The sequence below is a fragment of the Sciurus carolinensis genome, chromosome 3, assembly GCF_902686445.1.
Source record: "Sciurus carolinensis chromosome 3, mSciCar1.2, whole genome shotgun sequence".
Taxonomy (NCBI): Eukaryota; Metazoa; Chordata; class Mammalia; order Rodentia; family Sciuridae; genus Sciurus; species Sciurus carolinensis.
The window spans coordinates 180487724-180767468 of NC_062215.1; the positions used below are offsets into that span (position 1 = coordinate 180487724).

At 51.6% G+C, this 279745-nt stretch overlaps 8 protein-coding genes and 1 non-coding gene across 33 annotated transcripts; 6 read left to right on the plus strand and 3 right to left on the minus strand.

Moving 5' to 3' along the window:
- The first annotated feature begins 6633 nt into the window (after positions 1 to 6633).
- On the plus strand, positions 6634 to 65763 carry Ube2f (ubiquitin conjugating enzyme E2 F (putative)). 11 transcript variants are annotated; one of them, XM_047544971.1, is made up of 11 exons: positions 6634 to 6790; positions 11188 to 11321; positions 23190 to 23219; positions 24378 to 24500; positions 27422 to 27487; positions 47367 to 47434; positions 54830 to 54900; positions 59434 to 59491; positions 60956 to 60988; positions 63428 to 63556; positions 65129 to 65763. In XM_047544971.1, exons 2-11 carry the CDS (start codon positions 11204 to 11206, stop codon positions 65177 to 65179), a joined length of 747 nt encoding a protein of 248 aa, XP_047400927.1. In that variant the 5' UTR covers positions 6634 to 6790; positions 11188 to 11203; the 3' UTR covers positions 65180 to 65763. The 11 variants fall into 11 exon arrangements, with proteins under 11 accessions (XP_047400927.1, XP_047400929.1, XP_047400928.1 ...); XM_047544973.1 differs by lacking the exon at positions 6634 to 6790 and adding an exon at positions 7085 to 7300; XM_047544972.1 differs by lacking the exon at positions 6634 to 6790 and adding an exon at positions 7088 to 7310.
- Positions 33278 to 33340, plus strand: Trnae-cuc (transfer RNA glutamic acid (anticodon CUC)). Its single transcript has one exon. It is a non-coding gene; the product is annotated as a tRNA-Glu (tRNA).
- Positions 65764 to 75855: 10092 nt separating the features above from the next.
- Positions 75856 to 105000, plus strand: Scly (selenocysteine lyase). Of its 6 annotated transcripts, none has more exons than XM_047544966.1 (13): positions 75987 to 76012; positions 78207 to 78319; positions 81850 to 81947; positions 82240 to 82340; positions 88178 to 88358; positions 93053 to 93180; positions 93471 to 93635; positions 94491 to 94597; positions 98858 to 98894; positions 100895 to 100978; positions 101387 to 101486; positions 102652 to 102727; positions 103949 to 104998. In XM_047544966.1, the coding sequence occupies exons 3-13, from the start codon at positions 81899 to 81901 to the stop codon at positions 104100 to 104102; spliced, it is 1182 nt and encodes a 393-aa protein (XP_047400922.1). In that variant the 5' UTR covers positions 75987 to 76012; positions 78207 to 78319; positions 81850 to 81898; the 3' UTR covers positions 104103 to 104998. The 6 variants fall into 6 exon arrangements, with proteins under 6 accessions (XP_047400921.1, XP_047400920.1, XP_047400918.1 ...); XM_047544968.1 differs by lacking the exon at positions 75987 to 76012 and adding an exon at positions 76135 to 76149; XM_047544965.1 differs by lacking the exon at positions 81850 to 81947 and having other exon boundaries at positions 75856 to 76012; positions 101387 to 101515; positions 103949 to 105000.
- Positions 105001 to 105195: 195 nt separating this feature from the next.
- Positions 105196 to 134990, plus strand: Espnl (espin like). Its single transcript, XM_047544961.1, has 9 exons — positions 105196 to 106271; positions 107485 to 107675; positions 109945 to 110131; positions 112280 to 112462; positions 121114 to 121245; positions 126493 to 126607; positions 127100 to 127212; positions 127930 to 128124; positions 129559 to 134990. The coding sequence occupies exons 1-9, from the start codon at positions 105978 to 105980 to the stop codon at positions 131161 to 131163; spliced, it is 3015 nt and encodes a 1004-aa protein (XP_047400917.1). The 5' UTR covers positions 105196 to 105977; the 3' UTR covers positions 131164 to 134990.
- A 1930-nt stretch (positions 134991 to 136920) lies between these two features.
- Positions 136921 to 150129, plus strand: Klhl30 (kelch like family member 30). 4 transcript variants are annotated; one of them, XM_047546936.1, is made up of 9 exons: positions 136927 to 137019; positions 138844 to 139685; positions 140687 to 140822; positions 142430 to 142516; positions 143040 to 143195; positions 144223 to 144411; positions 145211 to 145356; positions 146643 to 146894; positions 149319 to 150129. In XM_047546936.1, the coding sequence occupies exons 2-8, from the start codon at positions 138912 to 138914 to the stop codon at positions 146892 to 146894; spliced, it is 1740 nt and encodes a 579-aa protein (XP_047402892.1). In that variant the 5' UTR covers positions 136927 to 137019; positions 138844 to 138911; the 3' UTR covers positions 149319 to 150129. The 4 variants fall into 4 exon arrangements, with proteins under 4 accessions (XP_047402891.1, XP_047402892.1, XP_047402889.1 ...); XM_047546935.1 differs by lacking the exon at positions 149319 to 150129 and having other exon boundaries at positions 136921 to 137019; positions 138875 to 139685; positions 146643 to 147725; XM_047546933.1 differs by lacking the exon at positions 149319 to 150129 and having other exon boundaries at positions 146643 to 147725.
- Positions 150130 to 153100: 2971 nt separating this feature from the next.
- On the plus strand, positions 153101 to 161507 carry Erfe (erythroferrone). Of its 3 annotated transcripts, none has more exons than XM_047543671.1 (9): positions 153101 to 153256; positions 155354 to 155476; positions 156383 to 156467; positions 157045 to 157295; positions 157368 to 157476; positions 157559 to 157649; positions 158014 to 158102; positions 158426 to 158504; positions 159236 to 161507. In XM_047543671.1, the coding sequence occupies exons 1-8, from the start codon at positions 153101 to 153103 to the stop codon at positions 158482 to 158484; spliced, it is 963 nt and encodes a 320-aa protein (XP_047399627.1). In that variant the 3' UTR covers positions 158485 to 158504; positions 159236 to 161507. The 3 variants fall into 3 exon arrangements, with proteins under 3 accessions (XP_047399627.1, XP_047399625.1, XP_047399626.1); XM_047543669.1 differs by having other exon boundaries at positions 158019 to 158102; XM_047543670.1 differs by lacking the exon at positions 158014 to 158102.
- Positions 161508 to 162142: 635 nt separating this feature from the next.
- Positions 162143 to 185764, minus strand: Ilkap (ILK associated serine/threonine phosphatase). Of its 2 annotated transcripts, XM_047543667.1 has the most exons (13): positions 185611 to 185662; positions 178703 to 178768; positions 178554 to 178600; positions 178176 to 178232; positions 175932 to 176051; positions 174725 to 174851; positions 172788 to 172894; positions 172388 to 172481; positions 171657 to 171744; positions 169678 to 169799; positions 164124 to 164243; positions 162632 to 162713; positions 162143 to 162390 (listed from the first exon to the last, which is right to left on the minus strand). In XM_047543667.1, exons 3-13 carry the CDS (start codon positions 178561 to 178563, stop codon positions 162250 to 162252), a joined length of 1068 nt encoding a protein of 355 aa, XP_047399623.1. In that variant the 5' UTR covers positions 178564 to 178600; positions 178703 to 178768; positions 185611 to 185662; the 3' UTR covers positions 162143 to 162249. The 2 variants fall into 2 exon arrangements, with proteins under 2 accessions (XP_047399623.1, XP_047399622.1); XM_047543666.1 differs by lacking the exon at positions 178554 to 178600 and having other exon boundaries at positions 185611 to 185764.
- Positions 185765 to 210771: 25007 nt separating this feature from the next.
- On the minus strand, positions 210772 to 212764 carry Hes6 (hes family bHLH transcription factor 6). Its single transcript, XM_047545891.1, has 4 exons — positions 212585 to 212764; positions 212421 to 212507; positions 212245 to 212326; positions 210772 to 211992 (listed from the first exon to the last, which is right to left on the minus strand). Exons 1-4 carry the CDS (start codon positions 212663 to 212665, stop codon positions 211568 to 211570), a joined length of 675 nt encoding a protein of 224 aa, XP_047401847.1. The 5' UTR covers positions 212666 to 212764; the 3' UTR covers positions 210772 to 211567.
- Positions 212765 to 217217: 4453 nt separating this feature from the next.
- On the minus strand, positions 217218 to 257435 carry Per2 (period circadian regulator 2). Of its 4 annotated transcripts, none has more exons than XM_047544053.1 (24): positions 257278 to 257435; positions 247996 to 248226; positions 247365 to 247427; positions 246311 to 246462; positions 243122 to 243243; positions 242103 to 242304; positions 237785 to 237836; positions 236815 to 236957; positions 235013 to 235091; positions 231870 to 231976; positions 231081 to 231234; positions 230706 to 230814; positions 230167 to 230292; positions 229629 to 229713; positions 228673 to 228811; positions 228479 to 228585; positions 227678 to 227891; positions 227533 to 227594; positions 226409 to 226648; positions 223876 to 224651; positions 222693 to 222864; positions 221851 to 222043; positions 220901 to 221051; positions 217218 to 219365 (listed from the first exon to the last, which is right to left on the minus strand). In XM_047544053.1, exons 1-24 carry the CDS (start codon positions 257301 to 257303, stop codon positions 219216 to 219218), a joined length of 3855 nt encoding a protein of 1284 aa, XP_047400009.1. In that variant the 5' UTR covers positions 257304 to 257435; the 3' UTR covers positions 217218 to 219215. The 4 variants fall into 4 exon arrangements, with proteins under 4 accessions (XP_047400009.1, XP_047400008.1, XP_047400010.1 ...); XM_047544052.1 differs by having other exon boundaries at positions 246311 to 246465; XM_047544054.1 differs by lacking the exon at positions 257278 to 257435 and adding an exon at positions 257044 to 257234 and having other exon boundaries at positions 246311 to 246465.
- Between the last annotated feature and the right edge of the window lie 22310 nt (positions 257436 to 279745).

Sequence of the window (279745 nt, forward strand, 5' to 3'; positions counted from 1 at the left end):
AATAAATTAAAAAAACAAAAACAAAAACAAAAAAACAAACTAAATAGTTTTCTCTCAGCAAGGGAAACTATCAGCAATGCGAAGAGAGAGCCTACAAAGTGGGAGAATATTTTTGCCATTCATACTTCAGATAGAGCACTAATTTCCAGAATATATAAAGAACTCAAAAACTCTACACCAAGAATACAAATAACCCAATCAACAAATGGGCTGATATGAACAGACGCTTCACAGAAGAAGATCTACAAGCAATCAAAAAACATATGAAAAAATGTTCACCATCTTTAGTAATAAGAAAAATGCAAATCAAAACTACACTAAGATTCCATCTCACCCCAATTAGAATGGCAATTATCAAGAATATAAGCAACAATAGGTGTTGGAGAGGATGTGGGGGAAAAGGTACACTCATACATTGCTGGTGGGACTGCAAATTAGTGCAGTCACTCTGGAAAGCAGTGTGGAGATTCCTTAGAAAACTTGGAATGGACCCACCATTTGACCCAGCTATCCCACTCCTTGGCCTATACCCAAAGGACTTAAAATCAGCATACTACAGAGATACAGCCACATCAATGTTCATAGCTGCTCAATTCACAATAGCCAGACTGTGGAACCAACCTGGATGTCCTTCAATTGATGAATGGATAAAGAAACTGTGGTGTATATACACAATGGAATATTACTCAGCTATAAAGAATAATAAAATTATGGTATTTGCAGGCAAATGGATGAAATTGGAGAATATCATGCTAAGTGAGATAAGCCAATCTCAAAAATCCAAAAGACAAATGATCTCGCTGATAAGCGGATGATGACACATAATGGGGGGTGGGAGGGGGGTAAGAATGGAGGAAGGAGGGAAAAGAGGGGTGGGAGGGGTGGGGGGGAGGAAAAAAGAACAGAATTAATCAAACCTCATTACCCTATGTAAATGTATGATTACGCAAATGGTATACTGTTACTCTATGTACAAACAGAAACAATATGTATCCCATTTGTTTACAATAAAAATAAATTAAAAAAAAACTTACTAGGAAATCGGGGGGGGGGGGAGGTACTCAGTTTAAAGCAAGATCATTAGAGTTGTCCCTAAGCTAAACTGACTAGCATCCTTACATAAAGGGGACAGCTGGAGGCACATGCAGGGAAAATGTGGACATCTGCAAACCAAGGAGAGAGGCCTACACCCACCCATCCCTTGGCCCCCCAGAAGCCTGCTGGCGCCCTGATCTCGGCCTCTGGCTTCTGGCTGGGAGACATGCACTCAAATGCATTTCTTTGGTTTAAGTCACTCAGTGTGTGCTGTGTAGTCCCAGCAACCGTAGCACACTAAGGCAACGTGCTTTTACACATTTTTGGACTGCTCATGAACTCATCCCTATCTAAACAAGCTGTGTTTACATAAACGCAGTCTTCATGACATTCCACCTTGTCTGTTCATTTCACCAAACCTAATGAACACTTTCCTGTGCAGGGGCACATGCTTACCTCACTCTCTGGGGCAGCTGCATTGTCCCAAAAGAGCATATTTAGGTTGCCTCCAGGTTGTCACTACTGACAACAATCCAGTGATGGGGAGTGACATTTTAACCTGTTCCCCCCTGAGGCTGGGGATGTAGCTCAGAGGCTAGTATGGGCAAGGCCTTTTGCTCCATCCCCAAACAAAACAAAACAAGACAAACAAACAAATCACAAACACTTTAACCAGTGTTCCCACTGGGCATCCTCCCTAGGCTGCTGGCTCAGGTCCTTCCAAGGTACTGGCCATTCCTGGGTCTCAGGTCTCATCTTACTGCTCCCTGGTCATTGACTGGTTTCTTCATGTGGTTCAGATTCCCAGAGTCTTTCAATGCTGCCCTGACCCAGTGAGGCCTGAACAGATAGCAGATGCACACCTGGAGAGACCTCGAGGTTTGTGACTCTGTGTCCAGATCATGCCTGTTTGCCTTTAAGGTTATTGAACAGTTTACATTTCTATCTTTTTCTCCTAGGTGAAAGGGTTTCTTAACACCTCCCAATAGGTTGTTGTTGAATTGAGGGATGAAACATACCTATCAATTCTTAAAACTCAAATCACTTCATTCAGCTCTCATCCCTTTTTCAGTTTTCATTGTTTCTTGGGATACTCTTCTAGGTAGCTAATCACACCCTCTCTTCATGTAATGATCCTGCTGCCTCGCCTTTCTAATCACCATCTTCTACTTGAACTTCCTGAGTGCCAGGTGCCAATGGTGGCAGGAGACAATATCTTTGAATCCTTCTTCCTCCTGCTGCTGCTCACCGCTCACGTCTGTGTGGCTTCTCCATCTTCTCTTCTTTTTACTCACCCCGTGCTCTGGAGGGCCGTCCACTGGTCTCTGAAATGCAGATGGTGTATGTGCCTGCCAGTTGCTGTGTGCCAGACTGTATTTCCTTTAGGAAATGTCTGTTCATGACTTCTTTGAATGGACCTTAAGTAGTATAAGTCCAGCCCACATAGAAACAGTTCCATTGCTACATGGATTTAATCCCAAACTGGGCATTTATTTCAAAAGGATTTCATCTGTGTTCTTGGGATTTAGAAAGGCTTTTTTTTAAATAGTTTTTTTTTCTAGTTGTCCATGGACCTTTATTCACTTATTTATATGTGGTGCTGAGAATCGAACCCAGTGCCTCACACATGCTAGGCAAGTGCTCTATCACTGAGCCACAACCCCAGCCCCTAGAAAGGCTTTTTGAAGCATGATCCAGGCTGTTTTTTAAACTCTGTTTAGAGAATCCTGTGCTTCCCCATAAGTTACTCCTCTGACCAAGGGCAGCATAGAAAACTTCCTGAACCCAAGGTCTGTGCTTCAAGTTAAGGATCAGTGATGCCCATAAGGAACCTTTGTATTTTCTGAAGATAACATACACAAAAGTAAAAGTTTGAAGAAAAAAAAGGAGAAAAAGTCACTGCCAATCCAACTGCCCTGACACAGACATGAGACTCACTTCTGTCCACTCACGTCTAGGCTCTGCCCTGACTTGGCTCCTTCTGTGGCAGTCACCCCATGTGCAGTTTGAATGCTGCTTGTTGGATGTAATGAGTATTCAGGGCTCCATGTAACCTGTGATGATCACGCTGGATGGCTGCACTTTCCTGTACTGAGCCAGAGGCGACGTAGCTGATCATCCCTTGCACCAAGCATGAGGCATTTCCAGGTTTTTACTCTTGTACAAAATACAATGTGCCAGGACTTTTTCTGCTTTGGATTACTTCCTCAGGACAAGGGCGGTGTTACTGGGTCAAAGGATCAGAAGATTTTTTTTTTAACTTTAACTGACCTCCTAATGGGCTGTGCTGGGTCACCTGCTGCCAACACAACAAGCAGAAGCCCAGGTCCGTTCTGAATGGTGGCTCCTCCTCTTTTTAGAGGATCTGCAGCACTGCCATCACCCGAGCCCTGCTGGACACTAGCTGTGAAGGTTCAAGAAGTAGTCACGGAGTGTTGGTTCTTCACCCCAGTCTCTAGCAAGAACTGGGGCTATGGTGGAGGGGCTCTATCTGGAGGTGAAACTGCCTTAAGGGACCCTGGAGGGACCTCAGGGCTGTAGCCAGAGACATCATCCTGGACCATTACAGATGCCATAACACAGGATGGTGGCTCTGGATCCTGCTCCTGCCTTGTTCACTCAAGTGTTTCCATCAATTCTGACAGACACACATTTTCAGTCATTGTTCCTCTAAGAGAAAAAGTGTTTTGTGGCTTTGCACACCCAGCACCCGCTGAAGCGGACAACTTCAGATACCTGGAACAATGGAAACTTCAGGAACTATCACAATCTAAAACAAAGTAGTACTTCTCTGCAGGAGTGACTTCAGCATCCCAAATCCTTGTGAAATGTGCCACAGTGCCTGGGCCGTGACCTGGCGTCTCCCTACAGCCAACCTCACAGATCCAGGTGCCCCTGCAGCCACTGGCCGCTACAGTGCCCTGGCCGTGGGCGAAGGTGTGTTCGCGTCTCACAGCTGCTGCAACACTCAGTTGCTTTAGAAGCAGCTGCAGCTGTATGAAGAGGCAGGCCTGATTGAACACAGGGACTGTTTCTGTCCCTTTTGTGTTACTATAACAGAATACCAGACTGGGAAATTTATAAGCAGAAATTCAGGGCTGGGGATGTCGCCCAGTGGTAGAGTGCTTCCTGGCACATACCAGCAAGGGCCCTCAGTTTATTTCCCAGCACTTAAGGAAAAAAAGCAGCAGCAGCAGCAGCAGCAGCAGCAGCAGCAGCAGCAAGCCTGAGCTGCCCCACTCCAGGACTGTAAGAAACAAGACACTTATTATACAAGTTTCTCCAAATAAAGTTCTCAACAGTTCTGGAGGCTGATAAGCTCAAGGTCAAGGTGCCAGCACTTGATGAGAGCCTTTTTGGTGTCCCCACAGGGCCGAAGAGCAGAAGAGAGCCACTCCTGCAAGCTTCCATGGCAGCACTAATTCATCCAGCAAACGCCTCCCACTGGGCCTCACCTCCCAACACTGTTGCACTAGGGGTTGTTTCTAACGAGTTTGGGAGGGGACCCTTCCCCAGGCCATAGCAGAGACACCTCCCCTTCTGTGCCCCAGCTGGAAGCTCCTGGTTGGACTTGGGAGCTGCTGCACAAGGTCTAAGGGGTGGGGAGGACATTTGGTGGACGTCTCCACCTCCCCTCCTCTGGCAGTATCACTCCTTGGGAGGCTCACAGTTGAGTCCCCGTGCCACATACAGCAGACAGATGACTCAAGCCCAGCAGCCCCTCCCAGAGAATGTGACAGGGAGAGGGAAGGGCCAGCCCTGCTGTGCCCTGCAGTGTAAAGATGTGTCTGAGGCTAGGCCCAGCTCCACCAAGGCATCTAGGAGGGCAAGGCCAGCCCACAGAGGCCAAGGCTGAGGAGAGGCCTACAGGCAATAGTGCCTGGCCAGTCCCCAGAGCTGACCTCCTTAGGCTCTGTGGACACACCCAGTCTTCAAGATCTTTTGTGTCCAACCGAAGGCAGGTTGAAGACTAACTCTTCACTGAGGGCAATTCTGCCCCTTTCCTTCCTGCTGGCATCAGCACTGCCTCTGGGTCAGCGTGCTGGTGGGCGCAAGGCCCGAGCTCACAGCCAGCTCTGCCGTGTTGGGCAGACCATTCAACTTCTGTTCTTCAGTCACCTTGTTTCTAAAGTGGGGATAAGAAAACATCTGCTTCATGGAGTTGTTGTGAGGAATGAAGAAGCTAAGAACCCAGTGGGTGCTGACCAAGCCTTAGGTTAGGGCCTGGTGTGCCTCACAAAATGACTGGAAATGGCGTCAATCATCCACAGTGGTGAGATTCAGGCTCCTGTGGGCAGTGAGCAGTGCAGCTGGTTCTCCAGCAGCTCTCAGGGTGAGCAAGTGCCCTAGCCACTCCAGCTGCACGTTCCCCTGCAGCCTTGCTTTCAGTCCTTATCTTCTCTTGCCAGAACTCTGCACATGTTCTTGCGATATCTACCCAGCATATGTGTTCTGAGCACCAGTATGTGCTCAGGGTGTGCTCTAGGCAATGACAACACATGTTGAGCACCAAGAAGCCAGCAGTGCAGAGCTCCAGCGAGACACCCAGGGCCTGGGTACCCTCCTGAGACCTGGGCCTGGAAGGCCTCTCTGAGAAAGTGAAGCCTAAGCTTAGGAAAACTTGGGAGTTGGCTGGGCAAAGAAGGGAGAAACATTCCCAACAGAAGAATGTTAGTTATCAGGGTTCTTTTGGCTCCCCTCCCACCAGCTCACAGGTCCAAAAGCCTCTTTTAGAAAGAAAATCTAGGGTCTGGGATGTAGCTCAGTGGTAGAGCATGTGCTTTGTGAGTGGAAGCCCGAGTTTGAACAAAACGAAACAAAACAAGCCTAATCTTCACGCCACCGTCTAAAATCGTTCGATGGGGCTCTTGAAAACAAGTCTCACTATTTGGATCTTTCTTCCTGTCTCTGGTTAATCTCATCTTTCTGATGGCCCGCTCACTTCTCCAGAAGCTTGCCTAACCCCACCCAGAGTGGCCCACCGTCAATCACACAGGTACACTGAAGGGCCAGATAAGAATTTGCACTCCATAAGCTAGAATAGGGACAACTTGAGATTTTTAAAGCATGTATATCAAACGGATCGGAAAGGGCTAAAACGGGCAGGAATGGGCCACTCACTTCCCCGCTGGCCAACGGGTGGTTATTTGCACGTCTGATCGCCCCATCCCATAGTCCCTGCACTGCAGGCCGCTGGGGCGGGCCTCATCCTTTGCATTCGTCACTAGGCTGGACACAGTGGGCACTCCACTCACGGAAGCCGTCAGTTCCGGCTTGGTGCTTGGTCAGTTTCAAGCCTCCAAGCCCCGCACATCACCGAATGAATGGAAATAAGGAATCCGTATCCTGTCTCTCGCTGGAGCGCTAGAGCTCCGGAACCACCTCGGAGGCCCCGCCCTGGACTCCACTGACCAATCAGCGAGGACCGCGAATCCGTGCCCGCCCCCTCACCGCGCCCCTGGACCAATGAGCGAGGTGGGAGAGGCAGCCTAGCCCAGACCCGCCTCGGCCGGCGCACGCCGCTGTTCGCAAGTCAGGTTGCAAATAAAGTTCTTCGCGGCTTTGAATTTTTTTTTTTTAAAGGGCCCGCTGCGGTCGCGGCCGCCGGGGGCGAGAACGACCGAGTCCCCGCCCCGCCACTTCCGGTCCCGCCGCCGGGAGCCGGTGCGGCTGTGAGGGGCCGCGTCTCGCCGCCGCCGCCCGGCCGGGCATGGTGTTGGGCGCCGGGCCGCCTCGCCTGTCTCGGGGTGCCCAGGTGAGGGGCGGCGGGCGGGGACGGCTGGGGCTCCGCGGCGCCGGGCCGGGCCCTCGGGCTCCTCACGCCGGGCCGGCCCAGGCCGGCGGCCTGCGAGCGGGGGCCGACCGGACGCCCGCGCCCAGCACCTGGGGGCCGCGCGGGGCAGCAAGGTGACCGCCGGCGGAGCGGGCCGGGGGCTGCGGGGCGCCGGGCCGCGCCCAGGTGGCCGCCCCGCTGGCCCGCGGCGGCGGCGTGCGGCCGGGCCCGGGCTTCCCGCCGCGGCGGAGCGCCAGTGCGGCGCCCGGACGCCCGACCGCCCTGCCGGGCGTGGCCTGGGGCGTGGCCTTCCCGCCGGGCTCGGTTTCCCCGCTGGCGCGGCAGCGGCTGGGCCGCCGGGGGTCGGGTTGCGTCGAGCCGCGGGAGCGCGTCTCGGGGAGACCCTGGACTCCGTGGGAACCGCGCGCCTTCCTTCCCTGCGGACCCGGCGCTCAGATGCGGCCGAAGCTTCCAGAAGCGAGCGGGGTGTCGGTGCGGGACGGTGAGGCGGCTGGCCTGCCGGCAGGCGACGGCGCGACCGCCGCCCGGGCCGCGGGGCCGCGGGGCCGGCGGGCTCCCGGGACGTCCCGCCGTTCGGGCAGCGGGAGACGCAGGTGTACTTGCTGGAACCGGGCGGCTGGCCGCAGGGCGCGGCCCGAGGCCTGGGCGACCCGCGTCCTGAGCCGGGCCCTGCTGGGCAGCTTGGAGGTCCCTAGTGACCTGCGGCCGCACTCCTCGTGCTTGGACTGGGGCTTCTCCGAGGTGGGGAAAATCGTCTATGAAGAGTGACCCTCAGGTGGAGCCGTCAGGCCCTGGTGGCCTGCACAGGTGACAGGGCCTGGTTTCCTCACGGCGCACTGGGTGCTGAGTAAGCAGCATCTGGTGATTAGACCAGTAAATAACACCGCCTTCTCCGGACACTCTGGAAACAGGTCCCACCCAGAGGAGGAAATTAACTGGGCCAATTACAACTTGCAGAACTTGGTGGCTGAGCATGCCATTCAGAATAGCCGAACTGTTCCCGAAATGCCCTGTTAGTCAGCGTCCTTTTCCAGAAAGGGGAAGTTTAATTTTAAACCAGATTGTGGAGAAGTTAGGCATGAGGAGGTTCTGAAGCAACTGCAGATTTTCAGCTAACTTCTTGACAGTAATTGTTTTGTTTGAATCTCTGTATAGATTTAATTTTATAGCTTGGAAACATTTCCAAACTAGGCCTTTGGTTTATCTTTGAAGTGGCACGTGATAATGGCACAGATGGTAGAGAAATAGATGGTCACTATAGTTTTATATTTCTTAGGACATTAGGAAAGTAAGTTTTATGACTTTATGGAAGACAAAACACCAGTGTTGTTTTCTTGTAAAACTTGCACTCAATTCCCAGTGTATTTTGTTGTTGTTATTGTAGATAGACACAATACCCTTATTTGTTTTTAGGCGGTGCTGAGAATTGAACCCAGTGCTTCACACGGGCTAGGAGAGCGCTCCCAATGAAGATAGTAAGCCATGATTCTGTCAGTGGAAATGAGTGTGGGGCATATGCCCCCAGAGAAGACTTCATTGTGGGACAAGCAGGTGGAAAAGCATTCAGCACTGCCTCAGGCTAGATGGTGCAGAAGGGTCTTGGGGGTGCACCCTTCTCCACCAAACAATGACTCTTGCCAGGCCTCTCTGAGCTCTGCTTAGTGCAGTCCTCAGGGAGCCAGGGATGGAGGCCTTATGTCCTGCTTCTTGCTTTTACATGCAGCCCTTTAATATGACCTTACTAGAAGACTGACTGCTGACTTCTTCACACACTGTTCTTTTATTTTTAACTTTTTACCATGTTTGCATTACTGAAGTGAGCCAGAGGTTGAAAAGCTGGTGGTCCCTGTGTGGGGCACCTGATGCCTCTGACTGACCGCCATGTGATGGCACAAATCTTGGCCCATTATCAGGGCACATGGCTCAGGAGGCCAGCACTGACTGCTCTGTGGCCCAGATCTGCTTGAGTGATTCCTGACAAGATAACCTGAGGCAGGGGAGTTGACTCTCGATGGACTTGCTGTCTCAGAAGCTTGTAGGATGAAACCCCCACAGGTGTTTCTGACTTGCCCTTGTGCGGTGACTTTACCATCTGAAGGATACATAGTTCCCATGTCCAGGGTAAACCTTGACCTGCAGGCTCAACTGTGGGCTGAGCCTCTGGAGGTCCGCTGAGGAAAGCATGGCAGAGTGGAACTGATGTGTTGTTTTTCCCACATTCTTGTCAGCTTTCTTGGGGTGTGTAATTGAAGTACACCAGACTGCCCGTATTTAAAGTGTCTAATAGATGGATACCATGACCACACTTGAGATTCAGCCTTCAGAGGGAAACCAGTGTCTGTGGTGACTGCTTCTAGCAGCTAAGTGGCTTTGTACCACTCACCCTCTGGGGCTGTTGCCCCAGGGTCCACATGGTGAAATGGCTTGGAGTAGGGGATGGAAATCCTTTCCAGATTTGCAGTTCTATGAGCTGTGTGCTAGCACTGTCTTTTGAAGCCTTTAGGCCAGTGCTGCTTAGGGGACTAGGGAGTGTGTTTGAGTCCATAGTGTGTTGAGGGCCAGGTATAGTCCAGACGATCGTACTCATGCTGTTTTCATGATACTGAAGATGGAAAAAGAAACGTAACATTCCTTGGGGATACAAAAGACAGTGTGAGAAGCTGTGCAAGAAGCTGGTTTAAAATACCCATGAAGAGAGGGCATTCTTACATTCTGTTTTTCAGGGTTTTAACCTCAAACTTAAAGTCTCTGTTGAGAGGTCAAGCTGTTCACCTGGAAATTTTAAGTCATTTTATGCTAAAATGATCAGAGTGGTCTTCAAAGGAAATTATACTAAAACAAGAAAGACAGCTGGGTGCAGTGCTGCACATCTATAATCCCAGCAATTGGGGAGGCTAAGGCAGGAGGATGGCAATATCATCGAGACCAACCTCAGTGACGTGACTTAAGGCCCTCAGCAATTTAGTGAGACCCTGTGTCAAAATAAAAAAGGGCTGGGGATGTAGCTCAGTGGTAAAGTGCCCCTGGGTTTAATCCCCAGTTCTTGCCCCTGCCAAACAAACAAACAATGATGACAGAAACAGCCAAGAAAGGAAATTACAGAAATAGTGAGTGGCCAGTTTTTGTCCTCAGTGAAGTAAAGTGCCACAGTCCCTCTCTGATGGTAGTAAAGTAGGGAGGAGTGTCAGATTAATGTAAGTTTATGTTAGGAACAGAGCAGGTTCTAGAGAATCATTCTACCGGTGACTGCCCAGTGTAAATGATGATTCGTCCGTGTAGGTTCATTGTTCTCACAGAGAGCCTGTGGGGGCGGGGTGTGGGAATTTATCTAATGCCCAGCACTGCTGTGCACCTTAAACTGCTCTGAACCTTAAACTGAAAAAATGAAGTCTTAAATCAGTTGCATTTCTCTTGCTCTGAAACATACATGGGCTAGAAGTAGCCAGTGAAGAGAATCTAGTTTGGGGGCATTAATATAATTTAGTGTTCGTGTTGATGTTGCCACAGATGTAAATAAAATACAGCATGAATCAATGCAAAGATCCTTTGAAAGCTGCTTTCATACCTTTGTTAAAGGAAGAAGGAAAGAAACACCTCAATGCCCTCTCTATTCCTGAAGGGTAGGACCCTGAGCCACACCCAGGGACCCCACCAACTGGAAGAATAGACTTTCCAGTGGACAGTGGACCCATTTGGAGCCCAGTGTCAGTCATATATATACTGGTAGAGAAGCTATGGATGCCCTCTAAGACTGTATGCTTGTTGAAACCCCAGAGCCTGGCATCTGGGGGGTGGGCAGTGAGTATTAAATACCTTACTCTCCCTTTTTATTTTATTTTTTAAAAAAATATATTGTAGATGGGGCTGGGGATATAGCTCAGTTGGTAGAGTGTTTGTCTCGCAAGCACAAGGCCCTGGGTTCAAATCCCCAGCACCGCAAAAAAATATATATCTATATATATCTATATATATCTATATATATATCTATATATATCTATATATATATCTATATATCTATATATATATCTATATCTATATATATTGCATGGACACAATACCTTTATTTTATTTTTATTTGGTGCTGAAGATCAAACCCTGGGCCTCACACATGCTAGTCAAGTGCTCTACCACACCCACAACCCCAGCCCCTTAGTCTCTCTTTTTAAATATTTTGATTCAGACTTGAAAAATTAAGATGGCATGGAACTTTCCCCAGGTTCATTATGAAGGAATCCAGTCTTCTGTGTGAAATTTTTCTGTAACTAAACTTTAGAGGGGGAAACAACACCTGTGTGTCTTCAGGGTCCGCTCACTGTCTAGAGGCATGGTCTTGACTCTGCTGTCTCCTGGTCTTTCAGGGTAAAGGTGGCCGTAATGCTAACGCTGGCAAGCAAGCTGAAGCGGGATGATGGTCTCAAAGGGTCCCGGACGTCAGCCACCACATCTGACTCCACTCGGAGGGTCTCTGTGAGAGACAAGTTGCTTGTTAAAGGTAAGCAGCATCCTGGGAGCTGATTCTACATGCTGTCACCAAATGAAGCTTGCCGAAGACAATATAAAGCAGCCTGTTGCTGAATGGAAATACTTGTTGAAGAAGATTTTAGGGAAGGTCTTGTACCTTGCAGACAAGAGGGATTGCTCATGGTGAGGAGAGGTTCTTAGAGACTGGCGTCTTATGCACTGGCAGTGTTCTTCGTCAGGCTTGCCATGGTGCTAGGAGAAAGAATAAGGTTCTGGGAATCAGCAGGCCCAAGACCATTTTGTGTGCTGCCATTGTCTTCCCCTCTTCTGTGTGTGGTACATGACTTCACTTCCAGTCTGTAAAGTGAAGGGAGGTGATTTGGTAATCTCTCAGGATCCTTTCCTCTTTCATTCAGGGTGTAGCCTAAAGCAAGTCCTATGCAAAGTGGGTTCTTTTCACAGAATTAGTACATGGTGTCCTAGAACCATAGACACTTCTGCTAGCCATGTCAGTGAAGGCGACTTGATCTCTGGATGTGTGACGTTTGAGAATATCCGTGTATATTCTCAATGAGGGTATGTCCTCGTTTTTGTGTTTGTGTGTAAGTTTTGCATTCATTCATTAAACAAACATTTTGCAATATTTAGGTACAAAGTCTCTTATCACAGTTATGGGGCCTGCAAAAGATGAAGAAGCAGCAGTTGCTGCCTTTTAGGAACTTGTAATTTGTAGCACTTTTTATTTTATGGTAAATTACATTTCCTGCATATATGGTAATTAGACAGCAAAAGAAGGGTTGAGTAGTGTTGGAACTGGCTGTTTGCATGTCAAATGGACATTGGTATGTCCTGCAGGCATCTGGCAGCAGGAGAGCCGATGTACATGAACTCATCATACTCAGCCTTGCCAGATGCAGGTCACTTCCGAGCTGGGGAAGGACTAGGACAGGAATGCAGCAGGTTTATGGAGACTTTAACAAGGACCTCTTCCTCGTAGCTTCCCCTGCCCTTGAATGTGTGTGTGTGTTTGGTATGCATGCCGTGTGCTGGGGATTGAACCCAGGGCCTTGGGCATGCTTAGGCAAGTGCTCTGCCGCTGAGCTATATATGGGTCTGCTGCCCCTGAATCTTGACTTAGCTTTGGGTTATCCAGGCTGATGGGTGATGGGTTAAAAGTGGAGTAACAATTTCTTTTTACATCTTGCTCTTACCTCCTAAGTCCAGGAGAACCTCTGATTGTATTCAGAGCCTATTATTCTGGAGGGCAAGGGTCAGAGGCTGGGGCATAGGCTGGAGCACTGCCTCTGGGTGAGCCTGACGAGATTTGGAGTCCTCTTCTCAGATTCTGACCTCAAGGGTTCCACTGACTGAGGAAGCCAAGAGGCAAGCAAGCCAAAAATGTGGGGGGTGTTGTTGCAGTACTTGGACTGGGGAGTGTTGTAGAGCAGTGAGGAAGGCCTGGGCTTCAGCTAAAGAGGAGCAGTAAAATAGACTGTCCCATTTTTGAACTGTCATCACGATGGGTAATGCAACTTTGGTACACAGGGCCAGACCCTGTGTTGGGCACCATCCTGGTGTATTTGTGCTGCACTAATAACAAAATACAGACTGATTAATTTATAAACAATAGAAATGTATTCTTGTCTGTCTGGAGGCTGAGAAGTCCAAGATCAAGGTACTGTCAGGACTGGTGTCTGGTGAGGACTTCTCTCTGCTTCCAAGTTGGTGCCTGACTGCCGTATCCTCCGGAGGGAAAAATGTTGTATTTGTACATAGCAGAAGGAAAGGAAGGGACAAAAGAGCCTAAGCCAATTTCTAATGCATAATCCATTTCTGTGCACAGAGCTCTCATGATGTATTACTTCCCCAAAGGTCCCACCTCTTCATATCGACACAGTGGGATTAAGCTTCAGCATGAATTTTGGACACCTTCAGACTCTGTCAGACACTTTAGTTTAAACCATAGTAAGCATGTTAGGAATGATTCTGGTTTGATTTTTACAAAACCTTTCCAGGTTGGTGCTTCATTTTGCAGCTGAAGAACTGAGAAAGTGAAGAAACCTGCCCCCATTGCAACTTTGTTACAGCAGGATGGACAGACCCACTTCCTGGGGTGGGGCAGGCTCTGAGGGAGCAGACTCGGCAAGCAGAGCCCAATGAGCAGAAGTGCAAGTCCACAGAAAAGAGAGTGCTAGGAGGCTCAGAGTCCCTATGCTTGTTCTGCCAGGACTGACCTGGGAGTTTTCAAATGGATTCAGGGCCTTCCAGAGCTTAGTGGGAGCCCACTGAGTTTCACAGAGTAGGACAAGGCCCCAGCTCCAGAGCAGATGCCTTTGGCTGGTTCATAGGGCCTATATGAATCTGAGGTTTTTCAGCCTATGAGACCCATTCAAGGAGAGGTCCAGGTGGTGCGGGTGAGTCCATGCTCTTGGGCTGGTGATCACAAGGGGTGATCATGGTGAGAATCCTTTCTAGGCTAAAGCCCCTTTTGGAATTTTTAGAAAAATAGACTGTTTGAGTTCAGCAAGATTGCTACAGTCAGAATTGTCCCAAACTGTGACTTGGGCTCCTGTGAGGATGTAATTCACAAGAATTGATAGGTTATAGGCTAATGTGTCATTGTGTATTTGGGACTTAATGCCATAGACTGGGTTCCCAGAAGGGGAGTCTGGGAGTGTGTCATGCAAGGTAGTTATTAAACAGTATCCTTTGAATAATACCCATGGAGGGAGGGAAGTGAGGGAAGCAGAAGGGGCAGAGGGAGGATTGCTTTGTGAGAAAGCCCCAGGACAGCCTCTTTTCCAGAGTGAGCTTGGCCCTTAGAACTGTTACAGGCTGGTGAGCTGAACAGTCCTCCTTCCACAGTCATCAGATGAGGGCTGGCCTGGAAGGGATGTAGCTTGGGGTGAGGGTGGGGGGTTCTGTGCAACCATAAAACCCTGGAAATAGCTGAAGGTCATCTACCCTCAGGCCCCTCTGAGAGAGCATCTAGACAATGCATCATAGTGACCCTTCTGTGTTGTGGCCCTGGTTGCAGAGCTGAGCGGACAGGAGGAAACAAGTTTGTCCCTGGTGATGAGAGACATTAGTGGTTGCACAACCAAAATCGCATTTTATTGGAATAGTGGCAGAAGGTTGGAGTCAGCCCTCTCTGCTCCATTCCGGGTTCCCAGAAACAGCCTTCCCCATACTGCCTTGGCCACACTGGTTTTCATCAGTGTCCCTGCTGGTTCTGAGGATGCCCTCCAGGCTGAAGCAGCGAGACTGTCGTAACAGTGGTTCCTGGAGTTGTTGAATGCCTCGCGTTTCTGAGTGCTGTCTGGCTTGGCTCGTGGTAGCTGAGTCACTGAGGAGGGACTATATTCTCTGTTGGTTTGCCTTTGTCAGGGCCTGATGGGGGTGTCCTCACAGGTGGGGTCAGCTTTGCTGGGCTAGGTTTAGGCCCTGGTCCATCAGGTACTCCCAACTCCACAAAACACCCCTCAGGGCAAAACCAACTGCTTCCTTATCTGACGTTAGCACTGTCGTCATCGAGCAGCTGCGTGCCTTTCACTTGCTTGCCCACCAAACATATTAGTGCCACACACTGTTACTGACCCCAAAAGACCTAAGGGGTCTTCAGGCAGGCTGGCAGGAGCCCTTGCCTATTAAACTTGGAGCTTAAACATGCCTCTTAAACATGGAGACCTGGAATTGAGCTCTTCAGGGTGGGTCTAGACTCAGGGGACTCTTAACATCCTATGTTCCCAGCAACCATGGGGTTCCTACAGTTCTCTTGTGTCCTTTTATGTCTGCTGGTGGGGTCTATGGAGGATGGTGCTTTGAGCCCACCATCTGTACTTCGCAGACAGAGGAAGGAAGGACTTCTGTGTCACTGTGCACCATCAGTGTACAGGTGGGGCCCTGGTCTGCACCAAGTCTGCATGTGCCCATATTCCATTGTAGTTTCTGGAAGAGGAAGAAAGAGCATTTATTGTTTCCCAGATGTGCTGTCCCTGCCCAGACCTCTGGCAGGTGGGTAGGGTTTAGCCTGCTGCATTGTCGGGTCATCACAGCATTTGGCAGTGTGGGAAGCTGAGGGGTGACATGCTATCTTGCACATTTTTAAAACAAAAGCAGTTACCCAGCAAGGAGGTATCCCGCCAATGGTTGGTCATGAGGCTAATCTGTGTACTCCATTGAGGCATTAAATACTAGTGAGGCTACCTGGGAGATTTGGAAGCCTCTTCAGGTGTCCTCAGTAGTCTGGCACGGCAGGGAGGACCTGTGGAAGCTGTGGACAAGGGCCCAGGACAATGTGCTCATGTTCGAACTAGGTGACATCTGGCCTCGGACCCCATTTTCAGTGACACCAGGCTCTGCTGCAGGGGACTGCGTCTGCTTTTCAGGGTTACGGCCTTGCTTTCCTAGTGTGGCACTAGAAAGCCCTTGGTGGTAGGGGTTGGGGGTGACTCAGTAGTAGCAGTACTCTCTGCAGAGGCTGTGGCCTGGGTATGGTTCAGGTGCCCCCCAGATAACGGCACTGCAGGTGGGTGCAGGGAGTGCAGAAGAGACAGGATTTGAGGATTTCATTGCATAAAGACAGGAACCTAAGGGATCAAGTTTTAGTCCAAGAACTGTATGAGGCAGTGCTGCCAGTGGAAGTGGTCAGGTGTCCTGAAAGGAGCTGTTGTTGCCACCTGAAGTGAAGGACTTGGCTGTTCTGCCTGGTGGTGTCTGATGGGGCTTGGGGTTACCTCTGGCTGTCTGTACCTGCCGTTGCCTTTTGTCTTAGAGAAGCTGCTGTAACAAACTGCCATGGTCTGGGTGGCATAAGCCACAGGCATTTGTATCTCATATTTCTGGAGGCTGGATATCCAAGATAAGTTCCTAGGGCAAGCTGACTGGTTCAGTTCCTGGTGGGGACTCTCTCCTGGCTTATGGACAGCCACCTCCTCCTGGTGTCCTCACCTGGCAGAGAGACCAGGAACTCTGATCTTCCTTCCTTTGTGAAGGCACTTATCCCATCCTTGGGCTCCCCTTTTGTGACTTTATCTAAACCTACTTGCCTCTCAAAAGCTCACCTCCAAAGACTATCACATTGAGGGTTAGGGCTTCAGCATAGGAAAGAGGGGGCACAAGTTCAGTTCACAGCACTTTTTGAATGCCTCCTCAGTCCCCAACCCTGTGAAGACAAAGGCTCCTGGCGTCTCAGGACACTCACAGCAGGGACCCTGCCTCTCTGTAGGCAGGTGTGTTTTCATGTCCTGCATCTCCTTAGCATTTATGTGCCCAGCCCTGTGCCACATACTGCTTTCCTGGGCTGGTTCAGGCTGTGCCGCCCAGCTTGTGAAGAGTAAGCAGATCCAGGTGGCAGTGGTGAGGAAGCAGCTAGAGCCCTGTGTTATGAGTGACCCAGGGCAGGAGGAGGTGAGAATGTGCAGTGTGGGGCTGTTGTGGTACCTGGGTAGATTTTGCAGTCTGCTATTTGAGTGTAGTCATGCTTCAGGTGGGCTCTGTGGCTTGATCCTTAGAAAGAAAAAGAGTAATTTCTCCAAAGGAAGTTGTGAGTCGTAGAATTGTGCAAGGTGCTAGGTGCCTCCCAGAAATGCTGGACACTGAGAGGCATTAGCATCTTGGAACAGGTGGGACATTAGCAGTTTAAAAACATTTTTTGTTGTTACCTTACAGGTGGGGTATGTTCTTTGCTTGCTGAGGTCATGCCACTGCTCTGCCAAGAAGCCTCCAGGCTGGCAAAGTGATTGATTGGCTTGCTTCTTTGACCAACATCCTGTGTGTTGATCTAAGATGATAACTATAGATGTCAGTGAAGTATCCATTGCCATCAAACTTGTTGTCATTTGTGACAACTCTGAGAGGAGCATTGTGCAAGTGTGCCTAGCTTATTTTATGTTCTGCACTGGGCCAGACCAAAATGCTGAATGTCTTCATTGAAGCCTGTATCACCAGCATTCTGTTCCTTGCCTGTGCTGGCTCCTGAACCAAAAGTCTACGGGGGCCCTGGCTGTGGTAGGGTTCATGAGTAGACTGAGTCGGGGCACAGCCCTCGTCCACGTTCCTTGAGTGAGTTACACTGGAAATGCAGTTCACCTTGGAGTTTAAATTCTTGACTATTGCATGAAATTATCTTGCATTCCATAGAGCAGAACTTTTTATAGAGTTCTTTTATGTGTGTAATGCTACCTGTACATATTTTTACATGGCAAAATGGTCAGTAGCATTTCCTATACCTGGTGCTGTAGTCTGAATGTTTGTCCTCCCCAAGTTCATTTTGAAATCTAATCATCAGTATGATTAGGAGGTACGACCCTTGGGAGGCGATTAGTTCATGAAGGGGGAGTTCTCATGAATGAGATGAATGCCCTTTAAGAGACCCAAGAGAGCTGCCTTCATCTTCTACCACATGAGGATACTACATGAAGGCACTGTCTGCGGCCAGGAAGTGGCCTCTTGTCAGATAACACATCTGCTGGTGCCTCAAGCATGGACTTCCCAGTCTCCAGAACTGAGAAGATAAACATCTGCTATTTATAAGCCACCTGTGTAAGATCTTTTGTTGTAACAGGGCACATGGTCTAAGATACCTGGGGAAAATGAAAAGAATTCAGAGACCAAGGCCCCACCTGGAACTTTTGATACAACTGGTCTGTGTTAGGGCTGGAGTTTCAGGAGCTTTAGAAGCCCCACATCTATTGGATTGTGATGATAAATGCACAAATTCAAAATTTACTAAAAATCAACAGAACCATTTAAAGTGGCTCTTTTTTATAGTGCGTTAATTATTCCTCATTAAAGCCATTGAGAAAAATGAAATCAACAGATCATTCCCCAAGTAAAGGCTGGGAATCCCTGTTTCAGGTGGGGTGCCCTCTGTTGGGGGTGTCTGTGCTCTCATCCCTGGAGGGAAGGGTTCTGGCCACGGTCCTGCTCGTCTGTTGAGATGGCTACTCTGTCCTTCCCGCTTCTCCTGCTACACCTGTCATAGTCTTTATGTAGCATTGGTCAGTGTCCTCCTTGCCTGTGCACCTCTTCCCCATCCCCTGACACTGGACTGTGCACTCTTGTACTTTTGTCATGTTGTTCCCCCCACTAAAAATTCACACCTTCTGGGTATGTGTTTAAATTTCAAAAGGCAAAACTAAATGATAGGAGTCAACATAACTGTAGACAGAATGTCCCTCTGCTTAGGTGGCTTGGGCCAGAGAAAGCCAGATAGATTCCTATGGCCACTCAGAGAAAGGGTTCTTGAGAACATTTTCATGTTAACTTTTTTTAATTTTTAATATTTTTTTAGTTGTTGATGGACCTTTATTTTATTCATTTATTTATATATGGTGCTGAGACTTGAACCCAGGGCCTCCTACATGCAAGGCAAGCACTCTACCACTGAGCCACAGTCTCAACCCTCATGTTAATTCTTAACAAAAATATAAATAATGCTATAGTTTTTGCTAGTATTTGCTTTGAAAATATAGTTTAATTGTATGGATAAATGTAATTAAAAATGATTAACATGAATAACCCATTTGCTGTCTTCCTCAGCCCTCTGCCTGCCTTACTCCCCCCCAGGAAGGGCAAGAATAGCCGGTCAGAAAGTCAGCTCAAGGTCAAGGTCAGTGAGGTCATTGTAAACATCTCAGCAGTGAATCTTTCATAGCTTACCAGCATGCTGTTTTAAGTAAATACTTTGAATGTTCCATAACTGCCAAGAGGATGGACCTGGACAGAATTTGTTGCTTTCCTAGCCCCAGCTAGAGGTTGGTCATTTGGTAGGTTTCTTTGCCCCATGCGCTGCCTTGCTGAAGAGCTTTGCTCTTTTTCTCAGCACAAGAATGTCTCCCTGGCAGAACACCAGCTGTGACAACCCTGGGGAAGTGTGGGACTCTCCTTCACTCCAGCTCTTCCTCTGCCTGCTCTATTTTGCTAGGTGCCTCTCCCAGGTTCCTGGGCCCTGGAGTAGGTGTTCAAACCTGCCTTCATCTAGAGGCTCCCTTGTTTGCTGCCACAGGCCCAGGGCCTCTAACAGTTGGAGCCGAGGCCTTTTGCTCTCCGCTCTGGCCTCAGCAACCCTTTCCCACTTGCCTTCTTGGAGGACTTGCCCTGCTGCTGCTTCACATTTTGATCACACACTTGCTTCTTCCTGTCTCATCCTCCGTTTCCATCTCTCTCGTATTCCTGCTCTTTGAGATGTCACCAATGGGCTTTCCTTGGGCCACATTCCCCTTGGACCACGAAGTATCTTTCACTGAATCACTGCATTCCTGATTCTCTTGCCTTTTGACTTGTTTCTCACCTCTGACTTCCTCTACTCTTTGTCTGCTTTCTACTGAAGTCTTCCTACCCCTCTTTGTTGACCTTACCCATTCTCTTGATGACAGGTGCTTCCCTGGTGTGTCAAGCCTTGGTACCATCTCTACCCCTCACCCCACCTCCTATTGCCAGACCTGCAGTTTGGTGTGCTGTCTGACCCCTGGCCTCCTGTCTTGATTGGGTGTCTGCTACCTAGTACACAAGACACCTGGCCTCTGCTTTGCCCTTGTACAGTTGTCCTCTGGAGGCAAAGCTGTGAAACTCTGGTTTCTAAGCTGCCTCTATGATTTTGGCCCTCTTTTTCTTCCTTGTTTCCCATTGCTCTGCTGCTCCGTGTGGACCTTGCTCTGGCTGCCCATCTATCTGCTTTCGCACGTTGCTGATTTATCTGCTGGGAATATCCATTTTTCATGCCTCTGCAGGACTAAAGTCTATATTATTTGAATCCCAGCTTAAAACCCTCCATCAGCACCCTACTCCCCACACTGGAAGGACTCTCCTGGCCAAGGAATCAGAGCATTTTACTTTTTGCTTGAGGCACGGATCACTTTGCTGACCCATTCATTGCAGGACATGCCCCTCCCCCACCAGACTGGTTTTTTTGATTTGTAATTCATTCAGTTATTAAGTTATATAGCATGATTCCTTGATACACACACACACACACACACACACACACACACACACGCTTGCACATACCCATAATCAAGCAAATTAACATATCCTTCTTTTCACATGGTCACATTAGCTCTCACATGTTTCATTCTAACTGCAACTTTGTACCAGTTGACTAATGTCTCCCCATTACCCACTGACCTCCCTTGTCCTCCATTCCTGGTCACCACAGTCCTACTCTGTTTCTGTATACTCTTCAGCTGTTTGAGATCCCACCTGTTAGTGTTATCTTGCAGTGTATTTCTATGTCAGACTTATTTTGCTTGGCATAATGTCCTTAAGTTCATCCATATTATCTCCAATGACTGATGTTCCTGTGTGTGTATAAATGTAGGATACATATATGCATATGTATCATGATTTCTTTATTCATCTCATCCATCAATCCAGGCGGTTTCTGTGTCTTGGCTGTTGCGAATAGTGCTGCAGTGAGTGTGGGGGGGCAGACCTCTGGGAGGCACACCTTCATTTCCTTTGGATAGGCACTGAGAAGAGGATTGCTGGGTCTTGTGATAGTGCTGTCAGTTTGGGGGGAATCTCCATGCTGTATTTCACAGTGACTGTGCTAACTTACAGTCCGGCCAGCAGCCTGCAAGGATTTCATTTTCTTTACACCCTCGCTGGCACTCGGTATATCTTGTCTTCTTGGTAATAGCCATTCTACATAGGGTTGCGGTGGTTTTTCATTGTGGTTTTGATTTGCATTTCCCTGATGTTTAGTGATACTGAGCACTTTTGTCATGTACTTGTTTGCTTTTTTTTATGTCTTCTTTGCCAAAATGTCTTCTCAGGTTCCCGCCCCCCCCCCCCACTTTTTTTTTTAAGCACAGAGGATTGAACCCATCAGCCCTATTTGTGGTTTTTGTTTTGAGACAGGCTAGCCTTGAATTGTAATCTTCCTACCTCAGCCTTCAGAGTAACTGGGATTGCAGGGCTGTACCACAACACCCAACTCCTTTGCCCATCTTTTACTTGTTTTTTTTTTTTCACTGTTATGTTGTATGGGTTCCTTATATATTTTCAATACTAATTCCTAATTTCTTATCAGATACATGATTTGCAAATGTTTTCCCCTAGTCTGTAGGCTGCCTTTTTTGCCATGTAGAAACTTCACCTTTAATGTAATCCTGCCTGCTTTTCTTTCTTTTTTTGTTTTTGTTTTTGTTTTTGATGCTTGAACTTTCAGTGTGACCTACAAAAAATCATTGCTAAGGACAAATCAAGGAACTTATTCCCTTATATTTTTTTCCCTTGGAATTTCATAGTTTTAGGCCTTCTGTTGAAGACTTCATTCTACTTTGAGTTGGGTTTTGTGCAAGTGTAATAAAGCTCCCCTTTCATTCTTCTGCCTGTGGATATCTGGTCTTCCTAGTACCATTTGTTGGCTCTCATTTCCCCATGGTGTCTTGATGTCCTTGCAAATTAATTGTATGCTTGGGTTTATGTTTCAAGCTCTTTATTCTTTTTTTTTTTTTTTGCGGTGCTGGGGATTGAACCCAGCACTTATACTTAACAAGTGAAGTACTCTACCAACTGAGCTATCTCCCCAGCCCTATTCTTTTCTATTGGTGTATATGTCTGTTTTTATACAGTATCATACTGTTTTGATTACTGTAGTTTTTAAATTTGAAATTAGATGAAACGAGGCCTTCAACTTGTGTTCTTTCTCAAGATTGCTTTGGCTGTTTGGATCTTTTTATGGTTCCAGACAAATGTTTGAATTGTTTTCCATTTATGTGAAGAATGCCATTTAATTTTTTTTTACCTTTCTTTCTTTATTATTATGTGCTACTGAGGATTGAACCCAGTGCTTCATGTGTACTAGGCAAGTGTTCTACCACTGAGCCACAACCCCAGCCCTGTCTTTGAAATTATGATAGGAATTGCATCAGATCTGTAGATTGCTTTGATTAGTATGGACTTTTTAACACCATGAATCTTTCTAATTCATGAAGAAGGCTGTCTTTCAATTTATTTGTAGCTTCTTCAATTTTTCTTGTCCATGTCCACGTTTTATAGTTTTCATTATATAGATTTTTCACCTCCTTATTTCTAAATATCTTACTATTTTTGATGTTATCCTAAATGGAATTGTTTTTAATTTCTTTTTCAAATAGTTTGCTGTTGGTGCATAGAAACAACTGGTTTTTGTGTATTGATTTTGTATCCTGCAACTTTACTGAATTCATTTATTATTTCTAGCTGGTTTTTTGTGGAGTCTTTAGGGCCTTCTGTGCTATAAAGTATCATGTATGTGAACTGGGATAATTTTACTTCTTTTCTAAATTGGATGCTTCTTTCTTTTTCTTGTGTAATTGCTCTTGCTAGTAATTCCAAGTACTGTGTTGAATAGAAGTGTTGCAAGCATGTACCAGTTCTGTCCTCTGAGCTCTTCAATAGCAGGATTGTAGGGGCTTTGCAATTTTGTTCTACAGAAGGGTACTCAGCTTACACACCTAGTGAGAGAATGACAGAAGAGGAACTGGGCTGTCAAAGGCTTTAGGAGAGGACTAAGGCCAGGAAATGTAGCAACAAGGAGGCATGTCTGAAGAAAAAAAAAAAAAAACCATAAACACATGGTACATACCCATCAGATTTTGAGAGGAGTGCTTCTACTACTCGGTGGAACAGTTTTCAAAAACACTGAAGTCACTGTTTACTGATAGGTAATTTCTCTTTATTTAAGATGATTTTCATTTATGTTAAAGTGAATTTTCAAAGGATCTTTGTCCAAACTTGTTGGCATTCTAAAAGTCACCTTGTATATCTGAAAACTAGATGACTTGAAGTAGAACTTTAGACCAGGTTTCAGTTTATCCAGTATTTTTTTCTTTTGCATTCTGAAAGAAATTGCTAATTTAGAATTGGTGCTTTATGAAGACTAACATTAACCATAATCTCTTTGTTTCTACAGAGGTTGCGGAACTTGAAGCTAATTTACCTTGTAAGTATAGCATCGCCAGTCAGAATTAAGTATTCTAAAATAATTGCATGAAGAAAGGTTGTTTTATGTTTTAATGATCTTGCATAGCAAAAAGACTGTTTTTCCACATATGTCGGGAATGAGTTTTAGTTTTGTGCAAGAATTTCTAGAGGATCTACTAAGAATGAGGGCCTACAGTTTTTCTGAACGTCTCATGTGGATTGCTTTCTTAGTTAGCAGACATGAGTTTGGTTAGGTTTTGGATTTCTTCCATGTGCATTTTGTACCATGTCCACTTTGTGAAAATGTAATCAGTAACAGTTCTATTTTTGTTAATGACAATACCACCATTTGGGTCCAGAAGGTACTTGTCTGCGACCTGTCTTTGAGTTTGAGGTAGGACTCCTGCTCTGCCTTGCAGTCCACAGGTGTCTTTACCTGGCTCAGTCTTTCCCACCCAGACACACAGGCCCGCCTGGGCAGTCCTCACTTGGAGTGCCCGCTTGCCATGTGCTGCATGTGTGTAATATGTGTCATATTTTCCTTTTTTTTTCCTATCTGAGAGTCCCTCCCAAACCATTATTTATTTACTTATTTATGGTACCAGAAGTTGAACCCAGGGATGCGTAACCACAGAGCCACATATCCTCAGCCCTTTTTATCTTTTGTTTTGAGACAGGGTCTCTAAGTCCTCAGGGCCTTGCTAAGTTGCTGAGGTTCTCCTCAAACTTGAGATCCTCCTGACTTAGCCTCCTGAGCCACTAGGCCCGGCCTTCTGAGCCCTTAACATTTGATAAGAGCACCAAACTTTGAAAACTTGGGCCATCTTACTGTATTTTGAATCATAACTTTTAATCACGCTTGTTTTAAAAACAATTTAAGGCTAAGGATGTCTATTGATATGGGTGAAATATTTTGTAAGTTGGTCTCCTGTTTTGGGTGAGTACTGCAGGGGACGTGGGGTATTGATGTGAAGGCCCAGATGACATGGCTAGGAAAGAGCTTATTTTCCATGCCACCTCAAGTTGGAGGACTGCAGTCTTTGAGTGATTAGCTTATGAGGGTAAGTACGTAAACTTGGTATTTAAAAGTTATTTTTAATATATAGTATTTATATGTGAGGAGAGTGGTTGTGATATAAAATGTTTTTTTACTTTATGTCTCCATCAAAATGTTCAGTCCCTGGATTGCTTGGCCTCAAAGTGTTCAACTCAGAACTGAAGGTTAACCTTCTACCTACCGAAGTATTTATGGATGAATTGATGTGCTTTAAAATGCTCCAGGAGAACAAGCAGATAACTGGTGGGTGTAGGACAGATGAAGCACAATTGGCAGAAAAATTTGAATCTGGGTGACGGGTCCATTTCATTCTCCTCTGCTTTCTCTCGTGGTAGGCCACTTTCCTACTAAACATGGAGCCACATGAGCCTTCCACTTGCCACTTCAGTCATTCTTGCCACTATCCCTGACTTAAACATATACACATGCGTCTTTTCATTAAAGACTACCAGAAAAGTTTCCCTTACAAGTGGTTTATTTCGTTCTTTTTTTTTTTTTTGTACTGGGGATTGAACCCAGGGACACTTAACCACTGAGCCACATCCCCAGCCCTTTTAAATTTGAGACAGGGTCTTGTTAAATTGCTTAGGGCCTCAGCCTCCTCAGTTGCTGGGGTTACAGGTGTACGCCACTGCACTCCGCAGTTCGTTTTATTCTTGAACATGAATCTTACAGAGTTTTCTGGTTTGTAACTCAGCGTGCAGTTTCAAAACAATAATACTTCACATCCCCTTTTAAAATTAGGGTTTTAACTAAATAACTTTGAAAAAAGCATTTCTGTGACTGAGATGTCCAGTAAAAGACAGCATGCTACCTGCCTCTTCCTCTTGCTCTTCCTCTCTACCCTCTCTTCTATCAGAGGCAAGACACCTAAATTAGTTTATAAGATAAATGGTGTTGTCCAAAGACTGCAGATTGTTATTCCTTTTTTTTTTGACTTTTTTCATGGTACTGGAGATTGAACATGCGAGGTAAGCACTCTACCACTAAGCCACATCTCCAGCCCTTTTTTTTTAAAATTTTTTATTTTTTTATTTTGAGACAGGGTCTTGCTGTGTTGCTGAGGCTGGTCTCAAACTTGGGGTCCTCCTGTCTCAGCCTCTCAGGTAACTGGGATTACAGGCCTGTGCCAACACAGCCTGCTGCAGCTCATTGATTCTAAAGGGAACCAAGAAGCCACTAAATAATAAATCTTCATTATGTTTAATAATCTTTTCAAAATATTTACAAAGGCACACAAAATAACTTGCCATGTAAGTGTTGTTTCATAATTATTCAGAGCTAGTTTGCACCTCTGTACATGCAAATTTATAGAGATTTCTCTTTGTAAAAAGTAGAAAATGTCATGTAGATGAAAACATTATTTGAATTTTTGATAGCCCGTGTTTGCATATAGAGGAAAAGTTCCTGCATTGAACTAAAACAAAACCTGGCTTTTAACCTTTTGGTTTTTAGAATTCATCCTTTCTTGAGCTTTAAAATTTGCCCCCGCCCCACATAGTTTCATTATCTTTAATCCACTTGAATTTCTTTATTTCTGGTGGCCTGTCTTCTTTAGAGGTCTGGTTTTTACATCTGTACCTTTGTTAGTGTGAACGAGGGGAATTCTAGCTGTTTAAATACAGGTGGGTGATACCAGTCTTGGCTTATCATGGAACTGTTTCCCACACCTTCCTCATCTGTTTTTCTTACGTATGTCTCACAAAGAAAGATGACCTTTATACTTGCAAGATTAAGAGAAAGGAAGCCATTTTTCAGTATTGTGTACACAGTTCTAAGGTGTTATTTGGGGGAGAGTTGTGAACTCGTTGGCCGCGAGTTACTTTTCTTCTAACTTAAGGAATACTGCAGTGTCTCCTCTGGGACTGCTCCCTGCTGCTCAAGGCAGAGCTGTCTTTCACCCTGAAGAGGAAAGTTCGCCAGCAGTCCTGAGTAGTTTGTGTGTCATCTCTAAGTGTCCTAGCTTTCACTAAATACCAAAAGGAAATGAGGCCTGTAGCAGGGAAGAGAGTCATGAAGTAGTTACTCATTTGGGAGCTGATCTTGCTTCTGTTGATAACCTGTGGTCTTGGGCTAGTCATGGAACTTCTCTGTCCTAATTGAGGATGTTGGACTAGAATGGTCTCTGCTGCCATTTCTGACTTCATATTTGAATTATCGTTGTTGTTGAAAATTGATATCAGTGCAAAACTAAGTATTATCATTGTGACTTGCAAGAAATAGTAGGTGAACTAAAGAATTTAACATTCCCAGAGTTTATAGATAAGTGTAGAAAATTTCTTTTCTTTCCCAGTTCCTTGGGTATTTATTCCATGAGTGGTTACCACCTTTCCCTAGTGTTGGTGTGAGTGAAGGAGGCAGGTGTGGGCTATGGCCAACTCCCCTTACCTGCACCAACTGAGCTGGCAGTGGCTCTTTTCCCAGGGGAAATTCCTTGTCCTGATCCAGGACCCTCCTGACTTGGGACCAGTGGGTACAGAAAGTTGACATCCAGCTCAGCAGAGCACCATTTCACCAACAAAACAAGCTGAGTCACCAGCTAGTTTGTGAAGATGTTCTTTTTAAAATGTCTTGGTAACTTGGCTCCAGATGGAGCCAGTTCTTAGGAAACACACTTATTTTCAACTTATCTTCACCACAGTGACCTGTGTGTCAACGTGAATTGGTGCTAAGGGAGCAGATTAGAAATTTGACTCGATTATTTTCCTGGAATTTCCATGTTTAGCTGGACTTCACTTCCCGGGGATGTTTTCTTCCTCTTCCTCCCCTCCTCTTCCTTCTTTCCCCCTGGGCCTTGAGCATGCCAGCAAGCATTCTACCCCTAAGCCACACCCGAGCCCTGTTTGTTCTTTGCAAAGTAAAACAGTGTCATTCTTGAAAGCAGTGGTCAGATTTCTGTTTAGTGATCATTTAAAGGTTGAAGGAGAATATCTCCATTTGGAATTAACTAGTAAAATACTCTAAGGGGAAAAATGAATGACAAAACCCACTAGTTTGCAGTTCGAGCCTGTTGGCATAATTGTGGAACACACAGCAAGGGAGGGTCTTGCATCTTGGTCCTTAAGCAGCACTGTGGACATGGAGTTGCTGTGTGTTCGATGGTCGCCTTCGGCATGCTACTGCTGCTTGGGACAGACTTTCCTGATGTGCTGTTTCTTTTGCAGGTACTTGTAAAGTGCATTTTCCTGATCCAAACAAGCTTCATTGCTTTCAGCTAACTGTAATCCCAGGTAATAAATATTCTTACATACTTCAGTATTAAAATGATTTTCAAACATCAAATTTTTAAAGGTTTAAAGGTTACAATCTTTGGCTTTGTCCTTTAGCTTTTTAAAAGTGAAGACATTAGCCTCTATTCCATATGAAGATAAGACACATGCTTTGTAGTCCAAGCATAGCAAGTGAATTTGAGGCGTTCAGTTTACACCCCATTAACCATGTATCAGCTTGACAACTAAAGTGAATGGTGACTGAAGCTGTTGTGAGTAGGTGTGGGCTGTGAGGGGATGAGGGGGTTCAGTTGTGTGCCCCATGTTGGAGCAGCACAGCCTTCATCAGAGACTGTGTGTGCGGCACACAGCCCCAGTCCTGGTGCAGGGAAGCACCACTTACCAGCTCTCCTCGTTAGGACTGGTAAGTGTCTGATCTCTAGCTGCCCCTGCACCAGGCGGCAGGAGGGAGGACTAGGGACTCTTCCAGTTAGTGATACAGAGCCCACTGTGCTTGTGCTGGAGCAGGTGGTCTGTGCTGCTGTGGGGTAGGTAGGAGGGAGGAGAAGGGGAATTCACCACAGGAGTCCTAGAATTCTGAAGTCTAATTTCATAGAATTACTCTAAAAAGAGTAACATGTAGATGTTTCGAAAGAGGTACCAGAGTAGGAAATGCACCAGCTGTGTCCCCTTTCACATTTGCTGCCTGAAAGCTGAAGTATCAAGAAGTATCCAAAGGAGGACAGATGTTCCTCAAAATTTTCAGTCATTGTAAAGATGGAAGCATTGGATAAAATTACCCCAAGGATCCTGATAAAGAGGGGAAGGGATGATTTGTCTTCTTGAAATGCAACTGACAGAGCATGGCAGTTGGAAGAGGCGGAAGTGGTCTGACCTTTTGGAGTGGTGTTGGTTGAGGTTAGCTACCCAGAGCTATTTTGGAGGCAGTCAGTCCACAGATGTTTCTGGCATCATTTGGCAAACATAAAGTTCAGACTGTTATTTAGAGCTGAGGTGGGTAGAAAATGCAAAAAACAAACATGTAAGAAGGGAGTTTTGTCGTGGAAACATAGTATGGCATTTTATTTGGGGGATGGAAAGGGAGTGAGGAACTGGGGACCATGAGTCACAACTAAAAAAGTAGAAGAGAACAGAGAATTTTAGTGGGTGATAGTGAGCCTGGCCCTGTCTCTGTGTAGGTAGGTGTATTACTTTCTGTGGAAGATGGTTTATAATAACAAGAGAAATCTCAATTTCACGATGTCCTTAATAGTGTTTAAATTGCATTTTCTCTGTGTAGAGACTGTGCAGACAGAGGGCTCTGGGACCCCACTGCTTGTGCATGAGAAGAGTCCCAGGTCCATCCTTAGACATGGCCTCTGCCCAAGGAGTTGGCGAAGACTGCAGGTCCCTTGCTGCCTTCCTCCGGCATCTTATGCTCGGCCCCGTTCAGTTCGGTGCTGAGCACACGGGTGCTTTCTCCGTGACTCAGGGTCTCCGTACTGTGTCTTAATCATGTGAAGTATTTTTCAGAAGTCCTTACAGTCCAGATTGGTTCCCTTTCACTAAGAAACTAGACTTGTGTGTTTATGGTGAAAAGCTCTTCCCTTGGCCTTTCTAGGGTGTTCCCAATGTTTGTCAGGGATTCTTTTGCTTTGTGGTCCTTTGTGGTTGATTTTTCCACACTTGTTACTGTCACGTGATAGGGTTTCTGTCAAGTTTAACCTCCAGGTGAATGTTCCTCTCCTGTTTTTTAACTGAAAGTTTTTACTGAATCGTATGAATGTTGTGATTATTGAAATTATGCATATGGCAGCATCTTTGTTGTTCATATTCTTGAAAATAGAAAATAATTGTTATAGTTTTGGTATTCAGTATCCCATCAGATAAAAAATAACTTTTGTATTAGTGCCTGTAAATACTTATTACCTCAGCATTTATACTTGCAGTAAGTGCACACGGGAGACATTGTCATTGCATTGAACTGTCCAGGCACTGTGTAGTGCCTGATCTCGTAGGACCAGCGAATGGGAGAACTGTGGGGGCTCCTGCCTGTGGTTGTTAGAGGTCTGTCAACTCTAAAAACTTGTCTAGTATCATGTTTTTTTTTTTTAAAAAAAAGCCTTGGAACTATGGTCCTCTTATAAAAACAAACAAACAAGCAAAAAAACTTACAGATATGCCTAAGCAGTGAAGCTTTAACTTCAAGTCTAAGTATAAAGCACATGGTTGTAAAACTGGCTCATTTGCATCTGTAAACCTGCAACTGGATCTGAAAAACAAGAATGCAGGCGAGATGGGTGTTAGGTCCCTGCTGATTTGCATCTGTGTGTCCAGCTCAAAGCTCCTCATTATCTGGCTGCTGCCCTCTTGGTAACATTTTCATGTTTTTGTTTTGGGAATGATTCCTCATGCTTGGGAATAAATATACTCTTCAGGTAAAAAACTAGGAATAGGATTTGGTGAAAGGGACTGTCTTGCGGGGTGGGGGGGTCTCCATCAGCTTACAAAACAAAAGTAAGTACTGGAAAGTGAAGCAGGACAAAACAAATGCTGGAGGACGGACCCAGGCTTCCCACTGAGCCTTCTGTAAAGTTAGTGGGACAGCTCAAAAAACTGGGTCAGCTCAGTGGCCCAGCTGAAGGGACCACAGACTTAAAAATAACAGTGATTTAAAAAAAAAAAAAATTTACTTTTAAAATCAGCTTTACTGTGGTATAAAATTGCAAACAGTAAAACGTGCTAATTTCAACCATCCAGCTTAAGGAATTTTCAAAATGTATGTACCAGTGCCACCACAACCCCAGTAAAGATGAAAAACATTCCTGGACTCCCAGTTTCCTTGTGCCTCTCTAACCAGTCACTCCCCTCACAACACCCAACATTCCTTTCTGATTTTTGTCACCGTAGTTCGTTTGAATGCTGTGAGCATTCTCATGCAAGATTTTTTTGTTGTTTGTCCTTTCTCTTCAGTTCCACCGATCTGAGTCAGGAGAACCAAAAGGTTGAGGCCAAGATGTGAGGGAATCATAGTCTGTTCAACGAATGGTGCTGGGAAAACTGGAAATCCATATGAACAAAATAAAATTAAACCTCTGTCTCTCACCTTACACAAAAATCAAATCAAAGTGGATCAAAGATTTAGGCACTAGAACAGAGACCCTGTGCCTGATAGAAGAAAAAGTAAGCCCAAATCTTTATCATGTTGACTTAGGACCTGACTTCCTTAACAAAATCAATATGGAAATCAGTAAATGCACTTCATCACATCAGTAGACTTACAAACAAGAATCATATGATCAGCACAATAGATGCAAAAAAAGCATCTGACCAAATACAGCACCCCTTCATGTTCAAAACACTAGAAAAACTAGGCATAGTAGGAACATACCTTAACATCATAAAAGCCATATATGCTAAACCCAAGGCCAACATAATTCTAAATGAAGAAAAATTGAAAGCATTCCCTCTAAAAACTGGAAAAAGACAAGAATGTCCTCTTTCACCACTTTTATTCAACATTTTTCTTGAAACTCTAGCCAGAGCAATTAGAAGAAAGAAATTAAGGCATACAAATAGGTAAAGAACTCAAACTATCACCATTTACAGATGACATATTTTATATTTAGGAGATCCAAAAAATTCATTTACTAGAACTAGTAAATGAATTCAGCAAACTAGCAGGATATAAAATCAATACCCATAAATCAATGCATTCCTGTACATCAGTAATGAATCCATTGAAAGAGAAATTAAGAAAACTACCCCATTCACAGTAGCCTCAAAAAAAAAAAAAAATCTCGGGAACCAGTCTAACAAAAGAGCTGAAAGACCTCTGCAGTGAAAACTACAGAACACCAAAGAAAGAAATTGACGAAGACCTTAGAAGATGGAAAGACCTCCCATGCTCCTGGATAGGCAGAATTAATATTGTCAAAATGGCCATCCTACCAAAAGCACTATACAAATTTAATGCAGTGAATTCCTATTAAAATCCCAATGACTTTCTTCATAGAATAGGAAAGAGCAATCATAAAATTCATTTGGAGGACTGGGGCTGTGGCTCAGTGGTAGAGCACTTGCCTAGCATGTGTGAGGCACTGGGTTTGAGTCTCAGCACCACATATAAATAAATGAATAAAATAAAGGTCAACATTTAAAAATTTTTTTGAAAATTCATTTGGTAAAGTAATAGAACCATAATAGCCAAAGCAGAAGGCATCACAATACCAGACCTCAAACTATACTACAGAGCTATAGTAATAAAAACAGCGTGGTATTGGCACCAAAACTGACAAGTAGACCAGTGGTACAGAATAGAACCCACATAAATACAGTTACCTCATGCTAGACAAAGGCGCCAAAAACAATCACTGGAAAAAGATGGCCTATTCAACAAATGGTGCTGGGAAAAAAGAAAAGCCACATGTAACAAAATGAAATTAAATCTCTGTCTCTCACCCTGCATGGAACTCAACTCACTATGGATGGAAAGCCTAGGCACTGGATCAGAGATCCTGCGACCACTAGAAGAAAAGTTAGGCCCAGGGCTGGGGTTGTAGCTCAGTGGTAGAGCATTTGCTTCGCATGCATGAGGCTCTGGGTTTGATCCTCAGCAGCACATAAGTAAATAAAGGTATTGTGTCCATCTACAACTAAAAAAAAAAAAAATTAAAACATAAAAAAAGTGGGCCCAAATCTTCACCAAGTCAGTCTAGGATCTGACTCCCTTAACAAGACCCCTGCGTTGCAAGAAGTTAAATCAAGAATTAATAAATAGGATGGACTCAAACTAAAAAACTTCTTCTCAGCAAAAGAAACAATAGCATGAAGAGAGAGCCTACAGAATGGGAGAAAATCTTTACCACACACACTCCAGCTAAAACATTAATCTCCAGAATATATAAAGAACTCAAAAAACTTAACACCAAAAAAACAAATAACTAATCAATAAATGGGCTAAGGAACTGAACAGACACTTCACAGAAGAAGAAATACAAATGATCAAAAAACATATCAAAAAATGTTCATCATCTCTTGCAATTAGAGAAATGCAGATCAAAACTACTCTGAAGATCTTATCTCATCCTAGTCAGAAGGGCAATTATGAAGTATACACGCAATTAATGTTGGCAAGAATGTGGGGGAAAAGGCACACTCATACATTACTTACAGGACGGTAGATTGGTACAACCACTTTGGAAAGCAGTATGGAGATTTCTAGGAAAACTTGGAATGGACCCACCATTTGACCCAGCTATCCTACTCCTCGGTTTATAACCATAGAACTTAGTTAGCATACTACAGTATGCAGCCACACCAATGTTTATAGCAGCTCAGTTCACAATAGCTAAACTATGGAACCAACCTAGATGCCCTTCAACAGGTGAATGGATAAAGAAAATATGGTACATATACACAATGGAATATTACTCAGTGTTAAAGAAGAATGAAATTATGGCATTTGCAGGTTATTGGATGGAGTTGGAGAATATTATGCTAAGTGAAGTAAGCCAGTCCCAAAAAACTAAAGGCGAATGTTTTCTCTGATAAGCGGATGCTGATCCATAATGGGGGGGGTGGGTAGGGAGGAATGAAGGAACTTTGGATTATGCAGGGGGAAATGAGGGGAGAGGTGGGGCGGTGGGGATGAGAAGGACAGTAGAATGAGACAGACGTTATTACCCTATATACATGTATGAAAAAAATTTTTTTTTAAAAAAGGTCAAGGCCAGGCTCTGCAGCTCATTGAGACTCTCAGCTATTTGGCAAGACCCTGTCTCAAAATAAAAAGAACCATGGGCTGGGGATGTAGCTCAGTTGGTAGAGTGTGTGCCTCTCATGCACAAGGCCGTGGGTTCAATCCCCAGCACAAATGAATGAATGAAAGAGAGAGAAAGGGGGCGGGGAGAGAGAAAGAAACCAGAGATATATCTCAGTGGTAAAGCACCCCTGGGTTCAAATTCCCAGAACCAAAAACATAAAAGTAAAAAAATAGAACAAGAAACATTGCCCAATGTGGATGAGTGCAGCAACAGAGCTAAAGCTCAAAGCATGACGCCAAGTGAAAGAGTCTCATCTCAGCAGTGCTTTTCAAAATACCGGAGTTTAGGATCTAGAAGAAGAAGTAATTAAATCCAAAGTATAAAGAAGGAAATACTACATAACAAACAAGTGAAATGGGCCAACAAGAACCACAAATACTGGCTCTGCAGAAGTCACCTGGGTAAACCGTAGTCCACGTGATCATGATAAATGAAAAACCTCAAACTACAGTGTCAGGAATGAAAAGGGGACATTGTTGTAGGTCAGTGTTTTGTAGTTTTCAGTGTCTTGCAAATTTTTGTTGAACTTAAGTATTCTGTGTTTTTTGAAGCTATTATAAATAGTTTTTTTAATTTATTTTTTATCTTTTCTATATAGAGTTGATTTTTTAAATATATTGATCATGTATCTTGTGATCTTGCTAAGTTTACTTGTTAATTCTAGTAGCTTTTTCATATATTCTTTGTGTCCATGATTATATCTATAAATTAAAACGCTTTTACTTCTTTGTCAGTATGTATGCCTTTTAATTCTTTTTCTTGGTACCCTTGTGGTGATCTCCAGCACAGTGCTGAGTAGAAGTAGTGAGAGCGTACATCTGTCTTCCTCACGACCCTGGGGGCACAGTGTTCATTCACGAGTCATTAAATACGAAGTGGCTTAGGTTTTTTATATATGCACTCTCTCAGGTTGAAGGGTTTCCTTTCTGGTTTTTTGAAAATGTTTTTTCTAAATCATAAATGCGCATTTACTTTTTTCAGCATCAGTTGAGATGGTCATGTGGTTTTCTTTGATTTACCTGACTGTGGCCCATCATATGTAGTGATTTTTTTAATGGTAAACTGGTCTCATATTCCTGCAGTGGACCATACTTGGTCATGATGTTTTATCCTCTTTTTTTTTAAATCAGTTTGCTAGTATTTCGTAACTCAATTTTGTGTCAACAGTGGTGAATAATATTGTTTTGTATGCTTTTTTGTCATTTCCTTGTCTAATTTTGGCAGTAGGGCAGTGCCAGGCTGAAGTAAGTGCTCCTGTTCTGACTGGAAGGCAGTGGCCACGCCTGTAATCCCAGCACCTCGGGAGGCTGAGTTAGGAGGATTGTGAGTTCAAGGTCAGCCTCAACAACTTAGTGAGGCCCTAAGCAGCTCAGTGAGACCCTGTCTCTAAATAATTTTTTTTTTAAAGGGCTGGAGATGTGGCTCAGTGGTTAAGTGCCTTTGGGTTCAATCTCTGGTACAAAAAAAAAAAAAGTGTCCCTGCTCTGTTCTGAAGAGTTTGTGTAGGCTTATGTTATTGCTTCCATAAACATTCTATAGGACAACTTTATTAACTCAGGGGTGCTCTACTACTGAGTCACATCCCACCCCTTTTTATTTTTTATTTTGAGACAGGGTCTCACTAAGTTGCCCAGGCTGGCCTCAAAATTGATGATCCTCCTGCTTTAGCCTGAGCTTCCTGGGATCACAGGCTCGCACCACTATGCCCAGCTTCATCAGCAGTCTTGACCTGGTGTTTTCTTTCCAGGAATATTTTTGTTTATGAATATAAAAGATGATAGGGATATCCAACTGTTATGTTACTTAAGTCGACTTTGGTAATTTTCTTCTTTCAAAGAATTTGTCTATTGCACTTAAACTGTATAATCTATGGATGCAAAGTTTAGAATGTCCTTTTATCCCTCTGCCAGTGTCTAAAGATCCTGTAGTGATTATGCAGAAGTTCACATGCAGTTCATCCTTAATGTGTCAGAGTTTCCAACATACGAAATTTATATATATTCATTCTTGGTTCCTTTTTTTTTTTTCTTCTTTGTTAAGTTATTGAGGGCCTCAATGAATTGCTGAGGTTGGACTTGAACTTGTGAGTTTCTTGCCTCGGTCTCTCAAGTTGCTGAGATTACAGGCATGCATCGCCATGTCTGGTGTTCATCCTTGGTTCTTTTTAGAAGAATTCTTAGCATTTTAGAATGGAGATAACCATTGAGGGGGATAAATTTGAAGAATAACAGACTCCCCCTGCCTTGGAGTTTTTTTCCTTTCAAATAACCCTTAAAAAATTAAAAAAGATGGAATTCTCCTTTTCTTATGTATTGTAGAAATACTGTTTGAACTCTTACAGCAGTAGCTGTCAGTCACGATGTCATCTGACTTTCCTTAGGCAGGCACTCACTCCTCTTTTCCTTGCTCTTTGTAAGAACTCCATACTCCATGGATGTGAGGCTTCTTTGCTTATGGTGGTGCTGAGCAGAGACCCCTAATTTCCCATGCAGACACATCACACCTCTTACCAGCTGAGTTCTGCCCTTCCTGGTCCCTAGCTCCCTAGCAGCTCATGGGGGCACTCAGGCTTCCTGAAGTGAATACAAAGCAAATTGTTTTAAAAGCCTCTCGGTTAAGATACATCCTGGTATTCACCAGTAACAATGTGTATGATGGCTATAAAAACCTCCAAATGACATGACATTTAAATGCTACTTTTTTTTAGCATTTAAATTTATCACGTCATGTTTAGCAGCTATAATTTACAGATGATAAGTTCTCTGTTCTTAAGTATGGTCTGCATTTTGACAAACGTACAGTTGCAGAACTACCAATCAGTGTGTCAGTCACCTTTTGCAAAAAGTTCCACCCCTAGCCCTGGCATTTGCTGATCTGATTTCTTTTCTTACAATCTTGCCTTTTCCAGGAAGTTTTCTTCCGCTCAGTACATTGCTTCAGAGGTTTGCTGGGCTGTGGTGTGGAAGGTTTTGGTGGTGTGGGTGAATGGCAGTTGAGTATCCATCATGATAGGCACTTGGCCATTCCCAGCTTTTGAGAGTTAGGAATAAAGCTGCTGTAAACGTTTGTTCTTGGGTCTTCCTGTGGACCTGTTTTCATTTTTTTATCAAAATGAATGAGAATGGGAGCAATGACTTATGGAAAAATGTCGAACTTAGAAGAAACTGCAAAACCTTTTTTGTAAAGTAGCTATTACCCATTTGCACCAATAATGCTTAAGAATTCCAATTGCTCCATATTTTCACCAGCATTTAGTTAAAAAACTTCAGTCATTATGGGTACATGGTTGTGTTTGATTATGTTAATCTGCCTTACTTTAATGGTCATCTCTTTTTTTAGAGAAGTCACTGTTTAAAACTTTTTTGCCCCCTTGGGTTTTTTTTTGGGGGGGGTGGTACTACGGTACTGGGAATTGAACCCATGAAGTCTCTACCATTGAGCTACATCCCTAACCCTTGGGTTTTTTTTGGTTTTTTTTTTTTTGTTTTTTTAATTAAAAAAAATATTTTTAGCTATAAATGGACACAGTACCTTTATTTTATTTATTTACTTTTATCTGGTGCTGAGGATTGAACCCAGTGCCTCACACGTGCTAGGAAAGTGCTCTACTACTGAGCACCAACCCAGCCCTTGTTGTTGTTGTTGTTTTTTTTTTTTTTTTTTTTTTTTTTTTTTAAGGCAGGTTCTCACTAAGTTGCCCAGGCTGACCTTAATCTTGTGATACTCCTGCCTCAGCCTCCTGAGTTGCTGGGATGGCAGGCATGCATCAGCATGACCAACTAGCACTTTTTTTTTTTTTTAATTTAATTTTTTCTTTTTAAACAATTTCAAGAATTCTTCATTCTAAATATAAGTCTTCTCAGATATGTGTCTTACAGATATTTTCCTAGTCAGTGGCTTGTCTTTTATTTTTATTTTTTATACTGTCTTTTAAAAAACAAATTTTTAAAATTAATTCTGGTAGTATCCAATTGTGCATATTTTCTTGGTAATTGTGTGGCAGGTAGAATAGTGGCCCCTGAAGATGTCCATATCCTAATCCATGGAACTTGTGGATACGTTCTGTTACTTGGCAAAGGAAAGTTAAAGCTATAGAGAAGATCGCTAATCATGTGATCTTAAATAGGGGCTTGTCCTCGAGTGCCTTTGTGGGCACAGCATATCAAGGGTCTTTGAGAAGCAGAGGGAAGGAAGGGCAGAGTTGGAGTCAGAAAAGGAAGAGTGACAGCAGAAGCAATTCAGGGCCATTCACCGTGAGGGAGACTCAGTGTGACACTGCAGCCTTAGAAGACAGTGGGAAGGACTTTTGGCACCCCTGGCAGCTGGGAAATGCAAGGAAACAGATTCTTCCCTGGAGCCACCAGAAAGGATTGTCACTTTGCCAACACTCTGATTTTTGTCCAACAAACCCATTTCAGACTACTGACATACGGAAAATGATCAATTTGTATTGTTTAACTACTGAGTTTGTGGCAATTTATTACAGCAGCAATATGAAGCTCATAAGAATAGTTTATGCTTTTTATGTCCTAAGAAATCTTTGTCTAAAAATATAAAGATTTTCTCTATTTTAATTTAAATAGAAGTTTTGTAGCTATAAATTTTAGTTTGATCTATAGTTCCTTTTGAACTAGTTTTTGCACATGGTACCAGATAAGAGTCTGCCTTCTGGCTCTTTTGGCATAAGTTTGTCCAGCTACTCTAGCACTCTTGTGGAAGAGGTTCACTGTTTCCCACTGAATACCTTGGCCCCTTTTTTGGCATCATTTGACCCCTGATTTCTGGACTCTCTTCTGTCCCATTGTGCCACATCTGTGCTTTTATAAATACTGCTGTTTTGAAGGCTGTGGCTTTATAGTAAGACTTAAGATCCCATCATGTGACTTCTGACTTCTACCACTTTGTTCACTTTTTAAACATTATTTTTGCTATTTTTGGTCCTTTTCTATATATATATTAGAGTCAGTTTGTCAAATTCTTCCCCAAACCCCCCCTACTTAGATTTTAACTGGGACTGTGTTAAATTTTTTACAGGTCAATTTGGGGAGAATTGTTATCTTGATTATTGCATCTTCTGGTCTTTGAACATGAACATATCTCTATTTTCAATTTTTGCATTGATAGTACATAGAAATACACTTTATTTTTGTGTGGTAACCTTATATCCCACAATCTTGGTAAGCCTACTTTTAGTTGTAGTAGCTGCTCTGCAGACTCTGTAGACTTTTCAGTGTAAACATCACGCACCTGTGAATGAGGACGGTTTCATCCCTCCCTTTCAGGCTTTTGTTTTCGGCAGTGCTGCGCCTGCCCAGGCTTCACCGTGCTAGGTGCTAGGCGAGGGCTCCAGCCCTGCTTCGGTGTTCATCCTTCTGTCCTTTCTTGCCTTACTTTACTTTCTAAGGCTTCCAGCGCAGTGGTGGATAGAAGTGGGGAGAGGGATGTCCTTGCCTTGTTTCTAGTCTTGGGGGATCCTGTCAGTTTTTCATTGTGCAGTATATGGTTAGACATAGGGTTTTTTAGATGCTCTTCAAGTTAAAGAATTCTTTTCCTATTTTGCTGAGACTCTTGATGATGAATGGCTGCTGGATTTGCCAAATGCTTCTTCTGCATCAATTGAAATGGCCATATGGTCTTTGTTAATGAGTCTGTTTCTATAGCAAATTACATACATTTTTTTTTAAATGTGGAACCACTCCTGCATTTGTGAAATGCTAAAACATAAATTATGTATCATGTTGCTTATGTTATCCATTATGATATATCACTCAATTTGACATGCTAATATTTTACTTAGAACTTTTTCATCTGTGAGGGATATTTGTAGTGTTCTTGTATTTGTCTAGTTTTGGAGTCATGGTAACGTTGGCCTTAGGATAAATGGGCACATGTTCCCTTCCCTTCTGTTTCTGGAAAAGTCTGTGTAGATTTGGTGTAAACTCTTTATTAAATGGTAGAATTCACCAGTGAAGGCACACCAAGGTCTGGAGTTTTGTTTGTAGTAATTTTAAGTATAAAAACAGTTGTTTTTTCTTCTTTTTCCTCTTCCTCTTTCCCCCTCCCCCTTCCCCTCCTCCTCCCCCTCAGTTCTTCAGCTGCATTTGAACTTGGGACCTTCCTCTCTCAGTCTTAGAGCCACTGGTATTACAGGCATGCACCACCACTCCTGCCTTAAATACAGTTTCTTTAATAACTACGAGGTGGTTTAGGTTCTTTATTTGAGTGAACTTCAGTAATTTTTGCCTTTTAAGGTATTTGTTCATGTCATCCATATTTTCCAACATATTGTATGAGGTTGTTAATATCTTCTTTTAGGTTCTGTAGTCTGCACTGATATCCTTTAACCCCTGCTATTAGAATTTGTGTCTTTTTTCCTTGATCAGATTAATGAGAGAATGATCCATTTTATTGATCTCTTTTTAAAAAGCAGCTTTTGATTTCATATATTTTCCTGTATTATTCTGTTTTCAGCTCATATCTTTGTTATTTACTTTATTCCTCATGTTTTCAGTTTGATTTTACTTTTTCTAATTCTTAGGGCAGAAGCTTAGATAGTGCTGTTTCCTTTTCCCCATCCCAACCTTTTTTATAGTTCTCATTCACTTTACTTTCCCACATGTTGTAACCTAGCATGTGTTACCTTTGCTTTAAGCAGTCTGTTTTCTTTACATATGCATGTAAATTTGTATGCATGTTTCTACGCATTTATGTTTACACACACACTCTTGAGCAATTAGACCCTCATTGCTTTTTGTAGGTCTGGGTTTTCATTGGTTGTTTTCCTTCTACCTGAAGAGCCTCCTTGAAGGTTCCTGTAATGCTCATTGTGTTAGGCAACTTTCCAGTCATTGTAAACAAATATCTGAAGTAAATCAACTTATAAAGAACAAATGTTTATTTTGGATCATGGTTTTGGAGGTTTTGGTCCATGAGGGATTGGTCCCATTGCTTTTGGCCTGTGGCTAGGTGGCATATCATGGCAGGAACATGTGGCAACACAGAACTGCTCACCTCATGTCAGGATGCAGAGAGATAAGGAGGAGAGACTGGGGTCCCACAGTCCCCTTCAGGGGCACTTTCCAAAGATCTCTCCACAGGCCCCATGTCTTAAGGTTTCCACCACCTCCCAGGAGCATCAAGCAGAGGATCAAGCCCAACACATGGCTCTTTGTTGGGTGTTTCTGATCCAGACAGCGGCCCTCATGAGTTCTGTCAGCATTGCTGACTTTGAATCTTCCATTGACAGTTTTGGCATTTAAAGGATGCCTACTGCCTTCTGGATTGTTTTGGTGTGTTTTTTTGTTTGTTTGTTTTTGTTTTTTCTTATGAGATGTCAGTAGTAATTCTTTGTTCTACTTTATGCAATGAGTGTTTTATTCTCGGTGACTGCTTTTGATTTTTCCTTATCACTTGTTTTCAGCAGTTTGATTATAATGTGCTTTTATTTTCTATAATGTTTCACCGGTTTGCCTGTCATCCTTGTGCAGGGCCTTGCTCATCCTCTTTATCTGCCTGACTTTAGTATGTGTGCTGCCAGAGCAAGCACTTTGCAGTGATTTTCTTTATTTTTATCCCACTTTAAGTTTATTGTGCTTTTTATATCTGAGCTTTAGTGTTTATCAAATTTACAGATGGTCAACGTGTCATTATATTTGTTGTCTCTTCTGTTATTTATTACCTCATGTGTAAGTTAGGCCTCCCTCGGGTCAAAAGCTTCCAACCACTTTTCTCTCTGGGCTTTGTTTGGGATGGCTTTTGTTTCTGTTATTTCACATTATGATGTTTCCAGCTATTGATGTTCCTCTTGTCTTGTTTTTTCTAATCATCCATTTCTTTCCTCATTGTGTTCATGTATTCCTCTAAATCCTAGTACCTCTTCATAATAGATAACTGTGTCTTCAACCAAGTGTCAACCTTCCTGCCCCTGCTTGCCTCCCTAGCCCTGGCTCAGGTGTCTGACTGCCCTGACCACTCCTTATGCCCCTTGGGGTGCTGCCTCCAGCTCTGCTCATTCCTCTCGGTTCCTTGCCTCCCTCCATCCCTTCCCCAGGTCCCAGCCAGAAATCCTGATTTGCAGTGGCTCTGGCATATGTCCCGTTACTCAGGAAGCAGTGACACATGTGATATTGCTGCGCTTTTTCGCATTTGCGTTGTCCTTGGTGGTGTGTTTTGACACAGGGCTAGGCAAGCTGGAGAATAGGAGCCTAATCCATCCGTCAGTTTTGTGAAGCCATTAAAGCTGAGAATGGTTTTTACATTTTTAAACGGCTGTGGGAAAAAAAAGCAAAATAAAACATAAAACACAGAATTTGTGACAGACTTCTGGCTCAAAATGCAAATGGACTTTCTTTCTGGCCTTTCACAGAAGGTTTTTGAGCTCCAAGTCCACCATGGTAGGGACAGTATTAGTCCTGCCTCTCAAGCTCAGCGTTGCATGAGGTAGAATTTCTGGTGTGTGGAAATTCTGCCTTTTAAAAATCAAAGTATGGCATCCCTCTTTGGAATGCTTCCATGTGGGACCCAGCACCTGCCCACTGCCGGCACAGGTGTACAGAGAGCGGCTGCTCTTCTGGGGCAGGGCTGCCCACTGCCCTTTTCCTCCCCACACCCATATTTTCACTGCATTTGTTCTGCAGAATTTCATCCTACTGTGACAATGTTTGTCACTCTAGAATAGATAGGTTTAGCAGCTTAAAGCCCCTGCACTGGAAGGCTTATCAGAACAACTGTGATTCACACAGGTTTCTGGTTTTCCTCCTGCCTGCCCCTCCTCCCTCTTGTCTCCCAAGCTCTTCATCCTGTCCTGCCTCATTTTTTGAAGTTGAAGTGCTCTTACACTGAATGGCTTGCAAACTCCTCTGGGCAGTCCCACACTCCCCCCACCCCCAGCATGCAGGTTCTGTCTGCTGCCCGCCCAGCACCTCCATTGGAATGTTACTTGAAATCCAGTGCCACACTCAAGTGTGGTGGCTGCCCTGTCCTTTTGGTTACAAGGTCAGCACCATAGCATCTTCTGTGACTACTTTTCCTCCCCTGCTCCCTCCCAATCTGTCAGCAGATCCTGGTATTGCTACCATCTCAGTGCCCCTACACTGCCCCTCCGGGCAACCCTCTCATCGCTCATTGGGTGATTGCAATCTACCCTGCCCTCTGGGGCTCAGATTCCTTTTGGGGTTCCTGTCTCCTTCTGAACCAACCAGCTTCCTCACAGGGAGTCTGCCTGTCACTGCTGACCTCCCGCCTCTGCTGCTGCCTCCCCCTCCAGCCCACTGGCTTCTGTGCTGTCCTGAGAGAATGCCAGGCCTCTTGCCACTTCACCTGCTGCCCTGCCCAGTGTGCCCTCAGCCCCCACCACCCTGCCAAGGTCCGTGTGAGCTGCATCCTCTACAGCCTCCTCTTCCTTGCCCTTTTCACCTTCTGTTGTGTAATGTACTCATTTATTTTGTCTTCTTTCCACTAGAATATAAGTTCCCACATTGTCCTGTTGATGTGTCCCCAGTGCTTAGAATAACGTCTGGCACATAGTTGTCACTCATCCAAGATGTGTGGAACAGAATGATGACTTTAAGCAGTAGGTTGTAAATTTTGATGTTTTTAGACATAGATTCGCGTTTCATGTGCCGTGTGTCTCTGAGAATGTGGAGTTGTTATTAGCATTTTCTCCTTATTGGGTTGGATTTGTGAATGAATATTACTTCACTCCAGATAAGTGTTTAATACTAGTTTCTTCATTTATTTGTCTTTTTTTTTTTTTGTAAACAAATGGGATACATGTTGTTTCTCTGTTTGTACATGGCGTAAAGGCATACCATTTGTGTAATCATAAATTCACATAGGGTAATGTTGTTTGATTCATTCTGTTATTTTTTCCCTTTCCCCCATCCCTCCCACCCCTCTTTTCCCTCTATACAGTCCTTCCTTCCTCCATTCTTGCCCCCCTCCCTAACCCTAACTCTAACCCTAACACTAACCCCTCCCACCCCCCATTATGTGTCATCATCCACTTATTAGCGATATCATTCGTCCTTTGGTTTTTTGAGATTGGCTTATCTCACTTAGCATCATGTTCTCCAATTTCATCCATTTGCCTGCAAATGCCATAATTTTATCATTCTTTATGGCTGAGTAATATTCCATTGTATATATATACCACAGTTTCTTTATCCATTCATCAATTGAAGGACATCTAGGTTGGTTCCACAATCTGGCTATTGTGAACTGAGCAACTATGAACAATGATGTGGCTGTATCTCTGTAATATGCTATTTATTTGTCTTTGTAGGCATAAATACTGAGAACTGCTAGTTCACATAAATTAGGAGACAGACATGGAAGGTGGTTTGTTGTAGCTCTCTCTTGGGGACTTCACAGTTAAGTCCAAAGTTAAAACCAGTAATAATCCAAGAAGGTGTTTCCATGATTGTTCCACTGACTCTTAGACTAGGTGCCTTATTCCACATTGTTGAAAGTAGAGAATTGGAAACCACCTAACTTGGAGAAGGCTTTGCCACCCAGGGCTCCATGCCCAGCAGCTGACCATGAGTCCCTACCACTTTGCTTCCAGACCATCTCACTTTACCTGAAATACTCTGAGCTGGGAAAATTACAATACTCTTAATTTCAACATAAGTTTACCAACTTAATATTGACAGAAAAACTTACCACACTCCTTATCTTTTCATCTAAAACTTGGAGCTGCAGATTTGGCTTTATTTGTTTGTTTGTTTGTTTGTTTATTTTAATGCTTTAGATGTTGATAGACCTTTATTTTATTCATTTATCTATATGTGGTGCTGAGAGTCGAACCCAGTGCCTCACACGTTAGGCAAGCGCTCTACTACTGAGCCACAACACAAGCCCCTCAACTCAGTTTATGAGAAATATCTGCCAAATACATTAATTGTCAGACTTGACTTTCCATTGCTAAGAATACCTCTGAGAGCCATCTGTAATTCCCGTTAGGGAGCAAGGCATGGAGCTGGGTGGTGAGTGGCTGCTGCTCATTGGCTTCTCTGTTTGCCTCTTATGGGGTGGGGGTGCCTTCTTTTTCAGTGGTCTAGAGACTGGAGTTTTAATTGCCCCTGCCACCAGACTCCCCAGTGTCTGAACTCAAGACATTGCAGAGTGAATTGTTTTTGTTTATGGCCCCACACTTTGCCCTTACAGAAACGGGTGTAAGACAGGGAGAAGCAATTCCCCCACAGGGCTTCTACCATTGTGCCACCCAGCCACTGGTCCTCTGGTCCTCTTGGGAAGTGTTTATGCCTTGAGGCAGAGCTTCCTGCTGAGAGGGTGAAGGACCTTCTTTTAAAGATGGGAGACTGTGAAAGAGGTCCTGAACCTGTCGCAGAATTCAGGTTCCTCCAGGTGGAGCCTGTAAGGATGTTGTGCCCCTTGGGAAGCTTTGTTCTCTAGAATTACCCATAATCTCCTTTGAAGTGCAGGTGTGTGGTCCTTTGAAGGAAGGAGTAGGCTCCAGAGCTCAGAGGGCGAGAATTGTAAAGGTGGTGGGCAGCCAGGAATTTTCTCCTACCGTGTATCCTTACTGTACTTTAAAAGCCCCCTTTGCTGAGAAGCAGAATCTTCCAGTTCAGCAGCCATGGGTAGTAACGTGGAATCGGCCTGTCTGTACGCGGAAAGGTGCTCTGGGCCATGTTCACACTGTGGTTTTGCAGGCACTGATTGAGCCCTCTGACTGCCAGCTTGGGGATAGTGGATGGGGTACACAGGCTGTAGAGCTAGGTGCAAAAGGGAGTGGAGAGCTCTGATCTGGGGTCATTGCAGAAAAAGCTTAGGAAGCAGGCCGCTCTTGAGTCACATTGAGCCCTGTCTGCTCCCCACTGCCTTGTGAGTTGGATGGTGGGACTTCTGGACAGATCCAGTCATTACTAAGCAACCTTGGTCAGGTCCAGCAGCTGTGCAGCTTCCAAGAGGGAGGAAGCACTGATTCAGAAGCAGGTTGTTTTCCTCAGATTTGTTTTTTGAAAGAGAAAGAAATTAGAACACTCTGTTCTTGGTTTTCAATGAGTTAAGAAACAATTCTGACAATTATTAAACGTGAACTTGATTGGGACAGAAGTATGATGAAATTAGAACCTCATTAGACCAGACTTTGAAACTTGTTGGTAACAGAGTTGAAATGTATAGAATCAGCGAAACAGAAAGCCAACCAGAGAGAAGATGCAGTGTGGTAGGATGGCATGGTTGGGCAGTCTTGGGGATAGGCCCTGGTGTGTGAGATGGGCCACTGTCGGTTCTGCAGGGACAGTTCAGAGTGGGCTGTGTGCCTGCAGAGTTAATGAACCTAGTGTTAACTTCTCTGCCACCGTGGTCAAGGTCAGCAGGAGGGACCCAGACCAAAGAGCCTTTGGTGAATGAGAGTGCTCTCCAGCTGTTTTACACATAAGGTCTTCTCATATCTGGGTTAAACATTTTTCCAAACAAGTATCTTTTTCCAAAGAGTTGATACTACTGTCAGTCACAAGTCCAGATATATTTTTAAGAATCAGAAATACATAAAATAAAGTGCTGAAAAGATGGAATAGTAAATGCTATAGGGATGGTTAGGCAACCAAGTAGAAGAAAAATAACACTTTAACACTTTATTCTGTATAATGAATGAATCAGCTCATTAAATGTAACATGTGAAATCACAAAATTACCAAAATAAAATGTAGAAGGGCATTTGTATAATTTTGCTCGGAAAAGATGATTTTCAAGCATGATACTAGAGACATAAAGCATGAACAAAGACATGTTTTGTAAAATGAAAAACTAGTGTTCAGAATTAACAAGATCAAAAAAGGCAAACAGCAGACTACCAAAAATTGCTAACAAAAATTAGGCAAAGACTAATTTTCTTAAGACTCTTTTTATATTGACAATCAAAAGATGAACACCTTAGTAACATGTTAAAGAATATCAATCATTCAGTTCTTAGAAAAAGTATAAATGATCAATGATCAAAAATAAATTGCAGCCTCCCTGGTATTCAGGAGATGAATTTTAAAAAAAGGAGAAATAGCATTTCTCTTCTTCATCTTGTATCAAATTGCTTCCTATCAAATCATTAGGGCTTGATATAGCTCTGTGATAAAGCAGTTGTTTCCTGTGCAGGAAGCCCTGGGTTCCATCTCCCACGTGTGCACCCACACGGCATGGGGGTTAAGATGGAGGTCCAGTTAACCCCCATCTTAATTGCCGGGCAACATAAATGCAGATGTGGTCTCAAAACTCTTAAAGAAGTAGAATATTTTTAGTGGTGATTTGTGTGAAGCCAATAGCCTGCTATTAAATGTTCATTTTGTAATAAAAAGTTGAGGGAAGTTGTGAGATTTAAATATTACAATTTTTTTCAGGGTGATAGATGTTTTGGAGGAAGTTGAGCCTTCATTTTATAAATGTTGCTAATTGTGGCACATTTGAAAGTTTGAAAAAAGTCTGAGACTTGGGAGTCTTTCCTGGCTCATTCATGCTGGCTCATCCTCTACTGGCAACAGCAACCTGCAGGCATTTTCTGACACCTTGTCTGGGCAGTCAGGGGAGAAGGGACTGCCTGTGGCTAGACCCAGGGCCCAGACATTGTCCTGCACCTACCAGTCCCCATTTCCTGAGGGTCTGCTCTGAAGCTGCACCAAGCATTCATTGAAGCAGCAGTTCTGTCAGGTTCCCTGCTGTGTCCCCCCACAGCCTGACAGAGGGAGGGTGCTCAGCATATGTGAGTCCAGTGCCTGGAAGTCCTGCAAGTGCTGGGAAGACCAGCAGGAAGCAGAGGCGCTCACACAAGCAGGAGGCAAGGGTTGGAGAATGGACACCTCCTGACAGTGAGGAGCAGACAGGATGTGGGGCGGCGAGCATCCAGGCCCCCCAGAAGATGCTGCTCTTCACTGTGAGATTCAGGTGAACCCCCTTGCTGCCTTGTCAGGAGAGGGCCCTGCCGGGTGCCTGCCTTTGGTCATGGAACGCTGCAACCCTCATTGTAACCTGTTATTCTGTTTGCCATATCCTATTGTAGTATTTGTTTCCTCTTTTTTTTAATTTAAAGGATTTTTTTGTTTTGTTTTGTTTTTTAATAGATGAGGGTTACTACCAGGGTGGAAAATTTCAGTTTGAAACTGAAGTTCCTGATGCATACAACATGGTGGTGAGTAGCCTACCCCTGTGTCTCATCTTCCTGCAAACATGGGGTGTCTGCCGGGGGCCCCTCCTCCTGACCTGGGACCCAGCACAAGACTGCTAGTGTTTCCGTGGCGGATTCACTCACCAGCAGTACTTAGAGTTTCAGTAGAGAAGTAGATTTGTTCAACAAGTGTTCATGAACATTATGTGCCAGGCAGTCTGCCTGTGTATTTCATGTCAGTCTTGTTAAATAAGAAAAAAAGTATTTAAAACTAGTTTTATTTATGGTATAATACCAAAATTCCTGAAGTGTATAACGTGTACTTTAGAATTTGAGAGAATGATAACTTGTTGTAAACCATAAGTAGTTTTTACCCATGGATATGTATTAATCTCTCAGGGACCCTTCTAGGTAATAATTATACCCAATACTATCACATCTCTCTTTGCTTCTGAGGAACAAATAGAACTGTTAGGGAGGGTAAAGTAAAGTGTGAAAACCGATGAAGTGGTACAAGTGGTAAGTAGCAGCCAGGCTAAAGGACAGGAGCTAATTGGAGGGAATTCAGAGAAGAGGAGATTGTTTTTAGAAAGTGCTTGAGACCTGTGCGACTTGTAAAGAGGAATCCGATTTGAGTTGTCCTGATTTGGCCCGTAGCTGGGGGTGGGTGCTCAGGTGAGCTGGGAGTATGTGGAACTATGGTCACAGATGTGGAAGAAGAGCTTCTACCTGTGGAAGGCAGAGGGCCCAGTTGGCAGAAAATTGAAGTCAAGGAATAATGGAGAAAAAAACCAAGAAGGCTCTGATTTGTTGAGCCTTTTTTGATTTGGCAGCAAGAAGCTGCTGTAGATTCTAAGCGACTCCACACACCCGTGACCACGAGTCTGGCGGCAGAGAGGATGAGGCTGAGCCTTCATGACTTGTGTCCCTCGTGAATTGGAGGCTGTCCTGGAGGTCAGCATCTCAGGCTGAACCCACAGCAGTACTGGTGGCTGGCTCGCCTTGATGATTTTACTGAGGTGTACATTTGATATAGGGTCAGTGTGCAAGGGTGTAAAAAATCAGTGGTGGAACAGGGACAGGGTGAAGTCTTCTGTTGACCTGAGGATGTGGGCCTTGGGGACCCCGTGTGCCCATAATTCTGTGTGCAGTTACTGGACTTCCTTCTGTCTCCTACCACACACCAGGGCATAACTCAGCTGCAACTTTTGTTTGAAGCCAAACTTTAATCTCTAGAAATTGATTTTTGCTGCACTGCTGTGTTAAGAGTTCTTTATAAAGATGAGGGATAGTTGGCAATCTAAGGGGAAAAAAGAAATTTAATTTTTAAATAAAAATAACAGTGTATATTTCAGGTGTTTAGCCAGTCAGCTACCCACTGAGTCTTTCTACCTTTTCCAGATTATACACCGAAAACCTTATCAAGAGATAGCTTGGGAAGTTTGGCTTAAGAACAGATATTTAGAATTTGGGGACAGTTTGGTGGCTTCTGGAAACCTAGGAGTACAGAATGTAAAATTCCAGGCTGGGCATAGGCCATCTCTGTGGATCATGCCTCAACAGTAAGAATGTTGAATTAAAGGTGAGTTTATGGCCCTGTCGGCTGACTTAGGAGGAAGTTCAGCATGAGCTCATGGACTTCTCCAGCAGGCCTTGAGGAGCCAGAGGACACTTGTTTGAGGTTTGTCAGCTTTATTTAATTGTGAAGTTCTTGTTGTCTTTACAGAAAGAAAGCAAAGCATGAGAAACACCAAGGTGGGAGCAGGTGTTAACAGAGCTTCTGTGTCCAGGTGTTCCCTTTCAAGTCACCTCCGTCCAGCCTCCTGATGGTTCAGTGGCTGGTCATAATATTCATGTCTCTTTGTATGGTAGGGAGTTAGGCTTGGAAGGCTAACTTTTAAAACTTACTTAATTAAAGCTGGGCAAGATGTCATGCGCCTGTAGTCCCAGCTCCTCAGGAGGATGAGGTGGGAGGGTCAAGTCCAGGAGTTCAAGGCCAGCCTGGGCAGCATAGTGAAACCCATCTCAAAAAACCCCAAATAAAACAAAACTTACCAAGTAGCTTTGCCAGTGCAGACAGCGGAATTGCTGAGGCCAGTGCACATGCAGGGTTGCCCAGTTGCCCAGTTGTAAATAGTGCCCTTCCCTCTGTCTATACCTGGTAATGTTTGTCATTCTGTCCTACCCACATGTGAACTTTGAGAAGTGGAGAGAATTTCAGGAAAATGGAATATTCTGTGGCTGAAAGCCCTGAACCTTCGTGCTTTGTGTTCCTCATGAATTGGAAGCTGTCCTGGAGGTCGACATGGAGGTGTGCATCTCCCCCGTGGCTTGACTGTCCACAGTGCGGGCCTCTGCTCTGTGGCCCTTCCACTGTTGTCCCCATGCAGAGCACAGGCACTTCGCCCTGCAGCCGCAGCCGGTCCTCATGCAGTGTCTGGCCTTTGGCTTGTCACTATGGTTCTGCATTTCCTCATTCCCACTTCTTTTGCTCTGGAAGTGTCTAAGAGATGGCTGGCCAGGTGTCCTGCTCTCTGCCCAGAGACGCTGAGAAGAGCTGGGGTGGGCTTTGTTCCTGCCTGCTTCTTCTCTCTGCTGTCCTGCCCCTCCTGTTCCTTTTCCCTTCATCTCTGCCTCTGTTCAGGCAAATGTGGGGTCTACCACATGGATTCTACAGGAGACCACTAGGTACAGTGCTGAGCTGAATATAGAAGTGTTTATGATTGATCTTTGAGTTCTGCAGCCTCTTTCCACTAGCCTGTGAGCTGGCAGGAGCCGCAGCTGTCTTTCAGACACTGTGTCCAGTGCATAGCCCATACTAGCCTTTCTAGGCACATGATGCTCATCTTTCTGGAGCACAGCTCCCTGCTTCATAGTGTAAAACAGAAAATGAAGCCAACATGTACACGGGCCAGGTTGCAAGCCCTTAGATAGAGGTCACAAGTGTGAGCCTGGACTGATGGCTCCACTGTCAGCAGTGTCCTGTGCCACAGTTTTGTTCATGACTTGTACTTCATGAAGACTTTAAAACTCCTTACAGTTATAGTTCTTGCACTGAAGGTTGGTTACTCAGATTATAAATTTGAAGAACCTTTAATTGATAAAGTAAGTCATTATTTTAAAATAAAACTTTAAAATTGCCCATTCACTCTCCATGCACACACATGCTCTCACATCCCAGCAAGTCGAATTCAGATTTCCTGGTGAGTTGATTTTTTCTTGTTCCTTTGTTTCTGAACTTTTCCTCACAACCTAAAGCCTGCCTAATGATCGCAGTCTTAGAAACTGGCTGACTTGGTTTAGTACACTTCCTGAGCTCCTGCAGTGTCAGGCACTATGCAGACACGGCAGGCCCTTAGGAGTTCTGGTCACCCTAGAAACAGAGGTGGGACTGCTGGAAGTTGATTCCTTAGGTAGAGTGGACCCCAGAAGACCACTGACAGCCTGGGGTGTTGGTTACCAGCAAGATTTTGAGAAGCAGGGAAAAGGGAACAGCTCTGTACTTGTTTCTCTGGTTTCTTCCTGGAAGTGATTTATGTCATGTCCCCATATATGTTGTTGGCCAAATCCTGCCATGTGTGCTGAGGGAGGAAAGCCAGAGACACTGCCAAATGACCATGATGATGGCAGGTGACTCCTGAGATCCCACTTGCCTCTCTTCATATAATTTTTATTCGTAGTTTGAAATTGAGATGGCATGACTGTGTAGAAATAGAATGTTCATCACCAGTGACTCTGTCCTGGGGACAGGGTGGCAGGAAACCTCAGGGTCACTGCACAGAGCTCACTACATGGAGCCTGGCAGCTTGGGCTCAACTCAGTGTGGATGGTCACAGCCTCATCAGCAAGAGTGATTCAGATGCACTTCTTTGGTAAAAATGGCATGAGACTCCTTGATAAGTGTTTTCTCATTCCCGTTCAAAGTGTATAGTTAACCATTTATTAATTTAAGGCTTTGTTTGTGAGGGCACTATAAAAATGAGCTCACTGTGATGTGTTTGGAATATATAGTCTTCAGTAAACATTTGTTAACAGAAGGGAAGAGCACTTCATTGGACAGTGTGTACTGGGTTAAGCCAGCCTTTACTGTTGACCACTGGCTGGCTGGCTTTTTGATAGTATATAAAGCAGACTTTCTGTAATGGGCAAAGTGGTAAACTGTTCAGACATTCTGGACTACGAATGGTCTTTGGCAACCCCCCCCCCTTTTTTTTTTTTTTTGCACGATACTAGGGATTGAACCAAGGAGTACTCTACGACTGAGTTACATTCCCAACCCTTCATTTTTACTTTTTTCTCACTAAGTTACTGAGGCTGGCTTCAAACCTGTAATCCTTCTACCTCACATTCCCAACTAGCTAGGATTACGTGCATGCAACAATTTTTAAAATTGTTTCTCTTCAAATAGCCTCTGAAAGTATAAAACACTATCTCAGATCATGTGAAAATAGACCTGACCTGGCTTTGGTCCCAGGGATGTGGTTTACTGAACCTTGGTGGGTCCCAGATACACATCTGGTGTCTGTTCTCCTCTCCACTGGGTTTTAGTTCTTAGAAGAGGCAATATGGCTGCTAGCTATGCAGTTTTAAGGCTACCGATAAATATGGGTGCATTACCCCAGAGAGGCCCTGCCAGTGGCTTCTTTGCCTTCAGTATTTGAAAACCCTAAGCTCTCCCCAGATGGAGCATTTTCCTGATTTTTTCTTGTAGCTATTTTAGGAGGAAATAAATGGTATCTAACTGCCATTTGACTTTTCATTTCATTTAGGACACTAAATATCATTTTCTACTATTAGTTATATAAGTCTCTGTTATGTCCTTTGCTCCTTTTCATTTAGGGTGTGTTTTTCTTATAGATTTATAAGCACTTTTATATATAAAATATAATACTTTTTTCTTGTTTCCTTAATTCTGCTATACATTTTTTTCTTGTTTAGTGTCTGTTTCCTTTTGTTCTCTAAATTTTGATTATTAAAATTTTACTTTTGTAGTCAAATACATTTATTTATGGGCTTTTGATGTTTTAAAATGCTTAAAGTGGACCTTCTGACCCCAAGATGTCATCTCCCTTTCCTTCTAGTGCTTTTGTAGTTCTCTTTCTTTTATGTTCTGGGTTTTTTTTTTTTTGTTGTTTGTTTGCTTTGGGGGGTTTTTGGTTTTTTGTTTTCCTGGGTACTGGGGACTGAATCCAGGGGTTCTTTACCCCTGAGCCACAACTCCAACCCTTTGTTTATTTATTTGTATTTGGGGACAGGGACTCCCTGAATTGCTGAGGCTGACCTCAAACTTATGATCTTCCCATCTCAGTCTCCCAAGTTGCTAGGACTGTAGGTGTGTGTCACTGTGCCCAGTTATGTTTAGTTGTAATATGTCTGGAATAAAGCTGTAGGGGGGGGATCTGTTTTTCCAGATGGTTAGTCAGAGGTCCACTGAATAGTCCCATTTTCCTCACTGATTGGAAGTGTAGAGGTAAGCTCTTAGCTCTGTGAAAGGGGGCCAGGTACCCAAGGGGGATTCAAGAGGGAGGGAGTGAAGGACTCCCAAGACAAGTTCTTTTGGGGCACTTTGGACCTCAGAGTCCAGGTCCACACTTCTAATGCAGAACTCTATGCATTGTCTAGCACCACAGTTAAGGCGCACCATGGACAGAGGAGGCATCTGTGTCAGCATCTGACTGGGGAAGCTATGAGGGGGCGAGAAGAAGCAGGGGCAGAGGACACACTCAGGAGCTCTAGTGGCCTCAGCAGAGAAGGCGTGTGGTCTTCAGATGCTGAGCTTAGGTGACCCAGTCCTACCCCTGGACTGTGGCTCTGTTTAGCTGCATGGGGGCGAGCAGTTCTGACTCTCCCTCCTCAGCCTAAATGCCTGGTTGGAAGCGAACATCGTGCTTTATTCCAGACATGTTTCAAATGCATTCCCATCTATTTGCAGGGGAAAAAAAAAAAAAAAGGAGAGCATGTGAACTGTATTTAAAGCCAGTCAACCTAAATTCTTTCATCCTCAGAATTTTAAGTTTGCACAGTGGATTTAATCACATTAAGGGGATTCTCTTTGATTTTGTGGTTTTGAAATCAGGTAGAAAACAGTGTTTTTGTTATATAAATAAAAAGATGAAGCTGTGAATACTAGAAAAAGTACAAGAGAGTATTTGGATGGTGAAATATATTTTAAGTTTGATATAAAAAATAAAATTTTGATCCCAAAGATTAAAAGAAAAACCTTCCATGCCTCAGAAAACAGCATAAATTTAATACCAAATGACAAGCAGGGAGGATGTGACCCCATTTGACAAATGGTTGATCCTTCACGAGATGAGATTCTGAGGAGACTGTGCGAGGACACTGACTGCAGACCAGCCACGGGGACCAGAGGAAAGGTCCTCTGCCTTGCTGCATGGGAGGCATCCTGGCCTTCCTGAAAGACACAGGACTGCATGAGAACCAGGGTTTCTGACCAGTGTTGCTCTTCAGGGCTTCATTGTGAGGAATTTTTCCCTGCAGGATGTGAGCAAAGATGAGAGCATTGATGTGGAAGGGCTTGGAATGGATGTGGGAGGCAGCCTAATGTCCAGCAGCTTTGTTAGACATCAGGAATGCAGGAAAGTCACGTGAAATGGTCGCTGGAATAGGAAGAGACACAGCACACGTTCCCACTGCTCAAGAAAAATGCTGGTGCACACACACCTGTGTGTGTCTGTGGCCTAGAAAAAAGTGCATCAGCTGTGAATAGAGATTATTTCTGGGTGGAGTTATTTTGTGTGTGTGTACATTCATAAAAACTATGAAAGGAAACATAACTGTGATTATGTAGATAGTATTATATATAAATAAATGTTTTTCCTTTCATTTTCTCCCTTTAATTATGAGTATGATTTACTTTTATAATAGAGAAAAGAACTTTATTCAAACATGCCAAGTTGTGAATGATGCTGGTACACTTCATCCCCACGTGCCTCTTTGTTCTTCCCTTTTATGTAGGAAAATGTATGTAGTGACAGCATCTTCAGAAGCACCCAGCCAAGTTAACTGACTGGTCTTGTAGGAGCAGTGACATTCAGCTGTGTTCCAGTAGCTTGGTGCCAAGAAGTCTGTTGAACTGGGGCCAGGAGGGCATGGGAGCCTTCCTTGGAGTACATTGGACACTCCTGCTCCACAGCCCATGGTCCAGGACCGTGTCCCCAGATCATCAGCTGTAGGAAATGGCCCTTGTGGAGAGGTGTGGTTAGACTCATAAGAGGAGAACTCGTCCTGGTTAGGCAACTGGGGCAGCATTTGGGGTTGAACTAAGCCTGGCAAGTCAGCCTACCTGCTGAGCAAGCCTCAAAATGATGACCAGATGGGGACATGGGAAGGCTTGGGCCACAGGTGTGACCTGGAGAGGCTGTTGTGGTGACATCCTTCTCTCTCTTTATGTTGCAGCCTCCCAAAGTGAAATGCTTGACGAGGATATGGCACCCCAACATCACAGAGACAGGGGAAATATGCCTAAGGTGAGCCTCCTCTTCCTCTCATGTGCTCATGGACGCTGGGCGAGTGCTGGTCTCTTTGCACCATATCTCTCAGAGAAGACCTTGAGCTTGGCCTGGGGTTCACTAAAACCTTGCCTCCCCAGCTATGCCTGCAGACTGCATCCTTGCACTGCATTCTTGGTCAAGGCCCTGCTAGCCCTCAGTACAGGATGCACCAGGGAGGCCATCTCCCTTCTGCCTTTAATGAGGGATCACATTCCCTGCGTGTTGCTGAGTTTAGCTAAAAGGGAAAAATATGATTAATGAAGCCCAGGAAGAAAAAGTGTAGGTGACAGGTTAAGCCATCCTCAGGTGCTCGCATTGGATGTGTCCTCTACCAGGACAGACTTGATAAGCAGGATGTGGTGGGGCATGCCTGTATTCCTGCCCACTCCAGAGGCTGAGGTAGGAGGATCACAAGTTAGCAAGACCCTGACTCAAAAGAAAAAAAGGACCTCAGTGGTAGAGTGGCCCTTGGTTCAGTCCCCAGAGTGGATGTAATACATGTAGGAGCCCTTCTGGAGGGCTCTTTCAGCATGTGGCCCTGTGTGTTTCACTCTTCCAGTGGCACAATGTCAGGGTATGTCCCTCTTCAAAGGATGCTGGTCTCTAAGGGAGAGAGCTGGAGAAGATGTGTGGATTAGGTTTTTTTAATTTTTGTTTTTGAAGTAAATTCAGCATTTGGGCTTTATTTTTCTGCATATCATCTCTTTTTTTGGATGTTAATTATCAGACCAACTGAACTTGGAGACCCACCTCTGGCAGTCTCAGGACTCAGGCAGGCTAAGTACTCTGTGCTCAAACTCTGCTTTGCTGGAAAAGGAGGCAGGATGCATTTCTTGAGCATGTTTCTCGTGTAGTTCAAATGCTGTGGCCAGAGGCTGTTCTCGGGCATGGCCTCCCTGTCCTCTTCTTCCACTCCTCTTGTCTCTCAGTGAGCACTTAGCACTTTGGAAGGAAATAGACGTTGGTGGCTCTGAGCTTCTGAGAAGCCTTCCAGACCCTTTCCTATCTCAAAAGTGTAGTTCGTGCCCACTGGCCCAGTTCATTTTTATGTGTGCTCTTTCCTTTCTTGCCAGTCTTATTTTTATAGATAGTTAAACTTGCATTTTATGTCCAATCATGACTTTTAGAGGAATTTTCCCTTTGAAGTATGTTTCCTTTAAGCATCAAAACCTTAGAACCCTGAGGTCCTTCCTTAGTTGCAAGTGTGAGCCCCTCCCAGCTTCCCCTGCTCACAACCCACTGACTCCACAGGACTTGCTTCACTCTGCTTCCGTGTTTGTCCCCTGCTTCCATTTGGCCCAGGTTAGGAAATCCCTGCTCCACTTGTACTGTCTCCTGTTAAACCAGGTTATTAGCAAAGTATGACAGCAGCTAGCAGGTGGCAGCCTGAGACAGAAACCAGGAATCTTAAGGGAACCTTGTCCATTCAGACCATGTTAAAATTAAAAATACATAAGCACGAAATTGAAAGAGAAAAGATTTTTTTTGTGTGTAAATTATATTTACTACTCATGAAAAAGATGAGCACTATTCTGGAAAAATGAGCAGCATCACACATGGTGATTCACAGGAGAGGTCGATGCTCAGCCTCACTGGCAACCAGGAGGAGGCATGGGAACACCACAAGGTGCATCAGGTTGCTGTCACATGGCCAACACTGAAGCATTGCTGGGGATGGGTGGGCCTGAGCAGGCTCTAGCTGGAGGGTGCATGTTTGTACAACTCTGATGTGTCCTTCAGCCACATGGTCTCTCTGTAACTTGTATTTACCCTTGGACTTGTCAGCTGCTCTTTTACGGATTTAACCTAAGGAAACAGTATGTACAAGGGCCACCTCATTGTTATTGAAAAGCAGCATGTTTGCAGCAGTAGGGCCTGAATGTGCCTGTCCTGGATAAAGGGAGAGAAGAGCCAGCCATACGTGATGCACAGGGTGCACTGGGCAGCCTCCAGCTGCATTCTTCCCAGCAGTCTGAGCAGTGCCTGGATCCACAGGGACACATGCCAGCTATATACAGGAGCACTTCCCTCTTTGGAGGGTTGCTCTGGCCTGCCCTGCCATACTTAAGTGCCCCACTCAAGGTGCTGTCTGTCCTGCGGGGCCCTCATTCTGCTGCGGGCAGAGGGTCAGAAGCTCCTTGTCAGGGGATCGGAAGACTCGAGCTCAGGAGCTAAGTGAGTGCTCTCCAGCATTCTCTTCTGGAGGCCAGACTTTCAGCATAGTCCCGAGGTGTCCCCTGACCCTCTGCTTAGCAGCCTGATGTTTGCAAGTCTTGTACCTGAGCTCCTGTTGGACCACCCTCTGCTGAGGCTGGGCTGGAACTTCCTCAGTGACTAGAGCACCACACCCCTGAGAGCCTTACTGCTGCCCACAGGCTGACGAGACCCATGGCCACCAGACACTGGGCCCACCTCCCCAGGGGCACTTGTTCCCCAGTTACATGCTTCTGTGTATCAGGCTCTCCTGCTCTGGTGAAACTGGGAGGACGCGACAGGCTCCTGATTCACCTGAGCTCCCTCCTCTTTCTCCCTGCCTCCCCTCCCCACTGCTAATAAGGCCTAAGCAGGTGGAAAGCAGTTTTCATTTCAAGCCTTACGAGGCTTGCTGATTGGTAGATATGGTTAGGAAACCAACAAGATAGCATTAAAAGAGGATGAGCTAGATCAGAATCCCCCAACTCAGTAACAGACTCTCACTGGATCAAAAAAGCCACTAGGATTTGACGGATGGTTCCCAAAAAGCTATTCAAAAGTTGTACAAGTTTCCAATTCATCTAACATCAGATTCACTGAAATCTCTGTGGAGTAGAAAGATATAGAGTTTATGATTTGAGTGTTCTTTTTAAGACTTAAAGTAAATTTAATGGTTTAAGTTTGATTATGTTTTTCTCACTGAGATTCATAGATAATTAGAATTTTAGCTTTGATTCGAATTCTGAATACATATTTTCTCCTGATCTGAATAGACTGATGTGGATTTGGACATATTGTAATAAAAAAAAAAAGTTGTCTTGCTGGATATGGTGGCATATGCCTATCGTTCTGCTAAGGCAGGATGATCACAAGTTTGAGGCCAACCTCAACAACTTAGTGAGACCCTGTCTTAAGATGAAAAATAAAAAGGACTGGGGTGTTTCTCACTAGCAAGGTACTTCGGGGTTTAACCCCCATTACCACCCCCCCCAGATTATCTCAGGTTATAATTATGGCCTATGAAAGCCTGGTATTGATGGTTAGCCTGGGGACTTCTATGTACAGATCAAAGTCATGGCATAATATAGTAATTTAACAAATGCAAAAATAACTTTATCTCCAGCAGAAGCTTGATAATAACTCAGTTTTTCAAAGTATGGAATGATCATTTGTGTGAGAGAATACAGTGTGCATTCACAGCTGATAGAACAGTAATGCAAATGATTCTCGGGCATCAGTTTGAGAAACAGGACCCTACCCACCACATCCCTGAAACCTGGTATGCCACCTTAAGGCTTGGTCCTTTCCACCAAGGAAAGGGCTAACTCCTCTCCAGAATTTTGCATTAATCTGATGAAGTTTTCCCTTCTTGGTTTTCAAAAACAGCTGTTAACATGTCATGTGAGAATCTGGGTACAGCAGTGTGCACAATCCCAGGGATTCAGAAGGAGGATCGCAAGTTCAAAGCCAGACTAGGAAACTTAGCAAGACCTTGTGTCAAAATAAAAAATATAAAGGGCTAGGGGTATAGTTAGTGGTAAAGTATTCCTGGGTTCAATCTCTAGTACTTCAAAAATAAAATAAAATGTTTAAAAAATGTCACGTTTAAGTTGAGTGTGGTAGTACACACCTATAATTCCATCAGCATGGGAAGCTAAGGCAGGAGGATTGCAAGGGTGAGGCCAGCCTGGTCAGCTTAGCAAGATGTAACTCAGTAGTAGTGTCCCTGAGTTCCATCCCTATTATCAGCCCCAACACACATTGATGAGCTCACATTGTGGTGAGCCCCATCAGAGGTGACTCAGGATGCAGGTTCTGGGTTTGAATGACACACACTTGCCAAGCATGCCCCTTGGGCGTGTTTTCTCTGCAAACAAGGAAATGTTGGCACTTTCTTCAGGGGTTGTTGGAGGCATGAAGTGCGTTTAATGACACAGTACTATGATCATGCCTGACACAGAAATGGTAAGCTTTGGGCTTCAGTTATTGATGTTTTCATTTTTGTTGCTATCATTTTTTAATGTTAAGTTGACAAATATTTGTCATATGTTGTTTTAAGTATGCTTAAAATGTCCATGGCTAGGGTTAAAGAGCTCTGTGCCCAGTAAATAAAGATAATACGTGGCACTGTGATTGCATATGCTTGTAACAGTGGAGGTGGAGAAGGCAGCCCTCAGCAGGACTGGAGACTGCAGGCCAGGAGCCAAGGCAGATTTCACAAGCAGTAGAGCTCCCCTTTGTCATGCTGAGGACTGCCTGTGGCTCAGGTAACTGTAGCTGCCTTCTTTGTAGCTGCTGTGTGTTTCTCTGTTTCAGTTTACTGAGAGAACATTCGATTGATGGCACTGGCTGGGCTCCTACAAGAACCTTAAAGGTAAGAGGCAGCACCTTTGGGGCACAAATCTTCCCCTACAGTTCTCGCCTGGCACCCCACAAAGGTGGCCAGGCACACCTGCTTCCTCCTATCCCCACTGCCCACTGCCTGGGCTGCTTGATGAAGCATTGACTCCAGTCCATTCTGTTTGGGTCAGTCTCGCTGGCCAGTGCCAGGTGCCATTCAGGAACCAGAGATAAGAGCACACAGTGCAGGTTTCAGAGCCACACCATCCAAGCAGTGTAGGAAGCCTCGTGGCCATTGCTCATTCCACAGCAGTATGCCCACAGGAGAACTGTGGTCTGCCCTGTGTAGATCACTCCTATGGCTCAAAGGACTGTCAGATGGTGGGTTTCTATCACCAAATTGACACTTTGGAAGAACAGTGCAGGGAAGGGGTTTTGACCCCAGTCAGTGTCAGGGAATATTGCAGACTTCATGCAGTTGTGACTCAGTTCCTCCCAAGCTGTGGTCTTCTCTCCAGCCTTTCCCCATTCCCTTGACATGTTCTGCCTTCTCAGGACTTAGTGTTTGCAAGATAGTCCCTCTACCTGGAAGGTGCTCCCCTTTTCCAGCCTTCTGCCTGGCAGACTCCTGCTCTTCCCACAGGCCCCCACTCGGATTGCTGCCCCTTCCGCTATGGGGCCTCTCCCCCAGGATCTCTGCTTTGGGTGTTAGCCTGCTGGCCCCTTCTCTCTGACACCCTACCACCAATAGAATTAGAGCTTGTCCTCACACCCAACTCCAGCCCAAGACCCAGCTCACACCAGGAGGTCAGGGATTGGCTGAGTAGGTGGGTGGATGAGAGGAAGCAGAGAAGTCAAGAAAAATTACCACATAGCAGAGAGTATGTGATGATCATGATGAGATCCAGCTTAAAAAGGATGAAAGACTCTAATAAAGAGGCAAATGGAGAAAGAATTTGGGGTTGAGTTGCAGATCTTGAGTCAGTACAGATGGAACAATGCTGGTTTCCAGTTTTATTTTACTGAAAATCTTAGTCCTTGAACTGTGAGTCTCCCTTGATTCTCTAAGTTAAGTAGAGCAAAAGTATTATAACTCAGTAGGACATGGGTAATTAACTTATCCATGACCTCCAAGTGCAATTGATGCTAAAAACAACAAATATTATTTTAAGGTACTTTTTAGACATTGGAAGCCTATTTGACCATGGCCGGTGGAGTGGTTGGTTGGTGGTGGAAGCACACGTGGCCTGTGGGCTCGTGGCCTGTGGGCTGGTGCCCTGGGTCTGAGGGAGGGCAGTTGATGTTCCCTTTGACCTTACTTACATTCACTCCTGTGGCTGCTTGGTAATTTTCCACCTTATCATACTTGGAAAAATAGGTTGTTTTCATTTTGTCTTAAGAAAAACAACAGGTGCTGAGGACGGTTTTGGTCATGGGTTTAAAAACTTTCAGTGAGCACAAGCCTGAAATTTGTTTTCTGTTTTCTTTTTTATTTCAGGATGTTGTTTGGGGATTAAATTCTTTATTTACTGTAAGTATATTGATCAAACCTCCAAGTTGTCTTGCTTTTCTTGGCTGCTGGTTGGAAATATCAAATGCTAGCACAGGGGATTAAAAGCAAGTTTAAGTTTGCTGTTTTATGACCAGCGATAGAACTGTGGCATGGGAATCTCTGGGGCTTTGGAGTGACATGGGGAGACTGTCAGAGGAGCCTTCTGGGAGACGAGTGTGGTTCCATTTGCTGTGACTCCTTCAGCAGGTTCCTCTGGGCTTGTTGTGCCCAGTCCCTGCCTGTGCCTGTGGTCTAACCAGGCAGCCTACTTTGTGGCCCTCTTCTCTCCCAGGGGTCCTGGTTTGTGTGGATGATGTGGTCATCCAGGAACCCAGGATCTTATGGCCATTTTCTGTTGTCTCTGAGTCTCTCAAGTTTGCTGTTCTCGGACAGCAGTGCATCTTAGGCTGACTGGAATCTCAGGCAGGCAAGAACTGGAAGGACACAATTGAAAGCTCTTACTTGGCTTATTTGTTCCTTTGAATCTTTACTTTCTGATGCATAGAGGTGCTTTTAAGCATCAGGGGTATATCTCTGAATAAAAAAAGGATTTCTACTTTTGGAAAAGTCCCAAGACCCTCCATTAACATGCACTCACCTTGACCAGTCTGCCAGGACCCGCCTGCACTGCTCAGACATGCTGGGACCAGGTCTGCTTCTCTTCCTGTCCTCTGGGGCACAGTGTTTTTGTTTTTATCTTGAGCAAAAGAAAAAATAGCAGAGCTTCAAACTGAACTCGGGGTCCCTGCCTGCCTTTGCCTTGTCTGTGTTCCTGGGCGACACCTGCCCCTCAGGCAAAGAAGCCAGCACTGGCAGTGATTTCAGGAGCGCCTTACTCCCTGGAAAGGCAGCATCTGTGGCGTGGCCTGGATTCGGCCCTCAGGATAGTTTGGCTGTGCTCGGTTATTCTGTCACAGGCATCAGCCTCTTCATTGAGGCAAATGAAGTTTTACTTGTGGAGCTGCAAAGGCAGAGCATAATTTTAAATCTGCCCAGTAGAGGGCCTTGACTGTCATGTTGACCCTTTGCATCTTCAGTTTGAGAGCCACTGAGGGCAGGAGCTAACTGGAATCCTCTCACTGTCATTCTGCTCTACCACCAAGATGATCTCTCTGTAACACATCCTGTCTTCCCCAGGCTCCTCAACCACAAACCGGTTTTGACTGGTCACTTGCTACTGGGGAATTGGTGGAAGGAAATACACGTTGACTCCTTAGACTTTTTATTTAGAGAAATCTGGTGTTGGCTTCCCATCCCAAGTGCCCCAAAGCTTCCAGATTCTGATGACCCAGTCAGAAGTGCGAGTTGAGTCTGTATTGGTTATTCCATCTGGTATTTTCATTCTAGGTGAGGCAAATGTAAAGATAAACCTTTGTATACACTAGGTATTGCATATAATATGTACTTATATAATATGCCCATTCCTAGGACTTGGAGTCTAATTTTCCAACTCTTAGTTTTTCTTTGCTGTATTTGTAACATGTTATCTATCATTCCCATATATATTTCCAAATCAAGAGTGCAGTCCCCATATTTAACATTATTCCCAAAGAGGAATATGATGGTCCTTGCAATGACCCATACCTTACAAGTCTTGTTGGCTTGAGAATAGGGAGTTCAGAGGTGACCTCTGCTCTGAAGTCCAAGTTCTTCTGGGAGGAGAAGAGAGTGGTTAGGCCATTTCTTTTTAAGGTATCAAGAGTCTGCTCCTGCCAGATGTGGTAGTGCACACCTATAATCTCAGTGGCTCAGGAGGCTAAGGCAGGAGGATCTCGAGTTCAAAGCCAGCCTCCTCAACAGCAAGACACTAAGCAACTCAGTGAGACCCTGTCACTAAATAAAAATACAAAATAGGACTGGGAATGTGACTCAGTGGTTGAGTGCTCTGAGTTCAATCCCCACTATCCTCCCTGCCCCCCCAAAAAACAGCCTGCTCCCCTGAAGCTGGGACACCTGCCCGGTATACTGCTGTGTTCTGGCTGGGTTCCAGGATTTTGTCCCCACTTGACTGTAAGTGGGTATCCATGAAGGTGAGTCAGAAGACGGGGAAATACAGAAAGGTCGGAAGAGAAACCGTGAGTGACTGGAGGCAAAGGTATCAGTCATCAGATAAAGAGGAAAATTAATGCTTATGAAAAGAATGGGGTTTTTATTAGAAATGCTCAGAGTGAGAATGGTTATCATTCTCCATTTATCAAAAATAGCATCAGAAATTAATGAAATTAATGTGATTGTTGTTCTCTCCATTTCCACTGACGTTTAGAGTTGTGTATAAAATACCCCAAGCAGTCAGCTGTCAGCCACCATTTTGCACAAAGAACCCAGCACCCTGACACTGAATGAACTTGAGGACTCAGAGGTGCTCTCAACTCAGCTTAGCCTGCAGGTGGCTGATTAGGTTTTGTTGCTGCTTTGTAGGGTGAAGACTGTGACAGCAGACAAGCAGATTCTCCAGTGTTCACCTTGAGTTTCTCTCTTTTTAAGGACCTTTTGAATTTTGATGATCCACTGAATATTGAAGCTGCAGAACATCATTTGCGGGACAAGGTGAGAAGGGAACAGGCTTATTTTAGGTTGATGTATTTAGTAAAAAGATAATTACTACCTTTTTTTTTTTTCCTTGTCTTTTCTTTTTTGGAACTGGGGTTCAAACCCAGAGCTTCATACATGCAAGGCAGTGCTTTACCAGCGAGCCGCATCTCAGTTCTAATTACTACCATCTCTTGATTGCGCAAGTGAGAAATTGAGGGTGGTGGAATGCAAGACCAGAGTTTAAAGCAGTTTATATGTAATGTGTTATAGTAAACCTTCTTGATCCTGGGAAGGTGTTTTGCCCACAGAGAGAAGTGGTTTTTATTAGATGGGATTTCCTAGTAAAATTTACTGTTAGTAATTTGAAATAAGCAATGATTCCTTGTTTAATAGCACAGGACTGCAGGCAGCTGGAAACCTGCAGTTCACCTGCTCCTGGGCTCCTGCACGCCTGCAGGTTGCCTCCACCTCACACAGCTTTTGTCAAGCTTGTTGGTGTGTGCCTTCTAGGCTTTTCCCAGAATCATGGATCCTCTTTCTTACTCTTAATCTTCCTTCCTTTTTGTCATTAACTTTTCCATCTTGATCAGTGCATAAACTGGCACTCTTTCATTTCAGAAGCTGCCTTATGTCCTATGAAGTGACTCTACCATACTTTTTAAAACTCATTTGCTGGTTTCCCCCATGTGGATTTTTCCAACTAGGAATAGTAATTCAATAAATATCCTTTGTACATACATCCTTAAATATTGGCAGTTTTATTTCTACAAAAGGGAATCCTAGAACTGGGGTCACTGGGTCAAGAATGATATGTGTCCTTAATTTGAGTAGCTTTCACCTGGTAATTTTCTGTGGTTGTGACTGCCTGACTTGCTGGCAGTGCAAATTGGTGCCTATGTCTCTTGAAGAAGGCTGTTTTTCTTGAAACAAAATATCTACACCCACAGGAAAGGGAGAAGTATAATGGAACTGAGCTGGTAGAGTTGCCCTCCCTGAATGTGGCCCATACTTGAGCAGCAGGCAGGGCGATAGGGTCTGTTCTCACTGTGGATGAGGAAGCGTTAAACCCTGGGGGTGGGGGCATGCCGTCGGGCTAGGGTGCCTGAAATGACCTGGCACGTGGGCCTCCTATGGTGTGTAAGAGCATCCATGTGGGTCTTTCCTGTCATGCTGGCCGGGCAAGTCTTAGGTCCCACTGCTGTCACCTGAGATGCCTAGGCACCCAGGCAGCCTCTGCTTCTTGATGTGTAAGCTGGCACTCCATAGCACACTGCCTTTCCTCTGGGCCCTGCATCCCGAGGCTGGGGCTAGACTGCCTGTGAGCCATGAAAGATAAGCATGTTTTAAGTGGACTGTAGGTCCAGGAAAGTCTCTCTGGAAGGCAGATCTGGATAGAAGGGCCCTAAAAGCAACAGCTAATGCTGTGTTTGTGGTACAGGGAGTCTTGGCTTTGGGGCCAAGTGTGACCACACTTTGCAGATGAGTCACTCTCAGGATTCCCACCCCCACAGGGGCTTTCCCTCTGGGGCATCTGACTTCTCTGAAGTGTTGCTTTCCTTGTTCACGCGCTTTCTCTTCTCTCCACAGGAGGACTTTCGAAATAAAGTGGACGACTACATCAAGCGTTATGCCAGATGATAAGAGGAGAAGATTGCAGGCCCATGAACTGTGTGTCACAGTTTGTCTCTAATGTGAAGCAGCACGAGGTAGCCCTCTTCCCTGTCCTCATGCTCCCTCAGTCCCACGGGATTGTCCCAGTCCTGTGACCTTGTCCTGAAGAAGACCATCCTCCTGACCGCCCACCGTAGGCGGGGAATGCAGCATAAATACAGCAGGAAACGTGTTTGGGCCTCTAAAGAGTTGTCTGCTTCCCTTAACATGTTCACTTTTCTGAAACTGTGCTGTCTAGGCTGTCAGAGAAACTCCTGGGAAGTTGTCACGGGCTCAGCATTGAGGCTAGCACTTGCTTCCCCTTCCCCAGCAAATGAGTGTCCAGCGTAACTCGCAGGTTGGCAGTAAGAAACCACTGCACACTGTGGTTGGATGCACATTCTCTTAGCTTCTCCTGTGAATGCTGGCCCTGCCCAGTTGTGAAGCTTCCCAGAACGCAGTCATTCACTGTAGATCTTACTGAAATGCGTATTTTATTTAATGTAAGTATATTTTGGAACAGATTTGTAATTTGTACAATTTAATGCTTTAATTATTTTTTTCTATTCTCATTTAGTTTGTATTTTCATTGTACAGAGCAGACAGATGTTGGGTCAAGCAACTATTGAAGAGAAATACAAAGTAACAATGAAAGACATATCACTCATTCTGTCCAAATGAGCTGGAACCTGGCTCCTAAACACCAGCTCTTACTTTCAGGTCCAGATGTGGCAAAGACATTTTGGAGCCCTTTGAAGCCACATCTGGATGATGAAAATAAAAACAAAAAGACAGGGAGCCCTTTCTCACACGCTGCCTGGAGGAAGCATGCTGGGCTTGGACCAGCAGGGGCATGGGTGGTTCTGCAGTGGTCACTGGAGTGTGAGCCAGGCCCTTGCTGTCCCAAGACAGGGCAAATAATCGGGAATCAGCCCAAGCAGTGTCTGGACCACTGGGACTGTATGTGCCCGTCATCTGAGTTGCTTTGGTTCCTGGGCCTGTTGGGGTGAGCCTCCTAGGCCTTGGAGGACCACGGATCAGCAGCAGCATTTGCCACGCTTGGTCAGGTTAACGCACTGCAGAGGAAGAGCCCTGGAGAGGCAAGTGGCTTCACTCCAGCATTCAGACATCTGAACCAACTGAATCAAATACAAAATAATGTTTGTCTGGTTTCATTTGCTGCCTGCCTAACACTCAGGTTTAACTGCCAGCCTTCTCCTTTGGAGTTGCCCCTGTTTGCCATCTATGGGATTTACTTTACTTTTTTAAATTATAGAATCCATGATTGTTTGATTAACCTAGGGTGGAGATCCAGCAGGTCAGCATCAGGATTTTGCCCTTTAGGCTTGAGGGTGGACCCTGGCTAACAGGCCACACATCTGGGTGCAGAGCAGGAAGGGTGGGCATTGTGGTAGGGATGCTCTCATGAGAGTGCCTCTGTGGAGAATTGGTGCCAGTGTCCTGCGGAGACATGCCCAATGTAGGAAGGGACCACACTGAAGGCCTTGTTGGCCATTAGTTCTGACCTCACAGTATTTGCACAATAGGAAAATACTTCGCCTGTTGTCAGACTTTAAGTCTTTAAAACTGACATTTCAGATAGCTGAGTCATCTTGTTCTGTCCAGTGAAAATCCTCCAGAGATATTTTGCCCTCCCCAACTCCAAAAAATCACCCAGACAGCTCATGACAGTGAGCAGCTGGGGATGTGCCAGGAGCTTGACCAGTGAGGTCCCTGGGACCTGCTGGTGACTGTGACCCTGACTTTTCAGACTTTTTATGGCATCTTAAGGTTTCCTCCCCACTCTGAGGTCAGAGCCACTTTTCTGGCCCTGCTCCATGTGCTCCCAACCAACTGGCAATAGTTAATTTCTAAGCTGCCATGGATGAGGAACCCTAGATTTGACCAGAGAGGCCAACCCTAGAAAATGGATCAGAGTGGCCAGGCCCTTGGGGAGGTGAAGCTTTTGGACATCCAGATCTTTGTTTCCTGGCTCCTGTTCCTGCCTGTGTTCTGCAGGGTCCCTGTGACTCTACTACTTAAAATTTGGTGTGCAAGCTGCATGTTTTTGAAGTATTCCTAGAAGGAACCACTTGAAGGTGGGCCTGTCCCAGGAGGCTCACACCTCTCCTGGGGTCTTCCCCTAAACACACCGCACCAGCAGGAGCACTCCTCAGAAGCAGAAACTCCTTCCTCCCAAGAGGTTCAAAAATAAGTTACATGTTCCTCTGCACACGGGCCATTTAACTAATAATCAAATCAAGCAATTTTTTTTGATGTAAAAATTCCAAGACATGTTAGGCAGCCATTTACAGTCTCTAAGCACTTTCCTCCTGCACACCACCCGTCCATTCCAGGGTCATTCTCACCTTCATCCACTTAAAAATGTTCCATCTTGGAAATTTAGGTTTGTTGTAATTTCCCTATTCATAATATGTGCTAAGTAAAATGCTAAAACATAGTCTTAGTAAAATGTTTACCATTCGTTTGTCAGAGAAGGGGGGGCTCTTCAGAAAGCCCTGTGTTGGGATCCTTATGTTTGTTGAGGTTGTCTATTCATGTTGAGGTGCATAAACAACTGAATTGTCTCTTGAGAAAGCTCAGCGGTGGACTCATTGATTTTCATTTCCAAGTTGAGAGAGGCATTTCTTCCAGTAAATTCACTGGTTTTTTTTTTTAGCTTTTGTCAGGCCGGTTGGAAATGACAGTACCTGTCCCAAGACTTCTTGTTGCCAGAGAAGAGACCACCTGTGAACCAGGCCTCAGACACAACTGATGGGAGTTAGAACTTCTCAGGTGGGCACCAGTCACCAGCAGGGATGGCTTAGGGCTTCATCTAGGCTCCATCAAGCATTTTATTCCCTACTCTGGTAACCGTGGAATGCGTGGCAGGCCTCTGGTGACCACCATTGTGGTACTCTGTGTTGGATTTCCATCACCTCATTGTCCAGCCTTGCTGGAGTTCCTGCTCCTGACTGTCGTGCAGTGCATGATGTTGGGAGACCATCTGGTCTCATGCCCGTCATGGATAGTCTCAAACATCTCTCTCTTTAAAAAAAAAAAAATTGTATTCTAACTTCAGTGACCTCACCTGTGTTCTTCCCCTGGCCATGCATAGCCAGATGCAGCACTGTGGGTAAATAGTCTTATTCCCTGTTTGAAGGGTTTCAGCCACAAGTCAGACTGGAAAAATGGAACCTGTGTTCTGTCTCCATTGATCCCACAGTGCTCACTATGGGCCTTTCCAGACCAGGAAGAGTGATGTGTGACAGAAGATCTAGTCAGTACAGGAAGCCCTGGCCCAGCATCCTTGCCATCAAAACACCTTCTAAAACACCTCTGCCCATCTTCTTCCCTTTACCTCCAGAAGAAGCCCCCATGTCTGGCATACAGAGCCCATTCTAATTAGGGCCTCTGTCTACCCTGCTAGCCTCATTTGAGCCAACTCCTGCTCCAAAGCCTCTGACTTTAAAAGTAGTGCTCTCCTGCCCTGGAATGGTGTCCACTCTGCTGAGACACTCGACTTCCTTCTTGGGGCTCATCCCAGATTCAGTCCTGTGCTGCCACTGCTGTGACTTCTTCCTGCTTTTACAGCAGGTGGCCACTTCTGAGGGACCTCATGCCCCTCAGGCTTCCCAAGACACAGATGCCTGGCACTGCACTCCCTTACACGTGTATTCCCACTCCCCCACAGGGCAGTCCACACCTGGAATACAGGCCTTGTCTTGCTGTCTGCATGACTGGGTAGGCTATTAATAATACCATCGTCCTTGTTGAGTAAAGGTAGAAAAGCTGAAGGATGCAGTACATCAGAGGCAGACTGCTCAAAGGTCACCCAGAGAAGGAGTCACCCTCACCAGCCTAGGCAGTAGCTCAGGGGGCATTGCTGGCTCCCAGCTGGGCTTGCTTCCCCTCCATCAGCAGACAGATGCCATGTCTGGGCAGTGTGTTACTTGATTGAGGGCCTATGAAAAATAACTACAGAAAGAAATCTCCAGGAGACTCCGAAGGGTAAAGATGACAAAATGGAGCATGGGATCAAAAGAACTTGGGGAAGAAAACCACATTTAGGAAAAGGAAATAAGTGGCATCTTTGACTCAGTTAAAGAGTCAAGTAGACAGTAGGCAGCAAAGGTAACAATGAAATGTAGAAAAGGAGCTGGAAGAGGAAACAATAATGAAGCCCACCTCTGAACAGACAGGATTGAGAATGAGAAAACAGATCAGTGATGTGGAGGCAAATTCACGGGTTTTCCTCCGAATGCAGAAGGGCTCTGACAAGCCATCAGAAGGATTTACAGAAAGGACGGGTGATGGTGCTTGTAGTGTGAATAACAAGATTGGATTTACATCCCTGAGATGAGCAAAACCCCAGGGGTACATATGGCATGGTAGTGTTCAGATTCTGAACATCAGGCAGTGCAGGATATTGATCAATGGGCAAGCCTTGCCAAGTCCTAGCTTAGAAAAGGGAACCCAGGTGGAAAGCAGCAGCTCCCTGTTAATATGGAACTGGGGAATCCACGAGAGCTGGGGTTGCCAGGAGCAGAGAGCCATGCAGGGCAGGCTGCAAGGTCCTCTTGGCCATCAGCTGAACAATGCCATGTACGCTCACAAGAACACTGAGACTGGAAGAGAACCACTCAAAGGAGCAGAGAAAATGACACTTGGAACTCACACAGGGCCAGGAAAAGTCCACATTCCAATGAGCTAGAGTGGAAACCGTGTTATGGATAAGAGGTACTGGCTCAGTAACAAGAAAATTAACCCAACAGTCTGTGCAGTCCCATCCAAAAACTTTTAAATGCATGCTGTCCTAGAATAAAGCCCCCAAAGTATTTGTAGAAATAAAAGATCCAGACTGACACAACAAGCAGCCAAGCCTGGAAGCCTCTGATTCTGCAGGCCTGAGACCTCAGTATCCCATCAAGAGGCACCAAAATGGCCAGGTACACCTGCAAAAGCAATTCTGTGATCACGGGCCTGTGACTGACCAACCTGAGACACTGGTCCTCCTGTGGGAGCCCAACGTAGTTAAGTGCCCACTCAGGCACAGTTCAGCCTCTGATGGCCCAAGGTGCCCCTTCCCAAGTGAGAGCCACCTTTATCCAACCTGGGGACACCTTCCATTTTCACAGACCAAGGAGATGCCACAGCAGCTCTGCTGCACCTGGATGCTAGGCCTAAACACAGTTCTGCCTGATTAAAAAGGCATCCACAGTCTCCTAGCTACAGCATCTAGGACACCAAGCAAAAATCACCGTCATAATGAGAACCAGGACAACGTGAATGAGAAGAAGCAATCAGTTGACCACTAATGAGATAAACTAAATGTTGGCATTCTCTTACAAGGCTTTGAAAGCTTCTGTCATAAAACTGATTATAAATTCTCTTGAAACAATAGAAAATCTCTACAAATATATAGAATTTATAGACAACCAAAAACTGTAAGCTAAAATATGCAATGACAAGCTTTTTAAAAACTTCCTGGCCTCAATAGTACAGTGGAAATAAATGATAGAAGACAGAATCAGTAGATAATGTGGACAGATCAATAGGATTTACTTAATCTAAGCAGAAAACACAAGACTGCCTCTTCGTGCCCCTGCAACAAAGAACAACATGGGGCTTATGAGACAATAGCAAAAGACCTAATATTCATATTATCAAAGTCCCAAAATGATAGAAAAAATGGGGCTGAAAGAATAACTGAACAAAGAAGCTTCCCATATTTGGTAAAAACACCAATTCATGAAACTGAGTGAATCCTGAACAGGATGAACTCAAAAGAAATTCACACCAAGAAACATAAATCAGCCTTCTAAAAACAAAAGTCTTGAAAGCAGCCAGAGGAAACAGCACATTACCTAACTGGGAAAACCAACTTGAATGACAGCAGGTTTCTCCTCAGAAACGATTCGGAAAGATAGCTGGGCACAGTAGTACACACCTGTAATCCCAGCTACTGGAAGGCTGAGGCAGGAGAGTCAAAGGTTCCAGGCCAGCCTGGAGGCCAGTGAGACCCCACCTCAGGAAAACCAGAGCAAAACAAACTGAACTGCTGAAAGGAAAGTAATTGTTAATCATGAATTCTATATCCAGCCCAACTTCCTTTCAGGAAAGAAAGTGAAATTAAAACCTCAGATGAGGTAAAACTAAAAGAATTTGTTACTTACAGATCTATCTCTAAAGATTGACTGAGGGAGGTTCTGAAAGATGTAGACAAAATCTACAATCACAGGACCCAGTTAGATACTGCATTTCCAGACAACAAAATTTTGTTCACACAAAAACCTTTACACAGTTTTCACAGGAATCTTATTCATACTAGACATAAACTGAAATTAGCCCAGTTGTGCCTGCATTCTGTGTGGGTGAAACACTAGAAGAATGTTTACAGAAGAATGATTCTAGGTAGAGATCCTTGACGCGATAGCACTGTCCGACCTTTATTCATTTATATGCAGTGTTGAGAATCAAACCCAGTGCCTCACACATGTGAGGCAAGTGTTCTACCATTGAGCCATAACTGCAGCCTGTCTGTCACATCTTGATGGTGGTTCTGGATACACAAACCTACCTGTCCAAAAATGGCACAGAACTCAAAATCCACACCAATGAGTATAGCTTACAAAACTTGAAGGAGACCAGTTGACTGCAATCCATTTCTATCCTGGTTGCGGTATTACACATAGTTATCAAAGATGTTACCATTAGGGAAAACTGGGTAAAGGATTTTTCTATTATTTATTTATCTGAATGTAAATCTATAGTGATCTCAATAAAAATTTCAATTAAAAATATTTAGCACCTAATAAGGTAAAATGTATAATGCATAGCATTCAGTAAAATATTACAAGGCATGAAGAAAAAAATAAGGCCCATGTTAATCAGGAGAAAATCAGTCAATAAAAACACACCAAGAAATTATAAAATTACAAAAATGATAAACAAGAGTGGAGGAAAGGTTGTGCATATTTAAGTAAAAATACAGAAAATATAAAGACAAATTCAACTTCCAGAAGAAAACAGTGGATATTATGAAAGATACACTGGGTGTTTTTAACAATGGATTACATGTTGCAGAAGAAAAGACTCACAAACTTAAAGATACAGCAATAAAAACCAAAAATGAGGGTTGGGGTCGTGGCTCAGTGGTAAAGAATTTGTCTAGCTCATATGAGGCATTCAGTTGGATCCTCAGTACCACATGAAAAAATAAAGGCACTGTGTCCTTCTACAAGTAATAAAACAAAAATGAAAGAAAAAATGGAAAGCTCCCCTGACCAGAAGGAATCAGTGAGTTGAGAGATAACTTGTGATTTTGTATTCCCAAAGAAAGAAAGGAGGAAGAAATCTGGCAGGGGCGGGGCGGGGGAACTGAAAATAGTGACTTGGGAGTCTGAGGTAGGAGGATTGGGGTTGAAGCCTCAGCAACCTAGCGAGACCCTGTCAAAAAACAAAAAGGACTAGGAGTGTGGCTCAGTGGTAGAGTACCCTGGGTTCCATCCCCAGTACCAGAAAAAGAAAACTGAACACAACACCAAATCACTTCGTAATTGCTTAAAGGCAGTGACAAAACAAAAACAGGGCAAAATAAAAACAGGAATAAAGAGAAGTGTAACAGCGATTTCTCACTGCAGACAATGTGAGCATGACAGTAGTGGAGAAACATCTTCAGAGTACTGGGGAAAAAACCCTCAGGACTATATAGCCCTAGGGTTTGATATTTTCTAGGAAATATATCAAAGATGAAGGTAAAGACAAGACTCCACATATAAACAGCTGAAAGCAGTAACCCAGCAACTAGCACCAACTACAAGAAGTTCTAACTGTTCAGGCAGAGGAAATGGTACAAGGTGAAAATGTGGAGCCATATCAGGGATGCCCAACCATGGCAATGGTGACATTTGGGGCAATAATTTCATGTGGGGGGCCATCAATAACAGCCTCTGCTCACCATGACCCCTGCTCCAGGTTCAACAGCCAAAATTCTCTCCTGCACATCCAGATATCCCCTGGAGGCAGTCACCCTTGTTGAGAATCACTGCATTAGATGAATGTTTCTTTTGTACTTTCCATCTCTCTCCTTCTGAGCTACGTGCTCTGATAGCATTCCTCAGCTTAGGCACATAGATCACCAATTGACCAGTCAGGTATGCCTGTGCTATTCAACCTAACTACTACTTTTTTTTTTTTTAAATATAGACATTTTTTAGAGCAATTTTAGGTTTGTATCAAGACTGAGGAGAATTACAATACACCCCCTTCCCTATACATGAATAGCTTGCCCTGCTATCATCTACCAGGATACATCTGGTTCAGCTCATGAACCTGTGATCACCACCACTACCTTAGGTCCACAGTTTACATTTGGAGTCACTCTTGGTGCTGTGCATTCTTCATCCTCACGAACATTAAGTGTCCACCATTGTAGCATCATGCAAAATACCTTCATTGCCCTAAAAATCCTGTGTTTTACCTAGCCCTCTTTAACCCATGCTTTTAAATGTTAGTTATGAATGTTATAAAGTTCAATATCTTTGTGTGGGGGATGGTCCCAAGGATCGTTCTACCACTGGGCTTTATCCCCAGCCCCAATATCTTTTAAAATTGTTTCATAACTTCCTTTTTGCCTGTTTTCTTTTTGCATTAACGTATCCACTGTGTCTTGGTAGCTCTCTCTGGTACTGTGTTAACTTTGTCCTTGGGTGCAAGTGCTAATCCACGCATTTGTAACTTCACTTGGGTGGAGAGAGCATTCGTCCAGTGTTGGGGTCATTATTGGACACTTATCGCTGTAACTGATTCGTCGTATCAGATCAGCTCTTCCTCTGACCAGCCCACCTGGAAGTGTGGTGCCTGCCATGCCTGTTGCATGCTGTTTCTGGTAGAGTGGAGGGGCAGAATGCACTGCCAGCGTGTTACCTCAGTTGGTATGCACGTGGATATGGTTCTGTGCACCTTTTCTTCTGACTCCACCACTACACTCTGCATCTGGTAACACAAACATTTTTATTGCTGCCCAGCTGGTCCAAGGAGCCCTAGAGATCCAGTCCAGCCTGATGCATACATTTAGAGGACGAAGCTTGCCCCCCACCTGTCAACTGCCCAGCCCACCCTTGATCTTAATCTCCCCTTCATCTCCTCCAGGGCTTTGGCTCTCCCATGTCCTATTTGCAGTCTCCTCCTTTTAGCACCTCCCTTCAGCTGACAATCAGGCTCCTGTGCTTCCTGAGCCTTTTGGTTTCTTAGCCTTTTCAGAAATGACTGTATTCTCCATTCTTCCATGTCCCATCTGTTTCTCAACTCTTGGCATTCTTCCTCCCTCTCCACTACTGAGATGCCTCTTGCTAAATCCACCAGGGCCTCCTGAGGGTCACACAGTTCAGCAGACACTGGATCTGCTCAGCACACTGTGGACCATTAGGTACATTCCTGGCTTCTCTGATTCTTCCCCATCTCCGCTCCTCCTCCTTGGTCTGACTTTAGGCTCCCATGCAGTCACTTGCCTCTTAATTCTTGATACGCCCTTCGCTACCAGCTGCATTTGTCAAGAAATGAGCTGTTTGCAGACAAGAAAAAAAGAAAAGGAGTTCAGATATGGAACTAGCTATGCGGGTAAAGTTAAGTTCTAGACCCCAGCAGGAGATGAAATTGGTAGTTATGAGGTTCCACCTCCTGGTAAAGCTGGTCTGAACTCAGATTCTGCTTCCACCATCACCCATGTGGACTGGAGCACGATACTAAACTTTCCCAAACCTGTTTCCACATGTGTAAAATGGGCCACAGTACCTACCTGATGGGATACTTAGAGATTAAATTAGTGGATGCCTGAAAAACAGGGACGACAGTGCCTGGCATATGTTTAAAGTCAAAGTTAGAAACTGTTGTAATGCCAAAAAGGCTAGGGTAGGGATATTTTCATTAGAACCATCTGGATCTTTTGTCCTTTGCTACTTACCGACTTTGTGGCTCACGACCAACCCACCATCTCCCCTCCCTTGTTCCTTCATCTCTCAGATGGAGGCTCTGACATCTTCCCGGGTCACCTGAGCACCCTCCTTTCTAAGGCTGTCCCTAGTCCTTCCTATCATACGTTCTAACCCTACTTTGAATCCACCTTCTTAAATTTCTAGGCCCACTGATAACAGCCTCCAGTCCATAACCCCGCAACTCCATGCCCAACAAATGGGCCTCTAATTTCAATCAAAATCACCCAAGGAAGAGATCAAATTACGGGCGTCCGGGTCCCACAAACTGATGTCTCAGAGGGGCACTAGTGTCGGGCCCAGTGCTGCCTGGAGCACAGCCTCAGTTGCCCAACTTTGCACCGTGCGTCCTGGCACTTTCCTCCCACCCAAGTTTGCAACGCGAGTGAAGCCACACGGCCTCGCTCTCACGGAGCCTGCTCAGTGGAGAGACTCCCAGGCCCGGGCTCCTCCGCTCGGCTCCAGCCGCCTCTCTAGAGGCCCGCCTAACCGAGTGGCAGTCGCAGCCTCCGGAAGTGGGCGGTGCCGCGGCGGGAGGCGAAGGCCTCGCGAGGCCGCCGTGTTTGCCGCCGGCGTCTTGGGCGCTCAAGGGCCCGCCCACATCCGTCACCTGACCTCGCTCAGCCAATCATCCCCCTGCAGCGCGAGGATTGGCCTGTCCGGACGCGCCCCGCCTGGCGGCCCCGCCTCTCCCGGCGCCCCGAGCGCTTCTTGGCGCAGCGGAGTCGGCGTGCGGCGGGATGGAGGCAGTCCCGACGCCTAAGAAGGCTACGCGGGGAAGGGCAGTGAGTCCACCTGGCTGCCGCCGAGAGAAGAGTCCACAGGAGAGGTGCGCTGCGAAGCGGGGACCCGCCAGGCCAGGGGTCGCTCTCGGGGCCACCGCAAAGAATGGAGGCGGGCCCGCCAGCTGATGCCGTGGTCACTCTGGGGGTTGGGGTGCCCCCGCCAACTGGAGCTCACTCTCCGGTGAGGGGGTCAGGGTTCTCTTGCCGGGGTGTTTTCAGGGGAGATCTAAGTCAGGCGCTTGCCACGGGAGTCCTAGGCCAGATTCCAGGGGTCCACGAAATCAAGTCTGGCCACTTGCCCCCAAAAACAAACTGGAAAAGTAATGATGAAAAACAGGAAAGGCGCTTTCATCTGTGTAGTTGCACTGGGAAGACAAGGAGGACCCTTAGCCCAGTCTTTCAGGGTCTGGCAGTGACTTCAGGATTTTATGGAAAGGAGAATGAGGGCAAAGTTTGGGGGTTTGTGTAGCTGAAGGGATTGCACAACTGCCACAGCAGGTGATCTTGTCAAGCCCTGTCTGGTCGATCATTATCATCTCAGAGTTTAGGATTTGTTGGGTCTTTGTCTTGATAAGAAAATTGCTCTTGCCTTGGGCACAGTTTTGACTCTTGTCTCAGATGTTTATCCTTCCGACCTCTTGTTCCTGGAATCCCCGGTGATTGAAGAGAATGGCTCTAAAGAACTCAGGGAGGGGGAAAGGAAAGACAAAAATGGTGTCAAATGGAGTTAGGTCATTAACCAGGCCCTCCTTCAACAACACTTTAAGGAAGTAGCGAATAACTGGGCAGATTATCTGTAAGATATTAATCTGAGATGCAAAGTTTAAATTAGTTCAGCCAAGCAACAGATTGAAAAGCTCAGCAATTAGCAAGCTTGGAGCACTTTGGGATACTTACAGAAAAGAACAGATTTGAGTTCGTGGATGTCCCTGCAACACAGGGAGACTCCTAGGATTCTTAATCTAATACTAAACTGATCAAGGACGACTAGTCAAGCTTTCCAAAGCCCCACACCTTATTGGGTGATTTTGCACAGCTTGTAGAAAAGATGGTGCATTAAAACCAATGCACATTCAGTGAGGCACAGAAATGCTGTAATCCCAAGCACTTGAGGGGCTGAGGCAGGAGGATGGCAGGTTTGAGGCCAGCATTGGCAACTTAGTGAAATTCCGTTTCAAAATAAGCTGGGAATGTAACTCAGTGGTTGAGCACCCCTAGGTTCAATCCCCACAACTGGGGGAAAAAACAACTAATGTATATTCTGTCCATGCTCTACATCTTAGAATCCATTCTTTGTAATTGTTTTTGAGTTTTCATATGGATTGGTTAAAACATGTTGTTTACTCAAAAATCAAGAAACATAATTACTAGTGTCAGAATTATCTACTATATAGATTTCTGAAAATTTCTGGTACTGGTTAAAAGATATACAAATAAACTTAGTAAAGGATCTTTCAGAGGATTTGGATTTTCTGTGGCATTTACTTTGTCATCTTTTAAAGCAGGTCCATGCCATGTGGCAGCCATTGTCTTTGGCATTGGTGAGAGAGCAGGAAGAAACCGAAACCAACAAAACCCACAGGCACTTCTGTTACCCTGTTGAAATGGAAACTAAACAAGGAACACACATCATGTGGGGGTCACATGACAAGCACGGCTGCCAGGAAGGCGCGGGCACTACAGTTTTAAATAGCACTGTTGGACCTCGCCCAGAAGTATAGGTTGAAGATGGGGTGGGGCCAGGGTCATTGTGACTCAAAGAAAAGTGAAAGGCAAGCCCTGCCCCAGGGGAGGCGGCCAGGGAAGGGGAAGCCAAGGGAGTGGACAGTGGCAGGAAATGGGCACCCAGGTTCCCTGGAGTCCAGAGGCCATCCCATAATAGCAAAGGGGAAGATTCCTGGGGAATGTGCAGTCCCCCAGGGGAGCCTGCCGTGCTGTCCTTTGTCCCAGTCAGGTGTGTAATCCAGGCCCACAGATCTTTAATCCTACCAGCCATTAGTAGAAAACTGTGAACATCTGGATGGATGGTCTGTTGACATAAACTTGGCAACTGTGGATCATTAGAGATGGTGCCTCCATGTTCTTCTGGAGCAGTTTGGGGAAGGCTGCAGGGGTGTGCCGCGGAGCCCACTGCCCTGGGCATCATGTGCTTCTATTGAGCCAGTCCACAAGAGCAGCTGCTTCTCATGTTTCACCTCCTTTTCCTAAACTGGGGTGTCGTCCTTTTCTTTTCTTCAGGAAAGTTTACATGGACTATAACGCAACAACTCCTCTGGAGCCGGAAGTTATCCAGGCCATGACTGAGGCCATGTGGGAAGCCTGGGGGAATCCCAGCAGCCCCTACACAGCAGGTACTTCTAGAAGAGGCACGTGGGCACAGCGCAGAGATGGGGTGGGAGCAAAGGCCTCCTAAAGAACATTCACCCAAGTGTCTGCTGGTAAAAGATTTTCTGTTAGCTATAGATCTTTAGCTCCGTTTTTTTCTGAAAAGTTCAGATTTGTCAGTCAAGCCCTGTTGATGCCACAACCTTCACCTTTGATGTTCATTCTTTTACCAGCTCTCCTTTGCTTTTTCTCACATAAAAAAGAGGTCTCATTAGGAATAATTCATAATGCCAGTGTCTACTAAAATCTTTTCACATAGCTGTACGAAATTTGCAAAATGTCTTTTAAATCATCAAGAGCACACAGAATCCTGGCCTTTTTGAAAAATGAAAGTTCCTTTTGGGCTGGGGATGTAACTTAGTGGTAGAGCAAGTGCCCAAGGGCAGGGGTGGGGGCAGTTACTTTAAACTTCGTTACTTTCATTACACATTACAATTTAAGTATTCTTATTTCTTCCTGATTCTTTTTTTATTTGTAGAGCTTTTTTTTTTGGCAGGGGGATTGCCTGGGATTGTATTCAGGGGCACTGGACTACTGAGCCACATCCCCAGCTTTATTTTTTGTATTTTATTTAGAGATAGGGTCTCACAGACTTATTTAGTACAGAGGCTCTTTTTTTGCAGAGGCTGGCCTTGGACTTGTGATCCTCCTGCCTCAGCCTCCTGAGCTGCTGGGATTGCAGGGTGCAGGAGATTTTGGAAAGAAATTTGCTTCAAGTCAGTGTTACATGGCAGTGTTACATTGTATTTCCATACAGAAGGCTGAAGTCTTGCCTGTTGTAGCTAATGTTTATTGGGGTAATTAAGATAAACCATCTTAACTGGATCGGGATGAGCTAAAATAACTTCTCAGACAGGATGTGGCTTGGCCCTAAGGTTTAAAAAGGCCTGTGGGCAACTTCACAGGGTTCTGTGTGCTTCCATGTCCTTGCATATTCAGACTTTTACTGCAACTTAGTAACTAAAAGCTTTTTCAAATCAGGTATTAGTAATTTATTAACTTTTTTGTTGACTAATCTTCTGGACATTGCCTTATGTCTAACTTCTCCTTTGATAAAATTGAACTTTCTGAAGTGTTAAACTTGAGAATATGGAAAATAATTAAATGCTAATAAAAGGAGTTTGGGAAGTTCTCAGGAAGAACATGTTCTTGGCCTGAATGAGATAGGCTGGAGACTCTTAGGTCGCTTCGACAGCTTTTGTTTCTACTAATTAATAAAAAGTGGATCGTGGCCCTCTTTCTGTTGATGCTCATAGGAGAAGGAGATGGAGGAAAGAAAAAATTACTTTATCATAGAATGTTTTAATTTTTGCAATATCATGACTCAAAATCTTTGGGGGGAATTTAGGGAAAGCATTGAGCATGTGTGGTAAGATATTTAATACCCAAGATATGTATCACTTACAGTAGCAAAAGATAAAAACTGGGCTAGGGCTGTAGCTCAGTGGTGGGGCACTTCCCTAGCATGTGTGAGGCACTGGTTTCGATCCTTAGCACCACATAAAAACAAATAAAATAAAAAAGCATTCTGTTTATCTACAAGTACAAATAATTTAAAAATAAATAAATTAAAATAAAAAAAAATAAAACCTGTTTGTAACCTCTGTTCATTAGTTGCCCCAGCATGGACTTCTGGACCCTGTCGAAGTGAGGTGTGCACTGTATTCATGACCTAGAAAGATTATATTCACACCCAGTTCAAGTGAAAAAAGCGTGTTATAAACAAGATATACAGCCTGATTTTATTGTTTCCCCTGCACCACCAAAGAAAAAGCCTTGTCTGAGCAAGTGTGGAAAATGTAGTTATATCGTTTTGCTGCAAGAGATTAAGACCCCCAATAACAGCAGCATATAGCTTGCAGTTTATTTCTCACACACAGTCTGGGCCCATGTGGAGCCCCCCACTAGGGACTGGCTCCTTTCTTATTCCTTCTCCATCCCCAGTATGCACTTTAGTTACTGCTATTCTTGTTGTGCTGGGCCCTGTGTGCGCTAGTCATCAACATGCACCTTGCCTCTGTGGTCAAGATGGCTGCTCCAGCTCAAGCCATTGTGTCAACAGTTCTGTCAAAAGGAGAAAAAGAGGAGAATAAAGGTATCCCTGAGTTCTTCAAGGACACTTCTTTTTTTTTTTTTTTTTTTTTTTTGCCGTGCTGGGGATTCAAGGACACTTCTAAAAGTATCGTGTGGCCCCCCTGTGCCCAGAGACTGGTCCCTTGGCCACATGTAATTGTTATGTAAGTTGGGTATTGTGGTCCTAATTCCAGGCAGCCATGTGCCGTCCACCTGGCTGGTTGGGGCCTGGGTCATACACAGATGAGGTGCCTGTTAGACACCTGCATAGCACTTACAAGTCACTTTAAGTTCATCTACAATTGACAAGTATAGTGTAATGAAAAGCTTTGCAAAACCAAACATGGAGGGAGGCATCTCTTAGGCTCTGAGGTGTATTTTCACTTTAAATTGCCAAAACGGAATCCACTCTAACGTTCCTCTTTCCTGCCTCCCTGTTCTTGCCCTGAAATGATAACAAGCATATGCGTTCATCTGCTGTGCTCAGGCTCCTCCGTCTCAGTCACCTGTGACTGCTGCTCTGCACAGCCGGTGGACTGTGGGTGACACCTGGGAGGGTGGTCAGGCTGCTGTGCACACGTGCTAGCGAGGACCTGCCAGGCGGGCTGGCAGCGCCTTTCCTGTCCCAGGTTTACAGTGGAGGCACCTGCTTGAGCAGCCAATGGGACGGGACGCAGTGCTGCATGGCAGACCCCACCTGGAACCCAGCTGTCAGAGGTTGGGTCCTGGGCTTTCCCACAGTAGCCACTCCCTGCAGCCAGAATCCTTGGTGCTCCCTGGTGCTCGGGGCTAGTCGGGGAGCTCACGCGCTGCACTGCAGCAGCGGCTCTCCGGGAGGCAGGGCTGGCGTGCCCACTTTGAAGTCTGCCACTTGAACGCGCTCTTCAGCCAGCTCTTGGAGAGAATGGGATGCCTCTGCTGGGCAGGACTTGAGGGACACTCCAAGGGGAGCCAGAGCGTGTGCCAGACAGGAGTCCTACCCAGGTCAGAGTGAAAACACTTATTAACGCTGATACTGAACGTCAGAATCCATGCGGTGGGATTAAGGAGTGTGGGAATTGCTTCGTGGGTTTAGCTCGTCTTCTGTATTTCTACTTTTACAATGTTTTACGTTGTATAGTTTTTAATAGTGTCTGCTGAATTCGTTTTTACGATTTAGATTAGATAGTCGAAGTTTGGGGACCACAACTCTGCCGACTAAGGGTCACTGAGGTTTTCACCATCCCTGCAGAGCCTGTCTTTCTCTGCCACAGGAAGCGTGGCTCCTGTCTCTCCTTCCTGTCCAGAGAGCCTGGGCAGTCACTGGACGTGCAGCCTGTGTGAAAGCAGATGCCTTTATCACAGGAAGCTGCCCCGCATGGGAGATGTGGCGTTGTACCTGGAGTCATGAGTTCTGTTTCTGCTTATTTTTGTTGTTTTGCAGCATGATATTAAGCAAATTATTCCACCCTTTCATTCTCCTGTCTTGATGAATGGGAAGCCAGGCAGATGGCCACAGCTTCCCCTGTCCTCTAGCATCCGGTAAGAAGAAAGCCGTGTCGTAGGGAGCTGTGGGGTTCCCAGGCGTCCCGTATTTGTCTCTGGCTCGAAGTTCCTTAGACCCCAGTGGTTGCCACTGGCTTGCTAGGTTTCCTGCTGCCCCCTTGCCCAGGCACTGCTTGGCAGTAGCACCCTGTGACCACATGGAGGGATGCCTTTCCTCCTTGGATTGCCCATTCAAGTCTCTCTTTCTTTTGTGTGTGGCGGTTCTATTAAACGTGTCAATTGGACTTAAGGATACAAAGGTAATCAACTTCCTTTTTGGTTCCTCAAGGTAAAAAGGCCAAGGACATTATCAGTGCAGCTCGGGAGACCCTTGCAAACATGATAGGTGGCAAGCCTCAAGACATCATCTTCACTTCTGGGGGCACTGAGGTAAGATTTTGACGACCCACACTTAACCGTAAGTGGCAATAGAATAAAGAGGGCAGTCTGTGCTGGATTTGGTTTTTTTTGTTTTGTTTTTTTTTAGTTCGGTTTTTGTTTGTTTGGTATTTTTAAGAAAGAATCGTGCTCGGTGGTGTTGTATTACTAATTAGCGAGCATTTACCCTGTAAGTAACTTCCAGGTGGCCGTTGGATATTTGTAGTACAATATCTAAAGTGACCTGCTTTGTCTTGTTACTGCACTTAAGAGAGGCCCCCTTGGTTTTGCCCTGGAGTCACTCCTTTGAATCCCACTGAAGTTGTTTGCCTTATTGAGTTTGAGGTTTGGTGCATCCCAACAGAACTCATTTTCACATTGATAAAGACCCTCCAGGACAATGCAGTGGACATCTGCCATGGCCTCTGCTAAGTTAGTAGCACCATCCCAGTTCCCTACTGAAAGAAAGAGGCAACAGCCGTCCACATAGAAAATCCACAAGAATCTACAGTTAGATGATCAGAGTTAATAAGAAAATGTAGCCAAGCTTGCAGATACAAAAATCAGTTGACGCAGGCCTAGAATCCCAGCGGCTCCGGAGGCTGAGGCAGGAGGGTCATGAGTTCAAAGCCTCCGCAAAAGCAAGGCGCTTGTCTCTAAATAAATTAAAGAATAGGACTGGGGATGTGGGCCCAGCGCCCCCTGAGTTCAGTCCCCAGTACCAAAAAACAATAACTGAATTCAAATCAATTGGATTTTTTTATATGCCAGCAGCAAAGAGGTATTTACCAGACATGAAAAATACCAAGTGCTAGGAAATCTACTGAAAAAGAACCAGGAAGGGCTGGGGTTATGGCTCAATGGTAGAGCACTTGCCTAGCATGTGTGAGGCACTGGGTTCAATTTTCAACACCACATATAAGTAAATGAATAAAATAAAAGGTCTATCAAGGTCTAAAAAATATATTAAAAAGAAAGAACCAGGTAAGTTAGAATATTATTGACCCTTCAAAGAAGTTCTGAATAAAGCGGTAGTACATCACGTCATAGCCTGAAGACTCTTATTACAAACATTTCCATTCCTTCCAAATTGATCCTTCCAAATTGTAGCTTCAGTACAACCTCCAGTGAAATTCTGACTCCTTTTTGGTGAAATCCCACAAACTAATGTATACAAAAATATGAACGAGCCAGAGTAGTTAGGAGTTCTGGAGATTAAGAACACAGTAAGAGTTCTTGCTGTACCAGAAATTGCTTCTGTGGAAAGCTCTCGTAACTAAGGCAGGGGGTTCTTCAGGCAAGGCACAGTTGGTCTGAACAGAGTCATGCAGGTGTGGACACTTGCCTTGCAATGAGGGTGGCCATCCGTCATGCTTGCTTGGGGCAGTCGCAGGACAGCCGTTGCCGGGCACTTCCCTCTCACTCTTTTTTTTTTTTTTTTTTTTTTTTTTTTTTTTTTTTGTATTCCCACCAAGTGGAATTTATTCCAGATAAACAAGACTGGTTTAACATTCAAAAACCAATCAGTGTAATCCATTACGTCAGCAAACTAAACAAAACCCATCTGGCTATTCCAACATACAAAGAAAAAATCAACTGAGAAATTATGCCTATTTCTGATTTTTTTTTCTTTTTATTGTAAACAAATGAGATACATGTTGTTTCTCTGTTTGTACATGGAGTAACAGCATACCATTTGCATATTCATACATTTACATAGAGTAATGATGTTTGATTCATTCTGTTATTTTTTTCCTTCCCCCCCAGCCCTCCTACCTCTCTTTTTCCTCTATACAGTCCCTCCTTCCTCCATTCTTGCCCCCCTCCCACCCCCCATTACGTGTGATCATCCGCTTATCAGTGAGATCATTTGCCTTTGGATTTTTGAGATTGGTTTATCTCACTTAACATGATATTCTCTCCAATTTCATCCATTTGCCTGCAAATGCCATAATTTTATTATTCTTTATGGCTGAGTAATATTCCATTGTGTGTGTGTATGTGTATATATATATATATATATATATATATATATATATCAATCACAGTTTCTTTATCCCTTCATCAATTGAAGGGCATCTAGGTTGGTTCCATAGTCTGGCTATTGTGAATTGAGCAGCTATGAACATTGATGTGGCTGTATCTCTGTAGTATGCTGATTTTAAGTCCTTTGGGTATAGGCCGAGGAGTGGGATAGCTGGGTCAAATGGTAGGTCCATTCCAAGTTTTCTAAGGAATCTCCACACTGCTTTCCAAAGTGACTGCACTAATTTGCAGTCCCACCAGCAATGTATGAGTGTACCTTTTCCCCACATCCTCTCCAACACCTATTGTTGCTTGTATTCTTGATGATCGCCATTCTAATTGGGGTGAGATGGAATCTTAGTGTAGTTTTGATTTGCATTTCTCTTATTACTAAAGATGGTGAACATTTTTTCATATGTTTGTTGATTGCTTGTAGATCTTCTTCTGTGAAGTGTCTGTTCATATCCTTAGCCCATTTGTTGATTGGGTTATTTGTATTCTTGGTGTAGAGTTTTTTGAGTTCTTTATATATTCTGGAAATTAGTGCTCTATCTGAAGTATGAGTGGCAAAAATATTCTCCCACTCTGTAGGCTCTCTCTTCGCATTGCTGATAGTTTCCTTTGCTGAGAGAAAGCTATTTAGTTTGAATCTATCCCAGTTATTGATTCTTGCTTTTATTTTATTATTATTTTATTTTATTGGCAAACTGTATCCAAAAACATTAAGAAAATTGTGCACCATGATCAAGTGGGGTTCATCCCTGGAATGCAAGGATGGTTCAACATTCGTAAATCAATAAACGTAATCCATCATGTCAGTAGACTTAAGGATAAGAATCATATGGTTATTTCAATTGACGCAGAAAAAGCATTCGACAAAATACAACACCCCTTCATGCTCAATACACTAGAAAAAATAGGGATAGTAGGAACATACCTGAACATTGTAAAGGCTATTTATGCTAAGCCCATGGCCAATATCATTCTTAACGGAGAAAAACTGAAACCATTCCCTTTAAAAACGTGAACAAGACAGGGATGTCCTCTCACTCTTGAGTTTTACAATAGATAGTAAGATCATCAGGTTTGCCTGACAAGGAAAAGCTCAGGCAAGGAAGAGGATCTCTTCAGTAAACATTGCTGGGCAAAACAGAGGAAAGGCCACTGGACTTCTGCTTCAAAACATGTAGGAAAAATAACTCTAGGTGGAACAAGTACCCAGTTGTGAAGATTTATAAGGCTTTTAGGTGATAAGTTAGTATGTTTGTGACGAATTTCTCAAGTAAAATACAGAAAGTGTTGACCTAAAGGAAAATGTTTACCAATTCTATCACAGAAACAGCAAAATAAACTTTAGTTCATCAAAGGACACTATGCAGAAAGCTAAAAGACAGCTAGACAGCTGGGGAAAGAGCCGTGACTGAGCTGGCGAAGGACTGGCTAGCATCCACAAAAGCAGGACCTCACTCTCGGCCAGAGTCCAGCTGGAAGATGGGCAAGAAACTTCAATACATATTCCCTTGGGGACCATGGTGACGTCCACACACGGAGCAGTCCCTGGCCTTGAGGGTGACCTCAGCAAGAGTATAGGACAACAGAGCCTCTGCCCAGCCATCAGGAGTCCAGTGATGCCAAGTGTTGACAAGGGACACAGCTGCAGGAGTGTAGACCGAGGACCACTGTGAGCAATGATCTCACCTGTGAGGAACGGTGTGAGTGTCCTCCCAGCCAGAGTCCATGCAGAAGCTGCCCCGTGGAGAACAAGGCAGTGCCAGGGCATGAGACACAGAGGACACTGACTGTAGCAATGTTGTTCATGATAGCCAGAAACTCCTTCCGAATTAGAGTGTCCACCAAGTGACCCAGTCAAGCAGGGGTGGCAGCGTACAGCTATGTGTGACCGCATGGGCGAAGTCAAATGAGTGTCTTCTGTAGAGCTGGGCCTCAGGGAGTAAAGGACATCTGAGGTTGCCACCTGGTGTGGGCACTGTACTCAGCCTCTGGCCAGGAGGAGTCACCTGGGCCTCAGCTGCCCAGGGGGCACCGGGTCTCCATCTAGAGTGATGTGACCACATCACTTGTGCCCTTTTTGATGTGACCAGCTGTTTGAACAGCTCTTAGTGTTGCCACAGCCAGCTTTCTTGGGGGGTGGCAGGAGTGTGCCTGGCCAAGGTGGAGTCCCAGGCCTGGTCTCAGTCCCCTGACACGGATGGAAATGCGGCTCCGTGGAGAGCTCAAGACATCGCTGTCATTTGCATCATCCTCCGTGACCTCTGGCCCCCGTGGTCTTCAGGGACCGCCTTATGTGGGATTGCAGGGCCAGTGCAGCCACATGGAGACTTGAAGACCCTTCTTCCTGGACCCAGAGCATCTGTACAGGGGTGGCCTGGACTCTGCGGAGCCACCCGTGCCTCACCTTTGTGTAAGCCGAGGCCTCTCTTCGAGTGGAACGCTGCAGGCAGCGCAGCTCTCCCCAGGCGTCACTGTGAAGCTGCAGCGGGCACTGCCTTGAGAGTCTTCAGGGCACTGCCTGCGAAATGCGAGGGACTCTGGGAAGTGCAGCGGCTAACAGGTTTCTGATGTGGGATTTCTTTTCTGGAATTTGAATAGATTGAATCTTTAATGGATTAGAAACTTCAGTTCCATTACTATGAAGGGCAAAAGAGGCCGAGCAACCCCGTTTCAGGTGCTCTCTCAGGAAGTAAAGGATGAGGAAGAGCAGGGTGACCTGCAGGGAGGGCTTCTGGGTGTGGGCGGGGCCCCCTCTGAATACTCAGATATTTTCATTAAACTGTGCTTTTATATTTCTCACACTTTTTGGTGGGGGTGAAGAGTACCTTTTCTGCTATATTTAACAAGAATAATTTAAAAATTAAAAAAAATAAATTCCCCCCTACCATCATACAATTTTTTTTTTTTTTTTTTGCAAATGGGTATTTCCACCTTTTTCTACCAATCACAGGACTCTGTATATAATGCCATCCACCATTTTTATTACCAAGTGTATTTGAGAACTTTCAGCAATAGCACAGAGAGCTTTTCTGGTGTTTTTACATCTGCTTCCTGTTCCACCGAGTGCATGTTGTGTGGTTTATTGAACAGGTCCCCTTAGAGGTAGACATGTAAGGCTTTCCAAGGTTTTGCTGTCACAGTGCTACTTTATAATTTTTACATACATCACTTTGCTTCTGTGCAAGTGTAGGTAGCTGTAGAAGAAAGTCCAAGAAGCAGAGTCGCTGTGTTGCTGGGCTTGTTTGATAGCAAAGCCAGCAGCCCTGCATGGAACCTGTGCTGCTCAGATTTCACCAGCAAAGGCTCCTCGGGCAGCTCTTCTGACAACTTTATAAAATTACAAAATTAAAGCTGGGCATGGTGGCGCACATCTGTAATCCCAGCAGCTTGAGAGACTGAGGTGGGAAGATTGTTAAGTTCAAAGCCAACCTTAGCAACTTAGTGAGGCCCTAAAGCAACTCAGTGAGACCCTATCTCTAAATAAAATATAAAAAGGGACCAGGGATGTGGCTCAGTGGTTAAGCACCTCTGGGTTCAATCCCTGCTTCCCAAAAAAAAGAAGACAAAATTTGTAATGTCACTTAACAACAAAACAAACATATCTGACTACAAATGAATTCTCAAATTTTTCAAAGTCTAAAACCTGCAAATCTTACAAAAGCTACAGCTCAGGAGGTTGTTGTAGTTGTTCAAGGCTGTATTTTTCTTTTTAAATGTGAGACACAAAAACAATAGCAAGCGAGAGAGATTGTTACCTTCATTCTTCCCTGAGGACTGCGATGTTATGTGGTTTTTCTGCTGTATCTCTGCAGTCAAATAATTTAGTCATCCATTCCATGGTGAAGTACTTCCATGAAAACCAGACCTCACGGGGGGACGTGGTTGAGCAGCACAGCCCTGAGGAAGGGGCCAGGCCCCATTTTATCACCTGCACAGTGGAGCACGACTCCATCCGCCTGCCCCTGGAGCACCTGGTGGAAGAACAAGTGGCTGGTAGGTGAACTCAAGGCAGCGTGGGCCATCCTGCTGCGCTGGTGGGGTGGGACAGGGCCATAGGCAAGGCGCAGATGGCCTTTCTTATTTGAAGTTAAGTTAATTTTGTGTTGGGTGGGAGTCCACATTTGTTCCTTTGCATATGGATATCTAGATGTCCCAGCACATTTATTCAAAAACTCTTCTTTCCCCATGAATGGTCTTAACACCTGTATCAAAAAATCAGCTGACCATTTGTGTGAAGATTTATTTCTGTAATCTCAATTCTATTTATCTATATTTCTGTTCTTATATTGGTACCAAGCTGTTTTGATTACTGTGGCTTTGTAGTAAGTTTTTAAATCAGGTAGTACAGTTCTTCCAAATTTGTTCTTTCTCAAGATTGTTTTGGTTATTCTAGATCCCACAAATTTCCAAAGAATTTAAGGATCAATATGTTAGTTTCTAGGGAAAAAATTAAAATTAGGTAGAAGATTGATAGGAATTGCATTGAATCTATAATCTGTAGATCATTTTGGTCAGTATTGCCATCTTAACAATATTAACTCTCAGTCCATGAACATGGGATGCCTTTCCATTTACTTTAATCTTTTCCAACATTTTTGTAGTTTCCAGAATTAAATTTTGGATTTCATTACATTTATCCTGAAGTATTTTACTCTTTTTTTCTCCCAGCACTGGAGATTGAACACCTAGCCTTGTGCATGCTAGGCAAGCTGAGCTATATTTCCAGTCCCTTCTTTTATTCTTATTATTTTAAGACAGGGTCTTGCTAAGTTTCCAGGCTGACCTCAAACTTGAAATCCTCTTGCCTTAGCCCCCTGAATAGCTGGAATTTTCTTATTTCATTTTTGGATTGTTCATTGCTAGTATATATATAGATACAGTTGATATTTATTAATCTTGTGTATTACAACCTTGCCGAACTTGTTTCTAATAGCATTTTAGTATTTTCCTTAGAATTTTCTATGTATAAAATCATGTCAACTGCAAATATAGTTTTACTTCCTATTTTCCAGTTTGTATTCCTTTAGTTTTGTTTTCTTGCCTAATTGCCCAGGCTGGAGCTTCTAGTTCTACATTGAGTAGGAGTAGTGAGAGTAGGTATCCTTATCTTGCTTCTGAACTTAGAGGAACCATTCATTCTTTCATTATTAAGCATGATATTAACTGTGGGTTTTCACAAATGCCCTTCATGAGACTGAGGAAGTTCCCTTCTGCTCTTGGTTTGTTGGGTACTTTTATCATGAAGAGTGTTAGATTTTATTAAATGCTTTCCCTGCACTTATGGAGATGACCATGTGGGCTTGTCTATCACTCTATTGATAATGGTGTATCACATTGGTTAATCTTTGGGTGTTAGAACAGTCTTGGATTCCTGGGATGAATCACAATTGGTCATGTATGGAACCCTTTTCTTATTTCTAAATTTAACTTAGAAGAGCTCCAGATATTTTGTAAAGGATTTTTCTTTATCAGTATTTTTAAGTATTGGTCTGTAGTTTTCTTTCCTTGTGATGTTTTTAACTAGATCTTTTGTTTTATACAGGTTTTTTTTTTTTTTTTTGGAAAGTCAGTTAAGAGAAGAAAGGGCTGGGCATAGTGGCACACACCTGTAATCTCAGCAGCTCATGAGGCAGGAGGATCTTGGAGTTCAAAGCCAGCCTCATCTACTTAGTGAGGCCCTAAGCAACTTAATGAGACCCTGTCTCAGAGTAAAAAATAAAAAAGGGCTGGAGATGTGACTCAGTGGTTAAGTGCCCCTGGGTTCAATCCCCAGTACCCAAAAAAATGCAATTTTGCTGTCTTTTACATATATATATATATATATATATATATATATATATATATATATATTTTAATATATAGAAAAGAAATTTATTTCTCACAGTTCTGGAGTCTTTTATAATTAAATAACTACTTTGGCCGGTCCTATTGCTTTTGTTCATGGATTCCAATTGCCATCTGGTCAGCTGTGTTCAGCCTGGACGCTTCCCTTTGTTTCTTGAGAGGCAGGCTACTGGTAATGGACTCTTGTTTTTCTGAGAATGTTTTTCTTGTGCCCTCAGGTTTGGAAGAGAGTGGATGTATGCTTTTGGCTGGCTGGTTTTTTTCTCTCAGTTCTTGAGTGTCATGTTTCTGATGCGAAGTCCACAGTCGACCTTATTGAGGTTCACTTGTAGCAAGTCAGAATGGTTCTTTGTTTCTCCACATTTTTACAGTGGTATGCCTGGAATCGGTGTCTTTGGTTTATTCTCCTTGGAACTGGTTGACTTGTCACGTAGATGTTTTCTGTCATACTTGGGAAGTCTTCAACCCTCGTTTCCCCAAATAGTCTTCTGCCTCTCTCACTCTTCTACTGGCACATCCTATTTTATGTGTATGGTAGTGTGATGGTTTGGATCTAGAAATATCCCCAAAAAAACTCTTTTTTTTCTTATTGTTTTGGTACTGGGGATTGAACCCAAAGGCGCTTAACCACTGAGTCATATCCCTAGCCCTTTTTATTTTTTGAGACAGGGTCTTGCTAAGTTGCTTAGGGTCTTGCTGAGTTGCTGAGGCTCTTTGAACTTGTGATCCTCCTACCTCAGCCTCCCAAGTCACTGGGATTGTAGGGGTGTGCCACTAGGCCTGGCAAAAGCTCATTTTTTAAAATTAATTTATTTTTATTATTGTAAACAAATGGGATACATGTTGTTTCTCTATTTGTACATGGAGTCAAGGCATACCATTTGTGTAATCATAAATTTACATAGGGCAATGTTGTTTGATTCATTCTGTTATTTTTTCCCCTTCCCCCCACCCCTCCCACCCCTCTCACCCCTCTTTTCCCTCTATATAGTCTTTCCTTCCTCCATTCTTACCACCCTCCTTATCCCTAACCCTAAACCTAACCCTAACCCTAACACTAACCCCTCCCACCCCCCATTATATGTCCTCATCCGCTTATCAGCGAGATCATTCGTCCTTTAGTTTTTTGAGATTGGCTTATCTCACTTAGCATGATATTCTCCAATTTCATCCATTTACCTACAAATGCCATAATTTTAAAGTTCATGTTTTGAAAGCATGATCTCCATCCAGCGCAGGAAGGTTCAGAGGTGGGACTTTTAGACAGTGATGGGAACTGATCCTCATCGGTGGATTAATCTATTTGATGGGTTAATAATTTGAATGGACTGCTGGGTAGTAACTATAGGCAGATGGGGCATGACTGGAGAAAGCTGGTTACTGGGGGTTTGCCTTTGGGGATCCTTGGCCGCCCCCACCTCTGCTTCCTGGCCGCCATGAGCTGACAGCTGCCCTTACCACGCCCTTTCACCATGATGTTCTGCCTGACCCCTGGCCCAGAGCAGTAGTCCATCAACTCTAGACTGAGGTCTCTGAAATCGTGGGCCTAAAATAAGCTTTTCCTCCTCTAGTTGCTCTTGTCAGGTGTTTGGTCTTGGTGATGAAAAGTTGACTAACACGGCAGTCTGTGTTCCACGTTTTTCTGTGGTTGTATTCACTCTTTTCTTCCTTGTTTTCTGGTGTTTGATTGTATGGTCTCTATCAACCTGCCTTCAAGTTCCCTGGTTAATCTCTGCCATTTTCATGAAATCTGCCTGGAATCCCTCTGATGCATTCTTCATATCCGTTATTGCACTTCTCAACTCCAGAATTCCCACTGTGTTCTTTTTTCTTGGTCCTGGTCTTTTACCGACCTTCTCTGTTAAGACATCGCGTCACCTGTTCTCATTCTTCAGGGCTGTTTCTTCCCTTTCTCTTGCCTGCATTCTCACATCTGCTGTTTCTGTGGCACCTTGTGGCTTATTGGAAACCGTGTGCCATAGGTCACGTCAGGACGGCTCCAGACACTCACTCCCCTTGTCCTCCCTGCTGCTGCTTCTGATGTTGGCTCAGCCGAGCTGCCTGCCAAGTCCTCGCCCCCAGCACTCTGCAGCTCCTGGCTTCACACCTCAGGGCCCAGCCTCGGGCCGAGGCAAGACCATCCTGCGGTGGCATGGGGTGAGCACGGCTCTGCCCACCACCCTGTCCCCACTTGCTCTTGCTCTGCCCCACTGTCTTCCTGCTGGTTACGCCCAGCTGTTAGACTGCACTGGCTGTAGGCTGTTTGCTGTGTTGACAGAGTCCTGGGATGTAACTTGCCTCAGAGTCTAATCCAGTTAATTTGGGCCTCTTTGCTGTTGGTTGGTTTTGGGTACTAGGAATTGAACCCAGCACGTCATCACAGAGCCACATCCCCAACCCTATTCATTTTTTAGTTTGAGACAGGGTCTCACCAAAAGTTCTATCGCTGAGACTGATCTCAAACTTGTGATCTTCTGCCTCAGCCCCCAAAGTCGTGGGGTTACAGGTGTGCACCCCTGTACCCGGCTGCAGTTTTGTATCTTCAAAGTCTTTGAAGTTTGTGTTGTCGCTGGGCCCTTAGATGTGTGTCCTGGTCTGTCAGGGTGTCTGATTGGCCTAAGGCTTAGCTCGTAGCCACCATGGAGCCACCACCCTTCTCGTGGTTTCCGACCAGCCAAGCTTCTGTTGCTAGAGCGCCCTAGACCCAAGCTTCCCCGTGGCCAGCAGGGCTCTTATTCCTTCCTTGCAACTGTCTAGACTTGGACAGTAGGTCGCTTTTGTAACTGTGGAGATCGTGTCATCTTGGTGGTGGTTAACCTTGGTATATGTGCTCTGTACTTCAGAGGTCACCTTCGTCCCAGTGTCCAGGGTGAACGGGCAGGCAGAGATTGACGACATTCTGGCAGCTGTCCGCCCAACCACCTGCCTTGTGACCATCATGCTGGCCAACAATGAGACCGGCGTTGTCATGGTGAGCCTTTCTAAGAAAGTTCCAGGTCTGGGGCTATAGTTCATTTGGTAGAGTACTTGCCTGTGCCCTGGATTCAATCCCCAGCACTGCCAAAAAAAAAAAGAAAGAAAGAAAGAAAGTTCCAGGGGGAGGGAGGTGCCGGGAACAATGGTGCTTTCAGGTGTCTCACCTGGGCCCGATCTTTCTTTCTGTTCTTTAATTTCACAACCATTCGTCCTCCTCAACTCACTTCTTTCATTTGGTCTTCATGTCCCAAAGCCACATACTCAGCTGTCTGCTTCCCACCACAGCCTGTGCCTGAAATCAGCCAGCGCATCAGAGCCCTGAACCAGAGGCGGGCAGCTTCTGGCCTGCCTCGCGTTCTGGTGCACACGGATGCCGCACAGGCACTGGGGAAAAGACGCGTGGACGTCGAGGACCTCGGTGTGGACTTCCTGACGATTGTGGGGCACAAGGTATAGCTGTGGGGCCGCTCGCTCTCCTGGGGGAGGTTCCCTGTGGACTCATAGGCCCACCGTGCAGCAGGCCCAGGCACTGTGGGATGTTCACTCGCTGTGGTGAGCAACCCTTGTCTCTGTCCTCAGGGGTTTAGGAAGGGAGTGCCATCTGCAGCTCAGATGCCATTTGACAAGTGCCATGAAAGAATGACATGTATCCCAGCCCATGGGAGTAGGGCCAGGGCGGCGAGGCCCTGGGGAAGGGGGGGGGGCCGCTTTAGCAGGTGGTCGGTGTTCTCTGCAGGAGTAGCAGGTACAGGAACCTCACCAGCCCTCATGTAGGCCTCCTCAGCTCGGATGTGGGGCCCAAGACCCTATAGCTTTCTCTAACTTGGTTAAATCGTGGCTTCTGCACGTGTAGGTGCAGTCTCGGCATTCTTGTCTTTGAGGTGGAGTGTGGGGAGGAGCTCACAGTGAAGGCCTGGGGCATGGGCTTGTCCTTCCAGTGGCTGGTGAGAGCCGGAACCCTGTGTGTTCCGAAGCGCAGTCTCCAGCTCCTCGCAAGGAAGCGTGCACGCAGCCAACTCTGCACCTCTCAGCTGGAGACAGGATCATATGGGGAAAAGCCGAGGCAACCTCTAGTTCCAGTCGCTAGTCTCCTTTTACAGGCTCTGGTGTGATGTACAGGAAGGTCCACCCTGCCTTTCAGGCCTGGGCTCTGCCCTGTACCCAAGGGCAGGTCAGAAGTGGTGGTAGCACCGCTGAGGGGTCACCAAGAAGCACCAGGACAGTGCGTGGCAGAGTGCCACTCTCATGCCTCCGAGCCTGTCCTCAGAAGTTCACATTGAATGAAAGACTGCCTTTTCCTTCCAGTTCTACGGCCCCAGGATTGGTGCACTTTACGTACGAGGGCTCGGTAAAGTTACCCCGCTGTACCCTATGCTGTTTGGAGGTGGACAGGAGCGGAATTTCAGGCCAGGGTAAGGTAGAAAGCTGACCAAGTCTCTGAGTGTCGCCTGTCCTGTTGCCTGTAGAGAAGTGGCATTTTGATGCTTCTCTGTCTCTTGGAAGCTCTGCAGTAGCACTGTCCATGTCACTCCTGGATCAGAATGGGCAGTAGTGATTGGCTGACACTCAGGACTGCTTGGGGGTGGTTCAAGCACGTGAAGGAAGTCTCTCCTTTCTGTCCTTTTTTAATTTTTTGGTACTAGGGTTTGAACTCTGGGTGCTCTACTCCAGAGCTACATCCCTAGTTCTTTTTATTTTTTATTTTTTAAGATAGGGACTTGCTAAGTTGCTGAGACTAGTCTTGAACTTGAGCTCCTCCTGCTTCAGCTTCCCAAGCTGCTGGCATCGCAGGCACTCACCACAAGGTCCAGCTCCTTTCTCGCAGCACTCAGAGCATCCAGTTCCCCTTGTTGTCTTGACCCAGACACTGAGGAGCCCCTGCTGGGCCCTTTGGGGGTGAGATGTGCAGCTCCTCTCTTCACTGTGGGGACTAGGAGGCCACGAAGAGGTCCTGGAAGTTTCCTGGAAGATGGCTCCAGTGTCTGATCGTGTGTAGTGACGTTGTACACCAGGAATCCATGGGTGCCAGCACCACACTCCGTTAGAAGCTTCATGACAAGAGGGAGAAACAAGGATGACGTGATGGGTTCCCTGGGTTCTCTTTTGGCCTCACGTACCCCACACTTAGAGCTGAAAAGCCTAGCAGCCTGGAAACAGCAGTGATGACATACAAAACGTGCCCTGGCCAAGTCTGCTTTCTAGAAAGAAGAGAAAATTGAAACAGTGCCTGCTCCACTCCAGCCAAGCATCACAGGTAAGCCTGCTTCCCCAGCTCACGGCAGCAAAGTGCATGAGGGCCAGTCTTACAGAAGACACAGACGGCACAGACTCAGCGGGAAAGCAGGTGGGAGGAGCCCAGGGAAGTGCACACCACCACCTCCGGTTAAGCTTCCAAAGAGGAAGGACCAGCAGGTCTGAAAGCAGTCAGAATAAGGACAGCTTTCTGTTAGCAAAAGAACAGTTTGAACGGCAGTGAATTTCTCCCCAGAAGCCACGGAGGCCAGAAGGCAGTGCACAGTATTTTTCAGGTGCTCCAATCTCTCCACCCAGAGTCCCGGGCTCGGTGAAGACACCTGCAGGTGTGAAGGGGAACCGAGGCGCCCTCAGGGGAAGAAGGTCTTCAGCAGCTCTGGGTATTCCTTCTCCTCTGGACTCTTCTCAGTTGTGTTTGATGGCTTAAGTCAGATTCATAACATCTCCTGTGGTTGTAAATGTGTATGCAGAAAATGTTGAGGATAGTCCTCTGAAGACAAAGGCCAAGAGACACCAAGGAGGCGCCGTGTCCGTGCTTCATCTGAACTGGCGAGAGGGCAGCACCTGTGACCGAAGCTTTCCAAACAAAGCAGCAGTCCCCGAGGCACCGCTGGGAGGTACAGAGGTGGACACTAGAGGTCCAACCCCAGCGCATGTCAAGGTCCCAGAAAGGGAAATGGATTTTGAATGAGGCCGGAGGTGTAGAGTCCTGGGGCAGCACGAGCGAGGCTGTGTGGGACCCCCGCACCACACAGCAGAAGAGGGGGAGAGGCACAAGGGAATGAAAACGAGCTGGCAGGTCGACGACCACACTGAACGCAGACGGTGGAAGGCAGCAGAGCGGGCGACTGGCTCCAAGGAACGGTGGGGAAGGACTCATTAGGCGCAGACTGAGGACAGCAGCAGCACTTTAGAAAGTCAGGTACGTGGGTCCCGAGCCAAGGGAAAGCTCAGACAGGGAGAATGCGCAGTGCAAGGGTCCCTCCACCACGAAGCCCGCGGCTGTGAACGGGGCTGGGTGACCGCACTGTGGAACGTGCCAGACAGAAACTGACAGGACAGGGCAGAGAAGCAGACATCTGCCCTCTCCACAGTGGACGGGTCAGCTGGGAAGAAGAGCAAGGATGTAAAAGAGCTCAGCAACACCATCAGCCCTGGGGCCCAATCAGCAGGTTCAGGATGCTCCACCCAACAGCAGCATATCGCATATTCTTAAGTGCCTGGAGTGTGTCATAAGATTACACGCTGTGCCATTCAGCGGAGCTCAGTGCAAGGAACTGAAATCACACAGTGTGTTCTCTGACCACAGTAGACTCAAACTAGAAGTAAAAAACAGATAATAGGAAAATGCAGATAATTGGAAAGAAGGAACACACTTCTGAATAATCCGTTGGGGTCAAAGAGGAAATCTCAAGAAAATTAAATACATTGAACTCGATGAAAGTGAAAGTACAGTGTAAGAAGACTTGTGGGCTGGGTGGCCATGGCGCATGCTGGTAATACTAGCAACTCCGGAGGCTGAGGCAGGAGGATTGCAAGCTCAGCAATTCAGCAAGGCCGTTAGCAACTTATCAAGTTTCTGTCTTAAAAGTGAAAAGAGGGCTGGATTGCGGCTCAGTGGTAGAGCACTTGCCTGGCATGTGTGAGGCCCTGGGTTTGATCCTCAGCACCACATATAAATAAAATAAAAGATTCATTGACAACTAAAAAAAAAGTGAAAAGACCTGGGACTGTGGCGCCGTGGTCTAGTGCCCGTGGGGTCAGTCCCCAGTACTCCCAAAACCTAGCAGGTCACAGCTGGACCAGTGCTGAGAGGTCAGTGTGTAGTCGTGGAGAGCACGCCCGAGAGGGAGAGCCTCGGCGACAGACTCCCACCTTGAGTAGGCCAGGAAAGGAAGAGCAAATGGCAGAAGGAAGCAAGGAGCAGGGACCAGTGCAACTGAAGACAAGGACAGGAAAGCAGATCAGTGACAAAAAGTCAGCTCTTGAAAAATATGAAGCAAAAAAATTGACAAGCCTCTAGCAAGACTGACAAAAGAAAGAAAGAAGACACTACATTGGGAATGGAATAGGGCTGTCACCATAGGCCCAGAGACCTCAACAGGACAGTAAGCAAATGCTGAGAACAACCCTGCACAGGCAAAGTTTGACAGCATAGACGGAACAGACCACACCCTCAAAGAGACTCGCTCACGGTGAGATAGGTCATTCAGATAGTTGGAGAATGGCAAGTTTGAGGTCAGCCTGGGCAACTTAGACTGTCACTCAAAATTTAAAAAAAAAAAAAACAAAAAACTAGGGATGTAGGTCAGTGGTAGAGTGCTCACCTAGCAAGCATCAGGCCCTGGGTTCAATCACAAATACCATGCAAAAGAAAAAATAATAATTCATATATCATATTGCCATAATAGATTAATCTATGTATGTATGTAAAACTTAAGAGAAAGAAAAAGAAAATTGGGATCTTGGCTAGGCAGAAGATTCTTGGGCTTGACACCAAAAGTACCCATACGAGAAAATTCATATAAATTTTACTTTATAAAAATCTAAGTATCCTCAGGAAAAGAAAAGGACTAGGGAGAATAAGTTTCATAATTTTCTTTGTGAAGAGGACAAAGGGTCAGGCTCTTGCAGAAAATATTTTCAAATGACTGAACTGATAATGCACTAGTATCTAGAATACGTAAAGAACTCACAAGGTTCGACAGCAAAAAGCAGTGAACAAATGGACAGAAAACATAGGGGCATTTCCACAGGGAACACACGGCAAGCGCACAAGCACATGAAAAGGCCACCGGGGAGATGCCATCACCACGCACCTACCCAGACTGCAGGTGCTAAGCATCAGGGAACGTTACCTGGGAAGCCAGCAGCAGCCAGCTACAGAGGCTTAAGGACACTTTCTTCAGCCAAAGCTTAAATTAAGAAAAGTTCTCTGTCTTGTTTTTCCTGCAGGCAGGGTAGCGTTCTGAGTTCTGAGCTGGAGAGTCGCTGCTCCTTGGTCCCTGCCCTCCTGCAGGTGCACACACATGCCAGGCTCCCTACTGATGTCTGAGCTCTGGCGCAGGTCCTCAGCTGTGTTACCGAAGCAGTGCTGAGAACGAGCTTCCTTGTGTTGCACATGGGGACCAAAGAGGCGGGCACTGGGCCCTGCAGTAGCAGGGCCTCTCCTCTGGGTGGAAAAAGGACCCAGATAAGAATTGTCACTGTGAACAGCCACTGTGTATGCCCATAGTGGTCCGTGTGGGCCATGATAAGTGGAAACTTGGCATGGGTGCTGGGGCCTGTTACTGCCACTGAGCACCCACGTGGCCCATGCTTAGGAAGGTCATTTTGCTTTTGCCTGAGTATGATGAAGTTCATGGAAGGACTCCTTTCAGGACGCTGACTTACTCTGCATGATATCTTATCTCCTATAGGACGGAGAACACACCCATGATCGCAGGACTGGGCAAGGTAAGCCTGGTGGCCTTGGTCAGAGGTGTCACACTGTGCCACCACCTGGGCAGTGTTAGGAACCCAGGGCTTCAGGGAGGTTGATGTTCACCACCCAGTGAATGGACTGATAAGGAAAAACCTAGAATTTCATTCCTTAGCCTGGAGAACTATGCCTTTAGAGATCCGTAGGGTGGGCTACACCTGCTTAGGGTTTTTTTGTTTGTTCGTTTGTTTTGATTTGGTCGGTTTTGTTTTGGGGGGGGCGTTGTACAAGAGATTGAACCCAGGGGGGCTTATCCACTGAACTATATCCCCAGCCCTTTTTTTTTTAAATTTTGAGTCAGGGTCTCCCTAAATTGCTTAGGGCCTCCCTAAATTGCTAATGCAGGCCTTGACCTTGAGCTCCTCCTGTCTCAGCCTCTGAGTCACTGGGATTGCAGGCGTGTACCTCCATGCCTGGCAGTCATCTTTCTTAAAAACGGTTAGGATGTTCTGGGTGCTGGAGGTTGAATCCAGGGCCATACCCACACCGGGCCAGTGCTCCGCCCCGGAGCCCCAGCCTGACCCAGGTCCTGCTCAGGGTAGTCGCGGAGCTGTGAGCTGTGGCAGCTGTCCTCGGAGGAGGAGCCCGCACTGGAGCCTGGCGCCTGCTCATTGATTCCAGTGACCATAGCGAGGCCCGCTGGCCGTGTAGTCCCCAGTACACAGCCTGGCTTTGCTCCCGAGTGCCCAGGTCACCCTCAAGAGCTCCCCAAGCCCTGGGGTCCCACCTGCAAGGTTGGGGTTGCAGTGGTAGCTCCTGAAGCAAAGCGTCAGCTCGCGTAACCCCAGCCTGACCTCACCCCTGAGTTGCGTCTGCAATGTCCCTGGAGCTCTGTGCTCCTTCCCTGGGTCCTCGCCCTGCCCGGTCCCGCCATGCAATCTGTTCTCTGCTGGCCGGACGCCCCCTGCCCAGCACCCCTCCAACCTCCACTCGGCCCCTGCTGGAGGAGTCCTGGGAGCGGCCTCCACCCTCACCTGCTTTCCTTTCTCATGCCAGCTTCTTGCTCCTCTTCCCTGTGTCTTTCTGAAGGGACTGGTGGTCTCTGCTGCGTTGTTCCAGCCAAAGGGGTGTCCCCACCTCAGACCCTTGGCAGCATGACACTGCTGCCAGTGAGTCCCTTCCCTCTCCTGTCCTCCTCTGCCAGCGTGATCTGCTGTCGGGTCTGCTCCACACCTGCCCGGGTAGGCCTCATCCTCCCAGTGACCATAGCTCAGGGCAGATCCTCACCTTTCTCCAGGGACACGCATGTCCCCTGCTGCTTGCTGCACGTTTTCTTAGGGTCCAAAATCTGCCTGGGTCCCTCCTATCCCCTCTCACCCTGTGGTACCTCCTGCCATCCAGGTCCTTGCTTCAGAAGCCTGGGAGACCCTTGGGCCTGTCCCGTCCTCATCTCCTGCATCTAATAGAACACCCAGTGCCCCTTCTGGTCCAACTGTGGCCTCCAGCCCTAGACCACGTCACGGGAGAGACTCAGGCGTCAGTCAGGTCTCTCGCCCCTCCCATGTAATGGCATTTGCCCACGGCACTTCATGGGATTCAGCTCTTAGGGCCTGGGAAGCCTGTCCCTGTGTCCACTGCCACCTTCTCCTTTGCCACAGCAGCCCTCCTGTCCCAGGGGCACGCTGCTCTGTGGGCCAAGGCCAGCATGCCCCTGCTACCCTCGCAGCTGTCTCCCTCCGTCAGCCCAGACCTGTGTGGCCCTCCCGGTTGCCTCCACCCAGGTCTTCTGTTTCCTTCCTCTGGAATATGCATTCCTTGGGGTTGGGACCCTGCATGAGGTCGTGGTGGTGTCCCACCTGGAGCCTGCAGAGCCTGCAGGAAGTGCCTGGCAGGAAGTCTCCATGGAGCGGGAGGCGCAGCACCGCTCTCAGGCCGCCAGTGTGGCCAGCCGATCTGTGCCCTGCAGCAGGGAGCATGGCGGGCTGGGCCTTCCTTCTCTCCTTGGCTTCACAGTGTCACCTGTCTGTGTCCCCAGGCTGCTGAGCTGGTGACCGAGAACTGGGAAGCTTACGAGGCCCACATGAGAGACGTCCGCGACTACCTGGAGGAGAGGCTGCAGGTGAGTGGGGGCACCGGGCCTAGGCCTCACCTGCCTCAGGAAGGCACAGTGGGCAGGAGGGATCTGGAGCTCCATAAGGTCATGAGCCGCAGAATGTGAGCGCAAACCAGAAGTCCCCAAAGAGGGACGCTGGCTGTGTAGACCATCATTACACAGATGCACTTAGAAGCACCAGAGGTGTGTAGTGGGTCATGCGAGGTGCATGTGTTCAGGATGACCATTTCTGCCTTTGCTTCCTGTGGTCTGTCACTGTTTTTCCCTCCCCTGTCCTCTTCCACAGAGCCGTAGCCCAGCCCACCTAACTCTCATAAGTAGATGCTCATTGACAAGGTCAATATTTACATGTTCAGAATTGGTGGTGGTGGAGGAATCTTTACGCTATCAGCAAATATTTCATTTTTCTTTCAGGCTGAATTTGGTAAGAGAATTCACTTGAATAGCCGGTTTCCAGGGGTTGAGCGCCTTCCCAACACCTGTAACTTTTCCATCCAGGGACACCAGCTTCAAGGTGACTGCCCATCCCGTCAGCCCTCTGTGGTGGGTGCACCTCCTGCATGCTGGGCTGTGGGGGGGTCTGAGCCAGTGCCTCCCCTCGCCGTGTGCATGGGCACCGCAGCTCATGCTGTTAGCAGGTTGCAGGGTAACCGTCACAGGGCCAGGTACGAGAGCCAACCTGTCGCCTGGGTCAGCTGGTTGGTGGCTTCCTGAGGCTCCCACCATGGGCACCCTCCCTGCTGACCTTGCACATTTCAGGAAAACTGAATGTGGATCCTCTCAGTTCTCACATCATCCGTTAGCCATTAGGGAGCAAATAAAGTCACCCATTGCTTAGAAAGCTTGTCTGTTGTTAGCAACTTTATACAGTATTTTGAGAAGAAGAGGAAATGGAGGCAGTCATTTCTAATAGCTGGCTAAGTGAGGGCAAAGTGCCCATCTGTGGAATTTGTTCCTGCGACCTTCTCCCCCTACCAGGGAGCAGTTAGTGTCCCCTACCTCCCAGATGTGGGTACAACCTGGCCTCTTAATTCCATGAGGGCCCAGTCCAGGACCTGGCCTGCCATGTTTCATGGGGGAGGGGTGTGCTCAGAGAGCACACTTGAGTCACCTGCAGCCTCAGCTGGACTTCTTAGAAGTGGCTGACCCCCTTGGATCACACGGGGAAACCTGGCTACCCTGTGGGACTTGCAGACACCCCTGGAAAGAGGCTGCGTGACTGAGAACGTGGCATTCCCCTAGGCGAGGAAGCAGGAGGCCCGTTCACCCTCTTGACACATCCTGGGGAGAGCCGTTCCCAGCCATCTCAGGGCAGCTCTGTGCTCACCCATGGCCTGAGTCGCAGTGTTGCAAAGCAGAGGCGGGCACCTGCCACCTCATCAAGGGGCTCCTGGGTGCTCCGGCCCAGAAAGCAGGTACACATGTAATAACCCAGCGACAAGCCATGAAGCTAGGCAGCCAGTGGGAATCCTAGGTGTCATGGAGGCGATGGATTGGAATGCCATTTCCAAAGGCAGGGCCATCTTCTGCAGCTGGGGGAGAGCGGAGTGTTTTCCTTGGGTGCTGCTGAATTCTCCCACAACCCCTGGAGGTCTGGTGGGCTAGAGAGAGCAGGCCCAGGCCCGAGTCGGGAGGAGTGGCCCTAGGCCGGGGGCTCAGGGCTTGTGCTGTCTTTGCAGGCCGTGTGGTGCTTGCGCAGTGCCGGATGTTGCTGGCCAGCGTGGGTGCTTCCTGCCACTCAGACCAAGGGGACCGGTGAGTACTCTGAACCACATCCAGAGCTTAACTGGAGGTGGGGGACCACGGGCTCTGGTCACCTGAGCAGCAGACCTGCAGGGAGAAGGCCCGCCCCTGGCTTGCTACACGAAGGGGCCTGGACTCTGGTGGCCATTCAGGTCTAGAGCAAGTGGGACAGTGCTTTCTGGAGAAGCAGCCCTGCCCCACTGCAGAAGAGGTGAGGAGAACAGGATCTGGGTGCAGCAGTCCAGAGCCTGCAGAACAGGGAGGTGCAAATGAAGACAGGCGCAAGGGCTGCCCCGGTGAGGCACTGAGGCAGTATTGCTCTGAATGCTCTCCACAGCCCTGGGATGGGGAACCTGTGGGAGCCTGTTTCTCAAACGAGACACCTGAGGCCAGACGTGGGGGACAAACTCAGGAGGAACAAATAGCCAGTGGGTCCTAGAAGAACACAGGGTCACCCCTCTGCTGGTATGCCCTGGTACAGGAATTGAGGGCATCGCCCAGGAGGAAGCGGTGAGGTGGGGAAAGAGTTCACCTGACAGGGAGTCCCCACAACCCACCAGGGCTTCCAGGGTCTGGACGGGGACACTGTTGCAAGATCATGTGCAGAGGCAACTTGGGGCTAGCGCTGTCCTTGGCGGATAGAAGGCAGGGTCTGGGCCCAGCAAGCAAACCAAGACTCTTGACCCGTCACTGTCCTCTGTGTGATGCGCAGAGAGGCTGGGGTAGGGGAGGCAGCCCTTGCCTGGACCTGCACCCGTGTGAGGACCTTGTCACTAGGGCACTTTGGTTGTGGCGTGCAGCACCCACAAGGGCAGCCTCAGTGCCACTCTGGTCTCGATAGCACTGCGTGTGGGAGCACTGACAAGCTCCAGTGTGTGCAGAGCACAGCACCACTGCCCATGTGCCCCAGGATGAGGCTGTTTGCATTCTCAGTCAGTGCGGGACCTCAGACTGTTCAGGGACATGGAAGCCCTGGGCTCACCCGAGCTAGACGCAGCTGCCCAAGGAAGAGAGCCTCCGTGAGAGGCAGCAGAGCCCTGGCATGGGGCAGGAGGGGGCGCTGCTGAGGGGAGATGTGTGGGGGGACAGCCAGGCCAGGCAGCAGGCACGGGGTCAACACAGCCCTGACCTGGGGACTCAGCTGGGAGTAGAGGGGCAGTGTTTCTTCCCTGTGCCCAGAGCAGCGTGAGCAGGAGCCCTTCCTCAGTGGCGCGGGCACTGTTTCCTCCCCAGGCCGTCCCCAGTGCTGCTGAGCTGTGGCATCCCCTTCGACGTGGCCAGGAACGCGCTCCGACTCAGCGTGGGCCGCAGCACCACCAGGGCCGAGGTGGACCTCGTCGTGCAGGACCTGAAGCAGGCCGTGGCCCAGCTGGAAGGCCAGGCCTAGTGCCGTGGGCCACCCTTGCCCTCGGTGGCCAGGATGGAACCTTGGTCACTCTGCTCATAGGAAGCCCATCGCTGAGTGCTCGCACCCAACCTGTCCCTCTCGGTGCACCAGGGCCACCCTTACTTCCTTAGATCCTCGCTGTCGTGAAGTGTCCAGGCACTGGGGTGTCTGTGTGCCTTCTCCCCTGGACGTGGGGCTGCCTGATGCACAGACACCCTGCCCAGCCCAGCTCCTGCTGGGCCCCGGACATCAGTACCCACATAGGACTGTCCCACAGCGGCTGCTAGAGGCCGTGTGGAAATGGAAATTCTTCCACGCTCCTCTGGGCACTTGGGCATATCAGGAGCACCCCCTCCCAAAAGATGGATTTATCTGGAAGATAATCCCATTGCAGTAGGCTGCTGTCATAAAGGTAGGAACTGAAGTTTTGCTTTGACCATGGCACCTGCACCCGTGTGATGCGGCCTCCTCTGCAGCCTCTCCGGCCTCCCTGGCCCAACCATCTTCCTGATGACACCTGGTCCTCATGGGACCACCGTCCTGGCCGACGAGCACTGTCCACTGCCCTGCCCAGCTGTCCCATTACGCCCACTTTTCCCTTGTGCTTTCTTCTCAGGGATTCAACTCCAGCGTCGCTGCTGTGAGCAGCCAGAGTGTGTGCAATTCCCAGTCACCCAGAGGGGAGCCCAGGTCATCCCTGACCCCACCTTCATCTTCACACTTACTGTTTGCAAAAGGTTTATTTTATCCTCACAAAATGTATAGCACACACACCAAATGCCAATATTTACATAGGAATGATTTTCAGAGAGTAACATTTTTAATGTGACTTTAAGGTCCCAAGAACTACAGGATGTATTGAGGAAAGGATTATCAGAAATTAAAGGAACTAATGAAAGGTTTCCATGCCTTCCTGGACATCTGTGGCTTCCTATGTCTGCGGCCGGTCCTCTGCCTACTCTCTGCCCAGGGCCAAGGTGTGTCTATTTGAGCAAACAGCAGGGACATCATCCCAACCTATCATCATAAAGTTGTGTTTAGCCTAAGAAATGCAGCTTGGAATCCTCCCTCCAGGAGCTCTAGAGAGTAGGTCCCCAATCAGTGCCTGCTGACAGCCCTGCCAGGAAGAGAACTTGCTGTCCTCACCCCCCACAAAGACCCATGGAGTGTCCAGACCCTTGATGAGAACAGTCTGGAAAGAAGTGCTCACAATTGGGCCTGCCACCCTGAGACTGGACAGGGGCTGGGAGACCCTCCCACCCTGCAACCACCTGGACACTGAGCATCAGGGCCAAGGGCAGGATCTGCTCGGGTGATGGCATGGCACAGACACTTAGAATCCCAAGGCCACCAATTATCCCAGACACCATGGGTGAATCCCCCTTCCAGGAGAATCTGCAGGTCCCAGGTGACCTCGCAGGGCAGAGGAGCCCGTGTTGTCTGTAATTGGAAACACCTCTAGATGCTGAGACTCGTCCCAGCTGAGAAACCTGTGCAGCTTCCTCATGCCTCACTGCAGGTGAGAGGAAGGTCCTGGCAGGAGGAGGAGGTTCCGGCTGCTGGGCAGGAGAGCCTCTGGGCCTGGGCCAGACTTCCCCTTCTGCTGGACAGTGCCTGCCTGCTGGCCTGACGTGTGCAGCTCTTCTCCCATGCTGCGCCCTCCACGCTCCACAGCCCCAGGCACCTGGCCCTTGGGGACTGCAGGAGTGGCTTGGGCAGGGCTGGTCCCCAGGGCCTGCCCCAGCCCGCTGCCGCCTCCCATCTGCCCAGTGCTCTGCTTATCGGGTAACCAGAGCCAGCAGCCTCCTCCACGCCTGAAATAGGAAGCCCCGCTGGGCCTGTTCAGGAGCTGCCACCAAGAGCCAGGGCCAGAGGATGGCGGAGCAGCAGGCGATAGCGGCCGCCAAGGACGGGGATGTGGCCACCTTGGAGCGGCTGCTGGAGACTGGCGCCCTGGGCCCAGGCATCACTGATGCTCTGGGGGCTGGTCTGGTGCACCATGCCACCCGAACGGGCCATCTGGACTGCGTCAAGTTCCTGGTGCAGCAGGCCAAGCTGCCCAGTAACCAGCGGGCCCACAATGGTGCCACACCCGTGCACGATGCAGCCGCCACAGGCAGCCTGGCCGAGCTGTGCTGGCTGGTCCGAGAGGGAGGCTGCGGGCTGCAGGTGAGCGGGAAGGGGACAGCCTGGCAGCCCCATCTCCATGAACCTTGCTGGGTGGCCCGAGAGGGAGAGCCCAGAAGGCCCTGGTTCCCCACTCCGTGGCCCTGGGCCGTTTCTCAATCGGTGGATCTGTCTGCCCATCCCCCCAAAACAGCAGAAAACCCTGGAAGACAAGGCCACCTCCTAAATTGTGCCAGCGCAGAGGAAACTCTAGGGCTCTCCTTCCACGTGTGGTGCACTTGGCCTGGCAGGGGAGGGCTCTCCAGTGTGCAGGACCCCCTGTCTGATCAGGCCTGAGTGGCTGGGGCTGTTTCCCAAAGATCCAGAAATTGATCCATAAAGAGGCACAGTGGAAACTTGGGCTCTGCGCTCCTGCCCCTGGCGCCATCCCCAGGCTATGAGGGCAGTCTAGATTGGCGGTGGTGCGGAGAGGGCTCTCAAGACTCGGGGACTGTCCTGTCCAGGGCACCTCCACCAGGGCCCCACCCCTTCCCTGCATGCCCTGCCCTCCTTTGTGCAGACGAAGGGCCTTGGAGTGTGCACCAGTGCGGCCTGGGCTCCCGGGAGCAAGCCTTAGCACCCCCACCCACTGGTGGGAGATGGGTGGGGTGGGGGCTCCTGGAGCTGGGAGAGGAGGGCATGGCTCGGTTCCTCCAAGTACCTGAGTCTGCTCCAGCCTTGGCACATGTTCTCATCAGTTGATAACCCCAAGGCAGCAGGCAGGAGCTGTGTCCGTTTCCAGATTCACTTCTGCTCACGGCCCCCAGGAAGCCCAGGGTTGCTGGATGCACCACACCTGAGGTGGAAAGGCTCCTTGGCCTTGGAGACCTACACCTTGGGCAGGGAGGGAGGAGCAGAGGCCCAGAGATGGGTGTCCTGTACACTCAAGGCAGGCACCACTGGGCAGACAGGTGGCTTTCTGACCTTGAGCAGGGGGCTGGACAGGAGGAAGAGGTAAGGGCTGGAAGTGGGGCAGGATCCCAGGCTGTGGACCCTCAAGACCTGGACTTGATTCTGAACCCTGCCTCTTCTGGGAGCAGGATGCCCCTCAGTCCCAGCAGGGAGACCCACCACGGCAGGGGAACGGAGGAAGGCAGGAGAAAGCAGGTCTTGTGCCAGGGCTTGGGTAGGGCAGAGTCCTTGTTGTGCCCAGCTTTGAGCAGCTGGGTTCAGTTGGGACCTGCCACCAGCTCGCTCCCTGCCTTTGCCTCAGTAGGACCAAGATGCCTCAGGCGTCTCCCCGCTGCACCTGGCTGCCCGCTTTGGACACCCAGCGCTGGTGGAGTGGTTGTTGCAAGAGGGCCATGAGGCCACGCTGGAGACACTGGAGGGCGCACTGCCACTGCACCACGCTGCCATCAGTGGGGACCTGACCTGCCTGAAGCTCCTAGTGGCTGTCCACCGCAGGTGAGAGCCTGGAACCAGAGGCGAGCAGAAGCAGGGTGCAAGGGGAGCTCAGCCGGGCCCAGAAAGGGACTTTGTCCCACGGCACAGCGGGTTGGGGCTCTGTGGGGTCAGGGAGAACAGCCAATTTGCCTGAGCAGAACGCAAGTGCCTGCTGTGGGACAGCTGGGCCTAAGCAGCTGGGCGTCTTCGTGGGTGCATGAAGGGAGGCTAAGGGCGCTGGGGTCCCGCAGGTTGGCCTGAATTTGCCTCCACACTGTCCTTGCCTGACCCTAGGGCCCTCTCCTGCTGGTGGCCAGCACGGTCACCTCAGAGGCCTGTGCCCACCCACCAGGACTGGTGACTAGTTAATGTGAGCAAATGGTAGTAGATGATGGTGACAGGCCAGCTGAGTGAGTGGCTGCAAGTCCCTTTCCTCATCCTTGCCCTGCACAGAAGGTCACTGCTGTCATGGTAACGGGCCCAGGAGAGAGGTTACCCAGTGTGTCCTGCCCTCCCACCCAAGGAGCCTGCCTCTGTCCATGCTCCCCTGCACCTGGGGGCTTTCTGTTTGGTCATCTGGTTTCCCAGGCACCCACATTTGTTCTGGGACAAGCCATGACAGCTCAGTTAGGAATAGGGCTCCTGTTCCTGGTCCCATTGTGCACAACTTGGCAGAGTCTGGAATTTGCTTCCAGGCTCTTCCCAGAGCACCCACACTGCCCGACCTGGCTGGCCAGAGCCTCTTCCGCCCGCACAGCTTTTAAAGCCGTTTCCAAAACGGAGCCAGGTGACTTCACATTAGCACACACACATGCGTACCTGTGTGCACACACACATCACCAAATGCACGCACAACTGGGAGCACCCTGTCAGGCCCCGTTTCCCACCCGACCCTGACTACAGGGGCAGAGTTGCTGACCCAGGCAGAGTGCACACGCCAGTGGCCCCAGACCCTCTTGCTTCACCACCTGCTTGCTCCTGGGCTTGTCAGCCCAGGCTGGAGACCCTGCCCCAGGAGGGCACCAGGGCACACACAGCTCTTTGGAGCACTCTCCAAGTCACCTTCGGGCTCTGCGGTCCAGGCAAGGAGCCTCTGCGTGGGCCAAGCAGGCACACGTGGGTCCCAGACCAGGGCGGCGCCAAGGGTCCTGGGTGCACCTTGCTAGGAGCCAAGTGGTGCAGAGGTTGGTCCTGGCAGGGACCTTATTGGAAAGGAGGTCAGCTCCTGGGGCTCTTCACACACCCTTCACTCCCGGTTGAAGGTCGCGACTGGACTCTCCGCCGCTCACAGGGCGATGCCCCTCCGGAGTGGATCCCAAGTAGCTCAGACTCATCCATTTTGTGCAGGGCCTGGGACAGAGCCCAGGCTTGGGTGGCAAAAGCACAGGGAGAGCAGAGGAACCAGGAGTCCCACACCCAAGTCCCCTGCCCTCGGCCAACTACTGTGACCCTGGCACGCATAGTACTTGGGGCAGTCAGCCCTCTGAGGCTCAGCACAGCTGCCACACCTGCAGCGCTGCGATGCCGCGGCACAAACAGGGCAAAAGAGAGCCTTGGGGCAGCTGGGGGCCAACTGAGGATTCAGGATCCACCTGAGACTGTGAACCACTCGAGTCTAAGATGGCTGATTTTATAACCTGCCCCAAGGCAAGGAAAGAAGGGGAGGGGACAGGTATGCCCACCCACCTGGGGAACCCAGCCAGGGGGAAGGACCCCAAAATCCTGGGGCAGCAGCTGGAAGGAATGTGGGAACTCAGTGTGTAATGGCCAGGGTCAGGGGTCAGGGGTGAAGATCACCAGAGGTTGCAGTTGACCTTGGTAGGGGACTGGCCCTCCCTGCAGCTGGCCTCGGGGACCTTGCCTGGCCCCACAGCAATTCAAGGGCAGAGTGGGATTAGGCAAATTCTAAGACGCCGCTTGGTCCATCCTTACTGGGGACAAATGTTGGTGCCAACCCTGCGTCCCCAAGACTCCTTTCCTACTCATGGTAGCCCTTGGTTACCGTGGTAGCCCATGGAAGCTCATAGTGAAGAGCAGGCCTCAGGCCTGCCCAGCCTCAGGCCCCACTGTGCTAGCCCTGCGGGGAGCCCCAGCACAGAGAGAATGGGCTCAGCTGCTTTCCAGGAGCCAGCGCCTGTCCCCCCCATCTTGGACAGCACAACCTTGCAACCCTACAGGTGACGGGAGAGGAAGTGGACACAGGCGGTCAGGGGCCTAGGCCCTCCTCCTCTTCTCCTGGCCCTGCCCCACAACCCCCGCCACACTCCCTCTGAACCTCCCTCCCCTGCAGCAGTGTGAACCAGAGGACATGCAGCGGCGCCTCCCCACTCTACCTGGCCTGCCAGGAGGGTCACCTGCACCTGGCCCAGTTCCTGGTGAAGGACTGCGGAGCTGACGTGCACCTGCGGGCCCTCGATGGCATGAGTGCGCTACATGCTGCTGCCGCCCGCGGCCACTACTCGCTGGTTGTCTGGCTGGTAAGGGGGCACAGGGCAGAGGGGAGGACGTCCAAGGCCGTGGGCAGGGCCTGGGGGCTCCCCTGGGAACTGGGACCACAAAGGCATTTAGGGCATCACACAGGCTCCGTGGCTGACTGCAGAGGCTTCGGGACCCGGATCCAGCCTGGGGGTCTCCTGGGTGTGCCACAGACAGTGCCTGGTCTGGCCCCTTGGCCTGAGTTCAAGCCCATGGCCTCTGAGCCCTAGGCCCGTTTCCCTTCCTAGAAGGGAGCCCTGACCTGTGGCACAGAGGGATGGGCTGGGGACTTCATGCAGCCACAACAGAAAACCAGCCTGGCAAGGGGTGTCTGGGACCTCTGAGGGTCCATGGGGACCTGATGGGGTCTAAGAGTAGGGGAGGGCCTCACAGGCAAGGTGGCAGCGGGGGCAGAGCTGAGGATGAGCAGGAGGTTGGGCTGGGCAGGGCCCGAAGCAGTTTCCTGGAGAGGGCACAGCCCACCCAGCAGCAGGACAGCCTGGCCTGGGGACCTGGGGATCTGGGGATGGACTGGGAAAGGCATTTGGGGCTCCCTCCCAAGGGTGCTGGGGAAGCATGGGCCCCCGAGCTGACCTGCCGCATTCCAGGAGGCCACTCTGGCTGAGCCTGCTGCAGGACCCCCGCCCACGCCTCCCACACCTCCCACGCCTCCTCATCCCCCAGCCCTCACCTCTGCGGCTCCTCCTCTGGCTGCCCCTCATGCTTGGTACGAGGGGGCCACGAGTCCTCAGAATGGTCCTGCGACATCTGTGTCTTTGCCTTGGTGGGTGTCTCCTTCCGCCCACTGGAGGTTCACCCCAGGAGCCCTGGAGGGCAGGCCTTTGTCCACCCGCTGCATCCCCTGTGCCTGGCAAGCAGGGCTGGGAGATGGGTGCTGAGCAGTGGACAAACAGGAAGGAGGGAGGATGGCCCAGTCTTCCCGGCAGCCCGAGGCAGTCCTGGTGCCTCACTGTGGGTGTGACGCCACAGGCAGCCCGGTTCTGCTGTACAGCCCTCCACAGGACCAGCTGGTGTCACCCATTGCTCACTTCATACGATGGCCCCAAACATGCCATCCCTGGGTTGGGCTCTGGGCTTCTGCAGCAAGCCTCAGCAGGCTGTGGGGCGAGAAGCAGCCGCAGTGGTGAGTGGTGGGGTGCGGTGGGGGCACTGTAGGAACAGCCTGTCCTGGGTAAGGAGTGGCCAGGGCCCTGGGGTCTTTCCTGGCGGGAAGTGGTGGACCCGCCTCGCACACTCGCTCCCTGGGACAGCCAGCACTCAGGTCCCTTTCTCAAGGGACACTTGGAACGTGGGCCCTGCCGGGAATGCCTGGGCTGTGGGCGCTCCGTAGGAACAGGGGCTGTGCCCTCCTCTCGGCCCTTCCCTCCTGGGAAGCTGGCCACTTCCAAGGCAGGAGGAAGGTGGAAGGAGACACCACCGCCTCAAGGAGGCAGAGCTTTCCTGCAGCCCTCTCCCACCCCAACTCGTCACGCGTGTGTCGCCCTGGACGGGGCTGGGAGTGGCCATCGGCTGGGACTACACCCAGAGACCCCTGGCTGGTGCTGGGGACCAGAGTCCATTACACCCTTTCAGGGGACAGCTGAGGGTCCAGAGCAGGCCTGGCCTCAAGTCACTTGTGTGCTTGCCAGCCGGCCTGGGCCCCCACTGTGCCACCAGGCTCGGAGGCAGGGCGGTGACAGGAGGAGCCCCAGCACCTGCTTGGCCAACAGCGTCCTGAGCCCAGCTCCGGCCCAAAACTGGAGGGACATGGTGCTGCCCCTTGCCAAATGACACCCTTCCTCCCTTGCTTCCTTTACCAGCACGTTGTCCCCTAGGGGCCAGATGTGGCACTTTTTTCACTGGACATGACGGTTAGTTTAAGAACTGGGACTGAGGAATCTCCAAGTAAAACCACTCCTGTCCCCAGCCTCACCCTGGATGTCAAGCTGCCTAGGTCGTGGGGCATATGGCATAAGCCAGCTTTGTCCCAGGGCTTCCTGGGGAAATACTGCTGCCCCCTGGCCCAAGAGGCACGACTGAAGGTCAGCTCCCACTTCTGCTCTGAGCCCACATGTCCCTCCTCCCTGGCAGTGGTTGCCCCAGGCCGGCCCTGCTGACCAGCCCACCCCTCCCCCACCTCTCCTCTCCAGGTCACGTTCACAGACATTGGCTTAACCTCGCGGGATAACGAGGGGGCCACGGCGCTGCACTTTGCAGCTCGCGGAGGCCACACACCCATCCTAGACCGGCTCCTGCTGATGGGCGCCCCGATCACGAGAGACTCCTGGGGTGGGACGCCCCTCCACGACGCGGCAGAGAATGGGCAGATGGAGGTACTGTGTGTGCTAGGATGTCACCGAGCCCTCCGAGCCGCTGCAGAGGTGCCGTCCTCGGCTCTTGCCCACGGGTACACCAAGGGGCAGGGGCAGAGCACAAAGGCAAGGCCACGCACCCTGGCCTCCACACCTCGTCCAGAAGCCCCCTGCTGCCTGCCCAGGGCGGCCCTCGGTCAAACCCGGCTGAGTAGCCAGGACCCTGAAAGCAGCTGCCTCCCGTGGCTGGGTCTCAAGAAAACCACCTGGGGAGCCCAGCATGGCAGGGAGGGGTCCCAACGCCCTGGCACTGGTGCCTGCTGCACTGCCCTTGCCCCAAGGCAAGTCCACACCCAGCACAAAGCCCAGCTCCCTCCTGGCCCCGTCGTTCCTGAGAGGCACGGTCCAGCCCGGTCTGCTCACTACCATGATGTCATTCTGAAGCCGGTGGCTGGGGCTACTGAGTGGCAGAAGTGTCAGACCCCCAGTCGTCCCTCCAGTCCTTCCTTGGCTCCCAGCAGCATGCCCTCCACCCACTGGGCCTCCTCTCACAGCCAGCTGTCCCCTACCCAGGCAGGGACAGGAAGTAGGGCAGCCCCCACCTGGAGAGCAGGGGAGAAGCCTGCTCCTGCAGAATCCTCCATCCTCCACCTGGGAAGACTCTGGAGGAGGGAGAGGACCCATTCAGAGGCTGGGGGACGGGGTCTCCACTCAGGCCTGCTGGAGGGCTTTGTGTCCCCTTCAGGCAGCTGAAGCAGGAAGGGCTCAGAGTGAGCTCTGCTGTGTGGTTGCAGCCGCGACAACCCAGCTGCTCGCCAGGGAAGGTGGCCAGGACACTGGTGTCCATCTGTTTCCCAGGCAGCTGATCTTTCTGCAAATGAAATGGCCCCGGGGAGCCCAGGAGTCCAGCCAGGAGCCCTCCAGCCCCAGGCGCAGGGCATCCGGGGATCCCGCTTGCGGTTCCTTGGGATCTGCGCCAGGAGCGGGGCTGCGGGAGCACGGGTCACTCCTGCACTCCTGCAGCAGGCTCGCCGGTCCACTTGCAGCGTTTTCTTTAGGGTTTCGGCTTGGGATGCCAATTGCTCTTCTGTCCCTGTTGGATTTAGGTAACAAGGTTATGCTGTGCATTGGATTTTTTCCTTTTTCTCTAGCCTGGGAAATCTGGGTGTCTTAGACTTGTTTCTTCTTTAAATGCCTGGTCAAACTCACCGGCAAAGCTACGTGGATTTGGCATTTTCTTCGAAAGAAGATTTTAAATAATTCACTGTATTTAATAATAAAACCCTGGGATTTTCATGTGTGTGTGTGTGTGTGTGTGTGTGTGTGTGTGTGTTGCCTTCAGTGAATTATTTATTTTTTGGTTTTATTCCTAGAAAAACTTCTAGGAACGAATTTCCTCCAAGTTGTCAAAGGTGGGAGGACAGAGCGACGAGCCACGACCCGCCACCTCGTTCTCTGTGCAGGCAGGACGCCCGTGCTTTCCTCCTTTTTGTTCCCGTGCTGGTCACTCCTGTCTTTCTTTCTGTCGCAGTCAGCCTCACCCAGAGACTGGTTAGCATCTAGTTCTGCAAACAACCTCCATCGTGTCCGGCGTTGCACGCTGGCTCCTCCCCAGTGCGGGGCTGGTGGCCTGCCATTTTGTCACCGTCCTCCCTATGTGCTCTATGTGCTCGCTAAGGACCAGGGCTTCCCTCCAAGGCCTGCTTGGCTGCACCCCACGGTTTCACAGTTGCTCAGTTAAGAATATCTTCTAATTTACTCCTGCTGCATCTTGATCTGCAGCCACGAGGGCTCGCCCGCTCTCCGTTTGCTATGCACTGCCTTCCTTCCCTTCTTAGTTGTAGGTCGACGCACGCCTTCACTTATTTATCTATTTTATGTGGTGCTGAGGTGGAACCAGTGCCTCACACGCGATGGGCAGGTGCTGTGCCACGGAGCCGGCCCTGCTGCCACTCTCTGTGGGGCTGCGCTGGGGTCAGAAGGCTACTCTTCTGTGTCTGCCTGGAAAGCTGTTCTTCAAATCCGTAACATGGGCATTTGTGTCTGGTGGGTCCGCTACCGATTGAGAGCAGTGTGTTGGCATCTCTGGCCTTCGGTCTTCCGTGCTCTGAAGCCCGTCCAGCAGTCTCTCTGCCCTCTTGCTTGGCTGCCTGGGTATTACTCATTGCCTGGTGGACCTGGTTCCGTCCTTTACTCTGGGCCTTCCAAATCCTGCCTTCTCGTCCTCTACTGTCCAGTGCCATGCTGGGCCTCCGTGCCAGGCCTCCGTGCCGGGCCTCTGAGCTTCAGGCCAGACTGCCCACCAGCTGTTCACTTAGTCCACTCGCAGTCAGCAGAGTGGCTGGTGTCCAGGGTTGGTTTTGCCCCGTCTCCTTTCCTGTTGATGTTCCTCCCCCTTCCCTTCCTTCTGCACGCCTGGGAAGCCTAGGAGGGCGGCTTGTGGCTGGGCTGCAGTGGGGAGTGGGTGGCGGGAGCCCTTGGGACCACCCTGGCGGTGGAGCCTGGGCACACCTCCGGTGGCTGCGTCTGCCTCTGGCTTAGAAGCTCATCACCCATCACCCACTCCCCTCAGCCATGCTGACGCTGGTGCAGTGTGTGCCTCCAGAGTCCCCGCGCTGCAGCCCAAATCCTCACCTGAATGAGGTGGACGCTCCTGCCCCGCCAGGCCAGGCTCCTCTGCAGTCTGGCTTGTGGGAAGCGGAGGTTTTTGGGGAGGGGCGCTGAATATGTGTTGGAGGTGAAGTCCACACCATGGAACTGACCATTCAAAGGGACAGTTCCACGGCACTAGGCACATGAACGCGGGTGCAGCCAGCGCCTGCCTCTGCCTGGTCCCCAACATCTCCATCGCCCAGGAAGCAGCTTCCCCTCCAGCCCTGCGACACTCCTCTGCTTCCAGTGCCTGTGGGTTTCCTGCTGTCTCCGACATGCCTTCAGGGTTTGCCCCTGGGTAGCTGTGTCCAAATAGCTTTCTTTTAGGGCTGAACAATACCCTATTGTATGACTGGGGTACTTTTTGTTATCCATTCACCTCCCTCTCTGTCTGGCACTAAGGATTGAACCAGGGGTGCTCAACCACTGAGCCACACCCCCAGTCTTTTTTTTTTTTTTTCTTTTTTAATGTATTTTTTAAGTTGTTGATGGACCTTTATTTTATTTATTTATTTATTTATTTATTTTTATGTGGTGCTGAGAGTTGAACCCAGTGCCTCACACATGCCAGGCAAGTGCTGTACCACTGAGCCACCATCCCAGCCCCATCCCCAGCCCTTTTTACTTTTTATTTTGAGACAGGGTCTTGCTAAGTTGCTTAGGGCTTTGCTAAGTTGCTGAGGCTGGCCTTGAACATGCCGTCCTCCCAGCCAAGCCACTGGGATCTGATGGAATGTTGGGTGCTTCTACTTTTTGACTGATGGTAATAGTACTGCTACGAATATTCATGTGCAATCTATTGTTTGAAACTGAAGTCAAACAAATCACCTGTTTTCAGTTCTTTGGAGTATACACCCAGGAGGTGTGGATTGCTAGGTCCCGTGGTCATTTTTGGAATAATCTTCAAGCTGCTTTCCATACAGCCATGCCATCTTACATCCCATAGGGCCATAGAAGGGCTTCCGTTTCTCTGTGACTTGCCAGCACATTTTACCTGTTTATTACTGAGCCCCCAGTAGCTAGGAGGTTGTACCTCATTGTGGCTTTGATTTGCTAGAACACTTTCAATCAAATCATGTATTTAGACAGGACTCTGTAAAAGCTATTTGCCAGAGGCCCCACATACCCAGGAAGGAGCCTTAAAAGTAGCCAAGAACCAGCTCAAGGGCCATCTCCTTTGTGCCTGCAGTTCAGAGGTGTTCACGTGAGTAACAGAGGGGTGTGAGGTCAGCTGAGCGTGTCAGGAATGAGTCTCAGGCCTCTCCTAGACCTGCTGGATTGGTGCCCCGACACAAGGTCCCCAGGAGATCTGGAGGCAGATTGAAGGTGGCCAGCGCGTCCACCTGGGAGGCAGAGAGCGAGTCCACCAGAACCCACTGCTCCAACAGGCCTCATGGGACGCCGAGTGCCTCCTGGAGAGCTCTGCCCCCTCCAGAGGTCCCAGCTTCAGGGGTGCTAGGTGGAGCCTGAGGAGGCCTTTCCAGACTCCCCAGGGGATCCTCACACAGTTCAGGGTCATTTCTTGGGGTCAGTTTGGAGAATGTGGACAGCATTTGCTAAATAACTCTAGAATGACTTCACAGAGACATGACTGAGCAGATCTGAGCACTGGAAGGTGCAAGCTCAGCTCAGCAGCTTTTTGTAGAGAGAGTGGGAGCGCCGGGGCTGCTGGGACGGAGTAGAGTGGGGCTGGGGGAAGGAGAAGACCCAGGGGCGGAGGCCTTGGAGCCCAGAACTGGGTCGACTGTGGTGTAAAAGGCAACTGGAAGCTGCTGTGGGATCCTGATCAGATGACTTGATGCCATTCAGAGGAGGCGTCACAGAACCAGAAGCTGCTAGGGGGGGGCAGGGTCTAGGCTAAGGTTTAAATGAAGTGTAGAAGACAGGTGCCCACGGCTGCCTCAGGCTCAGAGGTGTGGCTGTAACCCCCGCAGGTCTCTACCCACCAGGCTCAGGTAAGGATGTTCATGAATCTTTTGGAGCCCACGCCCCCAGCCGTGGTGAGCTCCTAGGCCCACAGAGGTCTCAGTCCCCTGAGGGTGGGCTCCTCTTCGGGGTCCTTGCTGTCCCGCAGTTCTCGCCCTGCCTCTCCCTCCTTCAGATGTGCACGACAGGTGTCACAGCGCTTGCTTAGGACCTTACAGAGACTTGGGGACCGAAGCGTCTGGCTGGGGTCAGTGCTTCTCACAGGGCGATACCCTTTGCCTGGGTCTTGGAAATCGGGGCTCTCTCAGGTTGTGGCATTGACTGCGGTGCACTACTGGCCCCAGGTGGTGGCCAGGAATGTCAGGGGCCAGCGACCCCCAGGCCAGTCCTGCCTAGGGAAGACAGGACTGAACCCACACAGCTTCCTGATGGCTCCTTCAGCAGGGAGGGTAGAAACCCTACTTTCAAGGATCTAAGCTGAGTGGAAAACCTATTTCAAAAACATTTAATCACCTAAATTTAGCACCTAAATTCAAATACATGTCTGCCTGCGCCCGGCGTGCCTCCACAGCTGGGCACAAGGTACTGTAGGCTCGCTAAGAACGGTCCCGCACCAGTGTTGAGGGCACATAGTATTTTGTTCACTCTTCCCTCTGAAGAGACGCATCCGATGGTAGTGCTGAGCCTCCCGCCTGAGCCTCCCCTGCTGCTCCTGCCCTGGTTCTGCATGTCAAAGGGTAATTGCTAAGGCCATTGGAAATAGTGACTCCTTTCAATGACAAAACGAGCCCATGGCAAAGATTGCTGTTGAACTCATTGGAGAAGGAGGAACCTGTAATTTGAGGCAACTGTGCCTTGGGAGTGCTGAGTGGATTCACGATGGGCCACCGTCCACAGGTAATCACGGGTCACCTCATGGTTGCTGTCCACACTTTCTCTCTTGCCTTCCTGTGGGCAGGAGTCCTGTGCAGGGCTTTGGTTTTCTACAACCTACAGAGTTGGTGTCTCAAAGGCAGTGGACGGAGCTGAACAGGACGCCCAGGGTCCACTTGTCTGACCATCTCTTTCTCAGGTGCTCCTGATGCATCCGTCTTGGTTTCCAGTGCAGAACTGTAATCATTTTAAAATTGTGTGCACAGGTCGATGCAACCCCCTGTAGAATCCATGTTGGAATGGGGCACCGGGTGTGAGAAGCGGTGGGCGCACGACAGGGGCTGGGGACCTGCACCAACTCACCTCCACGGGTCTGTGACTACCCCCGTCCAGGGTGCCATGGAGAACACGGCTCCGGGGCCCCTGGGTGGTGGAGGCCGCACCACTGCCTGGCACTGTGACCTCGGGCAGCTCCCTTCCACTTCTTCCTCATCTCCTGGTCTGAAACTGGTGTGAGGACAGACTCCCAGAGTGTTGTAAGGATCAGACAGGTCACTCACATGGAGCCTGGCCTCATGGGAAGGGCTCCCAGCATGGACGACCCACTCCAGATGGGGACACACTGGTCCCCAGCAGCCCCCAATGCCACCAGAGGCCAGGAGAGAGGTCCAATGGATTTGGGGTGGCCATCCTTAATGGGTCTTATTTCTACAACTTTTAAAAACCTGTAGGCATCATCATCTTTATTCAATCAATGAATAAAAATCTTTGTCTACATTTTTCTTTTTCTTTTTCTTTTTTTTTTTTTTTTTTTTGCGGTGCTGGGGATTTGAAGCCAGGGTCGAGGCAAGCACTCTACCAACTGAGCTATATCCCCAGCCTGTCTGCATTTTTCTACAAATTCACCACTTTCGTCTTCCTTCCTACGGGCTCTGCCCATGGAAGCACTTCCCTTCAGCCTGAAGTCACCCTTCAGTGTGGCTTTGTTGCTGAACAACTGTCTATTTTCTTTTGTTTGGTTTGTCTCAGGATATCTTTATTTCCTCTCCAATATTGAAGACCACCTTTGCTGAGTACAGGGCGGTAGCTGGGTAATTTCCAATCATTTTCTCTTGGTGCCTCGAAAGTCCATTCCTTGCCTTCCGGTTCTGGCATTGCCGCCAGAGGCTGCAGCCAACCGTCACCCTTCTGAGATCATCCTTTCTCTTCTCAGGTTCGGTTTTCCTCACTTTCACTGGAAGAGGCCTGGAGATGGATTGCTATTTGTTTATCCCACTTAAGGTTTTTGGAATTCTTGAATTTGTGCTTTGGTGTTTGCCCTGTTCTATAAGGTTATCGGCCATGGTCTCTCAGACATGCCTGGGCTGCATCCTGTCTCCTTGCCTGGGATTCGTAGTTCATGCATGTTGGGCCTTATTGTATCTGTTAGCCAGCTTTCTGTTCCTGCTCCCTTGGCCACATCCGGACACAGGTTAGAGAACCTTCAGGCTAGAGAACCTCTCATCCCTGCCCCTGGCAATCCTCCAGGCTGGGGACAGACTGCCCTACTGACTAATCCTGGCCCACAGCCTGATTTTCTATGGTTCCACAAGCTAAAAATCAGTTCTCACATTTTTAAATGGTGGGGGACAAATAGAGCACTTCACGGCATGCGGTCAGCATCTCAGTGGCCGTAAATAAAGCTCCACCGGCACAGCCACACACCAGCTTGACTTTGGCCAGAGTCAGGAGGCCCGCACAGCCCTGTGGAGGACAGCTGTCACTGAGGAGTGTGCCCAGCAGTGGGATCAGAACCTGGACTCGGGCCATCCCCTGTTCTTGCTGGTGGGGAGTCTGCAGAGGCTCCCGGATCCTGCTCTTGTGGACAGGCAGGGCCACGGGGCCAAGCTCTTCCCACTGAGCCTGCCTACCTCCTCTGCTCGCACCCAGCCTTCCTCACGCTTCTGCACTCAGGTAGGAGGGGCAGGGCCAGCACAGCTTAAGGTCTTGGGGAGGAGGCTTTCTCCCTGGCACCTCGGTGGTCCTCAGTGACTGGTTGGCTGCCATTGGCAGGTGGGGCCAGGAGACTGGTGGTGTTCGGAGGCCCAGTATTCGGCCCACTTTCGCTAACCAGCAAGTGGTAGAGCCAGGAGGAGTCAGTCCCACTGACCCTCCTGCCAGGCCACCCTTTATGCCCACCGTAATGTCGGCATTTACTCCTAGCCCGGCGCGCCCACAGGCCTGCACTCCATGGGCCCACCTCTGGGAGGTGCCTCCAGTTGTGGCTCACAGGGAGGTCCTGCAGTCCCTGGAGGAGCAGTTCCTTTGGGTCTCACCTTTTCAGTCACAGAACAGATGCCAGGTTAAGGGCACACAGTGTAGGAAACCAAAACGTTCAACCAATTCACGTGGCTTTCCGCATTTCTTGCATACACAAGGAGGCTAGATACCTGCAGAATAAATATGGATATACTCAATGGCAACTATTTCTTGGAGCCCCCACTTCTGCCCCCATCTAAGTCCTTCACAAGCCCACATTTCCTCTAACCCTCTGTTCCTACAGACTCCCTTCCTCCCTCCACTTCCTCTAGTGCCCCTTGTGGGAGCCCCAGGGAGATGCAGGCCCAGGCCCCTGGGCTGGCTGGGTGAGGTGGCATGACCTTGGTTCCTCCCTGAGCCCTTCTCTGAGCCTGAGGGTCAAGGTTGGCACTGGAGGAAATGGCCAGGGTTTGGGGCTAGACGAGGGGCCTGGCAAGTGCGAGGTCACCTGGGGAAGGCGCCTTCCTCGCCTCCAGGAAGGCGCTTTCTGAGAGGAAGGTCCTGAGCCGACCTCATGGGTGCAGAGCTCCTGAGCCCCAGGGTCTTTATGTACAAATGGACACACCTCTGAAGGTGAAGGTTGGCCGTAAAAATGAAACCCCATCTGCGCCTCAGCCTGGGGCCCGGTAGCTTTGGGCTGAGTCCGGGCTGGCCGCCTGGCTTGGGTCCAGCTCCTGCCTGCTCCCAGCAGTGCCCCAGCAGAGCTGGCCTCTGCACCTCAGAGTCCTCTCGTGCCCTGGGAGGGGTGACTGCTGCCTGCCATCTAGGGCTGTCTAGGGCACGTAGCTCAGGTCGGGGCAGCTGTGTGAGACCCAGCTCTCCTGCTGCTGTGCGTGGCCCGGTCTGCCTCCGTTTACCACCTGTGCAGCACGTTGGTGAGCTGGCCCCGGAGCGGGCCGTCACGGTGCACCCCTCTCCTGCAGTGCTGCCAGACCCTGCTCTCCCACCATGTGGACCCCTCCCTGCGGGATGAAGACGGGTACACAGCCACAGACCTGGCAGAGTACCATGGACATTGGGACTGTGCCCAGTATTTGCGGGAGATGGCCCGGCCGGTAAGTCCCTGGGGATTTGTCCTGGAGGCCTGGGGGTGGGCCTGGGCCTCCTGAGGCCGTTACCTGGGATGTTCACTGCACATACCTCATGCTCCATGGCGTTGGCAGGACAAGGGCCTGGTACAGGACACGGTCAGCTGGGAGAGGGGCTGTGAAGTGACCAGGCCTCAGCTAGAAGCTGGAACTCAGTCAAGCTGTGCCTTCCCTGTGGGCTTCAGAAACTGTGCTTGTGAGGTGGGGCCCCCATGGCCTGGGCTCTGCTCAGGAGATGCTCTGTTGGACTGGGGACACCGAGGGTAGGACCAGGGCCCAAGTCCTAGCCAAGGTGACCCGAGGCTGCCCAGAAGCAGCAGGTCCCAGTGCCTGCTCCAGGCATGACTCTCCATCTCACCACCTTCCAGAATCAGTTTCCCTATTCACAAGGACAGGGATCTTGGCCGTCCTGCTGGGCTCAGTCCCCAGCATATGACAGGGCAGAGGAGCAGATGAGCTAATGAGCAGTTTCTATGGGAGCAGAGACCAGCGAGCAGTGGTGTGGGGTGGGCTGGGGACTGGGGACCGTCAGCCCAGAGCCACAGGCTCTTCCCAGAAGCCCCCTGTCCAGGCCTAGGCAGAGACCATGAGGAACGAGCCCCAACCTGCCAGCTTTCTGTCGTGGCCACCACTTCAGGAAAGTGCCCAGTGTCATCTGCCCCATTTTCAGAGAAGGGTCCTGAGATCCCCTAGCCGGGTCTCATCAAGAGGCTTCTGTGCCTCCTTGTCCCTTGTGGCACTGCCTCAGAGCATCCAGGGTCAACTGAGGCAGTGCCCCCAGGCCCCAGGCCTGCGGACGGCCGCCACCTGAAACCCGCCCTGCCTGCCGCACTCAGCAGCGGGGCACACCGCAGGGGCGTGTGCCTGGTTGGATTTGAGGTAGTAGTTCCAGAAACCAGAAGTCAGATGCTGATGAGATCATTGGGGACTGAAGGTCTCCTGGCTATTGTTTAGAGAAGGTCCGCTTTCTGGTGTGGGTTGGAGGAGTCAGGAGCTCAGCTGGGTTCTGGGGAGTGGACAGGCCCAGGGGACTCCAGCCTGGCTTCTGCACCTCCCTGGGCTCAGCCCCCACCCACCTGGGTGACATTTGAAATTAGGGGGTAGGGAGGGTGGCCACATGGCTGTGCCCCCCACCCTCCATAGCATCTGCTGTAAAGGGCAGGTTCCTGCCCCTATCCCCACCCCTGCCACTGTGTGGAGCCCATAGCCTGGGATCTCTGTCCAAAAGATCTCAGCCTTCCAGCTGCAGGCCCCTCTGCACACTGGCCAACCCTTCCCCTAGGCACGCTGCCCCACTGCTCAGGGGGAAGGGGTCCTGCTGCTGTCCTGACACCCTGGCCCCTGGCACACCGGCCCTCCCAGGTTTCCTAGGGGTGTCTTTTGATCCTGCCTGTACCATGGGATTCAAAGCAGCATCTCCCCACCCACTGGGGGCAACAGTGCCCGGAGCCCCTAAGCCCCCTGCACACCCCATCGTGGAGTTGGAGGACATGGCCACATCAGGAGCATTCACCTGCAGCCCCTTCCTGGCTTCTGCACCCCAAGACCTGTGGCCTCGAAGGCTCTTTGGCGTGCAGCCAGAGACGTCTGGAGCTCACGCTGCCTCCTGGAGCTCCATCCCTGCCTCCTCCCTCAGGGAGCGCCGGGTGACTGCAGGGGCTTCCAGGCTCTGCCGCAGGCTGGGGCTGTCCCCCAGGGCTCCAACTTCACCTTGGCAGGTGCCATCTCCACTCAGTGGGGGCCGGGCAGACCAGCAGCTGCGGGGCGGGGAGCTGTGCCTGATGCAATATTGATGGAAACGCAATATGCAGAGGTCGCCTGCCCCCGCTCCGGGCTCGCCAGGCAGAGGTGGTGAAATCCATCATTTCCCTTGAGGCAGCAGCCCTAACCTGCCTCCCAGAGGATCTCAGGCCCCAAGAGAGGCAGCGTGGGGGGAGGCTGCCTGTCAGTGCCGAGGCCTGCCCTGTGGAGACGCACCCTTCAGGCCCCTTCTCCGAGGCTGGCAGGCACGTGGCACTCGGGAATACCCTCTGCACGGTGGGGTTGATTCTCACTCACCTGGATGGGCAGAGGCCAGAGGAGCCAAGGAAGCAGGCCACTGCGTCTGTCCCCACCCTCTTGGTTGGGCAGTCTGATTGTGGGAGCCAGAGGGTCATTCCTTCCAGGCAGCTGCGGTCAGGCACGACCTGGACAGCGAGTGTGGCCCTCCACAAGCTGGAAGCAGAGCCTAGTGCCCCTGTGGGATCCAGGCCCTCCGGCTCACTCCCCTCAGGGCTAGACCTGGCTCTTCCTGGGCATGTGCCACTCCAGATTCTGAGCGTCTCTGAGCCTTGGGTTCCTCACTATGAAATGGAGCTCAAGACTTTTTGGAGGGCAGAGGCCGTGCTTGTCTCTGCTGTGTGGCCTTGGCACAAGCCAACCTGCCCAGGTTCAGAAGGCCCAGAACCCTTCATTCTACAGATGGGGAGACGGAGGCGCAGGGAGGGTAAGAGGTTCCCCTGAGCAGTGTTTTGTCCCAGGGAAAAGTGGAGCCTGGCTGCCCGGCCAGTAATGGAATCTCAGCTGTGGCAACTGGTGTCCAGCACCCATCTGCAGGTCATGATTTTCTCGGCCCGGGTGGCATTACAAGCCTGTAACCCAGCTGGCCACGCTGCCCTCCATGTATAATGCATGGCCGGCTTAGCGGTCCCAGTCCTCACAGAAACCCAGGAGAGAGATGCAGGGCCTGGGGCCAGGGCGACCCCAACCTCAGGACAAGGGTTTAATGCTGGGACTCAGGGCAGCATATGCCCAACTTTCAGGACCCTAAAGGATGATCCTGACCTTTGACCCTCCTTCCCATCATTGTGAATTTTCTCAAATTTAAAGAGGGGCAGGGGTGTGGTGACACTCAGCACCTGGGGACTCCACAGCCGACTTTATCTGAGCCACTGTTCAGAGCACCATGAAGACAGGAAGGTCAATGGATCAGGCCCCTGCCAGGTGCCCCTGAGGTCCTCATCTTCCTGGCTGACTCACAGGTGACACAAGCTCTGGGTGACTTTCCAGGGCTTCCTGGTGGTGAGGAGTGCAATAGGGCTCTGCCCAAGTACTCACAGTCCCCAGGCTGCGGGGGACACCCTGAAGCCAGAGTTCGGTCCCCTGTCCAGGCCAATGTTCATTCTCCATCCTCCCAGCAGGAAGGGCTGCTGCCAGCCCAGCTGAGCCCTTGCACTTCTGTGGGTGAGGTAAGGAAGGTGCTTTCTTGCCTCTTTCCACTGACAGCAGGGTCCCCTTGCCCCCTGCAGACCCCAGGGAAGCAGCCTCTGTGCCCACAATGGCTTAACTCAGCTGAGGATGCCTGTGCCCAGGACTCCCTGCCACCACTGCCGCCATTTGAGAGCGGTCAGTAAGCCACCTGCTCCTGTCCCTCTGGGCTGAGAGGTGCAGAGGACAGCAGCCAAGGCTTTGCATTTGTGCGGGGAGAGCAAGAGACCCCTGGTGCCGTCCGTCCCTCCCGAGCTGGCGCCTGCCTCTTCCTCTGCTGCCAGAACTTCTCCACCTGCAGAGCTCCTAGCCTGCAGGAACAAAGGCTGGCTCTTCAGTGGCACTCAGCTGTGGGACCTTGGGAAGCCCTGTGCCTCTGAGCACAGTTTCCACATTTGTGAGCCGCGAGTGGCACTGAGGTGGGGTGGGGAATCCTTTGGGTGGTCTCTCTTCTCACGGGGCTCAGGGATTTCAGTTCCTCCTCTGATTTCCCCAGAGGGTCCACCCCCAGCCCTTGCCCTGCGGAGGGTTAAGGCCCTGTGGTAAGGGATCCCACACCAGCCCCAGCTCTCCTGGCCACCGGACACCTCCGCCTTCAAATATTAATGTGACACTCCTACTCCTGGGGGCGGCAGCTTCACCAGCCCGGCTTCTCCTCCTGAGGTCCTGTCAGGCGGGGGGCTGGCAGACATTCCCCAGCCACGTGTCTGGAGGCTCCTGGGTTCCCTGCACAAGTTCTTGGAAGGAGCAAGGTGCGTGGGGCTGGGCAGACAGGGTCCCAGGCTGCGTTCCCTTCTCCAAGACCTTGAGGGCTAGAACTAGAGCCACCATGACCACGGCGAGGGAAGGCTCAGAGAGGCCAAGGCTTGCTGGGCAAGGCAGGGGACATCATGTGCAGGGGTTGTGGGTGGAAAAAAGGCAGCTTCCTGCAGAAAAGATTAAGAATTTGAGGGCAGGGAGAGCAGAGTGCTAATCCAAGCTGTGGTGTGGGTCACAGGCTTGTGACAGCCCTGGCCCAGGGCCACACGTTCTGTCTGAGCCAGGTCCTCTGTCCTGCTTGGGGCTCTCACTAGCATCAACCTGGGAGCTCCGACAACTACCTCTGGCTTCCGCTAGTCCCTGGAGGGAGGGGAAGTGGTCTGAGTCAGAGTGGGTGTGTACAAGGAGTGCCCTGCTAGCCAGAGGCAGGAGCAGGTGCACGGCATGGCAGGCAGGCATCAGGCAGAGCCCAGGTCCTCCAGCAGGGAGACAGGAGCCAGCCAGCCTTCGACTCCGTTTTAAACCAAAAGGCAGCAAGCCTGGTTTGAGGTCCTGGGAGGACACAGGGGAGGTATGGTGCCCCCCCCCCCAGGCCAGGTTTCCTACAAGGACAGCTGGACACAGGGCCAAGAACTGGAGTTGGAGTCAGGCTCCGCTGGCCACCATGCAATGCAGCCTGCACGCCAAGCACTGGCCTCATTGCCTGGAGATGGGCTGGTGGGCACAGCCCACTGCCCTCCCGCACCCTTGCCATCTCTGAGACATCTCTGTTGCTCTGAGACAGCAACAGCCCCTGTTGGGGTAGGGTCCGGGCGGGCCTCAGGTGGGTGTTCATGTGTGTGCCTAACCTAGTGCCGGAACCCCCAAGGTAAGCTGCTCTGTGGGGAGCCTGTGAGCCGGGCCGTGAGATACAAGGTCATCTGTATCACCTGGGCAGTCGAGGTGGAGGGCACAGTGAGCCACGGCCCCCACACCAGAGCTCAGGGGTATTTGGGGAGTATGGTCACCCGGCATGGAGCAGGGGGAGAGATGTGGAGGGACAGAGTTCTGGCCCTCTCTCCTGTATGCTCTCTGAGCCCTTCTCTGAGACGCAGAGGCCCCAGGAAGGCCCCAGGCTTGCCCACTGGATGCCCCAGGTCTGCTGGGCAGAGCTGGATGAGTGCAAGTCAAGGCCACCTGAGCCTCCGCCAATCAGGCCTGTCCACCCAGGTGCCAGTCCTGATGACGCCCCCACCTCCTCCATTCCCACCTCCTCCACTGTCAGCTGCGAGGCGCTCCTCGGAGGACAGAATAAGCGGGAACTCGGGGCTCCGGAGCCCCGCCTGTGAGTACACATTCGGCAGGACCGACCAGGCCTGTGTGGAGGAGCTGCCCCTTGCTCGGGACCTTGGAGGGGGTGGGGGGCTGTTGCAGCCATGTGCCCACACGTGGGAGAGAACACGTGCGTGTCTGTGTGTCTGCCTGTGTCTGTGTGTCTGTGTGCATGTCTGCCCAGGCCACGGTGCAGATGGTTGTTACCCTGGGCTGGGGCACTGGTGTGTGTTGTAGTGGGGAGGGGCACTGGGGACAGTAAGAGGGAGCTTTGGGGTCTGGCAGGGTTGCATCAGGTCATTTGGCCTCCATGCCTCACGCCCCATTGAGGAAGCCCAGCAATGACCAAGTGTGCCCAGGACCCAGGGGCATTTTTGGCAGGGCTGGTGGTCCTTAGCTCCAAGCACATTGCTCTCTGAGGGGTCCAGGGACTCTGAGCCGGGGTGCTTCTCCCTGTGCCCCTGCCCTTTCTGGAAGCCCCTCTGACTCCCTTCCTTCTCAGCAGCAGCGACTCTCAGCCCGTCCTGGCCTCACCAACCTGATCAGCCTGTCCCAAGGGAGCAGATGGCTGGCACAGCCCCCCCACAGATCACCACCAGTGCCCTGGCTGCCCCTGAGGTGCGTCCCCTGCCCCCAGCATCCTACCGTCCAAGGGTCCCAGTCAACCCACACCTAAGCCGCTGAGTCCTCCCAGAGTGGCCAGGCCCCTCCTCCAAGCACAGATGCCAGACCCACCACCGGGGGCAACTCTGGCTGGCTAAGGACACCCTGAGTTCTGAGGAGAGGGGTTTCAGGGTGGTGGTGACTTGCCATCTCATCATAAAACGTATAGGGACCCTGGTCTGTCATCCAGAGACCGGCCGCCCAGGCCTCTCACACTGACCTTTGAACTCGGGGATGCCTGTGCCCTCTTTGGAAGCAGCTACCACAGCAGGAGAGGCTGCCTGGCACCCACGCCTCCTTGGGGCCTCTGCCAGTTCCCCGTGCCTGCTGCTCTTTCCTGGCCTTGGGAGCCTGTGGCACTGGGGATGCCCCCTGGTGCTGGCCCTCTTAGAGCACTAAGCACTCAGAGCACATCTGACAAGTTAAGTCGCTGTTGCCAGTGTGCCCCACCCAGCCGACCCACCGCTTGCTCTGGCGACCTCTTCTAGCCATTGCAGAGAGGGGAGGACCCTCTGGTAGCTGTTCTTAGCCAGCAAACCCCCCGCACCACCTGGGCCCCACGGGGCTGGGTCCTTGCCCTCCGCGGTGGGGTTCCTGGGTGCAGGCGGACCTCCCCTTCCTCAGGCCTGGGTCACCTGGGGCCTGTGTGACCGGCCCCTCCTGTCTGCCCAGGGGGCGGAGTCGGCAGTGGAGGACGCCCCTGATGGCTTGGCTGCGCTGCAGCTGGACGGTGTGCCCTCGGGCGACCTGGACGGGCTGGTGCCCACGCGGGACGAACGCGGCCGGCCCATCCCCGAGTGGAAGCGGCAGGTGATGGTGCGGAAGCTGCAGGCGCGCCTGGGCGCAGACCGCGCTCGCGAGGCCCAGGTGCGGCCGGAGAGGCGGGCGGCGCGGGTGCGGGGAGACGGGCGGCGCGCCCAGGCTGGCGGCCGAGACCCCGCTGTCCCCACCGTGCGTGCGTCGGGGCCTCGGCTTCCGCTTCTGCGGGGGCGCGGAGCAGGCCCCCATAGCCCTCCTGCTCTTTGACTGAACCGATCAGGCCCCGCCCGCAAGGGCGAGCCCTGCGCGTGGTGGTGCTTAGACTCGGGGAGGAGGCGGGGCAGGTCAAGCCCCAAAGAGTCAAGCCCTGCAAGGGGAGCTCTGCCTTGGTGCTCCGAGCGCCCTTGGCGGTGATCTGGAGCAGGGGCCAGGAGGGAGGACCCCTGTGGGAATCGGGGTCAAGGGCCTTCTAGGCAGAAGGAGCCAGCGAGTGCCAAGGCCCTGGGGCAGGCAAAGCTGGTGCAAGGGAGGAGCAGGGAGAGGCCTGGGGCCCGCTAGACCACAGTGAGTGAGGGAGTGGTGGCGAAAGGCTTGAGGGGACATGGGCAGATGTTGCAGGGCCTGGAGGCGGTTTGGTGCCCCCTGAGAGTCTGAGCAGAGAGCTGTGATTTGACCTGGATTTTAACAGGCTCCCCTTGGCTGCCATGTGGACAGTTCAGGAATCTGGCTGGAGGATTCCAGTTTTGTCTGAAACACTGTGTCCAGGTCTGAGCTGCGTAGTGTTCAATAGTGGCAGCCCCCTGCGGCTAGCTAAATCAGTCAAAATTCGGTAAAAGCAAAAGCCCTGCCTCCAGCTGCAGCACCTCATTTCATTTCTGCCACAGGTGCATGCCACAGAACCCAGGACGGCACTGAGCTAACAGGCCCAGCCCATCCTATCTGTCAGGGTGCAGGGGCCACAGCCAGGAAGCCCGTCCGAGGCCTACCAGGGGGCTGGGCCCAAGGTGCTGCAGACAGCCGAGAACTCGGAAATGGAGGGTGGCGGGCTGAAGGGGTTGAGTGCCGAGTCCCGCCCGAGTAGCTGGGAGTCCCGTGCAGGCCCGTGGCTGGACGGTGCTCAGGAGAGTGGATGTTTACCTGGTAGCAGGATAAGGAAGGCGCAGCGCAGAGTGACTGGAGTCGCCTGTCTTCCTGGTCTGCCCTGCCTGCCCATCCAGGCGCAGAAGGCTCTGAGTTTGTTGGGAAGGGTCTAGGGAGCTCTGACAGGGTGGGAGAGATCAGGAAGACCCGGGAGGCGCAAGCAGAGGCACCTGCAGCTCCCTGGGGGTTCCCGAGCCCCTGCCGGCTGCACTTGCAGACTGGGCTGACTTGCACCTGACTTGCTTTCTAAGGTCAGAACAGGGCCAGGGACTGGACAGAGGTCCATCGGGGGTCCTGGAACTGGGCTGTGCCAGGGAACTTGTGACCAGCAGGAGCAAATCTTCTCCCCCAAGTAAGGCAGTGTGGGCCGTGGTCTTGCTGACTTGCCCTTCCTGTGCCCAGGAGGACGGTGGGAGCCCAGGCCCCACGGGACAGGCGGCCTGGCGGTACTCACAGGCCCATCAGGCGGTCCTGGGCCCCTTTGGGGAGCTGCTGACGGAGGATGACCTGGTGTACCTGGAGAAGCAGATCGCAGACCTGCAGCTGCGGCGCCGTTGCCAGGAGTGCGAGAGTGAGCTGGGCCAGCTGGCCGCTGAGCTGCAGGCCCTGCTGCCCGAGCCCCTGGTCAGCATTACCGTCAACAGCCACTTCCTGTCCCGGGCTCCCAGGCTGGAGGAAGACAAGGCCCCAGCCCTGGTGGCTGAACCCACAGACTTGGCGGAGACTGGGGAGGCTGTGCCTGGCGGGCAGCCCCTGCCCTTCTGGTGTAGCCACATCAGCCGCCTGGTGCGCAGCATGTCCCTGCTGCTGAAGGGGGTGAACAGGCTGGTGCAGAGCGAGGAGAAGCTGGCCACCCAGGCCCTGCAGGAGCCCCGCAGGGATGCCCCAGCCAGGCCCCCTTGCAGTGAGGCCCAGCGCGAGATCCAGGAATGGGGGGTGTCTGTGCGGGTGCTGCGTGGCAACTTCGAGTCGGCCCCTGGACAGTCCTGCGCCTCAGGCCTGGGCCCCTGTGAATTGGCGACCCAACCCGGGCAGTGCCTGAGAGGCTGCTGGCCAGCTCCCCTGCAGCCCCGAGGCAGCCCGACGGGAAGGGGACCAGGGCCAGGTGACACGGAGGAGGCCAGCGACTCAGGCATCAGCTGCGAGGAGGCCCCGTCGGAGGCGGGCGCCGTGCCCAGCCTGGACGCAGCCGGCCTGCGCAAGGAGCGCATCGTCATGCTGTTCCTCAGCCACTGGAAGAAGGCAGCCTACACCCCCGCCCTCAAGAAGGCTGCCCGCAGGACTCTGGAGGCCCACCGAGCTGGGCCACGGGGACGGGAGGTGGCCGGGGGCCCGCGGCCACCCTCCAGGCTGCCCAGCGAGGGCCCCCAGCTGGGCCACCTGTGGCAGCAGCAGAGCATCATCACCCACCTGCTGGGCAACTGGAAGGCCATCATGGCACATGTGCCAGCCCGGCGGCTGCGGCGGCTGAGCCGGCGGCTCCGCGGTCCCCTGTCCCCTGAGCAGTTCCTGCCCCACGTGGACGGGGCGCCCGTGCCCTACAGCAGCCTCTCACTGGACCTCTTCATGCTAGGCTACTTCCAGCTCCTGGAGTGCGACCTGCCCGCTGAGGAGCGCAAGATGCGCCACCTGCTGTGCTTTGAGGTCTTTGAGCACCTGGGAGCCCACGGCTGGGAGGCCGTGCGAGCCTTCCACAAGGCCGTGACCGACGAGGTGGCGGCCGGCCGACGTGCCTGGACGGACGGCTTCGAGGACATCAAAGCTCGCTTCTTTGGCTCCAGCCAGGGTGCCGCCTGGGACACAGAGCCTGGTCGAAAGTCAGGCCTGACCCCTCTTGGGCCCCTGCCATACGCCACTGTTCCAAGCAGTGGCCCAGAGTCGACGGCACAGCGCCTGGCGTCTGGCTCCCAGCGGGGCAGCTTCAACAGCGAGGACATCTGTGGCTACATTGACCGGAGCTTCGCCTTCTGGAAGGAGAAGGAGGCCGAGATGTTTAACTTTGAGTGACAGGGCTGCGGCAAGCCTTCCAGAAGCAGGTTGTGAGGGAAGTATGGCTTCCTCTTTTCCTTTCCTTTTCTGGGCCACCTGGTGGCCAGGCAGGCCCAGGCCAGGCCCACAGGTGTACACCTGCCAGCCTCCGTCCCACTGTGACCAGAGGTCTATTGAGTCGTGGCGCGCTGCTGCTCTGAGCAAGGACTGGATGTCGGAAGCCTTCTCTGCAGGAGCCCTGGGCCCCGTGGAACCTGCAGGCAGGCTGCTTGCCATCCAAGGGCCCGTGGCCTGGAAGTCCCCAGGCCCCTCTTCTGCTCCCTTCCCTGGTGCTCCAAGTGACCTGGGAGTCCTGTTCCTCGATTCCCTGCTGCTTCTGGTCCCGGCCATGTCGGAGCCTGTCCACCTTCTTTCTGAGTCCTAGGCTCAGGTCTTGCCCTGTTCCTTTGGTGACCTCCCATCTGTGGAAGGGGGAGGAGCTGGGAGCTGGAGAGAGCGGGACTTGATGGGCAAGAGGCCTTCCATCAGGCAGACCACCCTCCCGCGTCCTCCAGAAGGCGGTCCACGTGGACTCGCCTGCTGCTCATGCACAGCCACCCACTGCCATGCTGGTGACCCACCCCAGGGCGCTGCAGAGGGCCTGGCTCCAGAGGGGAGGCTCCCTGTGTGGGTCCTCTAGCTGGCCAGACCCTCCCAGGCCATGGCCCGAGGTGGCAGCAAGGGCTGGTCCTGGGCCACAGGGGGAGAAGCACAGGACGAGAAGCTCAAGGCTATTGGCTCCCAAGGGCAGCACACAGCAGGCTGGGCACAGCAGGGTATGGCCACCTCATGGGGCCTGTGAGTGTCAGAGGGCACCCCTTCTCCAGGAGGCAGAGGGACGGGGAAGAAGACGGATTCTGCCTCAGGGCCTCTGGTGCTACAGAGAGTTTCGTGAAGCAGGTGCTGGAAGGGAGCCCTGATGGCTGCCTGTGGGGTGCAGCCTGCCCTAGCTCCCAGTGACAGCCAGGAAGATGGGAGGCCACCTCGACTCTGGGGCTGTGGAGTCCGAGGAGGGCTGGGATGGAACCCAGGGGGACTCTGGGGCGGGGCGCTTTGTGAGATGGCCCAGCAGGTGGTGCAGGGAAAAGGTTTCAAGAATCTTATGCTGGCCACCACCTCCTGCAGCCAGGCTCCTGGGGACAAGGGCACAGTGGGAACAAGCCACCCTCAGGCGTCTCCTGCAGTGCCTCCACCTCACCACTGGGGCCAGGTCACCCTGGACCCTGGGAGCTCAGAGGGCGATAGTCCAGCTGTTGGGTGGATCCCCAGTGGAGAGCCTGCAGAGCGGCTGGGGTTCCTGTGGAGGGGCCTTGGGGAAGTGATTTCCTTCACTGCCAAGCCCCCCAGCTGTGCTGCTGGACCTGGACCTCTGTTGCCTAAATACAGCTCCCTGTTCCTGACCGACCTTTGCTCTGGGCTTATCCTCAACCAGCCCGGGGAGGGCCCTGTCCACAGAGGGCCTGGTCCCCGGTGGGCACCGAGGCCCGAACCTCACCACGGGGACCTGTGTGTTCACTGCACGAGGGGGGTGGGGTCATGGAGGGGTGGCCCGAGGGCCCAGGCCACGGCCTCATGCTCACCAGCCTGAGGCCAGGGGCCATGGCACCTTGGACCAAGCACCCAAGTACTCTTTCTCGGCCGATGAGGCCCTGACGTTGGACCTCGCTGTGCCCCACAGCTGTAGACGGGCTGGCCACAGGCACTGCCCCCGCTCATGCTGACGGAGGATAAGCGTAGGTGGGGCGGGAGCCTGGGGTGGCCAGTGTCAGAAGGTCGTGTGCTCTAGCATCTCCTGTGGTTCCTCCATGACCACATGCCAGGCGATGTTGGCCCAAGGGTCTAACAAAGGAGGGACCTGGGGGCTGGGTGGTGGGCAGAAGACAAGGACCCTGGCCTCCAGTCACCTCTGGGCAAGGAGTTGTGCCCCTGGCTCAGGGTGTCCTGCCTGCCCACCACGGCCTCAGAAAAGTCCCTCGTGACCTCTGGACCTCAGTTTCCCAGCTAAGGTTCAGACTGAGGCTCTCGGGGGGCACCCGACAAGTATCAGGGGACCTTGGGGCAGGCAGGCTGCCAGACAAGAGAGGTGGTGGTGGCTCAGGACCAGGCTTGTGCCCAGAAGGAAGATGACCCCCAAATGCCCTTCTGCAGACTCCCTGCTTCTGTGGGGAGCTGCCCCAGAGAGCTGGTTGCCTTGGCCTGGGGTGGGCCTGGGTCAACTGGTGCTTAGACATCTCAAGGGTTCTGATACCCTTTGGCCTGGGAGTCCCTGGCCACTCACAGCTCACCTGTGGGGAATGGGTGTCTGGGAGCCAGCGGGGGCTGACCCACAAGGTCACACTCACAGCTGGCAGTTCTGTTTGGTACCAATAAATGCCATTCTGTTGGCAAAAACTCACTGGAGACCCCAGAGGCCCACCCATGCATCCTGGAGGCTGCAGACTCAGGAGCGGCCAGGCAAGAAAAAAGGCTAGGAAGGGGCCTCTGCCAGCCAGGCCACGTGTGCCAGTGGAGACGCAGGAAGACGGGCCCGGGGCAGCGTGTGGGCAGCACCTCTCCCTCACGATGGGTCGGGTTGGGTGAGGCATGCTCGCTGCACACACCAGCGTGTGGGCTCAGGGCAGAGTGGAGCGTGCATGCAGGTGCACGGTGTGTGTGTGAGAGAGAGAGAGAGAGAGAGAGAGACTCTAAAGTTTGTTTGAGACAAAAAATGACAAAGAAAACTTGGAGGCCAGCCTTCAACAAGGCCCCCAGGGACCCTTGCCACCTGAAGGTCACAGCCTAGAGCCCCGGGCACAGCTGAAGCTGTGATGTCATTTCCAACTAGGCTACAGGACTGTGGCTCCGTCTCCAGTGTTCTGCACACTCCAGGGAACCCACAGCGGCACAGGGACCGTGCAGGACAGCCCAACAGAGGCCCCGGAGCAGCCTTCAGTCACTACAGCTTTGCCAGCCTACTTAGACACCCTGAGAGAAGCCCTGCACCAGAATCAAACCATATTTGTTTTTTGTCCTGAAACACTAGGTTTGGGGGTGATCTGTCACGCAGCTGCAGCTGACCAACACAACAGGAGTGATGACCAGGGGCTTGCATTCAGATACGAGGGTCTCATGATCACAGAGCAGTCGTCGTCCAAACCAGTGGCCTTGAGCCAAGTACACAGTCGCCATGTCAACAGATCAGAGCAGAGCAGAGCAGGCCAACTTCACCTGCTGGAGATAAAGGGGTGGCACCAAATCCCCAGGGCAAGAAGTGGCTGGAAGGAAACTCCGCGCCACCCTAAGCACAAAATAAGTCTCACTCGGAAGAAGAGACACCATGACCCAGCAGGCATGACACCCGGAGGGGAGCTGGCCAGTCTGGGCTGCGGGACCCTATCGCGGGCCAGCTGCACTGTCTGTAGGCCAGCTGGGCCAGCCTCGGGTACCGTCGCAGTCGCAGAAGGGACTGCAGGGTCCTTTGGTCTGTGCACAGGTGTTGAAGATGGTCGCAAACTTGAACTTGTGGGTTCAAGCTTACAGTCTTTTCTGGGGAGACAATCGTAGCCGAACACCCTCTTCCTTCCAGCAGTCCAAGATGGAGAACAACCTGATGTCCACGAGAAGAGGTGACCGGACTTCACTTCCGACTTCACACGGTGCGGCAGCTCCCTCTGAGGTGAACTTAGAAGGGTGTTTTCAAACACTGACCTCGTGGGAAGTGCTGGGATGTGGCTTCCAGTGACAAGGACCACACCACACCTTCACCCACCTTGAGACCAGCTGAGGCCTGGAGGGAGCCCACCAGGATGTGAAGGCCCTTGTCTTACTTGTTATCCTACTGTTTTCTACTTTATATTTTCTGCTTTCCAAAATGAATGTGTTGTTTTTATCATCATAAAAGGAAATGAGAGTCAGGTGCGGTGGCACATGCCTGTAATCCCAGTGGCTCAGGAGGCTGAGGCAAGAGGATCATGAGTTCAAAACCAGCCTCAGCAACTTAGCAAGGCCCCCAGCAACCCAGCGTCTCTCGATAAAATATAAAAAAAGGTCTGGGGATGTGACTCAGTGGTTAAGCACCCCTGGATTCAATCCCTGGTACCACAAAAAAAGGGGGGATTGAGCAGCACACTGTCATAGGCAGCGCCCTGGTTGATGAGGCTCCCTTTTGAACCCTGGCATTGAGTTTCCCTGACTGGCCTGTCACCTGGGGTGCCAGGTCGCTGATCCCCACTGTTTGCTGAGAGGCCAGCACACTTGGCACACAGCACTGTCCCCAGGCAGAGCCAGCTCCCTGTGACCACAGCCTGTCATCAGAATCCCTGTCCTCATTTCCTCTAGCCTGCTTGGAAGGACGGTGAGCAAACCCAGCACCTCCAGCACCCTCCCCACGATGGCCTGGACACATGACACTTGGGAACATCCACAAGGGTCTCACCGCACGTGAGGCTGAAGAGCAAGGTTGGGGGAAGGTCCTGGCACCATGTGGAACAGAAGCAGAGGCGGGCAGGGCCCAGGGCGGGGCTCACTGGGAGGGGCGGGTGGACGAGGGCCCCGCACAGGAGCGGGGAAAGTTCTCTACAACCTTGCAAGGAGCCCGCTGACCGATGACAGGCTCTGTGGGACCACTGTCCCCTGCCTTAACACACTCATCCTGGGAGCAGGGACTGTGGCCTCCAGCTTAAAACCACTGTCTCAGCCGCTGGGCTGGCAGGGTAGGTGCCACGTGTGTCCCGACACCCCGCTGCCTTGAGCACTTGTCCAGCTCTGCTAGGAGGCTGTTGCCCGGGCCGCCTGGCCCCTCTGGTCTATGGGACAGTCTGACTCTTGCACTGCCCACACTCCAGAGATGGTCATTCAGCACGGCCCATGAAGATGAAGGAGGTCCCTCCACTGGCCAGCCCAGGCTCAGGGCCAAGGCTTCTCTCCGGTGCGTGGAAGCCCCTTGGCTGGTAGGCTTGGCGCTGAGCACTGGCACGAGAGATGTCCAGGGACCCCCCAGCCCCCAGGCTCCACCTCCTGGGTCTCGTTCGGGTCCAGATGTGAGGGCCTCCCTGTGACCACTGTATGTTTAGATGACCTCCACCCCGTGTCCTGGCCGTCTTTGGCACTTGGAATGAAGGGAGAGACCAGGAAGCCCAAGGCCAAGGCCATGGCACAGCAGCAGGGGCCTGGCCTCCTCTGCCCCTGCCTCTGCTTGGTGGGGCCTGGGGAGCCTTCTCAAAGCCCTGTTGCCCTCTTTGCCACCAAAACCTCCCCACTGCCACCGTGGACCCCAATCTTTGGAAGACCTGACTGATTAAGCCCTGCTTGTGTGAGGAGAGATGTCACCACTTAGCAGAGGAATCCCCAGGAGGGCCCGTCACGTGAACGGGCGGCACGTCACATCACCGGTCAGGCACTCAGCGTCCAGCCAGGAGCTGAGGCTCCCCGTGTGGCCTGGTCCCCAGTACAGGCTCCCACCATCCCATCTTACAGATGAGGAAACCGGTGGAGGGGCGTCCCCATGCCTCAAGTCAGACCAAAGGCCCTGGAGAGGCAAAAGCTCCTGGTTGTCCTGGAGGCTCCTGCTGTCCGTCCTGCCCGGGTTACCCAGAGGCCTCAGGCCCTCTGATGTGACATGGGCAGTTTGGGCTTTCACAGCTGACACCTATGAAAGGCTGTCCCCTCCCCTCTTCCCTCCACCAGCCCATCTCCCCGCCCTCCCATGCAGACAGAGGCTAAAAATACCCCCTTGTCCCCACGTGGCCATCCAGCCCAGCCCAGCCCAGCCCAGGAGGCCTCCATGCCCCTCTGTGGCTAGGCAGCCCCGTCCTCAGCTCCGTGTCTTCAGCAACGCGGGTCAGGACTGGCCGAAAGGTAGGGCCAGGGCTCTGAGTGGGGCAGACGACAAAGGAGGGGCCAGGCAGTGGGCAGCAGAGGGTGGGGGGTGGTCATGCTCGGTCCTGTTGACCCAGGGATCACAGAACTGAGTGCTTGGGACAGAGGCCCCTCCACAGGCCGAGTGGTTCCTCAGGGTGGACTAGGGACCAGAAAACTGGCTTCCTCGGCGTTCTAGCCGGAGGAGTGGGTGGGCGGGGAGGCCGGACCCCTGGGACGGCACCCAGGAGAAGGGCCATTCTGGGTTACGGCCTCAGCTGCCTGCCTGCTCACCCTCCCTTCCTGGGCAGGCGCTGGATGAGGCTCTGAGGCCCCTGGGACCCCTCCCCACGATGGGATGGCAGCAGCATGTGCCAGCAAGCACCCCGAGGTGCCTGGGTACATGCCGGGATTCCCGTCTGGCTGCCACCGTGCCGCCATCATGCCACCACCGTAGCAGCTGGCCAAAGGGAAGGCAGCAATGACCGGAATGCCAAGCCTGGGGCAGTGGCCCAGGAGAGCCCCCTCACTTACACTCAGCTAATCTCTTGTGCCTGCCAGGCCAGAGCAGGATGAGGGGTTAAGCAGGTTGGAAGGCCAACCTGGCTGCTGGGCTCTGGCCTCCTCAGCTGTTCTGTCCCAGCGGGAGCCCAGGCTGGTCCCTGAGTGGGCTCCTCAGGTGCATTCTGCTCAATAGGAAGGAGACAGGCACCCGCAGGTCGGGGAGTGGACAGCCCTCCAGTCCCTGCCCCAAATCCCTTGCTCAGGCCTTGAGGTTGGACATTTCTCTATATGGGCCTTTCTCATTTTTGTTCAGCTCTGTTTTCATCTCATTCATTTTATTTCTAGAGCATTCTGTACCATTGTCTGGCCCTGTGGGCTGCACAAGTCACCCCCTGGGTGGTGGGACACCCCCTGCCATGCAGGTGTCGTCTTTGGGGTGACTGGGGACCAACCTGTTGTACAGACTCTTGCCTTGGGATGTTTCTCTGAGGGTAAACACCAGAAACCCATAAATAAGCGTGTGCAAAATTCAGCGTGCCCGGAAGTGGGACTTCTTCCTGAAGTTGTGGTGTCTTTAGTAGCCCAAGCTCAGTCATAGCCCCAAACCTTGCTCTGAGGTCCAGGACCAGCTCCCCCCGTTTCTGTGTGACCCTGGGCAAGTGAGTCAGGCCCTCTGTGCTTCAGTGTCCCCAGTTGTACCATGACAGCATTCCACCTGCAGGATGGTGGGGCCTGGGGACCCCGTGGGGCGGGTGCCTTTGGCGAGGACAGTGATTCCAGGCCCTGCCACCCTGAGCCCCTCTGCTGGCAGACAAGTGAAGGGACCAGAGAGGGCGAGGCCAGCCGGGGTCGCCCAGCCAAGGCACAGAGGCAGGGCGGTCAGAGGGTGGAAACCTGGACACGCCCCCACCAGTTGGTCAGCATATGGATCTGGGCAGAGGGCGAGGGTGAGGGTCAGCCTTTGGGGAGTTTGGGTGACACAGGATCCTGTTCTCTGGGTCCCCTGTACCCCAGAGTTATGGAGGAGGCCCAGAGCTTGGTCTCTCTCAGGGGCCTGTCCCTCCCCAGTGGCCTGGCTGCGGGTAGGACTGGCCCCTAGGTCTCACCTCCCTCCCTGTGAAATGGGAGCAGTACTTGTCCCCTCATAGGGCTGCAGTCTGGGTCAAGGGAGGTGGTGGACGGCAGCCCTCATGTCAGCAAGGCTCGGCCAGTGCTCATGGGGGCGGGCAAGGCTGACGCACAGTCAGTGAGGCTGGTGGTCCCCAGAGGGGAGAGACTGGCCCCGACTGACCCTGCTCTCTACCCTTCCTGGGAGCTCAGGTGGGCTTCAGGTGCTTCTTCACGGTGACAGGGTGGGCTGCAGAGGGTCCCTGCCTGGTTCTGGCATCATGGTGCGGAATGTGGATGACCTGGACTTCCAGCTGCCCTCACATGCCCAGGACATGCTGGATGGCTTGCAGCGGCTGCGCTCTCTGCCCAAGCTGGCCGACGTCACCCTGCTGGTGGGCGGCCAGGAGCTACCTTGCCACCGCAGCCTCCTGGCACTGAGCAGCCCCTACTTCCACGCCATGTTTGCTGGTGACTTTGCCGAGAGCTTCTCTGCACGTGTCGAGCTCCAGGACATGGAGCCGGCCGTGGTGGGACAGCTGCTGGACTTTGTGTACACGGGTCGGCTGACCATCACACAGACCAACGTGGAGGCCCTGACGCGCACGGCCTCCCGCCTCCACTTCCCTGCCGTGCAGAAGGTCTGTGGCCGCTACCTCCAACAGCAGCTGGACGCCACCAACTGCCTGGGAATCTGCGAGTTTGGGGAGCAACAGGGGTTGATGGGGGTGGCCGCCAAGGCCTGGGCCTTCCTGCGGGAGAACTTTGAGGCCGTGGCCCAGGAGGACGAGTTTCTGCAGCTGCCCCGGGAACGGCTGGCTACTTGTCTGGCCAGCGACCTGCTGCAGGTGCAGCCAGAGCAGAGCCGGCTCGAGGCCCTGCTGCGCTGGGTTCGCCACGACACCCAGGCCCGGGCCGCCCTCCTGCCCGAGCTGCTCAGCCTGGTGCGTCTGGATGCTGTGCCCAGGCCCTGCGTGCAGCAACTGCTGGCCACGGAGCCGCTGATCCAGGATTCAGAGGCCTGCCAGGAGGCACTGTCCCAGGACCACCGTGGGGTGAGTGAGGACCCACAGCTCCCCCTGTGGAGGAGCAGGGAGCGAGCCCTGGGAGGAAGAGCAAGGAGGGGGCGTCACCAAGGTGCCACCAGCTTTGCTCTGCCCCCTCCTTGGACAGGTCACCTGCGAGGGCATTACTCATCCCTCGAGTACAGATTGTGCCTGAGTGCCACACCCTATGTCGGGAGAGGGGAACCTAGAAGTGACCCTGTCCTGAAGGAGCCCATGGCTCAGCGGGACGAACCTGGACCAGACCCAAGGCCAAGTGGAAAGGCCAGACGCTTAGGCCAGAGGCTCCCTGGAGGACGTGGCACCCCAGCTGTGCCCTAGAGGAGGGGAAGGAGCTTGGCAGGAGGAGAGGGGACTGTCCAGGAAGGCGGCCCCACGGGTACACAGCAGAGGCCACAGGCAATCTGCAGGTGCCGCACAGGCCTCTGCGGATGTCCTTCCTTGGGTGCTGGCAGGAAGCAGGTCCTGATGAGGGACAGGCCCGATGTGACTGAGACAAGAAGGCCCAGGGTCAGCTGCCAGACAGCCTGCTCTGGGTCCGTCGGGCAAAGATCAGGCTCAGCCTGGTGGCTCCCAGCTGAGGGTGGAGTGTGTAGCGGGCAAAATCTCTGCCCTGCCACCGCCGGACCCTGACCAATCACAGAGGGCATGGCCTCATGCTGGAGTGGCCTGGGGGCTGCCCTGCTGGCCTTCGCAGTAATCCTGGTGGTGGGAGGCTGGACACTGGAGAAGGAATCCTGGCTGCCGTGGACAGTGGCTCCTTACTGACAACCATGTCTCTGGGCCAGGGAGCCGGGGTCTGCACTGGGCAGAGCGCTGGCCCTCACACACGGTGCATCTGCAGCCACCTCCACCCACGGCCACCACACAGCGCGCACACACACACACACACACACACACACACGTGTGCACCAGCTAAGGCTGGCCAGGCCCACGCGGCCCTGACACAGGGAAATGGTAGCCAGCGCCTCTGCCCCTGCTCCTGCCCACAGGTGATGCTGGGCCTCCCGCAGAAGCTAGAGGAGGTGCTGGTGGTGGTGGGCGGGCGGGCACTGGAGGAGGACGAGGAGGGTGGTGAGGAGCCCACTCCTCACCCTGGGAACTTCGCCTTCTACAACACCAAGGCCCGTGAGTACCTCTCCCCACACCCCTTCTGGCGGCCCCTGTGTCACCTTGCAGGTACACAGGGAACACGACACTTGCCCAAGTCCAGGTGCCGGGAGTGCCTGTCTGGTCTTGCCAGGGGCTGCAAAGGAGCCCCGGCCATAGCCAGGGCGATGGACACATTCAGTCCCCTCTCCCTCCAGCCAGAGCCCCCAACTCTGGTCTTTATCGGGTCCTGGGGTCAGGGTAAAGGTTCCACTGCCCAGGCAGTGCTGTGTGGGGTGTGGCCTGGTTCACTGCTTCCTATCAGTGTCCCTTCCTGGGCACAGGGACAGCGGGCTGGAGGCAGCCTGAGAGCACTCAGTCCACAGGTTCTGGCTCCAGCCTTGAGCAGCTTGCTCTACCTCCCTGAGGGCCCTCAGCCTCCTCTCTGTGCCTGGGCACCTGGGGCCTTCTCCCCGCCCTCAGGAGGCCAGGCCAGGACTGCCGTTTGGGTGCCTGGGAGAAGGTGGGGGCTCGGGGGCTCCTGTGTTCCACTTCCTGGGAAAGTGCTGGTGCAGGCTGGCTGGTGTCCTGGGCTGGGGCAGATGGCCAGCCACCCACATGGTGGCAGCGGCTGGTGGGCTGGAGAAAGTCCGAGGCTGGTTATCCAGGTCAGAGGCTGACGAGGGGGGATTTGGGACTGACGTCAGGAGGGAGCAGCTGTCCCTCAGACCTGGCCAGCAGGGCAGGAGGGCAGTGAGGTGGTGGTGCTGGAAGCCAAGGCCTGCTAACTGCTGGGCAGTCCCCACCCTGGGGTGACACAGGCATGAGTCAGCCAGACTCTGCTCACCATGAGGCCTGGAATTCCACATGCCCTGAAACTGTCGTAAACAGTAAGCAGAGCATTCCGGGGTGCCGCCCAGGGCCTGGTCCCGCCCACAGACGCTCCCCTTCACAGGACCTTGACCCCCCATCACAGTCTCGTGTTGATTTTCAAAGCATCTCCTCGTCTCTTGCCTCGATGTACCGCAGGCGGCTCCAGGAAGGCAGGTCTGCTGGGGACCTCGCTCTCCCAGCAGTGACACTCCAACACCCCCGCCAGCTGAGCAGTCCCCGGTAGCACTTTGTCCTCTCACGTCCATACCTCCCGAGAGGCAGGGATCACCCCTCTTACACACGTGGGGACCAGGCCAGGGCGCGTGCTCACAGCTGGTGCTCGAGAGCTGGAACTCAGACCCGTTCTGCCTCCCACAGGGCCATGGTCCAATACCCTACACACCCCTGGCTGCCACTGGGGACAAGAGGGGGCTCAGGATGGATGGGTGGGCGGCTGGATGGTGACTGGTATTCTTATAACCCACTAGTGACACCCACAGACCAGGTCACTTAACCTGTACCCCTCTGACTTAGGGGAGACTGCACCTGGGGCTGAATAGCCACTTGGGTTCAGTGGAGTGGACCTTCTGGTTAGGGTGAGAGCTGCCTCCTGCTGCATCCCTGGGTGCCACCCCATGTCCAGGCTGGGCGCCAGCCTCTGGGGTGCTGGAGGTGGTGGGGTCAGGATGAACTGGAGCTCCCAGGGCCCTGCTGGGTGTCCTCTCACCTCTGTGGCCCTGGACAGCCCCCGACCCTCTGCCTCTCTCCCCCAGGGAGGTGGTTGGCGCTTCCAGACTTCCCCGACTACCACAAGTGGGGCTTCTCCCTGACGGCACTCAACAACGACGTCTACGTCACAGGTGGGCAGCCCGCAGCTCCTGCCAGGGCACCCTGGCCAGCCAGTGCCTGGCCTGGCGGTGGCCCCCAGATTTGCTCTCCCCACTCATGGGATTCCTGCCATGCTGGGAGAGCCAGGAGTTTGATCCAGGGGTGCCCCAGGAAGCTGGGCCACTGACCATTCACTGACTGCCCAGGCCCCTACTGGGCCCCTGTCCCCCGTGTCTCCCAGAAGGGTGCTGGGGTGGGCCCCTGTCCTTTCAATCTCACGTCTCAGGAGTTGGGGTTCCTCAGGGCATTTGGTTGGTGGAGAAATCCCCTGATGGTGTTGGGAACCCTGATTTTGTTCCCTTGTTGATGAGGAAGGAGGTCCCACAACTAAAGACCACCCACAGTGCTACCCCAGCCCAGGACCTAGTGGCATGGAAACACATTCGTGATCATGGCTGGCACCGGGGCAGGGGCACTGGACATTGGTAAGCAGCCCCCAGGTGTCCAGAGACCCTGGACTAGGGGCACTCATGTAGACAGAACCTCTCCCGGCAGGTGGCTCCCGGGGCACCAAGACAGACACCTGGTCAACCACCCAGGCCTGGTGCTTCCCACTGAAGGAGGCAGCCTGGAAGCCCGTGGCCCCTATGCTGAAGGCCCGCACGAACCACGCCAGCGCCTCTCTCAACGGGGAGATCTACGCCATCGGTGGTGAGACCGCCCTGCCACGCCCTGCAGCCAGCAGGGCGCCCCACAGTCCTGCCCAGGAGCTCGCCCTCTGGGGAGGTCAGAGACACCACAATAGGGCTTCCAGCTGCTGGCTCTCAGAACTCACGGCTGGGTGACCTCAGCAGCCAGCTCCAGTGCTTCTGCTGCCCTTGTGGGCAGAGGAAGCAGGATGAGGAGTCAGGAGGTGGCCAGCAGGAACTGGGGCCTTGATTTGCCAGCAGGGGTGACCATGCCACCCTAGAACCTGGGACTCAGTTTTTAGCTCAGGGTCTGGGAAGCCTCAGAGCAATGAACCTGCTGTGGCCACTCTGTGATCGCTGTCATCGCTGTCATTTCCTCTAAGTCCCCAGCCTGACACAGGGCCAACTTGTCACCCCGGCACCCCAGGGAATGCATCGATTCCACTAGTTTTGAAAAAGGAAATGCATGTGACCCTAGGACTCCGCAGGTAACCTGACCCTGAGGCCACTCCTAATGCCCCCTGCCCCCACTGTCCCCTTTTTTCTCAATAGCTGCTATGTCCCTAGCCAGAGAGCGGGGAACATACACAGTCCCCAAGCCCAGGGCACCTTGACCCCCAGGGTCGCACAGTGGGGCACTGTGGCACCCTGGGTGCCATCCAGGCTGGGGCACCAGGAAAGCCGGGCACCACCTCTCGCTCCACATCCAGACTCCCCACCTTTGTCACACCCAGACTCCACTTGGGACTGGGGAGGCGGCTGCCCATAGCTCCAGGGTCTTTCTTCTTACAACCCACCCTCCCAGGACAGGCTGGGGACCCTCCAGGGTCCAAGTGACCATCCATTCCCCGCTGGTTGTTGGTGGCCTGGCCTTGGGCAGGCACCCTCAGCTCTGGGAGCCCCAGCTTCCGGGCCTGCGTGTGTGCAGCTGGCTGCCTCTGGAGGCCAGGCTCTCCCGGGGCACCTCTGAAAGCCCCGCCCTGAGTGTGCAGCAGCTTCCTCCTGGCTGGCCCCAGCCTGGCCCCCAGCTGAGATGCACCGCCTCACAGGCACCACCCTGGATGTGGTGGAGGTGGAGAGCTACGACCCCTACACAGACAGCTGGACGCCCGTCAGCCCGGCCCTCAAGTACGTCAGCAACTTCTCTGCGGCCGGCTGCCGGGGCCGGCTCTACCTGGTGGGCTCCAGTGCCTGCAAGTACAACGCGCTGGCCCTGCAGTGCTACAACCCTGTCACAGGTGGGCAGGCAGCTGACCCCGCGGCAGCCGGCAGCCCGGGAGGGACGGGACGCTGGGCCCCTCTGCAAGCCCCCACCCCAGTCCTGGCACAGTCGGGCGAGGGTGGGCCTGCGGGCAGGTGGGGCTGAGAGGAGGAGCAGGTGGCCAGGGGCCTCTCTTGAAGGCCACAGCCCCTTTAGAGGTGGATGGGAGGCGAGCAGGCAGCGAGGGCCGGGCCCCCCACCAGGTGCCAGGCCCCCTCGGACCTGGAGGTAAGCAGCAGGGCTCTCCTGCCCCAGCCCCTCACCTGCTCCTGAAGGCTGCCTGGTTGCTTTGTGTACCTGGACGGGGCCTGTGGGCAGTGACCCTGAATCTCCTGGACTCAGTGGGCCGAAACTCAGGCTCTGGAATCTTGGATGGGGTTTGGGTCCCAGCTGAGTACTTCTCAGCATGGTGGCCTTCCCGGCCCTGTCTGCGACCCTGTGTCTTCTGGGTGGTGGAGATAAGAGGGCCCAGTTCCCAGTGTCAGGATCCAGGTGGGGTGGGGCCTTCTGGGTAGACAGGGCAGTGTGAGGAGGAGGGACTGGGGACTCAGGGACTATAGGGCGGGTGGGGGTGACCAGGCCAAAGCCCCCTCCTGAGGATGAGAGGCCCCCACAGTTCAGTGGGACTTGGCCTCGCAGGGCACAGGGACAGGGACCACTGGCCCCCTCTGCAAGTCTCCAGTCCCGGCACAGTGAGGGTGCTCTGGTCCACGCGGTGAGCCCCGAGGCTCGGAGCAGTGGCTGGCCCCTCTGGTGAAGGTGCCCCTCGCCTGCAGACGTGTGGAGCGTGATCGCCTCTCCCTTCCTGCCCAAGTACCTGTCCTCGCCTCGCTGTGCCGCGCTGCAGGGGGCGCTGTACCTCATCGGTGACAACACCAAGAAGGTCTACGTGTATGACCCCGGGGCCAACCTGTGGCAGAAGGTGGGCGTCCCCAGTCTCCCACTGTCCCCTCCCACTGGTGGTCCCTGCAGTACTCCTGGCAGGGCAGGAGTCGGGGGTGCCCACAGAGAGGCCGCCCAGGAAGCAAGGCAGGCCTCGGTATCCCCTGGATGCAGCTGATGGGTGAGCCGGTCACCACCGGTGCTCTGTCCCCTGAATGCCATCCTCCTGCAGAGGGGTGGCCGGGCCTCCTCCTCGGGAAGCGTAGGCAGGCTCAGCAGGTGGGTGCTTCTGAGGAGCTCCTTCCCAGGTGGGGTTGGCCGAGGGGGAGCGAGCCTCCCTCTGGGGTGGAGGGGCAGGGAGGGGTCCCGAGCTGCCTGCTCTGGGCTCCCTGATCTCCCAGCACCAACCCACTCTGCCACTTTTCTTTGGCCACTGGGCCCAGCAGAGGATAGAGGTGGTCATGCAGAGGACAGCCTGGGGCACCAGAGCCCAGTTTTCTCCTCACTGGAGGCCACGATGGGTCTCAGCCCGAGCTGGACACTGGGCCTGCCACCAGCCTCCAGAGACTGAGGCAGTGACTTCCTTTCCTGCAGCCTCCCGGGAGGCTGCAGCGGCCAGCCTGGCAGTAGGGGCCTCTGCATTCCTGCTGTCCACAGCTGTCCCCGGGTGTCAGCACGCTGCTGAACTGAGGCCCCATCATCGTGGTAAAACAGGTGCAGGACAGGCCCTGCCAGGGGGCACTTCTTCCTGGGCCTCCTGGACAGGCTGCAGCCAGGCCTCTCCTGCCATGTTGTGGGTCCAGGCTGGGGTCCCACCGTTCTGGGTTGGGGACCTACTTTGTGCTCCCTGGGCCTGGTAGCCAGGCCCTTGCCCCCACCCAGGCTCTCCCAGAAGCACACCCCTCTCTCTCAGGCTCTGGAATGCCACATCCTTGCCCCTTGACCCCTCTGCAGCGCACTTCTGAGGCCATGTGCAGGGGTGTGGAGTGTGTGTGAGGGTCAAGGGTGTCCCTGGGAGGCTCCCCTCCTGGGTGTCTGTGGGCCGAGCCACACTTGCCCTCCGAGCCAGCCACGTGAAGCAAGGCTCATCCCAGACTCACCGGAGGCAGCTGGGCTCAGGCCTCAGGGTCCCCCAGCCCCTCAGACTCCAGGAAATGCCGTCCTCTTGGAAGTCGTGGCGGCTGCCGCCAAAGGGCGTCTGAGGAAGCTAGTGGGGTCCCAGGGAGCCCCAGGAGGCTGGTACCCAGTGCCCTGCCATCCTCCCCCATGGACCCTGGCGAGGGTGCTGCTGGCCACGGGCCTCTGTTGACCATGGACCACCCCCAGGTGCAGTCCCAGCACAGCCTACACGAGAACGGCGCTCTGGTGCCCCTGGGTGACGCCCTGTACGTGACAGGCGGCCGCTGGCAGGGCATGGGCGGCGACTACCACGTGGAGATGGAGGCCTACGACACCCTGCAGGACGCCTGGACCCGCCACGGGGCCCTGCCCCGCCTCTGGCTCTACCACGGCGCCTCCAGCGTCTTCCTGGACACCTCCAAATGGACGCGGCCCTTTGGCCGGGCCCTGGAGCACTAGGTGGGGAGCGGCTGCTGGGGTCCCGGGCAGCTCCTCGTTGCCCTGCCGAACGGCCCCTGGTGCTTTCGCTAGGTCCCTTGGAGATGCGGTCCCCGGTGCTCTGGGCCACCAGGGACAGCAGAAGGCACAGCTCAGAGGACACAGCCTTGTGTCCACAGTGCAGGCGGCAAAGGCTGATCTCCAGACACCTGTGCAGTGGGAGGAGGGACTCTGCGGGCCTGGGACGCTGGACCTCAGAGGAAGGTGCCAGGGGATCCAGGATGCCATTCAGAGCTCAGGGCTCTCCCAGGGTCAGCTCCTCTGGCCTCCGCCCCACCCCACCCGCCAGCGGGGGCACTAGGTTTCCAAATCTGCTTCTGGGGACAAAGGAAGCCTGCTCAACCCTTTCTCTGCCCCCCTACATCAAGAGGGCAGCATCCCAGAGGCCCTAGCAGGGAAAGAGTGAGGCGTGAGGCATGGGAGGGTCCCAAGGTAGGCAGCAGGGGACGGCGCTGGAGGACAGGATTCCCCTGCTCCTTGGGACAGCTTTCATCAAACAAAGGCTCTTGGAATGAAATTTCCCACAGGGTAGGACTTCTGTGACTCTGGGGTCTGTAGGGGTCTTGTTCCCAGTAGCCTCCCGAGAGAGGAAGCTTGGGAGCATCAATGGCCTCTTGCCAGTGAAGGGGCTACCAGGCTGGCTCAGGCCTGCCCCAGGGTCCCCAAGTATCACTGGGGCCCATGCAGAGCCGGCTCAACCTCCCGCATGCTTCCCCCCCCCCCTCCATATATATCTCATCCTGAGCCAGGCACCATGTTTGTAACCAAGGACACAATAAAGGACTCTCACGAGGTCCGAGCACACACCTCCTCTGTCATGGGCTCCATCAGAAGACAGGGCTGCAAGTCAAGGGTCGGACCCTCAGCCTGGCTCTGACCCTGCAAGGCCTTGGGTAGCTCCATCTCCCTCTGGGCCAGGGCTTCCTCTCCGGTCCAGCCCATGGTGCCTGGGCTTTTACCCCGGGCTCTGAGTCCATGTTGCTCCCAGACCTGACTTCTCACTTCTCAGTTATTAGGGAGAACTGCACTGACCCGGGCCCAGGGAGAGCAGGGCCTCCAAGGAAAAGAGTTGGGGACTGAGGGACTCAGCTGGCTGGTGGACAGGGTGCTAACAGAGCAAGGATTTCTGGAATCCTTGACATGCTGCATGGAAGTTTCCAGGAACACTTTCTAGGCATTGAGGAAGGACATCAGCCAAAGGCTGCTTAAAAACAAGGCCTTGAAGAGGGACACTGACTTATTTTGAAGGGAAGTGTAGCTGAAGGGGGTGTGCTAGGCTGATCTCTGCTCCTGCCCACCAGCGAGCATGGGAATGGGGGCACCATGCCATCCAGCACCTGACCCTCAGCCTCAGACCGCACCGGAGCTGACCCACAGAGTTGCCCCATCAGGGCACCTGCTGCATGTGTGCAGAGGGCCTTGGGGATGGGGGCAGTGCCCTGCACAGGGAAGTGGCAGAACAGGGGCTTCTCAGTGTCCTGACCCTCCTGCTAGTGGTGCTCGCCGGCCACACCAACCAGAATCCAGAGCAGAAGGAGCGAGGCCATGCGCGGTCCACCGTGACCACGCTGGTGCAGAGCGGGTGGGGAAGGTCCGGGGCGCTCGGGCACATGAGCCAAACCCTGGGCGGTCCTCGTGCAAATTACATGCTCAGGTGCTCATCCACATGGGACAGAGATGGCCACGGGCAGCCCGTGCATCCGCTTCCATTATTGAAGACCTCAGAAAAACAAAGACGCAGAAGATCTGGGCTAATGTGGGCTTCTAGAAGGGACACGGAGCACACTCCCTCCCCAGCTGTAGAGCAGGTGCCTGCCAAGGGGGTGCATGGTGTTCCCCTGCAGATGGGGCTGGGGGAGGAGGGACCCTGCCGTAGCCCTCAGGGTGCCCACGGAGCAACAGTAGCCAGGCCCACACAGCAACCCAGGTACTGCTGCCCCAGGGTGCTGCAGCCATTTCCACTGGGCTTGGGTTTCCCAGGGCCTCCCTCGAGTTATCCAACCTCTTCCATGCACCGGGCAGGCACGGGGGTGGCTGGTTAGGCTGCTGGCACCCTCAGGGAATGAATCAAATGGACGGGTTGCTGGGAGGGTCTCTGTGGTCGGTTAACCCTCCACTCCCTGGCCGTTAGGAGGAGCAGCATCCACCTGCACTCCGTCACCGACTTAGGAGAGGGGGACACACCCCGTGCAAGGGCCTGCGTTGCTCTTCTTTGGTCCCAGTTATGGTTCGGATGTGACGTGTCCCCCAAAAGCTCATGAGTGAGACAATTTGAGAGCGTTCAGAGGGGAAAGGATTGGGTTGTTTAAATTACAGTCACGGAGTTAGTCGAGTCGTTGCCCTGGGTAGAAACGGACGTGCGTTCCGCTTCGCTTGTTCTTGCAGTCTTCGGTTTCCGCCCTGTTGTGCGCCGGCAGTATGGCCCACAAGCAGATCTACTACTCAGACAAGTACTTCGACGAGCACTATGAGTACCGTTAGTGGTTCTGAAAATTACGAATTAGCCCGACGGGGATTTGGGACTGTTGACTGGGAGTGACGACGGAGGCGAGTGTGCACAGCGTGGCGATTGGATCCTTCATTTCAGGATCCAGTGGATTTTGGGCATTTTTTTCTCCTGCTAGTATACAATAAGATTGCCGAGAATACCGTTTAAGGAAGAAATTTACGTTAAGAGTGGGTGCCCTTGATGATGTTAACCAAGAGCCTAACCAGGGATATCCAATAATGGACTGAATGCATGTCATGTTACCCAGAGAACTTTCCAAACAAGTACCCAAAACTCATCTAATGTCTGAAGAGGAATGGAGGAGACTTGGTGTCCAACAAAGTCTAGGCTGGGTTCATTACATGATTCATGAGCCAGAACCCCATATTCTTCTCTTTAGACGACCTCTTCCAAAAGAGCAACAAAAATGAAGTATATCTGGGATCATCAATTAAATCTTTCGCAAATTTAATGTATATGTGTATATAAGGTAGTATTCAGTGAATACTTGAAAAATGTACAAATCATTCATCCATACCTGTGCTTGAGCTGTATTCTTCACAGCAACAGAGCTCAGTTAAATGCAACTGCAAGTAGGTTATTGTAAGGTGTTTAAGATAAAATTTCTTCTAGTCAGTTTTTCTCTTAATATAAGTGCCTGTTTGACATTACCTGTTTCTTTTGTTAAATAAAGTTTGTATGTTGCATTTAAAAGAAAAATAAAAAAATAAAAATAAATAAATTACAGTCACATTTAAGAACGTGACTCTTCCCAGCTACTTGTGAGGGTGAGCCAGGAGGATCCCAAATTTGAAGTATGCCTGGGCAACTTCTCAAGACCCTGTTTCAAATAAAAAATTAAAAGGCTGGGAATGTAGCTCAGTGGTAAAGCACCCCTAGTTTCCGTCCCCAATACCGCTTAGATAAATAAATATCAGTCCTTCTCAGAATCGCAAACAGGACCAATTCTACCCTCCTGCATGACACTGTGAGCTAAAAACTGATTCTTTAAATGAATCTACTGGAAAAATGGAGATGTGGCCCCCAGGTAGCAGGAGCCCTTCCCTGGTTGGCTGCCACAGCCCAGGCCCTTCCAGGACACACTAGGTACAACTCCCACCTTGTGCCCCTATCCCTACAGGAACAGGGGGGAACATTCGTGAATTAAATTCAGTCTCTGAGTCCATCAGAGCTGCTGGATGTAGGCTAGGGGGGCTGGACCTGGACACTGTGTTGTTTGGTGACTCCATGACCTTGGGCCAAGGTCCTGGAGTCCCAGGATCTGAGCCTGAGTTTCCTCATCCATGTGACGGGATAGGAAGCATTGGTGGCGCCACGCACAGGCCACCCGAGGAGGTAGCAGAGGCCACACAAGTTGACTGCAGGCTCCCACTGTTTTCGGGGTGAAGGGAGTGTTTATTCCCATGACCTCATCGGCAAGGAGCCTTCCTTCGGAGGAAGAGAGGGAAGTGGGAATCACTTGGCCGCATCAAGCTGCTGGGAAGCCAGGCGAGGCCATGACACTAGAGCCCAAGAATGAGGGTTAGATTTCAGCCAGGGTGCAGGCCGGGGGAGGGCCCTCCTGCTCTGCAGGCCCATCCTGTGGCCACTCATTCAGGACTTCCACTCCAGAGGCCACCCCCACCCCTGAGCCAGGGCTGTCTGGGGGGATGGGCAGGGCAGGACTCTTCCTGTGCCCCACCTTCTCCTGAGAGGACGCTGCTTTGCAAGGGGAGCCCAATCCTGGGCCAGGCTGCGCACCTGGGGCTAGTGTTCCAGCAGGCCTTACCAGCACCGTAACTGATAGGCCTTGGGCCCGTGACATCACTAGGATTTTCCCCTGTTTGGGAAAATAACTGTTTCACATGGCAAAGGCTCCCGTCCCCAGGCTGGCCTCTTGTGCCTGGGGCTCCCCACTGTGGAAGGGAATGACTTCAGGGAGCGTCTGAAGGATCATGCCCCCTCATCCCCACAGGGCCCTGTGTGGGATGATAGAACTGGCAGGGGTCAGGTCACACCCCCCACCTTGGGCCACACAGGGAAGCCCCTGCGGGGAAGGTGCCCTGTGGGAGACCTGTTCCAGGAAGACGCCCCGCCTGCCTCGCAGCCTCAGCCCCGCGAGAACTCAGGCCTCACACCAAGTAGAGGAGGGAGACCCCCAGGGACTGTGAAGAAATGACCACACCCACTGGAAAAGGGGGCCTGCTCCCCACTGAAAGCCCAGTACTGGCCCTGGGCTGTGCACACTGGGCAAGCGGGCCACCTCTTTGGACTAGTCCACGATCCTGGAAAAGCTTTTCCAGAAACAGGAAGGTACCGTGCATGCACAGAGCCGCATCCCCGGGCGGAGCCCCTCCACCGGCAGATGGCAGGCTTTGGCAAGAACGCCAGGGGCCCTGGTCTGCGGTCCCCCTGAGTACGGGGAACAGAACCCGCCCGACTGGCCTCACAGGGGCGCGAGCCCCAGCACGCCCAGACCCTCGCCGGGCTCCACAAGCCGTGGCCCCTGCAGCAGAAGTGAGAGCTGGCCTGGGCACTGCCTGGTCCTCCGAGGGCACACCAGCCGCACCCTCCGAAGTCCTCGCTGTGATGAATCTGCCACAAGTCTCCAGATGAAGCGAACTGGACCTTTCGAGAGTGCACGTCCACAGGCCAGTGCTTCTCAGACGTGTCCCTGGGCTCTGTCATTTCTAGAGGAATTTATAGTTTTTCATTCCGTTGGTAATCTTTGAAGAAATTGGGTGTCAGCTTTTAAAGACGGAACTTCCCGGTTTTTGGTCCTAACTAGCCAGGGACCTGAGAGGACACATTCTCAGGGCAGGAGGGTGTTCTCTGTGAGCCTGTCCCCAGGAAAGAGAGGTGGAATCCCCAGGGCCACTGACCCTGAGGTGCCTGTTCTCAGGTAGACTGCAGTGTTTACTCTCTGTCCACCTCCTGGCACTAAGCCAGCCAGGTGGACTACAGCGGCCAGAGAAGGTGGCAGAGACTGAGGAGCAACTGCAGCCCGCCAGGGGCGGGCAGAGCGCCACCTGCCTGATTCCGGGCATCTCAGTGCTTGGTCCACACTCCCCTTGGGACAGGGAGGATCCTCCCCCGGCACAGACTCGCTCCTCAGGCCAGGCGGCCGCCATTCCCCTGGGCGGATGGCAGAGGGCGCATGCCAGCTGGGCCTGCCCCGACTGTCAAAATGCACGGAGTGCCCGCCGGGTGCGCAGGGATCCAGGCGAGCTGCGCTCACAGCCTTTATCTCCCAGAGACCAGGCTCTGTCGTGTGAGCCCCCCAGAGGCTCGCAGGGCTGCGCCCCCTGTCGGGGTGCCCTGCTCGGACTCCGGTGCTTGGTAGACAGTGGGCAGCTTGGTGTCCGGTCCAGCCTGCCCCCCAACACCTGGCCACAGCATAACAGGGGTCACTCCTCAGCCTGGGCCCCCCCAGTTCAGTGCACCTGCGCTCGGGGCGCCCGCCTGGAAACGCGCCAGGAGCCCCGCCCGACGTGCTCGGCCGGTCGCGGAGGCTGGGCCGCGGGGCGCCTGGGTCCCTGCGGAGGACCTGCGGGACGGGCTGGGGAGGAAGGCGGGCAGCGCCGACGGCCGGGGCGGGGCGGGGCGCGGCTCCCGCGTTATAAGGCGCCGCCCGCCCGCCCGCCCCGCGACGCCGCCTCCGAGCCGCCCGCCGCCGCGCATGGCCCCGGCCCGCCGCCCCGCCGCGCGCCTGCTGCTCCTGTGCGCCGGCCTGCTGGCCACCGCCGCCGGCCTCGGCGCCCCGGAGCCCGGCGCGCCCGCAGGGAGTCCGGCGCGCCCGCCGCCGCCCGGGGCTGAGCTGCCCGCCCGCCCGCCGGTAAGACGCGCCAACCCCGGGCGGCCGCGGCCGCACTGCCCCACGCCAGCGCCCGGCTCGCCGCAAGCCCCCCGGGCAGCCCCGGCCTGGTTTCGGGTGTTCTTTGGCTTAAAATGCTACTCAGCTAGGGCTGCGGTGTAGCTCGGTGGCAGAGCGCGCGCCCTGGGTACCGCCACCAAAAAAAAAGGCTGCTAGGCCAGCGAAGGGCTCAGGAAGGACCAAGCTGAGAGCTAAGGGTCAGTAACCTGCGTCTGGTCCAAGTGGGAAGAAGCCCCTATTCGTGAAAGGGTGAGCACTGCAGAAGTGTCCCTGCCCAGGGACAGCAGGTCGGGGCCCAGAATGATCTCCTTTGCGTCTTTTGGCTCTTTGTCCTGACTTCTGGTGTGGGACGGTCGGAAGCCCTGCGGCCCCTTCCTCCCGAGGCTGTAGAGACTGAAATGCTGGGGTGAGGACGTGGCCACAGGCTGGGAAGGCAGGGTGGTGGCCCTTCACGGGAGCCCTCCGGGTGGTGAGGGCACCCAGGGTCTCTGGACTGAAGATGCTGTGGGCCTCACACAGGGAAGCCTCAGGCCAGACCCTCTGTCCTCAGTATCCCACTTAGGACCATGGATAGCCAAGAAGGGAACCCCTAGGGAAGGCCGGAGATGGCAGCCAGCTCTGGGGGCCTCTGCTGGGGCCTCTGCAGAGCCCTTTCTCCCTGGGTGAAGTCAAATACCCTCAGGCAGTGGGAGGCCAGATGACAGGGCCACTGGGAGGCAGAGAGGGGGCTGGGGGCTTCCATGTGGGGGTTTTGACCTCAGATCTCAGTGGGGGGCCGTGTGTCACCAGACCACCCTCTTCCCTTGCAATACAGAGGTTCCAAGGCTCCTTTCTGAGCAAGTCCTCATGGCTGGAGGACTCGGTGGTCAGGGACGCTGCCTAACCCCCACCAGCACTGCGGCAGGCCCAACTCCTTGGGCCCTAGACAGCACTTCCTCCAAACTAGTGGGACTCCAAGTCCATCCACAGGCCACGTCCCAGCTGAGAGGGTAGGCCCAACACGCCCACCCTGGCCTAAGTGGGAGATCCGGTGCCACGAGGAAACCATTAGGCTGTGCAGAGGCATCTCCAGCAGCCGTCAGCCCTGCGAGATGGGGTGGTGGTGCTGAGGGAGGCACTCTGGCCTCAGTCTACCTGAGCTTCCTCCAGCACCCGAGCCTCTATCTTCCCAGCACAGCAGCCTGGCCCGTGAGGTGGTTGGCAAGCTCCCAGAGGAAGGCCTTGGGTCCCTGCAGTGCGGTGGGAACCCATGAGGCTAGGACGTGGCAGCTGGGTCTGTGCTTGACAAAAGGGCCTGGCCAGCTGGGAGCCTGGGGTCCTTCCACCAACCACTGGAGCCCCATGACCTCATCTGAGCCCTCTTGGGCCATTTCCTTCCCAGCTGGCAACCCTGCCTGGAGCCCGACGGCCCGAGGCTCACTGCCCAGCAGGCCAGAGCCTTTCCCAGGAAGCCAGTTCCTCCCAGGCTTTGCTCCAGTGAGACCCATCAGGGGCCGCACGTGCAGAAGTGGATATTTCTGGAAGTGCCATTGTCCTTGCTTGGGTCAGAGGTCGGGAGTCACCATCTTCCTTCCCTGTGCCTTGTACCTGGCAGCAGCCCTGAGGCCAGCGTTGCTTCCCTGGAACTTCCCTGTGCAGTGGAGGAGAGACAGCAGGGTCTGCTGCAGTGGGGCTTCCTTGTTATCCGTTGCCTCTTCCTGAGCACCAGTGGGTGCTGGTGCTGATCCTCCTGGTGACTGTTGGGGACAGTATGATTGTCCCAGTTCATGTGGAGGAAGGAGTGGACGAGCCTGGCAGCCCGCATGCCGACTCACACCTGCAGCAGAGCCCCGCCTGTACCAGGGCCTGCTTCTCCCTCCGGTGCAGTCTGGGCTGTGGGGCCACATGATCCCTAGGAGCTGTCCTCCACGGGTCAGGAGAGGGGCAGGGCTGTGCTGCCCCTGAGAGCACACGGACAAGGCCAGGGTGTTAAGGCAGTGCTGCACACAGTCACCTACCAGGCAGGCCTGAGCAGGCACCAGGCAAGGGGACCAACCTGCTGGGCTGGCTGTGTTCCAGGAGTCCTCCACGGAGCGAGCACACAGCATCGACCCCAGGGATGCCTGGATGCTCTTTGTCAGGCAGAGTGACAAGGGCGTCAATGGTAAGAGGAAGAGCAGGGGCAAGGCCAGGAGGCCGAAGGTGAGTAGCCCTGACCCTCGCCGCTGGTGTGAGCCCACCTCCGAGACCACACACCTGGCAGGAATGCAGAGGAAGCCCCTGCCAGGCCCAGGGAGCCCTGAGCTAGGGGCCTGGGTCTAACCACTTACCCAACACTCCTGTATGCTGGGCCCCTTCTGGTCCCTCTGTGTCCTGGACAGGGAGCCTTGCCCAACTGTGTGCTGCATGCTGGAGAGGGCTCTGCTGGTCCTGCTCTCACTCCACCCTGGGCCAGGCCTAGGCTGGGACCTGGTGTTTGGCTTGGTGGCTTGCTCCTGCTTTCCCAAAGAGGGCTGTATTCCCTGTGACCAGGAGCTCCGGGTCAGGGCTGTGCTGCCCACACCGGGTGTCTGTGTCCAGGCAAAGCCAGCCTTGCTGTGCCTGAGTTTGGAATGCCAGCTCTGAGCCTGGTGTGCAGAGGCTGTCAAACTGTCACTGTGGACTCACTCATCACCCTCCCCTTCGGAATCACCTGGCCCTGCCCCAAACATCTCCTTGCAGCAAATGTCCACCCTTCTGTGCTGGGTCTTGACCTAGGCCAGTGTGGGCTTTTGAAGGCCATGGACCCCAGCACTCAGTACACAGCCAGGTGCAGTGGGGACTTTTGTTGGCTGACTTGAGCCTGGTGCCAGGCACTCCAGGAATACCAGTGGCAGGGGTGGCCACCCCCAGCCAGTCCCACAGCCCTATCCAAGGCCGGTCTTGAAGTTGATCAGGGCCTATAGCTTTTGCTGGCTCCTGGCATAAGAGCGTTTGAGAGCCCACAGCTGCCAGGGAGCTCTCCTGCCTGCCTGTCCGTGGCAGGAGCTGGCAGAGGGGATGGCGTGCACAGCGCCCAGCTTCCCAGTTCCCTCTTGATACATCCTCACAGCCAAGGTTCCCTTCCAGCTTGGCCTGCCAGGGCCCCTGGGGCCCCCTGGTCCCCTCATCCCATCTGAGGCACTGCTGAAGGAGTTCCAGCTGCTGCTGAAAGGTAAGGACACCACCCTGGTCAGCCTGTGCACCAGGGTTTGGGCAGGGCCTGGCAGGGCATCTGGTTGGGCAGAACTCAGCAACACAGCCCTGAGGTGGCACCTGCCCGGCCCAGTCCAGGTGTGCCAGGGTGGGGGCTGGGGGCGGTGGCAAGGAGAAGGCTTCACAGGGGAAGGTGGACACCACCACCAAGTGCCGAGAAACAGCACCTGTCCTCTAGCTGGGAGTCTGGAGTCCCGCCCAGGGGTTGTGGCTACGGCCAGCCTGGCTCACATCACTTACTAGCACTGGTCTCCTTGCGATGACCTGGGCCTTTCCTCTGCCATTCAGTGTGCTGTTTGGTCTTAATACCACCTTCGGTGGCTGAAGAACTCCGTGATCTCCAGCACGGTGGCAGCAGTTGTTCATTTACACCCACTGCTTTCCAAAAGAGGCCAGGCTGGAGGAAAGGGCGGGTGCAGGATGCCCCTGCCCGATGGGAAGCCAAGTCTCCCCAGGCCCTGCGGTCGAGCAGGGACTCTAACCTCCCAGGGGCAGGCGGGGCGGTGCCCACGTGCCCACCGCTCGCTCTGTGCCAGGTGCAGTGCGGCAGCGTGAGCGCACGGAGCCCGGGCCCTGCGCTCGGAGTCCCGCTGAGCCGGCCTGCGCAAGCCCCGCCCCGGGCTCCATTGAGGACGACAAGGAGGCAGGGGACATGCTGGCGCTGCTGGCTGCGCCCCTGGCTCCAGGCCCCCGCGCGCCGCGTGTGGAGGCGGCCTTCCACTGTCGCCTGCGCAGGGACGCGGTGGTGGAGCGGCGCGCGCTGCACGAGCTCGGCGTCTACTACCTGGTGAGTCAGGTGCGTGGGCCGGGCGGGTGCGCAGGACCCAGCCCCCGGGATGACCGACCTTGCGCCCCGCAGCCCGACTCCGAGGGTGCCTTCCGCCGAGGCCTGGGCCTGAACCTGACCAGCGGCCAGTATACTGCGCCTGTGGCCGGCTTCTACCTTCTAGCTGCCACACTGCACGTGGGTGAGGCCCGGGGCCTGGGGGGCCACCCGCCACCCTGGCTTCTGCCGCCGGTCAGTGTGAACACCACCTGCCCTCCTCGCAGCGCTAGCTGAGCAGCCAAGGCGTGGGCCGCTGCGTCCCCGGGACCACCTGCGCCTGCTCATCTGCATCCAGTCCCGCTGCCAGCACAATGCGTGAGTGGGCCCTGCCTGAGCGCTGGGCACACACTTGGCCTCCCAGCGCCTGTCCTGACCCCTGCCAGCTCCAGGGACCCTCTCCTCCATGCCCACTGCTACAGTGGCCTGGACTCCCCAGCCTACTCCTGCCCCCATCAGGGTACACCCCAGAGGCCTGGTCCTTCCCAGCCTCTGCCACCTTGTGCCCCCTCTTAACATCTGGGGGCTAGAGGGAGGCAATCGTGCTACCTCCTGAGTGGCCTTTCCTGGCCACCTGGAGGCCCCCTCAGTCACTGTCACACCCTACCCTGTGAACTCTCCCCACCATGACATCCGATGCTTACTGCTGGTGTCTCCATCCATGCTGCTTCTGGACCATGAGGGCAGCCACAACCAGCTCCCTGGTGCCCAGAACCAAGCCAAGGCACAGGGCAGGTGCTCCGCATGCAGTGGGGAGAAGGTGCAGCACAGGTGATGTCCAGGAGTACTGACTTGGGGAACCCTGGAGTGACTGGCTGGAACCGGCTGTGTCACCTGCTGCCACACTCCCACCTCCATCTGTTCCCCCTCAGAGCCGGGGGTCTGCTGCCCTTGCTTGGCCCAGCCTTGTCCTTCTTGGTAGCGGTGTGCATGTGGCTCTGGCTTTCCTCCTGGAGACCTGGTTCCGACACCACCACTGTGAACAGGCCAGGATCAAGCACTTTGCTGGGAATGGTGACAGTTGCTGCGTGCTGCGTGTCCTGTGGGTCAAGCTGGCCCTCAGAGCAGGCTGACCCTGTCTGTCTTGGCCACAGCTCCCTGGAGGCTGTCGTGGGCCTGGAGAGCAGCAGTGAGCTTCTCACCGTCTCAGTGAACGGGGTCCTGTATCTGCAGGTGCGTGGGGCGGCTGCCTGGGTTAGGGCCACAGGTGAGGAATGTTGGCAGATGCTCAGGACCACTGGGTGCAGCGCCCTTGGACACCAGGCCTGGGAGAGGCTCCAGGACACCCCTGAATGCCAGTGCAGGTCCAGGTGGAGCAGACCTTCAGGTCCTGATATCCCTCTAAGTCCACTCTTCCAAGGGGGCCTGGCCTCTTTATTTATTTTATTTATTTATTTATTTTTTTATTTTTTTGTGGTGCTGGGGGTTTGAACCCAGGGCCTTGTGCTTGCAAGGCAAGCACTCTACCAACTGAGCTATATCCCCAGCCCAGGCCTGGCCTCTTTAAACAGCCGAGTACTCGGGGACACATGGCCCATGGCCACAGTGGAAGCCCTGGCTGTGGTCATTTCCTCCAGGAAGCTCTGAGCAGCAGTCAGCACTACAGGGATTTGCCGAGTGGTGGGGAATTAAGGTGAAGGGGGCACTTAAAGTGTGTGGAGTGTGGGATGACAGCGGCTGATCCCCAGGGCTCCTAGTACTGCCAGGCAGCTCCAGGCCAGGCCCAAGACTCACCCCGCAGCAGACAGACCTGCCAGACCCTTGAACGCCACATTTGCAGAACAATGGGGGCGCACCAGACGAGGTGCCAGAGGTGCTGGGTTCGAGTCCAAGGCCTGCGAGCACTTGCTGCGTGCCTGGCAGGGGTGCAGGCTGTCCAACCTGACAGGCGTCCTTGCTTGCAGATGGGGCAGTACACGTCCGTCTTCGTGGACAACGCCAGTGGCTCCTCCCTCACCGTGCGCAGTGGCTCCCACTTCAGGGCTATTCTCCTGGGTGTGTGAGTGGCCGCAGGCCCTTCCTCTCGCCAGGCGAATGGAGCAGAGGTTCAGATAGTTGGAAGGACAGTGACCCCGTCTAAGAGGAAGCCCACCTGGAACTCTGCCCACACTGGTCCCTACAGTTTGGTCCAGAGCTGGCCACCACAGGTGGGTCTGTGGGTGACACAGGCCAGTGGTCCCAGGCCCAGCAGTGACTTCAGGAAGCTCTTTTAAGAGTGGAAAGCCCTTCGGGGCTGTGACCTTGGAAACACCCAGCATGCCCAGGAGCACGTACTGTGTGCCTGCTGCAGAGCCAGCTCCCGCGTGGCCCCACGCAGCCTCAGCTTTCCTAACTTTCCCATCTTTTTTAGCCTTCTCCTGGGCTGCAGAGAGCCCTGGCCAGGGACCCTGCACAGGGCTGATGGGTGCCAGAGGGAAGCCAGCCACACATCCTCATTGCACACCGGGGAGCCAGTCTGTCTGGGTCAGCAACCTTGCCCACCACTCCCCTGTCCACTTGGGCTCCTGGACCTCCACGCCTCTCCCCCAGACATGCCTCTACCTGCTGTGAGCTTCAGGGTCCTGCCTGGCCTGCAGTGATCACTGAACCCAAGACCTGCTGTGGACTCCTGGCATAGCTGCTTCAGGAACCAGAGGAATGCTGGGCAGGGACTTCCAGGGGGACAGTCCAGGCCTGGCTTCCAGTGGCTATTTCCACTTCTGATGTGTGCCAAGATTAACTCACAAGCCCTCCTTGTAGATCTCTTAGCAAACAGGAACTACACTCTCCCCCTGCGAAGCCCTCAGACAAGGCCTCCATGCTTACTGCAGAGGCCAGCTGGTCAACAAGACCCTTTCCCATCCCATGAGGGTCAGGCTCACTGCTAGAACTCCCACCAGTTGACAGATAGGAGACAGCCTGCCAGCCCGTTCTGGGCAGGCTCCTGCTACCTGGGTGGTGTGGCCTTGCTGGGCCCAGCTGGCGCTGGGCTCAGCTGGTGGTGAAGGAGAGATGGTCCTGAGGGTGGAGAAGACGCAGGGCCAACAGCCCATGGCTTGCTTGAACACAACCTCCCAGTGTTTCCCAAGTGCAGGACTAGGCCCCAGAGTGACAGGGCCCTCACTGCCTGCTAAGGAAAAGCTGACCCACACACACAGGTGGGAAGGGACCTGGTGCCACAGGACTCCAGGGTACCCACGCCTGGGAGAGGTGACAATGGCCACAGTCACTCCAGGGCAGCTGGGCAGAATGACCCCAGTTTCCTTGCCCACACTCCAAAATCAAACACCTCCAAGCCAGGCAGCCAAAGCATAGAGGTACAGGTGAATCGACCACTCTGTCCCCCACAGGCAGGCCTGGCCAGATTCTCAGTAGGACTTGCACCCACCCTACCAGGAAGCACCAGGCTGGCCTGGGTCCCAACTCCTGTGCACTTTGATTAAGGGGTGGTGGCCACACCCGTCCTGGATTTCACTCCATATCCAGCAAACACAGACACCTTGCAGAAGTTATCTTCCCTTGAAGGAGCCGCGTATGCACATATTCTTTCAATGTGAGCATGTTACACAACTTACTGAAGTGCTTATGGTGTAACGTTGCCAGGAAAGAAATATTTATGTAACTGACGTGTTAGTGTGTGATGTGACCACACAAGGCTACAAAAACAAAGGGTGAGAGTCAGACTATTGACCCTCAGTCCAGGCCACCAGGAGTGTTGAACTCTAAGGAGAGGCAGGCGGCTCCCAGCTGCAGGGTGGCGGGGACTCCCCTTGCAGGTAGGTGGCAGGGGAGGACCTTGCCAAGGACACCAGGACCAAGTCTCACCCAGGAGACGGGCACTTAGAGACACTTGGGCCACAGTCTTCAGGGCACAGAATGACACCTAGTTTGCTACAGGAAGACATTTACCAAATAAACTGCTGACTCCAAGGTCCTGGGGTTCTGTTCTTCCTGATGCTATGATCCAGTGTCCTAGTCCCCAAGCAGAAATGGATACCTGGTTCTTAACACTGTGGGTTCACACTGAGGTACCTGCAGCATTGGCAGCCAGTTTACCACCAGGACTGATGGGCTGGTAAGACGTGTGCACTGGGTGTGGCCAGTGAGCCCCACAGACCAGGCAAACATCCTGGGCCAAACACTCACACCGATCCAAGAGCTGCTTTATTTAAAAAAAATAAATAAAAATTACAGTTCAGTGTTTGCGTAGGCTGACCTTTGATCTGTTCCTCACCTTGCACAAGGTCCCTCTGGGCTGCTATTTTGAGGGTCTACCTTGAGCCACACAGAGCCCAATGCTTCACTGTCCTAAGACCTACTAGGGCCTGCAAAGGCCATACTGGACAGCATGTGATGAGCTATGCACCTTTTAGACCCAGGAGAGCCAAACTATGACCTGCTAAACCAGAGCCTTCAGCCAGATCGCATCTGTAGCAGGGAGATGGAGCAGGCTCAACTGTTATTCCTGGGAGTTGGTGGGGCAGGGCCCCTGCGAGACAGCCTGGGTACGGGTCTATTGCTGGTCAAGCCTGGGCTCCTGTATTCATGTTTAACACTGTCTGTACAGAAAAGGGAATGGAGCCAGAGGGTTCCAAAAGCCTCATTCTGGTCCTAGCCTCATCCCTAACCAGTACACTGGCCCCATGGGGGCATCAGGAGGCTGAAGGAGCACAGCGAGAGGGACGTGAACTACAGGAAATGACACAGCCAGCAGCGTGTGGTCTTGGCGAGCCAGCCCAGGTGCCCACCATAGCCCGACAGGGAAAGATGCAGAGTGCACTCCAGGCAAGCACGGCAGCCTGATGTGCAGTAAGAGGACTCATAAGACTAGGAAAAAAAAAATGGAACCTTTATTTACAGCCATGGAGTCCCACAGAGTACACAGAACACACGAATGTGCACACACATGAACTTGTCAGCCAACACCTGCGAGCAGCCCTCAGTGCCCTATCCGCACCACCATTACGGTGACGTTGTCCGCCGAGCCCCGCTGCACCGCCTTGTTGGCCAGCCTGTTGCAGGCAGCTTCGTAGCGGGCATCTATGGCGGGCTTCCCCTCCCGGGTCTGGATCTTCTCATCCTACCAGATGAGAAAGGAGCCTGAGTGAGCAGGCGCTCTACCTCTCCCTGTCACCATCCTGAGAACTGCTCTGTGCTGATCAGGGTGCAGGACAAAGTGACCAGCGAGTCCCCCAGGCAGAGTTCATGTTGAGTAAGGAACACAGGGCTGCCCCTGACACAGATGTGGGGTCTTGGGACCGGCCCCTCTAGAAATGGAGGTGCAGCTGGGACAACTGGCACACCCTTGTGAAATTGCTCACCTCCAGGCAGGACAAGATGAAGTTCACAGCTTCTTCTGGGGTAAAGACCTTGAAGAGCCCATCACAGGCCAGTAAAATGAACCTACAACACCAGGAAGAAATATAAATGGGTCTCAGCAGCCAAATACTTAGCAACAGCTGGAGGTGGATGCGGTACCTCAAAAGTGGCACTGCCGTTCTCCACCTGTGCCTGACACCCTAGCTAGGGGCCCTCTTCTGCAGAAGCACAGTCGCTAACAGCACCAGGTGTGAGGTGCAGACAGGGGGATTAAGCCGAGGAAGCACTCAGACCTGAGGGGACATCCTGGGTACGAGCTGCACACTTGAAGGTCCAAGACCCCAAGGGTGGCAACCCCACTGTTTTGGTTTGAAAACAGCATGTTCCCCCTTTCAGGACCCCCTCCTCAAGGGCAGCCTGAGCTCCCATGGGCTCGGCGAGGCAGTCCTCACTCTCCTGGCGCCTAGTCGCCACCTCTCCCTCCTGCTGCCCTGCCCAGGTCTGCTTTCCTCCTCTGACCAGGCATTCAGAGACACCTTCCAGTGTCCTGCAAGTCAGACCCAGGACCCTTGCCCATGCACACCTGTGATGGAGGGAAGCTGTGACAGCAAAGCAGGGCTCAGGAGGAGGAGCTGTGGAAACACACCCGAGGCCTACCATGGCCTCAGCACGGCACGCCAAGGCAGGCTGGGCAACGGAGAGGCTGCGTGGTGGAGTGCACGCAGGCAGGAGCGAGGCACAGGGCGGGCTCTCCCTCCACAGTCGGGGCAGGACTCCGGCTGCATCTACCAAGACTGCTGGGTTGCAGTGGCCCCTTTCCCTCGGCTCCTGCTACAGGCTCAGTCTTAGGGGTCCCATTTTCCCGTGCTTCTCTTCATTCCTTCCTGCTATGACTTACAGCAGCCCCCTCCCCACACCTGGCTCTGGAATCCAATCCCTGCCAACTACTCGAGAGGTTCCCCTAAGGGGACACCAGTCTTGTCTGCAGACCCTGGAAGGAGGGATGTCTAAATTGGTGTTTGTGAATCTATCCTGGTTTTGCTTAAAAACCTCCATGATTTTGCACCAACTATGAACTAAAGTTCAAATATCTCAGCAGAACTGAGGGCCCTGGGCAGTCTGTCCCCAGAACCCTCTGCACCACTTTCTTTCCCGTCCCTCCTCTCCTCCAGATCCCCGACTACCATGGCAGGCACCTGCCTGGCTACTTGCATGCCCTTCTCTCCTGCCCCCACTGCCTAAGCCTCCCAAAGCACCCCACACTCGTGTGACACACCGGCACAACTGCCCATCCCCACGAGTGCTTCCTGCCTGCTGTGGACCCTCAGAGAGCAGAAGTCACATTCCATTTCTCTTTAGGCCCAGCACAGTGTCTAAGCCTTTGCCACCCGCCACACACCCTGCTCCCAGCAAAGGCTAGACAAAACTGGAAGGAGGCTGAGGAGAAAGCAGTTGAGCCATGTGTGCGCACACCGTGCCTGCAGGATGATTTACCTGTCGTTGGGGGTCAACTGGCAGCGTCTGATATCAGGCACAGATGTGACCCCACAGCGCTTGTACTGCCCATCCCCAATGGAGCGGGACACCTCCAGCACACCCAAGACACGCCCATCCCTAAAACAAGGGAAACATTTCAGATTCCATCTTCAAATCGATCCTAAAAGCAGAATACAGAAGGGAAAGCTGCAGACTGTGGAATCCGCACTGCAGTACCGACACTTCTCGATCTCAAAGCATGCAGATCTCTGGGTCATTAACACCTGATGCCCCAAGCTGATGCCAGATCAACCCCTGCAGCACTTGTGGTGCTGCCAGTCTGACCCTCGAGGGTTCCACAGCGATCAACACCACAGTGCCAGGCCTCCCAGTCCTGAAGGAGCTCTGGAGAAGCTGTGTATGTGAACACACGGGGAGTCCTCCTGGGCGCAGCGACCGCCTTGGAGACAGAACTCAGCCTGGCCCTGGCCCTCTGTGTGTACGTCACACCTGCCCGGTGGGGCTCACTGCCCAGTCATCCACAACAAAGCCAAGACTTCTGCTGGCGATCCACTGGGATACAAAGAAACAAAGAGCCGTGGAACAGAGTGGACAGGACCCACAGCTGAGAGCGCAGATGGAGCTGAAGGGCCCCAGCTCAGGAGGCACCTCAAAGTTCAAGAACTATGCGAGGCCAGCAAAGTGCTTCTGTGACCAAGTGACAAGGTGCCCAGTGTGGCCCTGCCTGTCACAAGCCCATCCTGTGCGCTGACCTCTGCATGCAGGGTCCTCGGCCAGCTTCTGGTGTAGCACAGCTCAGTGCACAACACCTGAAGCCCCGTCTAAGGAAGACGGAGCCTGCAGAGGTCGCCCTCCTTCCTGCAGCTCAAGTTTTGCACTCCAGAACTGCTGGAGCTACAGCAGAGAGCAACAGATGAGCTGTGGGTCCAGGAGGAGCCTGTGCATCCCAGGAAACACTAGTAAGAGCACGGCAGGCCAGCACCCACTGCAATACCCTGCAGGGGACAGGATGTGCCAGCACCAGGCCACTTCACAGGAGATCGGACGCCTAGGTGACGCTATGCACGGGGAGACTCACACCCTTGGCTTAAGTTTTGCAGCAGGTCCTCCTGATGAGCTGCTCAAAATTCATTCTCCCGCCAGGACTTCAAGGCTCCCTGCTACCATCAGGCCTGTCCTGTGCCAGCCCTCCTCAGAAGACCTGTCCTAAGACCTGTCTCCTGCCCTCACACACTTCCAACTCTTGCTTTAGGTAGCTTCATTTGTTTCCCATCTACCAATCAACCAGAGAAGCCTTTTCCTGTTGGGGGAAGGCTGCTCAACAGCCCTTGGATCTCCGCTGAGCCTGCTGGAACTGTTCCAGTTCTTTCTTTAGGAGAATTCTACTTCTTGTGGGCTTTAGAACTCTCTTACTGTGGTAAAGTTCCTCTGCAAGCAGGGACACAAACGCAGCCTCAATGCAGCCTATCTGCCATGCCGTGGGCAGGGCACAGGGGTGGCCGCTGTACTGCCTCACCACCCAGGGAAGGCAGGTGTCCAAAACCAGGTGAGACCACTGACGTTTCCACTCCAGGCCTATTTCTCAATTCTTTTCCGGACAGTCTCACTAAGTTGCCCAGGCTGGACCTGAACTTGGGATCCTCCTGCCTCAGCCTCCTGAGTCACTGGGATCACAGGAGCATACCACCACACTGGCTCCAGCACTGTTTCTTTAGTTATGAAAGACCAGAGCTTGACCCAATTCTGGGCACATGGTACTGACGACTTCAATCCAAACGCTTCTCCTCACCTGTCCAGACGCCTTCCTTGTGAGATGAAAACAACTGTCTTCACTTTCTCAGAGAGTCCCTGCTGCAGAGCAGCTACCTTCAGTGTGAGAAAGCAGGAAAACTAAGAACACAGGTGCAGGTTTGCTTACTTTTGTAGTAAACACCAGAAAAAAATGGGAAACAGGGTGAAGGGGACAGAGATCCGAGTGTGACATCCTTTTTGCTCAATATAGACTGTGAATCAGGAAGTGAGGGATTTCTTTTTTCTTTTTCTTTCTTTCTTTTTTTTTTTTTTTTTTTTGTTGTGCTGGGGATCAAACCCAGGGCCTTGTGCTTGCAAGGCAAGCACTCTGCTGACTGAGCCATCTCCCCAGCCCGGAATTTCTTTTTTCTTACTGTGGTAAAGTAGCTCACAAGAGCCTGACCGCCCTGACCACTTCTCAGGGCAGTGTGGCAGAAGGGCCCTCACACTGCCCTCAAGGTCACCAGTGTCCATCTCCAAACCTCATCGCCATTAAGCACTAGCTCCCGCCCCTCTCCAGCCCCCATGCCCCCATTCTGCTGTCTCTGGGGCTGACCCCAGGCACCTGGGTGGAACCACAGGGTCTGCCCCAGGCCCGCCTGCTTCGCTCAGCACCACGGTCTCAGGTCTGGCCGTGCTGCTCCTGTGCACTGTGTTTGGCTTATCTGTTCATCTGCCACGGACACGTGGACCGCTTTCCTTCACACTGTGAGTGATGCTGTGAACATAGTCCATCTTGCTACATTTGGGAAGAAACAGCAATCTAAGCTTATAATTTTCAACATGTTGCTTTTAATTCTCTGGGGTACATACCAAGATGAGGAGTTGCTGGATTCACGGTAAGTCTAATTCCTGAGGACCTGCCAACTGCCTTCCAGTGGCTGCACACTGTGCGCTCCTGGGTCAGGGGGTCACTCACTGCTGGAGCTGCCTGCCGTGCATGCACCAGGGGCCGGATCCCACCCTCAGCACCACACAGGCCCCGCCCACCAGCAGCAGAGAGGTTCCCATTTTCCATTGATAAGGGGGAAAGGCACCCAAATTAAAAAGAAACAAAAACTAATGATCATCATAACTGAAGTAATAACAAAGCCACAGTGAACGATGATTCGTTTTGCACGCTGTGCTCTGACAGCTCCTTTGCAGTCAAGTTCATTCCAAGGACAAGAGAACAGCAGGGGCACTGAAACTTCTTAACGCCAGTAACTTCCAATACTATGACTTTGACAAATAAATATACTAATATTAGGAACCGAGATTTTCAGCATAAAAGAAAAAGCTGCAAATATTAAATTAAAGAAGTTAAGAGAAAAGCCCATATTGTCACATTTAAGTAAGAAACAGCAACCTAAGCTTATAACTTTAAACGTGTTGCTTCCTAGCTCGCCAGTCCTTGGACAGACTCAAGACTGAGTGAAACCACCAGCAATGTGGACCTTGGTTCTTCAAAGACTAGGTGAAGGTGTGAGGAGGCCACAGAGGCCCTGAAGAAGCTTCCAGTGCAGTGCCGGTCAGAGGAGCGGGAGAGAGCGCCACCCAACACACGGAGCCAAGGACACGCCAGCACCCAGCCACCCGCAGGGCGAGGAGGTGAGAGAGGCAGGGTGACGGCCCGACACCCGCTGCACTGCAGCCACGTCGCACCCTGAAAACTGCTGACGAGGACAAAATTAAACCCTCAGTCCACTCTTTGCCACGGACTGTAATGTCTTTCTTTCTTGTACTCCACTCTTAAGAAGACACCCTATGACCTCTTTTCTTGTATAGGGAGAGTCCGTATGTAGGACAGGGTCACGGATGCCACCCTAATGAAACACTCGCGCAGGGATTCCCGGGCAGTTAAAACTGAAAGGTCCACAGGACACAAAACTGCACTCCGACCTGCTGCTCGTGAAGGGAACCTGGAGCTTCTAGCTGGCTGTCAGCCTGAGGCCAGGTGCGGGACACAGCCTCACTGAAGACCAGCAGGTGCCAGCGAAGCACGGGCCGTCGTACACACAGCACCCCCACAAGACACTTTGGCTAAAAACACTCCATTCCAATCTAAAAGCTCTGTACCTATCTCCCAACTCACAAAAAGCATCTAGAAATGACACAAACACAGAACGAGCAGAGTCAGAACACTGGTGACCCCGCCCAGCTGCTGTCCTGGAGCAGCGTGGTCCAAGGCCCAGAAGGAAGCCGCAGCAGGCAGGACATCCAGGGAGGCTGCAGACAGAGAGGACTTAGGGAAGTGAGAAGACCGCAGGCAGCGCTGCTGTCTTAGGTGTGAGATGGCCAGGGGTTCTGTCCAGAATGTCCACACGCTGAGACACACACCTCAGGTCAGGGTGTTCAACCATCATGTCTACAACTGTCTTTCTAACAGGTGAGCCTGGCACGCAGACACAACGAAGTGCTAACTGCTGAATCCAGGAAACGCAGGGTGGGTGGCAGGCGGTCACAGCAGGGTTCCACCGCCATGCCTGGCCTCTCACCCCACTTCTCTGAAATGGGTTCACTCAAGCCCGTGCTGTCAAATGTGCAGCTATGGCGTCAAACATCTGTCCTGCGTTAAATGGGGCGGGAAACAGGAAGCTCCTCATCACAACTGGCCTTATGTTCTGCACGGGACTGTCAATGCCAAAGAAGAACTTAAACGTTATCCGAAAGGGCAGAGGAGGTGACGACGACCCTCTCCTCTGGGTCACAGCCTCAGGCGTTCACTTCCACAGCAGGCACACAGCAGAGATGGTGGCAACCATCAATCACGCGGACAGCGCTGCTCAAGGTCTAAAACCAGGACTGTGGCCCCTCGTGGCTCCTGAAGATCAGAGACTGTGGCCAGACCTCTTGACCAGGAGACAGAACAAACTGCAAGAGCTCCAACTCCCTCCCGAGGGGCTGTAGCCCTGGTGAACTCGCCTGGGGCAGGCGGCTCCCCAAGCAAACAGGGAGGAAAGACTGCTGCAGCCCTCTGCTGACAGACCACCCAGCGTGACGGTCCAACTCTAGACTGCAGGTGGACAGGAGACACTTCTGGCCAAACCCACAACACAGGGTCCTTTAAGTGGTACTCGCTTAGCACACAGTACAGACTAACGTCCTCTTCTGGCCTCTGGAGAAGATGGCAGATGAGAACCAGCAGACACACAGTCTTCAGTGACTCAGGGTTCAAACAGAACTGCTGAAGACAGAGACAGGCAACACGCGGTACTTGTGCCTGGGAAGCTGTTCCCAGCAACCCAGAAACAGTACTCTGTGAAGACAGTCGGTTTTTTTTTTTTTTTTTTTGAGAAGGGTCACACTATGTTACCCAGGTTGGTCTCAACCTCCTGAACTTAAAATAATTCTGCCTCAGCTTCCCAGGTAGCTGGGACTACAGGTGCTCCTTACCACTGGCTCTGGCTTGGGAATCTGTCCTGTCTTAACCACCTTAAATTTTCTCTCTGGAGAACTCACCTAAAACTGTTGATTTAATCAATATAACAAATGACCATATTTAAAAATATTTCATATGTATTTAAAAAATACTTCCCAGGCACAGTGAAATTGCTGCAGATGGTGAGCATCACTGTCCCTTGGGAGTGTAGGAGGCGTGTTTCTCGTGTACACTGTGCTTCCACCTGGACATGTGAAATCCCACACAGTCATCCACACGTTCCCCAGGGGCAGCCCGAGACAGGGTCTTGTCACTAGAGACTGTGACCTGGAACGTCTCCCGCCAAGGCCTGGCGGCCCTTGTGCGGTCAGTGGCCTGCTCACCCTAGTTCCTGGTTACCTGACGTTGCCGCCCGCCTTCTGTATTCTCATCCGCTCTTCATACTGGGTTGGGTTATGCTCTTTGCTGAGGCTTAAGGCTGCATGTCTTTGACTTTCCTCGTTATAGCGACACAGAATTGCCTGGGAAGATAGAGATTGTGAGAGAATCCAGAATTACCAGCTGAACAGGAAAGTCAACAAAGGCATTTCACAGTCAACTACCTGCTAAAGACAGAAGTTCAGAGAATCAAGCATCCACGAACTGTCAAAGAGAAAAGTCATGGAACCGCAGGCTGAACCCAGGGGCACTGCACCACTGAGCCACATCCCCAGGCCTTGTTTTTATTTTGTTATTTTGAGATGGAGTTTCACCAAGTTGCCCAGGTCGGCCTCAAACTTGTGATGCCCCTGCTTCAACCTCCTAAGTGCCTGGGATTCCTGGGAGATGCCACCACACCTGGCCATGTTCACTTGTGTTGCCAGTTTCCCAGCCAGGCCCTGTGCTCCTTCACTTGTCACAAACGGACCCTGCCCCACGCCAGCAGCATCTTCAAGTGTGAAGCGGCGCAGTCAGGGTGAGCAGCCTCCAGCTGTGGCTTCAGCTCTGATGCAAACTTTCCTGGACGACCATAGCTGAATGCTCACTATGGACACTTGCCAAAGGGAGGCCCTGCTGCTGTCCCCACAGGGAGGCAGTCGCCGTTACCAAAGGCAGGCGGCCCTCAACAGTATGAAGCCCACAGACACGATCCACGGTCTGCAGGAGGCAAAGGCGAAGCTGCGTTCTGCACCCTGCTCCGTCTCCTGCTGCTGAGGCTTGCAGCATGGGTTCCAGAGCTGAGGCTTGCAGCATGGGGACCAGAGCTGGGATTGGAACTGGCTTTTTTTTGTACCACTGAACCCAGGGGAACTTAACCACTAAGTCACACCCCCAGTCATTTTTATTTCATTTTTTGAGACAGGATCTCACTAAGTTACTGAGGCTGGCTTTGAACTTGTGATCCTCCTGCCTCAGCCTCCTGAGCTGCTGGGATGACAGGTGTGTGCCACCGTGCCCAGCTCAAAATATTTTTTTTGGTGGCTTTTCCTTGTTATTTGGAGTCACTTGATCCAAACACATGCATCCTAGAGCCAGTCCAGCAAAGGGGCACAGGAATACACGCCACCCACTACTGCACCCAGTGATAAAAAGCCAGCCCAGAGGCGCCAGGGCCGAGGGGTCTGAGGAGGCTGCCTGAGTGTGGCAGGTCACTGACACCTGAAGGAGTGCACAGGCTGCTGGGAAAGTGGCTGCCTGTGATCCAGTGACTTGGAAGGATGAGGCAGCGAATCCCAGGTTGAAGGCCAGCCGGGCGACTCTTGTGAGAATCTCACAGAGGTGTGTAGCTAATTGTTAGAGGGCGTGCCTATCACAAGCCAGGCCCTGGGTTCAATTCCCAGTATTGCAAAAAAGAAACTAAACACAGGACCCTAGTGGAGCAGGGAGGGGCCGCAGCCAGCCTCAGAACCCTGCATCCATTCCCACAACTGTCACCTCACTGGCTTTCTCCCTCTGCCAGGTGGACTGGGCTTGGCGGCTGAGCAGGGTCTCACCTGGTACTTCTTTAGCTACAACTTTGTTATTCAGAAACCACAAGGACTTTAAGAGACACAGGAGTTAATACTTTTGTTCGTTATCATCTGAGGTCAGAGAAATACTGAAGAATTTACTAACAGAAGAAATTCTGAACCGCGGTATCACAGGGTATGCACGCACGCCCACGGGAGGTGGGAGGGAAGGAAGAAAAACGGTGTCAAAGCAGAGCTGCTGTGGGGCACAAGCCTTCCCAGACGACAGGCTGCCTCCACTTCAGCTGCTGGTCCCTCCCAGGAGGCACATGTGCTAAGCTGGCTGCTGCAGCTCCCCACAAGGTTGATCCCAGCCACTGCCCCTTGAACCTCACTCAGCCAACGCTTGCTAAGCGCTCCCCACAAGATGCGGGTGGTCACAGCACATACCCGACTGTCTCCGAGGTTGGCGATGTACAGGGTGTTGTCTACGGCCAGGACACACGTGGCAGTGGACCCGTCCTTCCAGGCAGGCTTCCTGGAGAAACAACGTCAGAAATGCCATCAACGCCACAGGCAAGCACCTGCAGACCAAGCCCAGAGCAGAGTGAGAAGTCACTCAGACTAAGACGGCCACTTCCAAGACACTCACTACGTGGTTCCGACAGGGGTGGTGTCTCCAAATGCCCACAGGTTAAAGGCGTGACTGACCCAGGGTGGCACCACGGGGACACTGCTCTTCACAAGGTGGGCCAGCATGTGGCTGCAGAAGTCCCCGAGGAAACTGTCGCACGTGCCTTGAGGGGCTGTGGGACCTGCTGCTGCCCCCCTCCTTGCTCTCTGATGTAGGATGTCAGCACTCACTCTGACGTGTTTCCACCATGATGTGCTGCTCTGGCCAGAGGCCTAAAACAATGGGGGCCACTGTCTTGGACTTGAAGTCCAGAACATGAGCTAAAAGAAAACTCACTCTCCCTCACAAGGAGCCTGTGTCAGGCATTTCATTTTGGGGTGCAAAGCCAACTGATGCACTTGCTCTTCTTCTGTTTCAGGGTTTCTAATGGTTTAAGGCTCACTTGTGCTGGGTGCTTTTTCGACACAGTGCTAGTACTAACCTGGGTCTGGAGATCTGGAGCACTCGGGGAGACCGCGTGCCCACTTCTGCGTGGAGCCATACTTACTGGCTCGAAGCCTGCTTAAGGAACTCCTCGTCGGTATGCTTGAAAGTGTCCAGCAGGCACCTCTTCACGGTTCTCTCCACACTGATCACATCTCCTGTTACAGATGGCCCAAGAAAGCAAGCACCGCTCAAGGCAGGAAGACTGTCTTTCCTCTGCTCACCCTCGCTTCCTGTGCTGTGCACATCAACTGATGTCCTCCCCAGCTGAAGGCCAGCGAGACACTCAACACCCAGAGTTCTAGACTGTGCAGCACAACTGCCCCGCAGGTGGCCTCAGTCCCACCCACTCTTAATTTTCAGAGTCATCAATCACTTTGTGCCAAAGCAAAACAGCACACCAACTAACCCAGTTATCCAGACAGCAAAACCAAAATGAACACTGATTTAGTTTTCAGTCTCACCTTTAGGAAATTTCCTGATTAAGTTCTGATGCAAATTCTGCGCAGCAAATTTTGAGGCTCGAATTCCTCCATGTCCATCAAAAACAGCAAAATATGAAACCCGAGTGCTGGAAGAACAAATTGAGAACAATGGGGTTCTCACTGCAAAGTCTGCACCTCCTCGGTGAAACCTCACATCATGCCTCAGGAAGCACTAAGACAAAGGAAGTCACGGCACTACCAGTGGGGAATGAGGTGAAAATGGCACCGAAGACAAGCACGTAAGTAAAACTCACAGCATTTTGGTTCAATGTTAAAAACCCACACTGTTTCAAAAAATCAAGATCTGTTCACTGAAGAAATTAAATTGACAATGAAATTAAACTCAAAACTTCTTTCCTACTTAAGTTGGGCTTGGTTTTCTTTCTCTTTTCATTTTCTGTGGTGCTAGGCATCAAACCCAGGGCCACGCACGTGCTAGGCACACACTCTACCACTGAGCCACATCCCCAACCCCTGGCTTGGTTTTAAACATCAACACACAAATTGCTACTGATCCACTGATCCAATAGTCAAAAATATCTTTAAGAGCTGGGAAGAGCCAGGTTGTGAGGTCAGTCTGGGCAACTTAGCAAGACACTATCTCCAAACAAAAATAAAAAGGGCTGGGGATGTAGCTCAGTGGTAGCGCACCCCTGAGCTCCATCCCAGTGAGGGTCTAGGTGAGCTGAGAGAAATTCCAGAACTACTGTAAAAGAAGTTCTAATATTTAACTTAAAAGCCTATCTTACTAGTATTATTCCTACTCCCCCTCAAGTTTTACCAAAACCCCACATATGAGGAATATAAGGAATCTAGAAAACTGTCAGAGAGAACAATGCCCGTGAGAAATGCTGGCTGCCCAAGGAGCCACTCCTCCTTCACACGTCTCAGGTCCTGCTTCTGTTCAGGGACACGAGCCACGTGCCACGAGAAACAAGCCTTGTCGGGTTACAGCTCAGGGCTGCTGCCACATAGCTGGCGTTCTCTGCTGGCAGAGCTAGCAGCTGGGTTAGACTGCTCTCCGAGGTCTTCCTTCCTGGGGAAGGAGTCCTGAAGCACTTCCAAGGTGGGCAGCAGCAGCGAGCACGCACCCAGCCTGTGCCCGTGACAGCTTACCCGGCAGCAGAGGTTCCCTCACCTTCACCACCGGGCCTCAGCTCTGGACCAAGGCCTGGGCACACTGGGTGTTAATGGCCAACTGGTGTCAAAGTAAGAAGTGCACCCATCATGTAGTTCTGGACTATGGAAATCACATGTGTAACACGTGCGGTTGTGTCCCAAAGCATACAGTACATGCCATCACACAGGCAGTGACGTTTGTTACGGCCCCGCACGTCCACCTTCTGGTTGCTTTTTCTCTGTGCCTGAGCATCAGAAGGCTTCACTTCAGTTTCCTGGCTGCAGGAAAGTCTCGCTGTCTTTCTTCTCAAAGCCACTTTGGTCTTTCTGGGTCCTGCTTATCTGTTCTGCCTCTCTTTGATCCTATTCAAACTTTAACCAGCGGCTCCCAACTCTGCCCTCCAGGACGCAGAATGAAAATACTCTGCTCACCCCCTGGTGATAGTGACAAACCTGAAGTTCAGGGCGCTTGAGTCACTTCCCACTTTGTGGCACTTGGTGGCAGCCCTGCTGATGTTTCAGCCTGGGCACTTGGGGGCTGGACTGTGCCTTTAAGATGTTCACCAGCATCCTGGACTCTACTCCCCAGAGGCCAGTAGCAACCATCTCCTCTAACCCTGACAACAAAAATATCCCCAGGCACTGGCAAAAGCCCCCGGGGGACAAAAAACAAGCCCAGTTAGGAAGCACCGATGTAGAAGCAAGCAACTCATATTGCATGTCAGAAAGAAACCGGACAGAGTCCACACGCCAGGCAGGAGAGGAGGGAGAGCAGCCTGCAGGAGCACGGCACTCACATGAGGGAAGACGGGGGTCGGCACTCCTCGGTGATGTCGTTCAGGATGACATGCGCGTCCTGCATCTCCTCCCTCTCACCCTTCCGCTCAGCCACATAGCCTTTCAGACCAAAGATCACCGAAGAGGCTGGGGAAGAGAACAAAATGCCAATACAAAACTGTGCCCTGCCCCCGGGAAGCCCCCGTCCCAGAGCAGTGAGAGGAGCCTCGGCTATTCACTCAGCGATCCCTAAAGACACAAACGAGTCAACGATGTCCTCAAGACTGCTGCCCCGCTGTGAGTCTTAACCACAACCAGAGCACTGTTGGCCAGGCCAGGCTAAGAGGCTGCACGTGGGGCAGGGACAGGAGAGGACGGCCATCGAGCACAGAGGTGCTCCACCTACGGAGGCGGAGAGAGGGCAGCAGCAGGTCAGGGGAGTACAGCTAACGGGCTAGAAAGGCAGGCCCGTCCCAGGGAAGGATCCCACATAAACCGTCTTCCGATAACTCAACGGGGACATAGGAACTCTGGAGAAACTGTAGCGTACACACCACCTGCCCTGTTAAGAGACCTTGAAAATATGTACTTCCCAGCGAGGCTGGGGAAGAATGCCAATGAATGGTAAGATAGCTGTGTTGCCTCAAAGAGGACACCAAGGAGGAAGAAGGCTTCCGTAGGCACCAAATCTGGTTACCTTAAAGGCTAGGCTGGTTTAAGCTCACCGTGTGCCATCTTGGAGCCAGGTAACTAACAAAACCAGCACTGGGAAGCTTTGGGCTGAGTGGAGGCCGTGCGCTCACAGCAGCCCCTCATGTGCTTCCGCATGTGCTCCCACAGCTCTGACTGAGGACATTCTTGCCAAGGACAGAGCAGGACAGGAAATGAAAGCCCACACTACCTCCCATTAGTCAGCACTAACAGCCATAAACAAAGACGGGGGGTCAGAAGGAGCCTGGTGGCCAACAAACTAACCACACACAGCAGAAGGCTAACAGAACCCCAAGTTCTTCACTTCTGAGGAAAATGTGGTTCCTGTCCCACCTAGGGCAGGGTCCCAGGAGAAAAAGCAATGGTCCTCCCCGGAGCTGTCCACAGAGGGGAGCCCTCTCCACTCCAGTGCACGGGTATGAGAAAGTCTTCTAACTAGAAAGCCGAGATTGGTTTTGCTCTGGGCTAGTTTAAAAGATGAAGTCTAATACATTTGTTTTCAAACTGTCTGAAAACCTTTACAAACTTTCTTTTCCACAAGCTCTTCATTGCCATTCTTCTCCTCCTCGGAGGTTTTCCTCTTTGCTCCTTTTCCTTCATTCTTTACAGTCTGGGAAATAGATGTGGCAAGAGAACCTGGAAATAAAGCAAAAGCCAGACAGAAACACAGCTGTAGACCATCAGAAGTCACCAGCAGACGAGGTTCCACCCCACCCTAGAGACAGAATGATCTTTCAAGCAAAGACTGGCAGGAGTAGTTAAGCCCAGCACCTCGAGGAGCTGGGCTGTGGACCTCCAAGGAGAACAACAAGCAACATCTAGGCCCCGAAAGAGGCTGCACACCAGACTTCTTGGTAGTACAAAACCCATGTTCTTGGCCTGCAGCATATTCATGTTTTACATCTACAGACCCTTGCTGATAAACGGGGACCTTCCAAAACCTGTGAACACACTGCTACATCCTGAATAAGCTCACAAAAGTATCATGTCCGAAACCCTCACTATGAGGTAAAAGGCTACCTTCCCACTTGAGAGGGACGGACCTGCACTCAAAGCCATACCTAATGGCCCCCGCAGTGCTCGTGTGCTGGGAATGAGGGACACCTGGGTTCAGAGACTTGTGCCTTGAGGTAAGTACTTAACCTTTAGCCTCAGTTTCTTCATCCACCACAAGGTTAAGAACCCTGTCCCTTCAAAGGGCTGTTTGAAAATTGAGGGGGACAAGGTACATGAACCATCTGTCAGGGTAACTGCAACACCAAATGTCCAACAATGCAAGTGCTGTCCAAGTAAATGGTCTGCCTTTAGGTATAAAAGTACGCAGCCATTTATTCAGCAAACTCCTTACCAGATATTTGAATGCTGAGGAAAAAGATTCTTTGCTGGGTGCGGTGGTGCACACCTATAATCCCAGCTACTCAGGAGGCTGAGGCAGAAGGATCACAAGTTTGAGGCCAGCTTCAGCAACTTAGTGAGACCTTGTGTCAAAATAAAATTTAAAAAGAGCTGGGACTGTAGCTCTGTGTAGCTTGCCTAGCATGTGGGAGGCCCCAGGTTCCATCCCTAGCACCACAAAAAAGAAAAAGAAATCGATCCTTTATTGGGACATATTTTATGGCCTAGTACAGGTCAATTTTCATAAATGGTTCTTGCCTGCTTGAGAAGAATGTGTGGTCTTTTCAAGAAATCAAAATATTGGGGCTGGGGAGATAGCTCAGTTGGTAAAGTGCCTGCCTTGCAAGCACAGCACCCTGGGTTCGATCCCCAGCACCGGAAAAAAAAAAAAAAAAAAAAAATCAAAATATTGGATGCAAAATTCTCTCTCCAAAAAAATCAGACTTGTTAATAATAGTGTTAAAATGTAGTAGTCGTTTATTTACCTACTAACTTACTGTCTTTGACTCATTTACTAGTTGTCTTTTGCACTATGGACAACTAAAAGACAGCTAAGTCGACTCTTCTTTCTTTTACAGAATCTATGGAGTCTTGTTTCACATATTAAGTTTATTATAGTTAAGAATATTGTCGTTATTGGGAGCTTTCAGGCTAAATCCTATAAGCATGCACTGGTACTGTCTACAGTCCTGAAAATTTGAGAATTCTTATGTAAGAACACTGTAATACTTTTCCTAAAATGTAGGGAGTACCCTGTCTAGATTGAACCCACTGGTTTCATGATTTTAGTACCAAAACCAACAAAACAAGTCATATGGAAAAGTAGCAAGTGTTCCACTGACAACACAAGGCAAGTTCACCAGGAGGTAACTGCCCAAGGAACAGGGTCCTGTGCCCTCACCCGACAACCCACCCGAGCAGCCCCAACTGGGGGTTCTGCAGAGGCAGAGTAGCGAGTCTGTGGTGACCACATGATGGAATTGCTCCACTCTGCCCTTCTATTTAGCAGGGACACAAAAGAAACATGGTCAGGAGCATGTGGAGACAGTGCTGCCAGGCCCCATGCCTGCAGGTCTGTAGGGGACACAAGGCAAACCACAGCAACAGACATGAGAAGTTGGTAAAAGGTTAACATCCACGTTCAGTGTAAACTGCTCAACTCTTTAAGTTAGCTCCAGCAGGCTGAACCCTAAGAAGTTGGCCCCACAGTGATGCAGCCCTGAAGTACCTAGTCTCTGCTTCCACGTGAGGGTGCCTGTGCACCCAACACACCTGGTGCCGCAATGCGACCCACACCCCCGAAACCCCACTCAATCCTACGCAGGACATCCACCAGTACCTGCAAACAGGTTTCACCACCCTTACCTGACTCGCCACTGCCAGCAGGTGGGAGATCATCAAAGAGCAAAGGTCCCCCAGGTCCTGAAACACAGCAGAACACTCAGTGAGCTCACAAAGGAGGATAGGGCTTGAATTTCAGAATCCATCCCACCAGGACATTACGTAGGTCACTGAAATAAACTCAGAGCTTTCGCGTCAATCCAGTGGCAACTCACTGCAACAAGTAACATCTTGAACCTATTTTCAAGTCCTATCATTTCAAAGGAAATAAAGATTCTGCCTTAACAAGTTGAACTTTATTTTAGCTAGTAAAATAAGCACTCAAATGACCCAGAGGAAACTGCTTGACATTTTTATGCAGTACTTCTCAGGGCTAGTGACTAGCAGATTTTTCTGCCTTACCTGATGCCATGGATTCAAAACTTAAGACAGTCCAACACCTAAAACATCTGTGTGTTGAAAATGGGGGAAAGGGAAAAAGATTGAGACAACTACAATCCCAGGATGAGTAGAGACGTTGACACACACCTGGGAGAGCCTGAAGACTGTACCTGAGTCAGTACTGCTGGCCGGAGGGAGGTCCTCAAAGAGCTGGGATCCTTTCTGAGCTTCCTTCCCTGAAACACAGAACACCTGTTTAGAGCAGATGATGGTCATCCAGGATGGACTTCCAAAGGGGAAGGCAGTGTGCTCTCCCCTGCTTTGAGATAAGTTCATATTTCCTCCTTCCTGTTTGATAAAACTTAAAAAATACTTCCTGGACAGCTGTTTAATATGAAGCTTTGTTTCCAGCAGTTACAGTCAACATAAAAGCAATGGATGATGCCCTAATGGGCACTTTAAGGTCAGTAGGTATTTGAAGAAAACAAGGGTTTCTCTCCTGATAATTTCATTTTTAAAAGCAGCAAATACTTAAAACGCCTTCTTTAAAGAAGAATCCTGGGAAGGAAAAAACTGATTTTAGACCAAAAAAATACTTTAGTACCTCGAGACAGAACTTCAGAAACGGAGGGAGCCTTCAAAAGCTCCATGTATTAATAACCTTATCACAATAAGACTGCAACAGAAGAAAATCCCTGCAACTTGGGGCCAGCCCCAACACAGTTCCCAAGTCAATAAACATTTATGGAGAATACAAGACATTTCAGACAGTGGAAGACAAACTGGCATTAGGAGAAAGCCAGAGAAATGTTTTATCTGAACTCTGAAGATTTACACTCCAAAAGTATGCTTAAATTTTCATGCCTCATTATTCCTGCCAACATAAAAGTTCACTACCACTCCTCACTCTCCAGCTCTTCTCCCAAATTCTGTTTAAGCTATTACATACACAAACTGGTACATGAAAACGTGGGGGGAAATAAGATGGAGGGAGAGTAGTCCCCCCAACCTCAGTTCCACCTTCCAGTTAACTGAGGTCAAACAGTCTATAGAGATTAAATGAAAAAGTATAGAAGAAATCAATTTGTTTTCAATTGTGCACACTTCTGAGAAGAACAATGACACCTTATGCCACCCTGCTCCTTCCCACCAGGGTCAGGACTCATCCCTCTATCCAGTGTATCCATGGTCTATATGCTACCTGCCTGTGAGTTACTTAGGGGCAACTGTCACATAGTAATCCTGGTTTGAATATAATGACCACTGCGGTATCACACTGCTTGTGTTCAAGTAAGCCTTATTTTACTTAATAATGTCCCCAAAGCAGAACCTTTTATTACAATATGGTGTTATAATTGTTCTATTTTATTATTAGTTTGTTAATCTCTTACTGTGCTTAATTTATAAATTCAACTATATTGTAGGTATGTATTTTTAGGGAAAAAATATACAGATTCAGGACCCCCTGAGGTTTCAAGCATCTACGGGGCTCTTGGAACATAACCCTGGATAAGAGGGATCTAATAAATAGCACACTGACCTCCTATGAAGTTTGAGACACTGACTAAACACATAGGGTTTGTCTTGCTTCTTGATCTTCAGAGATGAAGTACAAAAACAGGCTCATTTAAAAACCCATCCATAATGTCTTTTTTGCCTCCAAATAGAAATCAGTGTCAATTCTCCCTTTTTTTTTTTTTTTTTTGCGGTGCTGGGGATTGAACCCAGGGCCTTGTATTTCCGAGGCCAGCACTCTAACAACTGAGCTATATCCCCAGCCCACTTCTCTTCTTTTAAAAGCAAAAATTAAAATTAAATTTCTCTAAGCTCCAAGGAAGGAAAATCAGAGGGGTCTTTAGGTTGTAAGTATCTGAGTACATTAAGAAATCCCTGTGTTAACAAAAAGTAATTCTCTTGCTTTATACTCCTTGTAAATGGAAAAAACGTTACCCTAATCCCTCAGGAACACCCTAAAAAAAATTGAAAAGTCGCGAATACTTTCATTGTCTCACAAGTGACATGAGGAGGAGGGAAAGCAGTCCAGCGGTCCCTGGCACCGGAGGCACTGGTGCAGGTCCACCTGCAGATACTCGAGTCCCTTACATGACAGGCACTGTATCTGCGCGGGGCCTCTGGGCAGCTTCCTGCTTGCTCTAAGTCACCTCAGGATACCTGCAATACCCAATACCATTTAAAAGCTATGCAAATAGTTGTCTTGTTTAGGGAAGAGTGATCAAAGAAAGTCTATACGTGTTCAGTATAGATGCAAGAATTTTTTTTTTTCAAATTCCTCACAGAATAACCTCCAGCTTAGCGATGTCCTGGGCCCTCCCCCTCCTTGGGTTTTGACACCATGAGTGCCCAAACCGAGCACCAACCTCAGAGAATTCTCATTCTAGATTATGAGAGATACTTCAGTTAACACAGTGAGATCATCTATGTGGCCCAACCGAGCAAGGCTTATAAAAATGATGCACTTATTTTGTGTAAGGCATGGCACTAAAGTCTCCAAGTATCATAACTCATTTAGTCTTACAACAGTCTTATAAGAGAGGCACTGTTATTTACTGATGAGAAAACTGAGGTCAAATACCTGCCTGAGATCAGTGAGCCACAGGGGGTGGGAGGGCGAGACTCAAACCCATGCTCTTAATGAGATGCTGCTATGTGCCAGGACCTTTCTAGGGACTGTAGAAAGATCCTCTCATCTTACTCCTGCAACAATCCAAAATGATAATGCTGAGTGAGGTTCTACAAACTTTCGTATCATCAAGATAATCAAACCAGCCAGGCATGGTGTTACATGCTTGTAATTCCAGCAGAGACTGAGGCAGGAGATTTCAAGTTCAAAACCAGCCTCGGCAACCTAGCGAGCTCCTAAGCAACTCGGTGAGACCCCCATCTCTAAATAACATATAAAAAAGGGCTGGGGATGTAGCTCAGTGGTTAAGCACCCCTGGGTTCAATCCCCAGAACCAAAAAAATAAAGATGATCAAACCAGAAGTTGCATCTGGATTCTTTAAAAGAAAGAAAAAAAAATCTGTAGGTTACAGACACATAAAGGGAACTTCTGATTAACCAAAACCTTACATTCTATTTTAGATACACAGAATTGAGAAATGCTATCACTGGACAAAATGTGACCTTGTCCCAAAACTTTGGAAGAGCACCCCCCAGATCTAAATGTAACAACCCAAAAAAGAATGAAACAAAACTGATCCATGTTTTTCATTACAGTTAATCTCACCTAATTTTTTTGTTACCTACATCCTGAAGCTAAGTCTACTGGAAGTTATATGACTGCTGAGGAAAATGCTCTAGTGTTGATAATATTGTTAGCCAAAGATTACTATATACCAAAAAATAGAGGTCTTTAGAAAGTTTGCCTAAATTGTTTTTATAATATCTGAATTTTCTTTCCAACTACAAAAAGCAATACAGGTGTGTTCCCTAAATACCAGAGGCACTACCCCCAACAACGTGGGGAGCGAGGGTCTGGCTCCAGCACTGTCCCCTTCCCACTCCACCTGTCACTGGGTCCCCATCAGGGAATGCCCAGAAGCCAGCACACTGCATCTAACTCCAGACAGTCGCCGGCTATACCACATGGAAGCAGCTCCCTCCCTTGGTCCAGTCCCCTTACCGAGGGGCATTCAGGCAGTTTCCAGTTCATGCGACAAACCAACGACACATCAGAGCCAGGCATGATGATGCAGGCCTGCTGCTGCCCCAACTACTGGGGAGGCTGAGGCGGGAGGATCACAAGTTTCAGGCCAGTATGAACGATGGTGAGATCATGTCTCAAAAACTTTAAAATAAGGCTGGGGATGTTACTCAGTGGCAGAGTTCTTGCATAGCATGTGAAAGGCACTGGGTTCAATTCTCAGTGCAGGGAAGGAAAAAAAAAAAAACAACCTCTTGACAATCTTACGCGTATAAATTTATTTAATCTGGTAAACGGCTGGTCGAAGGGTATGAGTAAATCTTGTTGTTACAGGGAATTGAAGCCAGGGGTGCTCACCACTGAGCTACATCCCCAGACCCTTTTTATTTTTGAGACAGGTCTAAGTTGCTGAAGTTGGTCTCAAACTTGTGATCCTTCTGCCTCAGCCTCCCAAGTCACTGAAATTATAAGAATGTGCCATCATGCCTGGTTGGGTAGTTAACCTTGACAGACACCAAAATGTGTACCCCAAAAGCTGCAGTAACTTCTACTTCCATGAGAAAGTCCATTTACCAACACCTCCACTAATGCTGCCAATCTTTGCTAGGATATGGTGCAGAAATATACCGTATCAGAGGTCTCTCCCCCTTCTTCAGGGCCCAGGGAAGAAGCAGCACTCCTTTATGAACAGGACATGTCCTCTGGCTATTTTTGTAATGGGCTTTTTCTTCTTTAATTCTTTTTCATTCTTAAACCTTTTGCTTATTAAGTACATTAACTTTGTAATATACATTGTAGTTATTTTTTTAAGTTTGTCTTTTGCCTTTGTGGTATTTTCTGTCCTGCCAAAATTTTAACTTCACATGGTCAAATTCACTTTTAATTTTTTGTAACTTGAATTTTTTCTTGCTTTCCCTGAAGTTTTACAACTGCTCAGTTCTATTCTTATGTCTTTACCTTTATTTTATAAATATATATATCCAATTGTTTTAAAGAAAAAAAAAAAATTTTTTTTTTTTTTTTTTCAGTGCTGGGGATGGAACCCAGGGCCTTATGCTTGCAAGGCAAGCACTCTACCAACTGCGCTATCTCCCCAGCCCCTAAAGAAATATTTTTAAGATGGTCTGCCAAGCAAATATTCAGTCCTCAGTTTTGTTTTGGTGCTGGGGATGGAGCCCAGAGCCTCAGCAGGCTACATGTGCTTTACCACTGAGATGTACCCCTGGCTTGACCTTCAGTTTTAAACTTGCTGGTGTAACAACAAAGTGAACCCCTCTCCCTATAAAAACTGAAACTGAGTTATGCCAAAGCAACTTTAAGTCAACATTTTTATGAGTATGGCACAGAAAAATTCCATTTCTGTCTCACATAAATATCCTTCTTTTAGGTAACAGATCAAGTTTTTAAAAACTTGATTTACTAAGCAATCAAAAGCTTTTTAGAGCAGGGATGAAAACTATTAATTTAGTACATTATCTGAAAACACTTACCACAGTCTTTTTACCTTTTTTCCAGATCATTAAAACTTAAGTTTTGTAGGTAGGAACATCAGAAGCAATACTGAAAACAAAATCAAAATCAAAAGAACAAAACACACTTGGTGTGACTCGAGCAGTGTGTTATGTTCTACTTTTGGACCCTTAGTGCTTTTACAAGTCATTTAAGATTGTTCCCCCCGCTTTAAGCAGCTGAGGTTAATAGCTCATGTGACAATGGCTAACATCTGCAAAGCACTCCCTGCTTCATCCCCCACAAGTGCCACACACTTTCACCCACAGTGACAGATGAAGCTGTCACTGCTGGACTGGGGCTGTGGCTCAGTGGTACAGTGCTTGCCTAGCATGTGTGAGGCCCTGTGTTCCATTCCCAGCACCACATATAAATAAATAGAGTCCATCAACAGCTACATATATATACATATATAGAAGGGGGGTGGCACACTTTCATCCACACAATGACAGATGAAGCTGTCACTTGTACAGATGTGGGAACAGTCACAGAGAGCACAGGGTTAGTAAGTAAGAGTGGGATCGGAAACCAGTCTGGATACACCTCTCAGAATTACTTCTGAGACTGTGAAAATAACCAGGTCTTTCAAGTTGCCGGCATCGGCCACACGTCAGATGTGAGGTCATGAGCAGTTCAGCCTCATCCTTCACCCACGTTGGCAGTCAATATGATCGTCTGAACAAAATATGGTTTGTAATCAACTTATTTTAAAAAAAACAAGTATTTTTCCAAGAATGTGAAATCCGATTCTGTTCTCAAATCATTTTTTTTTAACCTGTAGCTGCCTATTAAGATAACTGGGTCCCAATTCTGTCACTCACTTTAGAACTTATCCCCCAGCTTCCCACCATCTACGAATTCTGGAAGTATGTCTTCCTGGTTTTAAAGCTATCTGTAAAACTACAGTCAGTGTCCTGGCAGGAAGGGGGCACCTCCTGCTGCACTCCCCGGGGAGGGGGCGAAACGCCAAGCGGCCGCTGCCACGGTCATCGGGGCCTGGAAAGCACGGTGGCAGGATGTGCCCTCCTCGCTGCATCTGACAACAGGCTGCTAGGTGACAACTTCCAAGACTGCCAGTTGTCAGGCTTTGTGTCACATCACGGGCCTTCCTCGGAGAGCAGACCCACACTAATTCGGGCAAAAAGGAGAAGAGACAAACTGTGGAGCTTTGCAGCCACACCCACCACCGGACCGTCCAAACCCGTTCGGAGAGAAAAGGGCTCCGTCCTGCCCCCCGGCGCCAGTTCTGCCCACGGGCAACGCCGCGGGGTGGACGAGCGGCTGGGCCAGGTTCACAGCCGCGGGCCACGGCTACTCAGCTACCGCTGTCACCAGGACGTGGTGGGAGAAGCGGCGCAGCCAGCGTCCAGAGCGAGGCAGGCCAGGCCGGGGCGGGCCTTCCGCGGCCTCCGCCCGCACGGGCCACGCTCCGGGCGCCGCCGCCCGCGCTCCGGAAGCCCGGGCCGACCCCGCCGAAGCCGCCGCCATTTGCGCTCGGGACGCAGCCCCGGGGCACGGGGGTCCGCGGAGGCCCCTGACGCAGGGCGGCAGGCCGGGCCCCGCACCCGCGCTGGGCGGAGAGACTCGGGACCCGCGTCCCCGGGCGCGGGACAACAATGGCGCGGCCTCCGCGCCCGCAGCCCGGACGTGCGGGCCGCGGGTGCTGCGACTCCAGCGAGCGCGTCCGCCGCGCCAAACAGGCAGGGGCAGCCGCGGCCATCGCGCCGAGGCAGCAGGCCGGGTGGGCAAGCGCGGCCTCCGCCACCAGGGCCCGCGGCGCCGTCCGTCCTGCGCAGCGAAGATGGCGCAGGCGCGCCGGCCGCTCCGCGGGGTCCGCAGTCGGGGCAGGCCGTGCAGCCCGCCTCGGCCGCCGCCGCCCTCCTGCGCCACGCCGCGCCGCTTACCGGCAGCCGGGCGCGGCGAGCGCTCGGGCTCGGGTAGGTCCCCGAAGAGGTCCATGGCGGAGGCTGGCGGCGGCGGACGCGCAGCCCCAGCAGCGGCCGCGCTCCACACCCGGGCGGCGGCGGCGGCGGCGCCGTCAGTCACCCCGCGAAGGCGCGGGGCGCCACCAATCGGCGCGCGGCGCGGCCGGCCGCCCCAGAGTGCCGCGCGCGGGCGGGGCGGGGCCCCGCGGCGAGGGGGCGGAGCGTCCCCGACGCGCACGCGCACGCGCACGCGGGCCCGGCCGAGCTCCTCCAGGGTGGCCCGGCCCGTTGGCGCGGGTGTCCTGTTCCCTCGGGTCGTGTTGAGCTCCCGGCCGGGGACGCCGGTCCCTCCCGGAGTGCGTGACCCCTGATGTCCGGAGAGCCTTCCGGAGCTTCGGCGCATTGTCACGGCCGCCTGGGCTCCTGGCCGAGGCTTGGCCGCCGGGTGCGCCAGGACCGAAGCCCCGCGCGGCGGTCAGGCCGGGCCGGGCGTCTCCGCAGCGGCCTGCACCCTGCGGCCTGGCACGCGCTGGCCGTCGTGTCCTGTTGAACCTAAACCCCTGGGTACCACGTCCTCCTGACCGAGATACAGATAAAAACACGCACCGAGGCCACGCCCGCACTAGGTCCGAACAGGAAATGCGAACTATGTCCAAGCCGAAAAAATGACCCAGCATCCCCCTTCTCGGCGAATGAGTGGCGGTTCTGCTTGAGCCGTTACAGGTTTGGCTTTTGTCCAGTCTTTCTACTGCCTAGGTAAGACGTAACGAGATGGGCCAGTCACAGAACTAACCTCTTCTCCCTGACACCACCCGAGCGAAGCTCCATGTCTTTCAAGGCTACCCCAACTGGCACGAACCCCAATCACAAGTCCTTCCTCACATCCTCTTATCTGGGTTTCCCGCGTTCCGTATTCTCCCTTGACGCAATGAGTGACAAACCCAATTTTTGAGCTGCGGTGTCATTCAAGTGCTCTCTCCCCGTAGGACACTGACGGCCAGCAAGCCTCGGTGCTGCTCATCTACGCGGCCGTTCTCTCCCCACCTGCAGCATATGAAATGCCTCCGCACTCTTCTATTTTTATTTCTGTTCTCTGGCTGCTCCATCGCTGTCTCCTTAACAGGCTCTTCCGTCTGGCTATTAGTTGATGAAATTCTTTAAGACTTGATCTGAGTCCTCATCCATACTCTGTTGCTTGGTAATCTCATGCACATCTGGTTGAATTACCACCCAAGTGAATATGATTTGTTAATTTACATTTCCTGCTGTGCCAGACCTGTGGTTCATATAAGTACCCATGTGATATCTCCTGGGTGACTCAAAAGTACCTCAACCTGTCTCCAGATGAATTCACTTTCTCTACTCCCTCCTCTCCCCTTCAGCCTGTTCCCCTTCCAGAATTGACACCACCCTCCGTTCCTACTTCAGACACTTCCATAAAAGACAGATTAAAAGGTGCTCTCAATGCCCCCATCTCCTAGGACTAAGCTTTAGTGTGGGTGGACCCCTTGCTTTGTTTGTGGTAATGTGAGATACCCACCCTGCTAGGAGACTCTCGCCCCCTAGCTGGTTTTGAAGACAAGTGGCCATGTCATGGACTGCAGCATGCAGACATCCACACAGCAAGAACTGAGACTGGCTTCTGCCTGACACCCAGCAAAAAACTGAGGCCCCCAGTCCAAGCTCCTTCAGGAACTGGATTTTGCCGCAGCCATGGGAGACTGGACGCGAATCCTTACTGTGTGAGCTCAGGTGAAACTCCTGCCCCAGCCAGACTTGGCTATGCCTGGAAACTGGGCAGCTGGTGCACGGAAACTGGGGACCTGGACAGAGGTACGGGTTTCTGCAGTCAGCTTGTGGTGGTGTGTCAGGCAGCAGCAGGCAGCGAGCACACCTTCCATCACAGGGTCTGTCATTTTACCTCCCAAAGGCCTTTCGAGTCCATCCCCTTGAAGCCATGCCACCAAGTCTGTGTCACCAAGGCATAGCCTTCTTTCAGCCTTCTCCCTCACTCTCCCTCAGTGCCTTGTGCTTCACTTTCTTTCCCTTGTCCCAGGATGTCTTCTGTGGGTTCCTGGACTTGGAATGTCCTCCCCTTCCCAGGGTAAGTTCCCTTTGTCTGTCAGATTTCTGCGGGGTCATCAATGCCTCTGTAAGAACTTCAAGTCCCGATTGACACTTTTGCCACAGTCAGTTGCCATTTTACACTTACTTATGCGGTTACATCTGTGATGACTGTCTCCTGTCAGGATGTAGGCTGTGGGAGGTCCGGGTCATGCCCGGCTTTGGCCGTCCTTATACTCTCACCATCTGACAAAATCGGTGCTCAAAAAACACTGAATGAACAAATAAATATCCATTTTGTATGCCACTATACATTCTGTGAGTTTGGACAAATGTATAATGACATGTAGTCACCATTGTAGTGATATATATCTTCTTTGCCTTAACAATTGTTGATGTTCATCCCTCCCTTCCTACTATCCTTGGCTACCAGTGATTTTTTACTGTCTCCATAATTTTGCTTTCCAGAGTATTATATATTTGGAATCATATAATTTGTAGCCTTTTCAGATTGACTTTATCTTATCTGTTTTGTGCTGCTGTAACAAAAGCTGGAACAATTATGAAGAAAAGAGATCTACCTAGCTCAGGGTTCAGAGGACCTGTCTTCTGCTCAGGTTCCAGGAGGGCTTTGTGCTGTTCATACCACAGTGGAGAAGCAGGAGCATATGAGAGGGAGGGAGACTGGTGGGGTGGCTTTAGGACAACCTCCTTGCTAGGTAATGAACCCATGGGAACTAGTTAATCTCTTCTTGAGCATAGATCCCCCATGACCCTAATTGCCACCTCTCAGTTTGAGCCAACCATTGTAGGCTTCTTCCGCTGAGTGATATGCACTTCAGTTTCCTCCACATCTTTTCATGTTTTGATAGCTCATTTCTTCCTAATGCTGAACAATACTCTCTTACCTGGGTAGACTACAGCTTACTTATCCATTCTACTGCTACCAACTGAAAGACAAGTAGGTTGACTCCAAGTTTGGCTGATTATGAATACAATTGCTCTGTACATTCATGTGCAGATTTTGGGTGGATATAAGTTTTCAATTTCCTCCTGTTGTAAATACTAAGAAGCATATTTGTTGGATTCTGTGTGAGAGTATGTTTAGTTTCACAAGAAATCACCAAACCGTATTCCAAAGTGGCTGTCTCATCTTGCACTCCCACCAGTAATGAATAAGAGTTCTTGTTCCATATTCTCACCATCATTTAGTGATGTCAGTGTTTTGGATTTTGGCCATTCTAATAGGTATATAATTAGTAAGCTTTTTATTGATGTCCAACTATACTTCAGAAAAGTGTGTGAATCGTAAAAGGATGAATTTCCTTCTTTCCTCCCTCCCTCTATCCTTTCTTTTTTTTCTTTTTGTACCAGGTATTGAACCTGGGGTGCTTTAACACTGAGTTACACCCCCAGATCTTTTTGTATTTTATTTGAGACAGTCTTGCTAAGTATCTAAGGTTGCTGAGGTTGGTCTTGAACTTGCAATCCTTGCGCCTCAACTTGGGATTAGGGGCATGCACCATGGCACTGGGCCTGGATGAATTTTCACAAAGTACAAGCACCTGTTTAATAAGGACCTAGATTTAAATGAAAACAAACCCAGGACATTGCACTTCTGGTCATGACCTCCCAAGGTCAGCACTCTGCCATAGATTTTTTCTGGGGTGTGAACATCATTGAAATGAGACCATACAGTGTGTATTTTCAACTCTGTTTTCCTGCAACAATGTGCTTATGAAACTCATCTTCATGGTCACTCCCTCAGGTTGCTGTAGCATAAGCATTTCTTTGCTTGACCACTACTTATTTATCCATTCTTGTTCGTCTGAGTCATGGGCAGTCAGGCAGTTACAAATAGTGCTGCCTAGAACATTCTGGTCCATGTCTCAGTTGGTTGGCACAGACCTGTATTTCTGCTAGGATGTGCCCAGGGATGGGATTGTTGGGTCATAAGGCATGTTTGTGTTCAATTTAACACTCTCTGTGCTTGGCTTTTTTTTTATTGTGGCAAAGCATGTATAATTGAAGACTTACCAGTTTTGCCATTTTTAAATGTGCAATTCTGGGTCGCTGAGTAATCCACAATGTTGTACAGCATCATCACTATCTCCAAAACTCTGTACTCACCAACAGCTCTCTCCCTCCTTGAGCCCTCCAGCCTTCACTGTCTCCATGGATTTGCTGCTCACGGCACTTCACAAAGGTAGATTCATGCACCACTTGTTCTTCTGTCCTGTGCTTATTTCACCTAGCATGATGTTTTTGAGATTCATCCATGTTGTCAGGTATCAGAACTTAATTCCTTTTTAATGTCTGAATGATATTCCACTGTGTGGACAGACCATATTTGTGTAGACATTCATTTTTTGATGGAACACTTGAGTTGTTTCCACCTTTTAGCTATTGCTATGAACACTGGCGTACAAGTATCTGTTTGAATCCCTGCTTTCAAGTTTTGGTCTTTTGGGAGTTGCTGGGTCACATGATGATTCCATGTGTAGTTTTTTGAAGAACCACTTTCCTGTTTTCCACAGTAACTATGCCATTTTATGTTCCCACCAACAACTGATTCTTGTATTTTTGATGACTGCCAGGCACAGTAGGACACCCCAGTTATCCCGGTTGCTCGGAAGGTTGAGGCCCCTAAGCAACTTAGTGAGAGCCTGTCTCAAAATAAAAGATAAAAGGGCTGGTGATGTGGCTCAGTGGTTAAGTGCCCCTGGGTTCAATCCCCAGTACCAAAGAGATATATAAATAAATAAATAAATATATATATATATATATATATATATATATACACACATTCGCACACACATTAAAGCTTATATTTATGCTTACGTAAGTCAATCTCATAATTGCTATATATTTAAAATAAAAATATTTAAAATTCATATTAAAAGTTTTTAATATGGTATCTAAAAAGCCAAGTGGTACGATATTCAGGAAAAGAAGAAAAATCCATGCAGAAATGAAGTGCCATTGTTGGGGATAATTATTATTGACTAGAAAAACTGTATTCCAATATTGAATATGACTAAACTTCTAAACTTTATGACTAAACTTCTTGATACTGACATTATTAGAACAAAATTACCATTAATCTAGAGCCAAAGAAGTCTCTTCTTCAAAAAAATAAGAAATAGTAGAAAATTTAGAAACCAATGATCATGAATATGAGCAAAAAACTAAGGAAATGCATTTTTATTTTTTCATTTTAGTTGTGGATAGACACAATACCTTTATTTTACTAACTTTTTTATGTGGTGCTGAGGATCAAACTGAGTGCCTCACACATGCGAGGCAAGTGCTCCATCACTGAGCCACACCCCCAGGCCCCTAAGGAAATACCTTTGAAATACATTTTTTTTTTTTTTTTGATTCTCCATTGTGGCTACTTTGTGATAATGTAAAAGTGACTTTAATAGAACAGCAACTTGGTGAAGGGCAAGAAGCAGATTCTGGAACATCTGTCCCATGGTGGATAAAGATTTCTCAATACATATTTTAGATATTTTAAGAGTGAGTAAATTGTGGCTGACATATTGACTCTAAGTTATTGCTTTTCCTTTTCATGCATACTTTTCTGCAATAATACAACAGAATCAATTATTTGCAATTTGAAAAAGGTTTCAAAGATTGAAAAAATTAAACGGAGATTCCAGATGGTGGACTGGAGGGAAGCTGGAAGCCTTGTTGCTCTGACATGGGATTCAAGCAAAGCAAACAGTTTCTCTGCAAGGTACTCCTTGCTGCCCACCAATTTCCTGAAGCTTACCACACATTCATCCACTGCAATCGCCTGCCATCTGCCAGCATATCACTGCCTTTTGAGTGCAGATTGCTGGCTGGCTGCTGCCTGTCATCTGCCCATATACCCAGTTGCCCACCTCTTGCCTGCACATCCCCCCGCCTTTCACCTGCCCATCGCCCACTGCCTCATGTCCACCCTTTAGCCTGCAGACCACCATTGGATCGCCTGTTACCTGCTATTGCCTAGAAGTCCATTGTCACAGTACCCACAGGTGAGGTACTGGAAACCTTCAGGGACACTATAAGACTACAGGGTAGTATCTGCCTCGGCTCCATAATGCTAGATGGAAGACACATAAACAACATGAAAAAACAAGGGAACAAAGTGCCTCAAACACACCAAGATGTTCCAACAATAGAATCCATAGACAGCACAGTAGAAGAAATATCAGAGAAGGAGTGTAGAAAATACATAGTTAGATTGATCTTCAAAATAAAGGATGGTATTGGAGAGAAAATATAGGAAGTGAAAGATCTTCAATAAAGAGGCAGAAATTATAAAAAGGAATCAAGCAAAAATCTTTGAAATGAATGAAAAAATAAACCAAATAAAAAATTCAATGGAAAGTATGAGCAACAGACTAGACCACTTGGAAGACAGAACTTCAGATAATGAAGACAAAATACATACTCTTGAAAATAAAGTCAACTGCACAGAGAAGATGGTAAGAAACCTTGAACAGAACTTCTAAGAAATATGGGACAACATGAAAAGACAAATTTTAAGATTTATTAGAATAGATGAAGACATGGAGATACAAACCAAGGAATGCACAACCTTTTCAATGACATAATATCAGAAAACTTCCCAGATCTAAAGAATGAAATGGAAAAATCAATTATAAGAGGCTTACAGGACCCCAAATGTAGAAAATTACAGCAAATCCACACCAAGGCACATTATAATGAGAATGACTAGCATACAGAAAAAGGATAGATTTTAAAGGGTGCAAGAGAAAAAAATTCAAATTACATGTAGGGGGAAACCAATCCGGGTTTCATCCGATTTCTCAACCCAGACCCCAGTGCCAGGAGGTCCTGAAATAACATAGATCAAGCTCTGAAAGAAAATGGATGCCAACCGAGAATTTTATATCCAGCAAAATTAAGCTTCAGATTTGAAGATGAAATCCATGTTAAACAAAAGTTAAAAGAATTCATAACTAGGAAGCCTGTGCTACAGAACATTCTCAGCAAAATATTCCATGAGGAGGAAATGAAAAAAAAAAAAAAAGAAAACCAGCAAAGGGAGGAACTACACTAAAGGAAAGTCAATCAAAGGAGAAACTAAGTCAGGCTAAAAACCAAAAATAAACCAAAATGACTAGGAATACAAATCATATCTCGATATACCCTGAATGTTAATGTCCTAAACTCACCAACAAAAGACATAGACTGGCAGAATGGATTTTAAGAAGACCCAACAATATGCTGCCTTCAAGAGACTCACCTCCTAGGAAAAGATATCCGCTCACATGGACTGCGTAAACAAGCAGGGGTTTCCATCCTTATATCAGACAAAGTGGATTTCAAACCAAAGTTAGTTAGAAGGGACAAAGAAGGACATTTCATACTACTTAAGGGAAACACACACCAACAAGACATAGCAGTTGTAAATACATAGGCCCCAAACAATGGAGCATCTATGTACATCAAACAAACCCTCCTCAATTTCAAGAATCAAATAGACCACAACTCAATAATACTGGGTGACTTTAACACACCTCCCTCATCGATGGATAGATCTTCCAAACAAAAACTAAACAAAGAAACTATAGAATTAAATGATACAATCAATGATTTAGACTTAACAGACATATATGGAGTATTTCATCCATCATTGAGTGAATACACTTTATTCGCAGCAGTTCATGGATCCTTTTCTGAAATAGACCATATCTTATGCCACAAAGTAACTCTCAGCAAATACAAAAAACTCGAAATACTACCTGCATTCTATCAGATCATAAGGGAATTAAACTAGAAGTCAACAATAAAATAAAAAAACAGAAGCTGGAGACTAAATAGGATGCATGCTATTGAATGATAAATGTATAAAAGAAGAAAGTAAGGAGGAAGTAAAAAAAATACTTAGAGGTAAATGAGAACACCAATACAACATATCAAAATCCCTGAGACACTATGAAGGCAGTGCTAAGAGGAAGTATTGCATTGAGCTTATTCAATAAAAGAATAAAAAGTCAACAAATAAATGACCTAACATTACATCTCAAAACCCTAGAAAAAGAAGAACAAATCAGCACCAAAAGCAGCAGAAGACAGGAAATAATTAAAATCAGAGCTGAAATCAATAAAATTGAAATAAAAGAAACAATTGAAAAAAACTGACAAAACAAAAAGTTGGTTCTTTGAAAAAAGTATAATTGATAAGCCCTTAGCCAAGCTAACAAAGAGAGAACTCAAATTACTAAAATTCGTTGTGAAAAAGGAAATATCACAACAGATACTACTGAAATACAGAAGATAATTAGAAATTATTTTGAAAATTTGTATTCCAGTAATCTCAAAGACATCAACAAATTTCTAAAGACATATTAGAGATATATTACCTACCCAAACTGAAGCAGGAGGACATACACAATTTAAACAGATCAATTTCAAGCAATGAAATAGAAGACACCATCAAAAGCCTACCAACCAAGAAAAGTCCAGGACCAGATGGATTCTCAGCCAAGTTCCTCAAGACCTGCAAAGAAGAATATCAAAACTCCTCAAATTATTCCATGAAAAAGAAAATGAAGGAATCCTTCCAAACTCATTCTATGAGGCTAGTATCACCCTGAATACAAAACCAGACAAACACATCAAGGAAAGAAAACTTCAGACCAATATCCCTGATAAACACAGATATAAAAATTCTCAATAAAATTCTGGCAAATTGCATACAAAAACATATTAAAAAGATAGTGCATCATGATCGAGTGGGGTTCCTCCCAGGGATACAGGGTTGGTTCAACATATGGAAATCAATAAACATAATTCATATCAATAGACTTAAAAATAAGAATCTTATGATTATCTCAATAGACACAGAAAAAGTACTTGACAAAATACAGCACCCCTTCATGTTCAAGACACTAGAAAAACCAGGGACAATAGGAACATACCTCAACATTGTAAAGGCTATCTATGCTAAGCCCACGACCAACATCATTCTAAATGGAGAAAAACTGAAAGCATTCCCTCTAAAAACTGGAACAATAAATAGCTTTCTCTCAGCAAAGGAAACTATTAGCAATGCGAAGAGAGAGCCTACAGAGTGGGAGAATATTTTTGCCACACATACTTCAGATAGAGCACCAATTTCCAGAATATATAAAGAACTCAAAAAACTCTACACCAAGAATATAAATAACCCAATCAACAAATGGGCTAAGGATATGACAGACACTTCACAGAAGAAGATCTACAAGCAATCAACAAACATATGAAAAAATGTTCATCTTTAGTAATAAGAGAAATGCAAATCAAAACTACACTAAGATTCCATCTCACCCCAATTAGAATGACAATTATCAAGAATACAAGCAACAATAGGTGTTGGAGAGGATGTGGGGAAAAAGGTACACTCATACATTGCTGGTGGGGCTGAAAATTAGTGCAGCCACTCTGGAAAGCAGTGTGGAGATTCCTTAGAAAACTTGGACTGGACCTACCATTTGACCCAGCTATCCCACTCCTTGGCTTAAGTCCAAAGGACTTAAAATCAGTATACTACAGAGATACAGCCACATCAATGTTCATAGCTGCTCAATTCACAATAGCCAGACTATGGAACCAACCTAGATGCCCTTCAATTGATGAATGGATAAAGAAATTGTGGTATATATATATACAATGGAATATTACTCAGCCATAAAGAATAATAAAATTATGGCATTTGCAGGCAAATGGATGAAATTGGAGAATATCATGTTAAGTGAGATAAGCCAATCTCAAAAATCCAAAAGGCGAATGATCTCACTGATAAGCGGATGATGACACATAATGGGGGGTGGGAGGGGGGCAAGAATGGAGGAAGGAGGGACTGTATAGAGGGAAAAGAGGTGGGAGGGGTGGGGGTAAGGAAAAAAATAACGGAATGAATCAAACATCATTACTCTATGTAAATGTATGAATATGCAAATGGTATGCTGTTACTCCATGTACAAACAGAAACAACATGTATCCCATTTGTTTACAATAAAAATAAATTAAAGAAAAGAAAGATTTAGGAGCTTAGAGTTGATAATAACCCTAGTGCTAATGATACATATAATTGGAAAGTCTAGTTTTTATTTCTGGATAGTTAGTGTATTCCTTATTAAATTGTCAAAGGGACGGCAAATGTTTTGCATCATTTACAGCAATTAGTAATACTCAAAAGCAATGAGGTCTCACTTAGTCTAAACTTATCTGTGTAACAAGAAGAGTATGAAATACATTGTAATTTATATTCCATGGAAACCTTTTCTAAATGCATTTCTGCAAGGAAATTGTCAGTAAAACAACTGGATTGTAGACTAATGACTTCAGAATATTTAATAAAATATAGTATAGCAAATGAATATTAGAATTAGATTAAAGGTGATAAAAACTTATAACTTCAGCAAGCAAAATTGTATATCTCAGTATCATTGACCTGTTTTTGAATAATTTAATTTCAGCTATAAAATAATTTTGGCACCATGACTTATGGACTAAAGGAAAACATCTTTAGATTAAGATAAACTAAACTTCTACACATTATGCCAGGTACCTTCAGCACATAAAAGTAAGTAAAAATCTGTGGTCTTAGAATTATTGTATTTAGTTTAATTATATAATGATATGCTGGCCCAAGACCACATGGACTCAGCAGAATTTATAAAACCAATTTTGTTGAAGCTTCAAGAAGCCATGGAGTAGCCATCTCAGTATTCCTGTGAATGGAGTTATGGTGAGGATTGGGACTAAGAAATCCTCTACATTATTAATGGATTTTAGTATATTTAATTCTTTGTTTTCTTCTCCCTATGAAGGACTAGCCAGATCCATGTCAGTCCCACAAAGACCTACTCAAGTGATGTTGTCACACTGGTATCAGCCACCTGAAGTGCTTCTTGGTTCCACATAGTATTCAACACAGATTGACATATGGTAAATATATACAGATAAAAAATACTGCATTCATAATTGTGAAATCTTGTTGCTGATAACACAGGTCATACTAGTAGTGATCTTAAAAGTTTTTTTAAGGGCTGGGGAGATAGCTCAGCTGGTAGAGTGCTTGCCTCACAAGCACAAGGCCCTGAATTTGATTCCCAGTACCACATACACACAAAAAAAAGTTATTTTAAAGAGCCACAGCATAAGCACTGAATAAGACTTCTGACATGGTATCAAGATTATCTATGTTTAAATACCAATTTCATTATCTAAATCACTGACCTGTGCCTAGATTCCACATTTAAGTAAATGGGAATACTTAACAATAACTACCTTAATGTTCTGTACATCATATTAAGGTCAAATTAACACATTAAAAATCTCAGAAAAGTATTGATTGACAGAGTAATTGAAAGCAAGATTATTATTTTATCACTATTTAATATTCATCAAAATCTACCAGTTTTAAATTGTTCTAAAAACAATAATCAGAATACCATAACCATCTCTCTCACACATCACCTTGATCTTGATATTCCCTTATTCAAATACTTTTGTGACCAGTGTACTCATTAAGCTATAAAGTGCATTTCTTAATCCAGTACTTGGAGATTTTCACAAAATGTCTGTAAACTACTTTTTCCAACAATTTCAAACTATTTGTTAATGCAAATATCCCCTTTTAGCTAAATGGCCTACTCACTGTACTTCAGAATAACATGCATGTATAATATATACATTATATATAATGTAATACCCATTGTTGCTCTTTGTATTCATATCAGTTCATCTCTCCCAATTGCCTATTCTGCTGCTCTAACGGGCCTGTGCCTCACAACCTTCAAAACACAGCTTTACACAAATCCATTCCTGAATACAAAAAAAAAAACTGGAACAGGACAGGGAGGCCCTCTTTCACCACTTCTATTCAATATTGTCCTTGAAACTCTAGCCAGAGCAATCAGACAGATGAAAGAAATTAAAAGAATACGAATAGGTAAAGAAGAACTCAAACTATCTCTATTTGCTGATGATATGATTCTGTATTTATAAGATCCAAAAAATTCCACCAAAAACTTCTAGAACTAATAAATGAATTTGCAAAGTAATAAAAGATTGGAATAACCAAGACAATCCTTAGCAAGAAGAGTAAAGCAGGAGGCATCACAATACCAGATGTTAAACTATACTCTAGAGTCATTGTAAAAAAGAAAAGGGCATGGTATTAGCACCGAGGTAGACATGTAGACCAGTGGTACAGAATAGAAGACACAGAGACAAATCTACATAAATACGGTTATTTCATACTAGACAAAGATACCAAAAATATACATTGGAGAAAAGGTAGCCTATTCAACAAATGGTGCTAGGAAAAATGGAAATCTGTATATAATAAAATGAAATGAAATCTCTACCTCTTACCCTGCACAAAAATCAACTCGAAGTGGATCAAAGACTTAGGCACTAGAACAGAGACTCTGTGCCTAATGGAAGAAAAAACAGGCCCAAATCATCATGTTAGCCTAGGATCTGAGTTCCTTAACGAGACTCTGAAAGCACAAGAAGTAAAATTAAAATCAATAAATGTGATGAATTCAAACTAAAAAGCTTCTTCTCTCCAAAGGAAACAATAACATGAAGAGAGAGCCTACAGATTGGGAGAAAATCTTTACCACATGCACTAATCTCCAGGATATATAAAGAACTCAAAAAACTTAACACCAAAAAACCAAATAACCCAATCAATAAATGGACTGAGGAACTGAACAGACACTTCACAGAAGAAGAAATGCAATTGATTAACAAACATGAAAAGATGTTCATCTTCTCTTGAAATTAGAGAAATGCAAATCAAAACTACTCTAAGATTTCATCTCATTCCAGTCAGAATGGCAAGTATCAAGAATATAAGCAATAATAAATGTTGGCAAGGATGTGGGGGAAAAGGTACAGTCATACATAGCTGGTGGGACTGCAGATTGGTGCAACCACTATGGAAAGCAGTATGGAGATACCTAAGAAAACTTACAATGAAACCACCATTTGACCCAGCTATCCCACTCCTCAATTTATACCCAAAGGACTTAAAATCAGCATACTACAGTGATGCAGCCACATCAATGTTTATAGCCACTCAATTCACAATAGCTGAACTATGGAACCAACCTTCAACAGCCCTTCAACAGATGAATGGATAAATAAAATGTGGTACATGTACACAATGGAATATTACTCAGCCTTAAAGAAGAATAAAATTATGGCATCTGCAGGTAAATCAATGCAAGTAGAGAATATGCTAAGTGAAATAAGTCAATCCCAAGAATCCAAAGACCGAATGTTTTCTCTGATAATCAGATGCTGATCCATAGTGGGGGGTGAGTAAGGAAGAATAAAGGAACTTTGGATTATGCAGAGGGGAATGAGGGGAGGGGTGAGGTGGTGGGGATGGGAAACTTAATTAAAACAATAATAATAACAGCTATTGGTAAACCAGTGAACATTGGTTAAATGTCAGATACACTGGATCAAATTGTTTTTCTATGTTTGTATTTCAAAAATTATCATATAGTGCTGAGCAATGCATTGAAAAAAAAATAAGAAAGACAGGACCCCTGTTTCCCCAGTTCCTATGGGATAGAAGGAGCCTAACTTAGATAAGGAACAATTAGCAAACACAGATGGCCTGATCATTCGGACCCACCTCCTTCCTAATATCTTTTTCTAGTTTTCTAGTAAGTCATCCAAACCTTCAAAAATCTGTCCACATTTTGATTTAGCTAAATTTTGTTTGAGTCAATCTCTCTCCTATTGTAATACTATTGAATAAACTCTTCCTTGCTGTTTTTTTTTTTTTTTTTTTTTTTAAGAAAAGATCTCCTCCAGGCCAGCAAGGGTTTGGCCATGCCCTATTATAACTGTGTGGTTTACACCAAATCACACAGTAGGCCTCTGATTCAGGTTAGCTAAGCTCTGGTCACATGTGAATTTATCCCCTCCAAATCATGGAGCATTGGCAGAGGGTACTTTTGAGATGGGAGAACTGCCTGTTGTCTCTTGAAATTGGTGCCCCATGTGTAATGATACAGAAGGTTAATTTACAGTTTGGTTAGAGGGGGCCCTTCCCTTTCTCTGAACTGGGGCTTCTGTCCCACAGCCATGTGCTGGGTTGGAGCTTCTAAAGAGAGTTTGGATACCAAAAACTGAACTGGTTGAGTCAGTCTGGATCAGCAGTCAGTGCATCAGACATCCTGGGACGTGTTCTGTGGCAGACTGTCTCCTTGGCAGCCCTTGATGCTTCCCTGCCCCGTGCTTCCCTTAGTGTGGTTGACTTCCATGTGGTCTCTGACCCTGGCCTCAGACGTTAGCAAGTGTAATGCTGGTAGGGACTCACAGTGGGGCTTGTCCTCCTGGGACCTGCCTTTGGAAGCCAATGTAACCTGCCGGAGGAAGACGGGACATGTGGAGGAAGATCAGCACACACCAGCTCTCAGCTGGCACTACTTGCCGGACCATGGGTGACTACTTCTTGGACATTTTCCCAGCCAAGTCCCCAGCTAAATGCAGCTGCCTAAGAGACCACTACGTAAACACACAAAACAAAGGGGAGCTTCCCTTCTGAGTCCTGTTCTTGTTGCAGAATGATTAAGCAAATAAATGGTGGTTATCATCTTATCCCATCTAAGCTTGGGATAGTTTATTAGTTTGTTACGCAGCAAAGAATAAAAGAAACTCCTTTCTTAAAAAAAAAAACAGAATCTGTGGCCATGAATGCTTTATTTAACTGTGATGCTTTTCTACAATGAAAGTCTTTTTAAAAATTTCCAACTTATAGTTTAATAAATGATACTTTGTATTATGACAAAGTTAGGGAAACAAAAGCTTATCATAGAGGGTGATTTAAATGTTACAGATAATAATCTACATCTGGAAAATCATGAGAGATCATTAGGAATCCAAATGGTGGCATGTTTCTAGCATCAGCTGATTTCATAGCTATTCATAAAAGAGGGCGTCTTTTTTGTACAGTAAAACAACAAATGTAAAATGTCTTGATCACCTTAGAGCTGAAATGCTATCAAGAATACAAGAAACATGCTCTGATTACCTTTGTGAATTTCTCTGACTGCTCTTGGATGGTGCACCAGGTAAAGCCCCGTGTGAACGCAAGTGTCGTGATGATAAAAGGTATATGGAGGACTTGACCAAAACGACAGGAGACAGGCAAGTCTGGCATATGAAGTTAGAGGCTGGAGACAGATGTTGACATGAAAACTTCCTATGGCCAGGTATATGATGAGGGAGCAAATGGGAAAGGCTGTGCCATAGTAAGAGTTATTTCCCCCCAGAAATGATCATGCTGAATTTGGGCCTTCCTCAGCTCATTATCTCAATAAATACAAATGCTACTTTTGCAAAATGAAATTGGATAACCTTTCTTAGCATTACATATTTGTGTGTGTGTGTGTGTGTGTGAATTCAATAAGTAAATGGACTATTCTATGTCTGTCTGTTTTAAAAATATGCATGGACCCCAATGGGAATCAAGACCAAATGCAATCAAGGCAGTCTACGTCCAGGGACTGGGTGAGTACACATGAACATCAAAAGCATTTTGGTGTGAATAGATAATAAACTGCTACCTGTCTAGGATGATTTGAACACAGTGGAAAAGTTAATAAAGCTATACTGTAAAAAATTATAAAGTTGCATGCTTAATAGGTGCATCTTCTTGTCAAATTTTAGCAAAAGATATTAATATACTGCCTAAATTTTAAGATAAATTAAAAATATAGAAATTGAAAGTAAATTATCACTGGATGATGATTTAATTATTATGGGAAAAGTGCTTATCAAACAGCAATTAAGTACATTCCCTGATATTTACATTCAAAAGGTATAAAAAATTAACATGTCTTTAGATTTTGAATTTTTCATTGGAGAATTTATATCCTATGAATACATATGACACTCACAAAGCAACCCTGTATTTGATATAAATGTTCTGATGATTTAAGTCCTACAGCAATTTCATCTGAAATAGTTTTAATCAATAATTTGTAAAAAAAAAAATGTCTTATTTGAATCTTGAATCAATTCACAAATTTTGATTAGTATAATCTTCAGAAATGGTTTTAAGAAGTTTCTTTAAAAAAACAAAAACAAAAACAAAACTATCAGCCAGTGTCATCTTTACAATAAATTTCAGCAGGCTGAAGTTAATAGAAAATTATTTAAGATCATTCCTTGATCAAAAGAAACTCACATGACATTTGTCTCAATTGAAAATGAGAGGACTGGGGATATAGCTCAGTAATAGAGCACTTGCCTAACATGCACAGGTCCTGGTTTCAATCCCCAGTACTAGAAAAAAGAAAATGAGGTAAGAAGTAGGTTTTGCAGGGACTGGGGTTGTAGTTAAATGGTAGAGTACTTGCCTAGTATGTATGAGGCCCTGGGTTTGATCCTTAGCACCACATAAAAATAAATAAGTAACAAAAAATAAGTAAGTCCACACAAAAAATATTTTACAAAAATTGATGAGTTTGTGTCCATTAAAGTGAGGAAAACAAAATTCCCATTTTAAAAAATAAATTGGTGGTATTGGGGACTGAACTCAGGGGCACTCTACCACTGAGCTACATCCCCAGCCCTTTTTATTTTTAGAGACCTTGAACTTTGACCCTCCTGCCTTGCCTCCCAGGTGACTGGGTTGCAGGTGTGTGCCATCATGCCCAACCTACACCCAATTTTACATTTTTTTCTCCCAATGGTTTTTTACCCACTTTTCTTCAGGGAAAAAAATAAAAACATTAAAAAATAAAATTTGCCAACAGATGCAGTGGAACACTCCTGTAATCCCAGGGACTCAGGATGCTAAGGCAGAAGGATGACAAGTTCTAGGCCAGCCTGGGCAACACAGGGAGATCCTGTCTCAAAATAAATAAATAGATAGATAGATAGATAGACAGACAGACAGACAGATAGAGCTAGGGATGTGGCTCAGTGGCAGAGAGCCCCAGGGTTCAATTCCCGGTTCTGCTAAAAAATCAAACACATCTTTCCTTTTGCTTCAGGCTCCAGGGATGCTTGGCAGGGTAGTGAGGTGGGGTGACTGGGAAGGAGCGTGAGAGGACCTTGGAGTGACAGTACTGCCCGTGTCCTGAGACGGGTCTGAGTCACGCAGGTGGAGGCATTTGTCAAAACTCAGCACCTGTGTACTCACAAGCCAGGCCTTTCATTGTTAAGTTTTACATGAGAACAAACTGTGTGCAGTGACCTCCAGTTACGGACAGATGTGTTGAAGCATTTAGAACAAAATGGATTCCTGACGGTGATGAGGTGTGGGCCCCAGGTGGGAATGCAGGTGGACTCTGCTGTCTGCACACCCTCCCGGGCAGTGGTCGGGAGGGTGGCACTGACCCTCCACAGGCTGCCTTGAGTGCTTGTCCATCTGAGAGTCGGTGAGGTTCAGGACCAGCACCCTCTAGCCTGCTGAGTCTCTCCAGGTGGGACATCCAGGGTGAAGCTGGCACTGGGGGAGGGGAGTACAGAGTACATGCCAAGAGCAGGTGAGGCCTGGGCCTCTTCCTCTCCCCTCAGTTTCCCTCCATTCTGCCAAGCACAGGATAAGGCCAAGGCTGACAGATTCACCAGAAAAGAAACAGGAGCCCAGGGCTGGGCACGGCTCGCTGGTAGTGTGTGCTCTCAGCAAGCACAAGGCCTCAGTTCCATCCAGTACAGGAACACGCGCACACAAAAGACAGACATACCAGTCCTTCTTAGATTCTGTTTATTACTTGCACAAATAGGAAAAGTAGTCAAAGGGGCCAGCTCCCCACAGACCTTGAGCAGGGAGACACTGAAAAAGTGACCAGAGACTGCCACATGCATGACAGGGCACCCTGTTACAGTGGAATCAATGCCCCTGGAGGGGTGAGCTGGGAGCCTGAACTTTGTCAGAGCCCAGAGGTGAGTGGGGCCTGGCCCAGTCTGGGTGGACTGACTGACAGGTGCTCTGCCAAGATGTGACTGTGCTGTGGCTTGAGCCTTGACGGTGTGGCCTATGTGGACATGCCCGGGCGCCAGGGCCAAGCTCCCCAACACGCCCACATCATCTTCCCCAGTGTCCCTCCACCCCCAAGACTACACCCCAGACACATCTGGAAGTACAGACAGGGGAAAGTCCCAGTCCAGCCCCAAGGGAAAGAAAGATAACTCATCAGCTTAAGAAAAGATGCTCCATGTCACTTGGAAGTGGGATAAGGGTGATCAAATTCCCAGGGAGGTGTCGACAGGAAAGGTACTGAGTGTGTGGCTCTCTGGGCAAAGCCATCTCAGAAGGCAGCAACTTGGGCCACAACATTTATGCAGAGAACACCAGTGACAACATGCTGAACACAGCACTGCAAGGCCTGGTCTGCGAGGCTGGGTGGCAACGGGAGGAAGGGTAGAGGCACAGGTGGGCCCAGAGGTGGCCTTCAACGTCCCCCCTTCCTGATGTGCACACTCTGTGTGATCTCCTCCCATGTGCAGGCTGAACCTGGACAGGCAGAGTACAGCAAAAAGTATCAAGATGTCTGTCACTTTCGAAACCAGGTTTACAGGAGAGGTTGCCCTCTCTTGCTTGCACAATCAAATGCCATATTGGGAGCTGCACTATGGAGAGACCAGCGTGGCGGATAACAGAGACCTCCAGGGGCCCTCTGTCTGTTTGCCTGTGAGGACCTGAACACTGCCCACAACCTTAGCAAGACCAGGACAGCTTCTCTGTGGAGCCAGCCCACAGCCTTATGGGATGCTTTGGGCAGGGGCGCCCTCTAGCCACGCCGGCTTTCCTAACCCACAGAACCTGGGAAGTGACATCGTTTGAAGCCAAGTTGCAGGGTAATTTGTTGGCAATAGGTAAGTCTCTCTTTTCTCTCACACTGTTAGGAGCCTGGCCTGGTCAGCCCCTGCTAGCCAGGTCTGCCATACCCTTACAGGGTACGCACACACCATTCCCTTCCCCTCCTCTGACTGCCCCTGCCCCAGCTCAGGGAGGGCACAGTGTGAATGGAGTGGGTGGAGTCTGGTTAGCCTTCCAATTCCAACTGCTAGGAAGCTGCTGCCCAGGAAGCTGGTGAGGAGCAAGATCCAGAGTGAACAGGTTCTACATCCAACAGAAAGAGGGAGAGAGAAGGGAAACCACAGGGGACCCTCCAGGGCCGCTCCCTGAACACAGTCTAATCCCCTCTGACCCACACCCTGTGCACCCTCAGGTCTCCTTCCAAGTCTGATGGGTTGGAGTACTTTAATCAGAGATGCCCACAGGAAAATCCCAAGTCAAAGTTGGGAGCTTGGCAACCTCTGGGGTTTGAAAGGCAAGTCCCCTCCTGTCATCCTCAACCCTATCCGTCCTACAGAGCTCACATGCCACCTTCTCTGGGAAGCCTTCCTCAGGATCTGGGGTCTCGGTCCCACCTTATTTCTACTGACCCTACTGACCACTCTTCCGTCGTAGCCTTGGTCCTATGTACTAATGATCAGCAACTGTACGACTCTCTGAATTTACCGATCTATCCTTTTCTTCTTGCAGCTCTGGGGAGTAAGCTGGATTACATTTTCAAAGGAGAGGCCCTGTTCCACCAAGTGTTTCTTGTTGAAATTCACCCTGGTTACAAGGGATGCAGGGATCTGTTATCAGTGTCCCTAAGCAGGGTGTGCCTCCTTTCATGGACTTCTCCCTGCCTGGGTTGCAGTGAGGCCCTCACCTGGTCTGCTCTCACAGGGCACACTGACAGCTAAAGCCCCAAGACTCAGAGCATCAGTGTGGTCGGGTCTGAGGTCAAGGTACAGCCAGAGGAGAAGAGGCAAGAGCCTGGTGCCCACAGGACCTGTGGGGACTCTGGATGAGGGGCCAGCAGTTGGCTCCCATGGAATTCTCAGGGTTTGGGTGTCCTCACCAGATCCTTAGCTAGAAAAAGGCCAGCCCTGTAGCTATTCCATTCCATCCATGAGCTGGTTCAAATGGGCAAGGGTATTGCTCCCTCCTGGCTCTGTCCCAGCATCCCTAAACATACCCATGGTCCCTTTAGGAAGTCTCGAGTCTCATTCAAGAGCCCTGCCCAGCACTGACTCTCCATAACGTGAACTGGGTGGTCCCTTTTCAACTACCAGAGTCAGTATCAGGAGGGGCTGTCTGTAAGCACTGGGGGAACAGGAAGGTGCAGCTCCTGCCCCCATGACCAGGCTCTTGCCCGCTGCAGCCTGCTGCCGCAAAGCACTCACCTTGGTGAGCACAGACACACTTCCTGGGCACCAGTGCTGCAGGCCTCTTTCAGCATGGTGAACATGGCGGCCAAGGTACTGCCCGAGTCGGCAAGAAGCTGAAAGCCTGCAGTGGGGGAACAAGCGCGCGAAATCACTGGCTCTGGGGTGCTGGCCTGATTCCCCCTCCACACTGCCACAGGGAAGGGGCAGCCAAGGGAGTGGGTGGGCCTGCTCTCCCTGGGAGGAAGGATGGAGTAAGACAAAGAAGAAAAGGCAGGAGGTAAGGGACAGGCTGGGAAGGCAGAGGTGGGTGGACAGAGAGACAGAAGGAGAGGCAGGAGGAAAGAGAAAGGGGGCAGAGACAGCAGGAAGGAAAGGGAGAGAAGGCAGTCGATGGTGAAGGGGAAAGGAAGAGGAGGAGATGAACAAGCAAGACGGCATCGCCAGTCAGACAGTTTCCAGGACTTAGGGTCAGAGCCTCTCAACGCAGAGGAAGCACAAGCTCCAGCTTTCACAAAGGCAGCAGAACACTGGCACCAATTCAGAGCACAAAGAAAACTCCGGAACACTGATACGAAAACCCCAGACTATGCTGGGAGAGGCAGAACTACGGAGACAGCAACAAGATCGGCGTTCCCTAGGGGCTGGGGAGATGGACAGGCAAAGCAGAGAGTGACAGGCCGTGAAACTACTCCTTATGGTACGGGACTGGCGGGTCCACGACATTGTGCACTTGTCCAAATCCACAGCACGGACCCAGCACTGAGAGTGCCCTAATGTCACTAAGGGCCGTGAGGGTGCGTCGTGTAGGGAGCTTGCGGGTGGGCAGGGACATATGGGAAGTCTCTGCACCTTCTGCTCAATTTTGCTGTGAACCTGAAACTGTTGCAAAGAAGTCTGTTTTTTACAAATCCTACACAGATTCAGTAGGACTTTGATCCCACCATCTGCATGGGGGTTCATAACAAAAATACAAGAACAGTTCAACATTGGTGAATCCAGTCGCAAAATATTGATTGGTCAAAGGAGAAACATAAGAAAATATGTAATTATCTCAACACCCCCCGAATCCAGAATCCTTCCCTATGTTTTAAAACCCATTTAATAAAGGTAATCAGCAAAGCAAGAATGCAGGCTGCTCATGAGGAAGTCGAAGCGGCCACCCTCGCAGGCTGGAGGCATAGATGAAGTGATTCTGCCTCTAGGGCAGCAGCCTGGCACTGCCCGTCAACTCCTCAAAGCTGTGCCACTTGTTCAGGAACTCGGGTCCTACAGACTCCTGTGGCCTATGGCATTGTCCAGGACTCTGATTCTAGAATTAGGTGCCACCGTTGTAAAGTACAGGATGTTCACTGACTCCCCATCTCAGCAGAATCGTGGAAATCCCTTTCTGTATCATCCGAGGGACACTCATACAGTGGGACACTCCCTAGGGTTAAAGTGGGAAAGGACTGCAGCGCAGGAGCAGACATTTGAAGCTGGGAGTTTTCTGAAGGACGACTGCCATTCTCCAGGTGAGGGGCAAGAACCTGAGCTAAGAATGCAGCAGCAGGGCAGGCGTACAGCGACAGGTGTGGGATGCAGCCATTCAGTTGTCCATCCGCTGTGGAGGGAGAATGGACTGGGCACTGCCTGCAGGGTGCGGCAGGGGAGGAGGGTGGCACCACGGCTCGTCCAGGGGCAGGGGCAGGGTGGCACTGCAAGTGGAGGCAAGGCCTTCCCAGGAGGCTGGAGAAGCCCACCGCCTGCTGCACGCTCACCTCGGCCACGCACGCTGGCTCTGTGGCGCCGAGGTCGGAGCACTGGTCCCTTAGCTCTGCGGGGGGCAGGATGGCCGGGCCTGGTCGAGCGGCGCACACTGGACGTCCCTCGGGATGCGGGAGGGCGGAGGCCGCAGCAGCCCGCCGGCCGGAGGCAGTCGGCTTAGTCTGCACGGTTGGCACGCCTCTCGCGGGCCCAGGGGACCTCCCGGGAGCCTCGGAGGGCCGTGGTCAAGGCCTCGGCTCCTGGGCTCCTCAGCTCCCTGCGAGCGCCTCCGAGCCCAGGTGCCGCCAGGTTCGCGATTCCCAGGGCCTGCGGAGCTGGGGTCCCAAGCTCGTGAGCTGCAGGGATCCCCAGCGCCCAGCAGCCCCGCAGCCCCGCAGGCCCGAGTGCGGAGCGGCTCTGGAATCCCTGGCGGAGGTCCGGAGGTCCGAGGGCAGAGCGGAGCGTAGGGGGAGCCTCGAAGGCCGCGGGCCGAATGGACCGGGCGGGGTGGGAGGCCGGCTGCTCACCCGGGGCAGGGAAGGCAGACGGAGCTAGGATTTAGAGTAGTGCCGGATTGATGGGCAGTGGGAGGACAGGAAAGAAGCGGAGGGAAGGTCGAGCCTTTTTGCCTCGTTAGTGGGGTGCCAGGAAGTGCCTACGCTCGGGGAAGCGGCAGCGCCTGCGGAGCGGTGGTGGCAAGTTCTTAATGCCCTCAGACGTCATGTGGAGACACTGAGTGGACAGGAGCATACGGCAGCCAGCAGGCTGGAGAGGGGATCGCCCGATGGACTGGCGTGGGGGATGACCTCGAGGAGGGGCTGAGGACAGAGCCTTGGGACTGATATGTCTGCATGCAGAGATCAGCAGCTGCCTGGGGCAGGGGGAGACGTGCTGGCAGGGGGGAGGTCTTGACTGGGGGCTTGCAGGCAGCGGGTCGGACAGTACCTGCTTGGAAAGGAATGAGGAATGAGAGGTGCTGAAGGGGGGGTCAGGAATGTGGGCCACACCTGAGCAGAGAAGAGGCAGAGGTTAACAGCACATCAGATCAGAGGTTTGTCTCTCCTTCCAACAACTTGTTGTAGGTTGAGAAGAATAATCCAGAAGGGAGGAGAAATGGATGATTCGCGGAGAGGGCAGAGGCACTGAATGGGTAAAAGGGGAGGGAACCCAGTGTCCATGGGGAAATTGGCCCCCCAGTGTCTTGTGATGGCAGACAGACAGAGTGCCTGGTCCAAGGCCCAGGTGGGTGAGGGGACAGAAAATGCCCCTGCCACACCCACATGCTAATTCCTGGAGTTTCTGAATGTGTTTCTTCACATGGCAAAACAGAGTGTAAATGTGATGGAAGATAAAAGACCTGGGTATTAGGGAGATCATCCTGGGCTTTCCAGGTGGGCTCCGATGCAGGCACCGGGTCTTTAAAGGTGTAAAGAAGGAGGGGACAGAAGAGGAGGATGGGAGAGCTGTGCCTGTGGGGGATGGGTCAGACAGGTGCCACGCACTCTCACTGAGGTTGGAGAAGGCAGCCGTGGACCCAGAATTGTGGGTGGCCTTCCAAGTGAGGAAAGGCGAGGAAATGGACATCCTCAGGTTCCTAGAGTGGGACACAGACCAGCCTACAACACCTTGATCTGAGCCCAGGTGAATCCTGTGGGGACTCCTAACCTGCAGAACTGCTGGATAATGAATGTGTGTTTTGGGGGAGAGGGAGAGTACAAGGGCTTTAACCCAGGGGTAATTTGCCACTAAGCTATATCCCCAGTCCTCTAATTTTTTATTTTGAGACACCATACCCAGCTAATGTGGTGTTTTAAGCCAAGTTCATGGTCATCAGTTGTGATAGCCGTAGGTAACTAATACACAGGGCCAGGGATTTGAGACAAGGAGGCAATTTTCAGGGAAGGACAAAGCCAGGCCATCGACGGCTTAGCAGGAGGCCTGTGAGGGGGCCGGGGCAGTGGAGTGAGGAGGCCACATGAAATAGTTGCCTGGCACCGCGTGAACCTCCATTCCCAGGTCCAGGCAAAAGCAGCTCTCACCCTAGGAGGACTTGGTGGTCCCGGCTCTGGGAGCGGTTTCCATTTCAGAGAAAGCAGAAGTTGCTCCTGAAGATTAGAGAGGCTGGCTCTGGACTGGAGAAGCACAGGGCCTGAGTTCTGGGTGGCAGCTTCTGACCTTGGGCAGGTCCTGGCACTTTTGCCTCAGGTCAGCCTCCTGCACCTTGCATCCTAGGCTCCCACTGACCAACCTTCCAGGGTCTCTGGGAAGATGGAGTGAATGTCACAGCAGAGCTGGCATCAGAGCTCATCGCAGTGTTCTCTGGATACTGTTGGGGGCCCACAAGGTAAGGTGAACAGGAAGGCCCATCACCCCCTGTTTCCCTGTGCATCACTGGGGCCATGAAAATAACCCCAGGAATAACATTTCCATTCCTCTAGCCCTCCTTGGGGACCTAACCTTCCCCAACTCCCTTGACAGCTCAGTCCCAGTTACTAAGATTAAGTTGCAACTGGTTATAGCCCACAGACAGAAGTCTAGAATTGAATTATAATAAATCCAGGGGGAACCCCTGGTGGTCAGGACCTGCCAGGAGACTTTTGTAAAGGGGCTGTTGGGAACGATGTTCTTAAAGACAAAAGGCCCAAGAGGAGCCCCATGCATCAATCCTAAATCCTTACATCTCAACTCCAGGTTGGTGCTGCCAACCCAAAGTAAGCTTTGGGGTCCTGGAGCGGGAAGGGGCTTGGCTGTGGTCATGATTGCCATCAGATGACCATGTGCCATCTGCAGGCCTTCCCCAGCTTAAAGGGGCAGGTTTCTATACCACAGTTGCCCATCCTGTCACCTTCGGTCCCTAGGGGGGTCTAACTTCCTGTGTTTAGCATGACCTCAGGTTCGAGGTGCTTGTGCCCACGGCACTGCAAGCCATGAACTAGGTGGGTCTCCTTGTCCCCAAAATCAGTGGCACCTGGGGAAAGCTTCTTCAGTCATGAAGTGACAATGCAAGCAAGTAGCCTGACCCCTGCACCATACTCATGGAGCCCAAGCCAGGTCTTTGAAAGTCACAGCAAGGCAGATGGCTAGCAATTATCCACTTGTGTTTATTTCCGGAAGCTCATGAACAAGAGAACGGTACAGGGACAGGCCATTTCCCTATGGCTGAGTTACCTGAGAGACAAACCCCATGCCCATGGGCTCTTCCTCAGGGAGAGGACAGGCCTCAAGACCTGCCAGGCTGTGGGGACGTCTCCAGCTCCATCATACTAACTTACTTTGCTGACAGAGTGAGAGACTTAAAAGGCATTCATTAGTGTCAGATGGAGGGAAAAAATTTGTACTTTAGCTTCTATGTCTCTGACACATTAACGACACATCAGTAATACTTAAAGGGTACCAAAATTCTTTATTAATTCAGTTGGAACCCTTGATGGCAACCACATTCACAAACTCAGGTGTGCTATACAGAGAGCAGCTCAGAGCAACACTGCAGAACTACTTGCCTCCCCCTGGTCTCTTGGCTGAAGTGGCAAATTCAAGCTTCTGTTCAGGCTGCCAGGGCCTGAGTGTCCAGCCATGAGGAGAGACTCAGCATCACCTTCCCTTCTTCCCCACACTAGATCGCCTACAAAGGCTGGGACCGGTGAATGTGTGAGAGCCCTGGAGCTCTACCAAATTCTTCCGCTGCCTGTAGTTCCCTCCCTCCTCCCACCCAGAGCTGTAGGGTCTGGGAAATAGGACTAGGGACCTGACTGGGCTGGTCATCAGGGGCTGCCTTGCAAGCCATCCACTGGAGGAAGGGAAGGGCAGACCTGGGAGATGTCTTGGGCCCTTACTCCATCACATCTGAACCTCTCGGATGGGGGAGTAGAGTTTGGGCAGTTCTAGCCTATGCCTGCAGGTCCCTGGCTAGCATTTGTCACCAAGGCCTCCAGATACTCTGGGATATTTGGGCCACAGTCAGGCTACCCAGGGCAGGGGGCATCAAGTCCCTTCCCTCAGCAGACACCCGACTCAGTTCAGCCTCTGGGACCTCCTCTAGGTCAGAGCACAGGTCGTCCCCAGGACCTGGAGGGCTGGGCAGTGGGGACCCAGGGGCCCCTCCCGGGGGCCAGCCACTTCCCCAAGGGGCTCCAGGTGGTCCTGCCAAGGCGTCCCCCAGCAGATCCCGGAAGCTGCTACCCTCGCGCAGCGGCATGGACTCAAGCAGGTGGTTCAGGAGCTCCGCGGCTACGGTGGCGTCGATGGCCTGGCACGTGGACACGAATGTGTGCACCTCGTGCATGCACTGGATGTAGCCAGCAGCGAAGCGCTCACTTGCTTCCGCTTGTAGCTGCTCGCGCTCTGAGAGTGAGAGGGAGAGAGCAGCGCCCAGTGCCGTGAGCCGGGCCAGGCCCACCCCGGAGGCGGATACCAAGCTCACCTAGAAGTCGCGGGTGCGAACCCCGCTTCAGGAAGCCCTAGCTACCGACAGGACAGGGACGCCGTTGGAGGCGAGGTACTCCAGGGGAGCGGCATCCTGGGAGAATGCACCCCGCACCTAGGTGGCAGGCGCCGGCGTCCCGCGCCGGGTCCACGCGCCCCGCCGCCACTCACCACGCGCTCGGCCCCGTAGCGCGCCCTGCACGCGCCGCACTGTCAGCTCCAGCACCTCGGCGTTCTCCAGCTTGGCCTGCACCTGCGCCAGCAGGGAAGGGCAGTGAGCCTGGCCGCGCGCTCCGGGATCCACCCCGCCCTCCCCACGGCCGCGGCCGCCCGCCGGGTCGCCGCACCTCGGCGCCAGCCAGCAGCAGCCGCAACTCCTGCAGGCTCTCGTTGATCCGCGCGCGCCGCTTCTTCTCCACCAGAGGCTTCCGGGCCTGCGGGAAGCGGGTCACTGAACCCCGGCCCCGCGAAGCCTCCCACTCGCCCTTCCGCCCGTGGCTCCCGCCCGCACCTTGCGGTCCCCGCGGGCCTCCCAGCCGTCCTCGTCCTCGCGGGCGGCACAGTCCCTGCCGGGAACCAGGGGCGGAGCCATGTCCTCACCGCCAGGAGCGCGGCCGGCCTCCCGATGCCCCGTGCGGGCCCGCGGTCCGGCTCAGCTCGCGGCGTCTTCCGGCTCGCCCCGGCCCCGCCCCTCTTATAGTCGCTTATTTGCATCTCAATGCGCCAATTGGCAGTGCGCACGCCCAGCCGCCAGCTCGAGGCGCGCTTCGGCCAATGGAAGCGGCGGGCTTTGTCCGCCCGCCGGCCCCAGCCGGTAGGCAGCTGGCGGGGCGGGGCCCAGCCGGGCCTCCAACGACCTCCGCGGGGGCGGCACCCGGGGGCGCGGCGACCCGGGGGCGCGGCCTTGAGTGCGCTTGCTTCTCTAGCTCGGCGGCCGTAGGACCCCGGATCTGGCGTGCTTGTGTGCAGGGGCTGATCCGACCATACCTTCCTTCCTCCTTTCTTCCCTCCGTCCGTCCGTCCATCTATCCATCCACCCATCCATGCGTTAGCTCCTCCCTTAGTGCCCTAATTATGCCTCCCAAGAGCAGCCCTCCAGCCAGTCGCCAGTGGTCGGGCTCTGGAGAGGCAGAACCAAAGTCAAGTCCGTGGACTCCAGACCTGGAGGGAACTTGGTGTTCAGGCTGGGGTGGATGCGAAGCCCTGGGAAGTGGGGGTCTACTGCGCAGCAGGTGTAGGGGGTGCCTGCGATCCCCTCGCGTTTGCTGCGGACTCCATGGACATCGAAGCTCTCCACTTGGCACCGGAACCCTAGTTGGGGGAGGTCCGCGGGGGCTCCTTCCCAAACCCATCTTCCTTTAGGCTCTCTTCTCTTGGTACCCGCTCTTCCCCCTGCACCCCCCACACCCTGCCAGTCCTTCCCTGGCTCCCCCCACTGGGTAGCCATTGTTCCCCGTCACCTCCCTCGTTCCCCTTTGAACTCAGCTCATTTCTCCATAGTCCCCTTCGATTTCGACCCCGCCCCCGCCTTCCTCTTCTTTTCGTCCCCCTCCCCCACAGACCTTCCTTGGCCTTCCCGCATCCCGCGAGCCCACCCTTCCCCAGCCCCACCGCTTCCATCCCCCTCCTTCGCTCCAAATCCCTTTCGTGCGTTCGGTCCCCCCACGTCCCGCCTCGGCTCTTGGCCCCCGCATCCTCCCGCCCAGCGCGCCAGAGCTGCCGTCTGGCCGCCGTAACTTGATGCCCGTGACAGTTGGCAGCTGCAGCCGCTTCGGCGGAGAAAAGCGGCGGCAGCGCCAAGAGCGACAGGTGTTGGCCGCGCCTTTGTCTCGCCCGCTTTGTCCTTCGGGCCGCGGCGGCCACGCTTGGGTCGGCCAGACGCCCGCTACCCCCACAGCCCGCCGCCCATCTGGCCGCCGCGGGGAGCCTGGGCCGCTGGACCGCGCCCCTGGGCAGCGCCCCGGGAACCCCGACCTGGCCCTCCCTTCTCGCAGCCTATCAAGCCTGTGCACCCTTCTTGGCCCTCGGCCTCTGCCCACAACCAGCTTCTTCCTGAGCACGCTCTGAACCCACCTTCAGCAAGGGCCTCCTCATTGTTCATTGCCCCTCTCCATCTCCTTAGGAGATGCCCGCCCCATCCAGCCGCGTAGCAGCACCTAACCTTAGTCCCACACTACTTTCCCTTCCTGGGATTGTCAGGATCTGCTCCGAGCTTCTCCAGGTTGTGAGCATCCCTGCCCAAGGGCACACAGTCTGCCCTAAGACTCCTCGACACCTCCCAGCACTCCAGCATAGAACCTGGCCCCAGGAACGTTCTGGGTGGGTAGGGAAGGGCCTGAGCGCTCCTAGCCTGGCTGGGAAGCTGCTGGGAGGAGAGCCCCAAGGACTGCGACAGCTGAGCAGATCCCTCACCCTCTACCCTCTGGAAGACAGGTCTGGCAAACCCCTGGCTCCCCCCAGAGGGACCATCACAGACTTCAGGCATGATTTGGGTGGAAAGGTTTAAAAGTCCCCAGAGTCACCTCACTGACCTCTCTGAACACCTGGGAGCCCCTCCTGCCCACTCTCTCCTATTCTTACTCTCCCTCTGGGTTACTCTTGCATGTGCAGTTCACTGAGATTTCCCCCAGCCTATCATCTCTCATCTGGTGCGGGTACACATGCACCCCCAAGTTCAAAAGCCTGGCTCTTTTCCATGTACCCTCCAGGGGGGCTGCTCAGACACCTAATCGATCTTTCCCCCACTCCTAATAGTGAGAGTGACAGGGTGGGGACCAGATTGGCAGATCCTAATGGAGTCTGTAGATGGCCTGTGACTTTATTGTCCTTTACCACTTAGACACTTAGGGAAGGAGACTCCCAAGCGAGTACAACTAAGTTTCTGCTACTTTAAGAAACAGGGAAAAAATAAACTCAGTAATAATTTTTACACTCCCAGGTTTGCAAACTCTTTCATATTCATCATTATCCAAGTGAACCAGGCCAAAAATGTTTTAGGATGCTCTTCATGAAAGAGTTCACACTGGGGCAACATGATCAGGGAATTGGGGGAGGCCTTTGGAAAAAGACTGAGAACACCTGATTGATTGGAGAATTAGGTATGAGGTGCAGAAAAGGACATGATAAAGGCCAACTGTGCAAGTGAAAAATGAAAGGCAACTGGGACCTCTGGGAGAAAACAAAAAGTTGCCCAAGAAAAGAAGTCATCTTAGTACAGGTTGGATTAGGAGGCGATGATTCTTTTATAGCCATAGCAATGTGACACTGTTCAAGGGGTTTCAAGATTTAAAATCAATCTACAGAAAAGGCAAGGAAGGCTTACTTAGGTTGTTACTGGCACCTGATCCAAGGGAAACTGCTTGGATCCAGACTGGTCAGATTCAACTGCCAACTGGCCCAAGAAATACATCAACAATGGAAAAAGGGAAAAAGGAATTTTAAGCAGTTTGAGCAAATGAGGGAGAAGCAGGGAGACTGAGTAATAATCCTACAGAAGGTGGTTCGATTTATAGGAACAAATCCCAGGCGATGATGTACATGACTTAGCTAGCCCAGTGACAAATTAGTTTTAGCCTCCTTGGCATCTGTGTAGGCCCAGACGTAGTTTTTATTCTCATGTGAGGAAATTCAGGATCTTTCTGTTTTGGTTATAGGACATGATGTAAAATTGACTTCATAAAAGCTTAAGAACAGGTCACAGGAGTTGGGAGAACTTTGCACAGGGAGGGCTGGGGACCTGGGTGCTGAAGACTACTGACAAATTGCCTAGAGTTGAGGGAAAGAGAAATTAAGCACTACCATATGCCTCGTTGTGACCAAGTACCCTTGAGAAGGAAAAGAATAGGACTGGGCAGTGTTTGAGTAAGCAAAATCCCTCTTGGTTGGACTGGACCACCTGAGGCCTATCTGCAAAGTCAGCTTCAATTCCTTTAGTGGGCCCATTGTTGGGTGGCTTGGACTTTCTGTCCCAGAAGCCTGGCTGCTTCATCTTGAGGCCACCAAGCCTTCTCTCCTTCTTTCATTGGCCTCTCCTAACCAACCCACTTCCTGCCATTTGTCCCTTGGACTGATCCTGCCCTCAAAGTTTGCCTGAGCTCAGACTTCCTGAGCGTTTGGGCCCTTTGATCCTCTTAGAGCCAGGAACAGAGCTCAACAGAGGCTGAGCAGGGCCATGGTGGCCATGGGGGGACCAGCTGGCAGCAGGAGTGGCAGGCCATAAATTCCCAGGGGAACAAAGGCAGTGACCATTCTGCAGATGTCCAGGCCCCTTGTGGGCAATCTAACCAGGAGACTCCTAGAATCTCCTTTTGGTTTAGAAACAGAGAGGGTAAAGAAAAATGCAATTAAGGATCTTCCAGAGGCACTCGCAGTTTGGTGAAGCAGCCCTATCTGGCAGTTCAGCAGTCAGCAGCCACCTTGGTGTTCCCTAGGGACTTAGGTCCCCTCATCGGCACGTGGAGGCAGAGTTCAGTCTGCCTCCTGCTCAGGGCACTCCTGGAAGGCTGGGCATTGGGCCCGGGATCCATTCATCCCTCTGCTTCAGCCCCCGCCCCGAGTCCAGGTTTGAAAAGTGGGAAGAGGCGGGCAGGTCTCCTCACACCCCCACCACTGTGGCCAGTTCTCACCAGACTTGCCCCAGTGTCAGGGTTGAGGCAGGAGCTCCACCAGGAGCGGGAGGCCTGCACGGTTCCCAGTGGGGAAGCCACTTTTCTGGAGAGCATCCTCTGACTCCTCTGCCCTCAGCTCTGTGGCAGAGCAACCAGTCCAGCTGGCCAGACCACAGAGGGAGGGGCTGAGAGAGTAGGGGCCTGGGGTCATGGTGGAGTGAGAGGGGCCCTGGGGCAGAGCCAAGCCGCACACCCCTCGATTTGCAAGTGAAAGGCTGCAGGAGGAAGCCTGCGATTGCAGGATTCCATCTGCTGGGCCAGAGCTGAATTGGGTAAAGGAGGCGAATGTGCGGGAGAAGGGGACCAGCAAGAGGAGACCAGAGAAGGGAAGCAGGAAGGGACCTTCAGGGTTCAAGTTTCCCTGATTCCCTGATAAAGAACTGTTGGAATTTTTCACAAAAAACAAACAAAGAAAAATACCAAAACAAACACCTCCTGATCATCTTCCACCACAAAAAAAAAAAATAAACATGCAACTGAAAATAAAAATATATTTGCTTTATTTACCAATTTTCTAAAAGGCAAAAGTGTCATAAAAAGACACAAGCAGTCACACAAATATATTGCACTGGGTAAAGAAAGTTTGGTTTGCACATGAACAAACCACTTGTCCTGCAAGGCTCAACAAGTCATTACGTAAACTCTGAGAGCTTATTTACACATCTTCTCAGGAATATATTAAAAAGAAGGCTCAGTTGAAAATAGACAAAACGTTTTCTGACACCCGTGTAAGCACACATACTGGAGGAAACAGGACTCGATGCTTGGCATCATGTAAACAAAGTCACAGAATTACCCTATGAGGTCAACTTCCTAGCAGTTAACAACCAGAGAGCACATATTAAATAAAATAATGCTGATGATAAACATTCATGACAGGAAAGAGAATGTTTTGGCAGTTTCGTGTTTGGTACCATAAGTGTGACCTTAGACTGCCATCTAGATGTTCCTTATGATCTGAGGCACAGGCAGCCAGTCGCCCACCACGTTCCATTTTCAAGAACACAGAGACTACCACCTTAGGTTGGGCAACAGCAGGTGCTGTCGTTTTGTAAATTAAAAAAAAAAAAGCGTTCTTATATTAATAAAAATAGGATTAATATTCAGGCATAAAGCGGTGTTATGAGGAGATGCCACCTTGTAGCAAAGAACAGGGAAAACCTGCTGCTTTTCCAGCATCGTCATTTCATCAGTGGTGACTTCTTATTCACACCAGGGACTGAGGTCACACTTCTCAACAGACTGTGAGATATCTGGTGCACCTTGAGGTGTTATAAAGTTGGACAGGTTGGTCTTATTATTTCCCAAGAGTTCAAATGATCTGAAAGTGCTGGCAATGCTGGCAGATGTCACAGCAGAAACCTGAAGCTACACCAAGAGAGGCACATGAAACAATGAGGGCCAGGCAGCCAGCCCAGGGAGAGGTGAGGTGAGCTCCCCGCACCCTGAAGACGCGGATGGAGTCAGAAGCTGCGCACACCAGGTCACAGTGGCAAGGCTGCTCTCTGCCAGGAGCTGGCGCTGGCTTTGCTGGGCCGGAGCTCATGTCTGAAAGGCTCCAATCAAGGAACAAACATGACTGGGTCCCCGACGCAGCTGAAGGCTTGGTTTGCAGAGGGAGGTCACCATGAAGACAGGACCGCTAACACACTTCTCCACTATCGGCCGTCTGGTCTAGGACGGGTGTAAGAACAGCGTAGGAATATACAAGGATCTGGGTGGGCATCGAGCTGGTGAAGCTGGTCACACACACCACTAGGCTCTGTCAGTCTGAAGCGAGCATTTCAACTTTGTTTACTACAAACAAAAGCCATGTCAGACCGAATGTTTACCACTACAGTACTGGAACCCAAAGCCGTTGAATTATGCTGCTAACCACCTAATGCGAAGTCTTTGAAAGAAAATGAGAGGCTGTTCCCTCTGTTCAGTATATGAACGGACACCTTGCTGGACTAATAACCACTTGGACAAGCCCCTGAGAGAGGACAGAATCTGACCCAATCTAAAGACACCCTGGTAAAGCTCCAGAAAACTGGAGCTCAGCTCAGAGCCACTCAGGTTTCCTGGCTACTTGTCACAGCCTGCTGTGACGTCTTAGGTCAACCCACAGGGGGCCAGTGGATGCTGGTGCACTGGACAGAAGTCTCCTTGCGGTGCAAGAACTTCCAAGGGCACTGAGGCGACTTCCCTGATGCTTCCAAAGACGGGTCACAGTCTTTTTCAAGTTCAGTAGCAACCAAAATCTCTGCTCCACCCCTAAACTCCAGTTTATATTTTAAATATGAAAACATATTTCTTTCTAAACCTTTCCTACCCTCCAGTTTTAAATCACCTCTTCGGAAAACTGTTTTTGTTTTTTTTTCTAAGACAAAAAAGCCACGTAAGCATCAATGTCCATTTCATCAGAAACAACCGTGATGATCTTCTGCCTCTTCCAAGCGCCATCTGACGCAGATCCCTGGCTGGCGGCGGGGGTTACGTCTGCCCTTCCTCCCTGTGACTCAGGGGATGTCCGCTTTCCTCTTCTTGGGTGTCTGACGCGTCCCCGAGTCCCAGGGAAGGAACGTCTCCCTCGTATGGCAGGCGAACGCTGCCTTTCTCTTCACTTCCGCAGTAGATGCATTCCTTAGAGGAGGAAGGTAACACTGGTGAGCCGCTGGGACTGGGGCCTTTGCTGCAGCTGCTCCAACTGAGCAGGACACAGGCGGACAGCCCACGAGCTGGACTCGGGGACTTGCTCCACAGTGTGCTAAGTAAGGGTGAGCAGGTGGCAGGGAGTGGGCGGTGGCTCTAGACTGGGCACCCAGAAAAGCCACAGCAAAGGGGGCTGCAGAGGCTTCAAGTGCGTCCTCACATTCTCTCCATCTTTCTCTGCAAAGGTGGCACCTTGCCCCCCTCAAGGATGGCCCGCACTTAGGAAGAGTGCGGGGCTCCTGAGACCAGGTCGAAGGTGCGCAGCTTCCCCTGGCTCCCTGAGGAACCGAGGCTCCCTGCCAACAGCTGGCACCAGCAGGCCTGTGGTCCCTGCGGCAGACACTCCAGCCTTGAGCTAACAGGAGGCCCAGCTGAATCTTGCCTCAACCACATGAGACCCTGAGCCAGAGCCACCCAGCTCTGCTGTTCTCAGTTCCTGACCAGGAGGCTGCCCAAGGGGCTGCACCCAGCACTGGGAGGCCTCTGGGTCCTGGGGTCACATGCCAGGCAGCAACAGACAAGAGGCATGCCCACAGAAGTGCCAAGGCTGCCAGAGCCAGAACCACAGGCCCCCTGAGAGGGCTCCTGGCAGAGGGAAGAAGGTGCAAGGGTCCTGTGACAGCGCCTGCCTCTGAGAAGGCAGAGCAAGAGGAAGTGGAGAGGCGCTGGGCAAGGTGGGCGTCCCATCTGTAAGGCCATGTGACTGAGACGGGCACCGTGTGCAGGGATGTGAGCTCAGAGCTGACGCGACCCGACTCGGGACAGGAGGAGCACTGAGCCAGCTGGGAAGCGCTTGTGGGCGGTGAGAAGCATCGGGCTTCTATCTACTGCAAAGCCCAGCGACAGGGTCCGCCAGTGGCTGGGTGGGAGTGAGGAGTCCAGCAAGCCCCCAAGGCTGTGGCATGGGTAGCCCCTGGAGGGACAGGGCCAAACTGCTCTCTGAGCATAATTAGGAGCTTGGTTTTGGACACGTCATTTTCCAGAAGACTAGCCTGTCCTGGCTGGAGTCACACTGCCTCCCACAGGAGCAGAGGCCATCCTAGAGGGAGGAGCCCCAGAGAAGGGAGGCAGGAGAGGCAGCGCCAAGGCTAAAGACCAGGGCCCGGGGAGGGGTGAGGCTGGGGCGAGGGACGGGGTGCACGCGTGGCTTTGAGACCTTGGGACCAGGGTGTGGGGAGGTGGAAAGGTCTTTTGTTTTGTCAAATAAAGACAGAATTGAAGACCGGAAAAACTCAAATGTCAGCACGAGGCTGAGAGGAGGCACTAGACCCCCGGGAAACACACTGAAAAGCCAGCAGAAAAGCCAGCACCTCAGAGCAGGCTTGGCAGAGTTGCAGAAGCCCTTCCTTTTTAAAAAGTAAACTTATTTTATGTATTTTAATTTACAGAAAAGTTGCAGAGGTAACACAGTGAGTGCCCTTCGGTGGACTCCTGGGGCGGATGAGGAGGTGGGCTTGTGAGCTTACCGCCACGTCGATGGCTGTGGGCAGGCCACCTGTCTGGACCCATGGGTGGACCTCACGAAGCTCCTGCCTCTGGCCCTCAGTGAAGCAGGGCTGGAACCTCCGCAGCAGCGCCAGCTTCTCTCTGTCCTCCCTCAAGACCGATTCCAGAGCCCTTCAGGAAGATTTAGAAACAAGCAGGCTTCAGAATGAGCCCAAGAATGCACTCATTTTTACCAGCTCTCCAACGTTAACGACACAGTTTTAGATAATTTTGTTAAGTGCAAACTTCCTTTTACTTAATATAAATCACCTTGTTTAGAGTAACAATCTCATCAGCCAATAATCTGCAGTCTTTCTATTGAAACGGTAGTCTGGGTCAAGGGGAAGGCTTGGGCAGCCTGGGCCTCTGGGCGTGGCTCCGCGGGGCAGGACTACCTGGGAGAGTCTCGCACCAAGGGCGTGGTGGCATGACCTTCCCTACCCCTGGCCAGCGCTGGCCTGGACTGCAGTTCCTGGAGATGGAGCCATCTCCCTGGCCAGCAGAGGCCCAGGTGTTCGCACCTTGGGGTCAGCTCTTCTTTCCTGCCTTCCCTTCCCCCAGCCTCTCCTACTTGGGGGTGCTTCGCGAGGACAGGGCCCACGTCCAGGTCCACAGGGCAGCTGACGTGGACTCAGAGCCTGAGCACAGACCCAGGGTCACCAGAGAACAGCAGATGGTCTACCTTGACCCTAGGTTTCAACTCTTAGACAAATGGACAGTCATTTACCTCAGGCTGCCTGGGCAGCAGCACACACGTGTCCTGGAAGTCGAGTGTGGCGCCAGGGAGGCTACTCCTCCCTAGCGGGGCCGGAGAGGGAGCCCTGCTTCCTCCCTGCACTGGCCGGGTCCAGGACAGGGCTTGCTGCGGGTGTCATCTGTCACCTGAGTGGCAGGCCCAGCCCCCCAGCACCAGCAGGTTCTGAGTGGTTACCGGGAAGGCAGCTGGTAGGTCATCATGACGCTGTCGTCTGTGTCCGCCATCAGCAACCAGACGGGGTCCTGCAGGACGCACTTCATCAAGTGCTCGCTTTGCTCCTTGTCCCTGCTGGTTTCTGCTTTGTGGTTATTCTCTGAGGAGTCGATGCTTCCAAAGTATTTGCTGATACAACTGGTGTCAGTACTGCCTTTAAAAACACGACACGAGGGGGTCAAAACCTTGAAACGTGGTCGACCCGTGTCATGCTGCCTGCAGGGCCAGGACTGGCAGCAGGGCCTGTGCTGGCGAGTCCCGCGGCTTTCCAGCTCTTGACGGACCTGGGTGACTGGAACGCAGAGCACCCACTAGCCCTGAGGAGGCAGCGCTAGTCTGTCAACCCATGAAATCCCGCGGAGACGCGAAGTGTCCTAAGAGGGGAGGAGCTGGCCCAGGGCCCCCGGCCAGTGCGCCAGGGCAGAGGTGGCAGTGCATCTCCCACAAGCTGAGGGTCAGGGACGCTCACTTCGGGAGGAGGGAGCCAGGTCATCATGGTCATAATCATTTGAATGATGCCGCTCGGTAAAGGTCTGTAGCTGGTCGCACGTTCACAGGGTGCGACTAGCTGAGAACAGACTGCTACCACGGGAGCCCGAGGGTGGCCCAGCAGGGACCTGGTGGGGTGAGGCCTGCCTGCCACAGAGACTGGAAACAAGCAGGCAGGGCGTGGGATTCTGACGGGCCCAGGCCTGCCACGTGGCCAGGCTGGGTGAGCCGCGGGCAGCAGAGCAGAGCAGACCTTCCAGGCGCGTCCCGCACCCCTCGGTCTCGCACACACCCACGCCCCAGGGCCAGCATACCTGCCCCACTGGGCGATGTGGTGCAGCCCAGAGACTCGGAGGCAGCAGAAGCCCCACTGCCAGACAGGGCTGACCCCGTGGCAGAGCAGAGGTCCTCACTCAGGAGGAGGTGGAGCAGGTCGCTGGACACAGACACGGCATCGCTCTCCTGCGCCTCTGGGGGCTCGTCTTGCTTCAGGGACAGGGAGAAGACAGCGGCTGTTCAGGGCTCAGCCACACACAGAGCACAGGTGAGGCTGTGGGAGTGGGTGGGGTGGCGGGGCGCTGCCGGGTGGCTCAGATGTGCAAGGGCTTCCAGACACCAGCCCTGCCTTCGTGGGCCACAGGCAGATGGTGCTTCCTCTGGGGCCACAAGAGAACTTTGCAGTGCTCCATGAGAGCCGCGAGAGCCGCTGAATCGGAATGATTCCAGGAGTCACACCAGACCACAGGGCAGCAGACATGCAGCCAGGTCCAGTGCGCTCTTGAGTGCACTGTCTTGGGAAGCATCCCTGGCCCCAGGGCCCCTGGAAACCCAGGTGGCAGGCCAGGACCCAGAAGCAGGAGTCAGGAGGGCAGAGAGTATTCTTAAGGACCCACTTCTCTGTGGAGGAGCCCTGTGCTCCTGCAACAGCAGGGGACTCCCCCAAGACAGCTCCCTCCCCTGAGCACAGCAGACATGAACCTTGGCTACCACTTCTGCAAACCTGGCTCATCTGGAAACACATGGTAACCCAGAAGTAACTGAGAGTGTCCTGGAGGGTTGGGAGGTGGAGACGGTTGCACTGGCTGCAGGTGTGAAGGCACGCTGGGCCCCTCCTCCTCCTCCTCCACCATCCTTCAAAGGGGTGGCAGAGGCCTGCCGTTTAAACTGACTGCACATTGACTTAGAAAACTCGCTAAAAAATCGGAGGCCCTTAAACGCTCTTAACAAGTCACATGCTGCCGTTTGGACTCTGCAACCAGACAAGCTGTCAGCTGTCCTTCACTCAGATTCTAAGACAAGAAAAGGCGCTGAGCCATCTACTCTGACAGGACTGAGCCCCTGGGAATACTGACTCCCAGCAGAGAGCCATGTCAAGGCCTCCAGCTTGGGGGACCCTCAGGCACTCACAGCCACCAAGGCTGAGACCAGGTGGCAGCTGGCCTGCAGTGCTGGGCCATTTGCAGCCTGCTGGGAGAAGGAGCATCAGAGAGGCCTTACTGTTGGGGGTGCCTTTGGCTGCTGGTCCCGAGAAATGCCAGGTGTGCAGTCTGGCCTGGCAGTTGCTGCTCCAGTGGTTGCTGCGGCCCCGGCGCTGCCCTCGGGTGGCTCCTCCATCTGCAGCAGGTTGAGCTGCAGCGGTGAGCTGCCTCGGGACTGGAAGAGCGGCGGGGAGGCCCTGCCCGTGGCCACTGTGGCTGACGGTTGGGTGGCTGGGCATGTGCAGGGCTGTCTGGGGAGTGAGGTCTGACGGGGGCACTCGGGCCGTGAGGCAGGAGTCATTTCGGAGGGGAGCATGGGATGGCCTGGAAAGTGAGGCTGGCCAGGGAAGCAGGCCTGGGGGAGGCTTGGGGCCACAGGTGGGGAGGGGTAGGCGGACAGCATGAGGGCCATGACCGGGGCCCAGGGGGCTGGGACGGGCAGGGGCTGGACTGCAAACTCGTGCCGGGAGTCCATAGGCAGAGCAGGCATCACAAGGCCAGAGTGGGGAGCTGCGGGTGGGGGTGCCACGGTGCCTGGCGCTGGGAACATGGGCAGGGGGAACGTGGGCACTGGCGTGGGGAAGGCCACAGCAGGGCAGCTGGACGGGCATGTGTCGGAGGGTGACCAGGCCATGGCACCTGGGTTGACGAGTGGGTGCCGGGGGCGCTCCAGCCCCCCGGGCCCTGTGCTCTGGACGGGCCCCCGAGGCTTGGCCCTTCTGGACTTGAGTTTTCTGCTCTTTCCTGCTTTTTTCCAAGACGAGTCTGTCCTAGAAGTACTCAGTCCAGGGACAGCTGGAATGACCAAGCAGCAGAGTGCACCTCAGAAGCTGTGTGACTCTGTCCCGCCCACCTGACACTTGGGGTCCCAGGCCTGTACCCTGAATAGCAGCCCTTGGGTCCACCATATGGTTTTCCCCGAACCTTGGTGAAAAGAAAAACCAAGACAAAATCGTAGCTTTTTCATAGAACTAAAGTCATCATTTGAAGGATCACCCTGAATGACAAAGTCACATTCCTTGTTTTCTTCTGTTGTTACCTTGCCCTTTCTATGATAAGTGGTATGAAAAACTTCGATTCCTCAAAGTAAATAAATAAATAAAAAGCTGGCAAGCCTCTGCTGTTCCCTGTATTTGGGAAAAAATATATATATTGGTTTGTGAAAGTGGAAGGTAGAACCACTGACCTCATCCAGCCATGGTTTTTGATTCTACAAGCCTTATCCCCATTACTCCTGAAAAAGAGAGGTTTCCTGCTTCACCTGTCAACACCTGAGCAGAAGCCCAAGGATCAGAGGGCAGCTGCTATGGCTGGGTTCTGAGGGCCCCAAAAGGCCACATGTCCAAGGCCACCACTGGGAGGTGGGAAAACTTGTAGGAAGCGAGAAGGCGGTCAGGCCACTGGGCTGCCCTGAAGGGACACTGGGGCCTGAACTTGTAGGAAGCGAGAAGGCGGTCAGGCCACTGGGCTGCCCTGAAGGGACACTGGGGCCTGAACTTGTAGGAAGCGAGAAGGCGGTCAGGCCACTGGGGCCTCAGCCCTCCTCTTCCTCCGCTTCCCCTCAGCCCCTTGGCCATGATGTGCCGGGTCACTGCAGGCCAAGCGCAGGGCCAAGCAACCGTGGACTGCGCCCTCTAAACCCGCAGGCAGCTGTCACAGTGACAGGAAGGCCCTGGGAACCACGTTCCTCCTCCTCTGTGGCAGGTGCTGCTGGCACAAAGCCCTCTTCAGTAGGACGAGGGCTCACTTGTACACAGGGCTCAGAGGTGCCCCAGGGCCTCCTTGGCAGCAGGGGCGGTTATCCTGGGAAACCGTTTTCCTCCCACTTCATGCAGAGCAATATGGGGCTCTGGCAGAGGGTGTGTGGGGACATCTCCTATCAGCTGTGCCCAGGGCTTCCACACCTCTATTTCAAGCCAGCCCAAGCAAACTGCTTTGCATTTCTGCCTCCATGTGGTCCACTGGAATCTGTTCCCTTGCCAGGGAAAAGGGACGAAAGCACTGGCTCCTGGGGTGCACATCCAGGTCTGTGCAAGACACTGGGCAGCTGTGTGAGCTGTGCACTGCACAAACCGCAGGAACAGCGACCAGTGGGAGCTGGAGTTCTGAGTAAGCTGGGCTCATAGGGCAGATCTGCTCAGGCTCAGGGAGGGCACTCTGCAGGGCTGACGGTAGTCCTGGGTATGGGGTGAGAGGGAAGGATGGAAAAGGGGGATTCCTGGGTTGAGGCATAGCTCAGTGGCAAGGCACGCGCTCAGTTGCCAGTCACGCAGGCAAGGATGGTCTGAGTCGCAGCCCTGCCTCCGATCCCCAGGGACTGGCCGCACTGCCCTGCGCTGGTGCTGCTCCTCGGGAACAGAGGCCAGACCTTGAGATGCAGCATGCAGGCTGGGCCCTCCTATGGCAACGTAGTGCGCCGCTGCTGAGGGTCCCGTGGCCCTGTTACATGTGGACCTTCCAGCCTGGGACACGCCTCATTCAGAAGCCAGCCATGGACTCCACCAGTAAGAACAAAGGCCCCACGCCCAGGCTGGACGGGGTGAATGACTTACTGCGCTCACTCGAGGGCCCCCGGGGTTGCTCCCGTGAGTAGCAGTGGCCGTGCGCCTGGAGAGGCCCCAGTCTCCTGGCCCCGCGGAACTTCTGCAGGAAGCTCTGCTCCTCCCTCTGCGTGTGTGCAGCCAGCACTTCCTTGGTGAGGCCCAGCGCCTGCAGGGGCCCCTTCTCCTGGCTGACGCTGTGGGGCAGGCAGTCCAGGGACTCGGGCCCGCTCGCCGCCTCCTCCACCATCTCTGAAACAGGACAGGCCTCTGGTCTGCACGAGCCCTCCCATCCCAACCTATACTCCCCAGAGGCATTTGCACGCGGCCACTGCCCCACGCCCACGGCAGGAGGGCCCTGCTCCAGTGGCTCAGGAACCAGAGCCTCCTCCCTGGACACAGGAACCTCGGGCTGCAGCCTGGTGTTGCAGACACTCTGTGGCTGTCCTCGGCCTTTATTTTTTATTTTTATTTTTTTAAATAAATATATTTATAGTCATGGATAAACCTTTATTTTATTTATTTATTTATTTATTTATTTATTTATTTATTTATATGTGGTGCTGAGATTTGAACCCGGTGCACATGCTTGGCAAGCGCTCTGCCACTGAGCCACAACCCCAGTCCTTGTCCTTAGCCTTCAGACACAAGATGAGGCCGAGGTGCTGTGCCTTCCACGCAGGGGCAGGCAGGACCAGCAGGCGGCCACTCTAACCCTGAAAGGGACACTTAGGGATGGAACCTCTCAGATCCTCATCATCTCTCTTGCTTTAGGGAACACTCAGGATTCACAGCTCCTGTCCTGAAGTGGGAAGGGTGGGGCCATCCAGGGAGGTCAGAAGGTGGGATTTGTTCCCAGTGCCGTCTCAGCACCATGAAGGGCACTCCTGCACCCTGTCCATAGTCACACCAGAGCAGATGACTGCCACCAAGTGACCCAGTGCAGCAGGGTCGGGCACTGCGGTGCTGGACCCGGAGGGGGGGGCACCCTCTCCTGCGTTTTGTGCAACAGGATTTCCTGGGCTGAGGCAGGGTCCTTCTGATAAGCTGAGTTAGAGCTGAAGATGGGAATCAAATGCCTCCCTTGTTTTTAAGATCGGACTGCTTTGCAGATCCTCAAAGAACCCACAGCGTACCTGATTCGGGTTGCGGCTTTTTGTCTCCCACGTGGACGATGGTGCTGCTGTAGCTGCACTGGCTGGTGAGGGACACAACACTTTCAGCCTTGCCAGGCAGCGCCAGCGAGCTCAGGCGGGCACTGACTTCCCTGCGGCTGCTCACCTTGGAGGGTGACACCACCCCTGCAGAGACAACGGAAGGAACAGGCGCAGGCTTTGTGGGACGGGCGGCTGCATGAGAGTCACACAGGCCTGGTGCCTGTGCTGTGTCCCTTCAATGGAGAAAGGTGAGAAGAGGGAATTCCAAAGCAGGAGCGGCCTCGCGTGCACATTCGAGTCCTCGGCAGGGATGCCGCTGCTCGGGGTCTGTGGTGGCCCTGGGCCAGAGGCTTAGGCTGGAGCCCATGGCCCTCTGGGGGCCTGCGGGGAGGGGCACCTCAAACTGACAGAAGGGACGGCGAGCGGGGCAGTGAGGGCAAGTAGTCCCCACCCTGTGCGTCATGAACAGGGACACCCTGTGGGACCCTCCGTGACTGTCCGCAGCACCCACAGCCGCTCGTAGCCTGAGCTCTCATCTGACTCATGGGGTGCATTAAAACTCTAGGGCAAGGCAACACTGAGACCCTGCCTGGGAAAGGGACCCACTTCAGGATGACAAATAAGAGCAACACAGCTGTGGGCACAAGGCTCATGGGACGTCGTCAGGCCTCCAGCAGCCCTTATGGGTTCCTGTTCTCAAAGCCCAGCCACCCAAGACCCGAATCACCTTGACCTTTAGGTTGCAAAAAGGTTGCTGACTTTTTAACCATTTGATCATTTTGCAAATAGCCTCTAGTTTTACACTCTATCCATGAAGCCACTCCCATTAAGGAAGGAGGAAGGACGGGACACTTCAGGTGACGTCGGGTTCCACCACCGAGGGCCAAGTGCTCACACGTTCTACAGCTCTGAACAGCCTGGGTACCTGCTGGGCGCAGCCCCGGGCTGGCTGTGGCCTTTGGCGACGGGATGTTCGCGGGGAACTCACACTTCCTCTTCAGGGAGGCGGCCTCGCTGCAGCTCTCCAGGTACCTGTGTGGATGGCCAGAGGCTCCATGTGGGTGGGCACCACGGCCAGCCAGGAGGCCAGGGTGCAGGAGGTCAGGAGGGCCTGTGTACCTGATGACACTGTCCAGGCAGCTGATCTGCTGGTAGGAGCAGGCGGGTTGGTCCTTGCAGGCCAGCTCCTCGGGGATGCCAGCCCTAGGCACGCTGGCCCCCAGACTGTCCTCTTCTGTGGCTGGGAGACTCTGAATTTCTGAAAAATTGACAAAACTGTTCTTCCACCTGATACTTTCCCCCCAAAGATGCATCCTACCGACGAAGCACTTTGATTCTGCCCACAGACTGGCCAGGGACACCATCTGGCTCACAGATACAGGAACCAGTTACGGCCTGATGTCCAGCGGCCAGCAGGTGCACATCACAGAGCACTGCAGGGGCTCAGAGGGTGCTGTGGCCTGGAAGAGGGCCTGCCTCTACCTGGGAGTCAGGGCACCGGGCCTGGGCTCTCCCCGGGCCCAGCCGCAGGACAGGCAGGTCTCACTTGAGCTCCTGGCCGTGGGGGCCAGTGAGACCCCAGGTACCTTTTGCTTCTCTTAGGCAGGACAGTGTTTCCAAGGAACCATGATGACCTCCTGCATATCACATTGTGGTTCTGCTCCCTCAGAGCCCTCATGCACACAGCCACATCTAGCACTGGTGTGTCCCCCTGCCGACGGGTCTGGTTTTGAGAACTGGCAGCTGGGCAGAGCCTCCAGAGCAGTGGAGTTGGGGGCTGGGCCAGCTGAGTGGGAGCGTGTGGCTGCAGAACCACCTGCCAGTGAGGAACGAGCCACGCGCCGGTCGCAGACCTGCCCCAGGCAGAAGCACAACCGTGCTCCCCCACAGGCCTGAGGGCACGAGCGTCTCGGGACACTAGTGCTGCACTCGGGCAGGGAGGTGGCTGCACAGCCCTTGCATTCACTGCTCACTGAAGGGCGTGCGGCACACACCAGGAGACGCAGGCACTAGGGGCCTTCGCTCTGCCGCAGCTCAGTGCTACTAAGCAAAGGGGCTCTTCTGTTTGCTTTTACCTGTACCAGATGCTTTCTTTTGTTCTCCAAATTCATGAGGAAAACGACCTCTGCTTTTGGTCTTGGTACCATTCTCATAAATCTCCTTGAAGAAAAACAGAACGGACACGTTATTCCTTCTAGACCTCCTTCCGCCTGTCCCTGCAGCGAGGTCCGAGAACCCCTGCGGCAATTCCAGCCACACACAGGGAGACCAGGTAAGTTCTGAAGAAGCCTGAGAGGCAGGGCCGGAGAAGACCACCCGCCAGCCCTGCAGGAGGAGAGACGCGGCAGTGGCCCACGAGGTCCCGCCTCCAGGGGGACTTCCTGCTGCTTGCTCTGCTGCCTTCGTAAGTGCCCTCTGAAGGCCTGGCCATAGGCCTTAGCTGCTTCTACTCCAAGGAGATGACAAACTAAAACCCAGGGTGGACAGAGCTCAGGGAGGGAAACAGCTGAGGCCAGGATGGCTCCGGTGGCCTTCACGGGCCGACTCCCAGTGCGCTGACTTTCTACACGTATCCACTAGTGTTGTCTCAGGGGCAGGAACGGGGGGACGTACGGATCTCCTCTGGCGAGATTCCTCGTGGCCATTGCTGTCGCTGGAGGAGGTCTGGCTCATGAGGTGCTCGTGGGACCCGTTGCTTCCCAGGCTCCCGTAGCCACTGGAGCCACTGTGGGGGACCGGCTGGAGGGACAGCAAACACCACTTTGGACACAGCAGAAGCTGGGGCTGGCTGAGCTCACACAGTGCATGTTGGTAACACCCTGTGTCACAGAGATGGCACCTGACCACGGCCCCCTGAGGAGGAGGTGGCGCTGGGCCTGACCCTGGGGTCAGGTTCCAGAGCTGGTCTCCTGGCCTCCATCCACAGTGTCTATCTCCAGATGTTCTGTCACCAAGAAGACACCACCCAAAGGATGTGTTTAAGCTGCTTGTTGACAGGCAACTGTGGCCACTGACAGTCCTATCAGAGTTTTCTCCCCTTCCGGTAGCAGAGGTTGAACTCAGACTGAGCTACATCCCCAGTTCCTTTTAGTTTTTATTTTGAGACTCCAGGTCAGGGTGGCTCTCAGGCCTGCTGGCTCTCAGGCACCCACCTGCAGCAGCAGCCGGTGGATCTGCTCCGTCAGCTCCTGGACGCTGGGCTGCAGGGCCTTCTCCTCTGCACATGGGAGCGCCGCAAACACGTCCTCGTTCAAAGGGCCCCTGCATGGTTTTCATCCATCTTTCAGATGGGCCCATGTGAAGGCCTTTCGGACAGTGAGCGTTCAAGACCTGTGCTCAGGCTCCTCCCTGTAGACCCCAGACTTTCCCCACTCCACCTGAATGAGGCTCCTCTCACCCGGGCCAAGTCACCCCTTCCCTGGCCTGGGCTCCCCCACAGGTTAGTGGCAAGAGGTGGCTTTGGTCCTGCCCACACCCCTGCAGTGGGAAGATCACCAGACCCAGTGTGAAGCCCTGGGAGCACTCACACCCTGACTCTGTGCCTCCCGATGATGAAGGAAATCTTCCTGCTCCACGGGTTGACGAAGCTGGACCAGCTGGTGTCCAGGGTGACGTACTCCCCGTTCCGGGTGCGGAAGCGGATGGGAGAATAGTCGAAAGGCTGCCCGCCGGACTGCAGGACTAGGACAGGGAGGAGCAGACGGTGAGCACAGGCCCGCAGGAGCGCTGGCCTGGGATCAGGGCAGCCTGGGGGTGGCAGGCATCTCCTGGAGTCTCTGCAGTTGCTCTGAATTGAAACCAGGGGGTGGCTTCCTGCAGAGTTGCTTCATCTGCTAATAGTGTCCCCTGCCTGTGAGGGCGGGGTGTGGTGGGGACACGTCCTACACTCCCCTGAACTGGTCTTCTCCGCCTCCCCTCAGACATTGAAGCCAACAGTAAAAATGAGACATCAGAGACTCAGGCCATAGGCAAGGGACATTTGACCCCACAAGATGCCCTCTCTCTTTTTTTAAACATTTTCTTTTATTGTTTTTAACCTTAATTTTATTTACTTGTTTTTTATGTGGCGCTGAGGATTGAACCAGTGCCTCGCGTGCGAGGCAAGTGCTCTGGCACTGAGCCCCAGCCCCAGCCCCAGATGCCCTCTCTTGATTCTGCCCAGCCTGATGCTAGGGGCAGGGAGGCAGCGTACCCACCACCAGATTGGCCTCCTTAGCAGATCTGACCTGTCCGAGCTGCACTGGTCTCAGGACCAAGTCCCAACACATACTAGCTTCTGCCGCACCCTGAGTGACGAATGGTGGAACAAGACCTACTCTTTTTGTGGATGGCGAGCATCAAGGGCCTGTCACTGGGGTGGAACTGCAGGAGCACAGGTGTCTCGATCAGGTCCTGAGGTAGGTAGCCCAGGAGGGGGACCGCTCTGCAAGGCAAGCAAGCGCAGTCAGGGGGCGCGCTGGAGGGCTGCGCCAGGCGGTGGAGCAGGCCGCCCCCAGCAGCTGTTCCACGGGGAAAGTGGGCAGACTGAACCCTCCAAAGGCGAAGTCTGGAGCCGGTGTGGCAGTGCACGCCTGTAAGCCCCGCTGCTCAGGAGGCTGAGACAGGAGGACGGCGAGTTTAAAGCCAGCCTCAGCAAAAGTGAGGGGCTGAGCAACTCAGTGAGATCCTGTCTCTAAATAAAAAATACAAAATAGGGCTGTGGCTGTGGTTCAGTGGTCGAGCGCCACTGAGTTCAACCCCCGGTACCTCCCCCAAAATTGAAATGTGGGAGTCGGGCCAATGGTTCCAGCTAGTCTTTCAATTCAGTAGCAAGAGGGTTCCAGTGCCTTAGCTTTGTGTTCTGTCTCCTGAAAAAATTAAATTATGTTGCTTTTGTTTTTCTTTCCCTAAGATCTTTTTCTCCTCTCATGTGACTCATCAGCTGAGCAGAGGTGTTGTGCTGTGGATTTCCGCTTAATAAGTTTTGCCCGAAGCCCTTTCCTGGGCGCAGCTTTCTCAGCTCAGGGTACTTTCCCTCTCTGGCTTCTTTGGCTACTTCGTCTGGTCACTGACTGTGGTTCCTTCAGCAGCTGTGACGACTGGCTGGGGCCTGTGCTGCTTCCCTGCAGCTGTCACCTTGCTCCTGAGTGCACGCTCCTCTGAGTTGTCCTGTCCCTGGAGGGGCAGAACGGCTGTGCCCTGTGCTCCCGTTGGTAGCCGGTGCCCCCGTGGGCTCAGGCAGCTGCTTTCAAAGCTGACTGCCACTTGGCCACCTCCATGCCTCCAGCAGGTGTTTCCTGGGCTCTCCTTGCCCGTACGGAAGGACATCTGCCTTTGGGTCCTGAGAGCAGAGCTGTCTTCGACGCTCCTCCTCGTGAGACATGCTCTCCAGGCCTAGTGCTTTCCTCTGGACAGGAGGTTCAGAGTGCCCCCCGCGCCCTCCCAGTCAAGGCCTGGCCAGAGGAGCAGGAACAGGAGGAGAGGGAAGAAGTGGGTGAGGAGCCAGGCGAGGAGCGAGGAGGGCAGGGAGGAGCACCTGCCCCTGCCTGGACCGGGGACCCTGCAGCTGCTGCTCACAGTGCCACGGCACCTGCCTGCCTGCTCGGGGCCGCAGACAGTTCTTACCTTTGGAGGAGTAACCCTCCGGGGTCCAGGCCTCGCCCTCTGAGGTCCTGGTTTGGCAGGGCAGGGTGGTGCCCAGAACCCTGCATCACTTTTTCTGTCTTTTTCTTTTTTTTGTGATGTGGGGGTTGAACTCAGGCCTCGCGACCACTCAACCACTAAGTCACGTCCCCAGACCAGGAAGCTGCATGGTGAGGCTTTCTTTTCTTGGCTGATGCTGCCACAGGTGATTGTGGACTACACTGAGCAACCTGGCTGCCCACAGAACACAACTGTCCAGGAGGGACAGGGACCTTATGGCAGTCCAGGTGCTGCCCAGCACCTCACGGTGACCCGGTCTGTTTCAGGAAGCCTAGCACGCGGGCACCTCTCCGTTCACTTCCTGCCGTGTCTCTGAGGACGTGCTTCTCCCCAAGCACCGCCGGATCCCATCATGGTGTTTGCTTTCATGCATCTGTGGAGGAGGAGCTGGGAGAAGGCCCACGGGGCAGGGCAGAACCACTCCAAGTCCAGTGCTCCCGAGTCCAGTGAGGATCGTTCACACAGCTCCAGAACCCTGGGCGGGTCCCAGGGAGGCCCCAGGTGGGGCTCTGAACAGAGCTATGGAGGGGACCATGTCCCCCATGGCCACCTCTGGGACAGAAGAGAGGCTTCTTGAGGCCCTGCATGGCACCGCCAGCTTCCGTCCTAACCCTGGCCCAGGCACTTGCTCCTGCTGGGCATCTCTCCCTCGACCTGAGCAGACAGGCTCGGTCAGGACGAGAAGGCGCTCTCCGGAAGCCATTCACACCACCCACACCTCATGAAGATTTTGGTATAATTTCAAAACTATGTCGTCGCCTATAGAGCCATACATCACTTAATGAGGGGGACCTGGTCTGAGAAATGTGTCATCAGACAATTCTGTCACATACAAACAGCATGAGGTACCCTTACACAAACCTAGAGGGTATAGGCGGGAGGGTACATCTCTGGGGAGATGTGGCCACCTGACTTGATTAAGAGACACCATGAAAAAGAGAGGCGTGAGGCTGATGCTGGTGTTTCATATCACACCTGGCTTATAACAAGTAGGGGTATACTCCAAAGGAGCAATCAGAAGGGGCTGGGTTGTGGCTCAGTGGGAGAGTGCTTTCCTAGAATTCGTGAGGCCCTGGGTTCGATCCTCCACACCACGTAAAAATAAAATAAAGGTACTGTGTCCACCTACAACTAAGACAAAATGTTTTAAGAGATTACAAAACAAAGTCTAGTACTATAAATACATACACTAGTCATGGTTGTTACCATTGCCAAATATTATGTAGGGCATCTGTCTCCACCACACCTTTTTCTTTGGCATGGGTGATTGAACCCAGGGGCCCTTTTTTATTTTGAGACAAGATCTTGCCAAGTTTCTTAGGGCTTCACTAAGCTGCTGATGTCAGCCTCAAATGTGCAATCCTTCTGCCTCAGCCTCCTGTCACTGGGATTACAGGGGTGCACCTCTGCAATTGGCTGCGCTATACTTTTGTAGGGCAAGCAGTGTACAGCGGGTCTGCTTACACCAGCATCACCAAACTGCGGGCAACATGTTGCACTGTGACATTGGGTTACATCAGAATTTTTCAGCCCCATTATAATCCTACTGAACCACTAGGTATGTCATTGACAGTTCATTTGTTGATTATTACATAGGTTCAACAAACATGCTACCTGGGCTTTAGCTAAATAGCTTTAATGTCAAAAACATGAAGGTTCATTGTTATTAAGTGACCACCAAGATGGTGAGGAGACACTGGATGTCTCTCAAAGGAACCTGATGGTCGGAGCCACAGTGAGGGTGTGTCAGCAGAGGGGACCACACAGCATCACTTACCTTTCGTCCACGTCCTGGAACAAGCAATTTGGTGTATGTGTAGTTGTAAAAATTCTCTTCTCAGGAGGAATTCTAGGAGCTGAAAGAACAGAATTTTGTACAAATGTCTCATTCTAAGAATAACATAGTTATGCCATAAGTACTAGGGAGCACCACACAGATCCAGAATGACCGAGAGCTAAGGAAGAATTAACACGTGGACTTGGAACAACAGATTGGGCCCCAGAGAGCAGAGCAGACCTTGGGTGGATGACAACAGGCAGCTGAAGCTGGCCAGCCTTGGCCTGCTGACTGGGTGCCACCTCAGTGACAGAGCCACAGGGACCACGCAGAGGCTCCTAGCAAAGCTGTGCTGAAGACGTGGTTTTTAAGAGGGGCCTGCAGTGACCTCAACAAACTGTTCAGAAAAATAAATCACACCTGGGATTAAAAATCCTCAACAAACACTGGTATTCTGGAGGACGTCCCAGTTTCTAAGTGGGGGCCCAGGTAACAGAGTGACTTGCAGAAATTAGGAAGTCACATGGCCCAAATTTCCCTCAGCTGCCAAATCCCCAGATCTTTCATTCTTGAAGGAAGTTAATAATTTGGGGGAATGACTTGTTGAAACCTATGTACCCGCTCTAAATCCTTACCGTATACTTGGAAGGGTACAGCAGACTTGTTAAAGAGAGCCATGAACTGTTCATTCTTACTTTTGCTGTGCTGAGGCTTGAACTCAGAACCTCACAAGCTAGGCAAGTGCTCTGCCCCTAAGCTACAGCCCAGCCCAGAAGGCCACATGCTTAAGACGTGTTCTATCACACTGAAGAGGTGCTTTGTAAGTCACCATTAGCCATGTGTGGGGCACATGCCTGTGATCTCAGCTGCTTGGGAAGCTGAGGCAGAAGGATTTCAAGTTTGGGGTCAGCCTCAGTCTCAAAATAAAAAGGGCTGGGGATGTGGCTCAGTGGTAGAGTGTCCCTGAGCTGGATCACTGATACTACCAAAAAAAAAAAAAAGAGAGAAGACAAGAGATCAGTCAGGACAAAACTGGATTCCCCGTGGCCGCCTCACAGAGGGCACCTGCCTCACAGGGAGTCTGAAATCGTGGAGCCCGAGCCGCTGCAGTGAGAACCTAGGAGGACTGCGATGTCACAGAGCAGCTGCTGAAGAGGGACCACAGGAAGGTGGAAGGCACCCTGGTCGCCTGGGCTTCAAGGGGGAATGGGGATTCTGCTTTGGGCACAGTGGCCTTGGGAGCTGGTTACTGGTGAGACGGCAGCAGGATGACTGGATTGTACAGGCCGAGGGCGGAGGAGGCCAGGCAGAGGGAGGGAGGCCAGGCTGGGCGTCAGAACATGCTGGGTCCTGGGCTCATCAGGAAAGCTGGCCTGTCACGGAGCCAGGGCGGGGGGGGAGGGGAAATGCAGGTGGGCTACAGCGGGGGCGGAGGGAGGGATGCTGGCACCGAGGCCTTTCAGAGTGGCCCGGAGGCTGAGGCACAGGGGAAGGACACGGGGCTGTGGGGCCTCAGGCCTGTCAGGGCTGACCTCATGTGGTGGACAAAGGGCAGAGCATCTGTGGAAGGGGACAGGGAGAGAGCAATGGCCTGGACACTGGGGAGAGATGTCAGTGTCCAGTCACCTTGACCGGATGAGGAGGGCAGTTGACGGGGGTACATGAGGCTGGGGAAGACGGAGTCTGCCAGGCTGGGGCGAAGCCAGGCAGATGAAGAAGCTGGCGGTCAGTTCTGCAGACTGTTTGAACCACAGTGGGTCTGAGAGGCTGGATGCAAGCTCTTGGTCTTGCTGTGGCTGTACCTTCGTAGCCGGAGTGCACCCTCTCTACCAGCAGCAGGCAGCAGAGCTGGCTCTCAGCAGCCGGCTGCTCCTGCACCTTGGCTAGGTAGGGCGTCATGCGGAAAGGCTGGTAGCGGATCTCGTTCTCGTGGTTCTTCCCGACGCTGTGGAGGAGAGCATCAGGCCTTAGAACCCTGGCAGAGGAGCAGGCCTGTTGCTGGTTAGCCCTCGCCTAGCCATGGGACAGGTCCTACAATTCTGTCTCTTTTTTGCACTAGATGCTCAGCAACTCCGGCCACACCGCCAGGCTGCCACATCAACTCTTCTTGTGGGGACCTGGACCTTGCTGGAGGCAGCAGAGGCCAGCCTGCTGGAGTGGCTGGCCTGCTCCTGCTCTTGGGTCCTCCCCCTTGCACCTGTCACCCGCAGGGCCAGAGTCCAGCTCTGGAAGGCAAGAGTTTTCCAGCCCTTCTTCTGAGCAATCTGCATTTAAATCAGACCCAAGTGGGGTCCTGAGCCCTGAGTCCCTCCCCAAGGTCCAGGGTCTGGCCAGATTGTTCCTGACACTACCCTGCACATTCCTTTGGTCACCCTGTTTTGGAACAAGAGCCTACCAACAACCCTACAGACTCTGATCCGAAAGATGCACATGCAAACCAAAGGCTGCATGTGCCTCTGGGGTCCCAGGGCCCCGGAGTAGGCTTTCTGGGCAATAGCTGGTGCAGATCTCTGTGAGTGATGCTCTCTACAAGGAGCAGGTGGATCATCCTCTGCTGGCAGGGCTCCCAGCGCCTGGGCATGGTTAAAGTGCAGCTTATTCAGGGTCTGGCGTAGACTTTTCAGGAATCACCCGCTGGGCCTGCTCACGGAGCTCCACCCCTGGAGGGGGCAGGAACGGTGGGGAGCCTGCACACCCCCTGAACCCTCAGCAGGTGCCCAGGAGGGAATGCTCACCACAGTCAAAGCTGGGAAAACTGAGAAGCAGGCTTACCCCAGACGGCAGAAGAAAGATTTCGCCTCCATGCACTCTTGAGTAAAAGAATCTGGGGAAAAGAGCCTTGAGTCATTCATCCAATTAAACAACTCGATCTAGACGGCACGCTTTTTCTCATAAGAAATAAAGACTTTACTTCTCATAAGAAATAAGACTAAGGAGAAGAAGTGGAATGGATTTGAGGAATAAAATGTACATCTGCCCACACACAAAAGGAATCCTTTAGGGTAGAAATCTTTACCTAACACTGCCAACAAGCACGCCACCAGTTCAGCTCTGGAAGACACAGCTAAACTGCGACTGTGCAGAGCATTTTTGTTTTTTGTTTTTTTTGGTACCAGGGATTGAACCCAGGGACACTTAACCACTGAGCCACATCCCCAGTCCTTTTTATATTTTATTTTGAGACAGGGTCTCACCAAGTTGCTTAGGGCCTCACTACGTTGCTGAGGCTGGCTTTGAACTTGTGATCCTCCTAACCCTAACTCTAACCCTCAGCCTCCTGAGCTGCTAGGATTACAGGTGTGCAGCACCATGTCTGGCGCACATTTATGCACACACACAGTCCTAAGCACCACAAAGCTACATATTTTGGGGATATTCAACGCAGAGCATTTGAAAGCTTACATCAATACTTAGTAAAATTTTGCCTTACTTTAAACTTTAAAGTATCTAGTAAATACATGAGATCAACTGTGAAACCTCATCAACAGGATGGAATGGGCACTTCCATAATGGCTTAAAGGAATTTAAAAAAACTTAAGACTGATTTTTCATATACAGTTTCCTCTATGTAGAAAAAATGATGAAAAGTAGGTGATTACTGGTTATGGGAAATGATGTAAAACTACCAGCCTGGAAAGGCGTCAGGGAATTCACCCGGTTCTCTCTCTAATTCAAACCATAATTCGGTCACCCCATCCTAAGGAGAAGGTGCAGGCCTGGGCACCCTGCAAGTCCACACACAGAGTGATCATCTTCTGTGCCACCACCCAACCCTGACTGGACCCTCCTAACTTGAATTGCAAACTTTAGTGGTGTGACTAGACAGTTGTTGGGTTGGAATTCGGAGAGAAAGCAGAAGGTACTACATCTGAAACCAAAAATCCGAAGCAATCCCCAAGCAAATGGCACATCTATCCCCAAGCCATGGCACATGGCTGCCAGCCATGGAACTGGAGGGGGACATGATGGAGTCCCTCTCTGGCCCTTGCGTGGGCTGAATGGGTACAGGAAGAAGGTGGAGATCCTGGAGGGTGAGCGAGCCCACCAACCCTAGATCCTGGGTGGTGAGGTGAGGGCCGAGGGGCCTTTGAGCAAGCCGAGATCGCTGACCTGCAGCCGCGGATGGATTAGCAGATGGTCCTGGGTGCAAGGCCAGAGCTGGCGCTTGGTCAACTCTAACTGAGAACCTGGGCAGCTCCCAGCCTGCCCGCTTCCTCTGTGCCTCTCCTGGCTCCTAGGAGTGCCTGGTCTTCAGTGGAACTTCTGCTCCGGGGAGTCAGAGCCCACGAGGGGACACGTAATCACTAGGGACAGGCAGACAGATGCCAAGGGACACATGCTTCAAAGGGGATTTTTGCTAGCTGCCCAGGTGGCAGGGAAGGCTGAGGTGGCTGGACCCTGCTCCTCTCTGGCTATCTGCCAGGACCCTGCTGCTCCCAGCCCAGGGGCTGACAGGTACATGAGAGCACTGAAGCCCTTCTGGAATCAAGTCTTCCCAGTTCAGTCAGAAAAGCAGGACAGACAAAAAGTGTCATTGCAGGAAAGCCCACGGCCAAGGGGGCAGGAGAGGGCTGGCGACGTGGTGGGGGAGATGTGAGGACGCAGGCCCAGCATCCCCTCGGACGTGCTGCCTCAGTTCATTTTCCATTGCTATACAAAACACCAGAGGCTAGGTGATTTATACACAACAGAGGTTTGTTCTGAGAACTGGCCCACAGTTCTCAGGCTGCGAAGTCCACGTGCGCAGAGCCAGCACTGGGTGAGGGTTTTGTGCTATACCATCTCGCGGTGGAAACGTGGAAAGGCAAGTGGGCACGAGTTGGAGAGAAGACATGACAGGCAGCCTGGCTCTTGTGGAGGCCAACCAGTCCAGAGAGAGGCTCACACCTGTAGGAACTGCACTGATCCCTCTTAATGATCTGGGAAGCCTCAAAGGACCACCTACCCCCGCCACCACAGTCCAATGTCAGCACAGGCTCAGAGGAACAGTCCGTGTTCAAACCAGTGCTCCATCCATCTGCCAAAATTCAAGTCCTTCTCAGATGCCACCAACCACCATTCCCCCACAGTCCCACAGCTTCACTTGTTCTAGCACCAATTCGAAAGTCCGAAGTCTAGCTGTGAGCCTGTGAAGCCAAAGGAAGCTGTCTACGCGCCCATTCCAAAGGGAGAGAAGGGACCCGCACAAGTCCAAGAGCCAAGTGGCAGGATGTGTCTTGGAGCTGGAGGATCATCTTTCACTCATGTGCCCCCAGGGCTCTGCTGGGCCAAGTCCACACTCCAGCTCCCTGGGCTGGGGCTGCACACCGGGCCTGCAGCTTTCCCAGGCAGGGCTGCATGTGCTGGCGGATCCGCTCGCAGGCTCTGCCAGGCAGTGCAAGTGGAGGCTGTGGCGGGGCTCGCCTGGGCTGCGGCCTCCGAGCCTCTGAAATGTGGAGGACGTGCCTCCGCTGGCACTGCTGCACACCTGCAGGATGCGCCCCGGGACACCTGCAGAGCCTAGAGCTCCCCCTCCAGAGCCTGGGGCTGCGCAGAGTGCTGAGCGGGGTGCAGGGAGCGGAAGGCCCACGTGGCCAGGCAGAAGGCTTTTCTGCCCTCAAGGTCTTAACAGTCCGAGCCCTGACCAGAGGGCAGCCTCAAAGACCTCCGAGAGATGTCCAGGGTGCCTCTGGGAACTTTCTCCCACAGTCCTGAAGGAAGTCGCCCAGCTCTCTCCAGCCCTTTGATCTCTTCAGCTGTCCGGTGCAGGCCTATCTACTTTATATGTGGCCAGGTGGAGAATCTTCCGCTCTGCTTCCCTTTAAAGTAGAGCCTGCCGTCCCGTAATCCTGCTCTTGCTTGTCTTGCTGTGGCAGCTGGAAGTGACTGCAGGATTCCTAACCCTTGCTGCTCTGGCCTCCTCTGCCAGACACCCATTCATCCTCTTAGGTCTGGTCTTCCACCAGCCCGCGGGGGAACAGAATCCTGCCAAGTTCTTGCTGCTCTGGCCGCTTTCCAGCTCCCAGCAAGGTAGTCCTTACTGCCACCCAAGACCTCCTCACCGCGGCCCTCGCCACGCACACATCACCAGCATTCTGCTCAGGAACACGGCGGCAATCTCCAAGAAGCTCCACCTTCCCCCAGTCTCTCTTCTGGCCCACACCAGAGCCGCCCTTGATGCTCAGGCTTTTCCAGCTTTCACTCCAAAACTGCTCCAGCCCCCGCCTGCGACCCAGTTCCAAAGCCGTTTTCCCATTTTCAAGAACTGTTACATCATAACATCCTGCTTCTTGGTACCATTTTCTCTTGTTGTGACAAAATACTTGAGACTGAGTGACTTACGAAGGGGAGAGGTTTATTTGAGCTCTGGGTTCTAAAGTCCGGGAAGTCCAGGAGCACGGAGCCGCCTCTGCTCAGCTGCAAGTGAGGCTGTCAGTGCTGCTCCAAGTGGTGCCAGGGGTGCAAGGCCAGCGGCAGGCAAGAGGGGACGGCAGGAGGGGAGGGAAGCACTCGCTCCGAAGGCGTCAGACTGAGGCCTCACCTCGATACTGCCCGTGACAAACCTCAACGTGGTTTCAGAGGGAACAACTCATATTCCAACCATGGCAGGTAGGGAGGGGCGATGGGCACGAGGGGGGCTGGAGCAGGGCAGGCTGTGCCAGGAGCAGGCAGCCAGGCCACGCTGGCTCTGGGGATGGACAGGTGGGCAGGGAAGCTGGCCAAACAGCTGGGAGGAGACCCCTGGGCAGACTGTCCAGGCGTGCCCTGCCTAGAGCAGAGGTCTGCACGCAGGGCTTCGCGGCCTGCACTCTTAAGGCTGCCCACACGCTGCCTCACAGAGCACCATGTCTCCCCCACGCTGCAGTCACGTCAAGCTTCCAGCTCCATGGAAAAACTTCATTTCTAAAATGACTACCGTTTCTGGAAATCTCTCTAGAATTTACAAAAAGGCTTCTTTGTTTCTCCAAAGTTACTCTGAACTTCTGCCGTTGGCAGAGTGCACGGCTGGCAGCCCTGCAGGTGGGCTCTGAGGGTGTTCTCCACGGCAGAGGTAAGGTGGGAGCCAGGCCCGCCCCCTCCCCGGGAGGGCACAGCAGTGCCCAGGTCTCACCTACTCCACTGCACGTGCTCCAGGGCGGAAGCTTGCAAGGGGTGGTGAAGCTGTGGAACACGCTGACATCTTGCGGTGCCAGGAACTCCACAAACTTGGCGTCGCCAAAGGCATCTTTCTTACAACGGAACACGGATGTGACTTGGTCAGAGATGTACAGGATCTTCCCCGTAACCAGGGACACGGCCACAGCAAACATATCCTGGGAAGGAAAAACATGACCCCAGTGGCCACAGCCAGACAGGACTGGATGGCTGGTCAGACCAAGGGAGCTGGCTGGGGTGGCCAGGTGGGGTCTCTGCTTCCCTGTGCCCCTGCCAGGGTCACCATGATATCTGAAACTACACAGCACAGCAGCAACCCCAGGGGGCTCAACACCCTGGCAGTGCCAGGCATTCTGCTGGCTTGGATGTGGAGCTCTTGGAGGCTGGGCTGGGGTGACCTGGGAGGTGGACAGGCAGCCCTCCCCTCTGCTCGCCTGGCCTGTCCTCCTGGGCTCGGGGGCTCTGCGTGGGAGCCACCTGGCCCTCTGGTCTCAGAGACAGGCTCCCTGGCAGGTCAGCTGCAGGACGGAGGTGGGAAGGGTGAGGGAGCCCTGCTGAGGCCTGTTCACCAGATCCAGCTCGTGCGGGGTCTCCTCTGGTCCTTCTGTCTGGTCTGACCAGACCTGCCCTCCCTCAGCATTCAGTCGCACCTCTACGGGGCAATTAGAGAACTATGGGCCACGAGGCCTGGGCAAGCAGACAACCACCAAGTCTGTGTCTTCATGCTGAGGACATGAAAACCTGGACCCCCGCTTGGGAGCAGCTGGGCTTCTCTGACGAGAACTAGGGGACAAGTCAGCCAGGGACGAGGACGGCAGCTCAGAACAGGCAGAGGTCTGCAGCACCGCCGCCCGCAGCCGCTGGCTTCGCCCTCCTGCTGTAGGAGCGGGACCTCATTCCTGGAAGCTGCAGCTGCTCCTGCTGGGACGGCCCGCTGCAGCAGCGGCCCCGCAAGCATGGCGACACAGGACTCACCGCATTCTTCAGGAGGTGCTCGGAGGCGACGCCCCCCACCTGCTCCACGGCGTAGGAGGGCACGTCTGCCCTGCAGGGCTGGCCTTCGCTGGACGGGAGCAGCTGGAAATACTCCTCATTTGCTGCAGGAGGAACAAGGTTCACTCTCAGTGGCGAAGCCCAGGGTGAAGGCACAAGGTTGCCAAATGTGCAATAAACTGTCCTCTCCTGGAGTGACAAGTGGGGTGGACGTGGATAGTGTCTCTGTGGACACCAAACCCACAAGCTTCGCTGGGTGCTCCCCTGAAACATCAGGCCTTTGCTCACAGAAGCTTAAAAAATGGTTGATACATGGTTTTCTTTTCTTTTTTAAAAATGTTTTTAGATGTTGATAGACCTTTATTTTTTAATTTATTTACGTTTATGTGGTGCTGAGAATCGAACCCGTGCCTCACACATGCTAGGCAAGTGGTCCACCACTGGGCCAGGACTCCAGTCCCCATGGCTTTATTCTCAAAGGCAGAGACAGAGGTTTATTTTAGGAAAGTAGATATATATTCAAGGGAGAATGGGAGCAATCTCAAGAGAAGACATTTTTGGAGTAAAGCAAGGAATATACTCAAGAGGGAATGTGGTCTATCTCCAGAGGGGAGAGGGCTGATAAATCCATTATTTAAAATAATATGGGCACAGAGTTCTTTTTCCAGAAGGGCCCTTAAATCACGATGCGACACTGATGTTTCTACGCCTGTGCATCTGACCCCAGGGGTAGAGTCTAGCAGACACTCCACTCAGGCAGAATCGCCTGCTTAAAAAATAGGTGAAAAAAGTGCTGGGAACATAGCTCAGCGGTGCAGTGTCCCTGGGTTCAGTCCCCAATACTGGGGGGAAAAAATGGCAGGCACAGTAGCTATGCCTGAAAATAAGCATTGCAAATAGAATCTCAGATGGGGTCCTCAATCTGAGCCCACCTCACTCTGGGCTCAGCTAGTACAGTGCCTGTCCCCGGGCATTGCTGCTCACAGGCTGCAGCAGCTTCCACTCCAGACAAGAGCAGTGTGCATTCTGGAGTCTGACCAGGACCCTGAAGCTGTGCTTCCTGCAGTGCGATGAGACCTTTGGACCCATGGCCCATGTGATCTCCCTTTGACTTCTCTGCCTTCTGAGTATGCTACAAACCAAGATATGAACGGCTGCAAAGCGTAGGAAACTTCTCGATTTGGCAGAGCTCCCCAGTCCTAAGTTACTGCAGAGGCCAAGAAGGAAGCACAGCGGCCCCCATGTGAGCTGAGAGCAGAGGGGCTGGGCCAGTGCTCGCCCTCTAGCTGCTCGCTTGGGAACAGGAGTCCTTCCCCAGGAGGCAGCCCCAGGGTGGCACCCTCCAGTGGCCAGGCCCAGGGGTACCAGTTTTGCACACGCTCTCAGGCCAGCCCAGCACTGACCAGCAGCAGGATCACTCTGTTCAGATGACATGAACCTTCATGAAGTAGACAGCAGGCTGAGGGAGGGGGAGACCTGGAGGGAGGAGCACACCAGACAGCCCAGGCACAGTAGACAGCAGGGGCCTGCACACCGGCTGCAGGGCCAGAGGCCCTGGTCACCTGCCCACTGCCAGCAGCTGTCCAAGCGTGAAGCTTGACGGCTATCCAAAAGAGGCTTCCCTGCCCCCGCTGCAGGCGACAAGCCCCGCCCATCTATGTACTGTGGGACAAAACTGCTGCTTTGCCGGCCGTGACTTTCGGCTCTGTTCTGGTGTGTGTTGTAACATGCAGGGTCCACTGGCTGTCAGCACACTGCATGACAGTGGGCAAAGGTGGAACCAAGTGACTCAAGCATGTGCCAGCTGGATCACACCAGCTGCCCTCCCTTCCCATCCCAGAGAGACGCAAGTCGGTGCCTGCTTGTTATGAGGGACCCCAGCTAAGGAACCGCCCAGTGGTCCGGAGCTGGCGGTTTACTGTGATGAAAAGCAGGGAGCCCAGGAACAGAGGGCTGTGAGCTCCGGGTGCTCACGTGAACCCTTCCTCCAGGACTCCAGGGGTGATCTCCCAACAGTGGAGGAAACCAGACTCTGGAAACTCAGAGCCCTATTCCTAGCCGGGGACTTAGGGCTTCTCGGCCTATATGACCAGCAGCTACAGCTGAGCCATCCTGGGATGACCTGGTCAGGGGTCTTGGGCCTGAACTCCAGGGCCAAGCTGCTGGCTATTGGGCTTGTGGTCCAACAGCAGGTGCCCAGCGTCATGCACAGTCACCATTTCCTGCCTGTCTTAGAGACAGAGGGACCTACAACTACCTGAGACCCAGGAGATGAGAACCCTGCCTGGTGCAAGGACCAGTGCAGGAGTCACTGAAGGTGAACTGAGCTGGACTGGAGGGGCGGGGGCTTGAACAGGGCTGAACAGCAAAGCAGCTGAACTGGGGGGTGTGTCTATAGGGCCTGCAGCAGGTGTTACAGGCCCAGAACTGCACCTTGGGGGAACTGCGAGTGTTCTCACACCAAAGGCTTAGTTTTATTCACCACTGGCCAGTTTTAAAAGCTCTTGCATATTCTCTTTTCTGACAGAAGTCTAAACATGTATAAATGGGAGCAGGATCTGCATTTTAAAGGCCCCATGACCACATGCGTCTGATGCTGGCACTCTGCCCTGCCTCCCTCCTTCCTGGCTGAAATGACCACATGGGCGGAATATCACAGATTTTTAGATAAACAGGAAATGAAGCACCTGAGTTCATGAATTAAGTTCTAAGAGCTGGTGATACCCTTCACATTGTGCTAAAGGTGGGCAAATCCTCAGCAAAAGGCTGAGAGGGGGTTTGCTTCGATTCTGTTCTGGCCCATGGCAGTTCACAAGCAGCAGGTGACAATCTTCCTGGACTCAAGGTCATCTCCCAAACACCAACTCCCCTGTCAGAGCCTAGAAGATGCTGGACTCTCCTGAACATGAACTGGCCCCCCCCCAGGTCACCACAGCTGGATGTGGCATGTAGAGTTCTTTTATCCGTGATTCCCTACCTGCTTTTTCCCCTCTGAAAGTTCAGCACCACAGGAAGCTTCCAAGGAACTGAGGTTTCTATTGCAGTTTCATCACATTTTTATGATTTCCTTCTGCTCTTTTAGTGTCAGGAAGTGGACGCGACCTTGGGTACCTGACACCTGGTTTCAAACCTCGTTTCCCAGCTGTGAACGGAGGCGCGAGGCAGGCCTACCTTTCACCTGCTTTACGCTCCTCAGGGCGTACTTGAGGGTCGCCAGGGTGCTGGCCTTGCCCTTGGCCTGCTTGTCTGCAGGGAGGTGGACCTTCAGCTCCCGCAGCGTTCTTATCAGCTCTCTGTGCGTGTCTGCTTTGGCAGATTGCTCGCTGCTGAGACCAGGAGAGAGGCGGTGTGTGTTAGCCTCCCACCAGCCCTTTGCTGGAGAAGCACGGCCTGGGGCGCTGAAGGACGTTCAGTAGTCCCTGGCCTCTCCCTCTATGGCCACCACACCCCTGCTAGTCATGACAACCAGCAGTGTCTGCACAGTGCCAAGCGCCTCTCGCTGGGAGACGACTGTCCTGGAAGACCGGCTGCTGAGCCTTGAGTGCTGGGAGCCGCTCAGCTACTCAGGTCCCTGGGCTGCCAGTGGGGCCTCAGCAGGAAGGCTGCTGGCCAGCCCACGTCTAGAAGAGCAGACTATGTCACTGGGCTGGGCCCCCTTGCCTGTCCCACAGATAAAAGGACTACATGGTGGGGCTTATCGAGGACAGTGAAGTGGCTTCCGGGGATGTGAATGTGAACCACGAGCTCAGAGAAGAGGAAAGGGGATTTGTGAGCAGGGTCTTCATACAAGATGCAGAGCTGAGAGGAAGACGGGACAGCTGGACACTGCTGATGGAACTGGACCCACTCGGGGCAGAGGACAGAGAATGATGGAAACCAGGGCCCTGAGGCAACAGTGGGCCTACACGCTCAGGGTCAAGGGTGGGCTTCGTCCCACAGCTGACATGGAAACCTGTGCACATGAAGACAGTATGTTCCAAATACCCCAAAAGAGGGAAGGATGTTCCTGATGAACCCACCCCCCCGACGCAGGCAAGGTTTTCTTAGAGTACAGCTGGGAGGAGTTCCAGGTGTAGCACACAGAGAAGCTGCAGGGACAGGGCGTCCGGGTGGCCAGGGTGCAGCCAGTCCACAAGACATGGTGGCGCAGAGCCTGGAGGAGTCACGTCACCCCAAACCTGACCTCCAGTATCAAGTGTTTGGACTCCTCTCAAGCCACTGGTACCTGCAGCCACTGGTAGATGGGTTGCGCTCAGGCTCCATCATCTGAAGGTGAAAGGCCCCGGGGCTGCAGAAACAAGAGGCAAAACAAGACTCAGCAGTCGCCTGCTCAGTCTGCCAGAGGACGCAGGCCAGGTGACACACGGCCAGGAGGGTTAGATCACGAGGGAGGGCCAGGGGCGGCTCAGTCACAGAGTGCCCACCTGGCATACTGAGGCCCTGGGTTCCACCCCAGGAGAAAAGGAGGGAGGGAGAGAGGGAGGAAGAAGGAAGGGCGGTGAGATAAAACGGAATGTGACACCTGCAGACGCCAGGGAGCTGAGTACAAGAGGGGTAACACCAGACGGAGGGGCACGTGCACCTCCCGTGTGGGGTGGCCGGCAGCTGGCTGCCCTCCCCGAGCGTCTGACGCTGGTGTCTGCCAGCGTTGAACGTGAGAAACTTCGATGACAGTGGCGGTCACTGTGAGGAGGGTGGACCCGGTTCATTTTACTTACTCTGCATTAATTGGACTTCCAGAAATCTTGGAAAACTTGCTTATCATGATTGAAAGGTGCAAAATCAATTCAATAGCAAGGGAAACGAGACACAGAGAAAGCAACCCGTGCAGCCCGGCCTGGCCTGCAGCGACTTACCCCTGCAGGGTGTCAGGGGGCTCCAGCAGCATCCTCAGCTCCTTCCCGTCGTCGCAGTCACTGCCCTGCGAGTCCCGCCCCGCGGAGCTGCTTTCATTGGTTTCATTTGAGCCGCTGCTCATGTCCACGTCTTCCTGGAGCAAGGCCTGACTGGGCTGGGGGTCCATGGGCTCTTTGGTGGCACTCGGGGAAAATTCTGCATATCCATTCATGTTGGGCTCCAAAACGAAGCTGGCAAAGAGAGGCATGTTGCCAAACATTATAAAAAAGAGCACATGGGGTGACCACAGGGGTCAGCAAGGAAAGCAGCCCCTGCACATCTTTCTACACACTTGCCTGGAACAGCAGCTGTGGGGATCGACACACCCACTCCTCCATCTCCTGTGTTCTGAGCACCCACCTGCTGTGGGTTAGGGGCCAGCCACACTGGCACCCACAGCCCCAATACCGAGACGCCCAGGCCTGTGAGAAGGCAGACGAGAACACCGACAGCCACCTCCTAACGGGGAAAGGCTCTGGAAAGCACACGGTCACGCCACTAGGAGGCAGGGCCCAGGGGTCTGCATTTTGTGGTTTTCCCAGGTGACATGGAGCAGCTAGGTTCAACAATCTTGGCCATCGCAGCATGGCACAAGTCACGGACCAGCTGAGGGTGGGCCTTTGGGAGAGGTGAGGCTGGTGGGCTGAAGAGGGCTCCAGGAGGCCCAGGCCCTCCCAGCAGCCGGGGCTCCCAGCACACAGGGAGCTCGGGATGGGGACAGAGGCCTCTGCCAGCGAGAGGGAGTCCGTGCAGCACTCTGGGCAGTCAGGAGGCGTGCAAGCACCCTAAGCACCAGCACCACGGACTTGGTGTGCACGTGGCAATGTCCCTGTCCCCACAGCTGCATAGACAGAAACTTTACCTTAGGTGCTGTGGGTGTAGACGTGCGGAGGGGGCTGATTTCAGGGTGAGACCAGCAGTGGGGCTTCCATAGTACTCCTGTGACTAACTGAGGGGTTAGCAGATGGGGAGGGCATGGGGGGACTGGTTAGCAGGCAGGAGGCCAGGAGCCCAAGGACGGGGAACGGTCAGGTGTCCCTGGGCAAAAAAGGCATGACTTAGGGGGAGTCTGCAGCAGGACCCAGGGGAAACGGATGCCCACTCAGGCTGGGCACCCCAGGAGGGTCCGAGGAAGGCACAGTTCAGCAGGGTAGATCAGACTTGAGGAAACAACCAAACTGTGGAGCACTGAGGGCTGGGGGAGAAGCTGTTATCATGCCCAGCCTGGAGGGGCGAGAGGAAGGAGCCAGGAGAAACCCCGTCCACCTACGTACGGCCTTGAGGAACGAACACCAGCTTCCTTCCTCCCGCCTCCAGTCTACCAAACCTAAGGGGAAGCCAGAGGAAGAAGGACCTGCAGGATCTGGCTTGGCTGAGCAGCACCTCGCGGAGGTTCCCTGAAGGCAGAATGCGCGCCCCCCAGCTTCCTTGTGCTCAGGGAAACAGGCCAGCAGATTCCACACAGCGTCCTGGTCCTACTGTGTGGGGGATACCGCGCCACGACACACGGCAGGGCCAACAGACTGGCCTGACTCTGGAGGTGGGACTCCTCTGTCCCACCAGGTCACAGCCCATGCTCAGAGGTTTTCTCTGTGTTTTGACTCTGGCCCCGTGTGGCACTGCTTCTTTGTGTCCTGTGCTCAGGTCCTTCTAGGGCAGCACAAAGGGAGGGAGGGGCTTCTGGATTCCTCTTCCACCCCCTTCCTCCAGAACCCACACAAAATGAGCAAGGATTCTAGAACCACAGGGTTTTTAGCAGACCAGGGATCTCATAGGATTTCAATAGTTTGCACAAAACAAAGGTGCATCCTGCTAGTTGAAGGTGAGACAGAAGCAGAACCAAGGATAGCCAAACTGAGTCTCACCTCTCTGCCCACAGGAAGCAAGTGATACAGACCCCACTGCCAATGGGCAGACACACAGAATCCTGTTGGGAAAGGAGGTTCTCTCAGACACTAAACAGACTGAGGTCTCCAACAGGGCCACACAGAGAAAGGGTCCAAACCACCCTGGGCCACACCAGCAGAAGCAGATCCCCATAAAGGCCCAGGAGCCTACATCACCAAGCCCTAACACCTGCCCTTACCCAGCACCTCCTGCAGGATTACCCAGGCATAGGGAGGAACACAGGACCCACAGAGAACCCAGCCATGTTGCAGCTGGGACCCAGTGGGCTGAGGAGGCCTGTCTAGTTCACAGACACAGGCAAGAGCCACCATGGGACACGTGAGAAGACACACAGCCAAGAGAAAGGGACGGCATGTGAAGGACAGCACTGCTTCCCTCCTGAACAGAAGGTCCAAGGAGGCCAGAAAGGAAGGAGGAGTGGCAGCACAGGCTGATGCAGGAACACCACACAGGAGAGAAGATCAGAACGGACAGGGTCCAGGGCCAGGGATGAAGGGAACTGCCGAGCATCGGAGGACCCCAGAAAGGATTTGGACAAACAAGGAAAGGACCCACATCACCATGAGGAGGTGAGACAGAAGGAGGAAAGCTGCGTTTTTACCTACAGATAAGTTTTTTTTTTTTTTTTAGTATTTGCATTACTTGTTGATGGACCTTTATTTTATTTACTTATTTACATGTGGTGCTGAGAATTGAACCCAGTGCCTCACACATGGTAGGCAAGCACTCCACCACTGAGCCACAACCCCAGCCCCAGTTAACGGTTCTTTCTGAAAGACAGGACAGAGGACATGAGACAGAAACCTTTATGGAGGACACACACGAAGAAACCTGAGCTGATGAACACCCTGAGCAACAGCAAAATGACAGTGCCCAACATCCTGAGTTATATCTTCAGGGAGAAAGGAAGTCCTGCCAGCACCCACAGGAAGGCGAGGTGACCCGTGAGGGAGGCAGAGGTACGGCAGTCCCACACACATTTTCTCAGCAACCTTCCTAGAAGAGAGTGTCCACGTGTAGCTTTGCGAGGACAAGGACGGGGAAGGGAAGAAATCTCAGCCAGGGATGCTCACCTGTGGGGTGCACACAGCTGGAGTCCAATGTCCTGAGTCACTACGCCCCAAAGGCAGCACTACTGGACTAAAGTAGGGCCAGTATGCTGGCCTTGTTGAGCGTCTCATGGAAGTTCTACTAATTCAGGGAAAGAGTGAGGCTGCCAACTCTGGGGAAGAGGAAGACAATGCCCAGATTCTGAAAGCCTTCCCTCAGGGAAGCCCCGAAGACACGGGCACTCCTGGGAGAGGCTCAGCCCCAGCAGCCACCAGTCCACACGGCCACCCTGGCCCTGGCCCAGCCTCCATTCCCCACCTGGGCTCCTGCCTCTACCTGCGCAGCTCCGGTCAGTGTGGCGGGAGGGGCGGTTCTGGTAAAGGAAGCATGAGCCAGGCCACCAGGCCAGGGGACTGCCCTCCTAGTCTCCCCTCCTCTCAGCCCAGCCCTGTGTGCCTGACCCTGGGGCTCTGCACTGCTGCTCCCTCGTGTCCATGGCACTCTCCTGCAGACAGCCCGATCGCCATGTCGCCTTGGCCCTGTAGGCTCCTTGGCCCTGCAGTTTGTCCTGCCAGAGCACAAGCTGCACAAGGGCAGGAGTACTGGGTGGGCTCCCTGCTGGACCCTGGACCTGACACGTGCCCTTGCAGGCATAAAGCCCGAGATGCCGCAGACTGTTGTGCACGCGTCAGAAAAGGGAGGCATTTGGAGTAAAGTGGGAGACTGGATGTGAGCAAGGAGGACGCTGGAAAGGCCAGGGGCACACACGCAGGAACCGCCTCCCGCCACCTGCCTGCAGTGCTGAGGGCAGCCTTGAGCTGGCAGGGCACACACACGCCTGCCCTTGGAGGTGACTTTCCCGAGGGGTCACAGAAAGGTGCAAGGAGCTGGAACACAGGGGAGTTCTGGGTGCTAAGGAGAAACGAGCCAAGCAGAGCAGTGGCCAGGACACGTGAGCAGGGCAGCTGTGGGTGACGTCTGGCCGCCCCAAGTGCAGGAGCTCCTTGGCAAGGGTGTGCTGATCCCAGGTCTGCAGCCACCTGCTCCTCCCACCTCCACCAGGCACACAGGCCAGGCCTCCTGGTGTCACACTGCAGCACCAACGTCCCTGGCTCCTTCCGCCACACAAGGACTAGGTGGAGCCCCACATTCTGGGGTGGCCCTTGCTCCCCAACGGTCCCCAAAGGCCCCCTGAAGAAGTGTAGGGAAGGAGTGCTCACTTGAAGAGAACCTGGCTCGGGGGGAGACAGGGCTGGCTGCCCACCTCCCCTCCACCCCACCTCAAGTGGGCTGTTTGGAAACTTTTCTTTTTCTCCTTGCTTCATTTTTTTTTTTTTTTTTTTTTTTGACAGTCTTTCTGATGAGGCCCCAAGGGTACTTTGTGAGGCAGGGCGCCACCTCAGGAGGGTGTCACCTGTGTGCTGCCAGTCAGGGCTCTTCCCCTTCACTGCCCTGCCACTTCCTCTGGCCACCCTGCAACTGTACCTCCTGAAAGCATGGACATTTAAGGCTCACCCCAGACTCGGTGTTCAAGAGAACTCGAGCAGGTCAGTCCTGACAGACCAAGGAGGGGCAGCTGGAGAAGTGACATTCTAGGCAGGGGATGGCAAGCGCAGAGCCCCAGGCAGGCCAGTGCTGGCCTTTGGGAATGATGGGCAGGTTGGAGCAGTGTCAGAGCAGGAGGGGATGTGACATCGGTATTGGGGGGCCAGGCGATGCAGGGTCCTGCAGGGGCAGAGTCAAGAGAGCAAGACTGGAACCTACTGGAGAGTTCTGTGCACCAAGTCTGCCTTACACTTCAGGGGGCTGCAGGTGAGCACAGGGGGCAAGCAAGGAGTCCTCCCTGGGGCTCTCTCTGTGGTTCCCTGGAGCTACAAAGGGGCTGTCCAGGGTGCTGAGGGCATTGTGCATCCCAATCCCTGAACACTCTGGGCCCCATATACCACATCCCCCAGTCCTCCTCCAGGTGGGAAGCCTGTCCTTTCTGCTGTGAGTGGGTTAGAAAGCGGTGAGGAAGGGAAGGGTAGGCGAGCAAATGGCCTGGAGCCCAGGGTTCCAGCTGGATCTCACCACTTCCTGGCTGTGTGATCTCTCTGTGCCTTGTTTCCTGATCTCTAAAATGGGCACTTGTCAGGCATAGTGGCCACACATTTATCCCCAGGACTCAGAAGGCTGAGGCAGGAGTATCTGAAGTTCAAGGCCAGCCTCAGCAACTTAGGGAGACCCTGTCTCAAAATATAAAATAAAAAGGGCTGGGAGTGTTCTTTAGTGGTAAAAAGGCCTGGGTTCAACGCCCAGTACTAAAAAAAAGTTCTAAAAACAAAGTTCCTGTCTCTTATAGGTGGTTGGGATTAGAGGACAAAACCTATGAAAATAACTGAGTAGCTGGAATTCAGGAAGCAGCCAACAAACACCAGCTTCTGGATGGAGAAACAGCTAGAGGAGAGGGGCCTGAGCACTCACAGGACTGAGGGCTGGGGACACGCCCCCAGGCAGTGGAGAAGCCTGCAGCACCTCTTAGGCGGCTGGGGCTCCACCTGAGCTCTTGGGGCTCCTGGCTTCCCCCAGGCTCCAGTCCCTGGGAGCCTTTTGAAAGGGTTCACTGGTGCCACCAGCTTACCTTAGAGGAAAGTTCGATCTTTTCACAGAAAGGGCTGGGCAAGCCTGGCAGAAATGCGAAACAACAAACTGAGCCCCAGCGTCTGAAGCCTAGTATTCCAGCAAGCACTTCGCTCAGCAGCAGCAGCTCGGATGGACCCACTTCATTTTGCCAAACTGGCAGAACTGACCTGCTGGTCAGAGCAGACTTTGCCTCCTGCACTTACGAACGCGCATCCAGCACTGCAGATGCCCACACTGTCAGACCCGAGGTGGGGGTGCTCCTGGGAGACCTGTCTCTATGGGGCAGGGTGGGGAAGTGGCCAGCCTGGCCGAGACAGGGCTGGCTGGCTGCCTGCCCAAGAGGCCCCTTGTCACCCCCTTTACATGTGCCCCCGCTGATTCTACCCCCAGGAAAGAAGTTGGGCTTGGACCCTGACCAGGTCATTTGTCTGGTCCACATCCGGGACCAGACAGAGGTGAACTGAGAAAGAGCAGTCAGGGATGAGGTCATGATCTAGTGGGCAGGGGTGGAGAAGAGCCTGGGCAGCAGCTGCCTGGAGCTGGCTGCTGGTTCCTTTCAACGTCCACAGCTATTCATGCTTTTCAGAATAAAGAGTTAAACAAAAAAGAACTGAAGCAGCCTGGGCCAGCTCCAGCCTCCTGGGGCAGGGGCTTCTCCCCGTCACTGCCCCTGCCCAAGAGGGACTCCCAGGGAAGTCGGAGTTCAGCCAACAGGTCAGAACTTACGGGATCACTTCTTGGAGATGGAAGTGCAAGGACAGAGCCTGATGCATGTCCCCAAACTGAATATGCCTGTGTGGCCAGCCCCCTGCCCCTGCCCCCAGCCAGGTCCCAGAGGCCCAGGAGCCGGTTTCTCATGGCCAGGCTCACTCTGCCTGCTTTCCAGCATTACATAACAGGATCAGACAGCTTGTACTGTGCGTCTGCAAGCCCTGCGGCATTTACAACCCCAAATATTAGAACATGTTTTCTGCTTCCTGGTAAGAGCCAACTCCCTGAGGCCAGCCTGCTGTAATCTGGAGAAAATGTTTGTCCTGATAAATAAACAGCCGCGCTCTCCATGGAGACGGTTGGGTAACTGAGGAAAATCTGACCAGGGCTCTCCAAATATGGAGGGGAAGAAGGCACAGGGAGAAGCATTGTCCAGGGCTCACTGGGGCTTCCACACTTGCTTTTTAAAACAACAATAATGCAAAGCCATGGCCCCCAGGCCCCCGTGTTAGAGACTGCGAGTTGGTGGGTTCTAGGAAGACCAGGCATTTTCTTCTCATGTAACTCAGCTGTTCTTATTCCATCCCGTATGGAAGCGAACAGGTCCTGATTTCTTTCCTCACCCCTAGGGAGAGCACGTGGAGCCCTTCAAGGCTGCAGGGGTGCCACAACACAGTCCGCGCTGCTGGGATCGCCAGCCTCTGGTCACTGGGAGGCCATGGCCTGTCCCTAGCACTGTGACTCACTTGCTGCTTCTAGTTTGCTCTAGACTTGTAAACAGAGGGACTACTTTGCTATGAATGTGCATATGACGAGCATAAAAACTTGAAATGAGGGTTAAGTCCCCAGAGGGACATGCTGGGCCCAGGGGAAGGCCAGCAGAGCCCCATCTACACTGCTGGTTCTCCCTTGGGTCTGCAGGTGGGCAGCTTCCCATGCAGGCAGGACAGAGAGGTTTCTGCACAGCTGTGGGGCTTCCTGTTTCTAGTCGATTTCACAGAATATAGTGATTTTCCAAAGAAAGAGTAAAATCTGGAGCGCTGCTCTTTCTTTGACTAAATGCTGAGAGGTCCTGCCAGTCTTTCAGTGACCTTCCTGAGCTGGAGCCTGCACTCTGCGAGGCCTGGTGAGGTTACATCATCACTTAAGAACATGCCTGCCTCCCAGAAAGTTCAGCGTGCAAGAGAAGTAGTACAGATGAGGAGCCTCTCCTACTGCCTTCTGAGCACAGTGGACAGGCCTCTCAGGGCGCTACATGCAAGAGGTGCCAGAAACCTCTCATCGCCTATGCTGGTGTTTGGGAGAAATCACTCCTAGAGTGATAAGCACCCAGAATCCTGGAGTGGAAGTGGACCTTGGAAATTGCCTAATTCAAGGCTCCCCAAGCAGATAAGGAAACTGAGGCCAAGAGCAGAGCTCAGTCACCCAGCAGCAGCCAGCTGGTTCCTGCCCAGCACTCCAGTCTCTACAGAAAGCCAGGGCTGCACCAGTTCTGTATCAGTGAACCACACTAAGATGACAGTGACAGATAGCTGCGAACACCCACAGTGCCATCCCTGCACTAGCACATCACAGAGCTCCATTTAAAAAAGAGAAGTCTCTCGCTCCATTACAATCACCTGATGCACAACAAGAGAGACCTATGCTCAGAGGCTGTTTCCAGTCACAGCCTTCAGGCAGAGTCCTGGGTCCCTTTTAGCCACACTCAGCTTGGGCCCAGGAACCCCAGGTGGGTTAGGGGTGGGCAGATCCCCTTTAAAGTCAAGGAGGTCAGTGAACTGTTTTGCCAGACACAGGAATGACAGGTGTTCAGGAAGGTCCTGTCATGGTGACTCCTGGGGGCTCTTAATATTTGGGGAGCTGACACCCTCCTCCCAAGAGCCAGCCATCTCAGGATCCAGTACCCAATCTCAGGCCTCTGTTGTCCCTCTGCAGGGCATGCTAACCCAGGGTGACAGGAAGACCCTGAGACGGCCTGGGCCGGGCCTGGGCCTAGGCCTGCCGTGGTGTGTACTTGACTGGTGTCCGTGCCTCAGTTTCTTCCTCTGTCAAGCCTCGGGGCTGCCCTGGATGATTTCCAAGGAGCCTTCTGCCTCCCTTGTTCTGAGTATGAATCAGCTTCCAAACTGGTTTCTTGTGTAGGTTACAGAAACCCTGGCAACCAAGCTGTCATCCTCTACCTTGGCCTTCCTGGAGAGCTGCAGGCCACCACCCGCCCCGATCCACGTCTGCACCTGGCAGCCCAGGCACACCCCAGAAGGATGATGTGACTCCTTCACCTCAGAGTGGGCCCCATCCATCCTGGGGAGAAGTGATAAATACACAGTGGCCCCCAGTGGGCAAACTGGGTGAAGGTCGGGTGGTCTCCCTCAGGGTTCCCAGGCCTGGCTTTCTTGTCTCTCTGCTCACTGCTCCCAGACCACTGCTCATCCATGGCTCTTCCCCAGGCCAACTTGGCTTTTTGGCCTCGGAGCAGGAAGCCAGCTTCCCCAGAAGGGGTGTTCCATGTCCCAGGGGCAGTTGACCTGACTCTGGGTTCCCTCTTCCTTCCCTATGGGGGGTCGAAGGTGGTGGTAGAGATGGTTCCTAAAGGAAATCGTTTAAAGAACCACAATCTGGTGTAGCAGTCATTCAGTAGCTCTGTGACCTGAGTCAAGTTGCCTGACCTCTCTGGACCTCAGTTTCTTGATCTGCAAAATGGGAATACCAGTACCTACCTCGCAGAGTTTCAGTGTGTGTTGTCATCGTCTGCATTATGAGTAAGGCCAAAGACCTCCTGCACACCTCTCGCCAAGGCCATTCCAGCCAAGAAAGCGTCAAGCGCAGAAAGCTCTGCGAGCCGGCGCCAGACCCCCGCCCGCCCGCCAGCGGCCCTCCTGGCCCGGCGGTTACGTAAGCGGGGAGTCGGCCGCCCCCGTCCGCGCACTCGCCCGGGATGCCGCGCCACTCACCGCCCCGCCGCATCCGCGTCCGCCATCTGTCGTCCCCTGGTCGGCCCGTCGGTCAGTCCTCCTGGCCCGCGCCCGCGGCACCCACAGCCGCAGTACCGGTCCGGCCGCTGCCGCCGCCGCGCAGACCGCTGCTGTCACATAGTGGAAAACGTGACCGCGCGCGCCGCGCCCGCCCCTCGCGCCCGCCATTGGCCTCGGCGCCGCCTCATCTGCATATCTGGGGGGCCGGGCCTGCGAGCGCCGCACGCCCATTGGTGGCGGCGCCCGTCGCTCTCTTTACATAAGACGCACATGGAACTCCATGTTCACCGCTTCGGTTCCTCAATGAAGACGCGGCGCGCTCGTGCCCCCCCCTCGCCAGCCCGAGTGGTCCTTTCCACTTCCGGCCTCGGCGCCTTCCATTCAAGACGCCTAGCGGCCGGCGGCTCGCAGAGCTCGGAGTGGCGCGTACCACTGCGGCGCGGGGGAGCTGGCGTGGGACCTGACTTGCTCCTGCGCGTCTCGCGACCCGCGGAAGCCTGGACCCCGGGGGCATGTGTCTGTAGCGACCAGTCGGAGGCGCGCACCCGGGCCGCGGGAACCTCCCTGCGAACATCCTTTCTTCTCGCATTTCCATTCATTCATCAACTCGCTCTCGTTCATTCATCGCTAGGCTCCGGAGCTGCTCGGGGACGGACTGGTCGGCTGCAGGACGTCCACCCAGGCCATTTAGATGCCCGTGATTGACACTTGTCCCAGATTGACAGGACAGTCGACTTCCAAATGACCTTTCTTATTTTTGAAATCATGTGTTGCAATTTTTACTTTAGGAAATAGGGTCGGTATTATTGTGAAGAGAATAAATAAATAAATAAATAAATAAACAAATAAATAAATAAATGATGTCCTTGCCCCAATCACATCATTAAGGAGGAAAGACTGCTTTCTAAAAAGAGAACTTAATCAGGCACTAAATTGGGTGAGGTGGATTACAGATTAACCAGGGCCAAAGCTGTTCTCAGAGGCCCCATGGAGGAGGAAGCACTTGAGGGTGGTTACAACAAGGGAGGTGTCTTGAAAAGGAAAACTTTCCCAGGGTGCAAGACACGACAGCCTTGGGTGTGTGTATTGGGAAGGGTCTGGGGGACAGTGCTGGCAAGTGTTGTTTGATGCATGTTAAACCCCAATCTCCTGTCCAGAGTGTCAGGGGAGGGAGCAGAACTTCCTCTCTGGACTGTTTAGAAGCCTGAGACTTACTTGCAAGCAGCAAAACACTTGTAGACCCTGAAAATGCAGGATCTGATGCAGAGGTGAGGCCAGCCTGGTTTTGAAGGGCTGAAGGGACACTGGATGCTGTCCAAGAACCTAGGCTCTGTAGCCTCTTCCTCTACTCTTTTCTAATCTTTTCTGGGCTCCCCTGGGGACCAGGGAGGGCAGGAAAGAAAGAGTTATGGACCTGTAACCGATAGGTAATCTAAGATGCTAGTGTCTGACGCCAGCTAACCCACATTCAGGAATCCTGTGTGTGAGCCACTTCTTTCCCGCTACCTGACAAGATGCCCATTCAGCTTCTCAGGTGTAAAAGGAGGTCAATGCCAAGTTCATCTGGGCAATGCTGCCCTCAGAGCCCTGGAAAGCCTGCTTTTGACTCTGCCGTGTCAGAGTGGCCCCTTCTGTCATGCTCCCTGCCCCTCCCGCTGACCCAGGCACACAAATGCCAAGCAAATCCAGCCCTGCTGCCGCCCTTTTGTTTCTTCCCCAACATTGACGTCAATGGTGGTTCCATTGTTCTGAAAACAACACTGAACAGACGGCTCATCCACACCTCGGAGACTCTCCTTCTTACTCGGCTTTTCCCTTGGTCTTACTCTGTACTCAGCCCACAACCTAAAGTCACACTTCCCTCCTGAATTTAGCTTATTCTGTTTCCACCAATAAATCGATAGAAAGATATAGAAATCAATTCTTTAAGAATTTCTCAAATGCTATGAGCCTCTGGAACTCTCTGGACTCGCTTTTTAGTGACCGGCAGCTGGTTTATCCTTTCGTGTTATTGAACACTTTCATTCAGCCACAAAATATTTGTTAACACCCAAGGACTGGGGTCATGTAAAACCACATCTGACTGAAACCCTGCTTGTGAGGAGTTTGTGAATTGGGAATGAGGAGCCAGGCAGGTCCAGACGCAGCTTAGTCCAAGATTCGGTATAAATCCCAGGCAGAAAACTCCCACCCCCCCTTCCTGAAGCAGAGCCCCTTTAAAGTTAAAAGCAACTTCCTGACAACCATTTTTCAGTGCCTTGGAGTTTGCTCCTGCTGAGAATGGAAGCTAAGGGGCAGCCCCCTGACCCTGGAAGTCACCAGGAAAGCCCAGACTGTGACCTGTTTCTTACTATTGCAGACTAACTAAACCTGCACACATTTATTTTCTGCTTTGTGTCCCACTGCACCCCACTCCTCTTATAAAATAGGTGTGCCGTTGTATACGCTTATAATTCCAGCCTCTCAAGAGACTGGGGCAGGTGGATGGCAAGTTCAAGGTCAGACTTAATGATTTAGTGATACCCTGTCTCAAAATAAAAAACAAAATGGGCTGGGACATAACTTGGTGGTAAAGTGCCCCCTAGGTTCAATCCCCAAATCCAACAAAAAAGAAAAAAAAAAAAAAAAGAAAAGAAAACTGTTCACATCCCCGAGCTCTCCCAACCCCAAGGCCAAAGATGGAGATTTGAAACACAAAAGGTCTCCTCTTTTTTCCTCAGGCCTGGCTTTAAATAAACCAATTTTCTTCATCGATCCTTTTCTCTCGGATTTTAGTGAAGCTGAGCCATGGAACTTTGGTTCCTGGTAGCCCTCCAACAGAGAGAGGCCTGGTGCGGACCCCAGGGTCAGGCCTCGTCCCCGGGTGCCGTTCCTTCTGAGACAAGGTGGAAATGGAGGACTGGAGAGGGCTGTCGGGCAGCCGGATGAACAGGGCAGTGCGTCCTTTCCCAGGCAGTCCCCTCCACCCAGCACAGCGCTCAAGGTTGGGCGAAATGCCACTGGCCCTGGGGGAGGCAGGCTGGCCAGAAGAAAGCCGGCCCTTCAGGTGGAAGCAGGGGAGTCCATGAGCTGGGGCCCCAGGCTGCCTGGGGAATGTTGTCAGTGGAAGGAGCTGGCCTCCGGTCTCAGCCTCCACTCCCCACACGGAGGCCCATTCCCACCAGGTTGTTCCCACCACGTCAGCCCTCCCCATGCATGCTTGTGCCCTGCCAGAGGGCCTCTGCACTTGGTCCTCCATGGCTCTCTCACTCACGTGCTTAGTCAGCCTGCAGTGTACTGAGTGCCTACTCTGCACCCTACTCGGCTTGCCAACAAGGCCCCCATGTCCAAGGTGAGCTCCATCTCTGAGGTGATCCCCATGTTTGGGGTGATCTCCGTGTCCAGTCCCCACATCCAAGGTCACACCCACTGTAGTTTGGCTCTGGAGTGTCCTCTGAACGTCCATGTATTGAAGGCTGGTCCCCAGTGTGGTGCTATTCAGAGGGGTGGAACCTTGGGGTACTTGGGTGGCGAGCCCTTGAAGGGGGTTGGGGCCTGTCTCTTCCTCGTCCTCTTACCAGCTACAAAGTGGCCCTTGTTGGAGCACCCTGCCTGCCACATGATCAGTTTTGCCTCAACAGGGACCCAAAAGCTTTTAAAAGGACCAACGAATTATAGACTCAAACTCCAAAATTGAGCCAAAATAACCTTTTCTCCTTATGAGAAGTAACTGGAAATGAAAAGCTGACAGCGCTCACCCTAGGTTCAGAGTAATGCCCCATGTCGTCCCAGGGCATCCCTTGGCCTGCAGAGATCCTCTGGGTCTGAGGCCACCCCCTGGTCTGAAGTGATCCTGCACATCCGAGGTGACCTCCGTGTCTGCACTGGTCTTCCTCTTCTGGGGTCACTCCCTTGCTGAAGTGAGCCTCGTGTTTGAGGCAATCCCCTGTATCTGAAGAGATTCCTGTGCAAGAGGTGACCATCCTGTTTGAGGGTCCTTCTCCTTCACAGGTGGAAGCCTCTTGTACAGGTCCAAGAGCCATCCCACATCTTCCGACCCAGCCCAGGGAAAGTCCTACAGCAGGCCCTCCTGCCCTTCTCTTTCTGCTAGTGTGTCCCCAACACTGCCGCCTCGATTTGGTTCTGCCAGTATTGTTGTGGGTGCACTGAGGGATAGTGCAGCTGGCACCCTCTCACCCTGGAAGTCCTGGAGTGGAGTCAGGAACTGGTGGCCTGCTTACCCTGGGACCTACAGGGCCTGTTGCCATCAGGGTCCTTGCTCCCAGGTGACACTAAGAAGAAGAAAGCAGGAGGCTGGGATTGGGGCTCCAGGGATGGGGCGCAAGTTGCCAAGGAGCAAGCGTGCTTCCTGTGGCCGGTGTCCCTCTGCTGGACACGCCTTCTCATCCAGTCCTCACATCTGTGGAGACCCTTGAGGACGGGACAGGAAGCAGGACCCATCACAGAGGAGAGAACCTGTGTCTGCAGCATGATCTCAGGGCCACCTGCCCGGTGGGTTCGGAGCCTGGGAACAAGCTGGCTCAGCAGGGAGGGCCACAAGTGATGAGGGCCGACGTCCAAGCTCCAACATCCCTCTTCTCCCCCGGAACAGTCTCTGCATCAGAAGCTCCTTCGTGACGTGGCTGGCCAGGCCTTCTCTGCGTTGTAAAACTCCCTGCTAAACCCATAGAAACCAGGATGCAGGTGCCTCTTATGGATGCCACCTGCCACTCCTCTGTCCAGACACGCCAGGTTTGAGTACCTTTCCTAGGACGACCAAGTCTGGGGTGCTGCACTGCCTGGTTCTCCACCTTTGAGTCTGCCTTGCAATGAATGCTGCTCCAAGCCCTGCATGTGACCTGTGGTGGGGGGTCTGTCCTCTCCCATGGGCTTCTCCTGATGTCCCTGGACCAAGGCTGGCCAGGAGCTACAAAAGGGTTAAGCTGGGTACTTTCAGGGTGGAGGCGTCCCCGCTGGCTGACTGGCAAAGGCAGGAGCCCAGGTGTGTAACTGACTACTGCAGCCTTGGGGCCAATGGTCCCCATGGTCCAGGGGAGGCTGGGAAAACATTGCTTACTTACCTCTCTTCTTATTCCTCAACAGACAGTCCCGTGAGGGAAAAGGGAGGAGCAGGAGGCCCCATTACTCCCTTGCCACTGTGGAAGCTGCCAGGGGGCCTTGTTGCCCCTGTGATGGGGCCATTTGGGAGAGAGGCTCCCTCTGGCCTTGCTTCCAGCAGCACCTGGGTCTCTTCCAAAGTCCCAAAGCTTGGATAGTTTGCATCAGTGCCACTGGTTAAGTAAATGGTACGTGACAAAGACCAATGCAGGACCCCTGCTGCAGACCCAGTCTGGGCTGACAGTGGTGGGTGGCATTCTGTCTTGGATCGGGAGCTCAATGGCATTCAGCGTAGCTGTCCTGGGGGTTCCCTGAGACCCCAAGCAGCAACTGGGGCATTCCTGGTGAGCCTATAGCCACTCACTTGCAGGAAGCTTGTTTGACTAGTGTGGTTACACGGGAGCTTTCTGCAGGTGCTGGAGAGGAGCGTGGTCTGAACAAGCTCGAGAGGAGCGCCATCCCGGATGGACCTGTGCTGCTGACGTGGGTGCCCAGGGGGCTGTCACTGAAGGCCTGAGAGGGGTCACTGCTGAAGTGCTGGCAGAGCTCTTCCCTTGTGCAAGGCAGAGCAGACTGTATTGGCCAGTGGAGGAGGAGGCAGGCCATGGCCAGCTGATGCTCTTCCTTAGCTTTTGCCTTCTGTGGGAAGAAATCCAAGACCTGGTTTTTCACTTGGTCAGTTCAGAGAAGTGCATGGACTGAACATGGGGACCGCCATGCATCTGGTTTGCCTCCTGTGCCTCATGGGGAAGCAGTGGCCACCTTGCTTTTCCTTCTCTCCTGCTGTCCTGGGATCATGCCTCCCAACAAGGTGTAAATTCTTAAGCCTATAGCAGCCTCTGTCTTCTAGGGAACCCAAGCTAAGATACATGGAGGGCTGGAAGCGGTTCTGGACAGCAGACCCTCACATGGGGCTTCATTTGGGAAGTGAGCTGTCCTCCTATATTGGTCCAGTGTTCATGACTATACGGAGATATGGAGGCAGTCTATTTTATAAAAAGAGGTTTATTTAGGCTATAGTTTTGGAGGCTGAGAATCCAAGATGGGAGCCCATCGATTTGACCTCTGGTGAGGACTTAATGTTGGGCGGTATCACGGTGGAAGCACAATAAGGGGAGATTGCATCACCGGACGGGAAGCCAGAGTGATGACTGCAGGACGGTGTGACTGCACCACCTGCAGCCAGAGGAAGAAGTGGTGCTCCGTTGTGTACGATGGGTCCGAATGCGTTCCACTGTCATGTTTCACTACTCAGAACAAACCTTAGACGGAGAGAAGCCAGCGTGAGAGGAGGCTCCAGACTTGCCTCTGTTTTATTTTATTTTTTTAATTTATTTTAGTTGTTGATGGATCTTCATTTTGCTTATTTATATGTGGTGCTGAGAATCGAACCCGGTGCCTCAGGCAGGCTAGGCAAGCACTCTACCACTGAGCCACAACCCCAGCCCTGGCTTGCTTCTTTTAGAACAGCCATCTCTTGAGAACTAACCAAGGTGTCCCTTGAGAATCACCTTAACTCCCTACAGCAGCACCCTCCAGTGACGGGAGGAGCTCCTTAAAATTTCCACACATAGCACCTCCAACATCCCCTTGCAAGACAGACTTCTGGGGGATAAAGCACACATGAGACATGGAGCCTCCTGTCTCAAAGACACAGGATCCTGTTCCTAGTGTTAGTGGGACTGTAACGACCAGGTGTTTGCACGCCATGGCCTACTGGCCGAATCTGGCCCCCAGCCTGGTTTCCTGCGGCCTATGGGCTAAAGGGAAAGGGGCGAGGAAGCCAAAGAGCATGCTAGAGAGGTCATATGAGGCCCACAGCTCAACATACTCACCTTCTGGTGGGTGAGTCTGCTGGCCCCTGTCTCACCATTACCGGACCTCTCACCAGTGGACAGTTTGGATGGGGAGGGGGCAGGGGAGGCAGAGAACGAGGCACAGGGAGATCAGTAGGTGTGGCGCCTTAGGAGTGGGGATGCTGATGACAGTGGTTAGGGGAAGCCTGGCTCCTGCTGCTGGACCTGGAGACCTTGGCAGAGAGAATGAGGGCTCAGCACAGCTAACTGCCCACTTGGTTCAAATCTTGAAAGCCCCGAGACCTGGCTGGTAGCTCAGGACATTCCCAGTCTCCTAAGGCCGCTGGGCAGCCTGGAAGATCAGACCTGTCACCTGGCGATAAGGGAAGCAGAGCTATGGAAGGAGGCGAACCGCAGCCTCGGCTCCCACTGCCATGCGGAGCAGAACCACCCTGAGACAGAACGCGGATATCTGGGTGGATGAGCCAAGAATCTCCCAGCCCTCAACTCCCCAGATGCCTCCAGGCCAGCAGAAGCTTCACTCCCCCGGAGAACGATTGTCCCGCTGGACACCTCACCTGGCAGGTGCCTGCAGGAAGGGCTGTGCTCTCCTCACACCTGCCCTTCCGCCCCTCTCAGGTCCTGAGCTCCCAGCCAGGCCAGCTGTCATGCACCGGAGAGAGAAGTGGTGACTGCTCTGGTAGGTACCAGCCTGGGCACCAGGGGGGTGGGGGCCGGCCACACTCCTGCAGGACCTGCTGGAACACAGAAGAGGTGCCTCCAGCGCTGCAGGAGGCAAAGGCAGGTGGGTGGCTGGGGACGTCACTGCACGGGGCACTCCTCTGTGACTCAGAGTCAGTGTTTTTTCAGGGACACTGGGAATTCACCCTAGCCATTCCTTGGGATGGTGCAGCTGTGCACCAGTAAGTGTTTAGAAACTGACCTCTGAGAAAAGCTCAAAAAGAAGAAAAAGAGACGCAGAAAAAGTTTTGTAGCATATGCCAAGGTCTGTGGGACACATAACTCCACTGCGGCCAATTCCAAGCTGCCACCCCAGCCCTCTCACTGTGGTGGTGCTGCCGGTCACAGCCACACATGGAGGGAAGCCGGCCCTCCTGGTCCTGGCTCAGCCCCCCCAGAGCCAAACCAAGTGCCTCTCTAGAGACCAGAGCTCAGCCCTGCCCAGTTCCTAGGAGAAAGGGGCTTCCACAGCCCAACATCTAGAAAGCTATGTCCAAATTCTTTGCTTAGAAGATTTCGAATGGGGCCACTGTGGCCAAACATCTCAGTGGAGTGTTCGTGGCAAGCTGTCTCTCAAGGTCACTGAGACTGCCGACTCTTCGTGGCAGGAATTTGCTGTATGTCAGTTCACATGGGAGACCAGCAACCAAAACCATGATTTTGGATTTGTAAGTTCCTCTTGAGACATTGTGGGGGTGTGCTCTTGGTGGCTATAAAAATCTCGTGTGACTCAAAGGAGGCTGCTTGAGTTTGTCAACCCTGCTCAGGACAGTGCTGCTCTCCCAAGTCTGGATATAAGTCACTGGGGCTCCTCTGGAAATGACCAGTCCCCCCTGGAGTGTTGCCTCGGGCCCCGCCCCCCACAGCACCTTGGGATGCAGGTTCCATCTGCACAGGCAGCCCGAAGTCCACGCTGACCTGACGATCCTGTCCCGAACCCCTGACCCCAAGGCCACAGGAGCTCACTAAAAGTCTCAGAATGGCTGTGCTGGTCTTGACAGAATCCCGGTGACAGGGAAACACTGTCAGTTGAGGACAAACACGGCATAACTTCCCTTTGTGGGAGAGCCTGGCTGAGAAGCCCAGGTTTGCAATTTATTCATTCTTTGGTTTTTTTTCTCTCTCTCTCTTTTTTTTTTTTTTTTTTTTGCGGTGCTGGGGATTGAACCCAGGGCCTTGTGCTTACAAGGCAAGCCCTCTACCAACTAAGCTATCTCCCCAACCCCATTCTTTTAATCAACTTATCTTAGAGATGTTGTACAGAGATTGATAGCCTATGTTTTCAGAAGTGTTCCTGGAAGAAAAACAGAAAGAAATGCCCAAGCTTCCAGGTGTCCTTCTCTGTGGAACCTGGGGGACATGGGTTTCCTTCTTCGTGTTTTCCAGTATCCTTCATATGTTCTCTAATAATCATTTATTACATGTACATTTTGTACATCTGATATATTCTATATGATGCATATTTATATGCTATGATAAGCATCTTTATAATTAGAAAAAGTGTGGTTTCAAAGTAATAAACTATTAAACATAACATGAAATTTATTTTGAATAGGATGGTTCATGCCAGTTTACAGTGGCTTGCTCTGTAATCCTGGACATGTGACTAGAGATGGAGACTCAGGTCCAGGGCAGCTAAAACCAAGAATAGTGAATTCTTGCCTAGCACGCAGGAGGCCCTGGCTTCCAAACCAAGTGAGACAAACAAACAAACAAAAACCATTGTTTACATTGTGGAGTCATTGTTTTATCTGACTTCTATTCATTTCCCAGATATTATCTTTAATAATTAGATAAAGATGAGCTTCGTGCTATTTTGAACAATCCCTTCTGGAGATGTACCAAGCTCATATTTATTGTCCAAACCTTTGCAGACGACATAAATAAAAAATAGCCTGTAGAACAAAAGCCAGATGATACGAACAAATCAACAAACTGCAAGAAACAATTTGGCAAGTGAGGAGCAGGTGCAACTGGGAAGGCGCAGGCGGACGGGAAGCGGGAGCTGTGCTCGGACAGCACTGTGGGGCTCGTACACCGGGTCGGGTACTGTTATGGTTTGGGTCTTCAAGTCCCCCATGGGCTGAAGGCTTGGTGACCGCCTGTGGCACTGCTGGAAGGTGCTGGAGCCTTTAGGCGGTAGGGCCTAGGGGAAGGGAGGTAGGTCACTGGGGGCACAGCTGGGAAGGGGATGTTGGGGCCGGCCCCTCCCTTCCTCGCTCTCTCTCTGCTTCCTCCCCAGTGCTCAGGAAGTCAGCAGGGGTTCACAAAACTGCAAAAAATCCAGGGGGCCGCTAATCCTTGTGCTTTCTTCCCCACCTGAATTTTCCTTTAACTTTCTAAGGGTGTTTGCTTGCACGCCATGTATCTCTAAGGTGGATCCTTGGCTTTGAGGCTCCGCTTGACACAGTCAGGGCAGTGGGAGGTGCCCTGCTTCCTGCTTGGGACTCTAAATGACACCCTCAGCCAGGTAGCAGTGCCCTCTGGGCCAAGTGCAGCTTCTTTCTCCTCTGATGCCAGGGTGCCCAGGTGTGAATTCGGAAGGAGGTTGCTTCTCTGCTCCAAAGTTCATGCCTCTCCTTGAAGAAGATTTGGGCTGACCCTGTGTACCATCTGGGTGAGGACAGGAGTCCTGAGCAATGACATATGTCAGTGCTGGGCCCAGGCTGCTCAGAGTCCTGGCTGTCACGTGTCCCCAACTGTCATTTTTCTACCAGTGCCTTAAAACGGCAGCTTGTCTCACGATGCCCCCTAATCCTATTTCATGACTTCCATTCTTCCTTGTCTCCAGTCACACAATTAGGACTCATCATGGGGTGGATGGGAGGTGTCCCCCAAAAGCTCACATGTGAGATATGCAAGAAGGTTTGGAGGAGAAATGATTGGGTTATAGCCTTAACCTGACCAGTGAGTGAATCCCTGATGGGATTAACTGAGTGGTAACTGGAGGCAGGTGGGGTGTGGCTGGAGGAAGTAGTTCACTGGGGGTGTGGCTACGGGTACATATTTATTTCTGGAGAGGGGAGCTTTTTTCTCTCTGCTTCCTGATCACCATGTGAGCTGTTTCCCTCTGCCACACTGTACTGCCATGATGTTCAGCCTCACCTCAAGCCCTGAGGAATGGAGCCAGTCTTCTGTGGACTCAGACCTCTGAAAATGTGAGCCCTCAAATAAATTTTTCCTCCTCCACAGTTGTTTTGGTCAGATCTTTCAGTCACAGCAATGAAAAGGGCTGACTGAAACAGGGCTCCAGAGTTCTAAACTCAGAACTCAGTCCAGCTGCCCCTTTTGTGCAATTTTAAATGGCATCTCGTGCTGGGGTAATGTAGACTTTTTTATTTCCAGGAAATAAGTTGCCATCTTTGATCACTTAGAAGTTTAGGAGTCTTCTCCAAATCAGTTTGGAACTTACTCAAAATAAGAATTATTTCCCCTTCTTCGAAAGATGAGCTTCACCCCATTTATATTAGTTCATTTCTGTTCCTATAACAAAATACCTGAGTCTGGGAATATAAAGAAAAGAGGCTTATGGTGGATGAGAGTCCAAAAAGCATGGCACCAGCTCTGAGGAGGGTCTTCCTTGGCTGAGTTGCATTGTGGCAGATGGTTTCATGGAAGGAGCATATGAGAGAAGATCACATGGTGAAACATGAAGGCAGAAAGAGTAGAGGGACTAGTCTTACTCTTTTTTTTTTTATAACAATTCCCTTGAGAAAACTACCGTAATGCCTTTCAAGGACACAGCCCCAGTGACCTAAGGACCTCAACTTGGGTCCACCTCTTAAAGGTCTGCCATCTCCCAACACCAACTCACTGGAGATCTAGTTTCCAACACATGAAGACTATGTCCAAACCACAGGAGCATCCCATCCACAGCTTTCCTTCTTCCTCTCTTTTCTCTCCAAGTCTGCCTCCCCTCCAATATTCAGGTCATCAAGATTTAAGGTCGTGTGTGCATGAATCCTTTAGGACATCCTGTGCTGGCCACGCAGGTGCAGCCACCTCGATGCCTGTATCAGAGGGACTTGCTGTAGAGCTGCAGGCCTCTTTGCTGGAAAGAGTCCCTCCAGGGCTGCAGGGTGCACAGGCCAAGGCCATGTGACCCCCACAGGGGCCAGGTCTGTCCCTGGCGGCTCTGAGCCACCGGTTGCCTGGCCAGTGTGTGTGTGTGTGGCTACCACAGGGATCCCCGTCTCCACTGCATCAAAAGACTGACCCATTTTCAGTAATGACCTCCTTGTAGCCAGCAAAGTCTTTGTTCAATTTGTATGGGAGACCTGAAACCGGCCCCCAGTTATGCGGGTCTGTTATTTAGAGGATGGTGGAGTCTCAGCAGGTGGGAGGAGAGTTTGGTTATGGCTCTCCAGTGAAATTTCACCTCCTTTCTTTCTGGAAAATTTCAAAGACTGTGGTTTCCTTTTTCTCAGTCAAAATCTGAACTTCCGCAGACACAAAGTCACCCGTGGAAAATGGGAATAGCCTGAAAGCACGGCCCCAGCTGGTAACTGCAGTTCATCAGAGCCAGCAGTGAGACCCTGCCCTGTCCCCAGTGTGGGCACCCTGCAGACATTAGGCTCTTGTACCTGGCCACGGTGGAGCACACAGAGATGACTCCAAGGCAGCAAAGCAGGTAGACTCAGCATGTCCTAGGAGCTGAGGTTTGTTTATAAAATGCTGTTGCACTTAAGACAGAAACAACCCCTCAGCATCAGATGCTCATGCTCCTTCCTGCCCATGGAGCCTGAGTTCTGGGGGCCTGGCCTCATCCAGAGACTCCAGAGACAGTGCATCTCTGCTTTCTTCCAGGGCTGGCATCGTGCTTAGCATCATCTGTCCTAGATAAATGGATTTGGCTTGGACAAGGGGAACGGCCAAATGGTCAGTCTCTAGAAACCCTCAATCTTCTGTCCCTGTCCCGATAAGACCAGAAGTGGGTCTGCCTTCCCCTCCCAGGCCTCTGCAGGGAAGAGCGCTAGTTGGTGCTCAGCAGCAGCTTCAGCCCTGGAGTCACCCCTGTCCAGCCTCAGGCCAGGTCTGCCATCGACCATGTGATGCTGCAGAAGAGTCTTGGGCCTCCGTGTTCTCTTCTGTAAAATGGGGTTAAAATGGCACCTACCCTGGGGTTGGTTTGTTCTTTAATTAAATATATTCACTGTGCCAAAATACACAGCACATCCACCACTTCAATAATTTTTCAGTGTATAGTGGAGAGTTAAGTATATCCACGTTGTTGGGTTAATATCACCATCGTGGATCTCCCAAACTCTTCCTCTGTCACAACTGAGGGTCATTAAGCATCTCCCCACCTGCCTCTTCTCCCCCTCGGGCCACTGCTCCCCTCTCTGTCTGAGAGGAACTGCTCTGGGTGCCCCTGCTAAGTGGAGTCACTTGGCATCTGTCTCCTGGTGTCTGGCTCATTGCCCCAGCACCAGGCCTTCCTGGTTTGATGGTGACAAGGACCAGAATGTCCTTCCTTCAGAGGCCAAGGTCTACGTTATTGCATGGACAGACCACATCCATTCATCCATTCATTCACCAGTGGACACTTGGGGTGTTCCCACACTCGGGCTGCTGTGGAGGGTGTACTGTGACGTGAGTATGCAAACACCTCCTCGAGAGACTCCGTTTCCAACTCTCCGGAGTCTCACCCAGAAGGGGGATTGCCCGGTCTGCTTTAAGCGCCTACTGTTTCCTGAGCAGCTGACCTCCCACCCACAGTGCACCAGGGCTCCTGTTTCTCCGCGTCCCTGCCCACACTCCATTTGTTTGGATGGTTCCTTTGGATGCTGGCCATCCTGATGGTGTGAAGTGGACTTTCATTGTGGTTTTGATTGCACTTCCCTAACGACTAGTAATGCTGAGCATCTTTTCACAGGCTTGTTGCCATCTGGGTATTTGGAGAAATGTCTGTTTAATCCTCTGGGGGCTGGGGGTGTGGCTTGGCCTGCATGAAGCCCCAGGTTAGGTCCTCGGCACTGCAAGCAGATGAAAAACTTATTCAAGTCCTTTGAACATTTTAAATCAGGTGGGTTGTTTTGGTGTTGTTGAATTGTCTTGGGGGTTGTTCTGAATGTTAAAGAGAAAGTTCCTGAAATGCCCTCAGCACGGTTTCTGGAGCAGAGCCAGAGCCTGGTGTCTGCTCGTGACCTTTGGTGAGGTACAACACTGCCGCTGGCAAGCCCACTAGCAGAAAGGGAGCAGGCGATTTCCTCCAGGCTCCCCCTGCAAGCCCCAGCACCCTCCAGGCCTCGAGGCACCCTGGCCTCCCTCCCCTTTCCTGTCCCGGCCTTCAGTCCAGGCTGAAATGTTACCTGGCTTGGCCCGTCCACACAGCTACCTTGGGGTGGGTGTGAGTGCAGCAGGATGGGAGAAGGAAGGACAGGTAGAAAGCAAACCAAGAAGGAAGGAGGGGCCCTAACTTCCCATCTGAAACCTCCAGGAACGCCCTCAGCTGCACCCTCAGGCTCAGATCTCCAAAGGTTCCATGAACCCTGGAGCCCTGCCATCCAGCTGGTCAGTGCCACAGGCCTTGCTTGCTTACAGAATGGGTTTTAGACTAATTAAAAGAAGCCTAGAGAGAAACACGTCAGGGACCCATGGTATGTGCGTGGTCCAAGTGCCAGGCATTGACCAGAGAGCCAGCGATTCTGAGGAGCACCAGGGGTGGGGGGCATCACTCTGTCCCACAGTCAAGGGCTCAAGTTCATTAGCCTGATGCTGCCCCTCCGGCTTCTCCCGGTCCCCATTTGCAAGGCTGTGTCTATAGGCCGGGCCTGCAGCCAGGGTCCGGTGCCCGCGCTCCTCCTCCCTGAGCGAGTGCCCGCCTCTGGCTCCCAGCGCACCTCTCCTGCTGCCTCTTCTGACGCGCTTTCTCTGCCGTGGTGTGAGTCAAGAACCTGCCTGCTGACAGAGGTCTCCTTCCTCCTTTCAGGGACCTCCTTGGGCCCCATCCAGTGACATTGGGTCCCTGTGTCAGGTCTGTGACCTCCTGAGTCAAAGCATATGTGAGCCCTCGGAAGCACCTGAGACCAGCCCCAGGCCTAACGAAACCCAGGGAAGCACCTGCTGCTCTGCGGCATGTGCAGCACACTTCTCTTCATTTTGTTTGATAAGAAAAAACTAGGAATGAAACCGAAGGATGCCCGCCCAGAAGTTGCCTCTCCCTGAGCCTTGTCACCAAAGGTTGATGGCAGCTCCTGGCAGGCCCCACCCAGCCTCTTTCCAGGCAGCCCCAGGGATGGCTTGGGTGGGGCTGCGGTCCCCGTAGACAGGCAGTGCTCACCCTGTCCACGGCCACTAAGGCTGCTCCTGGCTCTCTCCCTGCCCACACCTGCTGCTTTCCGTTCCTTTCCTTTTGCCTGTCGGTCTCTGATTCTCCAGAACCAGCCCATGGGCCTCTCCTGCCCAGACCCAGCCTTCCCCTCCATCTGAGGCAGTCTCCTCCAGGTCAAACCAACCTGTCCCACAGGAACCACAAGGCTGAGAGACAGCAGCACTGGCAAGGCAGGAGATAAAGACCAAGGCTGTCTCGTTTGTTGCAGGTGGTGACCAGGCGATTCCAGAGGGCTCTGTCCTGTGGTCAGGGACTGGTGGGAGGGGCAGGGTGCCCCTGAGTTGTCAGGCCATAAATCCTGGATAGGAAAGTCCCCTGCACACCCTCTCACCCAGGTGTGTCCCACCTGCTGCTGGCTCCAGCACCCTCTGCATGCAGCCCCGTGAGGGCCCTCCTGGCTCTCTGGCTCCTCCTGGACCATGTTGGTGGATCTGCTGGCCCCCTCGGCATGGCCCTTCTCTCTCAGTGGGCCCAGCAGGTCCCAGCAAGGCCATGCTGTGATGTGACCTAGTGATTGGTCTGCTATTGGGAGGGGTGGCTTAGGGCAAGTTCTGGAAGAAACCTGTGTGGTCCCACAGGCGGAGGCCTCTCCTCTGCCTGAGAGGAAGGGCCAGTGCCGGCTTTGGAGTGGGCCACTTCTGCAGGCCCAGACAACGCAGGAGAATCTGGGATTCTGGATTTTTGAGGATATCAATTAAGGTGCCCCTGCACAGTGTCCTGGTCCCATTGTGCAGTCAGGAATCTGACCTGGGTATGGCTGGCCTCCTGGAGTTGAGAATTAACCTGCTCTGGAGCTCCACGGCCCTGATGATTGACTGTGGGTTTGGTTCTCTGCTGCTCCAGCTCTTTGACTGCAAAGGGGTTTCTTCATGTGCTGCCATGAGGGCCCCAGCTCCTGTCCTTATCCACAGCCTCTGTAGCTCCCACAGAGCCCTGGGGGGCGCCCCCTGCCGGCACCCCTCTCCCTCTGCACGGTGCGGGTTTCACAGCTATACCTGAAAGTGCAGGGGCTGCCAGTTCCCCTCACACGGACCATGGGCCCCAGTCCAGGTGGTCAGTGGTGACTCACCTCCCCACCGCTGGCTGGAGCTCCCTGGAGGAACAGAGCTGTGGGTCCATAAGAACCAACACTCCTGGGGCTGGAGCGACAAGGTCCGGGTCCTGCTGGGCTGCCTGGTGCCCACCGTGCCTGGTGACAGTCAAGGCATGCTTTGTTTAAGACCTCCTCCTTCAGTGGCCCTCAAGTCCACCCCAGCCAATATTCCTGGTGCCCAAGGAGGCTCTGGAGTCCCTCCTGCCTCTGGGGTGCACCGTCTAGCTGGGAAGCCATGGCACAACCAGCTCACACCTCCTGCCTGCGTGTGGCCTCCAGAGGCCAGGGGAGGGACCCACAAGGTCTGCGCTGTGGGGGTGGCAGGTGGGGAGCCCAGTTTCCAGGTTATGCCCTTACACACCCCTGCAGCCTGTTGCTGCATCTGAGGCTGGTGTGCACAGAGGTGGGGTCCAGGGCCGTACGAGCAGAAGCAGAGGGTCCTTGGGGCTTAGCATCTGTCAAGGATTCACCTCTCCATTCCCACCTGCCTGCCTGCCACCGCCCACTCCAGTTGAAGTCTCCAAGCTGAAGTCTGTGCCCTGGTTGACCTTGTTTGCCTTGTCCTCATTTATTTTTGGAAAAGGCAAACAGTGCCTAGTTAACCAAACTTTGAACATTAGTTAACCAGATTTTTCTGGCTAAAACTTCCTTGGAACTTTAACGGGAGATTATTTGGGAACTCCCCCCACCTCCTGCCACCAGTGCAAAAATGATGCCAGCCAGGGTCCCTCCTTCCAGCAAAGTACTCTGCACGAATGGCTGCATCCTCGGGAGTTAAGGCCCTCCTCGGATTCCCCAAGCCTGTGACTCCTGGTTGAAAGGACATAGGTAGGATGGGCTCTGCCCTTGACTTTCCCTTGGGGAGTTCTCTAGGGCTCCAGGGAGAGACGGTGGTTGGAAGGGGTCTCAGGGTGTCTCGAGTGCAAATCCCACACTTTCTGGAGAAAGCCAGGGGGACGGACTTGCCCAGAGGCTGCGCCGGAGGACAGGTGCACAGCTAACCCTGCGGCTGTACGGTGACCCGTGGCCCTCAGTCGGGAGGAGCAGCACACAGAAGGGGCAGCCCGAGGGTGTCCAGGGTGCTCCCCAGGGCATCCCAGCACTGTGGCTCCCTAAGTAGAGTCTCCTCTGACAACTTAATTTTCAATATTTTAAAATTTAGAATGTATTACTTATTGAGGAATAAACCTCAGTTTCAATGAAGTATAAAGAAGTAAAAAAAGTATTCCTGAGCCCACAATTCCAACACCCAGGGATAATCTCTGAACCCCTGAAAGTACTGAACTTACTATTTTTCCAACCTCTTTCCCTCCCTTGTACATGGATATATTTTTTCATAGATCCCCCCCCACACTTAGCTGCTTTAAATGTGCTGGATTTTGGGGGGAAAAGACCTCACAGACATCTCAAGCTTAGAAGCCCAACAAAGAAGTGTAAATGAGCTAAACTTCCAAAAAAGCGTGTGTCTTGACTCAAATGTAGTAGTCTACGCCCTCACCCGTACGTTCTTGCACACGTGAGGGCAGGAGTGGTTGCAGTTGGGTGACTGCTCTCACTTCCCAGGGCCCAGCTTCCAGCCAGCTGGGCTCCAGCAGTTGAGGGCGCCTCTTGACTAAATAGACAGCGAGCTGCTGGCACCGCCCTGCTCACCGCAGGGCCTGTGTCTGTGGCTGAGAGTGGAGCTCGTTTGCTGTTACTAACAAGTGTGTGCGTGAGCGGGCCGCCTGCCTCCTGTCTCGCTCACTGGTCAAGCTCTGGTAGGTTCGGGCAAGTCTCAGAAGTCACGTACGTGTGGTGCCCGTGTGCAGAGGGGGCTCCGCGCCTGGCCACTCTGGGCTGTGGGGCAGCGTTCACTCGTGCATGCAGAGCACCACAGGATCTGATGAGACTCGCCCCAAGTCCCTTAGGCCAGCTTCTGCCGATGCCATCTGAAGCTCTGCCGTTGGCCAGTCTCCGGGCACAGTCCCACACTGTGTCTTTGGAGCAGATGGTTCTCGCTTTGCTGGGAGCTTCCCTTCCCTCCTGCCACCGGGTGCAGATGAGTCCCTCCACCAGCTATGGACCCGGAGACCAGGGGCCTCTCAGGTGGGTCAGGGTGCTTGGATCATGCTCTGAACTCTCCTGCACTCGTGTAGGCAGCAAGCAGGGCTGGGCAGGGCTCTGGCACAGAGGTACCAGTGACACAAACCCACCTGTGTCAGTGTGGTTTAGGGCCCTGTTCCTGGTAGCGCCTGCCTTTCTTATAACAAAAATGACACGCACAACAACTCGGCATTGACAAGACTCCCTGATGAACACGGTGCAAAAGTCCTTGGTGAAACACCCGCAAACCAATGTGATGGCACATGGCAAGGACGGGACACCGTGACCAAGTGGGGTTTACCCCTGGGATGCAGCAGGGGCTCCACACGTGCATGTCTGTCAATGTGACACACCTCACTAACAGGAGGGAGGGTAAAAATCACAGGCTCGCCTCAAAAGACATGGAAAGCATCTGACAAAGTTTCACAGCCTTTCATGATAAAACCCGCAACACTTTAGGAAGAGAGGGAATGTACCTCGGCATAATGTAGGCCACACACTCACAGCTCACAGCTAACATCACATTCAGTGGTGAAAATCAGGAATAAGACAATGCCCACCTCCTGCCACTTCTATTTAATTTAGTACTAGAAGTCCTAGTCACAGCAACTAGGCCAAAAAAAGAAATAAAGGCCACCCAATTGTGACTTTTATTTCTTTTATTGGCCTAGTTGCTGAAGGAGAAATAACATCATCTCTGTTTGCAATGGCATGATCCTATATAGAGAAAACTTTAAAGATTCCTCTCAGAAGTTGTTAATATAAACTAGTTAGATAAAGCTATGGAATACAAAACCAATATACAAAAATGATTAAGTTTTCTATACATTAACAATGACCTCTGGGGGGAAAAAAATCAAGAAAACAATCACATTTATAGTAGCTTTGGAAAAATAAAATACTTAGGAATGAATTTAACCCAGGAGGTGAAGGATCTGTACAGTGAAAATCATAAAAAACCGATTAGCCAGGCATGGTGGCACATGCCTATAATCCCAGTGGCTCAGGAGACTGAGGCAGGAGGATCATGAGTTCAAAGCCAGTGAGGTGCTAAGCAACTCAGTGAGACTTGTCTCTAAATAAAATACAAAATAGGGCTGGGGATGTGACTCAGTGGTTGAGTGCCCCTGAGTTCAATCCCCGGTTACCACCCCACCTCCTGCAGAGAAAAACTGATAAAAGAAATTGAAGACACAAATAGAGGAAAGTTAACCTGTGTTTGTGGATTGCAAGAATTAATATTGTTAAAGTGTCCATCCTACCTGTCTTAGTTTGTTCGTGCTGCTATAACACAATGGACCAGACTGGGTAATCTATGAACAACAGAAATTTATTGCTCACAGTTTTGGGGGACGAGAAGTCCAGGATCGAGGGGTAAGCAGGTGCAGTGTCTGGTGAGGCCTGTCCTCTGCTCCAAAGATGAGGCCTTCTTGCTGTAACCACACATGGTGAAAGGGAAGGCAAATGCCCGAGCCCTTGTATAGGGCACTGATCCCATTCATGAGGATGGAACCCTCATGACTCAGTCACCTCCCAGAGTTGCAGGAAGCAGATTGGTCAAGAAACAGCGAGCAGCACCCAGAGAGGAGGAGACTCCAGACTTCATTTTATGCCGGTGGTCCCAGAGGAGAGCGAACTCCAGAGTCTGAGATCTAATCCACAATTTCTCACAACATTTATAGGTCATCTGACATCATCTCAGAACCATCCTATCATTTTTTTTTTTTTAATGTTCTGGATCTACGCTGCTGAAGACCTGTGCAGGGTCCCTAACATAAAGCATACTCACAGAAACAGACAAGAAGAAATGGCTTCTTTTCACAGGCATCCGTTAAATCTCCAGCCTTGGAACCTTGCATAGGGGCTTTTCACTTCAGAAGGGAGGAGCAGACTCCTAGAGACAGTGATTTACAATCCAAAAGGTAGGGCCCAGGGTTAATTAGGCTTCCCGAAGAAAGGCTGAGAGAGGGGAGGGGAACTGACCCTTCCCCAGGCATGAGGTTCTTGTGATTTCGTTTTACAGTGAAGTTGTCCACCAGAGGTCACACCTACCAACGACATCACTTGGGGGCTAGGTTTCAACATATGAAATTCAGAGGGACACAAACATTCAGACCCCAGCATTACCCCAAATGATCTACACATTCAGAAATGCCAATGGCCTTTTTCACAGAAACGGGGGAAAAAAATCCTAAAGATTTGCATGGAATCATGAAAGATCCCAAAGAGTCAAAGCAATAGTGGGTAAAAAGAACACAGTTGGAGATATCATACTACCTGGTGGATGGACCCGGAGGACATTAGGTTAGGTAAACGAGCCAGCACAGAAGGACAAATGCCACATGGTCTCACTTGCACGTGGAGTTTAAAAGTTGAACTCAGAAGCAGAGAGTGGAAGGGAGGTTACTGAGGGCAGCGATCGCGTGGATAAATGAATCCTGGAGGCTGACATTGGAGCTGGTGACGATGGTTAATAATAATGCACTGTATACTAGAATATTGCTATGGGAGTGGAGTTATATGTCCTCAAACAAAAATGGAAAACGGTGAGAGGCAGTGACATGCTAATCAGCTTGATTTAATAAATTCACCATGTATACGTATAGTGAAACATCACATTGTGCCCAGTAGAGTCATACCTTAATAGAGCTGGAGAAAAGGGAAAATAACGCATCAATAATATGACGTAAAGTCAAACCAGATAGAAAAGATAATAAAAGTTGCTCTGTGCAACCTGATCAGAGTGGAGGGTGTCTGGCAGGAGTGTAGTTGGGGTCCCTTAGGGTGTCTGGAGAGCCCTCCTGCTGGTTTTTTCTCCCCCCTCCCCCCACTCGTCTTTCTTTGGTGGGTCTGGGGCTCCCGCCCAGACCTCATGTTTGTCCTCTGTCACTGAGCCACGTCCACAGCCCCTTAGTGCAGTCGAAAGCCTGCTGCTCCCTTCATGGTTCCTTCTCCCAGGTGTGGGCAGGGCCTGTGGCTCAGCTCCACTTTCCCAGGGGGGTCCTTGACCTTGACCTGGGGCACCCCGGGAGGCAGACCCTTCCCCCTCAGCTGGAAAAAATAAGGCCAGCAGAGCTGCTCAAGATCGGTGGGAAATCCGCACGAGCAGCTCGGAGGCCTCTGGGGTGTGATAGACCCAGAAGGCAATGGTTTCAGTCCTGGAACGCCCCAGGCCTGGCGAGAACGGGCAGACCCCCGGGGACAGCGTGGGGCGGGAACCCCCAGCACTGGGTCTGCTGGCTCTTTCCCTCCCTCTCTGTCACCCAGAGGGCTCTCCGGCTTGCACAACGCAGAAACAAAACTCAGTGATTGGGTCAAGAACATGCGAGCTGGATTTCAGCAAGGCTTTCACCTAGGGGGTTGGAGGAGTCTGTCCCGAAGCAGAGACCACCTCCACTCAGACCTTGCAGGCTCCTGACACAATGAAGGGCAGAACTGGACACAGGCGTTAGACAGAGGGGGCGCTTCATTAGAAGGTCAAGACACACACTTGCACTTTGGGGGCACTTTTGGGGCTCGGGCTTTTCTTTATTAAGGCGACTGTGTGGTGGGGGGCAATGCAGGTGTGCAGGGATGACGTCAGGTCTTTGATCTGGGTCGCACGCTGACGGAGGTCAGGTCTTCTCCAGGATCTCCAGGGTGATATTGTCGCCTAGTCTAGATATCTTTTGGAATAAGCCTCTATCATAGGTTTCTTAAGTACATCTCCCTTTATCCACCCTGAACACGCTGTGTAAGCCTAACAGTGCCCACAAGCTTTAATCAAGAAAGAGTGAATTCGCAGTAACTGAAATTTGCAGATTTCTCAGAAATTTGAAAACAGCCCTGGGGAGGAAGTCTGATCTGGGGCTTCCAAACTCACCATCTCCCTTTCTTCTTTTCTGTCTCCTTTCCACGCATCTTCACCTCTTCTAACTTCCGGGTGCAGGACCTTGTTTTGCACCCTTAGTTCTGAGAAAGGCTGCCCACTAGTGGGAGACGCATTTCTGTCTCTGGACTACCTGGTCTTGGTTCACCTGACTGATGCTCAGTGGACGAGCATCTGCTGCCACAACTGGGCTGTCACTCTCAGCAAATGCCATTGTAGGATGCTCGGTCACATGTGAATCTCAAAGACAGGATGAAAGATATTTCAAAGAATGCCCCAAATATTAAGAGACATTTATATTGAAAAACTGTTTACCTGAAAATCAAATTGAAGTGAGCATTCTGCAGTGTATCTGGTAGCTCTAACTTCAGCTGTGTGGGTCCAGGGCTGGTAAGTCTGTGCCTGGCTCTGTGGGACTTCCCTGCTCTGGTACCTGC

Coding starts and splice junctions, on each gene's coding strand:
- Ube2f (XM_047544969.1), top strand. CDS start 7,587: ATGAAGAGTGACCCTCAGGTGGAGCCGTCAGGCCCTGGTGGCCTGCAC. Junction 24,501..27,421: donor GGAGAACAAGCAGATAACTG/GTGGGTGTAGGA, acceptor TTTCTTTTGCAG/GTACTTGTAAAGTGCATTTT. Junction 27,488..47,366: donor TCAGCTAACTGTAATCCCAG/GTAATAAATATT, acceptor GTTTTTTAATAG/ATGAGGGTTACTACCAGGGT.
- Scly (XM_047544962.1), top strand. CDS start 75,924: ATGGAGGCAGTCCCGACGCCTAAGAAGGCTACGCGGGGAAGGGCAGTG. Junction 78,320..82,239: donor CAGCAGCCCCTACACAGCAG/GTACTTCTAGAA, acceptor TGGTTCCTCAAG/GTAAAAAGGCCAAGGACATT. Junction 101,487..102,651: donor CCAGGGACACCAGCTTCAAG/GTGACTGCCCAT, acceptor CTGTCTTTGCAG/GCCGTGTGGTGCTTGCGCAG.
- Espnl (XM_047544961.1), top strand. CDS start 105,978: ATGGCGGAGCAGCAGGCGATAGCGGCCGCCAAGGACGGGGATGTGGCC. Junction 106,272..107,484: donor AGGGAGGCTGCGGGCTGCAG/GTGAGCGGGAAG, acceptor TTGCCTCAGTAG/GACCAAGATGCCTCAGGCGT. Junction 127,213..127,929: donor GTGCCCTGGCTGCCCCTGAG/GTGCGTCCCCTG, acceptor CTGTCTGCCCAG/GGGGCGGAGTCGGCAGTGGA.
- Klhl30 (XM_047546935.1), top strand. CDS start 138,912: ATGGTGCGGAATGTGGATGACCTGGACTTCCAGCTGCCCTCACATGCC. Junction 144,412..145,210: donor GTGCTACAACCCTGTCACAG/GTGGGCAGGCAG, acceptor CCTCGCCTGCAG/ACGTGTGGAGCGTGATCGCC. Junction 145,357..146,642: donor GGGCCAACCTGTGGCAGAAG/GTGGGCGTCCCC, acceptor GACCACCCCCAG/GTGCAGTCCCAGCACAGCCT.
- Erfe (XM_047543669.1), top strand. CDS start 153,101: ATGGCCCCGGCCCGCCGCCCCGCCGCGCGCCTGCTGCTCCTGTGCGCC. Junction 153,257..155,353: donor AGCTGCCCGCCCGCCCGCCG/GTAAGACGCGCC, acceptor GCTGTGTTCCAG/GAGTCCTCCACGGAGCGAGC. Junction 156,468..157,044: donor GTTCCAGCTGCTGCTGAAAG/GTAAGGACACCA, acceptor GCTCTGTGCCAG/GTGCAGTGCGGCAGCGTGAG.
- Ilkap (XM_047543666.1), bottom strand. CDS start 185,665: ATGGACCTCTTCGGGGACCTACCCGAGCCCGAGCGCTCGCCGCGCCCG. Junction 172,895..174,724: donor CGACCCCCGTCTTCCCTCAT/GTGAGTGCCGTG, acceptor TTGTTCTTCCAG/CACTCGGGTTTCATATTTTG. Junction 171,745..172,387: donor CTTAAGCAGGCTTCGAGCCA/GTAAGTATGGCT, acceptor TTGTTTCTCCAG/GAAGCCTGCCTGGAAGGACG.
- Hes6 (XM_047545891.1), bottom strand. CDS start 212,665: ATGGCTCCGCCCCTGGTTCCCGGCAGGGACTGTGCCGCCCGCGAGGAC. Junction 212,327..212,420: donor TGCTGCTGGCTGGCGCCGAG/GTGCGGCGACCC, acceptor CTGCTGGCGCAG/GTGCAGGCCAAGCTGGAGAA. Junction 211,993..212,244: donor GCTACGGGGCCGAGCGCGTG/GTGAGTGGCGGC, acceptor TCTCACTCTCAG/AGCGCGAGCAGCTACAAGCG.
- Per2 (XM_047544052.1), bottom strand. CDS start 257,303: ATGGCGGACGCGGATGCGGCGGGGCG. Junction 248,227..257,277: donor GACGCGGATGCGGCGGGGCG/GTGAGTGGCGCG, acceptor TCTCTTTGCCAG/CTTCGTTTTGGAGCCCAACA. Junction 235,092..236,814: donor GGTGCACTCCGGCTACGAAG/GTACAGCCACAG, acceptor CTGTTCTTTCAG/CTCCTAGAATTCCTCCTGAG.